The 243,793-nt window shown below is 45.2% G+C and overlaps 2 long non-coding RNA genes across 2 annotated transcripts; one reads left to right on the top strand and one right to left on the bottom strand.

Moving 5' to 3' along the window:
* The first annotated feature begins 250 nt into the window (after positions 1-250).
* Positions 251-225,470, top strand: LOC135055443 (uncharacterized). Its single transcript, XR_010243753.1, has 4 exons — positions 251-437; positions 4,515-4,771; positions 101,036-101,172; positions 223,890-225,470. It is a non-coding gene; the product is annotated as an uncharacterized LOC135055443 (long non-coding RNA).
* Positions 66,183-68,293, bottom strand: LOC135057747 (uncharacterized). The gene is made up of 3 exons (XR_010244338.1): positions 68,164-68,293; positions 66,451-66,600; positions 66,183-66,341 (listed from the first exon to the last, which is right to left on the bottom strand). It is a non-coding gene; the product is annotated as an uncharacterized LOC135057747 (long non-coding RNA).
* Positions 225,471-243,793: the final 18,323 nt, after the last annotated feature.

Here is a 243,793-nt window from a genome sequence, read left to right as displayed (position 1 = left end):
GGGGCGTGCTTTCAGATATGAGAGCACTCCCCTGTCACTAAATGATTGGGCAGTGGCAGCAGGGGTGGATTGTACTGTCAGAATACCAATCCACCCCCCTTCCCGGGCTGACTGCCGCAAACAATGTCCACCCCCCTCCCGATCTTACACCAAGGGATGCCGATTGTGACCCCCCCCAAGTTTGCCGGAGACGGAGGACTTCAAGGCAGCAGAGCAGGCTCACTCACTCACTAATGTGCACGCAGCTGCAGCACAGCCTCATTATACGTATGTGGAGGCTGGGCTGACTGAACTGTAGGGGGAGCTGCAGAGTCACTTCACCCTGCCAGCTCCTCTCAGGCAGTTCCCATGGGCCTTTGAGAGTTCAGAGGTCGGGTGAGGAAGTGTTTCTGCAGCAGGTCCGTGTCTGGCATGCTGGAGGGGGGATGGCTGATCGGGTAAGTAGTCCCTGTCTTTTCTCCTCATGCCTGTTTCTCTCTCCATGTGTCTAGCTGTTTCTCTCCCTCTCTCTGTGTCCCTCTCTCTGAGTCCCTTCCCAAACCAGTCTCCCTCCCCATATCACTCTCTTCATGTCTGTGTGTCTCTCTCTCTCTGCATGTCTGTCTCTCCCTGTTTCTGTCTCTCCTGGTGTCTGTCTCTCCATGCCTCTCTCCCTCCATATGTCAGTCTCTATCTCTCTCCCCTACCAAAAATGATGAAAGAGCACACAATAGAATAACTGGATTAAGCCTTCAGGGGTCCTGGGGCACTGAAAACAGGGGGGCCCCCTTCCCTGATGTCAGGATTTAATAACCTTCTCTCACCCCCACCTCATAAAATATGTTTAATTCCCCTTCAGAGTCCCGCTCCTCAGTGCCTTCTTGGAGGATGTCTCCACCCCCAGTTGTCTTTTGTGCAGCGCGTCTACTCGACACTAACGCTGCAGACGGAGGGGAGACGATCAAGCCTGTGGGTACAGACTCAGGGGCAGGGCTGTTACAAGACATACCCAGTGCGAACAGTAAACCCCCCTTAAATAACTGAAAAATGTAGTACACCAATAAAGAGGTGTGGTCCAACTGCAAAGAACGTAGCCACACACAGCCGCATTCACAAATGCACACACACGCAAATGCACACATCCACATTCACATATGCACACACACGCAAATGCACACATCCACATTCACATATGCACACACACGCAAATGCACACATCCACATATGCACACACACGCAAATGCACACAGCTACATTCACATATGCACACACACGCAAATGCACACAGCCACATTCACATATGCACACACACGCAAATGCACACATCCACATATGCACACACACACAAATGCACACAGCTACATTCACATATGCACACACACACGCAAATGCACACAGCCACTTTCACATATGCACACACACGCAAATGCACACAGCTACATTCACATATGCACACACACGCAAATGCATACAGCCACTTTCACATATGCACACACACGCAAATGCACACAGCTACATTCACATATGCACACACACGCAAATGCACACAGCCACTTTCACATATGCACACACACGCAAATGCACACAGCTACATTCACATATGCACACACACGCAAATGCACACAGCCACTTTCACATATGCACACACACGCAAATGCACACAGCTACATTCACATATGCACACACACGCAAATGCACACAGCCACTTTCACATATGCACACACACGCAAATGCACACAGCCACTTTCACAAATGCACACAGCCACTTTCACATATGCACACACACGCAAATGCACACAGCCACTTTCACATATGCACATACACGCAAATGCACACAGCCACTTTCACATATGCACACACACGCAAATGCACACAGCTACATTCACATATGCACACACACGCAAATGCACACAGCCACTTTCACATATGCACACACACGCAAATGCACACAGCCACTTTCACATATGCACACACACGCAAATGCACACAGCCACTTTCACATATGCACATACACGCAAATGCACACAGCCACTTTCACATATGCACACACACGCAAATGCACACAGCTACATTCACATATGCACACAGCCACATTGGCACATTGCAGCCAGTGTCCCAAACACTAAACGAAGCACTTGTTAGTGTCTGAGCTGGGTGTGTGCAGTACAGCCTGTGCCCAGCACTCTCCCCCATCAGTCCACTCTAATCTAACCTGCTGTTGCTCCTCAGAGTCCCTCACCTAACACCACGAGCTGGAGCTGATGCTGCGATGGGAGTTTGGGACAGAGACAGATCGCAGGGCAGTGAGGAGGCGGGCACACTTCTGTCAATCCTCGCCTCCTCCTACACTCTAATGAATCCTGTGTACTGGGACAGGGGCTTAGACACCGGCCACGGCACGCAGCCTTGTAAGGGACTGTATTGCTGGCAGCGGGCATCCCGGGCGTTTCCACGTGTCACCCGCCCTCCAGTAGAAACATCAAGGGTGTAGCCGTAGGGGATTATTCTATTTCTCTCCAGGCTCCGACACGGGCACAGCTCTCCCAGCAGCTGCCGCTGCTGCTGGGAGTGCTGTTGCTGGCGGTGGAACCTGTAGACAGTAGAACTGTCAGTGGACAGCAGCTTAGACCTGGAGGGCCCGGGGTACTTACCCCCTGGGTCCCCTCTTAATCCGGCACTGGAATAACCTATAATAATATAAAAGTTGGCATGGTTATATATTAAAACACTTTCATTTGGCAAATATCTCATGTATATCACAGAAATAGTAAAGTGACAATCAGCTTGCAATCTGAGCTAAAATCACATATGTTTAAAAAGTACATGAAGTAATATGTTACAGTTTATGCCCCTGTTCCAATAATACAGAACACATTTCAGTATATCTGTTCCTAGTATAGTCCCTGGGGGGGTGATAGGCAGTCTATTGATGAGCACAAAATCAGCAGCATTGAATAGTTACCGCAGCTGATGGTAGGGTCACAATCCTACACCAGGCACAAGTAGTCATTCAAATGCATTGGGTATGGTTGACTGGCGGCCGGGATCCTGGCAGTCAGCATACCGACGTCGGGATCCCGGCCGCCAGAATGCGACCTTGTCCATTGTGACCCTACCATCAGCTGCGGTAACTATTCACTGCTGTTGATTTTGTGCTCATCAATAGACTGCCTATCACCCCCCAGGGACTATACTAGGAACAGGTATACTGACATGTATTCTGTATTATTGGAACAGGGGCATAAATTGTTACATATTACTTCATTTACTTTTTAAACATATCTGATTTTAATGCTAATTGCAAGCTGATTGTCACTTTACTATTTCTGTGATATACATGGGATATTTGCCATATGAAAGTGTTTTAATATATTAACCATGCCATCCCTTTTATATTATTATATTATTCTGTTGAGCGCTGTTTCATCATGTATTTTGTTTCAGGGCGTAACTAACCTCTACGTATTAACAGCTGCTGTGGAAATGCTGCCCTTGTAGCACCTGGAATAGGGGCACAGGTTCTCATACTCGGTCCTCAGGACCCCACACGGTTCATGTTTTGCAGGTCACCTGTAGATTTTTAAAATGGTGACAGTTAGTGATACACAGTGCAGCTGCTGGGAGACATGGAAAACGTGAACCGTGTGGGGTCCTGATGACAGTTTGAGAACCACTGGGTTAACATACCATTTTCCTCAGTCTCTCTCTCCCTCCCTGTGTCTGTCTCTCCCTGTCTCGGTCTCTTTCTCCACATGTCTGTCTGTCTGTCTCTCTCTCCTTGTGTCTGTATCTCTCTCCATGTCTCCTCCTACCTCCCAATGTGTGTGTGTGCGTGTCTCTCTCTCTCTCTCTTCCTGTATCTCTACCTCCCCATGTCTGTCTCTCTTGGTCACTGTGTCTGTCTCTCCATATCTCCTCCCTCCCCATGTCACTCCTCTTTCTTCCTCTCTCTGTTCGTCTCTCTCTCTCTCTCTCCGTATGTCTGTCTGTCTCTCTCCCTGAGTCTGTCTCCACGTCTCTGTATATCTCTCCCTGTGTCTCTTTCTCCATGTCTGCTCCCTCCCCATGTGTGTGTGTTTCACTCTCTCTCCCTCCCCATGTCTGTCTCTTTCTCCATGTCTTATCCCTCCTTGTGTCTGTCTCTCTTTCCCTGTGTCTGTGTCTCTCCATGTGTGTCTCTATCCCACCTCATGTCTGTCTCTCCCTCCCCATGTCCGTTTCTCTTTCCATGTTTGTGTCTGTTTGTCCCTGTCTCTTTCTCCCACCCAAGTTACTCTCTTTCCAGAACTGTCTCTCAGCATGTAAGTCTCTCTTTCAACATGTCTGTGTCTCACTCCCTCTTTCTTCCCCCCCCCCCCCCATGTCCCCCTCACTCCCAATGTCTCCTTGGTTCTGTGTTTATATATCACACACACACGGGTTGGAGGTTTCTATATATGTGCACTCTCTTCTATTTCTATCTCTCCCTCTCTCTCATATCTGGAACCCCCCCTCCCCCCTAAAAATCCTGCATTTGCCCCTGGACTGTCACAAAGAGAACTCGGACAGACAGCTCCAGTGATGAGGAGGGCACAGCTGCGGGCAGCCAGAAAACAAAGAGCCTTATGTACACCTGGTGCGGAGGTGCAGCCCTGCCCCACCCCCAACCCGATCGCAGGCCACGCCCATGTTCCCCTGGACTACGCGGAGAACACCAGAGGAGCGGAACCCATAACTTCTACTGAGGCCGTCCTGTGTGAGCTTGCATGGAAGGAGCAACGGTGGCTGGGACCCGGGAGCTGCATTAGAGGAGGTGAGATCCCATACTGCCCACTTTTTCCCACCACTACTCCCATCCTGCCCCCCCCTTCTATTACTCCCTGCCTGTCCCCCTATTCTGCACTACTGTTACTCCAATCCTGCCCCCTGCTCTCCACCACTATTACTCCCAGTCTGCCAGCCTGCTCCTCCTCTCTCTCTCTCTCTCTCTGTCATCTCCCTCTATTCCTCTCACTCTCCTCTTTCCCATATACCCCTATTTCTCCTCTCTCTTTGCCATCTCCTCTATTCCTCCTCTCCCATCTCCCTCTATTCCTTCTCTATCTTCCTTCTGCCCCCTATTCCGTCTCTCTTCCTTCTCACCCTATTCCTCTCTCTCTGCCATCTTCCCCTGTGCCTACTCCCTTGTCTATCCCTCCTGTCTTCATATTTCTCTTCTCTCTCCCATCTCCCCATATTCCACCTCTCTGTCTCTCATAAATTTATAAAAATTGACAATGTATTAGCCACCTGCTCATCACAAGTTTGATGAGCAGGAAGGCTGCAGGCACTGGCGGCATCAGACTGAGATGCAGATTAGCGGCTGGGGGTCAGGCAGTTGATGGCGGCGATTTTGTAGGCAATTGGCAGGGTCGGCAACCATTAGTGGCGGCAGTAGTGGGCATTGGCACGGCGGCAGATGATGACCTCGTCGGGACTCCACAGAGATTATGGCTGCAGTGCCTCACCAGCCACTGACCTCACCGCACGCCACTGTATGATAACATCTGGTGAGCCCTCAGTTCTGTATTTTATTTTCTGAATTCAAGTCAGGTGTTAAATCAAGATACAATAAGTCACAGTGCTACAGGGAATAAAACTAGTCCAAACGTTTCTGTGATATTTTGAATATCAACCTTTCTTATGAATTTCGGCATATATTTGTAAAAAAATTGGCTACATTTTGAGAAAGTTATTGTATGGATTTCTGTCACTATCCTTTTAAAATCTACCCAGTGCAACAATATTTTAAAAGTATATAACTATCTACAGTGTTGGCAGCTATTTTATTTTAACAAGCAATTACTGCCACATTCTAGTATGAATGTATAGGATATTTCTTTACTACCAAGTTCTCATTGTCAGTCTAATTCAGGGGTTTCCAACAACGGTCTTCAAGTCACACTAACAGTCCAAGTTTTAAGGATAGCCATGCTTTAGCACTTAATTAGTACCTCAGTTATTTTGATTAAATCATCTATGCTAAATCCTGGATATCACTATAAACTTGAGTTTAAAGTGTGCCTTGAGGACCGAGGTTGGGAAACACTGGTTTAGCGGCTTTCGGTGCATCTGATTTCTATGGAAAATGTCTTGTCTTTTCTACTCTGGCCACATAAGTAGACTGAAGTGTGTTTCAGGGGATAACACTTGGTGCACAGAAAAAAGCAGCACTTTTTCTTTTCACTGTTACACCCTATAACCAGTACAAACTATAGAATAGATGAATGACAAGAAATCAGGGCTTTAAATGTTCAGAAAATCAATGACTGTAATTCAAAGATGAGTCTAAATATAGAACATTGGCTTCTCCTTTTTGCCACAATGTGCAGGGTTAAACTAATGAGTGATATGGTTTTCAGTGTATATGAAAAGTAAAAATAAAAATCCCAAATGGTGTAGTAAAAATAAAATTAAGACAATTTGTTTCCAAGCTTAAAATAAGGTAAAACCCAAACACAATGGTAAAAATGGAGGCCTTACGAGAAAGATGTGACGGGGAGCATGTAGATACTGTATCATAGTGTTCAAGGCTTCTGGACCATGGACTCAGCTCACTTGGTGCCACACTTCACCAACCCTGGAACCACTTGTACCCTCAACGTGAAGGTCCACCTTTCATAGGCCGTATCGTGCATTAAGCTCTTCCTCAGGGCAGTATGACAGTAACATGTTTAAATAGCATGGTGGAACATATCTCCCAGGTCAAAGCTGACAGTTTGCAAACATATAAATCCTTTAGGAAATAGTATACATTACATACTTACAATAACTAAACATAGCAAAAAGGTTCACACAATAAATTATTTTTAATACATTTACTGATAAATAGTTTAAAATTGAAAGTAGAGATACTTGCTTCCGGTAGTATAGAAGTCTTTGAAATGGTGAAGTGGGGTTTTATTTGTTCATTCCTGGTTGTATAGAATATGAGGTAGCATCTGTTTAGGTGTAGAAGAGAGTCCCTTTACAGCAGGCCAATTAAGGATGTCCTGGTTGTGGTCATTCTAGCTGTGGAACGCACCGTAGCCCGCAGTGGAATGCATCTCATTCCCCTGGAAATGACACCAACTTCTGGTTGGTGTCTTATGCTCAGTGGTGTTATAAAAATGTCCTGGGAACTGTAGGTAATGGCAAATTTTAGACACCGATTTTTTCAAAATAGTTTTAATGCTGGGGATCAACCTCCATTTTATCATTGTGATTGTGATTGATGATTTTACCTTATAGAAATAACTTTTTTAAGCTTTCAAATTGTCTTACTTTTATTACACCATTTGGAATTTTTATTTTTACTTTTCATAAATATTGAAAACAATATCACTCATTATTTTGACCCTGTAGGACGTGGCAAAAAGGAGAAGCCACTGAAAAAGGGAAGTGATTGTTTATTAACTATCAGACTCATGTCTGAAATGCATTTTTTAAACCTCTGAACATTTAGCTCCCTAGTTTCTTGTCAACTATCTATTCTACAGAAGTATACTGAGCTAAAGCACAAAGCAGGACAAGAGAAAATGTTGAGAGAATAGCAAATCCAGCACTGGAATGGTAACAAAATGCTCTCAGCTAACAGTTCTCTTGTCTGTTCACTCTTTACCTGACTGCAGATATGAATCAATAGTAAGGCTCTGTTGAAGGATTTATATAGGCTATAATGTATTTGAAATTTGTAGCTCTGGAAAATGTGTCTGTGAGGGGATTTTATCTTTGTATATTGGAATAGTAATGTGCTATATCAGTTTGGGGGTCGATGGTGATTTCATGTGTGTCCATGAAAGTGAAAGTGGGGCAGAATGATTACAACACACTGAACAGAACAGTGCAGTAGCTGAGAATGTTTCAATGGTGGTGGTGGTGTGTACAGTAATGTTCACAAAACCAGTTCCTTTCCGCATATTGAATAATAGCACAAGGTTAAAGAGTGACAATTACAGAGCACCTGCAAGAGTAACTGATTATATACGTTTCTGTATTAGTGCAGTGCCTGTATACAGTTTAACTTTGGAATAGGCAGAGTTTGTGGCTAGTTACTACCAGGCCAGCTGTTACCCCTTGTAGAAGAGGTGATGTTTATGTTGGTAAACCATGAGGTAATTTAATAATTGGGTAACTGTAACAAAATTTAATCATTCTCCTAATAAGTCTGATCTCCCAATTAGTATTCATCTTTATGTTCTTTTTTTGTATTCTGCAACATCTAATTTGCTACAATTTGAAAACAGCTACTGTGTGTAGATTTCATTTTTAACCAAAATAAAACCTTCTTCTGATTGCTGTTGATTTTGCTTTGTATAGTTCTGTGGTAATATAGGATTCAGTGTTCCACTTGCTATGCACGTCAGTATTTGCACTGTAGTATTTATGGGGGCCATTCCGAGTTGATCGCTCGCTAGCAACTTTTTGCTGTGCTGCGATCAGATCGTCGCCGCCTATGGGGGAGTGTATTTTCGCTTTGCAAGTGTTCGAACGTTTTTGCAGCTGACGGCACAAAAAAGTTTTGTGCAGTTTCTGAGTAGGTCTGGACTTACTCAGCCGCTGCGATCTCTTAAGTCTTTTTGGTCCCGGAATTGACGTCAGACACCCGTCCTGCAAACGCTTGGACATTCCTGCGTTTTTCAAAACACTCGCAGAAAACGTTCAGTTGACACCCACAAACGCCCTCTTTCTGTCAATCTCCTTGCGATCGGCTGTGCAAATGGATTCTTTGTTAAATCCATTGCCCAGCACCGATCCTCTTTGTACCCGTACAACGCGCCTGCTCATTGCGGTGCATACGCATGCGCAGTTTTGCAGAGATTTAACCTGATCGCAGCGCTGGAAAAAGTTGCTAGTGAGCGATCACCTCGGAATTACCCACTATAGTGGGTGCAAGGCGTGTGGTGTACACAGATAATATCTAGTACCTGGAAAATATTCAAACTTTCCTTCTTATTTGTGACTAGTAGCCTTCAACATATTATTGTTCATGCTGCTGGTAAGGAGGGTTAGGGAAGTTAGGGATTAGGTGTAGAATAGACACCTACTAGGTGTTTTATTCAACTGAACCTTACATTAACACAAAAAAAGAAAAGTTTATTTGAAAGGATGACAAAAAAACAAACTGGAGAAAAAAAAATTGTTATCTTTTCACTATTACACACCGAACAATAAAGAGAAAAGAGAAAAAATATATGAACAATAAAGATAGCAACCATAAACATCTCTACGGGCAGGGTTTAATGTGAGCCGGAACGGGACGGAACTGCGTCTGCCTCCTCCGGCTCACCTAACCCGATGTGTGCCCGGTGCCGCAGGGAGATGCTGGGCACCCGGCTCTCTCTCCACAGCGGAAACCAGAAGCAGGAGCTCACTACTGAGCTCCGGCTTCCGGCTCTGTCAGCGCGTGCTATGGGAGAGACGTCATGACGGCTCTCCCATAGTGCCGAGGAGCGGATGCCATGAAGACTGCAGCGGTTGGACGTGAGAGCGGGGCTTGGTAAGTATGGTGGGTTTTTTTTTAAACATGTGTGAGTGAGTGTATTAGCGGTGCATCTACTGGGGGCAAGCTACAGTGGGGCAAACTACTGGGGGGCAAACTACAGGGGGCAATCTACTGGGGGCAATCCACAAGGGGGCAAGATACTGGGGGCAAACTACAAGGGGGCAAGATACTGGGGGCAAACTACAAGGGGGCTAACTACTGGGGGCAAACTACAAGGGGGCAAACTATAGGGGCGCATTACTACAGGGGGCATAACTACAGGTGCGCATTAATACTGGGGGAATAACTACAGGGGGCATTACTACTTGGGGGCAAACTACTGGGGACATAACTACAGGGGCATTACTTCTTGGGGCTACAGGGGGCTAAACTACAAAGGGGCAAACTACAGGGGGCCTAAACTACTGGGGGCATAACTACAGGGGCTAAACTACTGGGGGCATTACTACTTGGGGCAAACAACTGGGGGCAAACTACATGGGGCAAAACTACAGGGGCATTACTGCAGGGGGCTAAACTATCGGAGGCATAACTGCTGGGGATAAACTACAGGGGGCATTACCACTGGGGGCTAAACTACATGGGGCAAACTACATTAGGACTAAACTACAGGGGCTAAACTACTGGGGGCATTACCACTGGGAGGCTAAACTACTGGGGTCATAATTGCGGGGGCATTACTACTTGGGACTAAACTACTGGGGGCATAACTACTGGGGCTAACCTAGAGGGGGCTAAACGACTGGGGGAATTACTACAGGGGGCAATACTACACAGGTGCATTACCATTAAGGGCATTACTAATGGGGGCACTACTAATGAGGGCATTGTAAAGGGGGCACTTCATAAGGGGCATCACTCCTGGGGACATAAGGGGCACTACTCCTGTGGGCATTGCATAAGGGGCACCACTACTATGGGCTCTATATAAAGGGCACTACCAGTACAGTGGAAACTGCATAAGGAGCACTACTACTGTGGGCATTGTAAAAGGGGCGCTACTGCTGTGGGCATTGTGTATTACGGGGTGCTACTACTGTGGGCATTATGTGTATTAGGAGTGCTACTACTGTGGGCATTATTACTATTGTGTGACCACGCCCCTTTCTTTTTGAGACCATGCCCATTTTTGGGGCACGCAATACCTTTCTTGCATGGGCACTGGGGGGAGTTCCACCACCTATCTAGGACCACTTTAAGCACTTTATACGGGCCATGGCTAACATCATCTAATATCAATACCCAGTGAAGTAAAAATACAGTAGAGGGAACCCGTCAGCCATGGTTTGTAGGTTATGCCATGTTGTTAGCTCTAAGGTTGGAGTTAATCTGAGGGGTGAGAGTGAGGATATATGGGAGCCATATGAAGAAAAATGTATTGGCCCTGACCTCTTTGTCTGTGGACATTTTTGTCCAATCCATGTGAAAGAGATGAAAGACACAATTTAAAGGGAGGATAGGCTAGGCACATCTGAGGAGACCCATTTGGAGAGAATGGTGTTCCTAGCAGCAGTCCCCACTTTAGCAAGTTTATTACCATAGGATAGGGCATGAGAGTGGGAGGAGGAATACAAATTCCAAAGTGCCCATGTATTTGTTAAATCAACAGCAATACCAAAATCTCACAGAAAGTAGGTATAGACAGTCCACTAGAACAGCAATTATCAAGCAAACTCTTTGATGTGGCCAGTGGCTATTCAGGACAGGAGATGGCCACTTGGATCCTCAGTACAGGAGATAAACACTTGGATCCTCAGGACAGGAAGCAGTCACTTGGATGTTTAGGACAGAAAGGGGCCACTTGGATGCTCAGGACAGAAGATCACAACTGAACCCTCAGGTCAGGAGGCAGCCACTGAACCCGGTATGACAGGAGGCAGCCACTGAACCATCAGGACAGGAGGTAGCCACTGAGCCCTTACGACAGGAGCAGCCACTGACCCCTCAGGATAGGAGGTAGCCATTGAACTATCAGGTCATGAGCTGGCCATTTGGACTCTCAAGACAGGAGGTGGTCACTTGGATGCTTAGGACAGGAGGCAGCCACTGAGTCCTCAAGCCAATAGACTGCAACTGAACCCTCACATGCCCTGGATGCTGTAATTGAGGGGGGGCAACTTCTGGCTGAGGGAAAAGTTCCGGGCGTATGTACACTGGCCGGGAGAGTGTCCTGTTCTCCTTTTTTGCTCTCCCCCCTGTGCAGCAGAGTGTGAGACGTGCATGGCCATGCCACCCGCTCCCCAGGGAGACCCTCCGTGGTGGTGGCTGCTAGTGGTCGCTGGGTACGTAGTGCTGGCCAGAGTTATGGTGGTGTAAAGGCACCTGCAGTGGACATGGATGGTAACTGTGGAGCAGCAGGATGAGCTTGCCCGACGGTGTGCAGGCTACAAGGCTCTCCTGACTGTGGGCAAATGGTGAGTGGCGGCACCTCCTTATTACAATTCCCAGCATAGACTTACATGATTTATTATCTCGTGCTTTGTCATATGCAAGTCAGCATGAGCAGCTTATGCTGCAGTAGTATGACTAGGGAACTCTGCTTGTATTGGGTATTCAGCATGAGCAGCTTATGCTGCAGTAGTATGACTAGGGAACTCTGCTTGTATTGTGTATTCAGATTATTGTGTGTGTTGGTGACACTGTTCACAATTCATATTTAAGGTTAATTTGTGTACATACAGTATGAGTGTTTGGGGTCGGCATCAATTTTGATTCTTGACACAGGGTGCTAACATTCCCAGTTGCGGCCTTATTCACTTGTATAAATTTGATATCCTGTTAATATCTGGCCAGATGTGCGGTGGACACTTTTCAGGTTTTGTGTTTTGGTTTTGGATCTGGATCTCCGCTCGTGTTTTCGATCTGGATTGGTTTTGCCAAAACCACTCTTTCGGGTTTTGGTTTTGGATCTGGATGTTTTTTAAAAAACACATAAAAACAGCTAAAATCACAGAATTTGTGAGTAATTTTGATCCTACTGTATTGTTAACCTCAATAACATTCATTTCCACTCAATTCCAGACTATTCTGAACACCTCACACCTCACAATATTGTTTTTAAGCCAAAAGGTTGCACATACTGTATGTCGCAGGATGACTAAGCTAAGCGACACAAGTGGATGGCAAAAACACCTGGCCCATCTAGAAGTGGCACTGCAGGATGGCAGTTTTAAAATCTGGGCCCCAAAGAGCACATAATTCAAAGAAAAAAAGAGGTGCAAGATGGAATTGTCTTGGGCTCTCCCACCCACCCTTATGTTGTTTAAACAGGACATGTACAGTTTAATAAACCCATCATTTCAGCGACAGGTAGTCCCCCTGGAAAAAGCTCGCCAAGTTCTCTGAATCATAGCTAGCTACAAACATACCATCTCATTCTTTGGTGACTTTTCACATTATGAGAAGAGGCAAGCAGAAGAGGACAGTGTAAAGAAGGTAATTAAAAATTAGTGAGGCAACTTCCGCTTCCGGCTCCGGCATGTGAGCAGCGCAGCGGGTCAGCTCCTGCCACACGCCACCGATACCGCCATTTCACGGCTCCTAGACCCTCCACAAACCGAGCCCATCAGCAGCGGAATCCCCGTAGTACAAAGGGATTTATATGGAGAAATTTCTCAGTGCCTCCATGCCCCGCAATAAGAGTAAAACCGCCGGGAGGGGGGAATCCAAGATGCCGCCCGCCATAGCGCCGGGGTGCAGCGGGGACCCCTACACCCAGGAAGAAAAGTGATGAAGCTTGCGCCTCCCCTCTGGGCTCAGAGAGATCGATGGAGACATCGGGGAGTGAGTATACTGCATCCTCACCAACTTTGCAAAATGTGCACACAGACACTGTTTTGCCTGCACCCGCCACACCAGTGACGTATGGAGACATGGTAGACGCTGTGAGGGCTGCTATAGCCCCTCTTTTGGCTGCCCAGACAGCTGACATTGCCAAACCGATTGATTCTCTTACTAAAAGGATCCATAAGTCTGAATGCCAGGTTGGTGCTTTATTTGGAGATGTTTCAGATTTACAAGTATCCCATGCTAAACAAGTTAAATGCAGCAGCAGCTGTGGCTGAAGATTGACGATCTTGAAAATCGATCATGTCCTAATATTCTGAGGCTAGTGGGAATACCAGAATCACTTAAAGGCACAGAGTTGATAAATTTTTTGAAAGTTACCTTACCTTCGCTTCTGAATATTTCTGAATCATGCTCTGATATGGTGATAGAACGTGCACACAGGATTGGGCCGGAACGAAAACCAGATTCTAGACCCCGTGTGGTCATATTTAAGACACTTAACTATTTGCATAAAGAAGCGATTTGGTCGGCTTCTCGACGACACCGTGACCTTGTGTGGCAGGGACAAAAGATAATGCTTTTTCAAGACTATTCGGCTGAACTGACTAGGGCTAGAAAAGAATTCTCACCAATATGCACCCATTTAGCGGCGAAAGGGATGAAATTTGCGCTGCTTTACTCTGCACGTTTCCGCTTATATGATGGAAACTCACATGTTGACTTTACCACAGTGCAAGACGCAGATGCCTATCTTAAACAAGCTACTATGGAAACATGCCGTGATAATATGTCCTCTGCTGCGGAAGGAGATGGAATTTGAACTCTATTTAGGACTCGGTTTATTCTGATGCTGTTTCAGTAATTTCGGCGGCAGTGGGCTGGATGAAAGGCTCGACACGCTGAGTGTTGCTGGCTAAGATGCTAGCAATCCCGGGAAGTCTGTTTTATGCTATTACAGGGGTTCCATTGGTCCTTAGCGGGTCCTCTGTTTCCCCTGTCAGGAAGCATACTGGTTCTATGTTCATTATTAGTTTCTGTTTATCTGTTAATTTATCTATCCTTTCCTTCTCATCTCCCCACCCCCTCTCAAGGATCCCTTCTGGTCTGGTGGTATTTCTTGTTCAGAAACTCTATAACCATATTGGTCATCAATACTTCAATATGTACTACTGTTTTGATACACACTTGACCTGTTGTAATGTCTATACTTAAAATTGGGTCGTGGAATATAGAAGGTGCAAATACTCCACAAAAACGTAGAAAAATTTTGTTATATCTCAACAAAGTAAAGATTGACCTAATTTTTCTTCAGGAAACGCATTTACTATAAAAAGATGTTATTCGTTTTAATATACTAGGATGGACTGTTCTGGGCTCAGCCTCTTGTTCCTCGAAAACAAGGGGCGTGGCACTATTGATTAAAAGAAATATTGCTCATGAAGTCTTTTCTACTAAAGCTGACCCTGAAGGTCGCTATCTTCTTTGTGATGCGAAAATAGCTGGTATTAGATATTTATTATGTAATGTATACGCTCCCAATGTTTATTCTGTTAGCTTTTTTCAACTACTTATAGCAGAACTGCAATTATTTTGTAATCTGCCTAATTGGTTTGTGGGGATTTAACTTGATTTCTTCATCCTCATTAGATAGACAAAATATACCGAATAGAAGCCGTCGCCTCCCGAGGCTAGGTATTCCAGCCTTCATGAGGCGGCTGTAGTTATTGGATGCATGGGGCTCCTTTCACCCGACTGACAAGGTATTTTCATGTCTCTCCGCAGCACACCATACCCTCTCCAGGATAGATTATATAATGACATATAGTTCTTTATTTCCTAAACTAAGGCAGGTTGAGATGGAATCGATATGCCTATCAGATCATGCTTTACTGTGGGCGGTGTTGCCATCTGGGATAGACAATGGCCCATATAGACAATGGAGGTACCCCTCTGGTTTGTCACTATTATCAGATTTCCAGGACAAGGTGGTGAGTGCATGGGAATCTTATAAAATGAATAATTGGGCCATGTTAGAAGACAAACCACCAATCTATTGGCAAGCTTCAAAGGCGGTTTTCAGAGGGTCCATAATATCTTATGTAACAGCTCAAAGGAAGGCTTTATCCCAAGAATATGTAGAGACGCAACAAGTACTGACGTCTACTTACAATTCTTATCATGCCCATCGAACTGCTGCTAAGAAACAATCATACCTTACAGCAAAGGCACATTTTGATGCAATACTCACTAAGATGGAAACGGCTTATTCGTTTTCAAAAGATGCACAATTTTTTAAGTTTGGGAATAAAACCGGTAAGCTGCTGTCCAATTTAATGAAAGGCCAAAGCCCCCCTATGGTTGTCCACCCCTTAGTGTTATCTGATGTAAACAAGACTGCCTTTAGTGCGCAGATTGCGGAAGTCATGAAGGACTTTTCTGAGACTCTCTATGCGCATACTGATGAACGCCCTCCTGGTGCTGCTGTAGCTGATTTTTGGGAAGGATTGGATGTCCCCCGATTGCCACCTTTAGCGGAAGTATCTTTAGTTTCTCCTATCACTGAGGCTGAGGTTCATCAAGCAATTAAGGTGTTAAAACTTGGTAAAGCCCCGGGGCCGGATGGCCTCACGGCAGAATATTATAAGCTTCTTGATCAACGTATTACTCCGGTATTGACAACACTGTTTAATGATATATTGGATTCTGGTCGAATGCCTATACACTTTAATTCTGCCATAATCAAAGTCCTACCTAAACCTGGTAGAGATCTCAGTAACCCTGGATCATATAGACCCATTTCCCTCCTTAATACTGACTATAAACTGCTCACAAAGATTTTATCCAATCGTTTGAAACAATTTCTCCCAAGTATCATACATAATGACCAAACTGGATTTATTATAGGTAGGACTTCTATAACTAACATTAGACGGGTACTGTCTGCTATTTATGACTCTTCAAAATCTACAGATACGATAGATAGGGCAATTATGTCCTTGGATGCTGAGAAGGCTTTTGACATGGTGTTGTGGGATTATCTCTATGACACCATGTCGAAATTTGGATTCCCTACTAAATTCATAGGATATATATCTACTTTATATTCTGACCCTTGCACTCAAATATCATGCAACGGCTACTTAACCCAGCCAATTACCCTACAACTTGGCACCAGACAGGGTTGCCCATTATCCCCACTTCTCTTTGCACTTGCACTGGAACCTTTAGCCCTTTCATTACGCCAATCCCCCCTGTTTCGTGGTATTGTGATAGGAGATATTGACTTACGTGTGGCACTATTTGCAGATGACATGTTGCTTTTTCTTTCCAACCCTTCTCATTCTTTACCGATTATTTTTGATATCATAGACAAATTTGGCGAGTTATCTGGCTATAGGATTAATAGGGACAAATCTGAGATTATGCCAGTGTCTGGTAATCTTGCCTTTCTGTCTACTGAGACTGATTTTCGATCCATTAAGGTAGTGCGGTCTCATTTCAAGTATTTAGGAGTGCACATACCACTGGCCTTGTCCTCTTTGTATAAGGTAAATTTTCCCCTCTTCTTGAAGCAATCTCCAAATTGCTTGAGGCCTGGTATCTACTGCCTCTCTCACTACTTGGAAGAGTGGCAGTGATAAAGTCAATAATATTTTCTAAAATATCTTATACTATGCAATTGTTACCTATTTCGTTAGCTAAAGCAGATATAAAACGTCTTGACACTATGATTGGTCGTTTTCTATGGAGAGGAGGGAAACCTAGAGTGGCTAAAGCCAAGTTGTGCCTCAAACGTAAGCAGGGGGGACTTGGACTCCCTGATTTTCAGTTATATTCACATACTTTTTTCTTCCGATATATCATAGACTGGCTGTATGAACGGAGTAATTTTGTGAAATATGATTTAGATTGTGCATTGCTAGCGCCTTACTCTCCTAATGCGTTACTTCACACCCCTAAGAACCACCTACCTCCTCAGTGTTTAATAAATCCAATATTTTCTGACACCTATAGAGTATGGCAAATGATCAACAAAAAATTTGAGAGACACCCCAGTTATTCTAAACGTGTTGCGCTGTGGGGAAACCCAATGTTTTTACCTGGTATGACAGAGTCTGCGCTACTCAGACTTAGACATAAGGGAATATGCTCTACTGCAGATGTTTTTGATCCTGGGGGGAGGATGTACAACTATTTGGAACTAAGGGAAAGTATGGCATCTCCGCTAACACCTCCTTTGCGTACTTTCAAATTAGACATTATGTGCAATCCCTGACTACATCCCCTGATACCCGATCGACCCCAGATTCATTATCTATACTTATCGATCTTCTTAAAAGTGTCCCATATAAAGCTAAATACTTGTATGAGGACCTCCTTAAACAATCATCTCCTAAGATATGGAGCAGTTTAGAAACTTCATGGCGACGAGATCTTTCCATTTCCGATTTTCACACACAGGTATTGGCCTACTATGATAAGGCATTGAAACATTTAAAATCTTCCTACCTACAGGAAAAAACATTTCAAGACGATACATAGGGCTTACACCTCCCAAGCCATTTATCACAAACTACACCCTGATTCCACTGCTCATTGCCTAAAATGTAAGGGATCCTCTATGGATTACACACATCAGTTTTGGGGGTGTGGAGTTATAAAGAAATTTTGAAATAAAGTCTTAGTATTTATAAATAATACCTTTGGTTTCAAATTATCTTTGTTACCATTACCTTTACTTTTTGCAAACTTTACTGAATGGCTTGCAGAAGCTATGAGGAAGGTAGTAATACCTGTGCTGGTCAATATTGGGACTATAGCAAAGAAAGTAATACTGTCACATTGGATCGTAAAGCCTACCCCCTCAATATTAGAGCTTAAAGCGTTACTGATAAAAACTTTATATATGGATAGACAAACTGCTCTACCTGACCTAGAAAAAGGAGCTGTTTTATTTTAGAGAAAGTGGGGTCCTTATATAGACACTCTAGACGATACCGCGCAAGCACGGATCTTAAACTCTTTGATAAGACGAATTGGTGGGCATATCGATGTATAGACAAAGGCTCTAATGTTTAATGTTCTTAGAAATTGAAGAAGTCGAATATATATTTAGTTTTAGCTCTACTATCTAACTGAAAATGTTCTACTCCTATTGTGAATGTTGATCGAGCTCTCTTAGGTAGATCATATCTGCTTTGACACCACCGGACCAGATCCCCCCCCCCTCTTTTTCCTTCCTAATATTTTGTTATTCATTCTTTACATTTGAATGGTTATTGTTATCGTATGTTTCTACTAGAAAATAACCAGAGTGACATGAGACAGGTGTAGATTTTCTTAGACAATTTATCATAGACGAATGGGGACCGTTAACCATGACGAGATGTTGAAATTAGAGATGAGCGGGTTCGGTTCCTCGGAATCTGAACCCCCCCGAACTTCAGCCTTTTTACACGGGTCCGAGGCAGACTCGGATCTTCCCGCCTTGCTCGGCTAACCCGAGCGCGCCCAAACGTCATCATCCCGCTGTCGGATTCTCGCGAGGCTCGAATTCTATCGCGAGACTCGGATTCTAAATAAGGAGCCGCGCGTCACTGCCATTTTCACACGTGCATTGAGATTGATAGGGAGATGACGTGGCTGGCGTCCTCTCCATTTATAGTTACTGTTAGTACTAGTTAGTTGATCTGATTGCTGCTTAGCTTATTGTGGGGAGGATTGGGGAGAGCTGTTAGGAGGAGTACAGTCAGTGCAGAGTTTTGCTAGTTTTTTTTAATCCGTTCTCTGCCTGAAAAAAACGCTCCATACCATATCTGTGCTCAGCCTCAGTGTGCTGCATGATATATCTATGTATATCTGACTGTGCTGAGTGCTCACTGCTCACACAGCTGAATTGTGGGGGAGACGGGGTGCAGTTATAGCAGGAGTACAGTGCACACTTTTGCTGCCAGTGTGACTGACCAGTGACCACCAGTATATTGTCTGCCTGAAAAAGTTAAACACTCCTGTGGTGTTTTTTTTTTTTATTCTATAAACGCATTCTGCTGACAGTGTCCAGCAGGTCCGTCATTCATTATATTATATAAATATTTACCTGCAGTAGTGTTATATATTTTTTGTTCATCTCTATCATCTTTATCATCTCTATATTAGCAGACGCAGTACGGTAGTCCACGGCTGTAGCTACCTCTGTGTCGTCAGTGCTCGTCCATAATTGTATACCTACCTGTGGTGGGGTTTTTTTTTCTATCTTCTTCATACTAGTAGTTTAGGAGTCTGCTGACAGTGTCCAGCAGGTCCGTCATTATATTATATATACCTGCAGTAGTGATATATATATATTTTTTATATCCTTATCATCTCTATACTAGCAGACGCAGTACGGTAGTCCACGGCTGTAGCTACCTCTGTGTCGTCAGTGCTCGTCCATAATTGTATACCTACCTGTGGTGGGTTTTTTTTTTCTATCTTCTTCATACTAGTAGTTTAGGAGTCTGCTGACAGTGTCCAGCAGGTCCGTCATTATATTATATATACCTGCAGTAGTGATATATATATATTTTTTATATCATTATCATCTCTATACTAGCAGACGCAGTACGGTAGTCCACGGCTGTAGCTACCTCTGTGTCGTCAGTGCTCGTCCATAATTGTATACCTACCTGTGGTGGTTTTTTTTTTTTCTATCTTCTTCATACTAGTAGTTTAGGAGTCTGCTGACAGTGTCCAGCAGGTCCGTCATTATATTATATATATACCTGCAGTAGTGATATATATATATTTTTTATATCATTATCATCTCTATACTAGCAGACACAGTACGGTAGTCCACGGCTGTAGCTACCTCTGTGTCGTCAGTGCTCGTCCATAATTGTATACCTACCTGTGGTGGGTTTTTTTTTTCTATATTCTTCATACTAGTAGTTTAGGAGTCTGCTGACAGTGTCCAGCAGGTCCGTCATTATATTATATATACCTGCAGTAGTGATATATATATATTTTTTATATCATTATCATCTCTATACTAGCAGACGCAGTACGGTAGTCCACGGCTGTAGCTACCTCTGTGTCGTCAGTGCTCGTCCATAATTGTATACCTACCTGTGGTGGGGTTTTTTTTTCTATCTTCTTCATACTAGTAGTTTAGGAGTCTGCTGACAGTGTCCAGCAGGTCCGTCATTATATTATATATACCTGCAGTAGTGATATATATATATATTTTTTATATCATTATCATCTCTATACTAGCAGACGCAGTACGGTAGTCCACGGCTGTAGCTACCTCTGTGTCGTCAGTCACTCGTCATCCATAAGTATACTAGTATCCATCCATCTCCATTGTTTACCTGAGGTGCCTTTTAGTTGTGCCTATTAAAATATGGAGAACAAAAATGTTGAGGTTCCAAAAATAGGGAAAGATCAAGATCTACTTCCACCTCGTGCTGAAGCTGCTGCCACTAGTCATGGCCGAGACGATGAAATTCCATCAACGTCGTCTGCCAAGGCCGATGCCCAATGTCATAGTACAGAGCATGTAAAATCCAAAACACAAAATATCAGTAAAAAAAGGACTCAAAAATCTAAAATAAAATCGTCGGAGGAGAAGCGTAAACTTGCCAATATGCCATTTACCACACGGAGTGGCAAGGAACGGCTGAGGCCCAGGCCTATGTTCATGGCTAGTGGTTCAGCTTCACATGAGGATGGAAGCACTCAGCCTCTCGCTAGAAAAATGAAAAGACTTAAGCTGGCAAAAGCACAGCAAAGAACTGTGCGTTCTTCGAAATCACAAATCCACAAGGAGAGTCCAATTGTGTCGGTTGCGATGCCTGACCTTCCCAACACTGGACGTGAAGAGCATGCGCCTTCCACCATTTGCACGCCCCCTGCAAGTGCTGGAAGGAGCACCCGCAGTCCAGTTCCTGATAGTCAGATTGAAGATGTCAGTGTTGAAGTACACCAGGATGAGGAGGATATGGGTGTTGCTGGCGCTGGGGAGGAAATTGACAAGGAGGATTCTGATGGTGAGGTGGTTTGTTTAAGTCAGGCACCCGGGGAGACACCTGTTGTCCGTGGGAGGAATATGGCCATTGACATGCCTGGTGAAAATACCAAAAAAATCAGCTCTTCGGTGTGGAAGTATTTCAACAGAAATGCGGACAACAGTTGTCAAGCCGTGTGTTGCCTTTGTCAAGCTGTAATAAGTAGGGGTAAGGACGTTAACCACCTCGGAACATCCTCCCTTATACGTCACCTGCAGCGCATTCATCATAAGTCAGTGACAAGTTCAAAAACTTTGGGCGACAGCGGAAGCAGTCCACTGACCAGTAAATCCCTTCCTCTTGTAACCAAGCTCACGCAAACCACCCCACCAACTCCCTCAGTGTCAATTTCCTCCTTCCTCAGGAATGCCAATAGTCCTGCAGGCCATGTCACTGGCAATTCTGACGAGTCCTCTCCTGCCTGGGATTCCTCCGATGCATCCTTGTGTGTAACGCCTACTGCTGCTGGCGCTGCTGTTGTTGCTGCTGGGAGTCGATGGTCATCCCAGAGGGGAAGTCGTAAGACCACTTTTACTACTTCCACCAAGCAATTGACTGTCCAACAGTCCTTTGCGAGGAAGATGAAATATCACAGCAGTCATCCTGCTGCAAAGCGGATAACTGAGGCCTTGGCATCCTGGGCGGTGAGTAACGTGGTTCCGGTATCCATCATTACTGCAGAGCCAACTATAGACTTGTTTGAGGTACTGTGTCCCCGGTACCAAATACCATCTAGGTTCCATTTCTCTAGGCAGGCGATACCGAAAATGTACACAGACCTCAGAAAAAGACTCACCAGTGTCCTAAAAAATGCAGTTGTACCCAATGTCCACTTAACCACGGACATGTGGACAAGTGGAGCAGGGCAGACTCAGGACTGTATGACTGTGACAGCCCACTGGGTAGATGTATTGACTCCCGCCGCAAGAACAGCAGCGGCGGCACCAGTAGCAGCATCTCGCAAACGCCAACTCTTTCCTAGGCAGGCTACGCTTTGTATCACCGCTTTCCAGAATACGCACACAGCTAAAAACCTCTTACGGCAACTGAGGAAGATCATCGCAGAATGGCTTACCCCAATTGGACTCTCCTGTGGATTTGTGGCATCGGACAATGCCAGCAATATTGTGTGTGCATTAAATATGGGCAAATTCCAGCACGTCCCATGTTTTGCACATACCTTGAATTTGGTGGTGCAGAATTATTTAAAAAACGAGAGGGGCGTGCAAGAGATGCTGTCGGTGGCCAGAAGAATTGCGGGACACTTTCGGCGTACAGGCACCACGTACAGAAGACTGGAGCAACACCAAAAACGCCTGAACCTGCCCTGCCATCATCTGAAGCAAGAAGTGGTAACGAGGTGGAATTCAACCCTCTATATGCTTCAGAGGTTGGAGGAGCAGCAAAAGGCCATTCAAGCCTATACAACTGAGCACGATATAGGAGGTGGAATGCACATGTCTCAAGCGCAGTGGAGAATGATTTCAACGTTGTGCAAGGTTCTGCAACCTTTTGAACTTGCCACACGTGAAGTCAGTTCAGACACTGCCAGCCTGAGTCAGGTCATTCCCCTCATCAGGCTTTTGCAGAAGAAGCTGGAGACATTGAAGGAGGAGCTAACACTGAGCGATTCCGCTAGGCATGTGGGACTTGTGGATGGAGCCCTTAATTCGCTTAACAAGGATTCACGGGTGGTCAATCTGTTGAAATCAGAGCACTACATTTTGGCCACCGTGCTCGATCCTAGATTTAAAACCTACATTGTATCTCTCTTTCCGGCAGACACAAGTCTGCAGGGGTTCAAAGAACTGCTGGTGAGAAAATTGTCAAGTCAAGCGGAACGCGACCTGTCAACATCTCCTCCTTCACATTCTCCCGCAACTGGGGGTGCGAGGAAAAGGCTCAGAATTCCGAGCCCACCCGCTAGCGGTGATGCAGGGCAGTCTGGAGCGACTGCTGATGCTGACATCTGGTCCGGACTGAAGGACCTGACAACGATTACGGACATGTCGTCTACTGTCACTGCATATGATTCTCTCACCATTGAAAGAATGGTGGAGGATTATATGAGTGACCTGTCAAAGTCAAAAATATTACATAGAGAGAACATTCAAACCACACACACATTTAAGTCGCTATACTTGCAAATATGCGCAGCGAGCACAGCAATATATGGAAACACACGCATTTGCTCGGACATGGCACGGAGATGGATTCGGCGCTTGTTTCATACAGTACATGGTTATAATAATGTCAAGCACCAGACATCATGGAGATTTAGAATTGGCTGATGAATTGATGTCATGAATACGTATCATTTGAACAGAACCAGATGTGCCCATCATGTTTGGTATTGAAGCAAGCAGAATGATGTGTGGGTTAGTTTGATGCTGGTTGTGAAGTTGTGGGACATTGCAGCAGATAGATATGATTATATGTATAAAAGCTAAGATCACATTGTTAGAACAATGGATGCTCAAGACAACCTTTTACTAAGTTTTCAGGGCTGAACCTGATCAGCATATACAAAGAAAGAAAGACCCCTCCCCCAGGTACTGGTCAAACAGGAAGGTAGTGGTCAGGTGTGGCCTCAGAGAACAGATGTAATGTAGCTACACTCAGAACAAAGCACACAGCAAGCATGGCTGGATCATCACCGGGCTCCTTAGAAAAGACTAAGTATCATCTCAATATCTCATGGCTGATTGGCATAGAATAGTTTTAAATATGTGTTTGTAGCAATGTAGTTGTAGAATGGTTGGCATAGATTAGTTAGTTTGGAAATACAAATGGCTTAAGGTTAACGAGGTTTGGGCAGTTGTGTGATTGTTGGGTGTTTGTGGATACTCTGTGAAGTCTGTGATGAATTGGAACAGTATACAATCTGTAGCATAGTATTTGTGGTATTTGTTTGCCTAATGGAGATTTAAAATAGATTGTGCTGGTTAGTTATACTATATATCTTGTTAATCATAAATACCACCATGCAGTTACGTTTGTGTTAATTACATTGTGATCTGGTCTTGTGATGAATATGCTCTGGTTATTGAGATACTGAAGTTGTTTGGAATGTGAAATTATAAGATGGTTCTAGGAAGTTGGATTACATTGTGAAAGGTGATTTAGATTGTTTGGAATTGTAAAATCAGAACATATGCATTGTTTTGAGGCTTGGACATTTTGGAATAAAATGGAGTCTTGTGTTTTCTGCTATGTGATTGTGGTGTAGTAGAGAGTGCCATGTGTTTGGACCTGCAAATCTAAAATGGCTGCTGCCGGGTATTTTCCCCTCCCCCTTTCAGCCATGTGGTGTAGTCTTTGGAATCAAGTGGAGTTTTCCCAAAATGGAGTCTAGCTTCTGCCCCATGCGGCATTGTAGGGACAATTGTGTTGCTGGGTGTCGTGTATATAGGGACAGGCAGCATCAAGTACTTTCTAAACAAAGATTCTCAGCATTGACTGACTGCGCAGCGATTGTTCCTCACATGTGTAAGCTTTCTCTGCAATCATATTTGTCTTCTTGTTATTGTGAGCCATTTCTTTCTCTCTCTCTCTTCTCCTCTCCCCCTCTTATTTTCCCTTAAACGTAATTGTATTGTATTGTATTTCCCGTGTAGTTATCTGGTTAGGTAGTCTATGTTATATTGTAGTGTATGGTTTGTATTGTGTTAAATTCTTTTGCAAGTATATCATTCATAATATATATTTAGGCGTTGGACCCTGAGCACGGTATCTGTGTATTTCTTATAGTATTAAGTAATCTCAGAGCGTCGGTGACGCTCGAACAGCTTTTGAGGTAATAAGGTTATACTGTGTTGCATTTACACTCTACCACTACACAGAGGTTTACAGTATAAGTACATTCCTTAAGGTATAGTTAAGGGAGTACCCTTGCGGTACTTTTTGCGCCAATTGCGTACTGTGTTCTTTAACCTTTAACGTGTTTTTAATAAGATAAATATTTAGCTTTGTTAGATGGGGGCTCTGGTCCGCGATATCACGATCTTAATGATGCACTGTACATTACAAACGCGGCTGTAATTGACCGGCTAATGATGGACATCTCGCAAAATGCTGAAAAAAAACACAAAAAAAAAACACCCACGTTAATGTATTGTGGTATCAGTAAGACGCTGATAGGAAATTTTAAGGAACAAGGCGTTTCTCATAATATTTAAGATGCTAAAATGTATTTTTATTGTCGCAAAACCAGGTTCAAATGGATCATATCGTGTTTGATTAAGATTAGATTGTTTATCTGTTTAAGTAGGTTTAAAAGTACATTTAAAAGTTACTTTGGGAGCTAGCATGGTGATTTTCTTTATGGCAGGAGAGGCCGCATGGTCTGTCCACCATTTTGTGTGACCCTCATGGAGGTGGAAGGGGGAGGAGCAGCGGCCATTTTGGGAAGGTCAAATCTTTTTTTTTTTTTTTTTAACGGCTGCTTTTCAGTTGACTCAGGAAATAATCAGCCATCCATTGTCAAAATAAATAAATAAATAAATAAATAAATAAATAAAAATAAAAAATAAAAAAATCACCATTTATGAGTTACCAATGCATTTATTTAACCAGTGTCATAGTCAATTATAAATAGTTCAGATAGGGCTTAATGAAAGTTGTTGTTTTGTTTTTTGTTGTTTTTTTTCTTTTTCCCCTCTCACCTCCTAGATTCTAGGATTCTCTGCTAGTTGTGAGATGGGCCATTGAAATGCAAATTGGAAGCACTGAATAAGGTCTCATATATGTAATAAGTGATTAGTACATATATGTAATGTCTATATGTCTGTGCTTACATCAATGTATGTTATTAGATTAATTTAGAATTGCATTTTCATCTGTGTACTTTCACATATCTCACCTTCCTGTTTGCCATTTGCATTGATAACGTGCTGAGAAAATTTGCTGCTATTTAAAAAAAAAAAAAAAGGTAAGGGAGTAATTGAAAAAAAACAAGCACACAGCATAGAAGATACTGTGTGGTGTTTGGTAAGCGTTTATATAGTGAAATATCGCTTACATTTATAGTAAGGCGATACAGAAGCCACAAGACAATAGCACACATTTGTTCAGTTTCCAAAATTTAGTTTAAATACCTTACTTTACTGTAACGCCTCTGGGGAGAGCTATCAGACTACGGGAAATGATTTTTCTGATCAGAAAACTATAAGAATGATAGTGGGTTGAAAACGGTATGAGTGTATTGAATCCCGCTTTGTGGACTTTGTGATCTATGTGATAAAACGGTATTGAATTCCGCTTTGTGGACTTTGTGATCTGTGTGATCTTTAGTGGAACGTGATGAGCACGGTCTGAGTGAAAACGTGCAACAGAGTGTGATAAAGTTTTCGTTGTATTACGCTCTGGCTGTTTTGGAGCACAGTAGGGAGACTCCAATGATCCTACCATTTATGGGCAACAAGTGTCTATAAGTGGTACGATTGGACCGCACGGTTGTATGTGTGACCAATAACGCAACGTGATATGAGGTCGTATATCCATGCGTAAATCTTGCCCTCATACGTGTTGTAGGGAGCACATGCAAGCGTGATTTGTGTAAAGAAAAAGGAAGGGAATTTTCTCAGGAAAATCTCTAGAGATAGGGCCTGCAACGGCTACACGTGTCTGCTAGAAGGCGGACCGGAGATACCCGGAGCAGAAGAAGTTCAGTGGAAGAGCTTTAAGGATTTCCAACGAAGTTCTGTGTTTGGTGCATTTTAGGAAGTTTTTCTGTGTTAAAAAGGTCCACAATGGCAGCCAAGTGCACAACACAGAGACGGTCGGAGGTCAGGATTCAGACTCCAGAGGCTTGCAGACCCCGAGGGTCTGCTCGGTTAGTAATGTGGGGGAAATATGGTCCCCACACTGAGACCTTTTGTGATGAATGGACACGAATGACTGCGGGGGATAAGGCACCATTTCCCGGGATAGGTAGTTTTGACTCAGAGGTGTTGCATAATTTAAGGCAAAGGATCAGTCTCATAAAATCCTGGAAACAACGAGTTAAACATGATGATTGTTTGCAGTTATGGCAACAGGAAAGTGAAATGCAAAGAAATGTAACTTACATATCTAACTTTCATCTTGAGAGGAGAGACATGGCAATGAAGAGGATTATGGTTGCAGAGAAATGGCACAATGTTGTATGATAAAAATGCACTTAGTAACTGTATTAAGAACGAAAGTAACAAATGTAATAATGTTTATAAAAATGAAAGTGTAAAAATCACAAATGTTAACCTGTGCAAGTCGCACCCCATGTCAAACTTCCCTCAGAATTATCAGCAAGAAAGTGAGCCCAGAACGATGTCGGCATCTCTTCCAGCAGCCATCCTACAAGACATCCAGGTGGACGCGACCAAATTGGTAAAGGCAATAATCAAACCCCCTAACGGAGGGTCAGGTGAGGTCGTGTCCACAGGTACGTACAATGTTTTATATCACGCACAAACAAATGTACCCCATATTGTAAGACCAAAACAAGGTGATGTAATTGAGTTTAGTCCTGTCAGGGTGATCACAGTCCCCAATGGGAAGACTGACGATCAGGGAACCATTCCCGTCAAGGACAGTGCAATGCGCCATCCCTGGTCCCGGACAGAATTGAGATCAATCATGTCTGATTACCCAGATCCTAGGAAAGATCTAACTGTATGATCAAAGATTCACAGAAGGTATATCAACTCCCTAGACAACGACATAATCATGGTATCCAAGGAATCAGGTAGGTACAGGGAAAGCGGTTGATGGTGATGAGCATCCAAGCGTTTGAGGAGGCATCAAATCAACCAAAACCCCAGGCCATTGGCACATGGAGGAACTTAAGGATTTGTGATCTGTGCAAAAGAGAAGGGCATTATGCCAGTAACTGCAACAGCCCACATAAAATCAGACCCCCTAGACATGAAAATGAGCAAAAGTTATGACACACCAAATTATAATCAGGGATCATATAGGAAGGATTTTGGGCCACACCCATAATATATAGTCAGGAAAGGTGATCATTAGGACTGATGGTAAGCCTGAGGTAACGGTTAATAAATTGGGAGGTCATTCACTGAAAGACACAGGAATGACCAGGTGAAACGTTGTAAATGTATCTGTGAAATGTTTTTTTTTTTCTCTCTCTCTCTATCCCCATCTCTGACGAGTATTGGTAAGAATTCACACATTGCATATCCACTTGGTCCTTGCAGAAGTCTACCAAACCCCAGCATGACCTCCGCCACAATGTATTTCTGGCCAGATACAGACAGTGGAGTAATGCAGGTGCTGGTGGGGAGGGACTGCTCAAGGAGACCATTAGACACGTAGATATGACAGCCTGATAATCTGACAATGTTTTCCTAATGCTGAACAATGTTTTAAAAAATGCTTTGATTCTCTTTTCCTATTGATGGTTAATGTCGAGTTATGTAATATATATATGCATATGAATTGTTCTCTATCTCTTTTGTTTTTTTTGTTTTTTCTCTCTCTTCTCACTCATGTTTTCATGGTTTAAAGATGGTATGTCACCCCTCAGTTGGACCAATGGTAATGCCAGATTTTTGCTCCTTACAGAAAGATCGCCGGTTAGGAAGGAATATTGCATCACCAGAATGTTCGTTTGGAAGACTGAGAGACAGCACCTTTGAGAGGACAGCAGAACAAGAAGAACAACAAGACGAGAGAACTTATTATCGTAACAAGTTCTCTCCCCCTCAAACTGATTTCTTATACCCCCTTTACAAATTTCTTCTTTTCTCCTCCTGTAAGATGGACTTGCCCCAAGAGACTGTGATATGGATTTTCCTGTTGACCATGATGTTGACCAGAACAGTCTGTTTCGGTGAGAGTACCAGGGAGGTCGAGAAAGGATCCAGAAAGGTCCTGATGACTGAGACGGAGGTGTAAATTTCCAATAGCAACCCAATCACCAAGCAAAGGCGAGTACCGGGCACGATCTAACAACCATGTTATTTGTAAACAATTGTGAAGGATTGTTAGTTCAAAAAGAAAACTGTATCTGTAGGCTCTGTGACAATGGTTGAGGATGGATGCATAAAGAAATGCCAATCCAGTTTTAATATCCATATGGACCGGCATCCATTGAGTGACTATCACTCCTTAGTGGGTAGCGTGTTAAATAAAACAGATTGTTGGGTATGCTCTCAAGTACCTCAAGGTCATAGCAAATCAGGGCTAGTACCATTTCCTTTAACGGTAAGGGAGGTACTTGAGCTAAAGGGTGGGAGACCGGTGGACAGGAGGTTTAATATCTCCAGCCCTCCTAGTTTGAAGCTCCACCAATACCATGTGGATAGGTCCCTATTATGTTTTAACATCTCCAATCCCCGAAAGCCGGGAAATTGGGAAGTGTCATGGAGCAACCAAACCATGACCTTTTCGCATAGAGCAGATAGAATGCCTACAGATACAGAGCTTGTACGCCACATAGCCAGTAGAGGAAAATCTTTCCGGTATAGGTATACCTTAGGAAATAGGATTACGAGAGTTGGAGAAGTATCACCAGGATACTGTGCACATATCGTACAAACTGATACGTGTACTAAACAGATGGGAGAATTAGGGTTAGGAGAGTTCACATGGAAAATGTGTAACATGGTAATGACCTATTCCGTCCCATATGTTCTCCCCGATGATGCATATTTCATATGCGGGAGAAAGGCGTATGAGCGGCTTGCCCCAAACTCTGAAGGATTGTGTTATATTGGAAAAGTACTACCTGAGGTAATGAGTCTAAGGAGTGAGGAAACTGTAATCCCAATGGATTTGATTTATGACCCAACGGTAGAAACAATGATGTAATGAAAATGCGATTATACGGTCCGTTTATTTCACCTGTTTTTCCGTTTTCTCCAAGATAAAAAGACCTCCTTGGACGAGGAAGTTGACGAGACGCTATACAGACAACGAATAGACCAAAGAAGAAGTTTTGACAACCTTAGATACGGACACTTGATGAACTTTGCCATGGATCCCCAGTTTCCCTAGAATTCTTAAACTTACGCTAGCCCAACATTTTTTGTAAATCTATGAGCATTGACAAAGCTTTTTGCTCGCACCTAATGGGCAAAACAGCGCAAAGAAGACGACTTTCAACTGATACCGAACAAAACTTCAACCGACAGATGTACATTAACCTGACATAGAATACCACTGCATTTACCATAAGTGTTCTTTATCTTAATCTCTACAACCCTCAGGTAATGACACACATAGTCGATAGGGAATACAGGCACAGATATCAGCAATCACATACCTCCCCCATTCATGTATCATCAACTAAAATGTGCTCCCCCATTTTGTTACAACCACAGCCGAAATGAGCTCGGTAAAGTTTGACAGCCCATCCACAGACCCTTAGTACGGGATAAGAAGGAATTCAAATGTATACTTCGCAATACCTCGAAGCTTGATGTACAACACGTACGGCACGATGATACATGACCCCCCAAACATGGATTCATACATACATACTTCTGCTATCTCACTAGGTCATACCTTTTTCCCACCTTCTTCTCTCCTCCCTTACCCAATCATAGAAATGTATTTACATATGACATATATTTTTCTCTTTTTGAAATGTTTTAGGAAGTGGCAGTTATTGGTGACTGCCAAAGGGTGGACTGTCAAAGTCAAAAATATTACATAGAGAGAACATTCAAACCACACACACATTTAAGTCGCTATACTTGCAAATATGCGCAGCGAGCACAGCAATATATGGAAACACACGCATTTGCTCGGACATGGCACGGAGATGGAATCGGCGCTTGTTTCATACAGTACATGGTTATAATAATGTCAAGCACCAGACATCATGGAGATTTAGAATTGGCTGATGAATTGATGTCATGAATACGTATCATTTGAACAGAACCAGATGTGCCCATCATGTTTGGTATTGAAGCAAGCAGAATGATGTGTGGGTTAGTTTGATGCTGGTTGTGAAGTTGTGGGACATTGCAGCAGATAGATATGATTATATGTATAAAAGCTAAGATCACATTGTTAGAACAATGGATGCTCAAGACAACCTTTTACTAAGTTTTCAGGGCTGAACCTGATCAGCATATACAAAGAAAGAAAGACCCCTCCCCCAGGTACTGGTCAAACAGGAAGGTAGTGGTCAGGTGTGGCCTCAGAGAACAGATGTAATGTAGCTACACTCAGAACAAAGCACACAGCAAGCATGGCTGGATCATCACCGGGCTCCTTAGAAAAGACTAAGTATCATCTCAATATCTCATGGCTGATTGGCATAGAATAGTTTTAAATATGTGTTTGTAGCAATGTAGTTGTAGAATGGTTGGCATAGATTAGTTAGTTTGGAAATACAAATGGCTTAAGGTTAACGAGGTTTGGGCAGTTGTGTGATTGTTGGGTGTTTGTGGATACTCTGTGAAGTCTGTGATGAATTGGAACAGTATACAATCTGTAGCATAGTATTTGTGGTATTTGTTTGCCTAATGGAGATTTAAAATAGATTGTGCTGGTTAGTTATACTATATATCTTGTTAATCATAAATACCACCATGCAGTTACGTTTGTGTTAATTACATTGTGATCTGGTCTTGTGATGAATATGCTCTGGTTATTGAGATACTGAAGTTGTTTGGAATGTGAAATTATAAGATGGTTCTAGGAAGTTGGATTACATTGTGAAAGGTGATTTAGATTGTTTGGAATTGTAAAATCAGAACATATGCATTGTTTTGAGGCTTGGACATTTTGGAATAAAATGGAGTCTTGTGTTTTCTGCTATGTGATTGTGGTGTAGTAGAGAGTGCCATGTGTTTGGACCTGCAAATCTAAAATGGCTGCTGCCGGGTATTTTCCCCTCCCCCTTTCAGCCATGTGGTGTAGTCTTTGGAATCAAGTGGAGTTTTCCCAAAATGGAGTCTAGCTTCTGCCCCATGCGGCATTGTAGGGACAATTGTGTTGCTGGGTGTCGTGTATATAGGGACAGGCAGCATCAAGTACTTTCTAAACAAAGATTCTCAGCATTGACTGACTGCGCAGCGATTGTTCCTCACATGTGTAAGCTTTCTCTGCAATCATATTTGTCTTCTTGTTATTGTGAGCCATTTCTTTCTCTCTCTCTCTTCTCCTCTCCCCCTCTTATTTTCCCTTAAACGTAATTGTATTGTATTGTATTTCCCGTGTAGTTATCTGGTTAGGTAGTCTATGTTATATTGTAGTGTATGGTTTGTATTGTGTTAAATTCTTTTGCAAGTATATCATTCATAATATATATTTAGGCGTTGGACCCTGAGCACGGTATCTGTGTATTTCTTATAGTATTAAGTAATCTCAGAGCGTCGGTGACGCTCGAACAGCTTTTGAGGTAATAAGGTTATACTGTGTTGCATTTACACTCTACCACTACACAGAGGTTTACAGTATAAGTACATTCCTTAAGGTATAGTTAAGGGAGTACCCTTGCGGTACTTTTTGCGCCAATTGCGTACTGTGTTCTTTAACCTTTAACGTGTTTTTAATAAGATAAATATTTAGCTTTGTTAGATGGGGGCTCTTGTCCGCGATATCACGATCTTAATGATGCACTGTACATTACAAACGCGGCTGTAATTGACCGGCTAATGATGGACATCTCGCAAAATGCTGAAAAAAAACACACAAAAAAAACACCCACGTTAATGTATTGTGGTATCAGTAAGACGCTGATAGGAAATTTTAAGGAACAAGGCGTTTCTCATAATATTTAAGATGCTAAAATGTATTTTTATTGTCGCAAAACCAGGTTCAAATGGATCATATCGTGTTTGATTAAGATTAGATTGTTTATCTGTTTAAGTAGGTTTAAAAGTACATTTAAAAGTTACTTTGGGAGCTAGCATGGTGATTTTCTTTATGGCAGGAGAGGCCGCATGGTCTGTCCACCATTTTGTGTGACCCTCATGGAGGTGGAAGGGGGAGGAGCAGCGGCCATTTTGGGAAGGTCAAATCTTTTTTTTTTTTTTTTTAACGGCTGCTTTTCAGTTGACTCAGGAAATAATCAGCCATCCATTGTCAAAAAATAATAATAAATAAATAAATAAATAAAAATAAAAAATAAAAAAATCACCATTTATGAGTTACCAATGCATTTATTTAACCAGTGTCATAGTCAATTATAAATAGTTCAGATAGGGCTTAATGAAAGTTGTTGTTTTGTTTTTTGTTGTTTTTTTTCTTTTTCCCCTCTCACCTCCAAGATTCTAGGATTCTCTGCTAGTTGTGAGATGGGCCATTGAAATGCAAATTGGAAGCACTGAATAAGGTCTCATATATGTAATAAGTGATTAGTACATATATGTAATGTCTATATGTCTGTGCTTACATCAATGTATGTTATTAGATTAATTTAGAATTGCATTTTCATCTGTGTACTTTCACATATCTCACCTTCCTGTTTGCCATTTGCATTGATAACGTGCTGAGAAAATTTGCTGCTATTTAAAAAAAAAAAAAAAGGTAAGGGAGTAATTGAAAAAAAACAAGCACACAGCATAGAAGATACTGTGTGGTGTTTGGTAAGCGTTTATATAGTGAAATATCGCTTACATTTATAGTAAGGCGATACAGAAGCCACAAGACAATAGCACACATTTGTTCAGTTTCCAAAATTTAGTTTAAATACCTTACTTTACTGTAACGCCTCTGGGGAGAGCTATCAGACTACGGGAAATGATTTTTCTGATCAGAAAACTATAAGAATGATAGTGGGTTGAAAACGGTATGAGTGTATTGAATCCCGCTTTGTGGACTTTGTGATCTATGTGATAAAACGGTATTGAATTCCGTTTTGTGGACTTTGTGATCTGTGTGATCTTTAGTGGAACGTGATGAGCACGGTCTGAGTGAAAACGTGCAACAGAGTGTGATAAAGTTTTCGTTGTATTACGCTCTGGCTGTTTTGGAGCACAGTAGGGAGACTCCAATGATCCTACCATTTATGGGCAACAAGTGTCTATAAGTGGTACGATTGGACCGCACGGTTGTATGTGTGACCAATAACGCAACGTGATATGAGGTCGTATATCCATGCGTAAATCTTGCCCTCATACGTGTTGTAGGGAGCACATGCAAGCGTGATTTGTGTAAAGAAAAAGGAAGGGAATTTTCTCAGGAAAATCTCTAGAGATAGGGCCTGCAACGGCTACACGTGTCTGCTAGAAGGCGGACCGGAGATACCCGGAGCAGAAGAAGTTCAGTGGAAGAGCTTTAAGGATTTCCAACGAAGTTCTGTGTTTGGTGCATTTTAGGAAGTTTTTCTGTGTTAAAAAGGTCCACAATGGCAGCCAAGTGCACAACACAGAGACGGTCGGAGGTCAGGATTCAGACTCCAGAGGCTTGCAGACCCCGAGGGTCTGCTCGGTTAGTAATGTGGGGGAAATATGGTCCCCACACTGAGACCTTTTGTGATGAATGGACACGAATGACTGCGGGGGATAAGGCACCATTTCCCGGGATAGGTAGTTTTGACTCAGAGGTGTTGCATAATTTAAGGCAAAGGATCAGTCTCATAAAATCCTGGAAACAACGAGTTAAACATGATGATTGTTTGCAGTTATGGCAACAGGAAAGTGAAATGCAAAGAAATGTAACTTACATATCTAACTTTCATCTTGAGAGGAGAGACATGGCAATGAAGAGGATTATGGTTGCAGAGAAATGGCACAATGTTGTATGATAAAAATGCACTTAGTAACTGTATTAAGAACGAAAGTAACAAATGTAATAATGTTTATAAAAATGAAAGTGTAAAAATCACAAATGTTAACCTGTGCAAGTCGCACCCCATGTCAAACTTCCCTCAGAATTATCAGCAAGAAAGTGAGCCCAGAACGATGTCGGCATCTCTTCCAGCAGCCATCCTACAAGACATCCAGGTGGACGCGACCAAATTGGTAAAGGCAATAATCAAACCCCCTAACGGAGGGTCAGGTGAGGTCGTGTCCACAGGTACGTACAATGTTTTATATCACGCACAAACAAATGTACCCCATATTGTAAGACCAAAACAAGGTGATGTAATTGAGTTTAGTCCTGTCAGGGTGATCACAGTCCCCAATGGGAAGACTGACGATCAGGGAACCATTCCCGTCAAGGACAGTGCAATGCGCCATCCCTGGTCCCGGACAGAATTGAGATCAATCATGTCTGATTACCCAGATCCTAGGAAAGATCTAACTGTATGATCAAAGATTCACAGAAGGTATATCAACTCCCTAGACAACGACATAATCATGGTATCCAAGGAATCAGGTAGGTACAGGGAAAGCGGTTGATGGTGATGAGCATCCAAGCGTTTGAGGAGGCATCAAATCAACCAAAACCCCAGGCCATTGGCACATGGAGGAACTTAAGGATTTGTGATCTGTGCAAAAGAGAAGGGCATTATGCCAGTAACTGCAACAGCCCACATAAAATCAGACCCCCTAGACATGAAAATGAGCAAAAGTTATGACACACCAAATTATAATCAGGGATCATATAGGAAGGATTTTGGGCCACACCCATAATATATAGTCAGGAAAGGTGATCATTAGGACTGATGGTAAGCCTGAGGTAACGGTTAATAAATTGGGAGGTCATTCACTGAAAGACACAGGAATGACCAGGTGAAACGTTGTAAATGTATCTGTGAAATGTTTTTTTTTCTCTCTCTCTCTATCTATCCCCATCTCTGACGAGTATTGGTAAGAATTCACACATTGCATATCCACTTGGTCCTTGCAGAAGTCTACCAAACCCCAGCATGACCTCCGCCACAATGTATTTCTGGCCAGATACAGACAGTGGAGTAATGCAGGTGCTGGTGGGGAGGGACTGCTCAAGGAGACCATTAGACACGTAGATATGACAGCCTGATAATCTGACAATGTTTTCCTAATGCTGAACAATGTTTTAAAAAATGCTTTGATTCTCTTTTCCTATTGATGGTTAATGTCGAGTTATGTAATATATATATGCATATGAATTGTTCTCTATCTCTTTTGTTTTTTTTTTGTTTTCTCTCTCTTCTCACTCATGTTTTCATGGTTTAAAGATGGTATGTCACCCCTCAGTTGGACCAATGGTAATGCCAGATTTTTGCTCCTTACAGAAAGATCGCCGGTTAGGAAGGAATATTGCATCACCAGAATGTTCGTTTGGAAGACTGAGAGACAGCACCTTTGAGAGGACAGCAGAACAAGAAGAACAACAAGACGAGAGAACTTATTATCGTAACAAGTTCTCTCCCCCTCAAACTGATTTCTTATACCCCCTTTACAAATTTCTTCTTTTCTCCTCCTGTAAGATGGACTTGCCCCAAGAGACTGTGATATGGATTTTCCTGTTGACCATGATGTTGACCAGAACAGTCTGTTTCGGTGAGAGTACCAGGGAGGTCGAGAAAGGATCCAGAAAGGTCCTGATGACTGAGACGGAGGTGTAAATTTCCAATAGCAACCCAATCACCAAGCAAAGGCGAGTACCGGGCACGATCTAACAACCATGTTATTTGTAAACAATTGTGAAGGATTGTTAGTTCAAAAAGAAAACTGTATCTGTAGGCTCTGTGACAATGGTTGAGGATGGATGCATAAAGAAATGCCAATCCAGTTTTAATATCCATATGGACCGGCATCCATTGAGTGACTATCACTCCTTAGTGGGTAGCGTGTTAAATAAAACAGATTGTTGGGTATGCTCTCAAGGTCATAGCAAATCAGGGCTAGTACCATTTCCTTTAACGGTAAGGGAGGTACTTGAGCTAAAGGGTGGGAGACCGGTGGACAGGAGGTTTAATATCTCCAGCCCTCCTAGTTTGAAGCTCCACCAATACCATGTGGATAGGTCCCTATTATGTTTTAACATCTCCAATCCCCGAAAGCCGGGAAATTGGGAAGTGTCATGGAGCAACCAAACCATGACCTTTTCGCATAGAGCAGATAGAATGCCTACAGATACAGAGCTTGTACGCCACATAGCCAGTAGAGGAAAATCTTTCCGGTATAGGTATACCTTAGGAAATAGGATTACGAGAGTTGGAGAAGTATCACCAGGATACTGTGCACATATCGTACAAACTGATACGTGTACTAAACAGATGGGAGAATTAGGGTTAGGAGAGTTCACATGGAAAATGTGTAACATGGTAATGACATATTCCGTCCCATATGTTCTCCCCGATGATGCATATTTCATATGCGGGAGAAAGGCGTATGAGCGGCTTGCCCCAAACTCTGAAGGATTGTGTTATATTGGAAAAGTACTACCTGAGGTAATGAGTCTAAGGAGTGAGGAAACTGTAATCCCAATGGATTTGATTTATGACCCAACGGTAGAAACAATGATGTAATGAAAATGCGATTATACGGTCCGTTTATTTCACCTGTTTTTCCGTTTTCTCCAAGATAAAAAGACCTCCTTGGACGAGGAAGTTGACGAGACGCTATACAGACAACGAATAGACCAAAGAAGAAGTTTTGACAACCTTAGATACGGACACTTGATGAACTTTGCCATGGATCCCCAGTTTCCCTAGAATTCTTAAACTTACGCTAGCCCAACATTTTTTGTAAATCTATGAGCATTGACAAAGCTTTTTGCTCGCACCTAATGGGCAAAACAGCGCAAAGAAGACGACTTTCAACTGATACCGAACAAAACTTCAACCGACAGATGTACATTAACCTGACATAGAATACCACTGCATTTACCATAAGTGTTCTTTATCTTAATCTCTACAACCCTCAGGTAATGACACACATAGTCGATAGGGAATACAGGCACAGATATCAGCAATCACATACCTCCCCCATTCATGTATCATCAACTAAAATGTGCTCCCCCATTTTGTTACAACCACAGCCGAAATGAGCTCGGTAAAGTTTGACAGCCCATCCACAGACCCTTAGTACGGGATAAGAAGGAATTCAAATGTATACTTCGCAATACCTCGAAGCTTGATGTACAACACGTACGGCACGATGATACATGACCCCCCAAACATGGATTCATACATACATACTTCTGCTATCTCACTAGGTCATACCTTTTTCCCACCTTCTTCTCTCCTCCCTTACCCAATCATAGAAATGTATTTACATATGACATATATTTTTCTCTTTTTGAAATGTTTTAGGAAGTGGCAGTTATTGGTGACTGCCAAAGGGTGGACTGTCAAAGTCAAAAATATTACATAGAGAGAACATTCAAACCACACACACATTTAAGTCGCTATACTTGCAAATATGCGCAGCGAGCACAGCAATATATGGAAACACACGCATTTGCTCGGACATGGCACGGAGATGGAATCGGCGCTTGTTTCATACAGTACATGGTTATAATAATGTCAAGCACCAGACATCATGGAGATTTAGAATTGGCTGATGAATTGATGTCATGAATACGTATCATTTGAACAGAACCAGATGTGCCCATCATGTTTGGTATTGAAGCAAGCAGAATGATGTGTGGGTTAGTTTGATGCTGGTTGTGAAGTTGTGGGACATTGCAGCAGATAGATATGATTATATGTATAAAAGCTAAGATCACATTGTTAGAACAATGGATGCTCAAGACAACCTTTTACTAAGTTTTCAGGGCTGAACCTGATCAGCATATACAAAGAAAGAAAGACCCCTCCCCCAGGTACTGGTCAAACAGGAAGGTAGTGGTCAGGTGTGGCCTCAGAGAACAGATGTAATGTAGCTACACTCAGAACAAAGCACACAGCAAGCATGGCTGGATCATCACCGGGCTCCTTAGAAAAGACTAAGTATCATCTCAATATCTCATGGCTGATTGGCATAGAATAGTTTTAAATATGTGTTTGTAGCAATGTAGTTGTAGAATGGTTGGCATAGATTAGTTAGTTTGGAAATACAAATGGCTTAAGGTTAACGAGGTTTGGGCAGTTGTGTGATTGTTGGGTGTTTGTGGATACTCTGTGAAGTCTGTGATGAATTGGAACAGTATACAATCTGTAGCATAGTATTTGTGGTATTTGTTTGCCTAATGGAGATTTAAAATAGATTGTGCTGGTTAGTTATACTATATATCTTGTTAATCATAAATACCACCATGCAGTTACGTTTGTGTTAATTACATTGTGATCTGGTCTTGTGATGAATATGCTCTGGTTATTGAGATACTGAAGTTGTTTGGAATGTGAAATTATAAGATGGTTCTAGGAAGTTGGATTACATTGTGAAAGGTGATTTAGATTGTTTGGAATTGTAAAATCAGAACATATGCATTGTTTTGAGGCTTGGACATTTTGGAATAAAATGGAGTCTTGTGTTTTCTGCTATGTGATTGTGGTGTAGTAGAGAGTGCCATGTGTTTGGACCTGCAAATCTAAAATGGCTGCTGCCGGGTATTTTCCCCTCCCCCTTTCAGCCATGTGGTGTAGTCTTTGGAATCAAGTGGAGTTTTCCCAAAATGGAGTCTAGCTTCTGCCCCATGCGGCATTGTAGGGACAATTGTGTTGCTGGGTGTCGTGTATATAGGGACAGGCAGCATGGGTAAGCTCAAGTACTTTCTAAACAAAGATTCTCAGCATTGACTGACTGCGCAGCGATTGTTCCTCACATGTGTAAGCTTTCTCTGCAATCATATTTGTCTTCTTGTTATTGTGAGCCATTTCTTTCTCTCTCTCTCTTCTCCTCTCCCCCTCTTATTTTCCCTTAAACGTAATTGTATTGTATTGTATTTCCCGTGTAGTTATCTGGTTAGGTAGTCTATGTTATATTGTAGTGTATGGTTTGTATTGTGTTAAATTCTTTTGCAAGTATATCATTCATAATATATATTTAGGCGTTGGACCCTGAGCACGGTATCTGTGTATTTCTTATAGTATTAAGTAATCTCAGAGCGTCGGTGCCGCTCGAACAGCTTTTGAGGTAATAAGGTTATACTGTGTTGCATTTACACTCTACCACTACACAGAGGTTTACAGTATAAGTACATTCCTTAAGGTATAGTTAAGGGAGTACCCTTGCGGTACTTTTTGCGCCAATTGCGTACTGTGTTCTTTAACCTTTAACGTGTTTTTAATAAGATAAATATTTAGCTTTGTTAGACCGCATCCAAGTAGGCACGTCAGACAGTCCGTACGTATACTGGCAGGAAAAAGAGGCAATTTGGAGGCCCTTGCACAAACTGGCTTTATTCTACCTAAGTTGCCCTCCCACAAGTGTGTACTCCGAAAGAGTGTTTAGTGCCGCCGCTCACCTTGTCAGCAATCGGCGTACGAGGTTACTTCCAGAAAATGTGGAGAAGATGATGTTCATTAAAATTAATTATAATCAATTCCTCCATGGAGACATTCACCAGCAGCAATTGCCTCCACAAAGTACACAGGGAGCTGTGATGGTGGATTCCAGTGGGGACGAATTGATAATCTGTGAGGAGGGGGATGTACACGGTGATGAATCGGAGGATGATGATGAGGTGGACATCTTGCCTCTGTAGAGCCAGTTTGTGCAAGGAGAGATTAATTGCTTCTTTTTTGGTGGGGGTCCAAACCAACCCGTCATTTCAGTCACAGTCGTGTGGCAGACCCTGTCACTGAAATGATGGGTTGGTTAAAGTGTGCATGTCCTGTTTATACAACATAAGGGTGGGTGGGAGGGCCCAAGGACAATTCCATCTTGCACCTCTTTTTTCTTTCATTTTTCTTTGCGTCATGTGCTGTTTGGGGAGTGTTTTTTGGAAGGGCCATCCTGCGTGACACTGCAGTGCCACTCCTAGATGGGCCAGGTGTTTGTGTCGGCCACTAGGGTCGCTTAGCTTACTCACACAGCTACCTCATTGCGCCTCTTTTTTTCTTTGCGTCATGTGCTGTTTGGGGAGTGTTTTTTGGAAGGGCCATCCTGCGTGACACTGCAGTGCCACGCAGGAGGATGATGATGATGAGGTGGACATCTTGCCTCTGTAGAGCCAGTTTGTGCAAGGAGAGATTAATTGCTTCTTTTTTGGTGGGGGTCCAAACCAACCCGTCATTTCAGTCACAGTCATTTGGCTGACCCTGTCACTGAAATGATGGGTTGGTTAAAGTGTGCATGTCCTGTTTATACAACATAAGGGTGGGTGGGAGGGCCCAAGGACAATTCCATCTTGCACCTCTTTTTTCTTTCATTTTTCTTTGCGTCATGTGCTGTTTGGGGAGTGTTTTTTTGGAAGGGCCATCCTGCGTGACACTGCAGTGCCACTCCTAGATGGGCCAGGTGTTTGTGTCGGCCACTAGGGTCGCTTAGCTTACTCACACAGCTACCTCATTGCGCCTCTTTTTTTCTTTGCGTCATGTGCTGTTTGGGGAGTGTTTTTTGGAAGGGCCATCCTGCGTGACACTGCAGTGCCACTCCTAGATGGGCCAGGTGTTTGTGTCGGCCACTAGGGTCGCTGAGCTTAGTCACACAGCTACCTCATTGCGCCTCTTTTTTTCTTTGCGTCATGTGCTGTTTGGGGAGTGTTTTTTGGAAGGGCCATCCTGCGTGACACTGCAGTGCCACTCCTAGATGGGCCAGGTGTTTGTGTCGGCCACTTGGGTCGCTGAGCTTAGTCATCCAGCGACCTCGGTGCAAATTTTAGGACTAAAAATAATATTGTGAGGTGTTCAGAATAGACTGAAAATGAGTGGAAATTATGGTTATTGAGGTTAATAATACTTTGGGATCAAAATGACCCCCAAATTCTATGATTTAAGCTGTTTTTTAGGGTTTTTTGAAAAAAACACCCGAATCCAAAACACACCCGAATCCGACAAAAAAAATTCGGTGAGGTTTTGCCAAAACGCGTTCGAACCCAAAACACGGCCACGGAACCGAACCCAAAACCAAAACACAAAACCCGAAAAATTTCCGGTGCACATCTCTAGTTGAAATACGGTATAATTTGAAGCAACTATGTACTGCTCGTTTCTGTTTCATGTATTCACAATTCATTTTTCACTTCTTTACACAAATGATGCATTGTCTTGTCTTACTTGTGTACATTTTGTAATATTTGTCTTGATGTTTCTCTCTGGCAAAAACTCCAATAAATATATTTGAAAAAAAAAATTAGTGAGGCACATGCAATCAGGAACAACACACAGTCTTTCACTTCCACTCCTATAATGGTGTGGAACGGAAAGGACTTCAACCAAGCAAATATATAATTACCACTTTACTGGACAAACTGAAAAACTAGGGGTCAAAGCCTCCAAATTTGTACCCCCTTCTCCATTTTCAGGGATTAAGATAATCTCGGATTTAATGCTGAGATGCAAATAAACTGGTGTATACCACAGGATCAAGATTGGATATTTTCCCATCCAGAGTCTGGAGACCTATTTTGTTAAAATCTGGTGGGTTTCTTTCTTCCATTTTTTTTATTGCATTTTTGTTGACATATTTTGTGGCAGATGCCTTATTTTTGTTTTTCACAGCTCCCAGTTACACTCATGTGAGCATACCTGTGTGTCTTGTTTATTTTTTTTTTCATATTTCAAATAAAGCAGCCCCTTAGATGTTTTAGCAGCCCCTCCTTAGCCCCCACAGCAGCCCCGGATGGGGCAAATTGAGTTTGGGTGGGTGCGGTACAGTACTAAGCAGGACAGTGCAGTGAATTTATAGTTATTGATCCCCTGCCCTAGTGGAGCTTACCACTCTACAGTTAAAAATAATTTAATCTCCAAATATGCAATGGCCTCTGTGGCCAGAGCACAGGAGATCTCTGACCTGCTCTCTCCATTATTATATAAGAAACTTGCTAGTTTAAAAGAGGCCATTGACTTCACCATGACGCAATTGAAGGAACATAGCACTCAACTTGATGAGGCTGAGCAGCGTGTTTCCAATCTTGAGGATGACCTTACTACAGCTGGCTCCATCATAGATACCCACGAAGCCTCCATCGCAGCCATGCACGACAAGCTTGAGAACTTAGAGAATAGCTAGTCTCATAACAACCTGCGTCTGATTGGCTTACCAGAGACTGTCAAACCCAAAGACCTGATGGCCCTGGTCTCTGCTTGGCTGCCGATGGAGCTGGGCTGCGTGGCCGATGGAGAAACAATGGTCATTGAACGAGCCCACCGCATAGGCCCTGATCATCAAGCAGACCACCGCAGACCCAGACCCGTCATATTTAAATTCCTCAATTACATGGATAAAGTTAAAGTGATGGAGGCATACCGCAAAACGCAGGAGCTCTCCTACCATGGTGACAAGCTGCTTCTCTTCCAGGATTTTTCTTATCAGGTGGCCATGAGGAGACGGGAATTCTCACCTGTCTGCAAGGCCCTATTTAATACAGGGATCCGCTTCGCACTACTCTACCCAACAAAGCTTCGGGTGCAGTACAATGGAAAGTTCCACTTATTTGACACAGTGACTGCCACCAACTCTTTTGCTGATTCCTTACAAAACGCCTCGTCACCCACCTCTAGGTTTGGGGACTGATTTTATACCCTGACTGCAAGAATAGTATGTATTACATCCCCCTTAATGCGTATATGCGTGGTACTACGTTACTGTTGATGTTTTTTGTGCTCACCTGTATTGAAGCTGTTATATCACTTGATTTCCCATGTCCGTGTTCTCTCTGGACTGTTCAGGCTGTGTTTCCTTCTCTTCTTTTTTCCCTTTCCTCCCTCTCTTCACCTCCCTCCAGCCCCCCCCCCCCCTTCTCTTTTTAATCGGAAAACTGTGTTTGGTTTATGTTAAGTTGTATAGGCCTAGGTTTTGGGTTAAACAAATTATGAAAACTGGACACTTTGTTGTTTGACAATGTTTATGATACTACTTATATGGCGTAGGTTGATCTTGGTTTCCCTACTCGCTGGGATGTGGGAGGCTATGGTTATTGTTTTCTCCCTGCTAACCAGGTCTGACAGGACGGGTATTGGTTAACTTGAAAATGGTCATGGCCACTTTCCTCAGAACTAAAACATGTTTGAAATTCCTTACATGGAATGTAGAGGGTCTAAATACACCAATAAAACGTAGGAAAGTACTACAACACCTGAAACATCTCAAACCAGACATGGCACTGTTGCAAGAGACTCATTGGAAATCGGGGGACCCTAATGTGCTTAGGGACAATTAGATTAATGAACATAAAGCAGCTTCCTTTACTTCGAAAAAACAGGGGGTTGTGATCATATTTAACAAGTTCCTTAGGTACTCCATTCTGGATACACTTGAGGACTGTGATGGCTGGTATTTATTCATAAAGCGTCGATTAGAAGGGGAATTATATACTCTAGCAACCCTATATGCTCCAAATTCGGGTCATAATACCTTTTTTACCAATATATATGTTCGTTTACAGGATTGGGCTGAGGGAACTTTAATTATGGGAGGTGATTTCAACTCCACATTAAATCCAATTCTAGATAGATCCGGGGCTTCTAGTGGGAGAGGACCCAAAACCAAAACCTCAACAGCACTGCAATTCCTACTGTCTTCTTTAAATTTGTTTGATCCTTGGCGATTTCAACACCCAGACAGCCGAGAATACACTTTTTATTCACACCCACATGACACTTCTTCCAGGATCGACTATTGGTTGCTTTCCACAACACTGTCCTCTAGAGTTTGTGACTCCAAGGTGGAAAACATAGCTACCTCTGATGACCATGCACCCACATGGTTCACTCTTTCCCTAACCCCCCCAAAGCTGACTGCTTATAACTGGAGATTTCCTGCTTACCTATTTACGGCCCCCGATATAAATCTTACTTGGAGACTAATTTTCTCAACTATGTTGATGACAATATTCAGCACATTGATGATATAAACCTCTTTTGGTCAGATTCCAAGCCAGTGCTGAGGGGACATATTATAGTGCATGTTGCTAACAAACGCAAGACGCTCCCTCGTAGGTTCAAGGACTTAGGTTTGCAACTAACCAATTCTTATGCTTCCTTCCTGTCTTCACCAACAGAGGTTAACTGTAATGTATTTCTTGAAACGAAACAACTTTTTGATACCCTATGTACGAGAGAGCACAATACGCCTTAGACTACCAAAAACATAAATATTTTAGGTGGGGCAACAAGGCCGGAAAGCTTTTGGCTAATGTAGTTCGAGGTCAACGCCCTGTAACTAATATTCTTACTCTCAACACTGTTACCCAAACACTATCTGACTCTGGGGATATCGCTAATGCCTTTTTAGATTACTACAAAGAGCTATACACAGCTCCCCCAGATGACCCTACAGGGGGCATGACCTTCCTCAGATCGGCAGACTCCCCTACGTTGACAGAGGAGGAAAGTAACTCCCTCACAGAACCTGTCAATGACAGAATTAGCCACGCTGATCAAGAACCTTGCTAATGGCAAGTCTCATGGCCCTGATGGCCTAAGCGCTGAGTATTATAATCTGTTATTACCACATGTAATGCCTCACTTACTAGCTTTGTTTAATTCTATATTATCTGGTAATGACGCCCCTCCCACCTTTAACCAAGCACTCATAGTAGTTTTGCCAAAGCCAGGTAAAGACCTTACCCTAGTTCAATCCTACCGCCCGATTTCCTTATTGAATCAAGATTTGAAACTCTTATCTGCTCTTATGGCAAATAGATTACAACCCATTTTGTCTAGACTACTTCACCCATCCCAAACTGGCTTTGTAAAGAGGAGAACATCGGTACATAAAATAAGACAACTGATAGCTGCTTTGACTAAATCAGCTCAGTTACCACCGTGTACGTCTTTACTAGTAAGCTGCGATGCTGACAAAGCGTTTGACCGTGTGTCCTGGTCCCATATACTACGAGTGCTTCACTGGCAACAGTTTGGCACAGGCTTTGTCCACTTTTTCGCATCTTATATACCTCACCCTCCGCATTCCTTACTGTGAATGGGATGAATACTGATGCTATCACCTTACATAGAGGCACAAGACAAGGATGCCCCTTATCCCCACCTCTTTAACCTTGCCTTGGACCCACTCATTCGGCATTGCTATCTAAATTCTGCCTGGCAAGGGATTACAATAGGATCTTACATCCTCAAGGTCTCTGCATATGCTGATGACTTACTATTGTATTTCTCAAACCCACATATTCGAATCTATTTCGGGATTCTTAATTAACAAAACAAAAACAGAAGCATTGGCCTTATACCCAAAAACATCTCAGAACTGGAAAATCCAGTTCCCCCTTCGCTGGGCAAATCAAAAAATAGTATACCTAGGGCTTCATATCCCCGCTCTTCCCTCTCAACTATCCATGTCCAACTTCCCACAACTTCTTGCTTGTACCTTAGCAGACTTTCGCGCTTGGAAGCACTTGCCTCTTTCTTATTTGGGACGGTGCCAACTGATCAAGATGATCACCTTCCCGAGATTATTATACCCAATGCAGATGCTACCCTTATTATTGTCGGAAGTGGATCTGTTGGTGTTGAACAAGGCCTTCACTGGGTTACCAAAAAACCTAGAATTTCTCTGTTCAAATTGAGTCAGTCACCATAATTAGTCGTTGTTAACTTACCCTGTCTCAAGAGTAACATGTTGGCTGCGAATTACCGATATGCCGTCGACTGGATACATATGACGGAAAACTTTGCTAGTCCTGGCTTGGAACATGCCTTAAGCCCCGGAACATCGCTGGTTAGCCTGTTATATATGCACCCCTCTACATTTCCTGATTCAATCAAAGGAAATTTACTAATAACGTCCACGTGCACTGCATGGAGACTTACACGTTCTAGGTTGGGCATCTCCAGTCATAACACAATTTTCCTCCCACTACTCCATAGCGCAGGATTTCGGGAGTCCACTGCCCATTCCACATTAACTGATATGTCTCGACAAAATGTTCGATTACTATATCAGCTATTAGACCACCGCCCACTCCAGATTCACCCTTACATAAAATAAATATTTGTGAAATGTTCCCTTGCACACATATTCCTTTATTTGTATATTTTCAATTACGTAGTTATATTAACGCCTTATTGACTGCTCTAAAGGAAGACGATAAAGCTAATGGTTTAGATAAATGATTGAGACTGTCTCCAGATGGGAATTACTCCACATCATTACTATATACTTACATTAGAATGACTATTGATTGGGAAACTACTCAAACGGGACTATCTAAATGGTCCACCATTTTCCCGTTCATCACGATCCCTACAATCTTTCAAGCTTTTAATCGTCTGAATAAGTGCCTCATCTCAGCCTCTTATGCTGAAATGAATTACCAAATCTTGCACCACTCCTATATTACCCCTAAATTAAGATTTCAAATGGGCATATCATCTGACTCTAAATGTTTCAAATGTAGCATGGTAGACGCTTATATATATCATTGTTTATGGAATTACCCGGAGGTATTTAAATTCTGTAGCTTAATCCAAACCTTTATACGAGAGAAATTAGACATAAACATTGACATATCTCCTGAGAGGGCTTCTTGGGATATACACCCACTACACTGTACCCCCAAACTACTGCCAGGATGTGTATTACTAGCTAAAATAGCTGCTGCCAGTAAGAAAACCATTCTATCGCAATGGATATCCACAGATACTCTCTCTCCGGCTTTGTTACTACCTTGTTTATCGTTCCTGTTCCATATGGAGTGGTTGGAGATGGCAATAAATAATGAAAAAAGAATAGAGAAGTTTTTCGCTACCTGGCTTCCATACTTTATGTTCAAATGCTACCTGAGTCAGTAAAGGACTCTCTTAGGAAGGCTATAACACTCACCTCCTGGTATAATCTAGAAAGTCTTGCATTAGGCCACCCACCCTTTTAACCTCCTTTACTAGGAAAGTATTTTCTTATTCGCTCTTATAATATTTTTGGGTCCTGTGGCCCCTATTGGCTGATTGACCTTCATACTAATGACCCTTGTATTCCACTGTATCATTTATGTTGCCCACACATTACCTACTGTATGTATAATGTCTCATTGTCATTGGTTTCTTTATGTATCTATATTGTGCAGTTGTCCAATAAACTGTTTAAAAAAAAATAATAAGAAGAATTTCATACTATAAGTAGGACTGTGGGAGGAAGCAATGCTACCTCTGTGCCCACAGCTTGCCTCAGTCTGGCAAGCCAGACATCTTCCTGACTGTAAGCAACCATGAGATTCCATACTTGGCCTTATTCAGTAACTGTTTGTGCCTCACAGGAGCTCCTGGCCCATCTAGTGCTGTAATGCAATGGAAAGCAGATGCAATGCAAGATCACTGAAACTATGTTATTATAACACTGCGAGGTCTTGCGATAATCCTACGCAACCCTTAGGAAAATAACCTTGTACAACAAATGCGCATCTTGTAAATAAGTAATCCCAAAATGTGGAACATCAACAATAAATCAAAATTAAAGTTGACTAATTGGAGCTATTCATTTGAGTGAGTCCCTAACATGAAATAATGGAGAAGTGCCTCTCTCTAATGCTCCGGCAGAAAATCTTACTTTCACCTCTCTGGCAGTTGCGCTGTATTATGATTCAGTCTCTTCTGAGTCACACTGACTTTGGCCATAGATGTGGTCTAATTGGAAAACACTTCGTCAAAATTGCAATTTCCAATTCCACCTTTGCAGCTATGTTTTCACAAATCTGTTTGTGATGTTGAAGCTTGTTTCATATCTGCTCGAGGCTTTAATTTAAACCTAGGATCAAGTACAGCAGCACCCCTGGAATTATACGGCAGCACCCCTGGATTTATACAGGATAGGCAGCACCCCTGGAGAATTACACAGCATAGCAGACAGACAACAGCACCCCTGGATTTAAATGGCAGTGGGGCAGCACCCCTGGACAGATTAGGCAGAAGGGCAGCACCCCATATAGGGCAGCAACCCTGGAATATTGTGGCAAAGAAAAGACGTGCAAGATGGAATTGTCCTTGAGCCCTCCCACCCACCCTTATGTTGTATAAACAGGACATGCACACTTTAACAAACCATCTTTTCAGCGACAGGGTCTGCCACATGACTGTGGCTGAAATGATTGGTTTGTTTGTGCCCCCACCAAAAAAGAAGAAATGGATCTCTCCTTGCACAAACTGGCGTAGAGCGTGGCAAGATGTCATCCTCACCCTCAGATCCCCCCTTCAGTGTTTACATCCTCATCCTCACAGAGAAATAATATTCAAACCACATCATTTAGGTGTCAGTGGACTGCTTACGCTATTACCCAAAGTTTCTGAACTTGACAATGACTTATGATGAATGCACTGCATTGGACGTATAAGGGAGGTGGTTAACATCCTTACCCCTACTTATTATGGATTGACAAAGGCTTGACACCTGTTGTCCGGATTTGTGGAGAAATAATTCCACACCAAAGAGGTGGCTTTTTGGGTATTTTGCCCAGGCATGACAATAAGCTTTTTCATCCCATGGACAACAACTGTCTCCATTGGTGCCTTATTCAAACAAACCACATTGCCATCAGAATCCTCGTCAACTTCCTCCACAGCGCCAGCTACACCCATATCCTCCTCATCCTGGTGTACTTCTACAGTGACATCCTCAATCTCAATATCAGCAACTGGACTGGTGGTGCTCCTCCCAGCACTTGCAGAGGGCGTGCAAATAGTGGTAGGAGCCTCCTCTTGCCATATAGTGTTGTGAAGGTCAGGCCTAGACATCGCAACCATGGACAGTGCCAGCACCCCTGTATTTTCACAACACCTTTGTAATTTTACAGAATACAAGACAAAGCCAGTGTACATTGGTTTTCACTGCATCCCTGTATTTTACAGCATACATGGCCAGTGTACTTTTATTTTAACAGCAGCACCCCTATATTTTTACAGCATACAGTACCAGTGTGCTTTTATCTTAACAGCAGCACCCCTTTATTTTCACAGCATACAAGACAGTGCCAGTGTACATTTATTTTAACAGCAGCACCCCTGTATTTTTACAAAATACAGGATCAGTGTACTTTTATTTTAACAGCAGCACCACTGTATTTTTACAGCATACAGGACCAGTGTACATTTATTTTCACAGCAGCACCCCTGTATTTTTACAGCACACAAGACAGGGCCAGTGTACATTTATTTTAACAGCAGCATCCATGTATTTTTACAGCCTAGGGGACCAGTGTACTTTTATTTTAGCAGCAGCACCCCTGTTTTTTTACAGCATACAGGACCAGTGTACATTTATTTTCACAGAACCCCCCCTGTATTTTACAGCATACAAGACAGGGCCAGTGTACATTTATTTTAACAGCAGTACCCATGTATTTTTACAAAATACAGGACCAGTGTAATTTTATTTTAACAGCAGCCCCCCTGTATTTTTACAGCATACAGGACCAGTGTACATTTATTTTCACAGCAGCACCCCTGTATTTTTACAGCATACAGGACCAGTGTACATTTATTTTAACAGCAGCACCCCTGTATTTTTACAAAATACAGGATCAGTGTACTTTTATTTTAACAGCAGCACCACTGTATTTTTACAGCATACAGGACCATTGTACATTTATTTTCACACCAGCACCCCTGTATTTTTACAGCACACAAGACAGGGCCAGTGTACATTTATTTTAACAGCAGCATCCATGTATTTTTACAGCCTAGGGGACCAATGTACATTTATTTTAGCAGCAGCACCCCTGTTTTTTTTACAGCATACAGGACCAGTGTACATTTATTTTCACAGAAGCCCCCCTGTATTTTACAGCATACAAGACAGGGCCAGTGTACATTTATTTTAATAGCAGTACCCCAGTATTTTTACAGCATACAGGACCAGTGTAATTTTATTTTAACAGCAGCACCCCTGTATTTTTACAACATACAGGACCAGTGTACATTTATTTTCACAGCAGCACCCCTGTAGTTTTACAGCATACAGGACCAGTGTACATTTATTTTAACAGCAGCACCCCTGTATTTTACAGCATACATGACCAGTGTACTTTTATTTTAACAGCATTTTAATGTATTTAAAAAAAGTTAGCAGGGACATGGATGCCAGTAGGAGTTCATCCCTGCAAACTGTAAAAAGCCTTAAATTAGTTTTAGTGCCCAAAACTTTTTACGCGATCACTTTACTTTTGGGCTCGGACCTGGCAGAATAATGGTTCATGTGCAAACAAGTACCACGGACCTGCTGGTCACTTCTACAGATGCGCTAATCTGAGAATCACCGCCTGTAATGTGGGGGTCACTTTGGACACATGAGGTTATAAAAACACATTCACTGTCACCAGCAAAAAACGAATTTAGTGCTGCGTGCATTGTACACTTTTGCTTTTACCTGTAAACACACTGCAATACTTAAAAGTTAAACGTAGGCCACTCAGGCTTTGGTTTTAAGAAGCACATAATCAGGAACTAGAATTGTAATTTTAATTCCAAGAATACTTCAAAGCTTTAGTTACAAAAAAGGGTTACAAAGATTATTACAAATATTTTAAGACTACTCACAGATTATGGTACAATCTCAAACAAAAATAAAAAGGAATAACAACACAGAATCCTAACACTTACTGAGAAGATTTTAGGCATTTCTGTTTGGAGGGATTTCACAGAGTAAAAGGTACAGATGGAGCCTCCCTTATCTTTGCCTGCCTAATTGCAGGCGTGCTCTCATAGCTTGACTAGGTGATCCATCCACCTAGTCATGCCGGGAGTGCACAGAGCCGCTTCCCATTGTAAGCATCTCTGTCTGGGCGTGCGCGCCAGTCCGGATGGAGACGCTCTCCATTCAAGTGAATGGAGAGCGTCTCCGTCTGGGCGCGCACCTGTCCAGGTGGAGACGCTCACAGCATCCAGGCGCGCCCAGTCGGACACGCATAGTCACAGATGGAGCCATGACTAGCATGTCTCCATCTGTATGGTGCAATCCCAGCATATGATAGCCATTGTCCCCCAAGAAACAAATGACTCATATTGAGGGAGAGAGTTAGTTATACCCTCAGCTGCCCTCACTTCCTCCCACCCTTGTGTTTTTTTAACCAGCTCAATGCTGTCTTGCAAATACATTGGGAAGGGGGGACACACAGACAGTCAATTCTCTGCTTTGTTATCTGAACAGGTTGTTTGAAAATGGGAACTGACTGATGCAGTCTTCCAACCCCCACACATTTATGTTTTGCACAGGATGGGAGACCATATGTTGCTGAACATAAATTTCTTCTCCCACTTTATTGCTGGGTTTTGATCCTGTCCCTACTAAACACATTTATGGCCTCAGGACCAAGTGGCCTGGTGAGATTCACTCAAAGCAATAACCTCATAGTTCCCCTGGGGTAATGTCCACAGTATTTACAACCTAGCAGGGGAGAATGACAGGCAGTTTACGAAATAACATTTTACTACACATACAATATTATATTCTGGGATACGATCATGTGATGGATCCTGACAGCAAGCATTACTGATTTTTTTTTTTAAGTGAACTTTTAGCCTATAGCAGCTAGCTGACATTAGCAGTCAGGACTCAAGATCCAAAAGTTGTTGCTTTATAGAGCTTGATAAATATGGCACTATCATAGTCCCAATAGAAACTGGTGGACGACGGGACCCTGCATTAGTAAGTGCATACACACTTGTACGATGCAGGGAAAAACAGAGTGATGGACTATGCCATGCTGCATTCAGCTGCATTGTATCATTAGCGATGTCTTCTGGTTGACCCTGCAGAAGGGCCGACCTGAAAACATCAATAACTACCCGCGGGATAGTGCAACTAATATGTTGTTCCAGTTTGGCTGGAAACTACATATCAGGCTGAGATAGTCCTAGTTTGTACCCAGTTTTAGTGCTGTCTGATAAAAAAATTACTGCTACCAGGGAATGGGTCAACCAGTAAAACAAGGACACTAAAAACACACCACTGTTATACTGTAATTCCTTCCAAAACAAAGGACAAATGCTCTAGAATAAGAAGCTTTAGGGCTAATTCAGTAAGGATCGTAAAAAGTACAAATTAGCAAAAACTGCGACGAATCGTAAAATTGCGAAAGCACGCCCAAACAGAAAATCTGCAACACTAATTTAATGTTACAAAAAAAAGGTGGACTTGTCAAAATAGCAAATTTTGCGATAAGATTTAAAAATCCGCATTTTTTGGCGAAAAAAATTACACTTAGTCGCATTTTTTGCGTAAAGGTTTCTGATGTCACAATTTAACATCAGCCACACATAACATTGAGCCAACCATGCCTACTGACAGGATGCGTCGAACAACAAGATGAGCTACTTCCGCTGGTGAATCCAGAAACGCAAGCGGAAAAAGGGGGGGGAAAAAGGCTTTTTTTATGTTGAAAGTTTATAAACATGACATATTAATGTTTCTTTGTTATTAACATTCCTTATGTTATTGTTTAATGTGAAATATTAAAAATAAAAGTGGTGCATAATTAAAATGTCCACAAACTCACAATTATTGTGGTGATGTTATTGAACATTTGTTTCTTTGTCAAGAGGGAAAAAAAACAAAAAACCTTACACATGTAATTGTTTGTTGCTTTAAATTAGTGATGTGCACCGGACATTTTTCGGGTTTTCTGTTTTGGTTTTGGATTCGGTTCCGCGGCCGTGTTTTGGATTCTGACGCGTTTTGGCAAAACCTCACCGAAAATTTTTTGTCGGATTCGGGTGTGTTTTGGATTCGGGTGTTTTTTACAAAAAACCCTAAAAAACAGCTTAAATCATAGAATTTGGGGGTCATTTTGATCCCATAGTTTTATTAACCTCAATAACCATAATTTCCACTCATTTCCAGTCTATTCTGAACACCTCACACCTCACAATATTATTTTTAGTCCTAAAATTTGCACCGAGGTCGCTGGATGGCTAAGCTAAGCGATACAAGTGGCCGACACAAACACCTGGCCCATCTAGGAGTGGAACTGCAGTGTCAGGCAGGATGGCACTTCAAAAAAATAGTCCCCAGACAGCACATGATGCAAAGAAAAAAAGAGGCGCACCATGGTCGCTGTGTGACTAAGCTAAGCGACCCAAGTGGCCGACACAAACACCTGGCCCATCTAGGAGTGGCACTGCAGTGTCAGGCAGGATGGCACTTCCAAAAAATTGTCCCCAAACAGCACATGATGCAAAGAAAAAAAGAGGCGCACCAAGGTCGCTGTGTGACTAAGCAAAGCGACACAAGTGGCCGACACAAACACCTGGCCCATCTAGGAGTGGCACTGCAGTGTCAGGCAGGATGGCACTTCAAAAAAATTGTCCCCAAACAGCACATGATGCAAAGAAAAATTAAAGAAAAAAGAGGTGCAAGATGGAATTGTCCTTGGGCACTCCCACCCACCCTTATGTTGTATAAACAGGACATGCACACTTTAACGAACCCATCATTTCAGTGACAGGGTCTGCCACACGACTGTGACTGAAATGACTGGTTGGTTTGGGCCCCCACCAAAAAAAGAAGCAATCAATCTCTCCTTGCACAAACTGGCTCTACAGAGGCAAGATGTCCACCTCATTATCATCCTCTGATTCCTCACCCCTTTCACTGTGTACATCCCCCTCCTCACAGATTATTAATTCGTCCCCACTGGAATCCACCATCTCAGGTCCCTGTGTACTTTGTGGAGGCAAATGCTGCTGGTGAATGTCTCCACGGAGGAATTGATTATAATTCATTTTGATGAACATCATCTTCTCCACATTTTCTGGAAGTAAGCTCGTACGCCGATTGCTGACAAGGTGAGCGGCTGCACTAAACACTCTTTCGGAGTACACACTGGAGGGAGGGTAACTTAGGTAGAATAAAGCCAGTTTGTGCAAGGGCCTCCAAATTGCCTCTTTTTCCTGCCAGTATACGTACGGACTGTCTGACGTGCCTACATGGATGTGGTCACTCATATAATCCTCCACCATTCTTTCAATGGTGAGAGAATCATATGAAGTGACAGTAGACGACATGTCAGTAATCTTTGGCAGGTCCTTCAGTCCGGACCAGATGTCAGCACTCGCTCCAGACTGCCCTGCATCACCGCCAGCGGGTGGGCTCGGAATTCTTAGCCTTTTCCTCACACCCCCAGTTGCGGGAGAATGTGAAGGAGGAGATGTTGACGGGTCACGTTCCGCTTGACTTGACAATTTTCTCACAAGCAGGTCTTTGAACCTCTGCAGACTTGTGTCTGCCGTAAAGAGAGATACAACGTAGGTTTTAAATCTAGGATCGAGCACGGTGGCCAAAATGTAGTGCTCTGATTTCAACAGATTGAACACCCGTGATTCCTGGTTAAGCGAATTAAGGGCTCCATCCACAAGTCCCACATGCCTAGCGGAATCGCTCTGTTTTAGCTCCTCCTTCAATGTCTCCAGCTTCTTCTGCAAAAGCCTGATGAGGGGAATGACCTGACTCAGGCTGGCAGTGTCTGAACTGACTTCACGTGTGGCAAGTTCAAAGGGTTGCAGAACCTTGCACAACGTTGAAATCATTCTCCACTGCGCTTGAGTCAGGTGCATTCCCCCTCCTTTGCCTATATCGTGGGCAGATGTATAGGCTTGAATGGCCTTTTGCTGCTCCTCCATCCTCTGAAGCATATAGAGGGTTGAATTCCACCTCGTTACCACCTCTTGCTTCAGATGATGGCAGGGCAGGTTCAGGAATGTTTGGTGGTGCTCCAGTCTTCTGTACGCGGTGGCTGAATGCCGAAAGTGGCCCGCAATTCTTCGGGCCACCGACAGCATCTCTTGCACGCCCCTGTCGTTTTTTAAATAATTCTGCACCACCAAATTCAATGTATGTGCAAAACATGGGACGTGCTGGAATTTGCCCAGATGTAATGCATGCACAATATTGCTGGCGTTGTCCGATGTCACAAATCCCCAGGAGAGTCCAATTGGGGTAAGCCATTCTGCGATGATCTTCCTCAGTTGCCGTAAGAGGTTGTCAGCTGTGTGCCTATTCTGGAAAGCGGTGATACAAAGCGTAGCCTGCCTAGGAACGAGTTGGCGTTTGCGAGATGCTGCTACTGGTGCCGCCGCTGCTGTTCTTGCTGCGGGAGGCAATACATCAACCCAGTGGGCTGTCACAGTCATATAGTCCTGAGTCTGCCTGCTCCACTTGTCCACATGTCCGTGGTTAAGTGGACATTGGGTACAACTGCATTTTTTAGGACACTGGTGACTCTTTTTCTGACGTCTGTGTACATTTTCAGTATCGCCTGCCTAGAGAAATTGAACCTAGATGGTATTTGGTACCGGGGACACAGTACCTCAATCAAGTCTCTAGTTGCCTCTGAATTAACGGTGGATACCGGAACCACGTTTCTCACCGCCCAGGCTGTCAAGGCCTGAGTTATCTGCTTTGCAGCAGGATGACTGCTGTGATATTTCATCTTCCTCGCAAAGGACTGTTGGACAGTCAATTGCTTACTGGAAGTAGTACAAGTGGTCTTCCGACTTCCCCTCTGGGATGATGATCGACTCCCAGCAGCTACAACAGCAGCGCCAGCAGCAGTAGGCGTTACACTCAAGGATGCATCGGAGGAATCCCAGGCAGGAGAGGACTCGTCAGACTTGCCAGTGACATGGCCTGCAGGACTATTGGCTTTCCTGGGTAAGGAGGAAATTGACACTGAGGGAGTTGGTGGTGTGGTTTGTAGGAGCTTGGTTACAAGAGGAAGGGATTTAGTGGTCAGTGGACTGCTTCCGCTGTCACCCAAAGTTTTTGAACTTGTCACTGACTTATGATGAATGCGCTGCAGGGAGGATGTTCCGAGGTGGTTAACGTCCTTACCCCTACTTATTACAGCTTGACAAAGGCAACAAACGGCTTGACACCTGTTGTCCGCATTTGTGTTTAAATAATTCCACACCGAAGAGCTGATTTTTTTTTGTATTTTGACCAGGATTGTTAATGGCCATATTCGTCCCACGGACAACAGGTGTCTCCCCGGGTGCCTGACTTAAACAAACCACCTCACCATCAGAATCCTCCTTGTCAATTTCCTCCCCAGCGCCAGCAACACCCATATCCTCATCCTGGTGTACTTCAACACTGACATCTTCAATTTGACTATCAGGAACTGGACTGCGGGTGCTCCTTCCAGCACTTGCAAGGGGCGTGCAAATGGTGGAAGGCGCAAGCTCTTCCCGTCCAGTGTTGGGAAGGTCAGGCATCGCAACCGACACAATTGGACTCTCCTTGGGTATTTGTGATTTAGAAGAACGCACAGTTCTTTGCTGTGCTTTTGCCAGCTTAAGTCTTTTCATTTTTCTAGCGAGAGGATGAGTGCTTCCATCCTCATGTGAAGCTGAACCAATAGCCATGAACATAGGCCAGGGCCTCAGCCGTTCCTTGCCACTCCGTGTCGTAAATGGCATATTGGCAAGTTTACGCTTCTCCTCAGATGCTTTTAATTTTGATTTTTGGGTCATTTTACTGAACTTTTGTTTTTTGGATTTTACATGCTCTCTACTATGACATTGGGCATCGGCCTTGGCAGACGACGTTGATGGCATTTCATCGTCTCGGCCATGACTAGTGGCAGCAGCTTCAGCACGAGGTGGAAGTGGATCTTGATCTTTCCCTATTTTAACCTCCACATTTTTGTTCTCCATTTTTTAATGTGTGGAATTATATGCTAGTAACTATCAATAGCAATGGCCTACTACTATACATACTGCGCACAACTGAAATGCACCACAGGTATGGATGGATAGTATACTTGACGACACAGAGGTAGGTACAGCAGTGGCCTTCCGTACCGTACTGCTATATATATAGTATACTGGTGGTCACTGTGTCAGCAAACTGCAAAACTAAAATGCACCACAGGTATAGAATGCAGATGGATAGTATACTTAATGACGACACAGAGGTAGGTACAGCAGTGGCCTTCCGTACCGTACTGCTATATATAGTATACTGGTGGTCACTGTGTCAGCAAACTGCAAAACTAAAATGCACCACAGGTATAGAATGTAGATGGATAGTATACTTAATGACGACACAGAGGTAGGTACAGCAGTGGCCTTCCGTACCGTACTGCTATATAGTATACTGGTGGTCACTGTGTCAGCAAACTGCAAAACTAAAATGCACCACAGGTATAGAATGTAGATGGATAGTATACTTAATGACGACACAGAGGTAGGTACAGCAGTGGCCTTCCGTATCGTACTGCTATATATATATATAGTATACTGGTGGTCACTGTGTCAGCAAACTGCAAAACTAAAATGCACCACAGGTATAGAATGTAGATGGATAGTATACTTAATGACGACACAGAGGTAGGTACAGCAGTGGCCTTCTGTACCGTACTGCTATATATAGTATACTGGTGGTCACTGTGTCAGCAAACTGCAAAACTAAAATGCACCACAGGTATAGAATGTAGATGGATAGTATACTTAATGACGACACAGAGGTAGGTACAGCAGTGGCCTTCCGTACCGTACTGCTATATATAGTATACTGGTGGTCACTGTGTCAGCAAACTGCAAAACTAAAATGCACCACAGGTATAGAATGTAGATGGATAGTATACTTAATGACGACACAGAGGTAGGTACAGCAGTAGCCTTCCGTACCGTACTGCTATATATAGTATACTGGTGGTCACTGTGTCAGCAAACTGCAAAACTAAAATGCACCACAGGTATAGAATGTAGATGGATAGTATACTTAATGACGACACAGAGGTAGGTACAGCAGTGGCCTTCCGTACCGTACTGCTATATATAGTATACTGGTGGTCACTGTGTCAACAAACTGCAAAACTAAAATGCACCACAGGTATAGAATGTAGATGGATAGTATACTTAATGACGACACAGAGGTAGGTACAGCAGTGGCCTTCCGTACCGTACTGCTATATATAGTATACTGGTGGTCACTGTGTCAGCAAACTGCAAAACTAATATGCACCACAGGTATAGAATGTAGATGGATAGTATACTTAATGACGACACAGAGGTAGGTACAGCAGTGGCCTTCCGTACCGTACTGCTATATATACTGGTGGTCACTGTGTCAGCAAACTGCACAACTGAAATGCACCACAGGTATAGAATCTAGATCAGGGGTGGGCAAAATACGGCCCGCGGGCCGTATACGGCCCGCAAGCCGATCCTTCCCGGCCCGCTGCCTCCCGCCACTGAGCAATGACAATCGGCCCGACCGGCTGCTTGTCATTGCGCTGCAATATCTTCCAGCCGCGCCATCTCCATCACTGTGGAGAGAGAACAGGTCACGTTGTGCGGGGTGTACGCTACTGCAGCTGGACAGAAGGTCGGATCTGGTAGATGTCACGTCAGGCATCGGGCGGAGACTTGGAGTTGGGGGTGGAGCCAACGGCAGCACTCGTTCTCAGACCCCGGAGATTTAAATGGAGCTGCACTGTCTGCAGTGGGGGAGCGGCGCGCTGTCTGTAAGTCTGCCAGTGCCCAGTATGCAGCGGGTTGAAGGGGGAGCTGCTAAGTGTGCCGAGGGAGGGAGGAAGACGCTTATAACTATGCCCAAGGAGGGAGGGAGGGGGGAAGATGCTAACTGTGCCCAAGGAGGGAGGGAGGGAGGGGGGAAGATGCTGATAACTATGCCCAAGGAGGGAGGGAGGGAGGGGGGAAGATGCTGATAACTGTGCCCAAGGAGGGAGGGAGGGAGGGGAGAAGATGCTGATAACTATGCCCAAGGAGGGAGGGAGGGTTGAAGATGCTGGTAACTATGCCCAAGGAGGGAGGGAGGGGGAAGATGCTGATAACTATGCCCAAGGAGGGAGGGAGGGGGGAAGATGCTGATAACTATGCCCAAGGAGGGAGGGAGGGGGGAAGATGCTGATAACTATGCCCAAGGAGGGAGGGAGGGGGGAAGATGCTGATAACTATGCCCAAGGAGGGAGGGAGGGGGGAAGATGCTGATAACTATGCCCAAGGAGGGAGGGAGGGGGGAAGATGCTGATAACTATGCCCAAGGAGGGAGGGAGGGGGGAAGATGCTGATAACTATGCCCAAGGAGGGAGGGAGGGGGGAAGATGCTGATAACTATGCCCAAGGGGGGAGAGAGGGAGGGAGGAGGGAAGATGCTGATAACTGTGCCCAAGGAGGGAGGGGGGAAGGAGCTGATAACTGTGCCCAAGGAGGGAGGGGGGGAAGGAGCTGATAACTGTGCCCAGGGAAAGAGAGAGAGAGGGAGAGGAGCTGCTGATGTACTGGATGATGTTTCTTTGTTTTCAGCAGTGTTTTTTTTTTTTTTAATTATTATTACTGGCTTCTGTACATGAGTGAATGCTCGTCTGTTTCTCTTTTTTTTTAGACATTGCTATTTATTTTTGCCAGCCCCCATTATTAATATGAGAATAATTAACTATATAATGCATACATAGAGAGGGGGTTTCTGGAGTTACAGCATGAAAATGCCAGTATATAAATAAACAGGGGCTTATTCTGAGTGTCCGGCCCTCGAATATTCACTGGAAAGTGTTAAGTGGCCCCCCAGCTGAAATAATTGCCCACCCCTGATCTAGATGGATAGTATACTTAATGACGACACAGAGGTAGGTACAGCAGTGGCCTACTGTACCGTAATGCTATATATTATATACTGGTGGTCACTGGTCAGCAAAACTCTGCACTGTACTCCTCCTATATAATATTATACTGGTGGTCCCGACTCCCCAGTCCCCACAATAAAGCAGCACACTGAGCACAGATATGGAGTGTTTTTCAGGCAGACAACGTATACTGGTGGTCACTGTCAGCAAAACTCTGCACTGTACTCCTGCTATATAATATAGCTGCTCCCCAGTCCCCACAATTAAGCAGTGTGAGCACAGATATATGCAGCACACTGAGCACAGATATGAAGCGTTTTTTTCAGGCAGAGAACGGATAACTGGTGGTCACTGATCAGCAAAACTCTGCACTGTACTCCTCCTATATTATACAGCTGCTCCCCAGCCCTCCCCACAATTAAGCAATAGTGCACAATCAAGTTCAACAATAACGGAGAGGACGCCAGCCACGTCCTCTCCCTAACATTTACAATGCACGAGTGAAAATGGCGGCGACGCGCGGCTGCTTATATAGAATCCGAATCTCGCGAGAATCCGACAGCGGGATAATGACGTTCGGGCGCGCTCGGGTTACCCGAGCCATACGGGAGAATCCGAGTATGGCTCGGACCCGTGTAAAAAGGGTGAAGTTCGGGGGGGTTCGGTTTCCGAGAAACCGAACCCGCGCATCACTACTTTAAATCATAAAAAACTCAGCTTTTAAACAAAAAGCCATTAACCAATAAAATAAACTTGCTTGTAAATGTTATTGTACATGTTTGTAGGAAAACTGTGTTCTTGACAAACCTGCATTGGTATTAACTTAAAGAATTATTAGGTTACTACTAACATATATTTTAGAGCACAGGTTCTCAAACTCGGTCCTCAGGACCCCACACAGTGCATGTTTTGCAGGTAACCCAGCAGGCGCACAGGTGTATTAATTACTCACTGACACATTTTAAAAGTTCCACAGGTGGAGTTAATTATTTCACTTGTGATTCTGTGAGGAGACCTGCAAAACATGCACTGTGTGGGGTCCTGAGGACCGAGTTTGAGAACCTGTGTTTTAGAGTAATACCTGTGTTAAATAGTTTAAAGCTCCCTTACATATTGTTAAGTTTCAATGCAGCTGAATTGTGGTCAGCAGCGTGAGCTGCTTCAGCTGGGTGTAATAAAGCAATGATTGCAGTATACATCGAACAGTCTACAACTGAGGTCAACTTGTGCAGATTTTAAGGTTGACCTGTAGTCACTCAGAAACTACACACCATAAATGTGCGTTCAGTTGCAAAAAATGCGTATGCTCCGCCTATCTAAAATCTGCATACGCCCACAACACGCCCCTGCTCATAGTTTTTGCGGGTCCAGCCCTTTAGTACGCCCCCTACATGCCTAGTTTTCCTAGTGCATATGCAGTTTTTGCTGTGTCTCAGAAGTTGTATTTTCTTTCTCCGAAATTTTATTTTTTGTCTCAGATTTTACGTATTTTTGCAATTTTTGCGATTTTTGCAGATTTGCATTCCTTGTTGAATTAGCCCCTCTGGTCCTCTGTAAGCAGTGTTACTTTTTTAGTACTCATTTTCTCAAATGTCTGATGGCATCAGTTTAGTTCTCAAACTTAGTCCTCAGGATCTCAAACAGTCAGTGTTTCCCAGGTAACCCAGCAGGTGCACAGGTGTACTCATTACTCACTGACACATTTTAATAGATCCACAGGTGGAGTTAATTATTTTGTTTGTGATTATGAGAGACCTGCAAAACATGCACTGTGTGGAGTCCCGAGGACCGAGTTTGAGAACCTTTGGTTTAAACTTTAAACCACTGGAATTAAGCAAATCTACATAAATCTGCATAGCTGCAAGAGTTTAAACAGGCAATTACAATTAGCTGCATGTAAGTAGAGTTACAAGGCTTCCTATGCAGGAGCAAATAGCTTAAGTGTTAAGTTATATATAGCTTTTATTTTGTTACAGTATATATAGTTCTTATTTTGTGCAAATTTTTGGATAAACAGCTTAAATATTTATACAGATTATATGATTGTGGTGTTTGTAATATTGTTACTGTTGCAGTTATAATTTATGTGTCTTGCTGGCTGGCTACTGTTTACAAACTGTAAAATGTATAGATTCTTTTTGAATTGATCTTAGGGGGTAATTCAGACCTGATCACTAGGCTGCGTTGTCTCACAGCCTGCGATCAGGTCCGAACTGCGCATGCGTATGCACTGCAATGCACAGGCGCGATGGACAGCAGCAACAGGGATCGGTGCATAGCGACGGGATGTTGTGAAAAAAGCAGGTGACTGATAGGAAGAGGACGTTTGTGGGTGGCAACTGACCGTTTTCAGGGAGTGTCTGGAAAAATGCATGCGTGTCCACGCGTTGGAAGGGAGGGTATCTGACGTCAATTCCGGTCCCAGACAAGCTGAAGTGATAGGAACGGCTAAGTAAGTCCTGGGCTGTGCAGTGACTGCACAAAATTAGTTTGTGCAGCTCTGCTACACATGCGTTCGCACACTTGCAGAGCTAAAATACCCTCCCCCAGGCGATTATCTGATTTCAGGGCTACAAAAATCGCTTGCTAGCAATCAGATCTGAATTAGGCCCCTAATAATTGTTTTTTAACAAAATAAAAAGAAAAACTTCTTGTCACATACAGATGAAGCCACCTTTATCTCGTGCTAATTAGTACCCTAATAGAAAATACTATACAGAGATAGTAAGGACGGTTATTTGGCAAACAGGAACATAGGGAGGAGCTTTTATCTCTCTACATTATACATAGAAAGATCAAACCTGCCACTGTACGTTACAAGCTGCTCGTGCTAATTAGTACACTAGTAGAACATACTGTACAGAGATACTACGGAGAGTGATTTGGCATCCACGAATTTAGGGATGAGCTTTTATCTCTCTCCATTATACTTAGAAAGATTACAATGGAGAGAGATAAAAGCTCCTCCCTAAGTTCCTGGATGCCAAGTCACTGTCCTTAGTATCTCTGTACAGTATGTTCTACTAGTGTACTAATTAGCACGAACAGCTTGTAACGTATAGTGGCAAGTTTAATCTTTCTATGTATAATATAGAGAAATAAAAGCTCCTCCCTAAGTTCCTGTTTGCCAAATCACCGTCCTTAGTATCTCTGTATAGTATTTTCTATTAGGGTACTAATTAGCACAAACAGCTAATTTGTACCCTAATAGAACATACTGTACAGAGATACTAAGTACGGTGATTTGGCATCCAGGAACTTACTGAGGAGCTTTTATCTCTCTCAGTTATACATAGAAAGATTAAACTTGCCACTGTACGTTACAAGCTGTTCGTGCTAATTAGTACCCTAATAGAACATACTGTACAGAGATCCTAAGTACGGTGATTTGGCATCCAATTAAAAGCTGTTCGTGCTAATTAGTACACTAGTAGAACATACTGTACAGAGATACTAAGGACGGTGATTTGGCATCTAGGAACTTAGGGAGGAGCTTTTATCTCTCTCCATTATACATAGAAAGATTAAACTTGCCACTGTACATTACAAGCTGTTCGTGCCAGTAAGTACACTAGAAGAACATACTGGGGACTCGGACTCATAGGGGTATATTTACTAACATTCGTAATTCTCCCGATTTGGTGGGAGAATAATCACGAATGACATCGAAAGTGTAAAACTGCAACTTTTTGAATTTGTTACGACGGATTTACTAAGCTGTCGTATTCGTATTTTTTGTTTTGTCCGATGTCGATGTCATTCGTGGTTTTCTGGTGTAGAATGCGGCCGATTTGGTTGTTTTGCGGCCGTGTTTTAAGTTTATTTTACGACTGCGTCACATGTCTGTTACGGCAGTGATTTTGATGTTGCGGCCGCGTTTTTAGTCCTAAGTTTCGTTTTTGTCACGCGTCCGTGATTGGTTGTATTCGTGATGGAGGAGTGTCTGTGCACATTACTATAAAACCGCCCCAAACACACCGCACCTCGTGGGTTTAGCTAGTGGAGAGGAGAGAGGAAGGTGTATTTGGAGTTGGTGAGTTTGGTGGAGTTTTTGGTGGATTTGGTGCGGAGTTTTGTGATTGTTGAGTGCTGTACTGTGTGTGTAAGTAGTCTTGTCATATTTGTAGTATTGTTTTTTCACAGTTTGTAAACTTTTTTGTCCTTGTTTTTTTTTATAGTCTTTTGTCATTGTTTGTGAGTGAGTGAGCGTGTGTGTTGGCTGTGTGGTGTGTAGTAGTAGTAGTGGAGGAGTGTGTTTTCTGTATTGATTTTTCTGTGTTGTGTCGTTTGTCCTCATGTCTGACTCAGAGGTCAGTGTGGTGGAGGAGGTTAGTGAGAGGGAGGCGGTTAGTGAGGTGGAGGCTGTTAGTGAGGTGGAGGAGGTGAGTGAGGTGGAGGGGGTTAGTGAGAGGGAGGAGGTTAGTGAGGAGGAGGAGGAGGGGGTGCCTGTTGCTGCATTCTCCAGTGAGAGTGATGGTGCTGTGGCTCCGCAGCCACGCACCACTACCAAGACTGGCAGGAATATTAAGTTCAGCTATGCTGAAAACATGGCGTTGGTGCGTGAGCTGATGAAGCACCATCGGCAATTGTTTGGTCAGGATGCTGCCAAGGTGCCCTCCCGCAGGAAGTCTGTCCTGTGGGGGAAAGTAATAGTTGCCGTAAATAGTGAGGGTGTGGTGAGGCGGACTGAGGACACGTGTCGCAAGAGGTTCTATGACATAAAGCGCCGTGTCAAGGCCAAGATGGCCAAAGAGGCTAAATCAGCACGCAAAACCGGGGGTGGCCCCCCTTTCCGGGCAACCTATCGGGAGTGGGAGGAGCCTGTGCAAGCACTGATTCCAGCAGAAGTGGTGTCTGCAACTCATGTCCGGGATTCGGACCGACCCACGCAGGATGGTGAGTTTGATAAATCTAAATTATTTTTTAAAGTGTGCAAAATGATAATGGTTGAAAAATTATTTTTAAAATGTATGCATACATTGTTGGTCATGTATTGCAGGCCTATGCACCCTTATGCTGTTTTTGTGTTTTGAAACTGCATTTCCCATCTTGCCTTGGCTGTATTTTTTAAAATTTATAATGCAAAATCAGGTGCAGTGCATGCTGGTATGTGTAGTTGCAATAATTAATATGAGATATTGCTTGGACATAGCTATTGTATCTAATAGCAGCTTGTTATGATGTGTTTTTTTTTAATTCAATTTTTAAAAAAACTTTTAATTTACATTTTGGTTCAAGTTGCAAGTAATCAAACTATGCAATATCTGACACATAATTCATCAATGTTACTGTTTTTTTTTTTGTGCAACACCATGTACATTTTTATATACATAACAAATTAAGGAATCACGAAGATCTTAAGCTGAAATTAGTTTAATTTACAATACGTACAAGATGGTTACAGTACACTAAGGCTTTGCAGTTAGCATTTTTTGACAAAGTATGGTCATAATGTTTTTTCAACTTTTTCAACAGTCCGACAGACCAGCCGGCCAGACAGGCCACAGACAACTCAGGATGATGCTGGGATTGCAGGTAAGAATTCACTGTAGTCACATATTCTGCAAACACATAGAAGTACAAAATATTAATGTTTATATATTCTCATAGGTTCTGCTTCTGTAAGCCGCCCTCCTCTAAAGCGCCCATCACAGGGCTCGGGGCACTTACCCAGGAGGCCAAGTAAGACACGGCGTCTTGTCTCTGAATCTGCGGCTCCATCTTCCCCACCCAGGCGGCGCATTTCTGCAGTCTCACCCCAGCCACCACAGGCACTATTGGCGAGTCCACAGAGTGATGAGCCCAGATCACCTCAGTTATCTGGTGAGTCAAAACATAAACTAAACACATAGCAAATAATCTACACAGTACAGTTACTATGATGTGAGTTGTAGTTGAGATTACATGTTTGCCATAACAAACAATGTGATGTTACGTCTTAAATTTTTAAAGGTGCAAATGCAGAATTTTTCAATATCTTAGTGGTTGCTATCGCCAACATCAAATTTAAAAATGAACAGACATTTGTAAAAATTTAGGCCACACACGTGCACATAAAAATAACAACACATTACTGGCTTTAAAAAAAAAACCACCACCCCCTCTACACCATTATAGTGTTCACACACCTCCCCTGTCCTGTATGTAGACTGCTTACTTGCTCCGCTCCTCGGGAATATCCAGGTAAGCAGTCTATATCCTGGACAAGGGAGGTGACAGAACACTGTAATGCTGTGGAGGGGAGGTAGTTAGGTGAGGATTCCGCAAGTCAGTCTATGTGCACGCCTGTGATGGTATATATGTGTTTGTAAACCAAATAAATTATAAGTTTAAAAACACAACTCAAAATACAAAAATAATGGAGTATTATGAATGTAGAAATGTTTAGAACTAGCAAATATATTATTTGTAAAGTAAACAGTGCATGTTGTCCACCCCATACAGAGCCAAGCTTGATGCCCGACGTGGACCAGCAGGGTCAAGACCAACAGGCAACATTCACACTGCAACTAACACCTGTTGACCTGAGCCAGCCAATACAGCCGCAGGATATCCCCCAAGCCTCCATGAGTCCACAACTGGTACAAGCTCCACCCCAGCCACAAATTCCAGATGACTTTTGGTCCAGTTGGACAAGCCAACAGACCCAAAGCAATGCCAGCCTGACCGCACATACCCAACACCTTGCCAGTCTGCCCCATCATCTACCGCGCATTAGTCGCAACTCGGGCAGACTGATTGTCCAAGTAGGCCGAATCGCAACATCGATGGAGCAAATACGGGCAGACAACAACCAAATGCTGGCTCATTTAACGCGCATCATTGATGAGCAACAGCGCCAGCACCAAACACTCATACAACTAATACAGCACAACCAGGTTGTGAATGAATCTTTATCCCGGATTGTAGCCAGCCACACTGCAACCAACACACAACTGAATGCCAGCATAAATAATTTGAGCAACAACATAACATTGATGGCAGCACAACAAGTGACCTCCAGCTCTGGAACCACGACCCCTAGCCAAACGCCAGTAACCTCCCCTGTTCGGCGATCCTCCCGAGCACGTGCCAGTGAGCCAGCACAAAGCACAGCACCCAGCACACACAAGCGCAAAAAATAATACATCAAAAACATTTGTGTAACGCAATAAAAAATTTGATTTGACAAACACACAACTTCCTGTGTCCGTCTCAAACATTGTAGAAGCTGCTATGTATGTATGTATGTTTTTATGGGGTAATGAATGACAATGTATTGATAACATAAACTAACTACAATGTACACACCACTATAAACAACAAACAGTAAGTAACAAAACACACAATTGTTTGTATTGCAAAGTGTTTAGTCAAGGCTAATTACATCCTACAAAAACTTACCCGAAAAATACCGCTGAATCACTTCTTGCCGTACCTGCCTCCCTACATATGTACTCACACTGTCACCAGATGTTTCTAACTCCTCTGCTTGCTGACTGCTTTCTCCCTCATCATGTGCCAGATGTTGACTTAAACACAGATTATGGAGAAAACAGCAGCAGAACACAATTCTAGTCTTTGAGGGACTATACAACAAAAGGCCTGCAGATTTATCCAGACACCGAAACCGTGATTTCAGCACACCAAAACATCTTTCTATCACATTCCGCGTAGCCTTATGTGCATGATTGTAACTGTGTTCAGCAGGAGAATCAGGTTGGGACAATGGAGTAAGGAGCCAAGAGTAGCAGCCGTAACCACCATCACCTGAAAAACAGATATAGTCAACATTAGTACATGTGTAAGATTATTCATTACCCTAGTCAAAAATAGAGTTTGTTGTTAAAAGACATACACACAACACATTTTAAACATACCCAGCAGCCAGCCATCAGGCATTTGTCCGTCCTCAAATTTATCGAAGAGCGATGACTAACTGAGGATGAAGGAGTCATGGCAGCCACCAGGGTAACCTGCAACAACACTCATAATTTTTAAATTTGCATCACAGACCACCTGGACATTAGTGGATTGGGCCATATGTCTATTAGTATATATATATTGACGGCCCCTAGGTGATCTCAGCTGAACGTGTGTGCAATCTATGGCCCCCAGCACATTGGGCATGCGAGCAAGCTCATAGAAAGCTACCCTGACAGCACGCCACTCCGACTCCTGGGTAGGGAAGCAGATTGAGGCATTAATATGTGGATCCAAGACATCCAAAACCTGAGTGGACATTAAACAATCTAAGGTGAGTGTCATGTTAGGTATTCTATACAATACTGTGTTGTAAGAGCTTACAGAAGCAACACTTAGACATAACCGGCTATGTATTTTTTGACTCACCTGATTCAAATATTTTGAAAAGGTTGGCTGTGAGATACCAATAACGTCGCCTGCCACAGCCTGGAAGCTCCCAGTAGCCATAAAGTGTAACACAGCCAGGAGTTTGTGCAAGCCTGAGACAGAGCGAGAGCGTGCTGTCTCAGGGTCTAGTCCCAGTTTGACAAGGTCATACAGGCGGAAAATGTTGGTTCTATTTAGGCGGAACATCTGTATGACCCTATCATCGGACAATGCGTTTAAGTTTAAACGACCCCTAAAAAAACGTGGCTGGCGCAGCCTCCGCGGCACCTGGACAACCTGCTGACCATGTTCACTTACCTGGCCCTGATTTCTGGAAGCCTCATGGAGCAGTCTAAGGTATCCCACAGCAAACAGAAAGTCATTGGCACACACCACAGCCGCCATTTCAGAGTGAGAGAATTTCAAAATGTGCCTGGAACACTTTTATAGGGCCAAACATTCAGGTGTGAGTAATGGATAATTGAGTACACATGTAAACACGCTTTTCAAAAGCAGGTGCGGTTTTTTTTAGGACTTTTTTACGATTTGTATTTTTTCACGGCCGCAAATGCATTTTCACGGCAGACATTACAATTACGAATGGTTAGTAAATGACCGAGATTCATATCTAAACAGGCGTATTTTGACCGATGGTGTATTCATTCGTAATTTTTTACAACTACTTCCAAAAAATTACGAATGCCCTCATCTCTGCCGTGATTTGAGTTTAGTAAATTACCGAGATGACACTTTGAAGAAAAAACGGCATCTCGGTCAAAATCGGGACCTTAGTAAATTTAACCCATACAGTACTTGCATTTCAAAAGCACGGTATTTTCCACCGCCTCCCGCTAGCCCATCGCCCATCGCCCTTCCCCACGGGAGCCTGCACAGGTCATGCAGTAGACAGGGAGGGAGTTATTCACATAAACCAGGGCAAAGCTGCAGGAGCGGTTGTACTGTTAAGGTTCTATGAACCATACGGTACACATACAATTCTGAAGCAGGGCAGACTCAATTGAAATGGCTACCGCCTGTGACTCCTTACCCCATGGAGCAAGTAACAGCACAGATTTTGTAGGTCACGAGGCAATGCTGAAGGAGCGTCAGAATCCCCTAGCTAAAATACACAGGGTCGATAGGGATAAGCGAGGTCTATGCACTTAACAATACCCCAGACCCCATCGCATCACAAAGTAACAAAATGTCCAAGGCATATGAACATCCACCTTGTGTCAGCACTCAGCTATGGAGCGAGTGACGGCATAGGTTTTGCAGGCTTCAGGGCAGTGCTGAAGGAGCGTCGGAATCCCCTAGCTAAAATACACAGGGGCGATAGGGTTAAGCGAGGTCTATGCACATAATGCTACAAGGCGGGGTTCATGTGCTCGGACATTTTGTCACTTTGTGATGCGATGGGGTCTGGTGTATCGTTATGTGCATAGACCTCGCTTATCCCTATCAACCCTGTGTATTTTATCTAGGGGATTCTGACGCTCCTTCAGCATTGTCCCGTTTTTTGAACACAGTATTTTCCACTGCCTCGCCCTACCCCCATCCCACTTTCCCCTTCCCCCTGGGAGCCTGCACAGTTCATGCAGTAGACAGGTAGGGAGTTCCGATCAGGTTACAAGACAAGATTTATGTGAAACCTGTGTGCACCCTTCCATTGAATGTATAACAAAGAAAAAAAATTATAATAAAGTGAATGTCACGGAAACTCGGACGCTCATACTGTACATGTATTTCAAAAGCACGGTGTTTATGCATTGTACATACTTCCTTTTACACAATTAGTTGCGTCTCCATTAGAGATGTGCACCGGAAATTTTTCGGGTTTTGTGTTTTGGTTTTGGGTTCGGTTCCGCTGCAGTGTTTTGGGTTCGAACGCGTTTTGGCAAAACCTCACCGAATTTTTTTGGGCGGATTCGGGTGTGTTTTGGATTCGGGTGTTTTTTTCAAAAAACCCTAAAAAACAGCTTAAATCATAGAATTTGGGGGTCATTTTGATCCCAAAGTATTATTAACCTCAATAACCATAATTTCCACTCATTTTCAGTCTATTCTGAACACCTCACACCTCACAATATTATTTTTAGTCCTAAAATTTGCACCGAGGTCGCTGGATGACTAAGCTCAGCGACCCAAGTGGCCGACACAAACACCTGGCCCATCTAGGAGTGGCACTGCAGTGTCACGCAGGATGGCCCTTCCAAAAAACACTCCCCAAACAGCACATGACGCAAAGAAAAAAAGAGGCGCAATGAGGTAGCTGTGTGACTAAGCTCAGCGACCCAAGTGGCCGACACAAACACCTGGCCCATCTAGGAGTGGCACTGCAGTGTCAGGCAGGATGGCCCTTCCAAAAAATACTCCCCAAACAGCACATGACGCAAAGAAGAAAAAAAAGAGGCGCAATGAGGTAGCTGTGTGAGTAAGCTAAGCGACCCTAGTGGCCGACACAAACACCTGGCCCATCTAGGAGTGGCACTGCAGTGTCACGCAGGATGGCCCTTCCAAAAAACACTCCCCAAACAGCACATGACGCAAAGAAAAAAAGAGGCGCAATGAGGTAGCTGTGTGAGTAAGCTCAGCGACCCTAGTGGCCGACACAAACACCTGGCCCATCTAGGAGTGGCACTGCAGTGTCAGGCAGGATGGCCCTTCCAAAAAATACTCCCCAAACAGCACATGACGCAAAGAAAAAAAGAGGCGCAATGAGGTAGCTGTGTGAGTAAGCTCAGCGACCCTAGTGGCCGACACAAACACCTGGCCCATCTAGGAGTGGCACTGCAGTGTCACGCAGGATGGCCCTTCCAAAAAACACTCCCCAAACAGCACATGACGCAAAGAAAAATAAAAGAAAAAAGAGGTGCAAGATGGAATTGTCCTTGGGCCCTCCCACCCACCCTTATGTTGTATAAACAGGACATGCACACTTTAACCAACCCATCATTTCAGTGACAGGGTCTGCCACACGACTGTGACTGAAATGACGGGTTGGTTTGGACCCCCACCAAAAAAGAAGCAATTAATCTCTCCTTGCACAAACTGGCTCTACAGAGGCAAGATGTCCACCTCATCATCATCCTCCGATTCATCACCGTGTACATCCCCCTCCTCACAGATTATCAATTCGTCCCCACTGGAATCCACCATCACAGCTCCCTGTGTACTTTGTGGAGGCAATTGCTGCTGGTGAATGTCTCCATGGAGGAATTGTTTATAATTCATTTTAATGAACATCATCTTCTCCACATTTTCTGGAAGTAACCTCGTACGCCGATTGCTGACAAGGTGAGCGGCGGCACTAAACACTCTTTCGGAGTACACACTTGTGGGAGGGCAACTTAGGTAGAATAAAGCCAGTTTGTGCAAGGGCCTCCAAATTGCCTCTTTTTCCTGCCAGTATACGTACGGACTGTCTGACGTGCCTACTTGGATGCGGTCACTCATATAATCCTCCACCATTCTTTCAATGGGGAGAGAATCATATGCAGTGACAGTAGACGACATGTCCGTAATCGTTGGCAGGTCCTTCAGTCCGGACCAGATGTCAGCATCAGCAGTCGCTCCAGACTGCCCTGCATCACCGCCAGCGGGTGGGCTCGGAATTCTGAGCCTTTTCCTCGCACCCCCAGTTGCGGGAGAATGTGAAGGAGGAGATGTTGACGGGTCGCGTTCCGCTTGACTTGACAATTTTCTCACCAGCAGTTCTTTGAACCCCTGCAGACTTGTGTCTGCCGGAAAGAGAAATACAACGTAGGTTTTAAATCTAGGATCGAGCACGGTGGCCAAAATGTAGTGCTCTGATTTCAACAGATTGACCACCCGTGAATCCTTGTTAAGCGAATTAAGGGCTCCATCCACAAGTCCCACGTGCCTAGCGGAATCGCTCTGTGTTAGCTCCTCCTTCAATGTCTCCAGCTTCTTCTGCAAAAGCCTGATGAGGGGAATGACCTGACTCAGGCTGGCAGTGTCTGAACTGACTTCACGTGTGGCAAGTTCAAAAGGTTGCAGAACCTTGCACAACGTTGAAATCATTTTCCACTGCGCTTGAGACAGGTGCATTCCACCTCCTATATGGTGCTCAGTTGTATAGGCTTGAATGGCCTTTTGCTGCTCCTCCAACCTCTGAAGCATATAGAGGGTTGAATTCCACCTCGTTACCACTTCTTGCTTCAGATGATGGCAGGGCAGGTTCAGGCGTTTTTGGTGTTGCTCCAGTCTTCTGTACGTGGTGCCTGTACGCCGAAAGTGTCCCGCAATTCTTCTGGCCACCGACAGCATCTCTTGCACGCCCCTCTCATTTTTTAAATAATTCTGCACCACCAAATTCAAGGTATGTGCAAAACATGGGACGTGATGGAATTTGCCCATATTTAATGCACACACAATATTGCTGGCGTTGTCCGATGCCACAAATCCACAGGAGAGTCCAATTGGGGTAAGCCATTCTGCGATGATCTTCCTCAGTTGCCGTAAGAGGTTTTTAGCTGTGTGCGTATTCTGGAAAGCGGTGATACAAAGCGTAGCCTGCCTAGGAAAGAGTTGGCTTTTGCGAGATGCTGCTACTGGTGCCGCCGCTGCTGTTCTTGTGGCGGGAGTCCATACATCTACCCAGTGGGCTGTCACAGTCATATAGTCCTGACCCTGCCCTGCTCCACTTGTCCACATGTCCGTGGTTAAGTGGACATTGGGTACAGCTGCATTTTTTAGGACACTGGTGACTCTTTTTCTGAGGTCTGTGTACATTTTCGGTATCGCCTGCCTAGAGAAATGGAACCTAGATGGTATTTGGTACCGGGGACACAGTACCTCAAACAAGTCTATAGTTGGCTCTGCAGTAATGATGGATACCGGAACCACGGTTCTCACCGCCCAGGATGCCAAGGCCTCAGTTATCCGCTTTGCAGCAGGATGACTGCTGTGATATTTCATCTTCCTCGCAAAGGACTGTTGGACAGTCAATTGCTTGGTGGAAGTAGTAAAAGTGGTCTTACGACTTCCCCTCTGGGATGACCATCGACTCCCAGCAGCAACAACAGCAGCGCCAGCAGCAGTAGGCGTTACACGCAAGGATGCATCGGAGGAATCCCAGGCAGGAGAGGACTCGTCAGAATTGCCAGTGACATGGCCTGCAGGACTATTGGCATTCCTGGGGAAGGAGGAAATTGACACTGAGGGAGTTGGTGGGGTGGATTGCGTGAGCTTGGTTAAAAGAGGAAGGGATTTACTGGTCAGTGGACTGCTTCCGCTGTCGCCCAAAGTTTTTGAACTTGTCACTGACTTATGATGAATGCGCTGCAGGTGACGTATAAGGGAGGATGTTCCGAGGTGGTTAACGTCCTTACCCCTACTTACTACAGCTTGACAAAGGCAACACACGGCTTGACAAATGTTGTCCGCATTTCTGTTGAAATACTTCCACACCGAAGAGCTGATTTTTTTGGTATTTTCACCAGGCATGTCAATGGCCATATTCCTCCCACGGACAACAGGTGTCTCCCCGGGTGCCTGACTTAAACAAACCACCTCACCATCAGAATCCTCCTGGTCAATTTCCTCCCCAGCGCCAGCAACACCCATATCCTCCTCATCCTGGTGTACTTCAACACTGACATCTTCAATCTGACTATCAGGAACTGGACTGCGGGTGCTCCTTCCAGCACTTGCAGGGGGCGTGCAAATGGTGGAAGGCGCATGCTCTTCACGTCCAGTGTTGGGAAGGTCAGGCATCGCAACCGACACAATTGGACTCTCCTTGTGGATTTGTGATTTCGAAGAACGCACAGTTCTTTGCTGTGCTTTTGCCAGCTTAAGTCTTTTCATTTTTCTAGCGAGAGGCTGAGTGCTTCCATCCTCATGTGAAGCTGAACCACTAGCCATGAACACAGGCCAGGGCCTCAGCCGTTCCTTGCCACTCCGTGTGGTAAATGGCATATTGGCAAGTTTACGCTTCTCCTCCGACGATTTTATTTTAGATTTTTGAGTCCTTTTTTTACTGATATTTGGTGTTTTGGATTTTACATGCTCTGTACTATGACATTGGGCATCGGCCTTGGCAGACGACGTTGATGGCATTTCATCGTCTCGGCCATGACTAGTGGGTCATAGTGTGTGGAGGGCTTCAGTATGGTATGCCGGCGGTCGGGCTCCCGGCGACAAGCATACCGGCGCCGGGAGCCCGACCGCCGGCTTACCGACAGTGTGGCGAGCGCAAATGAGCCCCTTGCGGGCTAGCTGCGCTCGCCACGCTATGGGCACGGTGGCGCGCTACGTGCGCCACGCTATTTTATTCTCCCTCCAGGGGGGTCGTGGACCCCCACGAGGGAGAATAAGTGTTGGTATGCCAGCTGTCGGGATTCCGGCGCCGGTAAACTGTGCGCCGGGATCCCGTCAGTCGGCATACTGAAGACCACCCTGTGTGGAGTAATGTGAATTTTATCTCATACTGTGTGATGTAATGAAAATTTTGGCTCATACCATGTGGCATACTGTGAATTTTGGCTCATACCTTGTGGTGTAATATGAATTTTGGCTCATACTGTGTGGCGTAATGTGAATTTTATCTCATTCCGTGTGACGTAATGTGAATTTTGGCTCATACTGTGTGGCGTAATGTGAATTTCATCTCATACCATGTGGCGTAATGTGAATTTTGCATCTAGTTCCATCCCTCGGTCAGGGATTGGTTGGGGAAGTGTAAGCAGCAATAGGGTGCAGCGGCAGCTAGCACTCAGGGTTATCCCATAGCGGAAAGTCAGTACCGGCCGGTAGTGGCACCATTATGTTTCATTTTATTTCTCTGGGGTGTATTATATCGACTTGTATTATTAGGAACTAGGGATAAATTAAATTAAGCCATGTGATTTTACTGAGAGAATATAAAATAGTGCTAGACACGCCCAAAAGGTGGTCCAAGGCATGCCCAAAAGGTGGTGCTAGACACGCCCCTCCAGCACTGCACCCCTAATAAAATTAGCTGTGCACGCCTATGGTTACACTTAAGGATTTACTACTGCTATTTACGTAAAGCCATATTGTTTAGTAAATAGTGATTTCCTCACAGTTGAAATATGTATTAAAATAAGACAGTACACTTTAAAAAAATAAATCTGTGGCCATGTGGCCAACTTTTTGCAGCACTGCAATCAGGTTAAAACTCACCAAAACTGCGCATGCGTATGCACCGCAATGCGCAGGCGCATCGTACGGGTACAAAGCGTATCGTTGCTGAGCGATAGATTTAACGTAGAATCCATTCGCACACCCGATCGCTAGGAGATTGACAGGAAGAATGCGTCTGTGGGTGTCAACTGACCGTTTTCAGGGAGTGTTTGGAAAAACGCAGGCGTACCCAAGCGTTTGCAGGGCGGGTGTCTGACATCAATTCCGGGCAAGAACAGGCTGAAGTGTTCGCAAGGGCTGAGTAAGTTCAGAGCTACTCAGAAACTGCACAAACTGTTTTTGTAGTGCTCGGCTGCAAAAGCGTTCGCACACTTGCAAAGCTAAAATACACTTCCCTGTGGGCGGCGACTATGCGTTTGCATGGCTGCAAAAAGTTGCTAGCGAGCGATCAACTCGGAATGACCCCCCATGTGCAGCTGCACTGGGTTATATTTCTGAGCAGGGTAAATCTGTGTGCTTTATTTTTACACTGCAATTTAGATTTCAGTTTGAACACACCGCACCCAAATCTAACTCTCTCTGCACGTTATATCTGCCACACCTGCAGTGCACATGAGGGCTAATTCAGTCCTGTTCGCCATTAGTTTTTTTTTTGCAGTCCTGCGTTCGCATAGTCGCCGCCCTTAGGGGAGTGTATTTTTGCTTTGCAAGTGTGCGAACGCATGTGTAGCAGAGCTGTACAAACAAATCTTGTGCAGTCTCTGAGTAGCCCAGGACTTACTCAGCCGCTACGATCACATCAGCCTGCCTGGGACCGGAATTTACATCAAGAACTCTCCCTGCAAACGCTTGGACAAGTTTTTCCAAACACTCCCAGAAAACGGTCAGTTGCCACCCACAAACGGCTTCTATCTGTCAATTTCCTTGCGATCGCCTGAGCGAATGGATCCGCTTTGTACCCGTGCGAAGTGCCTATACATTGCGGTGCTTACACATGCGCAGTTTAGACCTGATCACCCGCAGTTTAGATCTATACAAAAACGCAGCCTAGCGATGAGGTCTGAATTAGCCCCATGGTTTTGCCCATCTGCTAACAATTTAGCTGCTACGATCAGGTCTGAATTTGGCCCATTGTTTGGCTTTAAACAGTGGTATAGGAAAACCAATGTTTTATGATGCTTCAAGTAACCTTGCTATTTAACAGTACAAGTAAAGGATTTGAACCACAAAGAAGAAGAATGACTTGGCACCTATTAGTAGCCAGATACCTGCTACTTTTCACCGGGTATACTCGACCCGTATAGGAAAAAAACAAAATAGCAAGAAAAAAGAAAAGCGCTGGTACAGATGTAGCCACCTTTATCTTGACCGATTCTCCGCCTAGACGGACGTTTAGTCACGCTAAGGCGATAGCTTAGCTTGCTGAGTTTAATCACAGGCAGGCGCGTTGAGGCGATTCTAGATACTCAGCATGCATTACACATCTCCATCACTGGGTGGCTAATGCTCCACTAATCCAGTACTTTCGATCGTATAGCGGCGGATTGATCTACAGCTCTGGCAAATGGTCAGTGACGACTGTAATGTTAATAGATGGTGACCAATGGTCAGCCGGTGAGAGTTCTCAATATAAATAAATAGTTTATACAGACACAAACGAACATGTTAAAACACTTGTGTATGCAGACGCAAGATTGTGTATGGAGACTAGGGATGAGCGGGTTCGGTTCCTCGGAATCCGAACCCCCCCGAACTTCAGCCTTTTTACACGGGTCCGAGGCAGACTCGGATCTTCCCGCCTTGCTCGGCTAACCCGAGCGCGCCCGAACGTCATCATCCCGCTGTCGGATTCTCGCGAGGCTCGTATTTTATCGCGAGACTCGGATTCTATATAAGGAGCCGCGCGTCGCCGCCATTTTCACACGTGCATTGAGACTGATAGGGAGAGGACGTGGCTGGCGTCCTCTCCGTTTAGATAGAGAGTGAGACACTTGATTTACTGGAGCATTAGGAGTACTCAGAGAGTGCAGAGTTTTGCTGATAGTTATACTAGTGGTGACCACCAGTTTTATTTATTATTTAATATAATCCGTTCTCTGCCTGAAAAAAAACGATACACAGTCACATACCATATCTGTGCTCAGCCTCAGTGTGCTGCATGATAATATCATCTATGTATATCTGACTGTGCTGAGTAGTGCTCACTGCTCACACAGCTTAATTGTGGGGGAGACTGGGGAGCAGTTATAGCAGGAGTACATATTTAACAGTGCACACTTTTGCTGCCAGAGTGCCAGTGTGACTGACCAGCAGTGACCACCAGTATATTGTCTGCCTGAAAAAGTTAAACACTCGTGTGGTGTTTTTTTTTTTATTCTATATATAAACGCATTCTGCTGACAGTGTCCAGCAGGTCCGTCATTCATTATATTTCTATCTTCTTCATACTAGTAGTTTAGGAGTCTGCAGTGCTGACAGTGTCCAGCAGGTCCGTCATTATACAATATATACCTGTCCTGCAGTAGTGATATATATATATTTTTTATATCATTATCATCCAGTCTATACTAGCAGACGCAGTACGGTAGTCCACGGCTGTAGCTACCTCTGTGTCAGCAGTCGCTCGTCCATAATTGTATACCTACCTGTGGTGGGTTTTTTTTTTCTATCTTCTTCATACTAGTAGTTTAGGAGTCTGCAGTGCTGACAGTGTCCAGCAGGTCCGTCATTATACAATATATACCTGTCCTGCAGTAGTGATATATATATTTTTTATATCATTATCATCCAGTCTATACTAGCAGACGCAGTACGGTAGTCCACGGCTGTAGCTACCTCTGTGTCGGCAGTCGCTCGTCCATAATTGTATACCTACCTGTGGTGGGTTTTTTTTTCTATCTTCTTCATACTAGTAGTTTAGGAGTCTGCAGTGCTGACAGTGTCCAGCAGGTCCAACATTATACAATATATACCTGTCCTGCAGTAGTGATATATATATATTTTTTATATCATTATCATCCAGTCTATACTAGCAGACGCAGTACGGTAGTCCACGGCTGTAGCTACCTCTGTGTCGGCAGTCGCTCGTCCATAATTGTATACCTACCTGTGGTGGTTTTTTTTTTCTATCTTCTTCATACTAGTAGTTTAGGAGTCTGCAGTGCTGACAGTGTCCAGCAGGTCCGTCATTATACAATATATACCTGTCCTGCAGTAGTGATATATATATTTTTTATATCATTATCATCCAGTCTATACTAGCAGACGCAGTACGGTAGTCCACGGCTGTAGCTACCTCTGTGTCGGCAGTCGCTCGTCCATAATTGTATACCTACCTGTGGTGGTTTTTTTTTTCTATCTTCTTCATACTAGTAGTTTAGGAGTCTGCAGTGCTGACAGTGTCCAGCAGGTCCGTCATTATACAATATATACCTGTCCTGCAGTAGTGATATATATATATTTTTTATATCATTATCATCCAGTCTATACTAGCAGACGCAGTACGGTAGTCCACGGCTGTAGCTACCTCTGTGTCGGCAGTCGCTCGTCCATAATTGTATACCTACCTGTGGTGGGTTTTTTTTTTCTATCTTCTTCATACTAGTAGTTTAGGAGTCTGCAGTGCTGACAGTGTCCAGCAGGTCCGTCATTATACAATATATACCAGTCCTGCAGTAGTGATATATATATTTTTTATATCATTATCATCCAGTCTATACTAGCAGACGCAGTACGGTAGTCCACGGCTGTAGCTACCTCTGTGTCGGCAGTCGCTCGTCCATAATTGTATACCTACCTGTGGTGGTTTTTTTTTTTTCTATCTTCTTCATACTAGTAGTTTAGGAGTCTGCAGTGCTGACAGTGTCCAGCAGGTCCGTCATTATACAATATATACCTGTCCTGCAGTAGTGATATATATATATTTTTTATATCATTATCATCCAGTCTATACTAGCAGACGCAGTACGGTAGTCCACGGCTGTAGCTACCTCTGTGTCGGCAGTCGCTCGTCATCCATAAGTATACTAGTATCCATCCATCTCCATTGTTTACCTGAGGTGCCTTTTAGTTGTGCCTATTAAAATATGGAGAACAAAAATGTTGAGGTTCCAAAAATAGGGAAAGATCAAGATCCACTTCCACCTCGTGCTGAAGCTGCTAAAATTCACATTATGCCACACAGTATGAGCCAAAATTTACATTACACCACACAGTATGAGCCAAAATTTACATTATGCCACATGGTATGAGCCAAAATTCACATTACGCCATACTGTATGAGCTGAAATTTACATTACGCCACAGTATGAGCCAAAATTCACATTACGCCACACAGTATGAGATAAAATTTACATTACGCCACACGGTATGAGCCAAAATTCACATTACGCCATACTGTATGAGCTGGAATTTACATTACACCACAGTATGAGCCAAAATTCACATTATGCCACACAGTATGAGACAAAATTTACATTACGCCATACAATATGAGCCAAAATTGACATTATGTTACACAGTATGAGATAAAATTAACATTACGCCACACAATATGAGCCAAAATTCACATTACGCAACAGAGTATATGCAAAATTTACATTTTGCCACACAGTATCAGCCAAGATTCACATTTCGCCATACTGTATGAGCTGAAATTTACATGACGTCACACAGTATGAGCCAAAATTCACATTATGCTGCACAGTATGAGATTAAATTCACATTACGCCACACGGTATGAGATGAAATTCACATTACGCCAGAGTGTGAGATAAAATTCACATTAAGCCACACGGTATGAGATAAAATTCACATTACGCCACACAGTATGAGATAAAATTCACATTATGCCAAACAGTATGAGATAAAATTCACATTGCACCAAATAGTATGAGATAAAATTCACATTACGTCGCACAGTATGAGATAAAATTCAGATTACGCCACACAGTACGAGATAAAATTCACATTATGCCACACGGTGCGCATACACAGAACCCCTGGATGCGGCCGCTGTGTGCGAACGCGCGGCTGCATCCAGGCCTGAATAGACCCCATAGTACCCCCCCAAACACATTATATAATACACAGTGCCCCTCTCAAACACATTATATAATACACAGTGCCCCTCCCAAACACATTATATAATACACAGTGCCTCTCCCAAACACATTATATAATACACAGGGCCCCTCTCAAACACATTATATAATACACAGTGCCCCTCCCAAACACATTATATAATACACAGTGCCTCTCCCAAACACATTATATAATACACAGTGCCCCTCCCAAACACATTATATAATACACAGTGCCTCTCCCAAACACATTATATAATACACAGGGCCCGCCCAAACACATTATGTAACACAGTGCCCCTCCAAATACATTATATAATACACATTATACATTACTTGTGGGTGCGCTTGCAAGGGGCTTTGTTGCGCTCCCCCCCCCCTTCCCACCACCCCATCGGCATTCTGCTGCCGGCATACCAGACACAACCCCTCCTGAAGGTATTATCTACACCACTTTCTGCTGTGTATGCTTGTTGAGCATATAGAAAAGGGTTCTATTGGGAAAACTTGCTGGACTGCAAATTTACAATATATTTCCCTTTTAAATGATGGACATGTTCAAATACAAATATCAGAACTGGTTTCTCACTTTCTTGAGGGAAAGGCACTGAGCTTAGTAATAATAACCGCCCACTACCATCCAGACATCAAGTAAAATAATAAACAACCTATCCTAGAAGGTATATTATTATATGTGTACAGCTATCTTATCTGTTAGAAAGGAATGTAGCTAACTAACTAAGCTTACTTACTTTATAAAGCTGCTGCAACTGCCGCCCATGCAGTTTTCCCGGCTGAAGAGCACACTGTTACAGAAGTCTAGAGGAGGAGCCATGAGCCATCACTCACGACGAGCTCCGCAAAGGCCCTTGGGAGGAACTGCTGCGGCCGCGCATGCGCAGCAGCCCTCTCGTGGCCATTTTGACTAAGGGCATAATACCCATTTGCACATGCGCACAAGCTGCCACTGACCATGCGATCGCGGTAGAGGCGAGTGGCAGCCCCAGAAGCATTGTAAGCGGCCTTGTACTGCATCAAATGGGCCGGCCGGCCGGGACCTTGCCCGGTATCCCGGCATATTAATCCGCCACTGCCGAAATCTAACTGTCTCTGCAAATGTTATATCTGCCACACCTGTAGTGCACATTGTTTTGCCCAACTGCTAACAAATTTGCTGCTGCAATCAACTCTGAATTACCCCCTCAGTATGATATCCCGGCGTCCAGGAGACGGACACCGAGATCCCGACAGCTGGAATACTGGCGGCGAGCGCAGTGTGTCCACTCGCGGGCTCACTGTAATCACCGCACTTTGGGCCTGGTGGCGACTTTAGGTCACCACATGGTTATAGTCTCCCTTGGGTGGTGGCGTAGACCACTACTCAAGTACGGATTACAGCCGGCGGTAGGGATTCCGACTGCCGGTATTTCACCGGGTGTTGGGATTACAGCGTCGGTATCCTAACAGCCAGGATTCCGACAGCACAATGAATGCCTCCCCAAGTAGCAAGTCATCTTGGTTTAACCAGTTTTATTACCGACAATACACAAATAAAAAATAAAGCCGAAATACCAACAGCCCTTAGAATTTAGGCGTATAATAAGGTGGAGTACAAGGCATCAGAATAGTGTTTATTTAAATTATTTTTATATTTTTAATTGGGTGTGGATGTAATTCTACAAGTGCCAGGATGCTCTGACATTTATTGATATACTTTCAATTGTGGCAGTCAAAAATTTTACAACACCTCATTTCATCCACTTTTTATTAAAATGTTTGCAGTTTAATGTCTCAATATATTCTGAAATTAAAGTATACAACAAATAAAATATTGGATATTATAAAAAAATCATAGAATAATTTTGTTTAATAAAATTGATTCTAAATTTGTGACTTATCTTAGTAGCCATCGTTTAAAAATATAATTCTTTCTACAATAGATCTCCATTATTTTGTATTCTACCAAAACAGTTCCCATGAATCTATTGTACTTGAAGGTCGCTTTGCTTTCACCCTTCTGTCCAGTTCATCCCAAACCACTTAAATGGGGTTTAAGTCTGGAGACTGTACTGGCTATTCCATGATGCCTATAGTCTTGCTCTTTTCCCTGTAGGAAGTCCTGACCCGGCCTGGAGGTAATTTTTTGGTCATTATCTCTACTATAGTTTGTACCCTTGACTAAGAGGGGTAATTGCATGGTGCTGTAAAATGTTGTATTCGCCCTTTCAGTTTATGGTGCCAGCCACTCTGTGCAAGTTGCCGGATCCAGCAAAAGAACACCCCGCCATTATGCTTCTCCCTCTGTTTGCTATATAGTGGCACAGGGTTTATTTACCAAGGACCACTTCTAGCAGTGTTAAGATCATAATTTGGCACAGGGTTTATTTACCAAGTGCGACTTCTAGCAGTGTTTAAGCTCATAATTTAAAAGAGCAATGCATTTACTAGACAAGCATAAGATGTTTAAATTTTGTGCTGAAACACACTGAGAAGTGGCAGCTTTTTCAAGCTGCTGCTGGGGTGGCCAATCCTGGGCCATTTTTTCAATCCTGATATTCCCGGGATGCCTGGAATTGGCTTTTCTTCAATGTGCCCCCCCCCCCTTTCCCCTTTCCTGCCCACAGAGCCGGCCCTAACCAATATGATGCCCGAGGCAAGTTTTTGGCTGGTGCTCCTTAGCACAGCCGCTAGTTCCACCTCTGACCCTGCTCCCCTTTCCCAGCTCCATCACCCTTCCACCCATAGCAGTCCTCATTTTGGTGCTCTTAGACCCAATATTTTAAATAGGAACAGTGCGCACATTCGTCGCACAGCCCAAGAAGGGGCTTTTTCTTTCCGGGAAGGGGCATGGCCACACAATAGTGCCCCCAATTTAAATTAGGTCACATAGTAGTGCAAGTTTATTCACATTTTATCATGCAATAGTGTCCCTTGTTCACGTTACATCACACAGTAGTACCACTTACCTTATATACGTTATTCCTCACAGTAGTGCCCCTTATATACACTTTACATCGCACTGAATTGCTCCTTATTCACATTACACCACAACATATTGCTCTTTATTCACATTAGACCACACAGTAGTGCCCTTTCTATACGTTACGCCACACAATAGAGCACCTTATACACATAGGGGGTCATTCCGAGTTGTTGGCTCACTAGCAGTTTTTACCAGTCGTGCAAACGCTAAGGTGCCGCCCTCTGGGATTTGACGTCACAAACACACCCTGCGTTCTCCCAGCCACGCCTGTGTTTTTCCTGGCACGCCTGCGTTTTTTCGAACAATCCCTGAAAACGGTCAGTTGACACCCAGAAACGCCCCTTTCCTGTCAATCACTCTGCGGCTGCCATTGCGACTGAAAAGCTTCGCTAAACCTTGTGTATAAATACTTTGGCCGTTGTGAAAGTACGTCGCGTGTGCGCACTGTGCCGCATACACATGCGCAGAAGTGCCGCTTTTTCACTTAATCGCTGTGCAGTGAACATTTTTATCTAGCGATCAACTCAGAATGACCCCCATAATGCCCCACGTTAGTAATGCAGTTATACACATACTGTAATACCACACAGTAATGCCCCTTACACGTGACACACATTATTAATGTCCTTTATAAACATAATGTGCCTTACACACATAATACTCATTACACATATGCCGAACACTATTGCACAACCAACCCACCCACATACAGCACTCACACGGCTGCTAATACTGTGACCTCTGCCTCTGCTTGGATACAGATGTGTCCTCATACATCTTACCTCAATACGCCATGCAGCAGGAGATGACTTTTTTCCCAAAAAGTCAGGCACCCTTTTTGCAAAAATGCATCTTATTTGCATTGCTATATGGCTAGGATGCACAAGCAGCTTCTGCTGATTAAAATTATATGCAACATGCCTAAATTCTGTGTGCGACTGTGTCTGTATCTGCATACGAAATGCATTTCGTATCCATAAAAAGTCACAGTCACACACAGAATATAGGCATACCGCATATAATTATAATTTCACCTACAGTACTCAATGGCATGCAAAAACCTTTTGTGATGAACCAAACATTTAAAATTCTGATTTAGAGATCCACCTTCTTCCTGTCCCCAGTTTTCCATTGGCAAGGCTTCATGGCACAGACAACACCACAGGAATCACTGTGTTAAAATTCTCTATCAGAAAAGTATACGCATAAATAAAAATAAATCTGGACACACGGGGATATCCTATTAGCAGCAGTACTTTACCGCTGCTAATTAGTTTGCCGGGGGCTATCCTATTAGTCCCAATGCCGGTGTCCTTATCCCCCTACGCTGGCACCTATTGGGTACTATGGAAGCATAATCCCCAATAAGCAGTCGCTAGAGCCATGATAACACATGAGATCGGGAACTTATCCTGGATCCCATGTGTTTTCATGCGATCACAGGTCCAATTTCGGGCGTTAAAGACGGCCTCTAATTGGACACCATCGGTCATAAATCGCAATATCCAATATCCAATGGCCGAAAATGCATTGGGGGTAATTGGATACCCCCACACGCTGAAAGTGTATTTTCAAATGTTTATATTAAAAAAACCATATATTATAGTAACAATAATAATACATGAGAAAAAATAATAACTAAAATATTCTAAAATAAAGTAAGACAAGGACTAATAGCAATAATATATTCTAGGTAGAGATAATATCAGCCTATGCCCTGCTCTCCTTTGGTCAGGAGCACTAGAGCAAAATAAGCAGTAGACAGGTAGTTAAAAGTTATTAGTAAAAGTACATGTAAGCATGCCTATGATTAATAGCACCTAATGGTCAGTAGGAAAAACAGCTTTTTCAGTCGGCTAATGCAAGCATAATCCAAGCAAACCACTTAAAATGTCTTCTTTATCTTTGCAATAACATGAGCCTAATAATGCCATCCCTGTAAGGGTTTACTCAGCCCCAATAGTATCTGTTAGATTGCAGCAGGTCTTTAGTAAATATATATGTTTGTATTTATAATATGCTCATTATGTTCTCCCATTGGAGCAATGTTGACTTGAGATAAAGGGGTGTTCAGAATTTTTCCTGTAGGTTGGCTGGTTCTTCAAAACTCTGGATCAGTACTATCATATGGTCCCTATTGGTCCATGCCTGTGCACTGATGTTGCTTGGTAACTAGTAGCTGCATTAGAAGTTGTTTGGGTTCCACAGTTTGGGCGCACCAGTACCACATATTGTTCACGTGATACTTTAAGGTTACAGGCAGAGTGGTACATCTCTGCTTGAATGATTACATGATTTAAGTGTTCAACGGTATAATGGTAGTGGTTTACATTTTTTTGCACTTTGACCTTTGGGACCTTGTGTTAATATTGTTGCTATAGCAAGTGATATCCAGGCAGACCATGTTGTTGTGGTACATACAGTTTGGTGCCTCTATTCACATGGTTCTGGTGGTATACACAGAAAGGCCCATGAGAGGGTGCTGCAATCTCTACCTGATCTGCTGTACTTGTGCAGTGATGCTGCCCTATTTGCAAATGTTCTGATGAATCAAAACATTGACTGACATTTTGGCATGAATTTTGATCAATGAATATTTGACATTTGGTAATGTTCAGTCAGTGTCTCTCCTCCATCTAATGGAATAATATGGAAATCACTAAAACTGGTATGGCGCATGTGTTAAACTGTGCACGCACAAAAGCGCTGTTCTAATTGAAATGCATGGTATCAAAAATATCTGGTGGAAAAAAGTGGTGGATGTTCCTGGGTAGTGATTGGGAGCTATTAACACGCACAAAAATGGTCTGTCTCATGGGCGTGTTATGGAAGTGTTGCAGGCGTGTTGCTAAAGTATTTTCTTTAGCATACGCTTTATCATTCACATTTGGAGGCCCTACTCAGATGAGAAAGCTGCAAATGCCATAGGGCAAGTGCTTGTTTTGATTTTGTGACCGATGATGGCATCTAAGGACTGCGTCTATAGATGCTGAAAGTGGGGCATCTCAGTCCTTGAACATCTGGATGCACACTTGTACACAGAGAAAGGGCTTTGAAGCGGCATCTGCATATACTATATATATATATATATACTATATATATATATATATATATACATACTATATATATATATATATATATATATACACACACACACACACACTACTGAACCATTATTCTCCCACTTTATCCTCACTGCTCCGGTGCCTTCTTGATCTAATTATACAGGTAACAGCACAAAACAAGCAGTGACACCAGAGGAGTTAGAAATCACGCAGTATATTCACAGAAAAATTCCATCCAACATTTTGGGACAGAACAGCCCCTTGGTCAAGGTGAATGAACTTAACACACACAGACATACCTTAAATAACAGTGCAAAGGAACCCTCCACTAGTGCTGCATCGGAGTCCAGAGGTCTGCCCACGTGACTTCCTCTAGACCCCCGCTGATGACATCATATACCAATAAAGATCACGCCAAGAGCAAGGCTAATAGTTTGCAAGGTCACAAAGGAACCCAAGGTAACCTCTAAGCAACTGAAGGCCTTTCTGATCTTTGCTAATGTTAATGTTCATGAGTCCACCATCAGGAGGACCCTGAACAACAATGGTGTGCTTGGCAGGTTTGCAAGGAGAAGCCTCTGCTCTCCAAAAAGAACATTGCTGCCCGTCTGCAGTTTACTAAAGATCACCTGGACAAGCCAGAAGGCTATTGGAACAATATTTTGTGGACAGATGAGTCCAAAAAAGAGCTTGGTTTAAGTGAGAAGCGTTATGTTTTGAGAAAAAAGAACACTACACTCCAGCATAAAAACCTCATCCATCTGTGGAACATGGTGGTGGTGGTGTCATGGTTTGGGCCTGTTTTGCTGCATCTGGCCCAAGATGACTTGCCATCATTGATGGGACAATGAATTCCTAATTATACCAGAATATTCTAAAGGAAAATGTCAGGACATCTGTCCATGAGCTGCATCTAAAGAGAACGTGGGTCATGCAGCAAGACAATGACCCAATGCACACAAGTCATTCGACCAAAGAATGGTTAAAGAAGAATAAATGTAAAGTTTTGCAATGGCGAAGTCAAAGTCGTGACCTTATGCCAATCAAAATGTTATGGAAGGACCTGAAGTGAGCAGTTCATGGAAGGAAACTCACCAACATAACAGAGCTGAAGTTGTTTTGTTTGGAGGAATGGGGTAAAATTCCTCCAAACCGATGTTTAGGACTAATCAACAATAACCTGAAATGTTTACATGCATTTATTGCTGCACAAGGGTGTTGTCTGTATTTGGTGTATGGATGTCGCCAGACCTGTGTCAGACTTATTAGTGACTGGAGCGGTGTTGTGCTGAAAACTCTGAGGTTTTATGTAGTTCCTTCTCATAGAGATGGAAGGACTTAATGTTTGGAGGATGCAGGAAGATGCAGTGACTAGCCCTAGGTAGTTGACAAAACCCAGAGTAGAGGCACGGAGTCTTACTCCACTGTTGGTCTTCTCCAGGGAACCCTGCAAGGGGATTTGGGTTTTTCTGCACCCAGCGGGTCGGTCGTGGCCCCCTGACTGGGTCACCTGGGCTAGCACTGGAGACTGTGACTGCAGGTAACTGTAGTATTAGACTGTAACCGATGGTATCTGTATTACCGGACTGGAACCAATGGTATCTGTAACTGATGGTATATGTTGAACAAAACATATAGAATACCGCTCAAACCAGCGCTTGTATGGGGATAAGATTTTGATATTCTCCTGATGTCATTTCTCTCAGGAGGCATTAATTTTAAACTAGGAGCCTGGGGGGAGGGTTTAGCTAGAAACTACGGGTCATGCAGTGAGAATAGTGGGGGTGGCAGTAGTAAACTAAATAGGGGAGAAGTTGGGGGGAGGGTAAGAGCAGGCGGTAAGGTTACTAACATGGGTACTAAAAGATATTTTACCAAAGCACTAACCAATGACTATTACAGGTCATCATTGCTACATAAGGTGATAATAATAATAATGATAATAGTGATAATAATTGTCCCTAACGCAAGGGAAATACTTATCTTAGTTGTATGTATGTAAACGCTAGAAGCATTACTGGTAAAAAGGGGTGAACTAGAAATACTTGCAGCAATCAAACAGTATGATATTATAGGCATTACTGAAACTTGGTGGGACGAATCTCATGATTGGACAGTCAATCTAGAGGGCTATACACTGTTTAGGAGAGACAGACTAACAAAAAGGGTGGAGGGGTGTGTCTTTACGTAAAGCCGTTTTTAAAACCTGATATACGGGAAGTAGACACTGTCGAGACATTATGGGTAGAAATTGCATGCGGGGAAAAAGGAATAAAAAAGTTAGTATTGGGTGTATGCTATAGGCCGCCTGGTATCAACGTATCTGATGAGGAATTGTTACTAAAGCAAATTGAAAGAGCAGCAGGAGTAGGAGACATAGTAGTGATGGGAGATTTAAACTATCCAGAGATAAACTGGAAAAACGATTCATGTGATTATGCTAGGGGCAATATGTTTTTAAACACACTTAATGATAACTACTTAGTTCAACTAATTGAGGAACCAACTAGGTACAATGCAATCTTAGACCTGGTATTAACAAACAAAGGGGATTTGGTATCAGGTGTTATAGTAGGGGAACCCATAGGAAACAGCGACCACAATATGGTCACATTCAATATCAGTTTTCATAAACAGCCCTATACTGGCTCAACTAGGACTATAAACTTTAGCAAAGCGAATTTTGAAAAGATGAGGGTATTTTTCAGGGATATTGAATGGGAAGGTTTGTTTTTAGGAAAAAATACTACGGAGAAATGGGAGGTACTAAAATTCCTGCTAGCTAAAAATACTCTCAAATTTATTCCTACGAGCAGCTATTTTTGATCTTTAAGGATTCAGTAATATCAGGTATGGTTCCCAAAGACTGGCGTATAGCGGAAGTAGTGCCTATATTCAAAAAGGGAAGTAAAGCGGAACCAGGTAATTATAGACCAGTTAGTCTTACATCTATAGTGGGGAAAGTATTGGAAGGTATTCTAAGAGATAGTATCCAGAAGTTCCTTGAAGTCAATAAGGTCATTAAAAGGAATCAACATGGGTTTATGAAGGACAGATCCTGTCAAAACAACTTACTTGGCTTTTATGAAACAGTGAGCGCAAACCTAGATCAGGGTAAAGAGGTGGATGTAATCTTTTTAGATTTTGCCAAAGCATTCGACACTGTACCACACATGAGACTTATCTACAAGCTACAAGAAACAGGAGTAGGAAGCACAATATGCACTTGGGTCAAAAACTGGTTAGATAATAGGGAGCAGCGCGTTGTGGTTAATGGATCTTTTTCAAATCGGACTGCAGTGCTAAGCGGTGTGCCGCAAGGCTCAGTATTAGGACCACTATTGTTCAATATTTTCATTAACGACCTAACAGAAGGTCTAGAGAGCATGGTGTCAATTTTTGCAGATGATACCAAATTTTGTAAAGTTATAAATGCGGAGGGGGATGCTGAGTCGCTTCAGAACGACTTAGTTAAATTAGAAGCTTGGGCAGCGAAATGGAGAATGCGCTTCAATACAGACAAGTGTAAGGTAATGCACTGTGGTAACAAGAACAAAAATAACACCTACCTACTAAATGGGGTAAAATTAGGGGATTCTGTACTGGAAAAGGACTTAGGTGTCCTCATAGACAGCAAACTAAGCAGTAGTACCCAAAGTAGGACTGCAGCAAAAAAGGCTAATAAGATATTAGCATGCATAAAACGGGGAATTGATGCTAGGGACGAGAGTATTATACTCCCGTTATATAAATCACTTGTGAGGCCACACCTTGAATACTGTGTACAATTCTGGGCACCTTACTACAAAAAGGATATCCTGGAGCTAGAAAAGGTTCAGAGGCAGGTGACCAAACTAATTAAGGGTATGGAGGCGCTGGAATACAGGGAAAGGCTTGCAAGACTAGGCATGTTTACACTGGAAAAGAGGAGATTAAGAGGGGACATGATCAACATTTACAAATATATAAGGGGACAATATACAGATCTTGCGCAGGACCTGTTTTTGGTTAGATCAACACAGAGAACTCGTGGACACTCACTCAGGTTAGAGGAGAGGAGATTCCGCACAATACGGCGTAAAGGCTTTTTTACGGTAAGGACGATACGTGTTTGGAATTCCCTGCCTGAGGGAGTTTTAATGGCCGACTCAGTCAACACTTTTAAGAATGGGTTAGATAAATTCCTAATGGATAAGGATATCCAGGGTTACGGGGCATAGTCACGCACTATGGTTATTATAAAAAAGAGGGGTAAAAATGTAACGGCAGTCATCAACTTCAGTCAAAATTTTATACAAAATAATCGTGCATAGGAGACCACAAATAGGTTGAACTAGATGGGCAATTGTCTTTTTTCAATCTTGGATACAATGTTACTATGTTAATTCAATAATGTACCGGAAAGAGAAAGATACAAGTAGAACATAGGAGTAAATTTACTAAGATGGGAGTTCTATTTAAGATGGGATGTTGCCCATAGCAACCAATCAGCTTCTACTTCTCATTTATCTAGTACCTTCTAGAAGATAATACATGGAATCTGATTGGTTGCTATGGGCAACATCCCATCTTAAATAGAACTCACATCTTAGTAAATTTCCCCCATAGTGTTAAACCTTTTTTTAAAAACACATTTTTTCACATTTAGCTAATATACTCCATAAAAAATATACAATTAACTGCCAAGTTGTTAATTGACAAAGGGGACAAGTGTCAAGGACATGAAAGATTTCTGTAAAGAGGCCAGGTGTGCCAGGACCAATGGGGAGTAAGGGAGGAATATTTGAATCTGATGTTGGAACTTGTTAGGCATTCACTACAGGAACTTACCTTGAGAAAGACCCAGGAAGGGTCGGAACGTGTGGGTGCTTCAATGGATGATGCTTGGAGGACGGTGAATTGTGGAGATCTTAACCGGTTTAAAGAGATGGACTGAGAGTCTGAGACCAAAGGAAATCCCCTGCTGCAACCGTGAGGAATTGGTTTATTATGCTTATAAGAAGTGACCATTGCCAATTCTCACCTGAAGCCGGTAATTAGCCACTGTCGAACCTAAACCAGGATACCATCCAACTGTGAATGTCCATTTGTCAATTAACAACTTGGCAGTTAATTGTATATTTTTTATGGAGTATATTAGCTATACGTAAATAAACATGTGGGTTTTTTTTAAAGATTTTTACACTATGTTCTATTTGTATCTTCTCTTTCTGGTACATTATTGAATTAATGCCTCATGAGAGAAACAACATCAGGAGAATAGCAAAATCTTATCCCCATACATTCACTGGTTTGAGCGGTATTCTGTATGTTTTGTTCAATGTTTTGGTATTGGGGTAAGAGGAGCCTCATTTAGAAATACTGTACCTGCACTATCAGCTGCTACTGCGCACTTTGATACTTTCCATATTTTTTGTGATACGATGGTATATGTATTATCAGACTGTAACAAATGGTATCTGTAACTGATGGTATCTTCATTATCGCACTGAAACCAATGGTATATGTAATGGGACCATAGTGCTAACCAGGCTGGATCTGGAATGATGACACTAGAGGACTGACCGGGCTGAATCAGGAATGATGACACTGGATGATCCCTTGGAAATGCAGATGGTATTACAGGAAGCAATTAGAGAAGATCAGAGAACGAAGGTACTGTGCAGTAGCTGAATATCCAGACAAGCACAGCTTCAAAGCTCACACACAGAGCTGTGTGACTTATGGCACTGGCAAACTGAACACTGAGCAGCAGGAAGCTTTAAACCCCTTGGTTAGCTGACACTCATGCTGGATGGAATTGGTCAAAGACTGGTCAGCTGACACTAAGCCAGATGGTGTCATCCATGCTACCGAGCTGGGAGGTGCATTGCACACAGAGGACACAGCCCCGATTGCTTTGACTATTGTGCAGGACTGCCAGAGCATGCTGGACCCTCACAAGTGTTCTGACAGGTAGGGAAAGGGAACTGACCTTAGCAGCATCTCCTGGGGCTGTGACAGGGATCATAACAGATACTGAAAGCAAAGGTTCACATACTTTTGCCACTCACAGATATGTTATATTGGATCATTCCTTAATAAAAAAAAACAATCTCATTTGTTGAATTTTATTCTCTTTATCTACTTTTAGGACTTGTGTGAAAATCTGAGGTAGTTTTTTGCCAAATGTCATCAGAAATATTGAAAATTCTGAAAGGTTCACAAACTTTCAAGCACCACTGTGCACGCGTGTGTGTGTGTGTGTGTGTGTGTGTGTGTGTATATATATATATATATAGAGAGAGAGAGAGAGAGAGTAGAGAGAGAGAGAGTGAGAGAGAGAGAGAGTATGTGCTAGAGTCCATAGCTATACCCTGGCAGCATCATATAGGGGAATAGTCCAGCCAGGTAATTGATAGTAGACAGCGCTCCTGGTAGGGAGAATAATGCAAGCTGTCAGTGGGGCGAGAGCAGCTTCCAAGATATCAGACTGAGGTAATCTGACAATAATTTAGTCACCCACACAGCATCTACTGGATGGCACGGTCCTAAGCTGGTTCAAATCATTTCTCACAGGCAGATCACAGAGAGTATCGTCTGGAGTATACTCATCACCATAAGTGCCATTGCTATGTGGTGTCCCACAAGGTTCTATACTTTCCCCCATGCTTTTTGCAGTATACATGCTCCCACTGGGGGAAATTATCAGGCGCAATGGCCTGGTCTACCACTGCTATGCAGATGATACACAACTGTACTTGTCCTTTGCTCCCGGCACTGATAACCCAATAGTAATCCTAAATGCCTGTCTAGCTGAGCTTCAGGAGTGGATGAGTGCCAGTTGGCTGCGACTGAACCCAGATAAAACAGAGGTCCCTATGATAGGACTGCAACATCAAAGGACACGACTGCAGCATAGCCAACCAACTGGACTTACACTTGGGGATTCAGAATTAAAAACCACTGATCGTGTGTGGAATCTTGGCACTGTCCTGGATGGTGGCTTGACACTTAAACATCAGATATCAGCCACAATCAAATCCTCATTATTTCATCTGAGGAACATAGCCAGAATCAAGGACTTAATTCCCTCAGATGATCTGCCAAAAGTCATACATGCATTTGTATCATCTGTAATGCCCTCTACCTTGGTCTCCCAGCAAAATAAATGCACCACTTACAGCTGGTGCAAAACACAGCTGCCAGGCTATTAACCAACCAGCCTCATTCTAGCCACATAACACCCATCCTCTACTCCCTTCACTGGCTACCTGTAAGATGGCGAATCATCTTCAAGATTGGCTTACTGAGTTTCAAAGCACTACATTACCAGGGCCCAATGTACCTGAGGCAGCTTCTGATTCCATAATGCCCCACTCGATTACTGCGATCTGTAGATGAAGGACTTTTAGCAGTACATAGAATTCTCCCGTAATTCATCTGGGGGTCGAGCTTTTAGTCATGCGGCTCTGACTCTATGAAATTCACTTCCCTGCACAGTATGAGAGGCCCCAGCTATAGAATTCTTCAAAAACAGACTCAAGACTTTCCTGTTTCTGTACTATATTATGCTATGTATCTGTTAACCCCCTTGAGTCCTATTGGAGAAAGAGCGCTATATAAATAAAATTATTATTATTATTATTATTATTATCTATCCCGCAGTACTTAGACAGACTACAACACTCACTTCAGGGACAGCATCTGTGGGAAACATCGTAGACTGAAGGGATATGAAACTGCTGTTACAGACAATCATCTTGGAGAGGAGAGACTTATTGTTCAGGGCCATCTTTTCGTATGGACTCAGTGGGCTGTAGTCCAAGGGCCCCAGGTATAAGGGCCCTAGGCAGATAGCTGATTATCCCCTTTTTCCAGGGGTACCAAATTTTTGAAAATCGGCCTTGGGGAACCAGAGATATCTGACTTCAAAGCAGTAGTCTCCATCTGAGCCTATTAACTCTTCCCAGCAAGATATCTCGAGTTCTATGTAACAGAGTTTTTCTGAGCACATACTCAAAAAGCTGTGACTCTTCCCTTTTTGTGGAGACTGGCAGCTTGTCTTTACTATGCCCAGAACTAGAGATTTTAGCCTTCCAACAACTGGTCCCTGCTCCAGCTCCACACGCCTGGTATGCGGTTTTCGATTTTCATTGGTGGTTTGCTCTGGCTCCTGAACTCTGATCCCAAGTCCCCAGTACCTCCTGAAAGGTGGGACTCTCTAGTTTTTATCCCGTTAAAAGCTACAAAATCTATTTCCAGGAACTGGAGAAATCTGCAGTCAGGCAAGCTGCCCTTCCACTGGAAAATGATGAATATTAAGCCGACTCCACTATCCACCCCTCCCCTGTACATTAAACACCCCCTACCATCCTGGAAACCCTTTCATTCAGCCAAATGCCCCCTTCTACAGTTTAGTGTTCTATCTCCCATCTCCCACCATCTGTGCTCTAAAGGAGTAATTAGCAGAAATTACTGATCCAGGTCCTACATGCTTAGCGGTGGAGAGAACACACCTCACTGCCCGCAGGACATCAAAGCTGCCGCTGATTGCACCTCCCACCCCTACCGCTGCAAAATGGGTAGAGGCCCCAGTGCATTGCTTTGCCCAGGGACCTACACTGCTGTTAAGACAGCCCTGCTTATGCTGGGTACACACTGGCAGTCAATTGATCGGCCAATATATCGTTATCTGATCGGCGGAGTGTACAAACGATATATGTCTGTGAACAACGTTGTTCACAGACATAGCGCATCAGTCCTGCTGCACAGATAATGACCAATATATCTACAGATATATTTATGAATTGTTCTGTGTATATGGCCAACCCACAGCCGTACGATAGGTCGACTGTTCTGCGCTTCACCTAGATGGGTAGAGAGCAGCGGTAGTTGCGTGAGGGTGATCTTGCTAAATGACTAAGCTCTGTGTCTAATATATATAGACATTAAAATATTTATAAGACAACAAGCTTTCAATCACTAGGGAAGTAGCAATTTGGAAAGTCAGTAAATTCTCAGTGAATTTATAGTCTCGTAGACAAAAACGGAGAAAAGAGACTTCACCTTGACACAAACACATAACTACAAGTATTTCTTCTTTATTACAGTAAATGCTAATTATAATCTCTTGGAGCAATGACATCTTATAGCTTAAAAAAAAACATTAACCTGGCTTTGCCCTGGCAGAAGTGACGTAAAATAATTGCCATATCAGGATACCAGGGAGCAAGTACTAAGATTCAGGAAATAGATCTATGCAAAAAAAAAATAGTATTTCACCAACCGGACTATATAAATCTAATTGCACGTGCACCAATGAGATATTGGCCAATTAAGCTATGTGGTATGTACTAATAACTGTATTGCTATACTACCCATTGTAGTCATGTCGTATATGAATGTTCTAATGCCAAATGTGATGTATTATGTGTTAATACAGAGGGCATTAGGGACTCACGGACTGCATCTGGCTTCACTGACAGTGAGCTGGGTGGCCGATTTTACCAGGGGGGGGCTGCAGTCCTGTAGCCCATAGGTAAAAACCACCACTGGTTGACATGTATTAGTTCAACAGGTACAAAATGTCGACATAATCAATAGGTCGACAAGTAAAAAATTGACAGTGCTGAAGGTCTACAGATACAAAAGGTCAGCAGGTTCAATTGGTTGACATGACAATGGTCGACACAAGTTCGTTTGTTTTTTCCTTTTTTTCAGCTTTTACATCATTTACTCTCCATGCAGACTACGATTGGGAATAGTAACCTGTGCTGTGCGCAGTGTCGCGAGCCATGCAAATGGATGTGGTACACTAAATGGGGTTAAAAATTCACCCAAAAATGCAAAAAACTTTTCACTGTTTGTCTGTTTACCTTTTGGCCATGTGTATGTTGACAATATGGGGTCGACCTAGTGACTAGCGCCCTAATAATCAACTCCTAAGCAATGCAACAGGTGTAGATTCAATTGTCCTGTATGCATAAAAAATACTGCTTTCACTTACGAGTACCACACGTAGACTGGGTTTTGGAATAAGAAGATGTAATGAAGCTATGCTTTTATTTAATTAAGAGAGGTCGTTTGAGCCCATTTTATTTGTGCATATATATATATATATATATATATATATAGTAGCAGACATAGAAGCAGAAAGAATTCTACACAAGGAACCAGCATTCACAGAGTCGGTTGTACCCTCTGGGGAGGATATCCAGCGAGAATTGTTCCGTTTAAAAAAACGTGAACTTGATTACCTGTACCACAGCCGGACCTTGTCCGATTATTACAGAGCAAAACAGTTACCGAGGGGCTTCAGAGTTCACAATATTCCTACTATTGGAAGGTACAGCATGGAATTTTGTAAGAAACGGATCGCTGTACTAAACAAATGTTCCATGGACTTGATACTCCTAGTGGTGGAGGAATCCACTAAGGAGCTGGAGCGAACCAAAGAGAGCATATGCAAATTTGAGATGGAACATGCTACAACCTTATCCCTGGAACAATCTAAAACTTGGATGACAAAACTTAATGAGCAGGTGGAGCAATATAAAAACAACCTCTTGAAATTCAAGAAAGAGAAACTCCAAAAAGTACAGATGGATTATGCCCAACACCGGGTATACACCCGGTTAGGCAATACCAAAATGGAGAATATCAGGAGGAATCCCACCCGCAATCCGAGATTTAGAAGCAGAGGTAGGCAATACGACACCTCAGCCAGTGACTCAGAAGAAGTCAACACACCCTCGGCCATATCTTCAAGTGAGAGAACCCCTTTAGGGGTAAAGACCCGGGCAGAAGTGGCGGCTCGGGGAGGAAAAGGAGGCAAACGCGATGGGGAGGACAAAACCAAAGACAAAGGCAAGACCAAAGCCACCAAGGGGAAGACACGCTAATTTTCAATTTGTCCTCGACCCCCCTTACACCCGTAGAAGCGAGGGTCCTTAACAAGGGGTTGTCATATGTCCCCACTAACTTTGGCAATGATTTTGGATGGCTGGTTGATTCTTTCAAATTACACCGTACCCTAAAGATCAAGGAACACTTCAGCAAGATTCCTCCTAGCAAAGACAAAACAACACTACCATCAAGAATTCAGAGTTTGGGGCCCAAGTCGCGTTTTGATCCGATTTCCCAAAATCCCTCTTTAAAAACTTTCCATAGGATGCTGGAAACAGCAGGAAAAGAAGCAGGTCCTCATAGATATCACAATTTACAAAAAGAGGAACGTATTGCTCTGAAAGGACTGGGTAATCGTAAAGACATAGTTATTCGTAACGCGGAAAAGGGAGGGGCCGTAGTAGTACAGGGTGTTGCAGAGTACAAGGCAGAATGTTATCGATTGTTGAGTGATCAGGACACTTATTGCAGACTGAGTTCTGATCCATCACAAGAATACAGAATGCAATTGGTGAAACTGATACAGGAGGCGCAGGATGACGGGGTTATAACAGCAGAAGTTGGTAGAAAGCTGTGCCCAGAACATCCAGTAACACCAATATTTTACACAATCCCCAAGATACACAAGAACGCGCAGAGGCCTCCGGGCAGACCAATTATATCTGCCTGGGGGTCCCTGTGCGAGTCAGTTGCTGTGTATTTGGACACTTACCTGCAACCCTGTATTCAGAACACAGTCTCCCACTTAAAAGATTCTAGTATGTTGCTTAGAAAATTCCTGTCTATCAAAGAAGTACCAACAGATGTCATTCTAGCAACACTAGATGTCACAAGCCTCTACACATGCATACCCCATGCACAGGGATTGCAGGCTGTGAGGCAGTTGATAACGGGTAATATTCATTATGAGGGACCAGATGTTGATTTTTTTATTGCCTTGTTGGAATTTACTTTGACCCATAATTTCTTTATTTTTGATGGGGGTTATTACAGGCAGCGAACGGGGTGTGCCATGGGGTCATCGGTGGCATCCTTGTTCGCAAACTCCTACATGTGGGAGGTGGAGAGAGAGCTTTTCTTCGCGGATAAAGAAATGGCGGATCGTCTGTTTAACTACTACCGATACATAGACGATCTACTGCTATTTTGGAAGGGCACACAGCAGACACTAAGTAATGTGGTGTCGACACATAATGCCACAACCAGCCCTATAAAATTTACCGTAACAAGCAGCAGCTCAGAGATCTGTTTCCTGGATATCCACATTAAAATCCAAGATAACCAGATTGTTACTGGTCTGTATAATAAACCAACAGACCATAACACCATGTTGAGGTATGATAGTTTTCATCCTCCGGCGACGGTCAAAGGTCTCCCCTATTCCCAGTTCTTAAGGGTATGCAGAGTCAATAGTGACAAAAAAGAGATGTTAAGCCAATTAGATGAGATGGAGCAAAGATTTCTCCAAAGGGGTTATCCCCGAAAGTTACTGCGAGCAGCTAAAGCAAAAGCCGCAGACAAAAATAGAGAAGAGTTACTACAACCAGCGGCAGCGAAGGATATGACTAAAGTCATTCCGTGGGTTAACGAGTTCTCAACCAATAGCGAGGACATTAAAAAGAAGGCACGAAAGTTATGGCCCATGGTTACTTCTGACCCAGATCTAAAGATCTTTCAGGATAAAAGATTGATGCCAAGCCATAGGAGGGGTAGAAACATCAGGGACATCGTTGTTAAAACGGATATGTCCAAATTAAAACCAACCCCGGTAAGGAAGTTTTTAACACGTAAGAATGGATTCTACAAGTGCACAGGTTGCACCACGTGTTCCCACATGTCACCTGGAGATTATATTGCCCACCCATATACAGGGAAGAAATTCCCGATCAGGTGGCCACTGACATGTAGCACCAAGTTCGTGGTTTATGCCATCATATGCCCATGTGGGCATTACTATATTGGCAAAACAGAGTGCCAGTTCAAGATTAGGATGGCACAACACAGGCAGGCAATCCAAAATGCTCTGGCCACAGGCAATAGGGATCAGCCAGTGGCCAGGCATTTTCTGGAAAACAGGCATGGCATGGCAACATTTAAACACAGGATCATTGATCACGTGCCAATATTGCCTAGAGGGGGCAACCGTGAACAACAGTTACTGAGACTGGAGTCCAGGTGGATCCACAGGCTAAATACCTTGAAACCGGGGGGTCTTAACGATAGCCTGGGTTTGATTAATTTCCTGTGAAGACAGGTAGGAAACTAAATTGAGGGGAACGCTATCTCCCAGTGAAAAGGTCCCAATTACATACAAGATGGGATACACAGAAATGGTATTCGCAAATGGAGTGACTAAAAGAGAGCAAGATAAGACCAAAAAGTACACCCTATTAGTAGCCAAAATGTCAAATGTATCATAGTTCAATGACACGATAATTTAGATGTGGGTTTTGCACAACATTATATATGAGCTAACATTCATCCTGTCATCAATTAATTATTATTTTTTGATGTATGGGTTTTAATTACTAGGTGTTCAGTCATAAGAGGTAGTGAAAGGGTTAATGTGAACACTTAATTAATATGTACACGAAATGTATCTTTTATCAAATGTAAGTTTTAAATGTATTTTTTTATTATATATGACAATTCAATTCAACACAAGCAGGCAGCTAGCTGTTATCTGCCACAGTTTTAATCATGCATGAGAAGCACGTTTTTACTGGAAATACACTAAGGGGATGTCTAAGTGTTCACTTTTTCTCTTTCCCCTCCAGCGTTGCCATGGTTACGCGGCCCACGGAATAATGATACGTCACTTCCGTCCTAGACTTCATACACAGCACACTGGACAGGAAGTGCGGCTGGCGTGGCCGCGGCGGACGCTGGCTGGGAAAATCAGAAGAGGAGGGGGGTAAGTGTGTATTTATTGTTCACGATTGTCACTGTATGTTTGTCCTGAAGACGGGGAGGTGGTCCCCGAAACGTTGACCTCACTAATACAGCTTTTCACTGTTTTTCAAGTCTCTGAGTGCCGCCTCTAATTTTTTCTGATGGGTATATATATATATATATATATATATATCTCATATGTATATACTGTATATATATATATAAATATATGTATATATATATATATACTGTGTATATATATATATATATATATATATATATATATATATCTACAGGTTGAGTATCCCTTATCCAAAATTCTAAATCCCACACTTTTGGTTCCCCTACTGAGCTAACGACAGATATATATAATATATCTATATGTACACGTAATGTATAATATATATGTCATTATCTCAGTAGGGGACCAGAAAATGTGGGATTTAGAATTTTGGTTAAGGGAAACTCAACCTGTATATATATATATATATATATATATATATATACATACAGTGGGGCAAAAAAGTATTTGGACAGCCACCGATTGTGCAAGTTGACCCAATTAAAAAGATGAGAGGTCTGTAATTTCCATCATAGGTACACTTCAACTGTGAGAGACAGAATCTGAAAAGAAAAAAACAGGAAATCACATTGTATGATTTTTAAACAATTTACTTGTATATTCTTGTGAAAAATAAATATTTGGACACCTACCAAGCAGCAAGATTTCTGGCTCTCACAGACCTGTTACTTCTTCTTTAAGAAGCTCTTCTATTCTCCACTCGTTACCTGTATTAATGGCACCTGTTTGAACTGGTTATCTGTATAAAAGACACCTGTCCACACCCTCAAACAGTCAGACTGCTACCTCTCCACCATGGCCAAGACCAGAGAGCTGCCTAAGGACACCAGGGACAAAATTGTAGAGCTGCACAAGGCTGGGATGAGCTACTCGACAATAGGCAAGCAGCTTGGTGAGAAGAGATCAACTGTTGGCGCAATTATAAAAAAATGGAAGAAATACAACCTCACTGACAATCTCCCTCGACCTGGGACTCCATGCAAGATCTCAAATCGTGGGGTATCAATGATCTGGAGAACGGTGAGGAATCAGCCCAGAACTACACGGGGACCTGGTCAAAGACCTCAAGAGAGCTGGGACCACAGTCAAAAAGGTTACCATTAGTAACACAGTACGTCGTCATGGATTGAAATCCTGCAGCGCTCGAAAGGTCCCCCTGCTTAAGCCAGCACATGTCCATTCACAGCGGCGGAAAACAGCCTATGGTGAAGGACAGGGACAGCTGCAGCAGTGCCTTCACCAATTACACAGCGCAGCTGCGGCTCCCTCCTCCTCCTTCTCTCCTGCCGGGGATCTCTACCAGAAGCTGCACCGAGAAGCCTGACTGCCAGCGGAGAGAGTAAGTATAATTCTTTCTTTCTTTCTTTCTTTCTTTCTTTCTTTCTTTCTTTCTTTCTTTCTTCTTTCTGTCTGCCATAATGTGTAAAAAGGGGGACGCTGTCTGCCGTAATGTGTAAAAAGGGGACGCTGTCTGCCGTAATGTGTAAAAAAGGGGACACTGTCTGCCGTAATGTGTAAAAAGGGGGACGCTGTCTGCAGTAATGTGTAAAAAGGGGATGCTATCTGCCATTATGTGTAAAAAGGGGACACTGTCTGCCAAAATGTGTAAAAAGGGGGCGCTATCTGCCATAATGTGTAAAAAAGGGACTCTGTCTGCCGTAATGTGTAAAAAGGGGGACCCTGTCTGCTGTAATGTGTAAAAAGGGGGATGCTGTCTGCCGTTATGTGCAAAAAGGGGGACGGTGTCTGCCGTTATGTGTAAAAAGGGGGACACTGTCTGCCGTTATGTGTAAAAAGGGGGACACTGTCTGCCGTAATCTGTAAAAAGGGGGACGTTGTCTGTCTTAATGTGTAAAAAGGGGATGCTGTCTGCCTTAATGTGTAAAAAGGGGAATCTGTCCGCCGTAATGTGTAAAAGGGGCTCTACCTGGTGTAGTGGTGCTACTGTGCGGCGTAGTTTGTATAATGGAGACTACTGTGCACCGTTATATGAATTGGTATTATTTTGTGGCCACACCCATTCCCCACAAAGCCGCGTCCCTATATTTTTTGCACGCGCCTAAGGCGCGCACTGCCCGTGTTTTACATGGAGGGGTGGGGCTCCGATGCCGTTTCTTGCACACAGTGCTAAAATGTTTAGTTACGGCACTGTTGCTAGGTTTCCATTTCTCTGGCCCTGAGCAGGTCCCCCTCACCATATCCTCTCCAGGGGTGAGGGGGTGGACTTGGATGGGATGGGGGGGGGCAAAGCATTTTGTCGCACCTGGGCCCACCGCTCGCTAGTTCCGCCACTGCTGCTAAAATGTGTGCAAACCTGGTCAAGAACTACAGAAAATGTTTGACCTCTGTAATTGCCAACCGAGGTTATATTACAAAGCATTGAGTTAAACTTTTTGATTGTCCAAATATTTATTTTCCGCAAGAATATACAAATAAATTGTTTTAAAATCATACAATGTGATTTCCTATTTTTTTTTTCAGATCCCGTCTCTCACAGTTGTAGTGTACCTATGATGGAAATTGCAGACCTCCCTCATCATTTTAAGTGGGTCAACTTGCATAATCGGTGGCTGTCCAAATACTTTTTTGCCCCACTGTGTGTGTGTGTGTGTATATATATATATATATATATATAAAGAGAGAGAGAGAGAGAGAGATATTACATTTCTTGTCTACATGTTATGTTAATTATGATGCTAGGCAGGTAAACTACTATTTGTGGTTGAGCTTTCTTTCATAAATGCCATCTTAAGAGGAGGATATTAATTACTACAGCAGGAAACTCACAACTTGTCTGCGGAATACAACAAGTGATGTACTGTATATTTATGCCAGAGAGATGGTTGTCATGACATTCAGATCACAAAAAACAAAAATTGGTCAGTTTCACCATGAAAAAATGGGCAAATTAATATGAGCAATGTGACTATGTACTCATGTATTTATATTAACAGCAAAGTATTTTGGCTGTATGGCCAGGTACTGGCGTCACCCAGCAACACAGGTGCATAGCCAGAACTTTATGGGTCCCCTAGCAACATTTTGAAGGGGCCCCTGTCCCAATGCTTCTAGAGAGACACCTCTCCGCAGCAGTTGTTAATGTTATGCCCCACAATAGTGCTCTGGTTCATTTTCTGAACCATCGTAGTGCCCTGGTTCATTTTCTGAACTACAGTAGTGCTCTAATTAATGTTATGCCCCATAGTAGTGTCTTAGTTTATTTTATGAACCATAATAGTGACCTAGTTCACATTATGACATGCAGTACCCCCAATTCACAGTATGACACACTGTACAGTGCCCCAGTTCATATTATGCCAAACTATAGTGCCTCCACTTCATATTGTGCCACATTAATGTCCCCAAGTTCATATTATGTGACATTATAATGCCCTCCTGTCCATTTTATACCACATTAGGATGAGTAGGCCCAAGGCAAAAATTGTAAGGGCCCTTTTACCTACTCAATAGTAAAAAATGGATATAAGACATGTTACTTTGACAGGGAAGGTGGGCCCCTCCAAGCTCTGGGCCCCATTGCAGCTGCACTCCCTGCATCTATGGTAGCTACGCTCTTGGCCAGCAATGGCATAAACTTTTGTGCTGTGGTGCCGACAAAGGGAAAGAGTTAATTCTCAGTTTCGGGACTAGAGAAAAATTGTTTTTGATATACAGTAATTCAAAATGTTGGGAAATGTCTTTAATGTATTTAACATGTTAAATTTAATGGGTGGCAATGACGTGCCAGGGGGAATGAAGTCAGGTGATGTGCAGTCTATAAGATGCTTTAAAAGTGTATTGAGTGGCAAAGTTAACTGTTAAAGGAAGTCTATAGCATCACATAAAATAGGCCCAGCTATTAATGTGTTAATTATTTGTTTAACCATTTGCAGTGGGGCCTTGTTTATCGATATGTCTGTATTTTGGAATATTAAAAAAGCAGACAGTTATGCGTTAAATCAGATTGCATTTATTTTGCTTCCTGATGACTAAGTAATGTGTGACAAGTGGTAGTAAATAATATGTAAATTGACACGTTCCTGTGAAATGTGTTATATTTAATTTTGGGAGACAGTTTCCTGATTTGTTAACTAATCTAAAGAGGCTTGGAGCTGCCCCCTGCTGTCCCCTGTGCTTTTACTGTATAAAAAAGGGCTCTTTGAGCTCATAAAAGTATAACGTCTTGTTCTGATTGAAGTGTACCATCTTGTACAGTATTCTGTGGTTAGCCCAGTAACTTTAGCTACGGAGTAAGCATTTTTTTGTACATTACATCAAAGAAAATAAACTTCTTCCTGCTTTCTAGAAAATGCCTGCTTCCATCTTGTGACCACTACAATAGTACAAAATGCCATTATGTCCTCCAGCAGTTCTGCAGTTGAATCCAGTGTCTCTGAGCTCCACCCTGTACTTTCTACCAAGCTCAGTACCGATCCATAATAAGTGCCCACTGGGGATTATCTGAGACCAGACCAACCAGGCTGTGTTGCAGATGTGTGACCACAGATACTCAACTGTAAGGGGGTACACCACGTGCTGGTGATAGAAGCCTGGGTGAAGCAGTTACTGGTCCGATGCAGGAGCATTATGATGGCAGACAGGTACCAGAGGACTCAGTAATAGGCAGTGAAAGGGAATTCCTATAACCTAGGAATGGTGAAGCAAGAGGCACTTTAAGAGAGGAGGGCCCCCGTGTGCAGGGTCTTCTCTTCTCCAGCAGTTAAGTAGACTCTGGCATTGTGCCTGTCTACTGCGCATGCACAGTTCTCCGGGAACATGGTGCCCGCGCTGCGTTCCCGGGGACATCTCTAATGCACATGTGCAAATCACTGTAACATGGCCGTGGGTGCCATTTTCCCAGTGATTTCTGCAGCCCTGCAGGGAGCGCCGGGCCGATGGGGCGGTAAGTATAATTAAATGAGTGCTGAGTGTGAGGGCCACCCTTTACCCAGGGGCCCGTGTGCACCACACATCTTGCACCCATTGTAGATGCTGTACTCCAGTAGGTGAAGTAAGCCGACTCAGGTTGTTCAGGAAGAGTAACTTTAGAAAAATCTGTAACTTGCACTGCAAATACAATAAATAGGGTAGTTGGTTTTGCCACTACAACAAACAGTAAATAAAATAAACAAGACTTAAATTTGAGAGAAGTTCCACTCCTGAGGAGATTAATCAGCAAATTAAGATCCTCATATAGGTGACTTCTCCAAGAAAAGAACAAAGAGAAAATAACACAAAAACATCTTATGGTGCAGTATTTTTGCATAAATCAGTCTGTCACCCAGGGTACTGTGAAAAATTCAGGGAGGTATCCCACCCTTTTCTCTTACGTCCTAGAGGATGCTGGGGACTCCAAAAGGACCATGGGGTATAGACGGGATCCGCAGGAGCTTGGGCACACTAAAAAGACTTTTACTGGGTGTGAACTGGCTCCTCCCTCTATGCCACTCCTCCAGACCTCAGTTAGACTTTGTGCCCAGGAGTGACTGGACACACACTAGGGGAGCTCTACAGAGTTTCTCTAGAAATACTTTTGTTAGGTTTTTTTATTTTCAGGGAGACCTGCTGGCTACAGGCTCCCTGCATCAAGGGACTAAGGGGAGAGAAGTCAGACCTACTTCTTCTTAGTTAAGGGCTCTGCTTCTTAGGCTACTGGACACCATTAGCTCCAGAGGGTTCGATCACTTGGTTCGCCTAGCTGCTTGTTCCCGGAGCCGCGCCGTCACCCCCCTCGCAGAAGCCAGAAGAAAGAAGCCGGGTGAGTATTAGAAGAACCAAAGACTTCAGTGACGGCAGAAGACTTCAGTAACGAGGTACAGTGCAGTGGTAGCGCTGCGCTCCATGCTCCCACAGATATCACCAACGGCACTTGCAGGGTGCAGGGCGCTACGGGGGAGCGCCCTGGGCAGCAGTTACTGGAGTTTATGGCTGGCAATAAAGGTTTATACGGTGTCCGGACACAGTATTTGTTACCCCCTCCAGTTTGCAGTTTTGAATTTTAGCGGGCTACAGCGCCGGGAAGGGGCGGGGCTTAGCCGAAATTGCTCACCAGCGCTATTTTCTCGTATCTCTACAGTGCTGCAGAGATGCTGGCCCGCACCTCCATGCTCCTGCAAGTATACAGGGAGAAAAAACGGGGGGGGGGGGGGGGTCACATAAATTTGGTGCTTTCATTTATGTAACAGCGCTGATCATATTTACTAGGTTTTTCTTAGTGTATGGGCGCTGGGGTGTGAGCTGGCATACTCCCTCTGTGTTTCTCCCTAAGGGCTTCTCTGTGGGTCTGTCCCTGGGCTGGTGGACTGTGTGAGTGTGTCGGCACGAGGCGTCGACATGTCTGAGCCTGGGTGTTCCTCCCCGGAGGAAGTTATGGGGAGAGCAGAAAAGGATTTAGGAGTGTCTCTGTCGGCACAGCCGACTGCTGATTGGATGATTATGCTGAGTACACTGAATGCGAATGTGGTTTTATTATCTAAGACAGGGCCGGCTCCAGGCCTACTAGCACCCTGAGCGAGAAAATGTAAAAGCGCCCCCCCCCCCCCCCCCCCATGCGCGCGCCTGCGGCGCGCTCTCTCGGAAAAGTGGGTGTGGCCTCTGGAAAAGTGGGCGTGGCCTCATAACTTCATATCATCAAACTATAAACACATTTTCACACAATTAGCCGCCTTACACATAGCCACAGTAGTGTTCCTTACACACAATGTCTCCAGTATAGTGCCAGATACACATAATGTGCAGTGCCAGATAGACATGACATGCCCCGCAGCAGTGCCAGCTACACATGACATGCCCCGCAGCAGTGCCAGCTAGCCAGCTACACATGACATGCCCAGCAGCAGTGCCAGCTAGCCAGCTACACATGACATGCCCCGCAGCAGTGCCAGCTACACATGACATGCCCCCCAGCAGTGCCAGCTACACATGATAGTGTTCACTTTTTAGGGCATGGTGCTGATCACAGGGAGGGCACTTTTTTAAGTTAGGAGGGCAAAATGATGTACTTACTGCTCGTTGTTCCCATACCTATATGCCAAAGAATGGACAGTGCGCGCCGAAGGCGCGCAGCAAAAATTAAGGGGAGTTACTTCGTGAGGAAGGTACGTGGCCACATAATAGTGGCAATTTGCATTACACCACACAGTAGTGCAGCTAATACACACTGCACCAGGTAGAACCTCCTATACACTTTGCGTCAGGCACAGCACTGAGACACATTGCACCAGGGAGAGCACTGAGACACATTGCCTAGCCACAGACGCCTAGCGGGAACACTACATGACATGCCCCCCAGCAGTGCCAGCTACACGTGACATGCCCCCCAGCAGTGCCAGCTACACGTGACATGCCCCCCAGCAGTGCCAGCTACACGTGACATGCCCCCCAGCAGTGCCAGCTACATAAATGGCCACACAGTGCCAGATATGCACCCACAGTTCAGATACATAAATGCCCCCAAAGTGCCAGATACATAAATGCCTCCACAGTGTAGATATGCCCCCCACAGTGCCAGATACATAAATGCCCCCACAGTGCCAGATACATAAGTGCCCCCACAGTGCCAGATACATAAGTGCCCCCACAGTGCCAGATATAAAAATGCCCACACAGTGCCAGATATGTCCCCACAGTGCCATATATAAAATTGCCCCCACAGTGCCAGATATGCCCCCACAGGGCTAGATATGCCCCCAGTGCCAGATACATAAATGCCCACATTGCCAGATGCATAAGTGCCCCCACAGTGCCAGATATGCCCCCCACAGTGCCAGAAATGCCCCAACAGTTCCAGAAATGCCCCCACATTGCCAGAAATGCCCCCACAGTCCCAGAAATGCCCCCACACAGGGCCAGATAAATGCCCCCACACAGGGCCAGATAAATGCCCCCACACAGGGCCAGATAAATGCCCCCACACAGGGCCAGATAAATGCCTTCACAGAGCCAGATATGCCCCCACACAGGGCCAGATAAATGCCCCCACAGAGCCAGATATGCCCCCACAGGGCTAGATATGCCCCCAGTGCCAGATACATAAATGCCCACATTGCCAGATGCATAAGTGCCCCCACAGTGCCAGAAATGCCCCCACAGTTCCAGAAATGCCCCCACAGTGCCAGAAATGCCAGAAATGCCCCCACAGTCCCAGAAATGCCCCCACACAGGGCCAGATAAATGCCCCCACACAGGGCCAGATAAATGCCCCCACACAGGGCCAGATAAATGCCCCCACACAGGGCCAGATAAATGCCCCCACACAGGGCCAGATAAATGCCCCCACACAGGGCCAGATAAATGCCCCCACAGAGCCAGATATGCCCCCACACAGGGCCAGATATGCCCCCACACAGGGCCAGATAAATGCCCCCACAGAGCCAGATATGCCCCCACAGTGCCAGATATGCCCCCAGTGTGCCAGATAAATGCCCCCACACAGGGCCAGATAAATGCCCCCACAGAGCCAGATATGCCCCCAGTGTGCCAGATATGCCCCCAGTGTGCCAGATATGCCCCCAGTGTGCCAGATATGCCCCCAGTGTGCCAGATATGTCCCCAGTGTGCCAGATATGCCCCCACACAGGGCCAGATAAATGCCCCCACAGAGCCAGATATGCCCCCAGTGTGCCAGATATGCCCCCAGTGTGCCAGATATGCCCCCAGTGTGCCAGATATGCCCCCAGTGTGCCAGATATGTCCCCAGTGTGCCAGATAATCCCCCCAGTGTGCCAGAAATGCCCCCAGTGTGCCAGATAATCCCCCCAGTGTGCCAGATAATCCCCCCAGTGTGCTAGATAATCCCCCCAGTGTGCCAGATAATCCCCCCAGCGTGCCAGAAATGCCCCCACATTGCCAGAAATGCCCCCACATTGCCAGATAAATGCCCCCACACAGGGCCAGATAAATGCCCCCACAGAGCCAGATATGCCCCCAGTGTGCCAGATATGCCCCCAGTGTGCCAGATATGCCCCCAGTGTGCCAGATATGCCCCCAGTGTGCCAGATAATCCCCCCAGTGTGCCAGATAATCCCCCCAGTGTGCCAGATATGCCCCCACGGTGCCAGAAATGCCCCCACACAGGGCCAGATAAATGCCCCCAGAGCCAGATATGCCCCCAGTGTGCCAGATATGCCCCCAGTGTGCCAGATATGCCCCCAGTGTGCCAGATAATCCCCCCAGTGTGCCAGATAATCCCCCGTGTGCCAGAAATGCCCCCACATTGCCAGAAATGCCCCCACACAGGGCCAGATAAATGCCCCCACATAGCCAGATATGCCCCCAGTGTGCCAGATATGCCCCCAGTGTGCCAGATATGCCCCAATGAGCCAGATATGCCCCCCACAGTGCCAGAAATGCCCCCACAGAGCCAGATATGCCCCCAGTGTGCCAGATATGCCCCCAGTGTGCCAGATATGCCCCCAGTGTGCCAGATATGCCCCCAGTAGAGCCAGATATGCCCCCAGTGTGCCAGATATGCCCCCAGTGTGCCAGATATGCCCCCAATGAGCCAGATATGCCCCCCACAGTGCCAGAAATGCCCCCACAGAGCCAGATATGCCCCCAGTGTGCCAGATATGCCCCCAGTGTGCCAGATATGCCCCCAGTGTGCCAGATAATCCCCCCAGTGTGCCAGATAATCCCCCCAGTGTGCCAGATATGCCCCCACGGTGCCAGAAATGCCCCCACATTGCCAGAAATGCCCCCACACAGGGCCAGATAAATGCCCCCACAGAGCCAGATATGCCCCCAGTGTGCCAGATATGCCCCCAGTGAGCCAGATATGCCCCCAATGAGCCAGATATGCCCCCCACAGTGCCAGAAATGCCCCCACAGAGCCAGATATGCCCCCAGTGTGCCAGATAAATGCCCCCACAGTGCGATCCATAAATGTTTGACCCCCCCACCAAATACCTGAGGCGCTGAGTCTGAGAGAGGGAGGAGGAGTGCTGGCGTGAGTGCTGGCGGGCGGGAGAGTGAGGATCCGAGTGCCGGTGGGCGGGCGGCCACTTGTGTGCGCTATGCGCGGCGCCGGCGTCTGACGTTAGACACCGGCGCCGCGCAGCGCACGCCGCACACACGGACGGCGGGGACAACGCGCTGCACACACACACACAGGGCCGGCTCGCTTCGAATATGGCGGCGCCAGCGCGCGGCGCCCATTAAGGGTGGCGCCCTGCGCGGCCGCTCTATTCGAACATGCCTAGAGCCGGCCCTGATCTAAGAGATTGGATAAATCTGATTCTCAGACACAAACATGGAGACAGTCAGTGGAGGACGCTTTGTCTCAGGTACAGACAGTCTCAGGGTCACAAAAGTGTGCTTTTAACCAGATGGCAGATACAGGTACCGACACGGACTCTGACTCCGATGTCGACTTGAATGAGGCTTCTTTGCATCCACGGGTTGTCAAGAGTATTCAGTACATGATTATAGCCATTAAAGATGTTTTACGTATATCTGAGGAACCTGCCGTTCCTGACACAAGAGTTTGTTTATTTAAAAGGAAAAGACCTGAGTTGCCTGAAAAACGGTGGCAGATTCCCAAGCGAATTTTAATGGCATATCCTTTCCCCTCTGACGATAGGGAAAAATGGGAGTCCTCTCCAAATGTGGACAAAGCTCTCGTGGTTGTCCAAGAAGGTGGCGCTTCTGTCTCCTGACACGGCTGCTCTCAAGGATCCGGCGGATCGCAAGCTGGAGACGACATTGAAGTCCATTTTCGGCAATACTGGTGCATTGCTCAGACCTGCTGTGGCGTGGGTGAGTAGTGCCATTGCAAAGTGGGCTGAAAATTTGGCTTCTGATATGGATGCTCTTGATAAAGATAATATTCTTTTGACTCTTGGTTATATCAAGGACGCTGCAGATTACCTAAAGTATGCGGCACGGGATGTTGGCCTCTTAGGATCGAGAGCCAATGCCATGGCGATTTCGGCCAGGAGGGCGCTGTGGATTCACCAATGGAATGCTGATGCCGACTCCAAGAAGAATATGGAAGCTCTCCCTTTAAAAGGTAGTGTCTTGTTCGGTGACGGCCTGGCTGACCTGGTGTCGACCGCTACGGCGGGTAAGTCCTCTTTTCTTCCCTATGTTCCCACACAACAGAAAAAGGCACCCCATCAGCAAATGCAGTCCTTTCGGCCTAATAAATACAAAAGAGGTAAGGGCTCGCCAGGGCCAGGATTTCTCTCCTGTGGTGGCTGCAAGGCTCTCACCACCTAGAGGGACGCCGATTCGGAATCCAGGACTGGGTCCTGCTGACAACAGATGCAAGTCTCCGAGGCTGGGGCGCAGTCATGCAAGGAAGAAATTTCCAGGGAAAGTGGACAAACCAGGAACCTTGTCTCCACATAAAAGTTCTCGAGTTGAGAGCCATCTACAACGGCCTGCTGCAAGCAAAGAACCTTCTTCAGGGTCTCCCTGTCCTGATCCAGTCGGACAACATAACAGCGGTGGCGTACGTAAACCGCCAAGGTGGAACAAGGAGCAGGGTGGCTATGGACAAGGCCACAAGAATCCTACGCTGGGCGGAACAGCACATGAGCGCTCTGCCAGCAGTCTTCCTCCCGGGAGTGGACAACTGGGAAGCAGACTTCCTCAGCAGACACGATCTCCATCCAGGAGAGTGGGCTCTTCATCAAGAGGTATTTGCAGAAGTGACAATGCATTGGGGAATTCCTTTGATAGACATGATGGCGTCTCGCCTCAACAAGAAGCTTCCGAGGTATTGTTCCAGGTCAAGGGACCCTCAAGCCAGTGCAGTGGACGCCCTGGTGACTCCGTGGGTGTTTCAGTCGGTGTATGTGTTCCCTCCGCTTCCTCTCATTCCGAAGGTGCTGAGGATTGTTCGACGAACAGGGGTTCAGACGATACTCGTCATTCCAGATTGGCCACGGAGGGCCTGGTATCCAGATCTTCAAGAATTACTAGTGGAAGATCCCTGGCCGCTTCCTCTAAGAGAGGACCTTTTGTTGCAGGGGCCCTGCGTGTTTACGGACTTACCGCGGCTGCGTTTGATGGCGTGGAAGTTGAGCGCCAAATCTTAGCTCGAAAGGGTATTCCCGGGGAGGTCATCCCCACTCTCCTTAAAGCTAGGAAGGAGGTTACGGCAAAACATTATCACCGTATTTATAGGAAATATGTTTCATGGTGTGAAACCAAAGCAGCTCCGGCGGAGGAGTTTCACTTGGGTCGGTTTCTCCATTTTTTGCAGGCAGGCATAGATGCAGGACTGAAATTGGGTTCCATTAAAGTGCAGATTTCAGCTTTATCTATTTTCTTTCAGAAAGAATTGGCCGTCCTTCCCGAGGTTCAGACGTTTGTGAAGGGAGTGCTGCATATCCACCCCACATTTGTGCCTCCGGTGGCGCCGTGGGATCTTGAAGTGGTCTTGCAGTTCCTTATGTCTCACTGGTTTGAACCTTTGCGTAAGGTTGAGTTGAAATTTCTCATTTGGAAAGTGGTCATGCTTTTGGCCCTGGCGTCGGCCAGGCGAGTGTCAGAGTTGGCGGCCTTGTCTCACAAGAGCCCTTATTTAATCTTCCATTCGGATATAGCGGAATTGAGGACTCATCAACAATTTCTGCCGAAGGTGGTTTCTTCGTTTTACATTAACCAACCTATTGTGGTGCCTGTGGCTACGGATGCTGTGGCGGTTCCTAAGTCTCTTAATGTTGTAAGAGCTTTGAGAATTTACGTCGCCAGGACGGCTCTCTTCAGAAAAACAGAGGCTTTGTTTGTCCTGTATGCTTCCAACAAGATTGGAAATCCTGCTTCTAAGCAAACTATTGCTCGCTGGATTTGTAATACGATTCAGCAGGCTCATTCTTCGGCTGGACTACCGTTGCCGAAGTCAGTAAAGGCCCATTCTACTAGAAAGGTGGGCACATCTTGGGCGGCTGCCCGAGGGGTCTCGGCACTTCAGATTTGCCGAGCAGCTACGTGGTCGGGTTCAAACACCTTTGCTAAGTTTTACAAGTTTGATACCCTGGCTGATGAGGACCTCATGTTTGCTCGATCGGTGCTGCAGAGTCATCCGCACTCTCCCGCCCGTTCTGAAGCTTTGGTATAGACCCCATGGTCCTTTTGGAGTCCCCAGCATCCTCTAGGACATAAGAGAAAATAGGATTTTAATACCTACTGGTAAATCCTTTTCTCCTAGTCCGTAGAGGATGCTGGGCGCCCATCCCAGTGCGGACTGTTACTTGCAGTGGTGTTATTACTGGTTGTATTTGTTTACACATGGGTTGTGTATTAGTTTATTCAGCTTGTTGCTGTTGTTAATTCATATGGTTATCTGGTTTCATGCTACTCCAGTTGTACGGTATGTTTGTGGTGTGGGCTGGTACACTGCTCAAAAAAAATAAAGGGAACGCTAAAATAACACATCCTAGATCTGAATGAATAAAATATTCTTATTAAATACTTTGTTCTTTACATAGTTGAATGTGCTGACAACAAAATCACACAAAAATTATCAATGGAAATCAAATTTATTAACCCATGGAGGTGTGGATTTGGAGTCACACTCAAAATTAAAGTGGAAAAACACACTACAGGTTGATCCAACTTTGATGTAATGTCCTTAAAACAAGTCAAAATGAGGCTCAGTAGTGTGTGTGGCCTCCTCGTGCCTGTATGACCTCCCTACAACCCACACAAGTGGCTCATGTAGTGCAGCTCATCCAGGATGGCACATCAATGCGAGCCGTGGCAAGAAGGTTTGCTGTGTCTGTCAGCGTAGTGTCCAGAGCATGGAGGCGCTACCAGGAGACAGGCCAGTACATCAGGAGACGTGGAGGAGGCCATAGGAGGGCAACAACCCAGCAGCAGGACCGCTACCTCCGAGTTTGTGCAAGGAGGAACAGGAGGAGCACTGCCAGAGCCCTGCAAAATGACCTCCAGCAAGCTACAAATGTGCATGTGTCTATTCAAACGTTCAGAAACAGACTCCATGAGGGTGGTATGAGGGCCCGACGCCCACAGGTGGGGGTTGTGCTTACAGCCCAACACCGTGCAGGACGTTTGGCATTTGCCAGAGAACACCAAGATTGGCAAATTCGCCACTGGTGCCCTGTTTTCTTCACAGATGAAAGCAGGTTCTCACTGAGCACATGTGACAGAGTCTGGAGACGCCAAGGAGAACGTTCTGCTGCCTGCAACATCCACCAGCATGACCAGTTTGGCAGTGGGTCAGTAATGGTGTGGGGTGGCATTTCTTTGGGGGGGGGCCGCACAGCCCTCCATGTGCTCGCCAGAGGTAGCCTGACTGCCATTAGGTACCGAGATGAGATCCTCAGACCCCTTGTGAGACCATATGCTGGTGCGGTTGGCCCTGGGTTCCTCCTAATGCAAGACAATGCTAGACCTCATGTGGCTGGAATGTGTCAGCAGTTCCTGCAAGACGAAGACATTGATGCTATGGACTGGCCCGCCCGTTCCACAGACCTGAATCCAATTGAGCACATCTGGGACATCATGTCTCGCTCCATCCACCAATGCCACGTTGCACCACAGACTGTCCAGGAGTTGGCGGATGCTTTAGTCCAGGTCTGGGAGGAGATCCCTCAGGAGACCATCCGCCACCTCATCAGGAGCATGCCCAGGCGTTGTAGGGAGGTCATACAGGCACAAGGAGGCCACAGACACTACTGAGCCTCATTTTGACTTGTTTTAAGGACATTACATCAAAGTTGGATCAGCCTGTAGTGTGTTTTTCCACTTTAATTTTGAGGGTGACTCCAAATCCAGACCTCCATGGGTTAATAAATTTGATTTCCATTGATAATTTTTGTGTGATTTTGTTGTCAGCACATTCAACTATGTAAAGAACAAAGTGTTTAATTAGAATATTTCATTCATTCAGATCTAGGATGTGTTATTTTAGTGTTCCCTTTATTTTTTTGAGCAGTGTATGATTCTCGCCCTTTGTTGAAACAAAAATTCTTTTCCTCGAAATGTCCGTCTCTCCTGGGCACAGTTCCTATAACTGAGGTCTGGAGGAGGGGCGTAGAGGGAGGAGCCAGTTCACACCCAGTAAAAGTCTTTTTAGTGTGCCCAAGCTCCTGCGGATCCCGTCTATACCCCATGGTCCTTTTGGAGTCCCCAGCATCCTCTACGGACTAGGAGAAAAGGATTTACCGGTAGGTATTAAAATCCTATTTTAACCCCTAACCCTAACCCTGGAAATTTTCTGGGGCATGCCACTGCTCCCCCTCCCTCCTTCTTGCACTCCGATCGGTCGGTGGACTTTGAAGAATGACGTGATCGCATTGTGACGTCATGACACGATCGCATCATTCAGCAAAACTCCACCAGCCGAGCGGAGTACAAGAGATGAGGGTAGGAGAGGATTTCAATGCTGGAAGGCTAGTGTCCGCCAGCAAATGTTACCCGGGGGATGGCCATTGGTGGGTTATCGATTGATGGTCACCATCGATGGATAACCTTAATGGTGTAAAACCATCTGTAATGGATCCATCAATGGTTTTGCCCATCCATGGTCATCTCTCCTTTATAGTACAAATGCGAACCAGGGGGTGTGGCTTGGTGGGTGTCAGGGGGCGGAGCTAAGCTCCATGCACTGACACTTTGAGAAAAAAAACTTTAAAAAAAAACCGGTAGCACTGAACCATCGATGGCGGAAAACCATCTGGTTCTCTCCATCGATGGTAAAAGTATTCAACATCGGTCATAGACCATCGAGGATTTTGCATCATCGATGGTCAATGGCCATCCCTAGCTACCCCTAGGCAACTAGCATTCCCTAAGGCAATTATCATTCCCCGTGGCAACAAGCATGGATCCCTGAGCATAAAACCCCTGGCAAAAAGCATGACACAGCGCGTGAAACCCCTGGCAACGCGCATGAAACCCCTGTCAACGCGCAGTTAAAAGAAATTAAAAACCTGCTCTGGGAGGTGTGACCAAATTCCAAAAAGTCACCACTGAAGGGGTTAAATCCACTCACGTAATTGATGTGAAAATGGGGCATATCAAACATCAATTGGTTAGCACATATCATCTTAATATCAGATAACTCAGAGGTGAAGTTAAAAGGAGAGATGATACTACATAGTGAAATTCCGTGAAGATCAGGTTAATCCATAAAACAAGGTATATGCAAACAGAACAAGGTAACATTAAGCAAATTGGCCTCCTACCAGGCAAAGTCGTATAAGCCTCAAAAAGTTTGTGTTCTCCGGATAAAAGCCACAGGACCAGGCTGTTACAAAGAATTTGACGGCATATAAGAACCACCAGGCCCATCTAGTCTGCCCCCAATGGCGTAACTACCGTGAGTGCAAGGGTTGCGGTTGCTATGGGAACTGGGATGTCTCTATGGCCCACCACTCCCCCTGTACTCAGTCACTCTGCTCTAAAACAGTTAATACCGCTTTCAGACCACCTGAGGTGGGTCGCACCCGGAAGCTGTACAGTGTGCTTCACAGAAGCGACCCGCCTCAGGCCCCTCGTCGCCACTGTCCCGAACCCAACATATTGCCAGGTTGGTGATATCAGCGATGATGCGGGCACGGGCACCACTTGGAGATCACATGATCTCCAAGCGCCGCCCGTCCACACAGAGTGAAGGGGAAATGGGTTGCATCGACACGGATTCCCGTTCACACAGCACAGTGAGCCAGGTTGAACATGCATTCAAACCTGCTCGCTACCCAAGCTGGAATACTGCAGACTGCAGAGCAACACGAGTTATGCGTGTTCATGTGCAATAACCCTTGTTCAAAGCTGGCGGTCTGAAAGGGGTATAAATCACTTTCATGTGGTCAAAGGTGTGCTCGGTGCCGCTCACCTCTGAACTGCCTCGGACTGAGTATAGATAGATAACAGACATCTGCCGAGCACTAGGACCCAGTGGTAGGGATGGCCATCGGTGGGGTGTCCATCGATGGTGTCCATCGATGATATCGTCGATTACAACCATTGATGGTACACAAACCATCTATGGTAGTCCATCGATGGTTTGCACCACTCGATGGCCACCACTGAAAGATGCTGGCTGGTCCACGGACCAATAAAAAAACAGGGACGGGGCTTAGCGGGTGTTGGGGCGGAGCTATGCTCTGTGTCTCGGCACCACATTAAAAAAAAAGTATTTGGTTATACCTTTCCAGCGATGGAGGGAAACCATCTGGTTCTCCCCCATAAATGGCAAAAGTATTCTACTTCGGCCATAAACCATCGATGATTTTGAATCATTGATGGTCGATGACCATCCCTACCCAGTGGCTTAACATAGACACAACATACTGTAGAAGAGCCTGCGCAGGGATTGGGTTAGGAAGCCAGCAGATAACTAAAGATGTGCAGAGGGCATTTTTCGTGTTTTGTGTTTTGGTTTTGGATTCGGTTCCACGGTCGTGTTTTGGATTCGGACGGGTTTTGGCAAAACCCCTCAAAAACAGCTTAAATCATAGAATTTGGGGGTAATTTTGATCCTATAGTATTATTAACCTCAATAACCATAATTTCCACTCCTTTCCATTCTATTCTGAACAACTCACACCTCACAATATTAATTTTAGTCCTAAAATTTGCACCAAGGTCACTGGATGACTAAGCTAAGCAACCCAAGTGGGCGGCACAAACACCTGGCCCATCTAGGAGTGGCACTGCAGTGTCAGACAGGATGGCACTTACAAAAATAGTCCCCAAACAGCACATGATGCAAAGATAAATAAAAAAAAAAGAGGTGCAAGATGGAATTGTCCTTGGGCCCTCCCACCCACCCTTATGTTGTATAAACAGGACATGCACACTTTAACAAACCCATCATTTCAGCGACAGGGTCTGCTGTACAACTGTGGCTGAAATTATTGGTTGGTTTTGGGCCCCCACCAAAAAAGAAGCAATCAATCTCTCCTTGCACAAACTGGCTCTACAGAGGCAAGATGTCCACCTCCTCCTCATCGTCCGATTCCTCACCCCTTTCACTGTGTACATCCCCCTCCTCACAGAGTATTAATTCGTCCCCACTGGAATCCACCATCACAGTTCCCTGTGTACTTTCTGGAGGCAATTGCTGGTAAATGTCTCCACGGAGGAATTGATTATAATTCATTTTGATGAACATCATCTTCTCCACATTTTCTGGAAGTAACCTCCTACGCCGATCGCTGACAAGGGTACCGGCCAGGGGCGGATCCAGGAAAAAATGACAGGGGGGGCACCACTTGCACGCCTTCGGCGTGCGGTCCCATGAAGGTGCGCATGGCCTCACAACAAGGGCATGACCTAGCAACAAGGGTCATGGCCTCAAAGGGAATGTCATATTCGTAAGACGGGAAGAGGGTGACACTTTGGAGAGGCAGAGAGTGACAGAAGAGAGAGGGTGATGGGTTTATAGTGACGCAGGGGAGAGGAAGAGGGTGAGGCAGTGGGTGAAGGAGACATAGTGGGAGACGGAGAGGCAGAGAGAGTGTGACAGTGAGAGGCAGTGTGGGTAACACCGGGGAAAGGGTGACGAGGAAAAAGTGGGTGATGCCAGGGGGAGGTGGCAGTGGGTAACAAGGAGAGGCGGACAAGGAGAGGCAGTGGGTACCTAAGGTCTCTGTAGGAGGGAGTAGTGAGACATTTGTAGTGAGGTTTACAGAGACATGAAGGGAAAGTATCGCTGGGGAAACAGACAGAAGAAAATATGGAAGCTTAAGTTAAGCGGGTTCGGTTCCTCGGAATCCGAACCCGCCCGAACTTCATTTTTTTTTACACGGGGCCGAGCGACTCGGATCTTCCCGCCTTGCTCGGTTAACCCGAGCGCGCCCGAACGTCATCATCCCGCTGTCGGATTCTCGCGAGACTCGGATTCTATATAAGGAGCCGCGCGTCGCCGCCATTTTCACACGTGCATTGAGATTCATAGGGAAAGGACGTGGCTGGCGTCCTCTCCGTTTTAGAGAAGAGAGTGAGACTAGAGTAGAGAGAGACACAGTAGTAATTTTGGGGAGCATTAGGAGGAGTACTACTACTTGCTGAAGTGATAGATAGATAGTGTGACTGTATAATGTATATCTGACTTGTGGGGGAGACACTGACAGTGGGGAGCAGTTAGAGTCTGAGAGCAGGACTCAGGAGTACATATAACGTATAGTGCACACTTTTGCTGCCAGAGTGCCACACTGCCATTGTGACCACACTGACCACCAGTATAATATATATTGTGATTGTCTGCTAAGGAGTACTACTTGCAAGTTGCTGATAGTGTGACCAGTGACCTGACCACCAGTTTAATAATCACCACCAGTTTAATATATATATATATATATATATATATATATATATATATATATAATTGTATATAATATATATATAATATTGTATACCACCTACCCGTGTTTTTTTTTTCTTTCTTCTTTATACATACTACTATAGTAGCTTACTGTAGCAGTCTGCGGTGCTGCTGAGCTGACAGTGTCCAGCAGGTCCGTCATCAGTCATTACATAATAAATATATCTACCTGTCCGGCTGCAGTACTAGTGTGATATTATATATATATATATTGATTTCATCTCATTATCATCCAGTCTATATTAGCAGCAGACACAGTACGGTAGTCCACGGCTGTAGCTACCTCTGTGTCGGCAGTCGCTCGTCCATCCATAATTGTATACCACCTACCCGTGGTTTTTTTTTTTCTTTCTTCTTTATACATACTACTATAGTAGCTTACTGTAGCAGTCTGCGGTGCTGCTGAGCTGACAGTGTCCAGCAGGTCCGTCATCAGTCATTACATAATAAATATATCTACCTGTCCGGCTGCAGTACTAGTGTGATATTATATATATATATATATTGATTTCATCTCATTATCATCCAGTCTATATTAGCAGCAGACACAGTACGGTAGTCCACGGCTGTAGCTACCTCTGTGTCGGCAGTCGCTCGTCCATCCATAATTGTATACCACCTACCCGTGGTTTTTTTTTCTTTCTTCTTTATACATACTACTATAGTAGCTTACTGTAGCAGTCTGCGGTGCTGCTGAGCTGACAGTGTCCAGCAGGTCCGTCATCAGTCATTACATAATAAATATATCTACCTGTCCGGCTGCAGTACTAGTGTGATATTATATATATATATATTGATTTCATCTCATTATCATCCAGTCTATATTAGCAGCAGACACAGTATGGTAGTCCACGGCTGTAGCTACCTCTGTGTCGGCAGTCGCTCGTCCATCCATAATTGTATACCACCTACCCGTGGTTTTTTTTTTTCTTTCTTCTTTATACATACTACTATAGTAGCTTACTGTAGCAGTCTGCGGTGCTGCTGAGCTGACAGTGTCCAGCAGGTCCGTCATCAGTCATTACATAATAAATATATATACCTGTCCGGCTGCAGTACTAGTGATATTATATATATATATATTGATTTCATCTCATTATCATCCAGTCTATATTAGCAGCAGACACAGTACGGTAGTCCACGGCTGTAGCTACCTCTGTGTCGGCAGTCGCTCGTCCATCCATAATTGTATACCACCTACCCGTGGTTTTTTTTTTCTTTCTTCTTTATACATACTACTATAGTAGCTTACTGTAGCAGTCTGCGGTGCTGCTGAGCTGACAGTGTCCAGCAGGTCCGTCATCAGTCATTACATAATAAATATATCTACCTGTCCGGCTGCAGTACTAGTGTGATATTATATATATATATATTGATTTCATCTCATTATCATCCAGTCTATATTAGCAGCAGACACAGTACGGTAGTCCACGGCTGTAGCTACCTCTGTGTCGGCAGTCGCTCGTCCATCCATAATTGTATACCACCTACCCGTGGTTGTTTTTTTCTTTCTTCTTTATACATACTACTATAGTAGCTTACTGTAGCAGTCTGCGGTGCTGCTGAGCTGACAGTGTCCAGCAGGTCCGTCATCAGTCATTACATAATAAATATATCTACCTGTCCGGCTGCAGTACTAGTGTGATATTATATATATATATATATTGATTTCATCTCATTATCATCCAGTCTATATTAGCAGCAGACACAGTACGGTAGTCCACGGCTGTAGCTACCTCTGTGTCGGCAGTCGCTCGTCCATCCATAATTGTATACCACCTACCCGTGTTTTTTTTTTTCTTTCTTCTTTATACATACTACTATAGTAGCTTACTGTAGCAGTCTGCGGTGCTGCTGAGCTGACAGTGTCCAGCAGGTCCGTCATCAGTCATTACATAATAAATATATATACCTGTCCGGCTGCAGTACTAGTGATATTATATATATATATATATTGATTTCATCTCATTATCATCCAGTCTATATTAGCAGCAGACACAGTACGGTAGTCCACGGCTGTAGCTACCTCTGTGTCGGCAGTCGCTCGTCCATCCATAATTGTATACCACCTACCCGTGGTTTTTTTTTCTTCTTTCTTCTTTATACATACTACTATAGTAGCTTACTGTAGCAGTCTGCGGTGCTGCTGAGCTGACAGTGTCCAGCAGGTCCGTCATCAGTCATTACATAATAAATATATCTACCTGTCCGGCTGCAGTACTAGTGTGATATTATATATATATATATATTGATTTCATCTCATTATCATCCAGTCTATATTAGCAGCAGACACAGTACGGTAGTCCACGGCTGTAGCTACCTCTGTGTCGGCAGTCGCTCGTCCATCCATAATTGTATACCACCTACCCGTGTTTTTTTTTTCTTTCTTCTTTATACATACTACTATAGTAGCTTACTGTAGCAGTCTGCGGTGCTGCTGAGCTGACAGTGTCCAGCAGGTCCGTCATCAGTCATTACATAATAAATATATCTACCTGTCCGGCTGCAGTACTAGTGTGATATTATATATATATATATATTGATTTCATCTCATTATCATCCAGTCTATATTAGCAGCAGACACAGTACGGTAGTCCACGGCTGTAGCTACCTCTGTGTCGGCAGTCGCTCGTCCATCCATAATTGTATACCACCTACCCGTGTTTTTTTTTTTCTTTCTTCTTTATACATACTACTATAGTAGCTTACTGTAGCAGTCTGCGGTGCTGCTGAGCTGACAGTGTCCAGCAGGTCCGTCATCAGTCATTACATAATAAATATATCTACCTGTCCGGCTGCAGTACTAGTGTGATATTATATATATATATATATATATATATATATTGATTTCATCTCATTATCATCCAGTCTATATTAGCAGCAGACACAGTACGGTAGTCCACGGCTGTAGCTACCTCTGTGTCGGCAGTCGCTCGTCCATCCATAATTGTATACCACCTACCCGTGTTTTTTTTTTTCTTTCTTCTTTATACATACTACTATAGTAGCTTACTGTAGCAGTCTGCGGTGCTGCTGAGCTGACAGTGTCCAGCAGGTCCGTCATCAGTCATTACATAATAAATATATCTACCTGTCCGGCTGCAGTACTAGTGTGATATTATATATATATATATATATTGATTTCATCTCATTATCATCCAGTCTATATTAGCAGCAGACACAGTACGGTAGTCCACGGCTGTAGCTACCTCTGTGTCGGCAGTCGCTCGTCCATCTATAATTGTATACCACCTACCCGTGGTTTTTTTTTTCTTTCTTCTTTATACATACTACTATAGTAGCTTACTGTAGCAGTCTGCGGTGCTGCTGAGCTGACAGTGTCCAGCAGGTCCGTCATCAGTCATTACATAATAAATATATCTACCTGTCCGGCTGCAATACTAGTGTGATATTATATATATATATATATATATTGATTTCATCTCATTATCATCCAGTCTATAGTAGCAGCAGACACAGTACGGTAGTCCACGGCTGTAGCTACCTCTGTGTCGGCAGTCGCTCGTCCATCCATAATTGTATACCACCTACCCGTGGTTTTTTTTTTCTTTCTTCTTTATACATACTACTATAGTAGCTTACTGTGCAGTCTGCGGTGCTGCTGAGCTGACAGTGTCCAGCAGGTCCGTCATCAGTCATTACATAATAAATATATCTACCTGTCCGGCTGCAGTACTAGTGTGATATTATATATATATATATATATATATATATTGATTTCATCTCATTATCATCCAGTCTATATTAGCAGCAGACACAGTACGGTAGTCCACGGCTGTAGCTACCTCTGTGTCGGCAGTCGCTCGTCCATCCATAATTGTATACCACCTACCCGTGGTTTTTTTTTTTCTTTCTTCTTTATACATACTACTATAGTAGCTTACTGTAGCAGTCTGCGGTGCTGCTGAGCTGACAGTGTCCAGCAGGTCCGTCATCAGTCATTACATAATAAATATATCTACCTGTCCGGCTGCAGTACTAGTGTGATATTATATATATATATATTGATTTCATCTCATTATCATCCAGTCTATATTAGCAGCAGACACAGTATGGTAGTCCACGGCTGTAGCTACCTCTGTGTCGGCAGTCGCTCGTCCATCCATAAGTATACTAGTATCCATCCATCTCCATTGTTTACCTGAGGTGCCTTTTAGTTGTGCCTATTAAAATATGGAGAACAAAAATGTTGAGGTTCCAAAATTAGGGAAAGATCAAGATCCACTTCCACCTCGTGCTGAAGCTGCTGCCACTAGTCATGGCCGAGACGATGAAATTCCAGCAACGTCGTCTGCCAAGGCCGATGCCCAATGTCATAGTACAGAGCATGTAAAATCCAAAACACCAAATATCAGTAAAAAAAGGACTCCAAAATCTAAAATAAAATTGTCGGAGAAGCGTAAACTTGCCAATATGCCATTTACCACACGGAGTGGCAAGGAACGGCTGAGGCCCTGGCCTTTGTTCATGGCTAGTGGTTCAGCTTCACATGAGGATGGAAGCACTCAGCCTCTCGCTAGAAAAATGAAAAGACTCAAGCTGGCAAAAGCACCGCAAAGAACTGTGCGTTCTTCGAAATCCCAAATCCACAAGGAGAGTCCAATTGTGTCGGTTGCGATGCCTGACCTTCCCAACACTGGACGTGAAGAGCATGCGCCTTCCACCATTTGCACGCCCCCTGCAAGTGCTGGAAGGAGCACCCGCAGTCCAGTTCCTGATAGTCAGATTGAAGATGTCAGTGTTGAAGTACACCAGGATGAGGAGGATATAGGTGTTGCTGGCGCTGGGGAGGAAATTGACCAGGAGGATTCTGATGGTGAGGTGGTTTGTTTAAGTCAGGCACCCGGGGAGACACCTGTTGTCCGTGGGAGGAATATGGCCGTTGACATGCCTGGTGAAAATACCAAAAAAATCAGCTCTTCGGTGTGGAAGTATTTCAACAGAAATGCGGACAACATTTGTCAAGCCGTGTGTTGCCTTTGTCAAGCTGTAATAAGCAGGGGTAAGGACGTTAACCACCTCGGAACATCCTCCCTTATACGTCACCTGCAGCGCATTCATAATAAGTCAGTGACAAGTTCAAAAACTTTGGGCGACAGCGGAAGCAGTCCACTGACCAGTAAATCCCTTCCTCTTGTAACCAAGCTCACGCAAACCACCCCACCAACTCCCTCAGTGTCAATTTCCTCCTTCCCCAGGAATGCCAATAGTCCTGCAGGCCATGTCACTGGCAATTCTGACGATTCCTCTCCTGCCTGGGATTCCTCCGATGCATCCTTGCGTGTAACGCCTACTGCTGCTGGCGCTGCTGTTGTTGCTGCTGGGAGTCGATGGTCATCCCAGAGGGGAAATCGTAAGACCACTTTTACTACTTCCACCAAGCAATTGACTGTCCAACAGTCCTTTGCGAGGAAGATGAAATATCACAGCAGTCATCCTGCTGCAAAGCGGATAACTGAGGCCTTGGCATCCTGGGTGGTGAGAAACGTGGTTCCGGTATCCATCATTACTGCAGAGCCAACTAGAGACTTGTTGGAGGTACTGTGTCCCCGGTACCACATACCATCTAGGTTCCATTTCTCTAGGCAGGCGATACCGAAAATGTACACAGACCTCAGAAAAAGAGTCACCAGTGTCCTAAAAAATGCAGCTGTACCCAATGTCCACTTAACCACGGACATGTGGACAAGTGGAGCAGGGCAGGGTCAGGACTATATGACTGTGACAGCCCACTGGGTAGATGTATGGACTCCCGCCGCAAGAACAGCAGCGGCGGCACCAGTAGCAGCATCTCGCAAACGCCAACTCTTTCCTAGGCAGGCTACGCTTTGTATCACCGGTTTCCAGAATACGCACACAGCTGAAAACCTCTTACGGCAACTGAGGAAGTTCATCGCGGAATGGCTTACCCCAATTGGACTCTCCTGTGGATTTGTGGCATCGGACAACGCCAGCAATATTGTGTGTGCATTAAATATGGGCAAATTCCAGCACGTCCCATGTTTTGCACATACCTTGAATTTGGTGGTGCAGAATTTTTTTAAAAGTGACAGGGGCGTGCAAGAGATGCTGTCGGTGGCCAGAAGAATTGCGGGACACTTTCGGCGTACAGGCACCACGTACAGAAGACTGGAGCAACACCAAAAACGCCTGAACCTGCCCTGCCATCATCTGAAGCAAGAAGTGGTAACGAGGTGGAATTCAACCCTATATATGCTTCAGAGGTTGGAGGAGCAGCAAAAGGCAATTCAAGCCTATACAATTCAGCACGATATAGGAGGTGGAATGCACCTGTCTCAAGCGCAGTGGAGAATGATTTCAACGTTGTGCAAGGTTCTGCTGCCCTTTGAACTTGCCACACGTGAAGTCAGTTCAGACACTGCCAGCCTGAGTCAGGTCATTCCCCTCATCAGGCTTTTGCAGAAGAAGCTGGAGACATTGAAGGAGGAGCTAACACGGAGCGATTCCGCTAGGCATGTGGGACTTGTGGATGGAGCCCTTAATTCGCTTAACAAGGATTCACGGGTGGTCAATCTGTTGAAATCAGAGCACTACATTTTGGCCACCGTGCTCGATCCTAGATTTAAAACCTACCTTGGATCTCTCTTTCCGGCAGACACAAGTCTGCTGGGGTTCAAAGACCTGCTGGTGAGAAAATTGTCAAGTCAAGCGGAACGCGACCTGTCAACATCTCCTCCTTCACATTCTCCCGCAACTGGGGGTGCGAGGAAAAGGCTCAGAATTCCGAGCCCACCCGCTGGCGGTGATGCAGGGCAGTCTGGAGCGACTGCTGATGCTGACATCTGGTCCGGACTGAAGGACCTGTCAACGATTACGGACATGTCGTCTACTGTCACTGCATATGATTCTCTCCCCATTGAAAGAATGGTGGAGGATTATATGAGTGACCGCATCCAAGTAGGCACGTCACACAGTCCGTACTTATACTGGCAGGAAAAAGAGGCAATTTGGAGGCCCTTGCACAAACTGGCTTTATTCTACCTAAGTTTCCCTCCCACAAGTGTGTACTCCGAAAGAGTGTTTAGTGCCGCCGCTCACCTTGTCAGCAATCGGCGTACGAGGTTACTTCCAGAAAATGTGGAGAAGATGATGTTCATTAAAATGAATTATAATCAATTCCTCCGTGGAGACATTGACCAGCAGCAATTGCCTCCACAAAGTACACAGGGAGCTGAGATGGTGGATTCCAGTGGGGACGAATTGATAATCTGTGAGGAGGGGGATGTACACGGTGATATATCGGAGGATGATGATGAGGTGGACATCTTGCCTCTGTAGAGCCAGTTTGTGCAAGGAGAGATTAATTGCTTCTTTTTTGGTGGGGGTCCAAACCAACCCGTCATTTCAGTCACAGTCGTGTGGCAGACCCTGTCACTGAAATGATGGGTTGGTTAAAGTGTGCATGTCCTGTTTATACAACATAAGTGTGGGTGGGAGGGCCCAAGGACAATTCCATCTTGCACCTCTTTTTTCTTTAATTTTTCTTTGCGTCATGTGCTGTTTGGGGAGTGTTTTTTGGAAGGGCCATCCTGCGTGACACTGCAGTGCCACTCCTAGATGGGCCCGGTGTTTGTGTCGGCCACTAGGGTCGCTTATCTTACTCACACAGCTACCTCATTGCGCCTCTTTTTTTCTTTGCGTCATGTGCTGTTTGGGGAGTGTTTTTTGGAAGGGCCATCCTGCGTGACACTCCTAGATGGGCCCGGTGTTTGTGTCGGCCACTAGGGTCGCTTATCTTACTCACACAGCTACCTCATTGCGCCTCTTTTTTTCTTTGCGTCATGTGCTGTTTGGGGAGTGTTTTTTGGAAGGGCCATCCTGCGTGACACTGCAGTGCCACTCCTAGATGGGCCCGGTGTTTGTGTCGGCCACTAGGGTCGCTTATCTTACTCACACAGCTACCTCATTGCGCCTCTTTTTTTCTTTGCGTCATGTGCTGTTTGGGGAGTGTTTTTTGGAAGGGCCATCCTGCGTGACACTGCAGTGCCACTCCTAGATGGGCCCGGTGTTTGTGTCGGCCACTAGGGTCGCTTATCTTACTCACACAGCTACCTCATTGCGCCTCTTTTTTTCTTTGCGTCATGTGCTGTTTGGGGAGTGTTTTTTGGAAGGGCCATCCTGCGTGGCACTGCAGTGCCACTCCTAGATGGGCCAGGTGTTTGTGTCGGCCACTAGGGTCGCTTATCTTACTCACACAGCTACCTCATTGCGCCTCTTTTTTTCTTTTCGTCATGTGCTGTTTGGGGAGTGTTTTTTGGAAAGGCCATCCTGCATGACACTGCAGTGCCACTCCTAGATGGGCCAGGTGTTTGTGTCGGCCACTAGGGTCGCTTATCTTACTCACACAGCTACCTCATTGCGCCTCTTTTTTTCTTTGCGTCATGTGCTGTTTGGGGAGTGTTTTTTGGAAGGGCCATCCTGCGTGACACTGCAGTGCCACTCCTAGATGGGCCCGGTGTTTGTGTCGGCCACTAGGGTCGCTTATCTTACTCACACAGCTACCTCATTGCGCCTCTTTTTTTCTTTGCGTCATGTGCTGTTTGGGGAGTGTTTTTTGGAAGGGCCATCCTGCGTGACACTGCAGTGCCACTCCTAGATGGGCCCGGTGTTTGTGTCGGCCACTAGGGTCGATTATCTTACTCACACAGCTACCTCATTGCGCCTCTTTTTTTCTTTGCGTCATGTGCTGTTTGGGGAGTGTTTTTTGGAAGGGCCATCCTGCGTGACACTGCAGTGCCACTCCTAGATGGGCCAGGTGTTTGTGTCGGCCACTAGGGTCGCTTATCTTACTCACACAGCTACCTCATTGCGCCTCTTTTTTTCTTTGCGTCATGTGCTGTTTGGGGAGTGTTTTTTGGAAGGGCCATCCTGCGTGACACTGCAGTGCCACTCCTATATGGGCCCGGTGTTTGTGTCGGCCACTAGGGTCGCTTATCTTACTCACACAGCTACCTCATTGCGCCTCTTTTTTTCTTTGCGTCATGTGCTGTTTGGGGAGTGTTTTTTGGAAGGGCCATCCTGCGTGACACTGCAGTGCCACTCCTAGATGGGCCCGGTGTTTGTGTCGGCCACTAGGGTCGCTTAACTTAGTCATCCAGCGACCTCGGTGCAAATTTTAGGACTAAAAATAATATTGTGAGGTGTGAGGTATTCAGAATAGACTGAAAATGAGTGGAAATTATGGTTTTTGTGGTTAATAATACTTTGGGATCAAAATGACCCCCAAATTCTATGATTTAAGCTGTTTTTTAGTGTTTTTTGAAAAAAACACCCGAATCCAAAACACACCCGAATCCGACTAAAAAAAATTCGGTGAGATTTTGCCAAAACGCGGTCGAACCCAAAACACGGCCGCGGAACCGAACCCAAAACCAAAACACAAAACCCGAAAAATTTCAAGTGCACATCTCTAAGCTTAACACAATAACTGAGAGGAGAGAGAACAAGAAAAGAGAGAGAGAGTGTGGGGGTGGGGGTGGGGGAGTGTGGGGGGGAGGCAGGGGCTCCTGAACCCAGCAAACAGCCTAATATACCCTATCTAAAGGTGGGTACACACTGGCCGATATATTGGGCGTTCTCTTGAACGGCCGATATATCGCGGGTCTGTCGGCCAGTGTGTACGGCCGATACGTCTGTGAACTCCGCCGTTCACAGACGTATAGCGTCGGCCCCGGAGCACAGCCGGCGGCCAATATATCTACCGATATATTGGCGCGTCGCTGTGTGTGTACGGGCGGTCGGACACATGCTGCGGCGGCCGGCGGTAATTGACAGCTGAAATGGGCGGGCATGTGTACACCCCCGCCCAACTCATGACGTCAGTCCCCGACGGATCGGGCAGTGTGTATGCACAGCACACTGCCCGATCCGTCCATAGATATATCTGCCGATCAATCGATCGACAGATATATCTTCCAGTATGTACCCACCTTTAGAATTAATAAAGCACAAGTGCATCCCAGCGCTGCAACTGAGTGCCCAGGTAAATATATATATATATATATACATATACACAAACAGTATGTGTGTAAATACAGTATATATATATATATATATATATATATATATATATTTACATACATACATATATATATATACATATACAAACAGTATGTGTGTAAATACAGTGTATATATATATATATACACACACACAAACAGCATGTGTATATACTATATATATATATATATATATATATATACATACATATACACAAATCTATATGGCTGCACCAGATTCCCTCTCATTAAATGCCCACTCACTGACCTTATGCCCATGGGGCATGCTGCTGCCCCACCAAGTCCAGGTGCTGGCGAGTTGCCTGCTTAATTCATGTGCAGGCCGAGCCAAGCACCAGCGGCTGCTGATCGTGGAGGAGGGGAGGAGAGAGAAGGGGAAAGCCTCCCCTCTCCTCCGAGTCTTCCGGCTTTGCTACAGCCGGCTGCAGCGTATTGTAATGAGTCTCTCTGACTTATTAATACTGCTGCCGCTGCCGCTGGGTCCTTCATCGCGGCGGGCGCCAGTGAACAGCGCCGCCGCTTCTTTTTTAAAGGGAAGGGACTGTTCGTTTTGTTTTTCTGTAAGTGCCAAACATGACAGGGGGGGCACGGGCCCGCGTGCCCCCCCCCCCCCCCCCTGGATCCGCCACTGGTACCGGCTGCTCTAAACACTCTTTTGGAGTACACACTGGAAGGGGGGCAACTTAGGTAAAATAAAGCCAGTTTGTGCAAGGGCCTCCAAATTGCCTCTTTTTCCTGCCAGTATACCTACTTGGATGCTGTCACTCATATAATCCTCCACCAATCTTTCAATGGTGACAGAATCATATGCAGTGACAGTAGACGATATGTCAGTAATCGTTGGCAGGTCCATCAGTCCGGACCAGATGTCAGCTATCGCTCCTGCATCACCGCCAGCGGGTGGTTTTGGAAATGTTATCCTTTTCCTGGCAGCTCCAGTGGCGGGAGAAAATGAAGGAGGAGCTGTTGGCAGGTCACGTTCCACTTGACTTGACAATTTTCTCACCAGCAGGTCTTTGAACATCTGCAGACTTGTGTCTGCCGGAAAGAGAGATACAACGTAGGCTTTAAACCTAAGATCGAGCACGGTGGCCAAAATGTAGTGCTCTGATTTCAACAGATTGACCACCCGTGAATCCTGGTTAAGTGAATGAAGGGCTCCATCCACAAGTCGCACATGCCTAGTGGAATCGCTCTGTTTTAGCTCCTCCTTCAATCTCTCCAGCTGCTTCTGCAAAAGCCTGATGAGGGGAATGACCTGACTTAGGCTGGCAGTGTCTGAACTCACTTCACGTGTGGCAAGTTCAAAGGGTTGGAGAACCTTGCACAACGTTGTAATCATTCTCCACTGCGCTTGAGTCAGGTGCATTCCCCCTCCTTTGCCTATATCGTAGGCAGATGTATAGGCTTGAATGGCCTTTTGCTGCTCCTCCATCCTCTGAAGCATATAGAGGGTTGAATTCCACCTCGTTACCACCTCTTGCTTCAGCTGATGGCAGGGCATGTTCAGGAGTGTTTGCTGGTGCTCCAGTCTTGAGCACGCGGTGGCTGAATGCCGAAAGTGGCCCGCAATTCTTTGGGCCACCGACAGCATCTCTTGCACGCCCCTGTCGTTTTTTTTTTAATTATGCACCACCAAATTCAATGTATGTGCAAAACATGGGACGTGCTGGAATTTGCCCACATGTAATGCATGCACAATATTGGTGGCGTTGTCCGATGTCACAAATCCCCAGGAGAGTCCAATTGGGGTAAGCCAATCTGCGATGATGTTCCTCAGTTTCCGTAAGAGGTTGTCAGCTGTGTGCCTCTTATGGAAAGCGGTGATACAAAGCGTAGCCTGCCTAGGAATGAGTTGGCGTTTGCAAGATGCTGCTACTGGTGCCGCTGCTGCTGTTGTTGCTGCGGGAGGCAATACATCTACCCAGGGGGCTGTCACAGTCATAAAGTCCTTAGTCTGCCCTGCTCCACTTGTCCACATGTCCGTGGTTAAGTGGACAGTGGGTACAACTGCATTTTTTAGGACACTGGTAACTTTTTCTGACGTCTGTGTACATTCTCGGTATCGCCTGCCTAGAGAAGTGGAACCAAGATGGTATTTGGTTACGGGGACACACTACCTCAAGCAATTCTCTAGGTCCCTGTGAACTAACAGCGGATACCGGACGCACCAACATACAGTAGTTGTCAAGGCCTGAGTTATCCGCTTTGCAACAGGATGACTGCTGTGATATTTCATCTTCCTCGCAAAGGACTGTTGGACAGTCAATTGCGAACTGGAAGTAGTACAAGTGGTCTTCTGACTTCCCCTCTGGGATGACAATCGATTTCCAGCAGCAACAACAGCAGCGCCAGCAGCAGTAGGCGTTACACTCAAGGATCCATCGGAGGAATCCCAGTTAGAAGAGGACTCGTCAGACTTGCCAGTGACATGGCCTGCAGGACTATTGGCGTTCCTGTCTAAGGAGGAAATTGAGATTGAGGGAGTTGGTGGGGTGGTTTGCAGGAGCTTGGGTACAAGAGGAAGAAGGGATTTAGTTGTCAGTGGACTGCTTCTGCTGTCACCCAAAGTTTTTGAACTTGTCAATGAATTCTGATGAATGCGCTCCAGGTGACGTATAAGGGAGGATGTTCCTAAGTGGTTAACGTCTTTACCCCTACTTATTACAGCTTGACAAAGGCAACACACGACTTAACACCAGTTGTCCGCATTTCTGTTGAAATAATTCCTCACCGAAGAGGTGATTTTTTTTGTATTTTGACCAGGCATGTCAATGGCCTTATTCATCCCATGGACAACAGGTGTCTCCCCGGGTGCCTGACTTAAACAAACCACCTCACCATCAGAATCCTCCTTGTCAATTTCCTCCTCAGCGCCAGCAACACCCATATCCTCAACCTGGTGTACTTCAACAGTAACATCTTCAATTTGAATATCAGGAACTGGACTGTGGGTGCTCCTTCCAGCACTTGCAGGGGGCGTGCAAATAGTGGAAGGAGCCACCTCTTTCCGTCCAGTGTTGGGAAGGTCAGGCATCGCAACTGACACAATTGTACTCTCCTTGGGGATTTGTGATTTAGAAGAACACACAGTTCTTTGCTGTGCTTTTTCCAGCTTAACTCTTTTCATTTTTCTAGCGAGAGGATGAGTGCTTCCATCCTCATGTGAAGCTGAACCACTAGCCACTAGAACTTAGGCCAGGGCCTCAGCCATTCCTTGCCACTCCGTGTCATAAATGGCATATTGGCAAGTTTACGCTTCTCCTCAGATGCTTTTAATTTAGATTTTTGGGTCATTTTACTGAACTTTTATTTTTTGGATTTTACATGCTCTCTACTATGACATTGGGCATCGGCCTTGGCAGACGACGTTGATGGCATTGAATCATCTCTGCCATGACTAGTGGCTGCAGCTTCAGCACTAGGTGGAAGTGGTTCTTGATCTTTCCCTATTTTACCGTCCAAATTTTTGTTCTCCATTTTTTAATGTGTGGAATTCTATGCCAGTAATATATCTGGAATTAGACACAGTAATGTCTGGAATTAGATACCACTAGATAGATACCAGATACCACTGTGACTGGAATGATGATGACCTATGCACAGTGGCAGGACACTACCACAGCACCCTACAGCAGCAAGATGCAGCACAAGACACTGGACTTTTAGTAATGTACTGTAGTATACTGGTCACCACAATGCAGCACAAGACCATGAGCAGTGAAACTGAGCACTGATGAGGATACTAAAACTGACACTGGGCAGCGAGAACAGCACTGGACTATTGTACTGTAGTATACTGGTCACCACAATGCAGTACAAGACAATGAGTAGTGATACTGAGCACTGATGAGGATACTAGAACTGACACTGGGCAGCGAGAACAGCACTGGAATATTGTACTGTAGTATACTGGTCACCACAATGCAGGACAAGACAATGAGTAGTGATAATGAGCACTGTTGAGGATACTAGAAATTACACTGGGCAGCGAGAACAGCACTGGACTATTGTACTGTATTATACTGGTCACCACAATGCAGCAGCAAGACAATGAGCACTGATCCTGAGCACTGATGAGGATACTAGAACTGACACTGGGCAGCGAGAACAGCACTGGACTATTGTACTGTAGTATACTGGTCACCACAGTGCAGCACAAGACAATGAGTAGTGATACTGAGCATGGATGAGGATACTAGAACTGACACTGGGCAGTGAGAACAGCACTGGACTATTGTACTGTAGTATACTGGTCACCACAATGCAGCACAAGACAATGAGTAGTGATAATGAGCACTGATGAGGATACTAGAACTGACACTAGGCAGCGAGAACAGCACTGGACTATTGTACTGTATTATAGGGGTCACCACAATGCAGCAGCAAGACAATGAGCACTGATGAGGATACTAGAACTGACACTGGGCAGCGAGAACAGCACTGGACTATTGTACTGTAGTATACTGGTCACCACAATGCAGCACAAGACAATGAGTAGTGATACTGAGCACTGATGAGGATACTAGAACTGACACTGGGCAGCGAGAACAGCACTGGACTATTGTACTGTAGTATACTGGTCACCACAATGCAGCAGCAAGACAATGAGCACTGATCCTGAGCACTGATGAGGATACTAGAACTGACACTGGGCATCGAAAACAGCACTGGACTATTGTACTGTAGTATACTGGTCACCACAATGCAGCACTGATACTGAGCACAGATATTGAGCTGATATTGAGCTATTCATTTAGAGAACATAGCCACGTCCTCTACGCTCAATCTACAATGCACGAGTGAAAATGGCGGCGACGCGCGGCTTTTTATATGGAATCCGAATCCCGCGAGAATCCGATCGGATTCTCGCGGGATGATGACGTTTTGCCCTGTTCGGGTTTTGCGAGGAAGGCGGGGGAAGAACCGAGGCTGCCTCGGACCCGTGTAAACCACATGAAGTTCGGGGGGGTTCGGATCTCGGAGAACCGAACCAGCTCATCTCTACAGATAACATGCTGTAATAAGCAGCATATATGTGGTTTTATCTCACACGGAGCAGGAACCAGGAAGTGCTGGCTGCCAGTGCTGTCAACGGAGGTAAGATACAGAGAGAGCCTGTGTAGGCAGTAGGCACACAGACTGCTACTGGAGATGGGGCAAAGAGTCAGTGCAGCCACAGTAGAGAAACTGGGCATGGGATGGGGCAGAGACAGTGAGAGAGAGCTGAGGGAGAGATGGGACAGAGAGACAGTCAGAGAGAGCTGGGGGAGTGATGGACAGAGAGAAAGAGAGAGCCGTGAAAGTGATAGGACAGAGACAGTCAGACAGAGCTGGGGGAGTGATGGGACAGAGAGACTGTCAGAAAGAGCTGGGGGAATCACAGCACACACTGATGACTGATGGTGAGAGAGAGTCAGAGGAGTCAAAGGACACAGAGACTGCAGCTGGGGATCGACAGAGACTGCAGAGAGCCAGGGGATGTGCTGGTTTTTGTAATAGGGTGCAGTGCAGTTTGGCTGCGCCATTGTCATCCCCATGTATGTGTCCCGGTTTTTAATTTTTGACATATAACAACAATACTCCTCCCACTGTGGGGAGGGTTGGACATACAGCATGGTAGACAGTATTGCAGTAGAGCCAGATTAACAGGGGGCAGGTATTTGCAGGCTCAAACTGGTGAGGCGGGGCACCTGGGAGAATCCTGATGTACCACTGGGCTTGTAGCTCCACCCTCTACAACAGGTGGGTGGAGCTAGGCCTGCTGCCCATGCCCTGCCATCCGCAATCTGCCAGGGAAGCGGGAGGCCAGCTGCCGGCAGCCAGTACATTTCAACTCTGAGGGCTCAGAGGGATGCGGTCAAGATCCCGCCGGACGGAATCCCGGCGGTCGGAATCCTGACACCGGAATCCCGACTGGCACAATACAGACATATTCTCCTTCTGTGGGTGTCCACGACACCCATAGAGGGAGAATAAATTAGTGTGCCCCCCTGTCAGGATTGTGCCGGTCGGGATTCCGGTGTCGGTATTCCGACCGCCGGGATCACGTCCGGCGGGATTTCGTACTGATCTCGGCTCAGAGCCTCAGAATCAGATGCGCACACACAGGACTCACAACCTGCAACCAGCAGGAGGAATAAACCCAGCCTTGCTCTGCAGTAGAGCCGTTACTAGGTGTGTGCCGATGATGCATTGCCCACAGCGCTACTGCAGTGTAGGCGCACCATCTGGCAGCACGACCGTTTTCGTCATTACTTCAAGTCCTTGCGCCGCTGCTTGTGTCCCGCCTCATTTCCCCCTCCACTGAGTGCTGTTGTACGTAGCTGCCATCTGGCAGCACACACCTTCCCCCTGCCCCGCCGCCGCCATGCTTGAGTCCCGCCGCCGCACCTAAGTCCGGTGGTGTGTGCATGGGACTGGCACAGCCGGCAAGTGAGAGCAACATACTTCCACTCCGGCTGAGTACCACTGGCACCGCCGGCTGTCTCCTGCTGCCACTGGCCAGGGCTGCGAAGAGGCACAGTTTACCACACTCCATCCCTGAGGCCAGGTTGTCCTGCCAGCGTTGTGTGGATGCTGGATCGTGGCTTACCCCCATGCGAGTAACACACACACACACACACACACACCTCCTCTGCCTCACACACACACACCTCCTCTGCCTGCTTAATGTGTACAAAAGGGGGACTATGCTGATGACACACACACATCTGCATGATTAATTTGTGAAAAGGGGGACCCTGCCTTAAGGTGTAAAAAAAAAAGAAAAAAAAAAAGGGGACTATGCTGATGTAATGTGTAAAAAAGGGGGACTGCTGATGTAATGTGTAAAATAAAAGGGGGACTGCTGATGTAATATGTAAAAATAGGTGGACTCTGCTTAATGTGTAAAAAGTGTGACTCTGCTACTGTAAAGTGTAAAAAGGGGGATGCTACTGCCATAATGTGTAAAAAAGAGGGACCCTGCCTAATGTGTAAAATATGGGGACTCTGGCTGCCTAATGTGTAAAAAAGGGGGTCTCTGCTGCCGTAATTTGTAAAATGGGGACTCTGCTGCTGTAATGTGTAAAAGGGGACTATACCTGCCGTACTGTGTAAAGGGGAGCTCTGCCTAACGTAATGTGTAAAAGGGAGCTCTGTGGCCATGCCTCTTCACCATGAAGCCTCGCCCCTATATTTTTGGCACGTGCATTGACCTTGTTTTGTATATGGAGGGGCGCCGCTCGCCGCTGCTGCTTCTCGCACACAGCGCTAAAATGTCTAGTTACGGTACTGCTCTGCAGCATTACATTAAGCAGCCATTCCTGCAGCACACAAAGGCAGCAATTAAAGTTTGAAAGAAAAGTAAAAAAACACCAGACCAGTGCTAGATTAAATTAGTGTACAAATTGGCTGCACAACTGCCGTGTATATGAGTGAATATCATATTTACAAGAGGTTGCCAGGGGGTGGGGTGGTGTGTAATGATGAGGCTCTAGGGCAGAATTGGGCAGGTGCAAGGGCGTAGCTACCATGGGTGCAGCTGCTATGGGGCCCAGTGCTGAGAGGGGCCCACCTTACCTGTCACAGTTACATGTGTTATATATATATATTTCACCATTGGGTGCTACATTTAGCCCTCACAAACTTTGGGACCTGCAATATATCTAGCTATGCCCCTGGGGGATCAGTATGTGATACCGCCGCACAGGATGCTGAATGTCAGGATACTGACATCAGCATCCCATGCGCCAGTATGCCGGCAGAGGGTGCGAGTGCAGCGAAGCCCCTTGCGGGCTTGCTGCACTCACCACGCTGCGCTTGCCACGCTGTGGTGGTGAGTTCTATTCTCCCTCTATGGCTATCATGGACACTCATAGAGGGGAAATCACCAACCTCACAGGTATTCCGGCATCAGTATAGTACCTCAGTTGGGATCCCAGCGTCTGTATTGTGACAGCCGGGATCCCGACGCATGGTATGTTAACCGCATACCACCCCTGGACCTGCTCACTGTATTGTGGTATAAAATAAACTGGGGGGCACTATAATGTTACAGAGCCCAGATTTATCAAGGCTTAGAGAGTGATAAATTGCGTGGTGATGAAGTACCAACCAATCAGCTCTTAACTGTCATTTTTTCAAGCACAGGGCGGGATGTACTAACCTCCCCTGCCGCATTCTTTGGCTTTTCTCAGTGATCCTTGTCATATCTTCGTGGCTACTGGTCTTCGCTCCACTGCCCGGCGCTACCCGTTGCTCCCCCACGCTCCCTGTCTTCATTCTCCTCTTTCTGCCATCCGTATCATCACCGCTGCGACCACTGAGTCCTCCGCTCTCAGGGTTCAGGATCCGGCGTCCCACAAGCCAGTGTGCGCCGGCCTGGAAGCTGTGACAAGTGCGCATGTGCAACTGCCAGGGGGACGCAGCGCTGACCAAGCTCTACGGAGATCGGAGGACTCAGTGGCCGCGGCGGTGTTAATGCAGATCAGATGGCAGAGAGAGAAGAATGAAGACGGGGAGCGTGGGGGAGCAACGGGTAGCGGAGCAGAGATCAGTAACCGCGAAGATATGACAAGGAGCGCTGAAAAAAGTCAAAGAACACGGTGGGGCAGGTTAGTACATCCCGCCCACAGCCTGTAACATGAAAGTTACAATCTGATTGGTTGGTACAGTACTTTATCAACGGGCAATTTATTACTCTCCAAGGCTTGATAAATCTGGGCAATAATATGAACTGGGGACATTGTAATGTGGCATAATATGAACGGTATCTGGACTCCAGGTCGACAACAAAAAGGTTGACACACCTTAGGTCAACATCAATTGGTCGACACACCTTAGTTCGATGTGGACAAAAGGTCGACATGGACAAAAGGTCGACAGGAACAAGGTCGACATGGAAAAAGGTCGACATGAGTTTTTCACGATTTTTTCCTTTTTTTGGAACCTTTTAATACTTAACGATCCCCGTGGACTACGATTGGAACGGTAATCTGTGCCGAGCGAAGCGGTAGCGGAGCGAAGGCACCATGCCCGAAGCATGGCGAGCAAAGCCAGCCATGCGAGGGGACGCGGTGCACTAACTGGGGTTCCCGGTCACTCTACGAAGAAAACGACACCACTTTTATAATTTTTGGGCGGCTTAGTAGGTGGCAAGTAGGTTGGCTGTAGTGGCAAGTAGGTCGGCTGAAGTTTTTGGTCATAGAGTGGGCCGTTGGTTAGGTGTTCGTGGCTTTCTTTGGGGTTATTTGCTTAGGCTTCTTTTCTGCCAGGTACGTAGGTGGGGTCGCCCTGATTGTATTGTCATTCCCCTAGGCAGTAATGACTTGGGTCGTATTAAAGGCTTCGACTTCATATTTACTATCAAGACAGATTTAGTGGCTTTAAGTAGTCATTGGCTGGGGTGAAATAATGCCTCGTTTTCATTGTAGAGGAGCGGTGCATTTCTCTGCTGTTGTTAAGGCCCGTAAGACAGTAATTCTACAGGTTCGTTGTTTGTTGCGGCTTTGGGCGGATAGGTAGTGAGGCATCCTTTGCTGGTTCTCCGTGCTAGCAGATTTTGCAAGGATGAGGGTGTTTGTCATTGACCCGTGGGGGTCAGTGGTTTTTTCTTGATTGCCTTTTTGTTTTTTTTGCATTAGCATACGGGATTGTTTTTTCTGTTATTCTTAGGATGGCGGTTGTGGTTTAGTTAAACCTTTGTTGTGGCGGGTAAGTTGCTACCAGCCAGCAGTCAGTAAAGCCTAAGTGGTCATTGTGGGGCACCCTATTTTGTAAAGACGGCGAGTGTGTCCTTACTAGTGATGAGCGGATTCGGTTTTACTCGGTTTTACTCGGTTCTCAAAACCGAATCTTATTGGCTATCCAAAACACGTGACATCAGTGAGCCAATAAGATTCGGTTTTGAGAACCGAGTAAAACCGAGTAAAACCGAATCCGCTCATCACTACCTTACTCTGCAGGTGGACAATCGGACGTTTCCCTGCGGAAGCATCCATATTTGCCAGAGGAAAGGCTGGTGAGTCCTGCACAATGCGGGTTAGGCATGTAGGAGGTGGTTGTTTGTCAGTCCCCTCCACAGTTTTGGTGGTATAATTAGATGACTGGAGCTGGCGTTGGTAGCGCCTTTCTTTTGCCATCCTCCAACATAAAATCTATATTAAAGTTCAGGTCAGCTATCAATAAATTCCATCTGACCTTTTAAATCTAGCTATTGGTGTCCATCTCTTTATTTGTAGTGTTAAGCTAGCTTAAAGTTAAATTATAAATTATCACATTCAAATTATGGGCGTCTTAAAAGAGGGTGTAATTCCTTGTCTTATTTTGGTCCAGTCTCTGTTTATAATCAGCACATTGCCAGCCAGTATATTGTAACATTCACCACCATTCTATTGCTAGCTCATGTCAATGACTTAAATGAATGCATGCACGCCCAGGCAGCATGGACCTAATTTATTGCGGTTTCAATTTTAATAGGCATCCCACCATCAAATGACCCTCAAGGTAAGTTTGCAGTTACTGATCTACACCAACATTGCTTTATTATTGGAATTGAGAATCATTGACTGGTTAGAGTGGCTTGGCTCTTTCTAACCTCTCATTGCTTGATCACTTTCAAATACAGTAGTTACAGCACAGTAAATTTTACAATAGGAAGGTAGTTAAACCCTCTGTAAAGGGATTAATACTGTAAGTGCTAAAACTACTGTACAAGTAAAAATAACAATGCTTTGCCATATGAGCTTTTTGTTATATGTATGTTTATTATTGCCTTAGGACTGTAGCATTTCTTGTTTGTCACAAAAGAGTGAGGAAGTATTCAGTCACAATGACGTATAGCACTGCAATTATCAGTCAGGACGAGAGCCATAACTAGACATTTTGGTACCCTGTGCCAGGAAGAGAATTGGTGCTCCCTCCTCCCATGTTTAAAACAGGGACAGTGCCAAAAATATAGGGGTGTGGCCTTATGGGGAAGAGGCATGGGCACAGTACAATAACAATTTACATAACACCAAATGGTAGTGTCCGTTATTCAAATCACATCACACAGTAGTACCCCTTATATATGTTACACCAGGTAAAGCTCCTTATACAAATTATGCAAGGTAGAGCCCCTCCCCTTATACACATTATACCTGGTAGAGCAACTTATACACATTACATCAGGTACAGTCCCTTATACACATTATTGCCAGGTAGAGCCCCTTATACACAGTACAGCAGGTAGAGCCCCTTATACGCATTACACCAGGTAGCACACATTGGGCCTAATTCTGAGTTGATCGCAGTAGCAATTTTGTTAGTAGTTGGGCAAAACCATGTGCACTGCAGGAGGGGCAGATATAACATGTGCAGAGAGAGTTAGATTTGGGTGGGGTGTATTCAACTGAATTCTAAATTGCAGTGTAAAAATAAAGCAGCCAGTATTTACCCTGCACAGAAACAAAATAACCCACCCAAATCTAACTCTCTCTGCAAATGTTGTACCTGCCCTCCCTGCAGTGCACATAGTTTTGCCCAATTGCTAACAAACTTTCTGCTGCGATCAACTCAGAATTTCCCCCCATTGGGCCTAATTCAGTAAGGATAGTAATTTCTGCTACTCAGCAGAATTTGCAATCCTTTGGATTGCATACTGGGGGCCGCCCAGCATGTTGACCGGAGCCTCCCCCCGTTGAACAAGCAGAAATTGCGATTACATTGCGATTGTTAGCAGAAACGAAGGATCATGCCCCCGACATGCCCTGTTTGGCCGCCTCCGCCCCCCATTTGCGCTGCACCGCCCCCCGCAACGTTCCGTCTCCTCCCTGGAAATGGAGCGTTCCCCCACCCGCCCTGCGACCCCCTCTGCCTGATTGACAGGCAGAGGCAGATGATCGCATTTTCTGCCCCTCCCCCCCACACACACAGAAAAAACTGCATTCCAATCTGAATTGGGCCCTTTATACACATTATGCCAGGCAGAGTCCCTTACACAAATTGTGCCAGGTAGAGGGGAAGGGGATGGTGGAGACAGAGAGAGTAAGAGTGTGTGTGTGTGTGTGTGTGTGTGTGTGTGTGTGTGTGTGTGTGTGTGAGAATGAGCGTGTGTCTCTGTCTCCCACACTCCCACCCTGCAGCAGCTATGTCTTACTTACATAACTTGTGTCTCAGCAGACCAGCAGCCACCACCGCGACCTTGAAGTCCCGCAGTATAGGTCAATGGGAGAGTGGAGCACACACATGACGGATTCAAGTCATTCTGCTCAGTCAGTGCCAGTTGTACAGCCTAAGTGTGGGTGTGGGCTAGGGGCGATCTGGGAGAGACGTCATGACATCTCTCCCACTCCCACAATATGCTACGGCCACAGAGGGAAAAACCAAGAGGGGTGGAGCTTTCGAACGGGAAGTTGTGGCGCTGCCCGGCTATCTATTTAACACAATGAGAAGTATTTGGCTAGTGGTGGGCGGACAGCACTAGTGCGGCATGGCCCTGCGGGTGCTACTGGGGTTTCTGCGCCCACAGTGCATATACGCTCTGAGCCAGGCACCACTGGCACACTCCTAGTTACGTCCATGATCAGGACAAATGCACATATTACCAAATGACATTTGCAAAACATCAGCCGTCCTATGGGGGTCATTCTGCTTTTTTTGCAGCCATGAGAACGGGTCCGGAATGCGCAGGCGCGTCGCTGTCCGGTGACGGGGAACGCTGGGCAGCGATAGAATTAAAGAAGAAAATGATCGCTGTCATGATCGCAACGTGATTGACATGAGGAAAGCGTTCCGGGGTTACAACTGACCGTTTTCGGGGAGTGGAGATCTGAACGCAGGCGTGTCCAGGCGTTTGCAGGGTGGGTATCTGAGGTCAATTCTGAGACCTGAGACACTGAAGTCATCGAGGTGGGAAAGTAAGTCCAGACCTATTCCTCATCTGCAAAAAATGTTTTTGCATAGCAGGGCTGCCCAAGCGATCGCAGCCTTGCTATGCAAAACTACACTCCCCCATAGGCGGCGTCTAGTTGATCGCACGGGCTGCAAAAAGTTGAAGCGTGCGATCAACTCGGAATGAGGGTCAATATCTCTGTGTGGTGATGGAAATCTTTATTGACATAATCATTTTGATACCTTCTGAGGAAACCGCTATACGTTGACAGCGGAGAAACGCGTAAAGGCTACCCCTGTGAGGACCACAACACTGTTCCGGGCTCTGTCTCTACTGTTCCACTGCCAGTCTACAGCTGCGCTCATTTCCACGTGTACCCTGAGAAACATCTTATCAGCACGCCCCTAATTGTGGAGTACGGAGCACGGGCTGACAGGGATGCTGTGAGCGGCGCTGCTGACAGCCGCTCTAACTCTCTTCATACGGCATTTGGATCCAGAGAGGTGTATGCTCCTTCTTCCTCCGCTGCATCAGATATTGGGAAGTTTATTGCTATTGAACTCCAGCAGCGGTGAGCATCAGACTTTACTCCTAAAAACCATCATTTAATATTCTGTGGAACTCTATTCAAACATAGTAGAAAAAGCTACCAACACTTGAGACAGTGATTGATTTACAGGCAATTACCGGATCAGTTACAGGTTGTGGAACCCTCTGGGGGTGTGTCAAGCACCATTACTAATCTGACTTTTTAGAATAACCTTGTTTTTAATTCTGTCTAATATATGATGTGCATGTATTAAAGTATATATAATTTTATTAATTGCAATTGCGCTCTCATTTATTTCCAACTATTGTCTTTAATTAGGTGATAATCCAAATCACCTGTTGGGAGCAGCAACTACAATTATTTATTTACAAGTGTTCAATTTAGACCTAAAGGAAGCTTGCGCCTAATAACAAGTGCTATTGTTGTTTATTATAATCATTTTACACTACGGGTGTGTACACACACACGGTGAGATATTTTCTTTCGATTTTGACTATATAGTCAAAATCGCAAGAAAAGTTAGTGCAGATCGCAACGTGAAAGTCACCTTGCGATCCCGATTCGATGCCGATGCGCGGTACCGCCAGGTCGGCATCGCAAGAAAAGATCAACTGTGCAGGTAAGTCAATCCTTGCTAGATCGGTGTACTATCTAGTTCATCTCACATGTCAGTGACATCTCACATAAGCCAAAATCTCACATAAGCCAAAATCATAAGCACACATAGTCCATATCTCAAGAAAAGTTAGTGAAAATCGGTGGTGCTGGGCTCTGGGGAGTTCAGGGGAAAACGCAAGTGAAAATCGCCCATACTGTAGCAAGGATCTCACCGTGTGTACACACCCTTAGAGTACATTAACCTATATACAGTATGTTATGTTTTCTTTTTCAGAAAATAATGTCAAGTTGCATAGTACAATCTGTACCCCTTTTATCTGTGTGCTGCATTATATACAGTGCGTACACATATTTCTGACAGCTATGTAATAGATCTTGCTCATTAGGAGATCTGAATGGCTTATATCTACATACTTAGCAAGCAGCTTATTTAGTGGACTACTTATATCACCAATGGAACAAATGTTTCCGGCTAATACTTAAATAATTTCTGTTAAGTGCATAGAGACAAAGCACACCCTGTTAGCTGTACTCAGGAGGAATTGAATCTTGCATATTGAAAAGCTTTTTTTATGAAAGAGATAAATAAGCCAGTATGACTATGTAGTACTGTACAGTACATAAAGAAAAATTCTCCAGAAATTACATTCATATAACATGGCTCATTTCCAGCAGAAGCACGTCAGCAGAGGATAAGTATATAAACGCATATGAGTTGCCAGAATTTTATAAATGAACTCAAAAGCAAAACAGGATTTTACTGTGGTGTGGGAAGGATGCAAACTAGCATGTAGAGTCATACTGGAGGAGTATTATCTAGAGATGATTAGACTTCTCCAGCAATATGCTCACCCCGTGTCAGTGTTCTTACACTAGGAAGTTTGATCATCAGGTCTATTTCCATTATACTTACAGTAGGGTCACTGGAACTGTCAATGCTAGTTTATTGTTTATGTCTTGGTAATTACTGTACAGTATTTCAATGGGCACAATGACAGATTTTCCCAATGTATTGACATGCTTAATAATGGGGCTACAACCAATAGCAATGCTGTTATTACCTGAAATAATGCTGCTGATGGTAAGTACCACTGGATGCTGCTCATGTAACGGGCCCGGACCGTGGTACGGTGCCTGCTGCCGTGCAGGTGTCGTCACTTTACCCACCTGTGGCAGCTCCAGTCACCTACGATACCCAGAAGCGTCAGGGAACTCCGCCTTCCGGTTCGATCGCCGACACGAACACCTCTCTGCAGCGGTCGACGAAGAACCTAGAAGGAAGGAACGTACCGGTTGAGATGTGCGTGCCATCTCCGTCGGAGAGCAGGGCGCGTTAGGGGTAGCTGCGACCTTCACCGGCTGGGCGGAAGGTCATCACTGGCCCAAAGGCCTCAGCTACCCAATTCTCACACACTCGCACTCTCGCACGTTGTGTGGTGAGAGGGGTTCTCACGTCTGTGAGCACAACCCCTGACCGGTATACGGGGACGATGACAGACAGACACAGAGTAATACTTACTTCCACTCGCTGGTCACCTTGATGGTCGCACCTCTCTGCTTCTGTTGGGGCAAGAAGAGCAGCCTCCCTAACTGCAGGCTACACTAACGGCAAACAACAAGCTACAGCCAACTACGCCTACCTGGGCAAACTAACTTCAGCAACTGGGGCTACTGGTTCTATTCCAAACTAGCAGAGACCGGACCAACTAAACACAATCGCTGACCAACAAGTCAGTAGAATAATTTCCCGGCACAACAGGTTAACCCCGAATAACCAATTCCACTTACCGAATGCTGGTCACTAGCTACTTCCTTCCGCTCCTAACTGAGGACGCGGGCGGGGGTCCAGAGCGGACGGCCGTCCGCTCTAGATTACCGGGAAATAGAGGAGCGTGGGACGGGAACGTTACTCCACACTCTCTAATCCCCTGTATTATACACCGCGGCCGGTCTGTACAATACCACCCCGAGTCCTGTAAAATGCAGTAGGTGACGCAGACAGAGGCCTGAGTGGAGGCACAGGCCGAGAAGCCTGGGTGAGGGCGCAGGCCTGAAAGCCTGGGTGAGGGCGCAGGCCTGGGAGCCTGGGTGAGGGCACAGGCCTGGGAGCCTGGGTGAGGGCACAGGCCTGGGAGCCTGGGTGAGGGCACAGGCCTGGGAGCCTGGGTTGGAGCACAGGCCTGGAGGGCCTGAAGTGTGGGCGCAGGCCTGGAGGGCCTGAAGTGTGGGCACAGGCCTGGAGGGCCTGAAGTGTGGGCACAGGCCTTGAAGGCCTGAAATGGAGGGCACAGGCCGGAGGCCTAAAAACGGGGCGCAGGCCGGAGGCCTGGAGGGCACAGGCTGGAAGGCCTGAACAGGGGGCACAGGCCGGAGGCCTGAAGTGGGCACAGGCCGGAGGCCTGTAAATGGGGCGCAGGCCCGAGGCCTGGAGGGCACAGGCCGGAAGGCCTGAACCAGGGCACAGGCCGGAGGGCCTGACCTGGGGCACAGGCCGGGAAGCCTGAACTGGGGCACAGGCCGGGAGGCCTGACTAAGTGGCCGCAGGCCGGGAGGGCCTGGTTATGCCCACAGGCCTAGCGCCTGTGCCTGGTGCTCTAGGGTGGATTATAAGTAGGTGGAAGTGGCGCAAGGCCGCCTACCCGTCTCGGTGGGAGAGGCCGCAGCGGGGAGCTTCGTTAGCTCTTTTTTTTTTTTTTTTTTTCAAATGTATTTATTGATTTTTACATATTTATCAGACAATATACATCATCGACAAAAAAGACTGATACAAATAAGGGATAGTGCTACATAATACAGTTTCGCAGTACATTCTTGTAAGAAAATAGTGGATTCTGGTGAAAGTGGGTCAGCTGCGGTGACTTTAAGAGCCACCACAGAATAAAACATTGTGGTATATAACTTGTGCAGGTTAATCCAACATTGAGCACTTAGGTGTCTCTGACAGTCGATATATATTCTTACGAAATACATGCTAGAAAATTCAACATGGGGGGGTGTGTTAACAAAGGAAGGAGGGGAAAAGGGGTGAGAAGGGGGAAATTAGGGGCAAAGCCTGAGAACATACACTTCAGTTCGTATAGGAACATTACCCCTGGTCGGTGGACAGAGGCATGTACGTAACCAGAACCAAACTGAGCCTCCTGGGCAGCACTCAGCATATAGGCTCTGTAACCTTGACATTGTATAGTGTAGGTCTTAAGAAGATTATAAAGATTCGCAGAGAGTTTCAAGGATTTATCCACCCCTCATTTATATATCTTCATTCTGGTATCATATCTTATCTTAACTCCCGCCCGATTTCTCCACATCATCTCTATATATTCTTTATATAGGGACCCCATTTCTTGTTGAACCTTTCTGTACCATTTCTAGAGTCGGAGAGAACATCATATTTGTCATATGCTATGTATTTGTTGAGTAGGTTCGTCAACTCTCTCAGAGATGGAGACCTACGTTTGATCCATGAGTTTAATATTACCTTTTTTGCTACTGTGACTATCACAGACAGTATGGGCATAAGTCTCCTCCTCTGAGCCCCAAGGTCCCATATATCAAAATTCGCGAATAGTAGAGGTAGGGGGTTGAGAGTCAGACATGTATTGAAGGTTGTATTTATAAAATACATAACCTTATTCCAATATTTCTTTATGTGTCCGCAGGTCCAAAAGTTATGTAAGAGCGTCGCAGAAGACGCCCTGCATTTTGGACATCTACCATCCTCCTCCGGCACGAAATGACTGCGTCTGCTCTGGGAGATATACGCTCTATGAGTAGTTTTCACTAGAGATGAGCGGGTTCGGTTTCTCTGAATCCGAACCCGCCCGAACTTCATGGTTTTTTTCACGGGTCCGAGCAGACTCGGATCCTCCCGCCTTGCTCGGTTAACCCGAGCGCGCCCGAACGTCATCATGACGCTGTCGGATTCTCGCGAGACTCGGATTCTATATAAGGAGCCGCGCGTCGCCGCCATTTTCACACGTGCATTGAGATTGATAGGGAGAGGACGTGGCTGGCGTCCTCTCCATTTAGATTAGAAGAGAGAGAGAGAGAGAGAGATTGACCTGATTTACTGGAGCTTAGGAGTACTGTAGAAGTGTAGAGAGTGCAGAGTTTACTAGTGACTGACCACAGTGACCACCAGGCAGTGCAGTTTTATTTAATATATCCGTTCTCTGCCTGAAAAAAACGATACACACAGTGACTCAGTCACATACCATATCTGTGTGCACTGCTCAGCCCAGTGTGCTGCATCATCTATGTATATATATCTGACTGTGCTCAGCTCACACAGCTTATAATTGTGGGGGAGACTGGGGAGCACTGCAGTGCCAGTTATAGGTTATAGCAGGAGCCAGGAGTACATATTATATTAAAATTAAACAGTGCACACTTTTGCTGCAGGAGTGCCACTGCCAGTGTGACTGACCAGTGACCTGACCACACTGACCACCAGTATAGTTAGTAGTATACTATATTGTGATTGCCTGAAAAAGTTAAACACTCGTCGTGTGACTTCACTTGTGTGGTGTTTTTTTTTTATTCTATAAAAAACTCATTCTGCTGACAGACAGTGTCCAGCAGGTCCGTCATTATATAATATATACCTGTCCGGCTGCAGTAGTGATATATATATATTTTTTATATCATTATTTATCATCCAGTCGCAGCAGACACAGTACGGTAGTTCACGGCTGTAGCTACCTCTGTGTCGGCACTCGGCAGTCCATCCATAATTGTATACCACCTACCCGTGGTTTTTTTTTCTTTCTTCTTTATACATACATACTACTACATCTCTTTATCAACCAGTCTATATTAGCAGCAGACACAGTACAGTACGGTAGTCCACGGCTGTAGCTACCTCTGTGTCGGCACTCGGCAGTCCGTCCATAATTGTATACCACCTACCCGTGGTTTTTTTTTCTTTCTTCTTTATACATACATACTACTACATCTCTTTATCAACCAGTCTATATTAGCAGCAGACACAGTACAGTACGGTAGTTCACGGCTGTAGCTACCTCTGTGTCGGCACTCGGCAGTCCGTCCATAATTGTATACCACCTACCCGTGGTTTTTTTTTCTTTCTTCTTTATACATACATACTACTACATCTCTTTATCAACCAGTCTATATTAGCAGCAGACACAGTACAGTACGGTAGTCCACGGCTGTAGCTACCTCTGTGTCGGCACTCGGCAGTCCGTCCATAATTGTATACCACCTACCCGTGGTTTTTTTTTCTTTCTTCTTTATACATACATACTACTACATCTCTTTATCAACCAGTCTATATTAGCAGCAGACACAGTACAGTACGGTAGTTCACGGCTGTAGCTACCTCTGTGTCGGCACTCGGCAGTCCGTCCATAATTGTATACCACCTACCCGTGGTTTTTTTTTCTTTCTTCTTTATACATACATACTACTACATCTCTTTATCAACCAGTCTATATTAGCAGCAGACACAGTACAGTACGGTAGTTCACGGCTGTAGCTACCTCTGTGTCGGCACTCGGCAGTCCGTCCATAATTGTATACCACCTACCCGTGGTTTTTTTTTCTTTCTTCTTTATACATACATACTACTACATCTCTTTATCAACCAGTCTATATTAGCAGCAGACACAGTACAGTACGGTAGTCCACGGCTGTAGCTACCTCTGTGTCGGCACTCGGCAGTCCGTCCATAATTGTATACCACCTACCCGTGGTTTTTTTTTCTTTCTTCTTTATACATACATACTACTACATCTCTTTATCAACCAGTCTATATTAGCAGCAGACACAGTACAGTACGGTAGTTCACGGCTGTAGCTACCTCTGTGTCGGCACTCGGCAGTCCGTCCATAATTGTATACCACCTACCCGTGGTTTTTTTTTCTTTCTTCTTTATACATACATACTACTACATCTCTTTATCAACCAGTCTATATTAGCAGCAGACACAGTACAGTACGGTAGTCCACGGCTGTAGCTACCTCTGTGTCGGCACTCGGCAGTCCGTCCATAATTGTATACCACCTACCCGAGGTTTTTTTTTCTTTCTTCTTTATACATACATACTACTACATCTCTTTATCAACCAGTCTATATTAGCAGCAGACACAGTACAGTACGGTAGTCCACGGCTGTAGCTACCTCTGTGTCGGCACTCGGCAGTCCGTCCATAATTGTATACTAGTATCCATCCATCTCCATTGTTTACCTGAGGTGCCTTTTAGTTGTGCCTATTAAAATATGGAGAACAAAAATGTTGAGGTTCCAAAATTAGGGAAAGATCAAGATCCACTTCCACCTCGTGCTGAAGCTGCTGCCACTAGTCATGGCCGAGATGATGAAATGCCAGCAACGTCGTCTGCCAAGGCCGATGCCCAATGTCATAGTACAGAGCATGTCAAATCCAAAACACCAAATATCAGTAAAAAAAGGAATCCAAAACCTAAAATAAAATTGTCGGAGGAGAAGCGTAAACTTGCCAATATGCCATTTACCACACGGAGTGGCAAGGAACGGCTGAGGCCCTGGCCTATGTTCATGGCTAGTGGTTCAGCTTCACATGAGGATGGAGGCACTCAGCCTCTCGCTAGAAAAATGAAAAGACTCAAGCTGGCAAAAGCAGTAGCACCGCAAAGAACTGTGCGTTCTTCGAAATCCCAAATCCACAAGGAGAGTCCAATTGTGTCGGTTGCGATGCCTGACCTTCCCAACACTGGACGTGAAGAGCATGCGCCTTCCACCATTTGCGCGCCCCCTGCAAGTGCTGGAAGGAGCACCCGCAGTCCAGTTCCTGATAGTCAGATTGAAGATGTCAGTGTTGAAGTACACCAGGATGAGGAGGATATGGGTGTTGCTGGCGCTGGGGAGGAAATTGACCAGGAGGAATCTGATGGTGAGGTGGTTTGTTTAAGTCAGGCACCCGGGGAGACACCTGTTGTCCGTGGGAGGAATATGGCCGTTGACATGCCTGGTGAAAATACCAAAAAAATCAGCTCTTCGGTGTGGAGGTATTTCAACAGAAATGCGGACAACAGGTGTCAAGCCGTGTGTTCCCTTTGTCAAGCTGTAATAAGTAGGGGTAAGGACGTTAACCACCTCGGAACATCCTCCCTTATACGTCACCTGCAGCGCATTCATAATAAGTCAGTGACAAGTTCAAAAACTTTGGGTGACAGCGGAAGCAGTCCACTGACCAGTAAATCCCTTCCTCTTGTAACCAAGCTCACGCAAACCACCCCACCAACTCCCTCAGTGTCAATTTCCTCCTTCCCCAGGAATGCCAATAGTCCTGCAGGCCATGTCACTGGCAATTCTGATGATTCCTCTCCTGCCTGGGATTCCTCCGATGCATCCTTGCGTGTAACGCCTACTGCTGCTGGCGCTGCTGTTGTTGCTGCTGGGAGTCGATGGTCATCCCAGAGGGGAAGTCGTAAGACCACTTTTACTACTTCCACCAAGCAATTGACTGTCCAACAGTCCTTTGCGAGGAAGATGAAATATCACAGCAGTCATCCTACTGCAAAGCGGATAACTGAGGCCTTGGCATCCTGGGTGGTGAGAAACGTGGTTCCGGTATCCATCATTACTGCAGAGCCAACTAGAGACTTGTTGGAGGTTCTGTGTCCCCGGTACCAAATACCATCTAGGTTCCATTTCTCTCGGCAGGCGATACCGAAAATGTACACAGACCTCAGAAAAAGAGTCACCAGTGTCCTAAAAAATGCAGCTGTACCCAATGTCCACTTAACCACGGACATGTGGACAAGTGGAGCAGGGCAGGGTCAGGACTATATGACTGTGACAGCCCACTGGGTAGATGTATGGACTCCCGCCGCAAGAACAGCAGCGGCGGCACCAGTAGCAGCATCTCGCAAACGCCAACTCTTTCCTAGGCAGGCTACGCTTTGTATCACCGCTTTCCAGAATACGCACACAGCTGAAAACCTCTTACGGCAACTGAGGAAGATCATCGCGGAATGGCTTACCCCAATTGGACTCTCCTGTGGATTTGTGGCATCGGACAACGCCAGCAATATTGTGTGTGCATTAAATATGGGCAAATTCCAGCACGTCCCATGTTTTGCACATACCTTGAATTTGGTGGTGCAGAATTATTTAAAAAACGACAGGGGCGTGCAAGAGATGCTGTCGGTGGCCAGAAGAATTGCGGGACACTTTCGGCGTACAGGCACCACGTACAGAAGACTGGAGCACCACCAAAAACTACTGAACCTGCCCTGCCATCATCTGAAGCAAGAAGTGGTAACGAGGTGGAATTCAACCCTCTATATGCTTCAGAGGTTGGAGGAGCAGCAAAAGGCCATTCAAGCCTATACAATTGAGCACGATATAGTAGGTGGAATGCACCTGTCTCAAGCGCAGTGGAGAATGATTTCAACGTTGTGCAAGGTTCTGCTGCCCTTTTGAACTTGCCACACGTGAAGTCAGTTCAGACACTGCCAGCCTGAGTCAGGTCATTCCCCTCATCAGGCTTTTGCAGAAGAAGCTGGAGACATTGAAGGAGGAGCTAACACGGAGCGATTCCGCTAGGCATGTGGGACTTGTGGATGGAGCCCTTAATTTGCTTAACAAGGATTCACGGGTGGTCAATCTGTTGAAATCAGAGCACTACATTTTGGCCACCATGCTCGATCCTAGATTTAAAGCCTACCTTGGATCTCTCTTTCCGGCAGACACAAGTCTGCTGGGGTTGAAAGACCTGCTGGTGAGAAAATTGTCAAGTCAAGCGGAACGCGACCTGTCAACATCTCCTCCTTCACATTCTCCCGCAACTGGGGGTGCGAGGAAAAGGCTCAGAATTCCGAGCCCACCCGCTGGCGTTGATGCAGGGCAGTCTGGAGCGACTGCTGATGCTGACATCTGGTCCGGACTGAAGGACCTGACAACGATTACGGACATGTCGTCTACTGTCACTGCATATGATTCTCTCACCATTGAAAGAATGGTGGAGGATTATATGAGTGACCGCATCCAAGTAGGCACGTCACACAGTCCATACTTATACTGGCAGGAAAAAGAGGCAATTTGGAGGCCCTTGCACAAACTGGCTTTATTCTACCTAAGTTGCCCTCACACAAGTGTGTACTCCGAAAGAGTGTTTAGTGCCGCCGCTCACCTTGTCAGCAATCGGCGTACGAGGTTACATCCAGAAAATGTGGAGAAGATGATGTTCATTAAAATGAATTATAATCAATTCCTCCGCGGAGACATTGACCAGCAGCAATTGCCTCCACAAAGTACACAGGGAGCTGAGATGGTGGATTCCAGTGGGGACGAATTGATAATCTGTGAGGAGGGGGATGTACACGGTGATATATCGGAGGATGATGATGAGGTGGACATCTTGCCTCTGTAGAGCCAGTTTGTGCAAGGAGAGATTAATTGCTTCTTTTTTGGGGGGGGTCCAAACCAACCGGTCATATCAGTCACAGTCGTGTGGCAGACCCTGTCACTGAAATGATGGGTTGGTTAAAGTGTGCATGTCCTGTTTTGTTTATACAACATAAGGGTGGGTGGGAGGGCCCAAGGACAATACCATCTTGCACCTCTTTTTTCTTTTATTTTTCTTTGCGTCATGTGCTGTTTGGGGAGGGTTTTTTGGAAGGGACATCCTGCGTGACACTGCAGTGCCACTCCTAAATGGGCCCGGTGTTTGTGTCGGCCACTAGGGTCGCTTATCTTACTCACACAGTTGTTAGGCGCCGAGGGTCCGCTCGTCAGTGCGGCCGGCGCCTAGCAACGGGGACGCCACTGTCGGATCGTGTTCCCCGTTGCTGGGTCTAAGTGTATATCATCACTGGTTTCCTGGCTGTGTAGCATGCAGCTGCACGGCATGTTGTAATTATCACTCATCTGTTTCCCTGGCCATGCAGCTTGTCAGCTGCATGGCATTTAATCCAATCAGCCTCCAAACAGCTGATTGGAAGACTCTCTGTTAAAAGCACTCCCAGGACTCCTCACAGACGCCGGTGATAGCTTCCTGTTTGCCTGATTCTGCTGCAGAGAGAGTTCCCAGTCCCGGTCTGTTCGTTTGTTCCTGTTCTCAGTGATCCTGTACTCAGATCTCTGCTATAAGATCTTCTCCAGTCTGGAGTACAGGAATCGTAACATTATCACCGGCCAGACAAAAGAAAAAATTTTCAACAGGAGTTAATTTTTTCACTTATCCAGTTGGGAGAATTTTGTCGGCCTCATGAATCCCACCGGTGTTGGGCCAAATCCTGGCCAGTTTTTGGTTAGTCAGATTCAGGAACTTACCCAGATGGTTCAGGATCTGTCCCTCCGGGTAAGCTCACAGGAAGATCTGTTACGGACTTCCCCGAGGGTCATTCCTGAACCAAAAATGCATCTGCCTGACCGTTTTTCTGGGGATAGAAAACAGTTTTTTAATTTTAAAGAGTCTTGTAAACTGTATTTTCGTTTAAGACCAGTTTCCTCAGGTACGGAGGCTCAGCGGGTTGGAATTATAGTTTCTCTGCTTCAGGGGGATCCTCAGACCTGGGCTTTTGGTTTAAAGACAGACGATCCGGCCTTATCGTCTGTAGACGCCTTTTTGAAATCTTTAGGGCTATTGTATGACGACCCTGATAGAGAGGCATCCGCAGAAAGTCAGTTGCGTGCTCTAAGACAGGGTAGGAATCCTGCAGAGAATTATTGTACAGAGTTTCGCCGTTGGTCGAACGACTGTGGCTGGAATGATCCTGCCCTGCGCAGTCAGTTTCGCCTCGGCTTATCTGAATCTATAAAAGACAGCCTCCTTCAGTATCCCGCTCCTGAGAACCTTGATAAACTCATGGAGCTCTCTATTAAAATAGATCGTAGGCTCAGAGAGCGGAGGACTGAGAAAGGGGCATCTGTAGTTTCTTTTCCCTGTGTTTCTTCCGTTCCGGTAGACATGGAGGAGCCTATGCAGATTGGTCTCTCCAAATTGTCTCCGGAAGAAAGAACCAGGAGGCAAAATTCTGGTCTGTGTTTGTACTGCGGAGGTAAGGGACATTTTGCCCGTAGTTGCCCAAACAAGTCGGGAAACTTCCTGACCAAGTGAATAGTGAGGGGGTTCACTTTGGTCTACAGCTCATCTCCTCAAATAATTCACTATTGGTTCCTGCTAAAGTTTCTTATGACAGCCTCTGTTCCTCGGTCTCTGCTTTTGTGGACAGTGGAGCTGCAGGAAACTTTATGGACTTAACATGGGCCAAGGCCTTAGGTATTCCTCAGTTAACCTTAAGTAGGTGTATCACCATGCATGGTTTAGATGGGAGTCCCTTATCCAATGGGGTTATTTCTCTATGTACACCTCCGGTTTTGCTCTCGGTGGGAGCTCTACATTCTGAAAAGATTGAGTTTTTTCTTACCCATTGTCCAGCAGTTCCTGTGGTTCTGGGTCACCCTTGGCTGGCCTTTCATAATCCCATCATAGATTGGCAGTCTGGGGAGATCCTACAATGGAGTACCATCTGTGATAAAGAATGTATTACACTTCCTATCCGAGTAGCTGCTGCCAGGTCCGCACATATTCCTGGAGAATACCAAGATTTTTTGGATGTGTTTTCCAAGGGCAATGCGGATATTTTGCCTCCCCATAGGCCTTATGATTGTACCATTGAGTTAATTCCTGGTGCCACGTTGCCTAAAGGAAGGTTATATGCATTGTCTGGTCCTGAAACTGTGGCCATGAATGAGTATGTGAAAGAAAGTCTTGAGAAAGGGTTTATCAGGCCATCTAAATCCCCTTTAAGTGCAGGTTTTTTCTTCGTAGAGAAGAAGGATGGTTCCCTCAGACCCTGCATTGACTTTCGAGCCCTGAATAAAATCTCAGTAAAGAATACTTACCCTCTGCCTCTGATCTCTGTCCTCTTTGATCAGCTACGTTCGGCTGTTATTTTTTCTAAGATTGACCTGAGAGGAGCATATAATCTCATTAGAATCAGATCAGGGGATGAGTGGAAAACGGCATTCAGTACTCAATCAGGTCACTATGAGTATCTGGTCATGCCGTTCGGCCTATCTAACGCTCCGGCAGTCTTTCAGGATCTCATTAATGATGTGCTCCGTGAGTTTCTGGGAAGATTCGTTGTGGTCTATTTACATTTTGATTTATTCTGACTCTATAGAACAACATGTTACCCAGGTGCGTCAGGTACTTAAGAAATTACGTGAAAATCACTTGTATGCCAAACCGGAGAAGTGTGAATTTCACGTCACGGAGGTATCCTTTTTAGGGTACATTATTTCCCCTCGGGGATTCCGAATGGAACCTAAGAAGCTCCAAGCCATCCTGAGTTGGGCGCAACCCACCAACTTAAAAGCAATTCAGCGCTTTTTAGGGTTTGCAAACTACTATAGAAGGTTTATTCACTCTTTCTCTGACATAGTTGCTCCCATTGTGGCACTCACTAAGAAGGGAGCAGATCCTACCAATTGGTCATGTGAAGCTAAAGTATCTTTTCAGGCCTTGAAACAAGCCTTTGTCTCAGCCCCTGTCCTTAGACATCCCAACCCAGAATTGCCTTTCATCGTTGAGGTAGATGCCTCGGAGGTTGGTGTAGGGGCTATCCTTTCTCAGAAGGATCCAGATTCCCTTGAGTTACATCCTTGTGCCTTTATGTCCAGGAAATTCTCATCTGCTGAATCCAACTACGATGTTGGTAATCGGGAGTTGCTGGCTATTAAATGGGCTTTTGAGGAGTGGAGACATTGGCTTGAAGGAGCGACCCATACCATTTCTGTTTTGACGGATCACAAAAATCTTCAATACATTGAATCAGCTAAGCGACTGAATGCCCGACAGGCTCGTTGGGCTTTATTTTTCACTCGTTTCAAATTCATTATCACCTTCAGACCTGGTTCCAAGAATACCAAGGCAGATGCCCTTTCACGCAGTTTTCTTCCCGTTCAAGACAACAGTCCGGTTACTCTCATACTTCCGCCTTCAGTCATTCAGGCAGGTCTCACACAGGATGTTTTTTCTCAATTGAAGCTGCTTCAACATCAAGCTCCGGGAAATACTCCTGCTGGCCGTCTTTTTGTTCCTGAGTTTTTGAGAGCAACTGTTTTGGAGGAATTTCATGATAGCAAAGTTGCAGGGCATCTGGGAGTCGCTAAAACTTTTGAATTGGTATCCCGCTCAGTGTGGTGGCCTGGTCTTTCTAAAGACATTAAAGAGTTTGTTGTTTCGTGTCAGGTCTGTGCACAGCATAAAGTTCCCCGTTCTTTGCCTATTGGTCAACTTATGCCATTGAATGTTCCCCTTAGACCATGGTCGCATATCTCCATGGATTTTGTGGTGGATCTCCCTCTGTCAGCTGGATGCACAGTCATATGGGTGGTAGTGGACCGTTTTAGTAAGATGGCTCATTTTATTGGTCTTCCCCGATTGCCATCTGCCCAGGGATTGGCAGTCTTGTTCCTCCGTCATGTTTTCAGACTCCATGGGTTACCCACTGATATTGTTTCTGACAGGGGTCCACAATTCATTGCACAGTTTTGGAAGTCTTTTTGTGCTTCGTTAAAAATGAAATTATCATTAACCTCCGGTTATCATCCACAATCAAATGGACAGACTGAGCGAGTGAACCAATCCTTAAAACAATATTTGCGTTTGTACTCGGCCAAACTCCAAAATGACTGGTCTGAGTTTCTTCCATTGGCAGAGTTTGCTTATAATAATGCCTGTCATTCCTCCACCAATGTGTCTCCATTTTTTGCAGTTTTTGGTTTCCACCCCAGAGCTAATTCATTTTTCCAACATTCCTCTGTCTCCTCTCTGGCCCTGACCTCTCATCTTAAACTTATTTGGAAAAAAGTGCACATAGCTCTCAGAAAAGCAGCTTTCAGGGAAAAAGATTTTTCGGACAGGTTCCGGCGGCCGTGCACTTTTAGAGTAGGAGACAGGGTGTGGCTGTCGACTCGCAATATCAAACTTCGACAAACCTCAGCCAGATTGGGTCCTAGATTTATTGGACCATTTCTCATTATCAAAAAAGTCAATCCAGTTGCTTTCCGGTTACAGCTACCAAAAACGTTACGGATCGGAAATACCTTCCATTGCTCTTTGCTCAAACCATATGTTTCATCTAGCAGATTTCCTCGTAAAAAACCTCAGGGGAGATCACCAGTTAATGTACAGGGTCAGCAGGAGTTCCTGGTTGAGAAGGTTCTCGATTCCAAGTTGTCCCGGGGTCGGCTTTATTTTTTGGTGCATTGGAGAGGTTATGGTCCTGAGGAAAGGTCGTGGGTCCTAGATGAGGACCTTCATGCCCCAAGGCTCAAAAGGGCATTTTTTCAAGAATTTCCTCAGAAACCCGGATTTAGGGGTTCCTTGACCCCTCCTCAAGGGGGGGGTACTGTTAGGCGCCGAGGGTCCGCTCGTCAGTGCGGCCGGCGCCTAGCAACGGGGACGCCACTGTCGGATCGTGTTCCCCGTTGCTGGGTCTAAGTGTATATCATCACTGGTTTCCTGGCTGTGTAGCATGCAGCTGCACGGCATGTTGTAATTATCACTCATCTGTTTCCCTGGCCATGCAGCTTGTCAGCTGCATGGCATTTAATCCAATCAGCCTCCAAACAGCTGATTGGAAGACTCTCTGTTAAAAGCACTCCCAGGACTCCTCACAGACGCCGGTGATAGCTTCCTGTTTGCCTGATTCTGCTGCAGAGAGAGTTCCCAGTCCCGGTCTGTTCGTTTGTTCCTGTTCTCAGTGATCCTGTACTCAGATCTCTGCTATAAGATCTTCTCCAGTCTGGAGTACAGGAATCGTAACAACAGTCAGCTACCTCATTGCGCCTCTTTTTTTCTTTGCGTCATGTGCTGTTTGGGGAGGGTTTTTTGGAAGGGCCATCCTGCGAGACACTGCAGTGCCACTCCTAAATGGGCCCGGTGTTTGTGTCGGCCACTACGGTCGCTAATCTTACTCACACAGCTACCTCATTGCGCCTCTTTTTTTCTTTGCGTCATGTGCTGTTTGGGGAGGGTTTTTTGGAAGGGACATCCTGCGTGACACTGCAGTGCCACTCCTAAATGGGCCCGGTGTTTGTGTCGGCCACTACGGTCGCTAATCTTACTCACACAGCTACCTCATTGCGCCTCTTTTTTTTTTTGCGTCATGTGCTGTTTGGGGAGGGTTTTTTGGAAGGGACATCCTGCGTGACACTGCAGTGCCACTCCTAGATGGGCCCGGTGTTTGTGTCGGCCACTAGGGTCGCTAATCTTACTCACACAGCTACCTCATTGCGCCTCTTTTTTTCTTTGCGTCATGTGCTGTTTGGGGAGGGTTTTTTGGAAGGGACATCCTGCGTGACACTGCAGTGCCACTCCTAAATGGGCCCGGTGTTTGTGTCGGCCACTACGGTCGCTAATCTTACTCACACAGCTACCTCATTGCGCCTCTTTTTTTCTTTGCGTCATGTGCTGTTTGGGGAGGGTTTTTTGGAAGGGACATCCTACGTGACACTGCAGTGCCACTCCTAGATGGGCCCGGTGTTTGTGTCGGCCACTAGGGTCGCTAATCTTACTCACACAGCTACCTCATTGCGCCTCTTTTTTTCTTTGCGTCATGTGCTGTTTGGGGAGGGTTTTTTGGAAGGGACATCCTGCGTGACACTGCAGTGCCACTCCTAAATGGGCCCGGTGTTTGTGTCGGCCACTACGGTCGCTAATCTTACTCACACAGCTACCTCATTGCGCCTCTTTTTTTCTTTGCGTCATGTGCTGTTTGGGGAGGGTTTTTTGGAAGGGACATCCTGCGTGACACTGCAGTGCCACTCCTAGATGGGCCCGGTGTTTGTGTCGGCCACTAGGGTCGCTAATCTTACTCACACAGCTACCTCATTGCGCCTTTTTTTCTTTGCGTCATGTGCTGTTTGGGGAGGGTTTTTTGGAAGGGACATCCTGCGTGACACTGCAGTGCCACTCCTAAATGGGCCCGGTGTTTGTGTCGGCCACTACGGTCGCTAATCTTACTCACACAGCTACCTCATTGCGCCTCTTTTTTTCTTTGCGTCATGTGCTGTTTGGGGAGGGTTTTTTGGAAGGGACATCCTGCGTGACACTGCAGTGCCACTCCTAGATGGGCCCGGTGTTTGTGTCGGCCACTAGGGTCGCTAATCTTACTCACAAAGCTACCTCATTGCGCCTCTTTTTTTCTTTGCGTCATGTGCTGTTTGGGGAGGGTTTTTTGGAAGGGACATCCTGCGTGACACTGCAGTGCCACTCCTAAATGGGCCCGGTGTTTGTGTCGGCCACTACGGTCGCTAATCTTACTCACACAGCTACCTCATTGCGCCTCTTTTTTTCTTTGCGTCATGTGCTGTTTGGGGAGGGTTTTTTGGAAGGGACATCCTGCGTGACACTGCAGTGCCACTCCTAGATGGGCCCGGTGTTTGTGTCGGCCACTAGGGTCGCTAATCTTACTCACACAGCTACCTCATTGCGCCTCTTTTTTTCTTTGCGTCATGTGCTGTTTGGGGAGGGTTTTTTGGAAGGGACATCCTGCGTGACACTGCAGTGCCACTCCTAAATGGGCCCGGTGTTTGTGTCGGCCACTACGGTCGCTAATCTTACTCACACAGCTACCTCATTGCGCCTCTTTTTTTCTTTGCGTCATGTGCTGTTTGGGGAGGGTTTTTTGGAAGGGACATCCTACGTGACACTGCAGTGCCACTCCTAAATGGGCCCGGTGTTTGTGTCGGCCACTAGGGTCGCTTATCTTACTCACACAGTCAGCTACCTCATTGCGCCTCTTTTTTTCTTTGCGTCATGTGCTGTTTGGGGAGTGTTTTTTGGAAGGGCCATCCTGCGTGACACTGCAGTGCCACTCCTAGATGGGCCCGGTGTTTGTGTAGGCCACTAGGGTCGCTAATCTTACTCACACAGCTACCTCATTGCGCCTCTTTTTTTCTTTGCGTCATGTGCTGTTTGGGGAGGGTTTTTTGGAAGGGACATCCTACGTGACACTGCAGTGCCACTCCTAAATGGGCCCGGTGTTTGTGTCGGCCACTAGGGTCGCTAATCTTACTCACACAGCTACCTCATTGCGCCTCTTTTTTTCTTTGCGTCATGTGCTGTTTGGGGAGGGTTTTTTGGAAGGGACATCCTGCGTGACACTGCAGTGCCACTCCTAGATGGGCCAGGTGTTTGTGTCGGCCACTAGGGTCGCTTAGCTTAGTCATCCAGCGACCTCGGTGCAAATTTTAGGACTAAAAATAATATTGTGAGGTGTGAGGTATTCAGAATAGACTGAAAATGAGTGGAAATTATGGTTTTTGAGGTTAATAATAATATGGGATCAAAATGACCCCCAAATTCTATGATTTAAGCTGTTTTTTAGGGTTTTTTGAAAAAAACACCCGAATCCAAAACACACCCGAATCCGACATAAAAAATTTGGTGAGGTTTTGCCAAAACGCGGTCGAACCCAAAACACGGCCGCGGAACCGAACCCAAAACCAAAACACAAAACCCGAAAAATTTCAGGCGCTCATCACTAGTTTTCACATGAACCTCCTGGAGCACAGAGGAGTGCACCACCTTTAACACTGAGTGATAGTATTTCACTATTGAACCATCCTGTGGCAATGAGGGGATGTCCTTTGCCCACGAGTCTGTGATTTGTGTCCAAGTGTATTCTTTATGACGTTCTAATAAAGCTAAATAAGTGAATTTTGGTTTGTATTTTTTAAGTATACATTTGTTAAAAATTTGTTTCAGTTTGTCTGTGGAGGTAGGAGGAGTAGATCTTATGGGGAGGGACAAGACATAATGTAGTAGTTGTGCGTAGGCAAAATAGCCTGAGTTGGCTAAGCCATATGTGTTCTGTAACTGATTAAAGGGGCAAATTTTCCCTCCAGGATCAAACACTTGAGAAACTGCCCTTAGGCCTTTTTGTCGAAAGCGGTGGAAAGCTGCATTTTCGATTCCCGGGCTGAATAAGGGGTTACCCCATATTGGTAACCATTGTGACCACAATGGGTCATGGCCCAATAATGTGTTTACATAATGCCAAGCTGAGTGGGCTTCTCTAAGGAAGATATTCTGGTACAGGTTGAGTATCCCATATCCAAATATTCCGAAATACGGAATATTCCGAAATACGGATTATTTTGAGTGAGAGTGAGATAGTGAAACCTTTGTTTTTTGATGGCTCAATGAACACAAACTTTGTTTAATACACAAAGTTGTTAATAATATTGTATTAAATGACCTGCAGGCTGTGTGTATAAGGGGGGTCATTCCGAGTTGTTCGCTCGCAAGTGAATTTTAGCAAATTTGCTCATGCTAAGCCGCCGCCTACTGGGAGTGAATCTTAGCATCTTAAAATTGCGAACGATGTATTCGCAATATTGCGATTACACACCTCGTAGCAGTTTCTGAGTAGCTTCAGACTTACTCGGCATCTGCGATCATTTCACTGCTTGTCGTTCCTGGTTTGACGTCACAAACACACCCAGCGTTCGCCCAGACACTCCCCCGTTTCTCCAGCCACTCCTGCGTTTTTTCCGGAAACGGTAGCGTTTTTTCCCACACGCCCATAAAACGGCAAGTTTCCGCCCAGTAACACCCATTTCCTGTCAATCACATTACGATCGCCAGAACGATGAAAATGCCGTGAGTAAAATTCCTAAGTGCATAGCAAATTTACTTGGCGCAGTCGCAGTGCGGACATTGCGCATGCGCATTAAGCGGAAAATCGCAGCGATGCGAAGATTTTTTACCGAGCGAACAACTCGGGAATGACCCCCAAGGTGTATATGAAACATAAATGAATTGTGTGAATGTACACACACTTTGTTTAATGCACAAATTTATAAAAAATAATGGCTAAAATTACCTTCAGGCTGTGTGTATAAGGTGTATATGAAGCATAAATGTCATTCTGTGCTTAGGTCCCATCTCCATGATATCTCATTATGGTATTGCAATTATTCCAAAATACGGAAAAATCCCATATCCAAAATACCTCTGGTCCAAGCATTTTGGATAAGGGAGACTCAACCTGTATATGCTCTTATCTATTGCGGTTTTAGGGACATGTAGCAGGGCCCCTGGGGATAAAGGTGTAAACATCGCGCATTCTATCTCATAATTTGTGTATTGTTTATGTTCTAGCAGCCAATCCATGGCGTATCGAAAGTGAATAGCATAGGAGTACATTGTTAAATCTGGGAAACCCAGCCCCCCATCCTTCTTTGGCAGACATAATTTTTTAAGAGAAATTTTTGGTTTCTTAGATTGCCATACAAACTTCATGCACATTTTATTAATTAATTTTATGTCCGTAGCAGTAAGTTTAATGGGTAAAAGTTGCATTATATAAGTTAGCCTTGGGAGTAATAGTGATTAAATCACTTCCACCCTGCCTAGTAGGGGTAGTGGAAGGTCAAGCCAATGTTTCAGGGATTTTTCTAGGTTAGATATGGCCGGTGTGAAGTTAAGTTTGTAGAGATTCGGGAGAGAACTTGGAATTTGGACTCCCAGGTATTTTATGTGTGAGCTGGCTATTTTTTCTTTGCGTCATGTGCTGTTTGGGGAGTGTTTTTTGGAAGGGCCATCCTGCGTGACACTGCAGTGCCACTCCTAGATGGGCCCGGTGTTTGTGTCGGCCACTAGGGTCGCTAATCTTACTCACACAGCTACCTCATTGCGCCTCTTTTTTTCTTTGCGTCATGTGCTGTTTGGGGAGGGTTTTTTGGAAGGGACATCCTACGTGACACTGCAGTGCCACTCCTAAATGGGCCCGGTGTTTGTGTCGGCCACTAGGGTCGCTAATCTTACTCACACAGCTACCTCATTGCGCCTCTTTTTTTCTTTGCGTCATGTGCTGTTTGGGGAGGGTTTTTTGGAAGGGACATCCTGCGTGACACTGCAGTGCCACTCCTAGATGGGCCAGGTGTTTGTGTCGGCCACTAGGGTCGCTTAGCTTAGTCATCCAGCGACCTCGGTGCAAATTTTAGGACTAAAAATAATATTGTGAGGTGTGAGGTATTCAGAATAGACTGAAAATGAGTGGAAATTATGGTTTTTGAGGTTAATAATAATATGGGATCAAAATGACCCCCAAATTCTATGATTTAAGCTGTTTTTTAGGGTTTTTTGAAAAAAACACCCGAATCCAAAACACACCCGAATCCGACAAAAAAAATTCGGTGAGGTTTTGCCAAAACGCGGTCGAACCCAAAACACGGCCGCGGAACCGAACCCAAAACCAAAACACAAAACCCGAAAAATTTCAGGCGCTCATCACTAGTTTTCACATGAACCTCCTGGAGCACGGAGGAGTGCACCACCTTTAACACTGAGTGATAGTATTTCACTATTGAACCATCCTGTGGCAATGAGGGGATGTCCTTTGCCCACGAGTCTGTGATTTGTGTCCAAGTGTATTCTTTATGACGTTCTAATTAGAGATGAGCGCCTGAAATTTTTCGGGTTTTGTGTTTTTGTTTTGGGTTCGGTTCCGCGGCCGTGTTTTGGGTTCGAACGCGTTTTGGCAAAACCTCACCGAATTATTTTTGTCGGATTCGGGTGTGTTTTGGATTCGGGTGTTTTTTTCAAAAAACACTAAAAAACAGCTTAAATCATAGAATTTGGGGGTCATTTTGATCCCAAAGTATTATTAACCTCAAAAACCATAATTTACACTCATTTTCAGTCTATTCTGAATACTTCACACCTCACAATATTATTTTTAGTCCTAAAATTTGCACCGAGGTCGCTGTGTGAGTAAGATAAGCGACCCTAGTGGCCGACACAAACACCGGGCCCATCTAGGAGTGGCACTGCAGTGTCACGCAGGATGTCCCTTCCAAAAAACCCTCCCCAAACAGCACATGACGCAAAGAAAAAAAGAGGCGCAATGAGGTAGCTGTGTGAGTAAGATTAGCGACCCTAGTGGCCGACACAAACACCGGGCCCATCTAGGAGTGGCACTGCAGTGTCACGCAGGATGGCCCTTCCAAAAAACCCTCCCCAAACAGCACATGACGCAAAGAAAAAAAGAGGCGCAATGAGGTAGCTGACTGTGTGAGTAAGATTAGCGACCCTAGTGGCCGACACAAACACCGGGCACATCTAGGAGTGGCACTGCAGTGTCACGCAGGATGTCCCTTCCAAAAAACCCTCCCCAAACAGCACATGACGCAAAGAAAAAAAGAGGCGCAATGAGGTAGCTGTGTGAGTAAGATTAGCGACCCTAGTGGCCGACACAAACACCGGGCACATCTAGGAGTGGCACTGCAGTGTCACGCAGGATGTCCCTTCCAAAAAACCCTCCCCAAACAGCACATGACGCAAAGAAAAAAAGAGGCGCAATGAGGTAGCTGTGTGAGTAAGATTAGCGACCCTAGTGGCCGACACAAACACCGGGCCCATCTAGGAGTGGCACTGCAGTGTCACGCAGGATGTCCCTTCCAAAAAACCCTCCCCAATCAGCACATGATGCAAAGAAAAAGAAAAGAAAAAAGAGGTGCAAGATGGAATTATCCTTGGGCCCTCCCACCCACCCTTATGTTGTATAAACAAAACAGGACATGCACACTTTAACCAACCCATCATTTCAGTGACAGGGTCTGCCACACGACTGTGACTGATATGACGGGTTGGTTTGGACCCCCCCCAAAAAAGAAGCAATTAATCTCTCCTTGCACAAACTGGCTCTACAGAGGCAAGATGTCCACCTCATCTTCACCCTCCGATATATCACCGTGTACATCCCCCTCCTCACAGATTATCAATTCGTCCCCACTGGAATCCACCATCTCAGCTCCCTGTGTACTTTGTGGAGGCAATTGCTGCTGGTCAATGTCTCCGCGGAGGAATTGATTATAATTCATTTTAATGAACATCATCTTCTCCACATTTTCTGGATGTAACCTCGTACGCCGATTGCTGACAAGGTGAGCGGCGGCACTAAACACTCTTTCGGAGTACACACTTGTGGGAGGGCAACTTAGGTAGAATAAAGCCAGTTTGTGCAAGGGCCTCCAAATTGCCTCTTTTTCCTGCCAGTATAAGTACGGACTGTGTGACGTGCCTACTTGGATGCGGTCACTCATATAATCCTCCACCATTCTATCAATGTTGAGAGAATCATATGCAGTGACAGTAGACGACATGTCCGTAATCGTTGTCAGGTCCTTCAGTCCGGACCAGATGTCAGCATCAGCAGTCACTCCAGACTGCCCTGCATCACCGCCAGCGGGTGGGCTCGGAATTCTGAGCCTTTTCCTCGCACCCCCAGTTGCGGGAGAATGTGAAGGAGGAGATGTTGACAGGTCGCGTTCCGCTTGACTTGACAATTTTGTCACCAGCAGGTCTTTCAACCCCAGCAGACCTGTGTCTGCCGGAAAGAGAGATCCAAGGTAGGCTTTAAATCTAGGATCGAGCACGGTGGCCAAAATGTAGTGCTCTGATTTCAACAGATTGACCACCCGTGAATCCTTGTTAAGCGAATTAAGGGCTGCATCCACAAGTCCCACATGCCTAGCGGAATCGCTCCGTGTTAGCTCCTCCTTCAATGCCTCCAGCTTCTTCTGCAAAAGCCTGATGAGGGGAATGACCTGACTCAGGCTGGCAGTGTCTGAACTGACTTCACGTGTGGCAAGTTCAAAGGGCATCAGAACCTTGCACAACGTTGAAATCATTCTCCACTGCACTTGAGACAGGTGCATTCCACCTACTATATCGTGCTCAATTGTATAGGCTTGAATGGCCTTTTGCTGCTCCTCCAACCTCTGAAGCATATAGAGGGTTGAATTCCACCTCGTTACCACTTCTTGCTTCAGATGATGGCAGGGCAGGTTCAGTAGTTTTTGGTGGTGCTCCAGTTTTCTGTACGTGGTGCCTGTACGCCGAAAGTGTCCCGCAATTCTTCTGGCCACCGACAGCATCTCTTGCACGCCCCTGTCGTTTTTAAAAAAATTCTGCACCACCAAATTCAAGGTATGTGCAAAACATGGGACGTGCTGGAATTGGCCCAGATTTAATGCACACACAATATTGCTGGCGTTGTCCGATGCCACAAATCCACAGGAGAGTCCAATTGGGGTAAGCCATTCCGCGATGATCTTCCTCAGTTGCCGTAAGAGGTTTTCAGCTGTGTGCGTATTCTGGAAAGCGGTGATACAAAGCGTAGCCTGCCTAGGAAAGAGTTGGCGTTTGCGAGATGCTGCTACTGGTGCCGCCGCTGCTGTTCTTGCGGCGGGAGTCCATACATCTACCCAGTGGGCTGTCACAGTCATATAGTCCTGACCCTGCCCTGCTCCACTTGTCCACATGTCCGTGGTTAAGTGGACATTGGGTACAGCTGCATTTTTTAGGACACTGGTGACTCTTTTTCTGAGGTCTGTGTACATTTTCGGTATCGCCTGCCTAGAGAAATGGAACCTAGATGGTATTTGGTACCGGGGACACAGTACCTCCAACAAGTCTCTAGTTGGCTCTGCAGTAATGATGGATACCGGAACCACGTTTCTCACCACCCAGGATGCCAAGGCCTCAGTTATCCGCTTTGCAGTAGGATGACTGCTGTGATATTTCATCTTCCTCGCAAAGGACTGTTGAACAGTCAATTGCTTACTGGAAGTAGTACAAGTGGGCTTACGACTTCCCCTCTGGGATGACCATCGACTCCCAGCGGCAACAACAGCAGCGCCAGCAGCAGTAGGCGTTACACGCAAGGATGCATCGGAGGAATCCCAGGCAGGAGAGGACTCGTCAGACTTGCCAGTGACATGGCCTGCAGGACTATTGGCATTCCTGGGGAAGGAGGAAATTGACACTGAGGGAGTTGGTGGGGTGGTTTGCGTGAGCTTGGTTACAAGAGGAAGGGATTTACTGGTCAGTGGACTGCTTCCGCTGTCACCCAAAGTTTTTGAACTTGTCACTGACTTATTATGAATGCGCTGCAGGTGACGTATAAGGGAGGATGTTCCGAGGTGGTTAACGTCCTTACCCCTACTTATTACAGCTTGACAAAGGGAACACACGGCTTGACACCTGTTGTCCGCATTTCTGGTGAAATACCTCCACACCGAAGAGCTGATTTTTTTGGTATTTTCACCTGGCATGTCAACGGCCATATTCCTCCCACGGACAACAGGTGTCTCCCCGGGTGCCTGACTTAAACAAACCACCTCACCATCAGAATCCTCCTGGTCAATTTCCTCCCCAGCGCCAGCAACACCCATATCCTCCTCATCCTGGTGTACTTCAACACTGACATCTTCAATCTGACTATCAGGAACTGGACTGCGGGTGCTCCTTCCAGCACTTGCAGGGGGCGTGCAAATGGTGGAAGGCGCATGCTCTTCACGTCCAGTGTTGGGAAGGTCAGGCATCGCAACCGACACAATTGGACTCTCCTTGTGGATTTGGGATTTCAAAGAACGCACAGTTCTTTGCGGTGCTTTTGCCAGCTTGAGTCTTTTCAGTTTTCTAGCGAGAGGCTGAGTGCTTCCATCCTCATGTGAAGCTGAACCACTAGCCATGAACATAGGCCAGGGCCTCAGCCGTTCCTTGCCACTCCGTGTGGTAAATGGCATATTGGCAAGTTTACGCTTCTCCTCCGACAATTTTATTTTAGGTTTTGGAGTCCTTTTTTTTCTGATATTTGGTGTTTTGGATTTGACATGCTCTGTACTATGACATTGGGCATCGGCCTTGGCAGACGACGTTGCTGGCATTTCATCGTCTCGGCCATGACTAGTGGCAGCAGCTTCAGCACGAGGTGGAAGTGGATCTTGATCTTTCCCTAATTTTGGAACCTCAACTTTTTTGTTCTCCATATTTTATAGGCAGAACTAAAAGGCACCTCAGGTAAACAATGGAGATGGATGGATTGGATACTAGTATACAATTATGGACGGACTGCCACGGTTAGGTGGTATAAAAAAACCACGGTTAGGTGGTATATAATACAATTATGGATGGACGGACTGCCTGCCGAGTGCCGACACAGAGGTAGCCACAGCCGTGAACTACCGCACTGTACACTGGTTGATAAAGAGATAGTAGTATACTCGTAACAACTAGTATGACGACGGTATAAAGAATGAAAAAAAAACCACGGTTAGGTGGTATATATTATAATACAATTATGGTTGGACGGACTGCCTGCCGAGTGCCGACACAGAGGTAGCCACAGCCGTGAACTACCGCACTGTACACTGGTTGATAAAGAGATAGTAGTATACTCGTAACAACTAGTATGACGACGGTATAAAGAATGAAAAAAAAACCACGGTTAGGTGGTATATATTATAATACAATTATGGATGGACGGACTGCCTGCCGAGTGCCGACACAGAGGTAGCCACAGCCGTGAACTACCGCACTGTACACTGGTTGATAAAGAGATAGTAGTATACTCGTAACAACTAGTATGACGACGGTATAAAGAATGAAAAAAAAACCACGGTTAGGTGGTATATATTATAATACAATTATGGTTGGACGGACTGCCTGCCGAGTGCCGACACAGAGGTAGCCACAGCCGTGAACTACCGCACTGTACACTGGTTGATAAAGAGATAGTAGTATACTCGTAACAACTAGTATGACGACGGTATAAAGAATGAAAAAAAAACCACGGTTAGGTGGTATATAATACAATTATGGTTGGACGGACTGCCTGCCGAGTGCCGACACAGAGGTAGCCACAGCCGTGAACTACCGCACTGTACACTGGTTGATAAAGAGATAGTAGTATACTCGTAACAACTAGTATGACGACGGTATAAAGAATGAGAAAAAAACCACGGTTAGGTGGTATATAATACAATTATGGTTGGACGGACTGCCTGCCGAGTGCCGACACAGAGGTAGCCACAGCCGTGAACTACCGCACTGTACACTGGTTGATAAAGAGATAGTAGTATACTCGTAACAACTAGTATGACGACGGTATAAAGAATGAAAAAAAAACCACGGTTAGGTGGTATATATTATAATACAATTATGGTTGGACGGACTGCCTGCCGAGTGCCGACACAGAGGTAGCCACAGCCGTGAACTACCGCACTGTACACTGGTTGATAAAGAGATAGTAGTATACTCGTAACAACTAGTATGACGACGGTATAAAGAATGAAAAAAAAACCACGGTTAGGTGGTATATATTATAATACAATTATGGATGGACGGACTGCCTGCCGAGTGCCGACACAGAGGTAGCCACAGCCGTGAACTACCGCACTGTACACTGGTTGATAAAGAGATAGTAGTATACTCGTAACAACTAGTATGACAACGGTATAAAGAATGAAAAAAAAAACACGGTTAGGTGGTATATATTATAATACAATTATGGTTGGACGGACTGCCTGCCGAGTGCCGACACAGAGGTAGCCACAGCCGTGAACTACCGCACTGTACACTGGTTGATAAAGAGATAGTAGTATACTCGTAACAACTAGTATGACGACGGTATAAAGAATGAAAAAAAAACCACGGTTAGGTGGTATATATTATAATACAATTATGGATGGACGGACTGCCTGCCGAGTGCCGACACAGAGGTAGCCACAGCCGTGAACTACCGCACTGTACTGTGTCTGCTGCTAATATAGACTGGTTGATAAAGAGATAGTATACAATACTACTAATATACTGGTGGTCAGGCACTGGTCACCACTAGTCACACTGGCAGTGGCACTCCTGCAGCAAAAGTGTGCACTGTTTAATTTTAATATAATATTATTTATCATGTACTCCTGGCTCCTGCTATAACAACCTGCAGTGCTCCCCAGTCTCCCCCACAATTATAAGCTTTATATACAATACATTGATGTGCAGCACACTGGGCTGAGCAGTGCACACAGACTGAGTCACTGTGTGACTGTGTATCGTTTTTTTCAGGCAGAGAACGGATATATTAAATAAAACAAACAACTGCACTGTCTCTGGTGGTCACTGGTCACTGTGGTCGTCAGTCACTAAACTCTGTCTGCACTCTCTTCTAATCTACAGTATCACAGCAATCTCTCTCTCTCTCTCTCTTCTAAATCTAATCTAAATGGAGAGGACGCCAGCCACGTCCTCTCCCTATCAATCTCAATGCACGTGTGAAAATGGCGGCGACGCGCGGCTCCTTATATAGAATCCGAGCCTCGCGAGAATCCGACAGCGTCATGATGACGTTCGGGCGCGCTCGGGTTAACCGAGCAAGGCGGGAAGATCCGAGTCGCTCGGACCCGTGAAAAAAAAAGTGAAGTTCGTGCGGGTTCGGATTCAAAGAAACCGAACCCGCTCATCTCTAGTTCTAATAAAGCTAAATAAGTGAATTTTGGTTTGTATTTTTTAAGTATACATTTGTTAAAAATTTGTTTCAGTTTGTCTGTGGAGGTAGGAGGAGTAGATCTTATGGGGAGGGACAAGACATAATGTAGTAGTTGTGCGTAGGCAAAATAGCCTGAGTTGGCTAAGCCATATGTGTTCTGTAACTGATTAAAGGGGCGAATTTTCCCTCCAGGATCAAACACTTGAGAAACTGCCCTTAGGCCTTTTTGTCGAAAGCGGTGGAAAGCTGCATTTTCGATTCCCGGGCTGAATAAGGGGTTACCCCATATTGGTAACCATTGTGACCACAATGGGTCATGGCCCAATAATGTGTTTACATAATGCCAAGCTGAGTGGGCTTCTCTAAGGAAGATATTCTGGTACAGGTTGAGTATCCCATATCCAAATATTCCGAAATACGGAATATTCCGAAATACGGATTATTTTGAGTGAGAGTGAGATAGTGAAACCTTTGTTTTTTGATGGCTCAATGAACACAAACTTTGTTTAATACACAAAGTTGTTAATAATATTGTATTAAATGACCTGCAGGCTGTGTGTATAAGGGGGGTCATTCCGAGTTGTTCGCTCGCAAGTGAATTTTAGCAAATTTGCTCATGCTAAGCCGCCGCCTACTGGGAGTGAATCTTAGCATCTTAAAATTGCGAACGATGTATTCGCAATATTGCGATTACACACCTCGTAGCAGTTTCTGAGTAGCTTCAGACTTACTCGGCATCTGCGATCATTTCACTGCTTGTCGTTCCTGGTTTGACGTCACAAACACACCCAGCGTTCGCCCAGACACTCCCCCGTTTCTCCAGCCACTCCTGCGTTTTTTCCGGAAACGGTAGCGTTTTTTCCCACACGCCCATAAAACGGCAAGTTTCCGCCCAGTAACACCCATTTCCTGTCAATCACATTACGATCGCCAGAACGATGAAAATGCCGTGAGTAAAATTCCTAAGTGCATAGCAAATTTACTTGGCGCAGTCGCAGTGCGGACATTGCGCATGCGCATTAAGCGGAAAATCGCAGCGATGCGAAGATTTTTACCGAGCGAACAACTCGGAATGACCCCCAAGGTGTATATGAAACATAAATGAATTGTGTGAATGTACACACACTTTGTTTAATGCACAAATTTATAAAAAATAATGGCTAAAATTACCTTCAGGCTGTGTGTATAAGGTGTATATGAAGCATAAATGCATTCTGTGCTTAGGTCCCATCTCCATGATATCTCATTATGGTATGCAATTATTCCAAAATACGGAAAAATCCCATATCCAAAATACCTCTGGTCCCAAGCATTTTGGATAAGGGAGACTCAACCTGTATATGCTCTTATCTATTGCGGTTTTAGGGACATGTAGCAGGGCCCCTGGGGATAAAGGTGTAAACATCGCGCATTCTATCTCATAATTTGTGTATTGTTTATGTTCTAGCAGCCAATCCATGGCGTATCGAAAGTGAATAGCATAGGAGTACATTGTTAAATCTGGGAAACCCAGCCCCCCATCCTTCTTTGGCAGACATAATTTTTTAAGAGAAATTTTTGGTTTCTTAGATTGCCATACAAACTTCATGCACATTTTATTAATTAATTTTATGTCCGTAGCAGTAAGTTTAATGGGTAAAAGTTGCATTATATAAGTTAGCCTTGGGAGTAATAGTGATTAAATCACTTCCACCCTGCCTAGTAGGGGTAGTGGAAGGTCAAGCCAATGTTTCAGGGATTTTTCTAGGTTAGATATGGCCGGTGTGAAGTTAAGTTTGTAGAGATTCGGGAGAGAACTTGGAATTTGGACTCCCAGGTATTTTATGTGTGAGCTGGCTATTTTTTCTTTGCGTCATGTGCTGTTTGGGGAGTGTTTTTTGGAAGGGCCATCCTGCGTGACACTGCAGTGCCACTCCTAGATGGGCCCGGTGTTTGTGTCGGCCACTAGGGTCGCTAATCTTACTCACACAGCTACCTCATTGCGCCTCTTTTTTTCTTTGCGTCATGTGCTGTTTGGGGAGGGTTTTTTGGAAGGGACATCCTACGTGACACTGCAGTGCCACTCCTAAATGGGCCCGGTGTTTGTGTCGGCCACTAGGGTCGCTAATCTTACTCACACAGCTACCTCATTGCGCCTCTTTTTTTCTTTGCGTCATGTGCTGTTTGGGGAGGGTTTTTTGGAAGGGACATCCTGCGTGACACTGCAGTGCCACTCCTAGATGGGCCAGGTGTTTGTGTCGGCCACTAGGGTCGCTTAGCTTAGTCATCCAGCGACCTCGGTGCAAATTTTAGGACTAAAAATAATATTGTGAGGTGTGAGGTATTCAGAATAGACTGAAAATGAGTGGAAATTATGGTTTTTGAGGTTAATAATAATATGGGATCAAAATGACCCCCAAATTCTATGATTTAAGCTGTTTTTTAGGGTTTTTTGAAAAAAACACCCGAATCCAAAACACACCCGAATCCGACAAAAAAAATTCGGTGAGGTTTTGCCAAAACGCGGTCGAACCCAAAACACGGCCGCGGAACCGAACCCAAAACCAAAACACAAAACCCGAAAAATTTCAGGCGCTCATCACTAGTTTTCACATGAACCTCCTGGAGCACGGAGGAGTGCACCACCTTTAACACTGAGTGATAGTATTTCACTATTGAACCATCCTGTGGCAATGAGGGGATGTCCTTTGCCCACGAGTCTGTGATTTGTGTCCAAGTGTATTCTTTATGACGTTCTAATTAGAGATGAGCGCCTGAAATTTTTCGGGTTTTGTGTTTTTGTTTTGGGTTCGGTTCCGCGGCCGTGTTTTGGGTTCGAACGCGTTTTGGCAAAACCTCACCGAATTATTTTTGTCGGATTCGGGTGTGTTTTGGATTCGGGTGTTTTTTTCAAAAAACACTAAAAAACAGCTTAAATCATAGAATTTGGGGGTCATTTTGATCCCAAAGTATTATTAACCTCAAAAACCATAATTTACACTCATTTTCAGTCTATTCTGAATACCTCACACCTCACAATATTATTTTTAGTCCTAAAATTTGCACCGAGGTCGCTGTGTGAGTAAGATAAGCGACCCTAGTGGCCGACACAAACACCGGGCCCATCTAGGAGTGGCACTGCAGTGTCACGCAGGATGTCCCTTCCAAAAAACCCTCCCCAAACAGCACATGACGCAAAGAAAAAAAGAGGCGCAATGAGGTAGCTGTGTGAGTAAGATTAGCGACCCTAGTGGCCGACACAAACACCGGGCCCATCTAGGAGTGGCACTGCAGTGTCACGCAGGATGGCCCTTCCAAAAAACCCTCCCCAAACAGCACATGACGCAAAGAAAAAAAGAGGCGCAATGAGGTAGCTGACTGTGTGAGTAAGATTAGCGACCCTAGTGGCCGACACAAACACCGGGCACATCTAGGAGTGGCACTGCAGTGTCACGCAGGATGTCCCTTCCAAAAAACCCTCCCCAAACAGCACATGACGCAAAGAAAAAAAGAGGCGCAATGAGGTAGCTGTGTGAGTAAGATTAGCGACCCTAGTGGCCGACACAAACACCGGGCACATCTAGGAGTGGCACTGCAGTGTCACGCAGGATGTCCCTTCCAAAAAACCCTCCCCAAACAGCACATGACGCAAAGAAAAAAAGAGGCGCAATGAGGTAGCTGTGTGAGTAAGATTAGCGACCCTAGTGGCCGACACAAACACCGGGCCCATCTAGGAGTGGCACTGCAGTGTCACGCAGGATGTCCCTTCCAAAAAACCCTCCCCAATCAGCACATGATGCAAAGAAAAAGAAAAGAAAAAAGAGGTGCAAGATGGAATTATCCTTGGGCCCTCCCACCCACCCTTATGTTGTATAAACAAAACAGGACATGCACACTTTAACCAACCCATCATTTCAGTGACAGGGTCTGCCACACGACTGTGACTGATATGACGGGTTGGTTTGGACCCCCCCCAAAAAAGAAGCAATTAATCTCTCCTTGCACAAACTGGCTCTACAGAGGCAAGATGTCCACCTCATCTTCACCCTCCGATATATCACCGTGTACATCCCCCTCCTCACAGATTATCAATTCGTCCCCACTGGAATCCACCATCTCAGCTCCCTGTGTACTTTGTGGAGGCAATTGCTGCTGGTCAATGTCTCCGCGGAGGAATTGATTATAATTCATTTTAATGAACATCATCTTCTCCACATTTTCTGGATGTAACCTCGTACGCCGATTGCTGACAAGGTGAGCGGCGGCACTAAACACTCTTTCGGAGTACACACTTGTGGGAGGGCAACTTAGGTAGAATAAAGCCAGTTTGTGCAAGGGCCTCCAAATTGCCTCTTTTTCCTGCCAGTATAAGTACGGACTGTGTGACGTGCCTACTTGGATGCGGTCACTCATATAATCCTCCACCATTCTATCAATGTTGAGAGAATCATATGCAGTGACAGTAGACGACATGTCCGTAATCGTTGTCAGGTCCTTCAGTCCGGACCAGATGTCAGCATCAGCAGTCGCTCCAGACTGCCCTGCATCACCGCCAGCGGGTGGGCTCGGAATTCTGAGCCTTTTCCTCGCACCCCCAGTTGCGGGAGAATGTGAAGGAGGAGATGTTGACAGGTCGCGTTCCGCTTGACTTGACAATTTTGTCACCAGCAGGTCTTTCAACCCCAGCAGACCTGTGTCTGCCGGAAAGAGAGATCCAAGGTAGGCTTTAAATCTAGGATCGAGCACGGTGGCCAAAATGTAGTGCTCTGATTTCAACAGATTGACCACCCGTGAATCCTTGTTAAGCGAATTAAGGGCTGCATCCACAAGTCCCACATGCCTAGCGGAATCGCTCCGTGTTAGCTCCTCCTTCAATGCCTCCAGCTTCTTCTGCAAAAGCCTGATGAGGGGAATGACCTGACTCAGGCTGGCAGTGTCTGAACTGACTTCACGTGTGGCAAGTTCAAAGGGCATCAGAACCTTGCACAACGTTGAAATCATTCTCCACTGCACTTGAGACAGGTGCATTCCACCTACTATATCGTGCTCAATTGTATAGGCTTGAATGGCCTTTTGCTGCTCCTCCAACCTCTGAAGCATATAGAGGGTTGAATTCCACCTCGTTACCACTTCTTGCTTCAGATGATGGCAGGGCAGGTTCAGTAGTTTTTGGTGGTGCTCCAGTTTTCTGTACGTGGTGCCTGTACGCCGAAAGTGTCCCGCAATTCTTCTGGCCACCGACAGCATCTCTTGCACGCCCCTGTCGTTTTTAAAAAAATTCTGCACCACCAAATTCAAGGTATGTGCAAAACATGGGACGTGCTGGAATTGGCCCAGATTTAATGCACACACAATATTGCTGGCGTTGTCCGATGCCACAAATCCACAGGAGAGTCCAATTGGGGTAAGCCATTCCGCGATGATCTTCCTCAGTTGCCGTAAGAGGTTTTCAGCTGTGTGCGTATTCTGGAAAGCGGTGATACAAAGCGTAGCCTGCCTAGGAAAGAGTTGGCGTTTGCGAGATGCTGCTACTGGTGCCGCCGCTGCTGTTCTTGCGGCGGGAGTCCATACATCTACCCAGTGGGCTGTCACAGTCATATAGTCCTGACCCTGCCCTGCTCCACTTGTCCACATGTCCGTGGTTAAGTGGACATTGGGTACAGCTGCATTTTTTAGGACACTGGTGACTCTTTTTCTGAGGTCTGTGTACATTTTCGGTATCGCCTGCCTAGAGAAATGGAACCTAGATGGTATTTGGTACCGGGGACACAGTACCTCCAACAAGTCTCTAGTTGGCTCTGCAGTAATGATGGATACCGGAACCACGTTTCTCACCACCCAGGATGCCAAGGCCTCAGTTATCCGCTTTGCAGTAGGATGACTGCTGTGATATTTCATCTTCCTCGCAAAGGACTGTTGAACAGTCAATTGCTTACTGGAAGTAGTACAAGTGGGCTTACGACTTCCCCTCTGGGATGACCATCGACTCCCAGCGGCAACAACAGCAGCGCCAGCAGCAGTAGGCGTTACACGCAAGGATGCATCGGAGGAATCCCAGGCAGGAGAGGACTCGTCAGACTTGCCAGTGACATGGCCTGCAGGACTATTGGCATTCCTGGGGAAGGAGGAAATTGACACTGAGGGAGTTGGTGGGGTGGTTTGCGTGAGCTTGGTTACAAGAGGAAGGGATTTACTGGTCAGTGGACTGCTTCCGCTGTCACCCAAAGTTTTTGAACTTGTCACTGACTTATTATGAATGCGCTGCAGGTGACGTATAAGGGAGGATGTTCCGAGGTGGTTAACGTCCTTACCCCTACTTATTACAGCTTGACAAAGGGAACACACGGCTTGACACCTGTTGTCCGCATTTCTGGTGAAATACCTCCACACCGAAGAGCTGATTTTTTTGGTATTTTCACCTGGCATGTCAACGGCCATATTCCTCCCACGGACAACAGGTGTCTCCCCGGGTGCCTGACTTAAACAAACCACCTCACCATCAGAATCCTCCTGGTCAATTTCCTCCCCAGCGCCAGCAACACCCATATCCTCCTCATCCTGGTGTACTTCAACACTGACATCTTCAATCTGACTATCAGGAACTGGACTGCGGGTGCTCCTTCCAGCACTTGCAGGGGGCGTGCAAATGGTGGAAGGCGCATGCTCTTCACGTCCAGTGTTGGGAAGGTCAGGCATCGCAACCGACACAATTGGACTCTCCTTGTGGATTTGGGATTTCAAAGAACGCACAGTTCTTTGCGGTGCTTTTGCCAGCTTGAGTCTTTTCAGTTTTCTAGCGAGAGGCTGAGTGCTTCCATCCTCATGTGAAGCTGAACCACTAGCCATGAACATAGGCCAGGGCCTCAGCCGTTCCTTGCCACTCCGTGTGGTAAATGGCATATTGGCAAGTTTACGCTTCTCCTCCGACAATTTTATTTTAGGTTTTGGAGTCCTTTTTTTTCTGATATTTGGTGTTTTGGATTTGACATGCTCTGTACTATGACATTGGGCATCGGCCTTGGCAGACGACGTTGCTGGCATTTCATCGTCTCGGCCATGACTAGTGGCAGCAGCTTCAGCACGAGGTGGAAGTGGATCTTGATCTTTCCCTAATTTTGGAACCTCAACTTTTTTGTTCTCCATATTTTATAGGCAGAACTAAAAGGCACCTCAGGTAAACAATGGAGATGGATGGATTGGATACTAGTATACAATTATGGACGGACTGCCACGGTTAGGTGGTATAAAAAAACCACGGTTAGGTGGTATATAATACAATTATGGATGGACGGACTGCCTGCCGAGTGCCGACACAGAGGTAGCCACAGCCGTGAACTACCGCACTGTACACTGGTTGATAAAGAGATAGTAGTATACTCGTAACAACTAGTATGACGACGGTATAAAGAATGAAAAAAAAACCACGGTTAGGTGGTATATATTATAATACAATTATGGTTGGACGGACTGCCTGCCGAGTGCCGACACAGAGGTAGCCACAGCCGTGAACTACCGCACTGTACACTGGTTGATAAAGAGATAGTAGTATACTCGTAACAACTAGTATGACGACGGTATAAAGAATGAAAAAAAAACCACGGTTAGGTGGTATATATTATAATACAATTATGGATGGACGGACTGCCTGCCGAGTGCCGACACAGAGGTAGCCACAGCCGTGAACTACCGCACTGTACACTGGTTGATAAAGAGATAGTAGTATACTCGTAACAACTAGTATGACGACGGTATAAAGAATGAAAAAAAAACCACGGTTAGGTGGTATATATTATAATACAATTATGGTTGGACGGACTGCCTGCCGAGTGCCGACACAGAGGTAGCCACAGCCGTGAACTACCGCACTGTACACTGGTTGATAAAGAGATAGTAGTATACTCGTAACAACTAGTATGACGACGGTATAAAGAATGAAAAAAAAACCACGGTTAGGTGGTATATAATACAATTATGGTTGGACGGACTGCCTGCCGAGTGCCGACACAGAGGTAGCCACAGCCGTGAACTACCGCACTGTACACTGGTTGATAAAGAGATAGTAGTATACTCGTAACAACTAGTATGACGACGGTATAAAGAATGAAAAAAAAACCACGGTTAGGTGGTATATAATACAATTATGGTTGGACGGACTGCCTGCCGAGTGCCGACACAGAGGTAGCCACAGCCGTGAACTACCGCACTGTACACTGGTTGATAAAGAGATAGTAGTATACTCGTAACAACTAGTATGACGACGGTATAAAGAATGAAAAAAAAACCACGGTTAGGTGGTATATATTATAATACAATTATGGTTGGACGGACTGCCTGCCGAGTGCCGACACAGAGGTAGCCACAGCCGTGAACTACCGCACTGTACACTGGTTGATAAAGAGATAGTAGTATACTCGTAACAACTAGTATGACGACGGTATAAAGAATGAAAAAAAAACCACGGTTAGGTGGTATATATTATAATACAATTATGGATGGACGGACTGCCTGCCGAGTGCCGACACAGAGGTAGCCACAGCCGTGAACTACCGCACTGTACACTGGTTGATAAAGAGATAGTAGTATACTCGTAACAACTAGTATGACGACGGTATAAAGAATGAAAAAAAAACCACGGTTAGGTGGTATATAATACAATTATGGTTGGACGGACTGCCTGCCGAGTGCCGACACAGAGGTAGCCACAGCCGTGAACTACCGCACTGTACACTGGTTGATAAAGAGATAGTAGTATACTCGTAACAACTAGTATGACGACGGTATAAAGAATGAAAAAAAAACCACGGTTAGGTGGTATATATTATAATACAATTATGGATGGACGGACTGCCTGCCGAGTGCCGACACAGAGGTAGCCACAGCCGTGAACTACCGCACTGTACTGTGTCTGCTGCTAATATAGACTGGTTGATAAAGAGATAGTATACAATACTACTAATATACTGGTGGTCAGGCACTGGTCACCACTAGTCACACTGGCAGTGGCACTCCTGCAGCAAAAGTGTGCACTGTTTAATTTTAATATAATATTATTTATCATGTACTCCTGGCTCCTGCTATAACAACCTGCAGTGCTCCCCAGTCTCCCCCACAATTATAAGCTTTATATACAATACATTGATGTGCAGCACACTGGGCTGAGCAGTGCACACAGACTGAGTCACTGTGTGACTGTGTATCGTTTTTTTCAGGCAGAGAACGGATATATTAAATAAAACAAACAACTGCACTGTCTCTGGTGGTCACTGGTCACTGTGGTCGTCAGTCACTAAACTCTGTCTGCACTCTCTTCTAATCTACAGTATCACAGCAATCTCTCTCTCTCTCTCTCTTCTAAATCTAATCTAAATGGAGAGGACGCCAGCCACGTCCTCTCCCTATCAATCTCAATGCACGTGTGAAAATGGCGGCGACGCGCGGCTCCTTATATAGAATCCGAGCCTCGCGAGAATCCGACAGCGTCATGATGACGTTCGGGCGCGCTCGGGTTAACCGAGCAAGGCGGGAAGATCCGAGTCGCTCGGACCCGTGAAAAAAAAAGTGAAGTTCGTGCGGGTTCGGATTCAAAGAAACCGAACCCGCTCATCTCTAGTTCTAATAAAGCTAAATAAGTGAATTTTGGTTTGTATTTTTTAAGTATACATTTGTTAAAAATTTGTTTCAGTTTGTCTGTGGAGGTAGGAGGAGTAGATCTTATGGGGAGGGACAAGACATAATGTAGTAGTTGTGCGTAGGCAAAATAGCCTGAGTTGGCTAAGCCATATGTGTTCTGTAACTGATTAAAGGGGCGAATTTTCCCTCCAGGATCAAACACTTGAGAAACTGCCCTTAGGCCTTTTTGTCGAAAGCGGTGGAAAGCTGCATTTTCGATTCCCGGGCTGAATAAGGGGTTACCCCATATTGGTAACCATTGTGACCACAATGGGTCATGGCCCAATAATGTGTTTACATAATGCCAAGCTGAGTGGGCTTCTCTAAGGAAGATATTCTGGTACAGGTTGAGTATCCCATATCCAAATATTCCGAAATACGGAATATTCCGAAATACGGATTATTTTGAGTGAGAGTGAGATAGTGAAACCTTTGTTTTTTGATGGCTCAATGAACACAAACTTTGTTTAATACACAAAGTTGTTAATAATATTGTATTAAATGACCTGCAGGCTGTGTGTATAAGGGGGGTCATTCCGAGTTGTTCGCTCGCAAGTGAATTTTAGCAAATTTGCTCATGCTAAGCCGCCGCCTACTGGGAGTGAATCTTAGCATCTTAAAATTGCGAACGATGTATTCGCAATATTGCGATTACACACCTCGTAGCAGTTTCTGAGTAGCTTCAGACTTACTCGGCATCTGCGATCATTTCACTGCTTGTCGTTCCTGGTTTGACGTCACAAACACACCCAGCGTTCGCCCAGACACTCCCCCGTTTCTCCAGCCACTCCTGCGTTTTTTCCGGAAACGGTAGCGTTTTTTCCCACACGCCCATAAAACGGCAAGTTTCCGCCCAGTAACACCCATTTCCTGTCAATCACATTACGATCGCCAGAACGATGAAAATGCCGTGAGTAAAATTCCTAAGTGCATAGCAAATTTACTTGGCGCAGTCGCAGTGCGGACATTGCGCATGCGCATTAAGCGGAAAATCGCAGCGATGCGAAGATTTTTACCGAGCGAACAACTCGGAATGACCCCCAAGGTGTATATGAAACATAAATGAATTGTGTGAATGTACACACACTTTGTTTAATGCACAAATTTATAAAAAATAATGGCTAAAATTACCTTCAGGCTGTGTGTATAAGGTGTATATGAAGCATAAATGCATTCTGTGCTTAGGTCCCATCTCCATGATATCTCATTATGGTATGCAATTATTCCAAAATACGGAAAAATCCCATATCCAAAATACCTCTGGTCCCAAGCATTTTGGATAAGGGAGACTCAACCTGTATATGCTCTTATCTATTGCGGTTTTAGGGACATGTAGCAGGGCCCCTGGGGATAAAGGTGTAAACATCGCGCATTCTATCTCATAATTTGTGTATTGTTTATGTTCTAGCAGCCAATCCATGGCGTATCGAAAGTGAATAGCATAGGAGTACATTGTTAAATCTGGGAAACCCAGCCCCCCATCCTTCTTTGGCAGACATAATTTTTTAAGAGAAATTTTTGGTTTCTTAGATTGCCATACAAACTTCATGCACATTTTATTAATTAATTTTATGTCCGTAGCAGTAAGTTTAATGGGTAAAAGTTGCATTATATAAGTTAGCCTTGGGAGTAATAGTGATTAAATCACTTCCACCCTGCCTAGTAGGGGTAGTGGAAGGTCAAGCCAATGTTTCAGGGATTTTTCTAGGTTAGATATGGCCGGTGTGAAGTTAAGTTTGTAGAGATTCGGGAGAGAACTTGGAATTTGGACTCCCAGGTATTTTATGTGTGAGCTGGCTATTTTTTCTTTGCGTCATGTGCTGTTTGGGGAGTGTTTTTTGGAAGGGCCATCCTGCGTGACACTGCAGTGCCACTCCTAGATGGGCCCGGTGTTTGTGTCGGCCACTAGGGTCGCTAATCTTACTCACACAGCTACCTCATTGCGCCTCTTTTTTTCTTTGCGTCATGTGCTGTTTGGGGAGGGTTTTTTGGAAGGGACATCCTACGTGACACTGCAGTGCCACTCCTAAATGGGCCCGGTGTTTGTGTCGGCCACTAGGGTCGCTAATCTTACTCACACAGCTACCTCATTGCGCCTCTTTTTTTCTTTGCGTCATGTGCTGTTTGGGGAGGGTTTTTTGGAAGGGACATCCTGCGTGACACTGCAGTGCCACTCCTAGATGGGCCAGGTGTTTGTGTCGGCCACTAGGGTCGCTTAGCTTAGTCATCCAGCGACCTCGGTGCAAATTTTAGGACTAAAAATAATATTGTGAGGTGTGAGGTATTCAGAATAGACTGAAAATGAGTGGAAATTATGGTTTTTGAGGTTAATAATAATATGGGATCAAAATGACCCCCAAATTCTATGATTTAAGCTGTTTTTTAGGGTTTTTTGAAAAAAACACCCGAATCCAAAACACACCCGAATCCGACAAAAAAAATTCGGTGAGGTTTTGCCAAAACGCGGTCGAACCCAAAACACGGCCGCGGAACCGAACCCAAAACCAAAACACAAAACCCGAAAAATTTCAGGCGCTCATCACTAGTTTTCACATGAACCTCCTGGAGCACGGAGGAGTGCACCACCTTTAACACTGAGTGATAGTATTTCACTATTGAACCATCCTGTGGCAATGAGGGGATGTCCTTTGCCCACGAGTCTGTGATTTGTGTCCAAGTGTATTCTTTATGACGTTCTAATTAGAGATGAGCGCCTGAAATTTTTCGGGTTTTGTGTTTTTGTTTTGGGTTCGGTTCCGCGGCCGTGTTTTGGGTTCGAACGCGTTTTGGCAAAACCTCACCGAATTATTTTTGTCGGATTCGGGTGTGTTTTGGATTCGGGTGTTTTTTTCAAAAAACACTAAAAAACAGCTTAAATCATAGAATTTGGGGGTCATTTTGATCCCAAAGTATTATTAACCTCAAAAACCATAATTTACACTCATTTTCAGTCTATTCTGAATACCTCACACCTCACAATATTATTTTTAGTCCTAAAATTTGCACCGAGGTCGCTGTGTGAGTAAGATAAGCGACCCTAGTGGCCGACACAAACACCGGGCCCATCTAGGAGTGGCACTGCAGTGTCACGCAGGATGTCCCTTCCAAAAAACCCTCCCCAAACAGCACATGACGCAAAGAAAAAAAGAGGCGCAATGAGGTAGCTGTGTGAGTAAGATTAGCGAACCTAGTGGCCGACACAAACACCGGGCCCATCTAGGAGTGGCACTGCAGTGTCACGCAGGATGGCCCTTCCAAAAAACCCTCCCCAAACAGCACATGACGCAAAGAAAAAAAGAGGCGCAATGAGGTAGCTGACTGTGTGAGTAAGATTAGCGACCCTAGTGGCCGACACAAACACCGGGCACATCTAGGAGTGGCACTGCAGTGTCACGCAGGATGTCCCTTCCAAAAAACCCTCCCCAAACAGCACATGACGCAAAGAAAAAAAGAGGCGCAATGAGGTAGCTGTGTGAGTAAGATTAGCGACCCTAGTGGCCGACACAAACACCGGGCACATCTAGGAGTGGCACTGCAGTGTCACGCAGGATGTCCCTTCCAAAAAACCCTCCCCAAACAGCACATGACGCAAAGAAAAAAAGAGGCGCAATGAGGTAGCTGTGTGAGTAAGATTAGCGACCCTAGTGGCCGACACAAACACCGGGCCCATCTAGGAGTGGCACTGCAGTGTCACGCAGGATGTCCCTTCCAAAAAACCCTCCCCAATCAGCACATGATGCAAAGAAAAAGAAAAGAAAAAAGAGGTGCAAGATGGAATTATCCTTGGGCCCTCCCACCCACCCTTATGTTGTATAAACAAAACAGGACATGCACACTTTAACCAACCCATCATTTCAGTGACAGGGTCTGCCACACGACTGTGACTGATATGACGGGTTGGTTTGGACCCCCCCCAAAAAAGAAGCAATTAATCTCTCCTTGCACAAACTGGCTCTACAGAGGCAAGATGTCCACCTCATCTTCACCCTCCGATATATCACCGTGTACATCCCCCTCCTCACAGATTATCAATTCGTCCCCACTGGAATCCACCATCTCAGCTCCCTGTGTACTTTGTGGAGGCAATTGCTGCTGGTCAATGTCTCCGCGGAGGAATTGATTATAATTCATTTTAATGAACATCATCTTCTCCACATTTTCTGGATGTAACCTCGTACGCCGATTGCTGACAAGGTGAGCGGCGGCACTAAACACTCTTTCGGAGTACACACTTGTGGGAGGGCAACTTAGGTAGAATAAAGCCAGTTTGTGCAAGGGCCTCCAAATTGCCTCTTTTTCCTGCCAGTATAAGTACGGACTGTGTGACGTGCCTACTTGGATGCGGTCACTCATATAATCCTCCACCATTCTATCAATGTTGAGAGAATCATATGCAGTGACAGTAGACGACATGTCCGTAATCGTTGTCAGGTCCTTCAGTCCGGACCAGATGTCAGCATCAGCAGTCGCTCCAGACTGCCCTGCATCACCGCCAGCGGGTGGGCTCGGAATTCTGAGCCTTTTCCTCGCACCCCCAGTTGCGGGAGAATGTGAAGGAGGAGATGTTGACAGGTCGCGTTCCGCTTGACTTGACAATTTTGTCACCAGCAGGTCTTTCAACCCCAGCAGACCTGTGTCTGCCGGAAAGAGAGATCCAAGGTAGGCTTTAAATCTAGGATCGAGCACGGTGGCCAAAATGTAGTGCTCTGATTTCAACAGATTGACCACCCGTGAATCCTTGTTAAGCGAATTAAGGGCTGCATCCACAAGTCCCACATGCCTAGCGGAATCGCTCCGTGTTAGCTCCTCCTTCAATGCCTCCAGCTTCTTCTGCAAAAGCCTGATGAGGGGAATGACCTGACTCAGGCTGGCAGTGTCTGAACTGACTTCACGTGTGGCAAGTTCAAAGGGCATCAGAACCTTGCACAACGTTGAAATCATTCTCCACTGCACTTGAGACAGGTGCATTCCACCTACTATATCGTGCTCAATTGTATAGGCTTGAATGGCCTTTTGCTGCTCCTCCAACCTCTGAAGCATATAGAGGGTTGAATTCCACCTCGTTACCACTTCTTGCTTCAGATGATGGCAGGGCAGGTTCAGTAGTTTTTGGTGGTGCTCCAGTTTTCTGTACGTGGTGCCTGTACGCCGAAAGTGTCCCGCAATTCTTCTGGCCACCGACAGCATCTCTTGCACGCCCCTGTCGTTTTTAAAAAAATTCTGCACCACCAAATTCAAGGTATGTGCAAAACATGGGACGTGCTGGAATTGGCCCAGATTTAATGCACACACAATATTGCTGGCGTTGTCCGATGCCACAAATCCACAGGAGAGTCCAATTGGGGTAAGCCATTCCGCGATGATCTTCCTCAGTTGCCGTAAGAGGTTTTCAGCTGTGTGCGTATTCTGGAAAGCGGTGATACAAAGCGTAGCCTGCCTAGGAAAGAGTTGGCGTTTGCGAGATGCTGCTACTGGTGCCGCCGCTGCTGTTCTTGCGGCGGGAGTCCATACATCTACCCAGTGGGCTGTCACAGTCATATAGTCCTGACCCTGCCCTGCTCCACTTGTCCACATGTCCGTGGTTAAGTGGACATTGGGTACAGCTGCATTTTTTAGGACACTGGTGACTCTTTTTCTGAGGTCTGTGTACATTTTCGGTATCGCCTGCCTAGAGAAATGGAACCTAGATGGTATTTGGTACCGGGGACACAGTACCTCCAACAAGTCTCTAGTTGGCTCTGCAGTAATGATGGATACCGGAACCACGTTTCTCACCACCCAGGATGCCAAGGCCTCAGTTATCCGCTTTGCAGTAGGATGACTGCTGTGATATTTCATCTTCCTCGCAAAGGACTGTTGAACAGTCAATTGCTTACTGGAAGTAGTACAAGTGGGCTTACGACTTCCCCTCTGGGATGACCATCGACTCCCAGCGGCAACAACAGCAGCGCCAGCAGCAGTAGGCGTTACACGCAAGGATGCATCGGAGGAATCCCAGGCAGGAGAGGACTCGTCAGACTTGCCAGTGACATGGCCTGCAGGACTATTGGCATTCCTGGGGAAGGAGGAAATTGACACTGAGGGAGTTGGTGGGGTGGTTTGCGTGAGCTTGGTTACAAGAGGAAGGGATTTACTGGTCAGTGGACTGCTTCCGCTGTCACCCAAAGTTTTTGAACTTGTCACTGACTTATTATGAATGCGCTGCAGGTGACGTATAAGGGAGGATGTTCCGAGGTGGTTAACGTCCTTACCCCTACTTATTACAGCTTGACAAAGGGAACACACGGCTTGACACCTGTTGTCCGCATTTCTGGTGAAATACCTCCACACCGAAGAGCTGATTTTTTTGGTATTTTCACCTGGCATGTCAACGGCCATATTCCTCCCACGGACAACAGGTGTCTCCCCGGGTGCCTGACTTAAACAAACCACCTCACCATCAGAATCCTCCTGGTCAATTTCCTCCCCAGCGCCAGCAACACCCATATCCTCCTCATCCTGGTGTACTTCAACACTGACATCTTCAATCTGACTATCAGGAACTGGACTGCGGGTGCTCCTTCCAGCACTTGCAGGGGGCGTGCAAATGGTGGAAGGCGCATGCTCTTCACGTCCAGTGTTGGGAAGGTCAGGCATCGCAACCGACACAATTGGACTCTCCTTGTGGATTTGGGATTTCAAAGAACGCACAGTTCTTTGCGGTGCTTTTGCCAGCTTGAGTCTTTTCAGTTTTCTAGCGAGAGGCTGAGTGCTTCCATCCTCATGTGAAGCTGAACCACTAGCCATGAACATAGGCCAGGGCCTCAGCCGTTCCTTGCCACTCCGTGTGGTAAATGGCATATTGGCAAGTTTACGCTTCTCCTCCGACAATTTTATTTTAGGTTTTGGAGTCCTTTTTTTTCTGATATTTGGTGTTTTGGATTTGACATGCTCTGTACTATGACATTGGGCATCGGCCTTGGCAGACGACGTTGCTGGCATTTCATCGTCTCGGCCATGACTAGTGGCAGCAGCTTCAGCACGAGGTGGAAGTGGATCTTGATCTTTCCCTAATTTTGGAACCTCAACTTTTTTGTTCTCCATATTTTATAGGCAGAACTAAAAGGCACCTCAGGTAAACAATGGAGATGGATGGATTGGATACTAGTATACAATTATGGACGGACTGCCACGGTTAGGTGGTATAAAAAAACCACGGTTAGGTGGTATATAATACAATTATGGATGGACGGACTGCCTGCCGAGTGCCGACACAGAGGTAGCCACAGCCGTGAACTACCGCACTGTACACTGGTTGATAAAGAGATAGTAGTATACTCGTAACAACTAGTATGACGACGGTATAAAGAATGAAAAAAAAACCACGGTTAGGTGGTATATATTATAATACAATTATGGTTGGACGGACTGCCTGCCGAGTGCCGACACAGAGGTAGCCACAGCCGTGAACTACCGCACTGTACACTGGTTGATAAAGAGATAGTAGTATACTCGTAACAACTAGTATGACGACGGTATAAAGAATGAAAAAAAAACCACGGTTAGGTGGTATATATTATAATACAATTATGGATGGACGGACTGCCTGCCGAGTGCCGACACAGAGGTAGCCACAGCCGTGAACTACCGCACTGTACACTGGTTGATAAAGAGATAGTAGTATACTCGTAACAACTAGTATGACGACGGTATAAAGAATGAAAAAAAAACCACGGTTAGGTGGTATATATTATAATACAATTATGGTTGGACGGACTGCCTGCCGAGTGCCGACACAGAGGTAGCCACAGCCGTGAACTACCGCACTGTACACTGGTTGATAAAGAGATAGTAGTATACTCGTAACAACTAGTATGACGACGGTATAAAGAATGAAAAAAAAACCACGGTTAGGTGGTATATAATACAATTATGGTTGGACGGACTGCCTGCCGAGTGCCGACACAGAGGTAGCCACAGCCGTGAACTACCGCACTGTACACTGGTTGATAAAGAGATAGTAGTATACTCGTAACAACTAGTATGACGACGGTATAAAGAATGAAAAAAAAACCACGGTTAGGTGGTATATAATACAATTATGGTTGGACGGACTGCCTGCCGAGTGCCGACACAGAGGTAGCCACAGCCGTGAACTACCGCACTGTACACTGGTTGATAAAGAGATAGTAGTATACTCGTAACAACTAGTATGACGACGGTATAAAGAATGAAAAAAAAACCACGGTTAGGTGGTATATATTATAATACAATTATGGTTGGACGGACTGCCTGCCGAGTGCCGACACAGAGGTAGCCACAGCCGTGAACTACCGCACTGTACACTGGTTGATAAAGAGATAGTAGTATACTCGTAACAACTAGTATGACGACGGTATAAAGAATGAAAAAAAAACCACGGTTAGGTGGTATATATTATAATACAATTATGGATGGACGGACTGCCTGCCGAGTGCCGACACAGAGGTAGCCACAGCCGTGAACTACCGCACTGTACACTGGTTGATAAAGAGATAGTAGTATACTCGTAACAACTAGTATGACGACGGTATAAAGAATGAAAAAAAAACCACGGTTAGGTGGTATATAATACAATTATGGTTGGACGGACTGCCTGCCGAGTGCCGACACAGAGGTAGCCACAGCCGTGAACTACCGCACTGTACACTGGTTGATAAAGAGATAGTAGTATACTCGTAACAACTAGTATGACGACGGTATAAAGAATGAAAAAAAAACCACGGTTAGGTGGTATATATTATAATACAATTATGGATGGACGGACTGCCTGCCGAGTGCCGACACAGAGGTAGCCACAGCCGTGAACTACCGCACTGTACTGTGTCTGCTGCTAATATAGACTGGTTGATAAAGAGATAGTATACAATACTACTAATATACTGGTGGTCAGGCACTGGTCACCACTAGTCACACTGGCAGTGGCACTCCTGCAGCAAAAGTGTGCACTGTTTAATTTTAATATAATATTATTTATCATGTACTCCTGGCTCCTGCTATAACAACCTGCAGTGCTCCCCAGTCTCCCCCACAATTATAAGCTTTATATACAATACATTGATGTGCAGCACACTGGGCTGAGCAGTGCACACAGACTGAGTCACTGTGTGACTGTGTATCGTTTTTTTCAGGCAGAGAACGGATATATTAAATAAAACAAACAACTGCACTGTCTCTGGTGGTCACTGGTCACTGTGGTCGTCAGTCACTAAACTCTGTCTGCACTCTCTTCTAATCTACAGTATCACAGCAATCTCTCTCTCTCTCTTCTAAATCTAATCTAAATGGAGAGGACGCCAGCCACGTCCTCTCCCTATCAATCTCAATGCACGTGTGAAAATGGCGGCGACGCGCGGCTCCTTATATAGAATCCGAGCCTCGCGAGAATCCGACAGCGTCATGATGACGTTCGGGCGCGCTCGGGTTAACCGAGCAAGGCGGGAAGATCCGAGTCGCTCGGACCCGTGAAAAAAAAAGTGAAGTTCGTGCGGGTTCGGATTCAAAGAAACCGAACCCGCTCATCTCTAGTTCTAATAAAGCTAAATAAGTGAATTTTGGTTTGTATTTTTTAAGTATACATTTGTTAAAAATTTGTTTCAGTTTGTCTGTGGAGGTAGGAGGAGTAGATCTTATGGGGAGGGACAAGACATAATGTAGTAGTTGTGCGTAGGCAAAATAGCCTGAGTTGGCTAAGCCATATGTGTTCTGTAACTGATTAAAGGGGCGAATTTTCCCTCCAGGATCAAACACTTGAGAAACTGCCCTTAGGCCTTTTTGTCGAAAGCGGTGGAAAGCTGCATTTTCGATTCCCGGGCTGAATAAGGGGTTACCCCATATTGGTAACCATTGTGACCACAATGGGTCATGGCCCAATAATGTGTTTACATAATGCCAAGCTGAGTGGGCTTCTCTAAGGAAGATATTCTGGTACAGGTTGAGTATCCCATATCCAAATATTCCGAAATACGGAATATTCCGAAATACGGATTATTTTGAGTGAGAGTGAGATAGTGAAACCTTTGTTTTTTGATGGCTCAATGAACACAAACTTTGTTTAATACACAAAGTTGTTAATAATATTGTATTAAATGACCTGCAGGCTGTGTGTATAAGGGGGGTCATTCCGAGTTGTTCGCTCGCAAGTGAATTTTAGCAAATTTGCTCATGCTAAGCCGCCGCCTACTGGGAGTGAATCTTAGCATCTTAAAATTGCGAACGATGTATTCGCAATATTGCGATTACACACCTCGTAGCAGTTTCTGAGTAGCTTCAGACTTACTCGGCATCTGCGATCATTTCACTGCTTGTCGTTCCTGGTTTGACGTCACAAACACACCCAGCATTCGCCCAGACACTCCCCCGTTTCTCCAGCCACTCCTGCGTTTTTTCCGGAAACGGTAGCGTTTTTTCCCACACGCCCATAAAACGGCAAGTTTCCGCCCAGTAACACCCATTTCCTGTCAATCACATTACGATCGCCAGAACGATGAAAATGCCGTGAGTAAAATTCCTAAGTGCATAGCAAATTTACTTGGCGCAGTCGCAGTGCGGACATTGCGCATGCGCATTAAGCGGAAAATCGCAGCGATGCGAAGATTTTTACCGAGCAAACAACTCGGAATGACCCCCAAGGTGTATATGAAACATAAATGAATTGTGTGAATGTACACACACTTTGTTTAATGCACAAATTTATAAAAAATAATGGCTAAAATTACCTTCAGGCTGTGTGTATAAGGTGTATATGAAGCATAAATGCATTCTGTGCTTAGGTCCCATCTCCATGATATCTCATTATGGTATGCAATTATTCCAAAATACGGAAAAATCCCATATCCAAAATACCTCTGGTCCCAAGCATTTTGGATAAGGGAGACTCAACCTGTATATGCTCTTATCTATTGCGGTTTTAGGGACATGTAGCAGGGCCCCTGGGGATAAAGGTGTAAACATCGCGCATTCTATCTCATAATTTGTGTATTGTTTATGTTCTAGCAGCCAATCCATGGCGTATCGAAAGTGAATAGCATAGGAGTACATTGTTAAATCTGGGAAACCCAGCCCCCCATCCTTCTTTGGCAGACATAATTTTTTAAGAGAAATTTTTGGTTTCTTAGATTGCCATACAAACTTCATGCACATTTTATTAATTAATTTTATGTCCGTAGCAGTAAGTTTAATGGGTAAAAGTTGCATTATATAAGTTAGCCTTGGGAGTAATAGTGATTAAATCACTTCCACCCTGCCTAGTAGGGGTAGTGGAAGGTCAAGCCAATGTTTCAGGGATTTTTCTAGGTTAGATATGGCCGGTGTGAAGTTAAGTTTGTAGAGATTCGGGAGAGAACTTGGAATTTGGACTCCCAGGTATTTTATGTGTGAGCTGGCTATTTTTTCTTTGCGTCATGTGCTGTTTGGGGAGTGTTTTTTGGAAGGGCCATCCTGCGTGACACTGCAGTGCCACTCCTAGATGGGCCCGGTGTTTGTGTCGGCCACTAGGGTCGCTAATCTTACTCACACAGCTACCTCATTGCGCCTCTTTTTTTCTTTGCGTCATGTGCTGTTTGGGGAGGGTTTTTTGGAAGGGACATCCTACGTGACACTGCAGTGCCACTCCTAAATGGGCCCGGTGTTTGTGTCGGCCACTAGGGTCGCTAATCTTACTCACACAGCTACCTCATTGCGCCTCTTTTTTTCTTTGCGTCATGTGCTGTTTGGGGAGGGTTTTTTGGAAGGGACATCCTGCGTGACACTGCAGTGCCACTCCTAGATGGGCCAGGTGTTTGTGTCGGCCACTAGGGTCGCTTAGCTTAGTCATCCAGCGACCTCGGTGCAAATTTTAGGACTAAAAATAATATTGTGAGGTGTGAGGTATTCAGAATAGACTGAAAATGAGTGGAAATTATGGTTTTTGAGGTTAATAATAATATGGGATCAAAATGACCCCCAAATTCTATGATTTAAGCTGTTTTTTAGGGTTTTTTGAAAAAAACACCCGAATCCAAAACACACCCGAATCCGACAAAAAAAATTCGGTGAGGTTTTGCCAAAACGCGGTCGAACCCAAAACACGGCCGCGGAACCGAACCCAAAACCAAAACACAAAACCCGAAAAATTTCAGGCGCTCATCACTAGTTTTCAGTTTTTCACATGAACCTCCTGGAGCACAGAGGAGTGCACCACCTTTAACACTGAGTGATAGTATTTCACTATTGAACCATCCTGTGGCAATGAGGGGATGTCCTTTGCCCACGAGTCTGTGATTTGTGTCCAAGTGTATTCTTTATGACGTTCTAATAAAGCTAAATAAGTGAATTTTGGTTTGTATTTTTTAAGTATACATTTGTTAAAAATTTGTTTCAGTTTGTCTGTGGAGGTAGGAGGAGTAGATCTTATGGGGAGGGACAAGACATAATGTAGTAGTTGTGCGTAGGCAAAATAGCCTGAGTTGGCTAAGCCATATGTGTTCTGTAACTGATTAAAGGGGCGAATTTTCCCTCCAGGATCAAACACTTGAGAAACTGCCCTTAGGCCTTTTTGTCGAAAGCGGTGGAAAGCTGCATTTTCGATTCCCGGGCTGAATAAGGGGTTACCCCATATTGGTAACCATTGTGACCACAATGGGTCATGGCCCAATAATGTGTTTACATAATGCCAAGCTGAGTGGGCTTCTCTAAGGAAGATATTCTGGTACAGGTTGAGTATCCCATATCCAAATATTCCGAAATACGGAATATTCCGAAATACGGATTATTTTGAGTGAGAGTGAGATAGTGAAACCTTTGTTTTTTGATGGCTCAATGAACACAAACTTTGTTTAATACACAAAGTTGTTAATAATATTGTATTAAATGACCTGCAGGCTGTGTGTATAAGGGGGGTCATTCCGAGTTGTTCGCTCGCAAGTGAATTTTAGCAAATTTGCTCATGCTAAGCCACCGCCTACTGGGAGTGAATCTTAGCATCTTAAAATTGCGAACGATGTATTCGCAATATTGCGATTACACACCTCGTAGCAGTTTCTGAGTAGCTTCAGACTTACTCGGCATCTGCGATCATTTCACTGCTTGTCGTTCCTGGTTTGACGTCACAAACACACCCAGCGTTCGCCCAGACACTCCCCCGTTTCTCCAGCCACTCCTGCGTTTTTTCCGGAAACGGTAGCGTTTTTTCCCACACGCCCATAAAACGGCAAGTTTCCGCCCAGTAACACCCATTTCCTGTCAATCACATTACGATCGCCAGAACGATGAAAATGCCGTGAGTAAAATTCCTAAGTGCATAGCAAATTTACTTGGCGCAGTCGCAGTGCGGACATTGCGCATGCGCATTAAGCGGAAAATCGCAGCGATGCGAAGATTTTTACCGAGCGAACAACTCGGAATGACCCCCAAGGTGTATATGAAACATAAATGAATTGTGTGAATGTACACACACTTTGTTTAATGCACAAATTTATAAAAAATAATGGCTAAAATTACCTTCAGGCTGTGTGTATAAGGTGTATATGAAGCATAAATGCATTCTGTGCTTAGGTCCCATCTCCATGATATCTCATTATGGTATGCAATTATTCCAAAATACGGAAAAATCCCATATCCAAAATACCTCTGGTCCCAAGCATTTTGGATAAGGGAGACTCAACCTGTATATGCTCTTATCTATTGCGGTTTTAGGGACATGTAGCAGGGCCCCTGGGGATAAAGGTGTAAACATCGCGCATTCTATCTCATAATTTGTGTATTGTTTATGTTCTAGCAGCCAATCCATGGCGTATCGAAAGTGAATAGCATAGGAGTACATTGTTAAATCTGGGAAACCCAGCCCCCCATCCTTCTTTGGCAGACATAATTTTTTAAGAGAAATTTTTGGTTTCTTAGATTGCCATACAAACTTCATGCACATTTTATTAATTAATTTTATGTCCGTAGCAGTAAGTTTAATGGGTAAAAGTTGCATTATATAAGTTAGCCTTGGGAGTAATAGTGATTAAATCACTTCCACCCTGCCTAGTAGGGGTAGTGGAAGGTCAAGCTAATGTTTCAGGGATTTTTCTAGGTTAGATATGGCCGGTGTGAAGTTAAGTTTGTAGAGATTCGGGAGAGAACTTGGAATTTGGACTCCCAGGTATTTTATGTGTGAGCTGGCTATTTTGATAGATTGCATACCATCTTTTTGAGGTAGAATCGGGGCAGGGCCTCCCAGCACCAGCAATTCAGATTTGTGAATATTAATTTTATAACCTGAAAAGGAGCTGAAGTCTGAGATGATCGATATGGCCGTCGGGTTGGAGTGTTCTGGGTGTGAAAGAAGTAGTAACATGTCATCCGCGAACAGTGATACACGGAGGTCTACGGGGCCAATTGGGATACCTTGATAATGTGGGGATTGACGAAGGGCTAGAGCCAAGGGTTCTAGTGCAAGTGCAAAGAGTAGTGGAGATAGAGGGCAGCCTTGTCTAGTGCCCCTCCAGATGGGAAATGGGTCGGATAGAGCTCCATTACAAAGAATATTGGAAGCCGAATTATGGTATAGCGTTTGGATAATCCGGACAAAGCGGTCCGGGAAACCAAATTTATGGAGGGAATGAAATAAGTGTTCCCAGTGCACCATGTCAAAAGCTTTTTCCGCATCTAAAGATAGTATTGCTGTGTTAGAATTTGACATGGCGCACTGGGAAGCATTCACCGCCGCTAGGACCTTTCTAATATTGGTCACTGGGTTTCTCCCGTGAATGAAGCCTGTCTGATCACTGTGTATTAGATCCGGTAGGAAAGGCTTTAACCTACCAGCCAGAATCTTCATCAAGATTTTATAGTCAGTCTAGGTTGAGAAGTGAAATTGGGCGATAGGAGCCTGGATCTGAAAGATCACTGCCTGGCTTTGGCAGTACTCTCAAGAGAGCCCTGTTGAAATATGGAGGGATGTTACCTGATAGTAAAATTGCATTGTAAACTGAGGTCAATATAGGGATGATTTTATTGGCGAGGAGCAGATAATAATCTGCTGTAAGGCCATCTGGGCCCGGTGCCTTACCACGTTTAAGACTGGATATCCCTTCTCTCACCTCTTGTTGGGTAATCTCCGCTATCAATGCCGTTCCCCCATCCGCCGGCATTGTGGGCAGGATGAGGTTGCCCCAGAACCAGGTCTCCTGCAATTTGTCTGAATTGGGGGCAGAATATAGTGTTTGATAGAAGTCACGGAGGACTTGTGTTATTTGTGTGTTTTCAGTGGTCAATTTGCCGTTTGGGAGTTTCAAAGGGGGGATCACAGACGTGGGGCGTGAGCCCTGTAATAGATTCGATAGAAGTCTACTTGATTTGTTACCAAATTTGTGAAATCTAAAATCTCTGGAGAATGAGTAGGACATCTCCATTTTGGTGAATATTTTCTCATGTGCTGATTTTGCTGCTAGATAAGAGGCCCTATGTGAGGGAGTAGGGTTATTTGTAAAGGCTAGAAATGTCTGAGTGATAAGGTCGTGGGATTCCAGATATTTTTTAGTCATCTGTTTTTTGAGTGTGGATGATCTGGATATAATTTCTCCTCTAATAGTGGCTTTGGATGCCTGCCAAAATAGGACCGGGTCTGATACTTTAGCTTCTAAATTATTATTTTCATAGTCAGTCCAAGCATCTATGACAGCTTGTTTGAGTCTGGTTGACGTCGCTAAATTAGAGGGACACCTCCAGTTTATATAATTACCCTTGTCGCAGGAGATTGCAATCTGTGCCCACACTACCGCATGGTCTGAGAGATGTATTGGCTCCATTTCAGAAATAGAAGCCTTTGGTACCAGGTTGGCTGAGATAAGGAGATAATCTATGCGGGATAGGGTGCGTTTGGCCGCTGACAGGCAGGAGAAATTTTTATCTGTGGGATGTAATAGACGCCAGACATCCACGAGCTGTAGTTGTCGTGCCAGGTCTGGAATCCCCAGAGCTGGAGGTCTACGTCTCTTAGGACGTTGTACTTGTCTGTCTAAGAGAGGGTGAGCAACTAGATTGAAATCTCCACCCAGAAGGACATTATTGTGTGTTTTCGGTGTAATGATAGTTATAATATGGGCAAAGAAGGCCCGGTCATATATATTGGGTGCATATATATTCATACAGTAAAATTGTTGTTTTTCAACCTTGAGTAGACATGCAACATATCTCCCTTTCGGGTCTGAAATAATATCTGAAACTTCAGTTTGGAATTGTCGCCTTACTAATATTGCTACACCTCTAGCCTTCGAGGTATATGATGCTGCAGCCAGGACCTTCCATCCCAGCATATTTAACTTTAGAATTTCAGAAGGAACCAAGTGGGTCTCCAGCAAATATACTAGGTCTAACCGTAATTTGTTAAGGTATATTAAGATGCGCTTCCTTTTCTGGGGCGAATTGATGCCGCCAACGTTCCAGCATCCCAACTTTAACGTCTGTGACATCTTAAAGGAAATAGTTATAGTAAGAGGTCAATGGAGACCTCTGCTGGCTGGTTACACATACTGAACAATTTAGTTCGGGCCACGTCAATGTAACAGGCTCATCAGGCTGTACTGGGGGGGATTGGGGATGGTAGGTGCAACAGGGGATAAACAATATAGGGGTAAATTGACAACAAAACAACATATAACTTGTCCTAGGTAGGACACAAACCATTCTTTGACTTCCGTGAACCATTATCATATTTCCATATAATAAGGAGTAATAGATGTCGGGCTCCTGGGCCGGCACACCTCACTTGAGCATGGTCTTATTGGGGTCTGCAACCTATATAGATTAATGCCGTAATGAAGAAATTGTGAATACTCAAAAGTAGGGCCATATAGGGCCCATATTATATCAATGAGTATCATATTAGGGCATAAAATGTAACTAAAAGGAAAACATTGCTTATGAGTATCAGTTATAGGGTGGTACCAACGTTACATAACAGGTCAGTCACAGTCTGCCATGTGTAATTCAGGCGTAGACTTAAACTGAGCCCCCGCAGCATATTCCTCCAGGTACGCTTTTGCATCTGCAGGATTTAAGAAATCGGTAAACGAGGCACCGTCATATATACGTAAGCGAGCTGGGTATAAAAGTGCAAACTTGCATCCATCCTGCACTAGCTGTGAACAAATGGGGGCAAAGTCCTTTCTTGCTTTAGACAGTTCGGCCGAAAAGTCCTGGAAAAGGAGGATTTTTACTCCATTCCAGGATAAATTCCTGCATCTACGTGATGCCGTCCAGAGTAATTCTTTATGCAGGTAATTTAGGCTTTTAAAGACAACAGCCCGGGGCCTCGCATTTTCATGGTGTCGTGGCGGGCCAATCCTGTGCGCGCGCTCAATTATTAAATCTTGGCATCTGTCAGCAACATTAAGTAGTGTCGGTAATGTAATGCGTATAAAATCAAATAATTCTTGGCCCTTTACTGTCTCAGGGAGGCCCACGATCCTTAAGTTTTGCCTGCGTGAGCGATTCTCCAAGTCTTGTACTTTATTATGTAGTTGGTGAATTTCAGTAGCTTGCGTAGCGACTTGTTTTTTCAATGTACTAACTTCAGCAAACGTTTCCCCCAACTGGTGTTCAGTATTTAGTACTCTTTGAGTCAGCATAGTCAGTTTCTGGTTTATCTGTGCAGTCTGCGCCTTTAAAAGCGGGTCTATTGCTAGCCGCACCGCTTGCACCATTTCCCCATATGTGACCGGGTGATCCATGTGTGGTATCACCCGGTTAGAAACTGATGTCGGAGAGTCTGGGGGGAGTCCGCATAAGAGGGGACATTTACCTATTGTCCTGGGTTGCGCACACACTGTTGCAGAGGAGTGGACGGGCGGCCCGCTGTGCTCGATGCGGCGTCCGGCGCCATCTTGGTTTCCGCGTGGCGCCGTTCCTTCTCCTTCGCGTTGCGCTTCTTTGTGGACGGCATAGAGGTGAGGTACTTGTCCATGTAGCGGACACCTTCCCTCAGCTATCCTGGGTGGCTGGCAGTGATATAGAGGCTAAAAAGCTGTGAAATCGGTGGTGAGGCGTCCCGGTCAGCGGAGCTGTATAGTTCAGCAGCCGTCCATGCTGCTGCCGGAACCGGAAGTCCTCGTTAGCTCTTTTGATTCCCTCGCGCCGTGGCACTCTCCGCCGGACTTCCGTCGGTGGGCGTCTTCTTCCGTCGTCTTGCTCGTCTTGCTCTTTTTCTTCTTCTTCGTCGCCGCTATCTCCGCCGTCGCCGCTGCTCGGTCTTCTTCCTTCTTCTGGAGCTCCTCTTCTCTCCGCATCCGGCACTCGACTGAGCTCTCCCGCTCCGCAGCATCTCTTATATGACGCCGGGAGCGGGCGGAGCTATGACGCAGCGATCCCTGATTGGCTCGCCGCGGCATCTTCCTATTGGCTGCCAAGGCGCGAGCTCCGATTGGCTCGCGCTTGGTGCGCCATTCAAAATGCGGTGACGTGATTGGAGGGGCTTGAATCCCTACGGATGCAAGTCCCTCCAAGCTAGGGCCGAGCCGCTGCACCCGCCGCCGCGCCGAAGAGCAACGGGGGACAACCCCCTTCACACTGGCTACAGTCTCTTTCACGCTATATATCATCTCACTGTTTAAAGAAATAAAACCATGAAGAAAAAAAATACTTTCTGCGGGAAGTTAGATATATGTTAACCTTTTTATCGGATCATACCGCTATATCTATCATATATTTTTATACATTTTATAATCCTTGAATCTGAATCTTTTGGTCTTGTCTATTCAGTTTATAGCTGTATCCTTTTTTTCCCTGTATCATTGATTTTCTGTTGATTGGTTAACCTCTGCTTTGCTTGCTCTGACAGTGGTCCTAATTCAGACCTGATCGTAGCAGCAAATTTGTTAGCAAAACCATGTGCACTGCAGGGGGGGCAGATATAACTAGAGATGTTTTGTGTTTTGGCTTTGGTTCTGGTTCCATGCTCGTGTTTTGGATCTGGATTGGTTTTGCAAAAACCACCCTTTCGGGTTTTGGTTTTGGATCTGGATGATTTTAGAAAAAAACATAAAAACAGCTAAAATCACAGAATTTTGGGGTAATTTTGATCCTACGGTATTATTAACCTCAATAACATTCATTTCCACTCATTTCCAGTCTATTCTGAACACCTCACACCTCACAATATCGTTTTTAGGCAGAAAGGTTGCATCAAGGTGGATGGATGACTAAGTTAAGCGACACAAGTGGGCGGCACAAACACCTGGCTCATCTAGGAGTGTCAGTGCAGTGGCAGACAGGATGGCAGATTTAAAAAATAGGCCCCTAACAGCACATGATGCAAAGAAGAAAAAGAAGTGCAATGAGGTAGCTGAATGGCTAAGCTAAGCGACACAAGTGTACGGCACAAACACCTGGCGCATCTAGGAGTGGCACTGCAATGGTAGACAGATTGGCACTTAAAAAAACTAGGCCCCAAACAGCACATCATGCAAAGAAGAAAAAGAGGTGTTATGAGGTAGCTGGATGACTAAGATAAGCGACACAAGTGTGCGGCACAAACAACATGAGACGTGCTGGAATTTGGCCAGATGTAATGCACACACAATATTGGTGGCACAGGAGAGCGTACCCCTAAATCACACACACGGCAAAGCCTGTAAAATTAATTTGGATAATAATAACCCTTTTATTTGGAACTATTATAATAATATGCAGCACAGGCGAGCGTACCCCTACACCACACAGGGCAAACCATGTAAAAATTATTTGGATAATAATGTAAGTAATCTATATAACCCTTTTATTTGGAGTAAATAATATACAGCACAGGACACCACCACTGGACTTGTGGCAGCACAAGACACCAGCACTGGACTGATGCAGCACAAGACAGCACCACTGGACTTGTGGCAGCACAAGACACCACCACTGGACTTGTGGCAGCACAAGACAGCACCACTGGACTGGACTTATACGGCAGTACCCCTGGACATATATGGCAGTACCTCTGGAGTTGTATGACAGTGTCAGACAGGATGGCACTTTAAAAAACTAGTCCCCAAACAGCAAATGATGCAAAGAAGAAAAAGAGGTGCAAGATGGAATTGTCCTTGAGCCCTCCCACCCACCCTTATTTTGTATTAAACAGGACATGCACACTTTAACAAACCAATCATTTCAGCGACAGGGTCTGCAACGCGACTGTGGCTGAAATGACTGGTTTGTTTGGGTCCCCACCAAAAAAGAAGCAATCAATCTCTCCTTGCACAAACTGGCTCTACAGAGGCAAGATGTCCACCTCATCCTCCGATTTCTCACCCCTTTCAGTGTGTACATCCTCCTCCTCATAGAGTATTAATTAGTCCCCACTGGAATCCACCATTACAGGTTCCTGTGTACTTTCTGGAGGCAATTGCTGGTAAAGGTCTTCCCGGAGGAATTTATAATTCATTTTGATGAAGATAATCCTCTCCACATTTTGTGGAAGTAATCTCCTACGCCGATCGCTGACAAGGTTACTGGCTGCACTAAAATCTCTTTTGGAGTACACACTGGAGGGGGGGCAACTTAGGTAATATAAAGCCAGTTTGTGCAAGGGCATCCAATTTGCCTCTTTTTCCTGCCAGTATACGTACGGACTGTCTGACATGCCTACTTGGATGCTGTCACTCATATAATCGTCCACCATTCTTTCAATGGTGACAGAATCATATGCAGTGACAGTAGACATGTCAGTAATCGTTGGCAGGTCCTTCAGTCCAGACCAGATGTCAGCACTTGCTCCTGACTGCCCTGTATCACCGCCAGCGGGTGGTCTAGGAAATTTTATCCTTTTCCTCGCAGCCTCAGTTGCGGGAGAAAATGAAAGAGGAGCTGTTGACGGGTCACATTCCGCTTGAGTTGACATTTTTTCCTCACCAGCAGGTCTTTGAACCACTGCAGACTTGTGTCTGCCGGAAAGAGAGATACATCGTAGGCTTTAAACCTAGGATCGAGCATGGTGGCCAAATTGTAGTGCTCCGATTTCAACAGATTGACTCCTGGTAAAGCGAATGAATGGCTCCATCCACAAGTCCCACATACTTTGCGGAATCGCTCCGTCTTAGTTCCTTCTTCAATTTCTCTAGCTGCTTCTGCAAAAGCCTGAGGGGAATGACCTGACTCAAGCTGGCAGTGTCTGAACTGACTTCACATGTGGCAAGTTCGACGGGTTGGAGAACCTTGCACAAGACGGAAATCATCGTCCACTGTGCTTGAGTCAGGTGCATTCCCACTCCTTTGCCTATATCGTAGGTGGATGTATAGGCTTGAATGGCCTTTTGCTGCTCCTCCATCCTCTGAAGCATATAGAGTGTTGACCTCGTTATCGCCTCTTGCTTCATGCGATGGCAGGGCAGGTTCAGGAGTGTTTGCTGGTGCTCCAGTCTTCGGCACGTGGTGGCTGAATGTCAAAAGTGGCCCGCAATTTTTCGGGTCACTGACAGCATCTCCTGCACGCCCCTGTCATTTTTCAAAAAAATTCGGCACCACCAAATTAACTGTATGTGCAAAACATGGGACGTGCTGGAATTTGCCCAGATGTAATGCACGCACAATATTGGTGGCGTTGTCCGATATCACAAATCCCCAGGAGAGTCTAATTGTTGTAAGCCATTCTGCAATGATGTCCTTCAATTTCCGTAAGAGGTTGTCAGTGGTGTACCTCTTACAGAAAGCGGTGATACATAGCGTAGCCTGCCTAGGAATGAGTTGGCGTTTGCGAGATGTTGCTACTGGTGCCACTGCTGTTGTTGCTGCGGGAGGCAATACATCTACCCAGTGGGCTGTCACAGTCATATAGTCCTTAGTCTTCCCTGTTCCACTTGCCCACATGTCCGTGGTTAAGTGGACACTGGGTACAACTCCATTGTTTTGGACACTGAGGACACTTTTTCTGACGTCTCTGTACCTTCTCGGTATCACCTGCCTAGTGAAGTGGAACCTAGATGGGATTTGGTACTGTGGAGACACTACCTCCATAATTTAGTCCCACTGAACTAACACCAACATAGCTGGCAAGGCCTCAGTTATCCACTTTGAAAAAAATTGACTGCTGTCATATTTCATCTTCCTCACAAAGGACTGTTGGACAGTCAATTGCTTACTTGAAGTAGTACAAGTGGTCTTCCGACTTCCCCTCTGGGATGACGATCGACTCCCAGCAGCAACAACAGCAGCGGCAGCAACAGCAGGCGTACCATTCAAGGATCCTCCGGAGGAATCCCGGTTAGGAGAGGACTCCTCAGTCTTGCCAGTGACATGGCCTGCAGGACTACTGACCTTCCTGACAGAGGAGGAAGTTGACATTGAGGGAGTTGGTGGTGTGGCTTGCAGGAGCTTGGGTCAGTGGCAAACGCAGGATTTGCATGGGGGGGTTTCCAGAACTGGGTGGAGCCAATCACGGGGGTGGGGACTGAGGTGACCCAGTATATGCTGGGTCCGTAAAACTAGTGTGTCTGTGTGTGTGTGTGTGTGTGTGTGTGTATATATATATATATATATATATATCTATCTACACATATATATATATATATATATACATATATCTACACACACATATATATATATATACATACATACACACACACATACATATACACGGGTGGTCTTCAGTATGCCGGCGGTCGGGCTCCCGGCGACCAGCATACCGGCGCCGGGAGCCTGACCGCCGGCATACTGACACTTATTCTCCCTCGTGGGGGTCCACGACCCCCCTGGAGGGAGAATAGAATAGTGTGGCGCGCGTAGCGTGGCGAGCGCAGCAAGCCCGCAAGGGGCTCATTTGCGCTCGCCACACTGTTGGTAAGCCGGCGGCCGGCCTCCCGGCGCCGGTATGCTGGTCGCCGGGAGGCCGGCCGCCGGGAGATCGTAGTGAACCCATATACACATATACATAGCATATTAAACATGCATACATATATATATATACACACACACACACACACACACACACACATACAGTACACATATATCTACACATGTATATATATATATATCATATGTGTGTGTGTTTATATGTATGTATGTATGTATATACATATGTATATATGTAGGCACATGGATATATATGTACTATAATTAAAATAAAGTAAACTTTTATTGCACTTGCAAGTGCCACCAGGAAGACAGCAGGCTGCAGAGGACGCTAGACAGTCATTAATAATACTCATGCAGCTAAAAAAAAAAAAAAAAAAAAAAAAAAAAATTTTTTTTTTTAGTGGAGGGGGGTTTCTGGGTACTCGGAAACCCCCCCTGGGTGCGCCACTGTGGGTACAAGGGGAAGAAGGGATTTAGGTGTCAGTGGACTGCTTATGCTCTTACCCAAAGTTTCACGACTTGACACTGACTTCTGATGAATGCGCAGCAGGTTACGTATAAGGTAGGATGTTCCTAGGTGGTTAACAGCCTTACTCCTACTTATTACAGATTGACAGAGGCAAGACACGACTTGACAGTTGTTGTCCGGATTTGTGGAGAAATAATTCCACACCGAAGAGGTGGCATTTTTTGTATTTTGCCCAGACATCACAATGGGCTTATTCATCCCACGGACAACAGGTGTCTCCCCTGGTGCCTCATTTAAACAAACCACATCACCATCAGAATCCTCCTCGTCAACTTCCTCCTCAGCGCCAGGAATACCCATATCCTCATCCTGGTGTACTTCAACAGTGATATCTTCCATTTCAATATCAGAAACTGGACTGTGGGTGCTCCTTCCAACACTTGCAGAGGGCGTGCAAATGGTGCAAGGAGCTACCTCTACAGATCCCGTGTTGGGAAGGTCAGGCATCGCAACCGCCGACACACTTGGACTCTCCTTGGGGATTTGTGATACCATCTTAGAATGCACAGTTCTTTGCTGTGCTTTTGCCAGCTTAACTCTTATAATTTTTCTATCCAGAGGATGAGGGCTTCCATCGTCATGTGAAGCTGAGCCACTAGTCATAAACATAGCCATTCCTTGCCACTCCGAGTCGTAAATGGCATATTGGAAAGTTTACGTTTCTCCTCAGACCATTTAAATTTATTTTTTGGGTTCTTTTTACTGAACTTTGGGGGTAATTCCAAGTTGATCGCAGCAGGATTTTTGATAGCAACTGGGCAAAACCATGTGCACTGCAGGGGAGGCAGATATAACATATGCAGAAAGAGCTAGATTTGGGTGGGTTATATTGTTTCTGTGCGGGGTAAATACTGGCTGCTTTATTTTTACACTGCAAATTAGATTGCAGATTGAACACACCACACCCAAATCTAACTCTCTCTGCACATGTTATATCTGCCTCCCCTGCAGTGCACATGGTTTTGCCCAGTTGCTGTCAAAAATCCTACTGCGATCAACTTGGAATTACCCCCTTTGGCTTTTTGGATTTTACATGCCCTCTACTATCACATCGGGCATTGGCCTTGGCAGACGAAGTTGATGGCATTTAATTACCTATGTCATGACTAGTGGCAGCAGATTCAGCACTAAGAGGAAGTGGTTCTTGATCTTTCCCTATTTTATCCTCCAAATTTTTGTTCTCCATTTTTTTTATGGAGTCATATAACAATGGCCCTCATTCCGAGTTGTTTGCTCGTTAATTTTCTTCGCATCGCAGCGATTTTCCGCAAACTGCGCATGCGCAATGTTCGCACTGCGGCTGCGCCAAGTAAATTTGCTAAGAAGTTTGGTATTTTACTCACGGCATTACAAGGTTTTTTCTTCGTTCTGGTGATCGGAGTGTGATTGACAGGAAGTGGGTGTTTCTGGGCGGAAACTGGCCGTTTTATGGGTGTGTGTGAAAAAACGCAGCCGTTTCTGGAAAAAACGCGGGAGTGGCTGGAGAAACGGGGGAGTGTCTGGCCGAATGCTGGGTGTGTTTGTGACGTCAAACCAGGAACGACAAGCACTGAACTGATCGCACTGGAAGAGTAAGTCTCAAGCTACTCAGAAACTGCACAGAAAAACCTTTTCGCAATATTGCGATTCTTTCGTTTGCAATTCTGCTAAGCTAAGATTCACTCCCAGAGGGCGGCGGCTTAGCGTGTGCACTGCTGCGAAAAGCGGCTAGCGAGCGAACAACTCGGAATGAGGGCCAATATGCGATACAGGAGAGCATACTTCTACACCACACAGGGCAAACCCTGTAAAAATTATTTGGATTAAATATTAATAACCCCTTTATTTGGAGTAAATAGTATACAGCATAGGACAGCAACGCTGAACTTATAAAGCAGCACCACTGGACTGGACTTATACGGCATTACCACTGGACTGGATTTATACGGCAGTATCACTGGAATTATACGGCAGTATAACTAAAATTATACGGCAGTACCACTGGACATATACGGCAGTATCACTGGACATATACGGCAGTATCACTGGACTGGATTTATACGCCAGTACCACTGGATTTATACAGTAGTACCAGGGAACATATATACGGCAGTATCACTGGACATATACAGCAGCATCACTGGACATATACGGCAGTATCTCTGGATTTATATGTCTGTACCGCTGGACATATACGGCAGTATCATTAGACATATACGGCAGTATCACTGGACTGGATTTATTCGCCAGTACCACTGGACATATAGGGCAGTACCACTGGACATATATATGGCAGTATCACTGGAATTATATGGCAGTACCACTGGCCATATACGGCAGTATCACTGGACTGGATTTATACACCAGTACCACTGGATTTATACGGCATGACCACTGGACATTTACGGCAGTATCACTGGAAGTATATGGCAGTACCACTGGACATATATACGGCAGTATCACTGGACTGGATTTATACGCCAGTACCGCTGGAATTATACGCCAGTACCGTTGGAATTATACAGCAGTATTACTGGAATTATACGGCAGTACCACTGCAGTTATACGGCAGTACCACTGGACATGTACGACAGTATCACTGGACTGGATTTATACGCCAGCACTGCTGGAATTATACGCCAGTACCACTGGAATTATACGGCAGCACCACTGGACATACACGGCAGTATCACTGGACATATACGGCAGCATCACTGGAATGGATTTATATGCCAGTACCACTGGAATTATATGGCAGTACCACTGGATTTATATGGCAGTACCGCTGGACATATACGGCAGTATCACTGGACATATATGGCAGTATCACTGGACATATACGGCAGTACCACTGGACATATACGGCAGTACCACTGGACATATACGGCAGCACAGGGACACCACCACTGGACTGATGCAGGATAACACAGCACCACTGCAATGGACTGGACTTATACAGCAGCACTGGACATATGGCAGCAGAGAACACCACCACTGTGACTGGACTGATGCAGCACAATACACTACCACTGTACTGATGCAGGACAACACAGCACCACTGCAATGGACTAGACTTATACAGCAGCACTGGACATATGACAGCAGAGGACACCACCACTGTGACTGGACTGATGCAGCACAATACACCACCACTGAACTGATGAAGCACAACACAGCACCACTGGACTGGACATATGCAGCAGCACTGGACATATGGCAGCAGAGGACACCACCACTGTGACTGGATTGATGCAGCACAAGACACCACCACTGGACTGATGCAGCACAACTCAGCACCACAGGACTGGACTTATACAGCAGCACTGGACATATAGCAGCAGAGGACACCACCACTGTGACTGGATTGATGCAGCACAAGACACCACCACTGGACTGATGCAGCAAAACACAGCACCACTGGACTGGACTTATACAGCAGCACTGGACATATGGCAGCAGAGGACACCACCACTGTGACTGGACTGATGCAGCACAAGACACTACCACTGAACTGATGCAGGTCACTGAGGACGGAGACACATCCTCTCTCTACACTCTCCAATGCCGGGGTGAAAATGGCGGAAACACATGGCTCCTTATATGGAATCCAAACCCTGCGAGAATCTGTCAGCGAGATGATGACGTTTTGCCTCGTTCTGGTTTCCGAGTCAGGTTGGAAAACCCAAGCCTGACTTGGATCCAGGCTCGGGTAGTGATGTCCGGGGGGGATTTCAGTTCTCAGGGAACCGAACCCGCTCATCTCTAGATATAATAATAATAATAATAATAATAATCATAATAATAATAATGATAACAATCATTTTATTTATATAGCGCTCTTTCTCCAATAGGACTCAAGGCGCTTAACAGATACATAGCATAATATAGTACAGAAAATAATGAAGTACAGGACAGCTTTTCATAAAATACAGAAGCATGGAGATACCAAAGGGACAATTATGGGAATGCTTGAGTAAAAAGAAAAGTCTTGAGTCTACTTTTGAAGGATTCTATAGTTGGGGCCTCTCACACTGTGCGGGGAAGTGAGTTCCATAGAGTCGGAGCCGCATGACTATAAACTCGACCCCCAGATGAATTACGGGATATTCTAGGCACTGCTAAAAGTCCTTCATGTACAGATCGCAGTAATCGAGTGGGGCAGTATGGGGTCAGTAGCTGCTTCAGGTACCTTGGGCCCTGGTCATGTAGTGCTTTGAAGCTAAGTAAGCCAATCTTGAAGATGATTCGCCATCTTACTGGCAGCCAGTGAAGGGAGTAAAGTATGGGTGTTATGTGGCTAGAACAGGGCTGGTCAGTTAACAGCCTGGCAGCTGTGTTTTGCACCTGCTGTAAGTGGTGCAATTCTTTTGCTGGGAGACCAAGGTAGAGGGCAGTAGTCTAATCGAGATGATACAAATGCATGGATGACTTTTGGCAGATCATCTGAGGGAATTAAGTGCTTGATTCTGGCTATGTTCCTCAGGTGAAAGAATGAGGATTTGATTGTGGCTGAAATCTGATGTTTAAGTGTCAAGCCACCATCCAGGACAACGCCAAGATTCCACACACGATCAGTGGTTTGTAATTCTGAATCCCCGAGTGTAAGTCCAGTTGATTGGCTATGCTTCAGTCTTGTCCGTTGATGTTGCTGTCCTATCATAAGGACCTCTGTTTTATCCGGGTTCAGTCGCAGCCAACTGCCACTCATCCACTCCTGGAGTTCAGCTAGACAGCCATTTAGGGTTGCTATTGGGTTATCAGTACAAAGGACAAGTACAGTTGTGTATCATCTGCATAGCAGTGGTAGACTAGCCCATGGCACCTGATTATTTCACCCAGCAGGAGCATGTATACTGCAAAAAGCATGGGTGATAGTATAGAACCTTGTGGGACACCACATGGCAATGGCACTGGTGGTGATGAGTATAATCCAGATGATACTTTCTGTGACCTGCCTGTGAGAAATGATTTTAACCAGTTTAGGACTGTGCCATCCAGTCCACAAAAATGTATCAATCGCTCAATCAGAAGCCCATGGTCCACGGTATCAAATGCTGCAGAGAGATCCAGAAGGATTAATATTGAACAGTTACCTCTGTCTCTTGCCATCAGAAGATCATGTAACACACACACCAGGGCTGTTTCAGTGCTATGTCTTCTCCTGAATCCTGATTGGAATTGATCATAGATATCATGGGTTGTCAGGCGGGTTTCCAGTTGATTTGCAACCACTTTCTCAATAACCTTTCCTAGAAAAGGAAGGTTTGATACCGGTCTATAGTTGGGCATGCAGTCGGGATCTAAATTAGTTTTTTTAAGAAGAGGTCTAACAATTGCTTCCTTTAGGGGTCCAGGAAATATGCCTGTCTGCAAAGAGCACTGAACAGTTTTTGCAAAGACAGGACCAATTATATCCATACAACCTATTAGAAGCTTGGTTGAGGCAGGGTCCAGATCACAGGTGGTGGGACTCAAAATCCGAGCAATTTCAGCAATGTCCTTTACATCCACTGGGTTAAAGCTGGTCCATGAAGGCAGGTGGCTTATATTGGCAAGTTTTGTAGTTTGACACTCCATTTAAGTGCACTGCGGAGATTCCAGCCCGAATGGTGAATATTTTATCTGCAAAGAAGTTTGCAAACTTGTTGCATCTTGCCTGGGAGAGGGTTTTATCAGTCTGCAGGTATGCTGGCTTGCAAAGCATCTCCACTGTGCGAAAAAGTTGAGCTGGCCTATTGTTTGCTGCCGGGATCTCATTTGACAGAAACTGTGATTTCTTATGGGTGATTGTCGATTGATATTCTTTGTTATGCTTTATTAGTTTTGTGCAGAGAGAGTTAAATTTGGGTGGGGTGTGTTAAAACTGAAGTCTAAATTGCAGTGTAAAAATAAAGCAGCCAGTATTTACCCTGCACAGAAACAATATAACCCACCCAAATCTAACTCTCTCTGTACATGTTATATCTCCCCCCCCCCCCCCCCCCCCCTCTGCAGTGCACATGGTTTTGTCCATCTGCTTATAAATTTGCTGCTACGATCAGGTCTGAATTAGGCCCAGTGTCATTCAGACTCCTGATCCAATATACAGATGGGTCCACGGTTATCTTGGCTAGTTTGCTGCGCCTAGGCACAACATGGTTTATTAACATACAGATGTGTCCTGATATATCGTTGCTGCGTACCGCATAGCGGGCGCCATGCAACTCGCGCCAGCTCCTTGCGCTATAACTCCCGTTATAAGTTGCGTTGTAAATGTGACGTCACGTTATAATTGTAACATGCATTCTACTTTCTGTCCACCAGATGTCGTTTTTCCTAAACTCTATGGCGACTGCCTCAAATAGCCAACGGACCCTTCGTAGCGCTACCTGCTGATTGGCTGACGGGTTCGAATCCTAGCGGGACCAGAATTATTTTTTGTGTGGATTCTTTCTATTTATTATTTCCAGCTGAGCTCGTTGTAACAAAGCACTAACCCGTTCACTATCAATATTGTCGTTACATTGGGGAAAATATCTGTTATTGTGAAGCCTAAACATTTCGGACATCATTTCCGGTTCATTTGCTTCAAATAGCCCTAAATATGTAATGCACAATGCCACTGGATCTCTATGTCATTAATGTGACATCTTGGTGACCATCCATTATGGTTTGTACACAGACATCGGACAAAATCCATTAATAGTACAGGTTGAGTATCCCTTATCCAAAATGCTTGGAACCAGAGGTATTTTGGATATCGGATTTTTCCGTATTTTGGAATAATTGCATACCATAATGATATATCATGGCGATGGGACCTAAATCTAAGCACAGAATGCATTTATGTTTTATATACACCATATACACACAGCCTGAAGGTAATTTTAGCCAATATTTTTTATAACTTTGTGCATTAAACAAAGTGTATCTACATTCACACAATTCATTTATGTTTCATATACACCTTATACACACAGCCTGAAGGTCATTTAATACAATATTTGTAATAACTGTGTGTATTAAACAAAGTTTGTGTACATTGAGCCATCAAAAAAACAAAAGTTTCACTGTCTCACTCTCACTCAAAAAGTCCGTATTTCGGAATATTCCGTATTTCGGATATTTGGATATGGGATACTCAACCTGTACAACACATTACATCACATCATATATTTACCTGGAGTACCACCGCAGAGCATGGTCAGCAGTGGCATAGTGGTTACAGTGTCTGCTTGCAATCTGTGTGTCCTGTGTTTGAATCCTGTTGACACCAGAGTTTTTTTTTTTTGTGAATTTATTTTTATATGTTTTTTTTTAAAGAAATACACTTGTTTGGTCTGTTTATTATTTCCAGCTGGGCTCCATTATGTTTTGTACACAGGCACCGGATAAAATCCGTTATGGGTATAACACATTGCAGGCGGTGGGGAAGCAAATTCAGTTTGCACGCATTGTGGGCTACAGATTCAATCCTTGGTTCGCGGACTGCATCCGGCATCAGGCAAAAATGGCAGGGAGACGCTACTTGAAAGGGGAGCTTCTGATCCTGCTTAGGTGGCGGGACTGGCTATTTGCTACAAACTCGGAGAAGCGACGGGCTTACAATAAAGCCCGTCGTGAGATCCGAGCAAAATATGGCCAGTCCCGCAGCCTCAGGTCACTCCAGAGGAAGTGGAGTGATCTGGTCACCAGGGAGCCCAGGAAACTGGAATTACTGCGGTTGTCCCTGAGGAGTAAGTACAGTCCAGTACTGCACATTATTACTCATGTATTTAAGTAATGTACATTTCTCTAATGTCCTAGAGGATGCTGGGGTCCATTTAGTACCATGGGGTATAGACAGGTCTGTCGGATTTTGTCCGGTGTCTGTGTACAAACCATAATGGATGGTCACCAAGATGTCACATTAATGACATAGAGATCCAGTGGCATTGTGCATTACATATTTAGTGCTATTTGAAGCAAATGAACCGGAAATGAAGTTCGTAGCAAATGGCCGGTCCCGCCACCTAAGCAGGATCAGAAGCTCCCCTCTGAAGTAGCGTCTCCCTGCCATTTTTGCCTGATGTACAGTAAGACGCCGGATGCAGTCCGCGAACCAAGGATTGAATCTGTAGCCCACAATGCGTGCAAACTGAATTTGCTTCCCCACCGCCTGCAATGTGTTGTACCCATAACGGATTTTATCCGGTGTCTGTGTACAAAACATAATGGAGCCCAGCTGGAAATAATAAACAGACCAAACAAGTGTATTTCTTTAAAAAAAAACATATAAAAATAAATTCACCAAAAAAAAAAAAAAAACTCTGGTGTCAACAGGATTCAAACACAGGACGCACGGATTGCAAGCGTACACTGTAACCACTATGCCACTGCTGACCATATTCTGAGTTGGTACTCCAGGTAAATATATGATGTGATGTGATGTGTTGTACTATTAACGGATTTTGTCCGGTGTCTGTGTACAAACCATAATGGATGGTCACCAAGATGTCACATTAATGACATAGAGATCCAGTGGCATTGTGCATTACATATTTAGGGCTATTTGAAGCAAATGAACCGGAAATGATGTCCGAAATGTTTAGGCTTCACAATAACAGATATTTTCCCCAATGTAACGACAATATTGATAGTGAACGGGTTAGTGCTTTGTTACAACGAGCTCAGCTGGAAACAATAAACTGACCAAACAAGTGTATTTCTTTAAAAAAAAATATATAAAAATAAATTCACCAAAAAAAAAAAAATCTCCAGTGTCAACAGGATTCAAACACAGGACGCACGCATTGCAAGCGGACATTGTAACCACTATGCCACTGCTGACCACAATATGACTAGGCACTCCAGGTAAATATATGATGTGTTATGATGTGTTCTACTCTTAGGGAACGCGCGGCACCGTGCTTAACATGGAGCATTCGCCACCTAGCGGTGAAAATGTGTATTACATGGCGTGGGACACAACGCACGCCATAACGTTATTACAACTCGCGATTCAGGACCCTAAATAGCGCGCTATGAGCAACGGTGTATGAGGATACATCTGTAAACCCTTCATCTATTGTTCTCAGCTGTAATACAATACAGAATGCAATGCAGCAGGGGATTAAGTCCGACTGCCCAGTCTCACTTAATCCTATTAAAGGTCAAGATAAACATGGACCCATCTGTATTCTTCCTCCTCATTTAGGGCTTCATTGGTGCTTCAGCTCTCTGAAACTCGCTTCCTCGCAGAGCTTGAGAGGACTCCATTCTAGAAAACATCAAAAACAGATTTAAGATTCAAACATTTCATTAATGCCCCTTTAGTTTCTAAAAGAAGACAAAATACAACTCAAATGCTTATCTTTCTTTTCTATGCGCTAGTAATCCTTAAGTTTATTGTGTATCTTCTGTTTTTAAAAAGAAAATGAAAAGCACAGGAGTCTTCTTCATTTTTTAATTACAGTAAATATCTAAACATGGGTGGAATGTAATGAAGTCCGAGTTCAGCAGCCGTGCAGGATGCCAGCCAAACTCTGACTTTTTTTTAAAAGGGCAACCATGTACAAGCCATGGTTTAGCATTGTACATGATTGCCTCTTTATAAAAACGTCCGCACAGCTGCTGAATGGACTTCATTACATCCCGGTCCATATTTTTACCCAGATGACCTGTTCTAACTAGAATTGTATGTACAGGTTGAGTATCCCTTATCCAAAATGCTTGGGACCAGAGGTATTTTGGATATCGGATTTTTCCGTATTTTGGAATAATTGCATACCATGATGAGATATCATGGTGATGGGACCTAAATCTAAGCACAGAATGCATTTATGTTACATATACTCCTTATACACACAGCTTGAAGGTGATTATATCCAATATTTTTTATAACTTTGTGCATTAAACAAAGTGTGTCTACATTCACACAATTCATTTATGTTTCATATACACCTAATACACACAGCCTAAAGGCCATTTAATACAATATTTTAATAACTTTGTGTATTAAACAAAGTTTGTGCACATTGAGCCATCAAAAAACAAAGGTTTCACTATCTCACTCTCACTCAAAAAAAGTCCGTATTTCGGAATATTCCGTATTTCGGAATATTTGGATAAGGGATACTCAACCTGTATTCAAATTAGTGATGAGCGGGTTCGGTTTCTCGGAAACCGAACCCCCCCCAAACTTCACCCATTTTACACGGGTCCGAGGCAGGTTCGAACCTTCCCGCCTTGCTCGGCTAACCCGAGCGCGCCCGAACGTCATCATCCCGCTGTCGGATTCTCGCGAGATTCGGATTCTATATAAGCAGCCGCGCGTCACCGCCATTTTCACTCGTGCATTGGAGATGATAGGGAGAGGACGTGGCTGGCGTCCTCTCCGTTTATTGTTGAACTTGATTGCTTTATTGCTTAATTGTGGGGAGGACTGGTGAGCAGCTGTTAAGAGGAGTACAGTGCAGAGTTTTGCTGATCAGTGACCACCAGTTTTATCCGTTCTCTGCCTGAAAAAAATGCTCTATATCTGTGCTCAGTGTGCTGCATAATATATCTGTGCTCACACTGCTTAATTGTGGGGACTGGGGAGCAGCTGTATTATATAGCAGGAGTACTGTGCAGAGTTTTGCTGACAGTGACCACCAGTATACGTTGATTGCCTGAAAAACACTCCATATCTGTGCTCAGTGTGCTGCTTTATTGTGGGGACTGGGGACCACCAGTATAATTAATATTATATAGGAGGAGTACAGTGCAGAGTTTTGCTGACCAGTGACCACCAGTATACTATATATAGCAGTACGATACGGAAGGCCACTGCTGTGCCTACCTCTGTGTCGTCATTAAGTATACTATCCATCTACATTCTATACCTGTGGTGCATTTTAGTTTTGCAGTTTGCTGACACAGTGACCACCAGTATACTATATATAGCAGGACGATACGGAAGGCCACTGCTGTGCCTACCTCTGTGTCGTCATTAAGTATACTATCCATCTACATTCTATACCTGTGGTGCATTTTAGTTTTGCAGTTTGCTGACACAGTGACCACCAGTATACTATATATAGCAGTACGATACGGAAGGCCACTGCTGTGCCTACCTCTGTGTCATCATTAAGTATACTATCCATCTACATTCTATACCTGTGGTGCATTTTAGTTTTGCAGTTTGCTGACACAGTGACCACCAGTATACTATATATAGCAGTACGAAACGGAAGGCCACTGCTGTGCCTACCTCTGTGTCGTCATTAAGTATACTATCCATCTACATTCTATACCTTTGGTGCATTTTAGTTTTGCAGTTTGCTGACACAGTGACCACCAGTATACTATATATAGCAGTACGATACGGAAGGCCACTGCTGTGCCTACCTCTGTGTCATCATTAAGTATACTATCCATCTACATTCTATACCTGTGGTGCATTTTAGTTGTGCGCAGTATATATAGTAGTAGGCCATTGCTATTGATACTGGCATATAATTCCACACATTAAAAAATGGAGAACAAAAATGTGGAGGGTAAAATAGGGAAAGATCAATATCCACTTCCACCTCGTGCTGAAGCTGCTGCTACTAGTCATGGCCGAGACGATGAAATGCCATCAACGTCGTCTGCTAAGGCCGATGCCCAATGTCATAGTAGAGAGCATGTAAAATTCAAAAAATAAAAGTTCAGTAAAATGACCCAAAAATCTAAATTGAAAGTGTCTGAGGAGAAGCGTAAACTTGCCAATATGCCATTTACGACACGGAGTGGCAAGGAACGGCTGAGGCCCTGGCCTATGTTCATGGCTAGTGGTTCAGCATCACATGAGGATGGAAGCACTCATCCTCTCACTAGAAAAATGAAAAGACTTAAGCTGGCAAAAGCACTGTGCGTTCTTCTAAATCACAAATCCCCAAGGAGAGTCCAATTGTGTCGGTTGCGATGCCTGACCTTCCCAACACTGGACGGGAAGAGCTTGCGCCTTCCACCATTTGCACGCCCCCTGCAAGTGCTGGAAGGAGCACCCGCAGTCCAGTTCCTGATAGTCAAATTGAAGATGTCAGTGTTGAAGTACACCAGGATGAGGATATGGGTGTTGCTGGCGCTGGGGAGGAAATTGACAAGGAGGATTCTGATGGTGAGGTGGTTTGTTTAAGTCAGGCACCCGGGGAGACACCTGTTGTCCGTGGGACGAATATGGCCATTGACATGCCTGGTCAAAATACAAAAAAAATCACCTCTTCGGTGTGGAATTATTTCAACAGAAATGCGGACAACAGGTGTCAAGCCGTGTGTTGCCTTTGTCAAGCTGTAATAAGTAGGGGTAAGGACGGTAACCACCTCGGAACATCCTCCCTTATACGTCACCTGCAGCGCATTCATCATAAGTCAGTGACAAGTTCAAAAACTTTGGATGACTGCGGAAGCAGTCCACTGACCACTAAATCCCTTCCTCTTGTAACCAAGCTCCTGCAAACCACACCACCAACTCCCTCAGTGTCAATTTCCTCCTTACCCAGGAAAGCCAATAGTCCTGCAGGCCATGTCACTGTCAAGTCTGACGAGTCCTTTCCTGCCTGGGATTCCTCCGATGCATCCTTGAGTGTAACGCCTACTGCTGCTGGCGCTGCTGTTGTTGCTGCTGGGAGTCGATCGTCATCCCAGAGGGGAAGTCGGAAGACCACTTGTACTACTTCCAGTAAGCAATTGACTGTCCAACAGTCCTTTGCGAGGAAGATGAAATATCACAGCAGTGATCCTGCTGCAAAGCAGATAACTCAGGCCTTGGCAGCCTGGGAGGTGAGAAACGTGGTTCCGGTATCCATCGTTAATTCAGAGCCAACTAGAGACTTGTTGGAGGTACTGTGTCCCCGGTACCAAATACCATCTAGGTTCCATTTCTCTAGGCAGGCGATACCGAAAATGTACACAGACCTCAGAAAAAGAGTCACCAGTGTCCTAAAAAATGCAGTTGTACCCATTGTCCACTTAACCACGGACATGTGGACAAGTGGAGCAGGGCAGACTCAGGACTATTTGACTGTGACAGCCCACTGGGAGGATGTATTGCCTCCCGCAGCAAGAACAGCAGCGGCGGCACCAGTAGCAGCATCTCGCAAACGCCAACTCGTTCCTAGGCAGGCTACGCTTTGTATCACTGCATTCCATAAGAGGCACACAGCTGACAACCTCTTACGGAAACTGAGGAAGATCATCGCAGAATGGCTTACCCCAATTGGACTCTCCTGGGGATTTGTGACATCGGACAACGCCAGCAATATTGTGCGTGCATTAGATCTGGGCAAATTCCAGCACGTCCCATGTTTTGCACATACCTTGAATTTGGTGGTGCAGAATTATTTAAAAAATGACAGGGGCGTGCAAGAGATGCTGTCGGTGGCCCGAAGAATTGCGGGCCACTTTCGGCATTCAGGCACCGCGTACAGAAGACTGGAGCACCACCAAACATTCCTGAACCTGCCCTGCCATCATCTGAAGCAAGAGGTGGTAACGAGGTGGAATTCAACCCTCTATATGCTTCAGAGGATGGAGGAGCAGCAAAAGGCCATTCAAGCCTATACATCTGCCCACGATATAGGCAAAGGAGGGGGAATGCACCTGACTCAAGCGCAGTGGAGAATGATTTCAACGTTGTGCAAGGTTCTGCAACCCTTTGAACTTGCCACATGTGAAGTCAGTTCAGACACTGCCAGCCTGAGTCAGGTCATTCCCCTCATCAGGCTTTTGCAGAAGAAGCTGGAGACATTGAAGGAGGAGCTAAAACAGAGCGATTCCGCTAGGCATGTGGGACTTGTGGATGGAGCCCTTAATTTGCTTAACCAGGATTCACGGGTGGTCAATCTGTTGAAATCAGAGCACTACATTTTGGCTCGATCCTAGATTTAAAACCTACGTTGTATCTCTCTTTCCGGCAGACACAAGTCTGCAGAGGTTCAAAGACCTGCTGGTGAGAAAATTGTCAAGTCAAGCAGAACATGACCCGTCAACATCTCCTCCTTCACATTCTCCCGCAACTGGGGGTGCGAGGAAAAGGCTAAGAATTCCGAGCCCACCCGCTGGCGGTGATGCAGGGCAGTCTGGAGCGAGTGCTGACATCTGGTCCGGACTGAAGGACCTGCCAACGATTACTGACATGTCGTCTACTGTCACTGCATATGATTCTGTCACCATTGAAAGAATGGTGGAGGATTATATGAGTGACCGCATCCAAGTAGGCACGTCAGACAATTTGGAGGCCCTTGCACAAACTGGCTTTACTCTACCTAAGTTACCCTCCCTCCGGTGTGTACTCCGAAAGAGTGTTTAGTGCAGCCGCTCACCTTGTCAGCAATCGGCGTACGAGGTTACTTCCAGAAAATGTGGAGAAGATGATGTTCATCAAAATTAATTATAATCAATTCCTCCGGGGAGACATTCACCAGCAGCAATTGCCTCCAGAAAGTACACGGGGACCTGAGATGGTGGATTCCAGTGGGGACAAATTAATAATCTGTGAGGAGGGGGATGTACACAGTGAAAGGGATGAGGAATCGGAGGATGATGATGAGGTGGACATCTTGCCTCTATAGAGCCAGTTTGTGCAAGGAGAGATTGATTGCTTCTTTTTTGGTGGGGACCCAAACCAACCAGTCATTTCAGTCACAGTCGTGTGGCAGACCCTGTCATTGAAATGATGGGTTCGTTAAAGTGTGCATGTCCTGTTTATACAACATAATGGTGGGTGGGAGGGCCCAAGGACAATTCCATTTTGCACCTCTTTTTTCTTTCATTATTCTTTGCATCATGTGCTGTTTGGGGAGTATTTTTTTGAAGGGCCATCCTGCGTGAAACTGCAGTGCCACTCCTAGATGGGCCAGGTGTTTGTGTCGGCCACTAGGGTCGCTTAGCTTAGTCACACAGCTACCTCATTGCGCCTCTTTTTTTCTTTGCGTCATGTGCTGTTTGGGGAGTATTTTTTTGAAGGGCCATCCTGCCTGACACTGCAGTGCCACTCCTAGATGGGCCAGGTGTTTGTGTCGGCCACTTGTGTCGCTTAGCTTAGTCACACAGCGACCTTGGTGCGCCTCTTTTTTTCTTTGCATCATGTGCTGTTTGGGGACAATTTTTTTGAAGTGCCATCCTGCCTGACACTGCAGTGCCACTCCTAGATGGGCCAGGTGTTTGTGTCGGCCACTTGTGTTGCTTAGCTTAGTCACACAGCGACCTTGGTGCGCCTCTTTTTTTCTTTGCATCATGTGCTGTTTGGGGACAATTTTTTTGAAGTGATATCCTGCCTGACACTGCAGTGCCACTCCTAGATGGGCCAGGTGTTTGTGTCGGCCACTTGTGTCGCTTAGCTTAGCCATCCAGCGACCTCGGTGCAAATTGTAGGACTAAAAATAATATTGTAAGGTGTGAGGTGTTCAGAATAGACTGGAAATGAGTGGAAATTATGGTAATTGAGGTTAATAATACTATGGGATCAAAATGACCCCCAAATTCTATGATTTAAGCAGTTTTTTAGGTTTTTTTGAAAAAAAACACCCGAATCCGACCAAAAAATTTCGGTGAGGTTTTGTCAAAATGCGTCCGAATCCAAAACACAGCCGCGGAACCGAATCCAAAACCAAAACACAAAACCCGAAAAATGTTCGGTGCACATCACTAATTCAAATGGATATTATGAATAATAAGAATGAATTATAACAACATATCAGATACTGCTTGTAACATTTTATGGTACTCTATTTTTATATTAGTAGGACAAACATTGACACATTTGCCAAATATCATGTAACCAGGCTCATTCCCTGCTGTCTCCTTCACTACAGTACTGCCCACCATCCCCTGTACTACTGCCACTTTCATTCCCTTCTGTTTCCTACACTAGTACTGACCCTTTAATCCCTTGCTATCTCCTTCACTACTGCCCCCCATCTCCTGCTGTTCCCATCACTACTGCCCCCATTACCTGCTGCCCCTTGCACTACTGCCCCCATCGCCTGCTGTTCTCATCACCAATTCCCACCCTTCTCCTGCTGTTCCCATCACTACTGGCCCCATCCCCTGCTGTCCCTTGCACTACTGACCCCATCACCTCCTGTTCCCATTACTACTGCCCCCTATCTCCTGCTGTTTCCATCACTACTGCCCCCATCCCCTGCTGCCCCCTGCACTACTGCCCCCATCTCCTGCTGTTCACATATATGTCACACATATATACAGAGGGCAACTATTAGTCTATTACAGTGACGTCCGCATGCCCACCTTGCTCCTAAAGCCAGTGGAGAGTGGTAGCAAAGCTGATCACCTGCTTGCAGCATAATGGTCCCAAATTATCAATCGCTCCCCAGTATAAGGACCACAGGCCATCCCACCTCTCCTGCAATCTGTATAATGGAGATACCCCATTACATCTATTTCCCCAAATATCATCACCGCTGACCCTTCCCAGAGTAACAGTGCCACCTCCTTTTATCTACCCATCTGTCCCCCCTGTGTAGCAGAACCACCTATATACATCACCCTCCATAGGCAGTGCCACACACACCCCATATCTCCATTTCAGGTGTCTCATTTCCATTTACCTTTTCCGCTAACCCACTCCACACTGCCAGTACACGGCCACTCAGCCATCCAAACAAAGTGCTCAGCTAGAACAGCCCACCCCAAACCCCTCCCCCATAAGACTGTCAGCTCCTCAGAGTAGACAAGAATTATTTATGGCCCTATGATCCTCACACAGTGTTGAGAAGCCGCCAGCAGCTGCCACCCACACTCCCCCTCTCTCGTACCCCCTCCCGGCTTCACCCACCGCCACCGCATCATCTATAGCTTGTTCCAGATCAGGGTGTTTCTCCAACTCAGTGACAGAAACCCGCGGAGGACTGTGAGAAGGAGGGGCACCAATAAAATTGGCAGGGTGTGTGACAAAATATCTGGGGAGATAATTGCCAGCTTTCCCTACCTGTCACCTTTAAACTAGTCCGGGTGTGTCCGGGTCACCACAGCCCACTTCTTCCAGTTCCTCCATCCTCACACAAAGGCTGCCCCGCCAAGGCCAGGCACCAGTGAAAACAAAGTGCAGAGGGAGAAGGGCTGAGTGGATATCAAGGGTGTTTGGCAGTAGATGTGAGAGGGGGCTTCTCTATCATTGGCAGCAGGAGGCACTGCTCTTGTGCCTCCGAAACAAATTTAAACATGTTTTTAATGTAAATATTTTTACAGTAATATAAAGCATATACTTATAACACAGAATATGTGTCATAAGTATCTTCTTTGTATTTTTGTAATGCCTCCCTTGACTGCATGTCCCTAATTTTAGACAACCTCTCTTTCTTCTCCGGCACGTGAAAACTTCTAATGCTCAGCAAACCCATCACCTTTTTCCATGAGCCCATGCACCTTGGAAGAAATCTTGGTAGGGTGGATAATCAAGGCTCCAGCATTGATGACAGTCAATCATCATGGTGGATTGCATCAATATTTTTGAATGATATTCTCTTTATTCATGGACACAGAAATAAAACATGGCACTTGGTGTGGCTACTAGCCCACCCGTATGTGCCGAAGGCTCACACATTTGAAACGTGGGATGGGGCTTGATGGACAGGGGTAAACCCTCGTGGAAATCCCCTGTTTATGTCACTATGGGGGCATAGCCTCATGGAAAGTTCCCCCAGTTACATCACTGTCTCCAGAGATTCTGGCGGCGCTGCCAAGTCAGGCTGCATCACCCAGCTCCTGTCACTGCAGAGAAGCCAGCATTTTTGTGTCACCCAATGGGAGGGTGACACCCGGGTGCGGCCAGCATCCTCCTTGTGATGCTTCTGTTGCTAGGACAGCCCCCAAGGAATTGAAATCTAGAAAATAAGCAGATCGCTCTGTGAAAGAAGATCGACGTCCACATTGTGAAGCCTGCATAGATGTCACTGATATATCATGCTCTTGGCCTCGATGCAAAAATAATACTGTAGCAAACCACGAACATCGATGTTTTCAAGTCATGTTTGATGTCGCACCCTAAATCTAGCCTCACACATGCAAGTTCTTTTTAGTGACCTCCTCAGTTTATGGCATTATGTACTGTGATGACTTGGGGGTAATCAGCTTGGAAGAGGGGTAATTTGTGCAGTGTCTTTGTGCTCAAACAGAATCCAACACAGCTTTTCAGGTAAATAAACAGAATGGTACTTTACTTTAAGCAAAAATAATACAACACAAGGTAAGAGAAAATAACGCACTTCTAGCCCCCAATGCAGGGCACTGACTCTCTTATTTGGCCCTGACTAACCTTAGGCTTTTAATCTGCAAACATAAAGTCTCTCATAGAATTATAACGTCCCAGTCCTGTCGCTGACAGGGTATAGTCACAGGCTTTGTCCTACTGACATTCAAGCTCTCCGGCATCGCTTATTTTCAGCAACACATAGCTCAGTCCTGCTACCTTGCAGGGAGAATCGGATGAAAAGTGTCAAATCGTATGTGTTTTCCTTCCGATCCGATGCGCGTTCCCGTGAGTGTCGGATCGGAGCCTCTAGGTCGCAAGTGCTGCACTCATGATATATCGTAATCGCATGGAATCGTATGGAAAAAGGTGTGTTTAATTTTAATAACCTCTAATGGCCATGTGTTTTCACCACCACTGTACCCCAATGCTGCACCTTGTGTTTATGTGTCCCCAAAGTCATTTTAACCCGCTAATGGCCACATGTTTTCACCGCCACTGTACCAAAGGCTGCACCATTGATGTTTGGGTAATGAGGAAACTATTTTCAAAAAACAACTTTATTTTAAAACCATAAATTATCCAAATTTAACAATATATCAAAACATTTCGAAAGTATACTTTTAAACTTAAGTAAATCCATTTTGAAAAAGAAAAAACAACTTTATTTTTAAAACAAATATTATCCAAATTTAACCATATAACCATAACCATATAAGCATTTAACCATATAACCATTTAACCATATACCTTAAGTAAAACCATTTTGAAACAGAAAATATATAACAGTTTTTGCACAACGTTTTTTTTCCTTATAGATATGTCCCTGGATCGAGACATAGACTTCATCACCGGCCTACTAGACATGTACCGTAGCCATGAATGTCTAAGGAAGGTCAAAGCGAAGGGCTATTCAAATAAAGTGCGGTTGAATGTAGCTAGTGAATTACAGCAGGCCCCAGTGCTGACAAGGACTGGGTTAAGAAAAAGATCTAGAACCTGCGTACTGTGTTCCTCAAAGAACACAAAAAAATGGAGCCTACCCGGACAGGTTTTACCTCCCTCCCTCGGACCGCCACACCAGAGCCTGAAGAGGATGAACTATCTCTGTCGGCATCTGTAAGTATATTTTTTAGAATAAGTTTTTCAAAGGTTCACTAAAGTTCCATCAGTCCAACACAGTCCACTTAAATGTGGTCCTCCTGCCAATCGACTGCACCCACCTCGTTAAAATGGGCCAGGTAATCGTCCCTGACCTGTTTTGCCCGTAGACTCACCCTAGAATGGAGTTGAGGTGGTTCCACAGAGGGAAACAGTGAAGTCTCCTCTGGGTGATCTGTGTCTGGGTCTCCTGGTGCTGCTCTGGGCAGTGTCCTATGCTGGGTGTTTTTTCTGCGCAAATAGTTATGCAGGACACAGCACGCAGTCACCACCCAATTTATCTTCTCCACCTGCAAGTTGAAGCCGTTAGGACTATCCGGAAGTGGGTAGACAGGATGCCAAAAGTATTCTCTACAATTCGGCGTGCCCTGGATAGCCTATAATTGTAGATCCGCGTCTCCCTTGTCAGGTGCCTTTGGGGGTACAGCTTTATAATATTCTCGTGGAGTGCAAATGCCTCATCAGCCACAAAAATAAATTGAGGCCGTGCTCGATTTGCTCCCTAGATGACAAGTTCAGGGTCTTTGTGGTGAGCCGCTCGTGGAAGGTGTATTCTTCAGCGAGCAACCATCTGATGCACGTTCGTTTTTGCCAACGTCATTCACCACTGCTATCATCACGATGCTGAAATACCCTTTATAATTAAAATAAAGGGATCCGCTGTTTGTAGGAGGGTTGATGCGGACGTGCTTACCATCTATCGCTCCCCCATAGTTACTACTACATGACAATGTTATACTGTTTGACCGCCTTCCTGTCACTGCTCCTCCCACCCAACCCCAAATTATTCCGCCGACCCAACCCCATCTTACTCCGCCCACCCAACCACATCTTAGGCCACCCACCCAGCCATAGCCTATCCCGCCCACCCAACCCCAGCCTACTCCCCCACCCACCTGCTCCTCAGCCATATAGTCTGCTATGCTGGAGGCAGAGGAGGACGTGCCCCAGTTTGAATTTTTGTAGGCATCTTATAATTCCCAATAAATATGGTGCGGTATAGGCTATATGGTGTTTTGGGGGCAGATTTTTGGAGGAGGATACACGCATGCTGTAGGTGCATAATAATAGGGCCGGGCCCATTCATTCTGCACTTTACAGCATGTGTGTATTCTCCCAATCAAATCTGTGCCAAAACCCCATATAGCCCTCTATCTTAAAGTACTGCACCATATTTATTGGGAATTAAAAGTAAAACAAACTGTTATTTAATCATTTTTATCTATTTTATAACATATATAGCCAAATTGTGATGTCATGTTTTATATTTATATGTGTCATGTTGGCAAATCATTACATAATTTTTGCACAGTTGTTTAAAAAATAAAAAACTACTTTTTTCTTTATAAACTGTTTAAGTAACTAAACAGGTGTGGTGTGTATTTTATTTACCTTTAAATACTGGTCCTGCAGCACCTTGACAATGGCCTTGCAGGTGTCAGGGATGATCCGACCCAAAGACTGGGGGGATATGAGGGTCCCGAACTTCAGGTCCTTTAGCGACCGCCCTGTAGCCAGGTACCTCAGCATAGCCATAGGCTAACAATAGTTAGTACCTGTAGAAATCCATCACAGAATAGGGTATAGCACTTTGTTGAAACAAGCCAAACAAAGCAGGTTGCACAGTAGCAATGTGGAACGCTCAGAAGGTACAAACCAGCCTCACTATTCACAGAGCAGCAGTGTGCACATGCCTAAAAAGGCTGCTGCTATTTATATGCCTATTTGGCCCGGCACCCCTAGCACCCTAATCCAGCCCATCAGATATATCTTATGGTACATGTGAATGCATTGCGATAAATCGACTGCGATATGTCGTCGCGTGACAGATCGCATGCAAAAATAGCCACACATGTACCAAATTGTATGGAATCGTATGGGATCACTCCCGGGAAGATCCCGGGAGAGTTCAAGGGAAATTGCATCCGACTTCAGCCTCAGACATATCGTTGTAGTGCATGGGGCCCTGTTAGTGTAGTGTATGGGACCCTTGGGTTCTCTTCAGAACGCAGTTTAAGACATGGAGGGGGGCGGGAATGGGGTGTCGATGCCACATTTTGTGGGCATTGATGCTCCGTTTTAGGGGCGCAGTCCAGACAACGCAGGTGTGTCTGGACCGTTTGCGGGGTGGGGCGGGCCGCGGCAGCTGCGTGACATCACATGCAGCCACTGCGACCCTTAACATGGTGGGTAGCTATCTGCTTTTGCAGTTAGGCTGTGTAGGCAGAGGGCTACCCTAAACATGCGAAAGCATTGCCGCCATGCGATGCTCTCACATGTCTGCGTGGGGGGGTAAAGCTGGATCCGGCATGCGGGGCGGACTTGCCCTGTGCTGGCCGTTCACCCACATGACAAAGAAGTTAATCGTAGATGTGCGTTTTTTTGCACATCTATGATCAGTTCTGAATTAGACGCCAAAATATATTAAGTAAATTGGCTGTCATATGTGCCTCTGTATTCATATCTGTAATGTCTTTTTGACCTCGATGTGGCTTCTACCTCAACATGCAATTGTTTCAACTTGCAAATATAGGGGTATATTCAATTAAAGTCGGATCCATTCCAACATGTATTTGTCGGAATGGATCCGACAACCCTATTCAATCCCATCTAAAATTCGACTTTTTCAAGTTGAATTTAGATGGGACTCAGAGGAGGAGAGGGGGGGCGAGCCACGGGGGGACAGCCGGCGGCAGCAAGAGGAGATCAGCGTGCTGGAGCCGGGTGGAAGCTGCCGTGAGGTCGGGCGGGTGAGTGACATCCAGCTGCAGCGCTGATCTCCCTTTATGCCCGCCGGCTGCCCCCCCCCCCCCCCCCCCCCCCCCGTCCCCCTGCGGCTCCCCCCTCGCCTACTCTGGGTCCATCTCATTCCGACATTATTTTAATATCGGATTGAGATGGTCGAAAACGGGGCCAAAACCTGTCGGATTTGGCCCCGTTTTCGACATCAACATGTGTATTGGCAGCTATTCCGCCGATCCACGTGCTTTTCGACAAGTCGACTTGTCGATAAGCTTTAAATAGGTTGAATCAGGATTCGACCTTAAAAAGTCGAAAACTGCCGTCTTTCAAAAACTGCCGTCTTTTCGACAGACGGCAGTTTTCGACTGCAATTGAATATACCCCTAATCCTGTTAGATTACCAGTGGTTCTCAAACTCGGTCCTCAGGCCCCTATACGGTTCATGGTTTCCATGTCACCCTGCAGCTGCACTGTGTATCTACAGATGACCTGCAAAACATGAACCTAGTGGGGTCCTGAGGACCGTGTTTGAGAACCGGTGGATTAGTCCATCTACTTATTTTTCTTGCCCTTGTCAGTTCTAGTGTACAGTCCCAGCATCTAGACTTTCTAAATGGTGCATTAATATTTTACTATATGTTCACTTCACCGGCTCAGCATGCATCCTTCTGATAACACTGCCTTAGTCCTCTTCAGATTTCAAAGCATCATCTTATTATTGTATCTGTACAATTGTTTGTGCCAATATTTTTTTTCAATGTGATTTCAGTTCATTCATAAATATACAACATTCTGTTTTGCTTTGTGTGTATTAATCTCATGGGCCTTTCCATATAATGGAGTCAAGAGTGAGCCAAACACAAACAACAGAACAGAATCATGCAGTGTACTGTATGTTTTTTTAAAACGGTATGATATTTTTATGTGGTCTAGCATGCAATTTATTTTTCTGGTTTTATGATTCTTGAACTGGAGTGAAACATTGATGTAATACATGGGTATGATTTAAACAATGTTCTAATGTACTTTATTATTTCTAATATAGTAATATAACTATAATTCTTAGCATTAAATTAGCTCCTGCTCCCTGACTAGTGTATAAGATGTGAAGTGGGTTGCAGTTGGAGGGTAGTGTTTTTTCTTTGCTTGCGGAAGATTTGTGCTAACACTATATATATATATATATATATATATATATATATATATATATATATATCAATATCAGAAAATAGGAGTCGGGTATGGGTTACTGGCGTCCGGTATGCCGGCTACAGAATGCAAGTGGGGGAGGGAGGGGAGGGGGAGGCGATTGCAACGAATCATTGCAGGTTCTTTTCCCACTCTATGGGTGTGGTGGACACCCACGAGTGGGAATAGTCCATGTTAGTCGGCATGCCGACTGTCGAGACTGAGAGCCGGCAGGATGTTGGGACCGGTAGCGCCGGTCAGATAACTACATTCTGAAAATTGTACTGAATATTCACTGAATTGCAGAACGCTCTCAGGTTCACCTGCGCAGGTTGCCAGAAATGTTTCTCACTGGGAGTTAGCATTAGGAAGTGCACACCCAGACCAAAATGAAGTATGTTTGCGCACAGGAATATGGCTGAATGATTGGCAACATTTTATAATAGGTAACAGGCAGGAACACTTTGTTGCAACGCATGGAGGCACATTACGTAACATGGGGTAGACTCTGAGCTGCAATCTCTTTAGCTGTAGTTGTTTCTGCAACTATATATTAATTAGAGATGAGCGGGTTCGGTTTCTCTGAATCCGAACCCGCCAGAACTTCATGTTTTTTTTCACGAGTCCGAGCGACTCGGATCTTCCCGCCTTGCTCGGTTAACCCGAGCGCGCCCGAACGTCATCATGACGCAGTCGGATTCTCGCGAGACTCGGATTCTATATAAGGAGCCGCGCGTCGCCGCCATTTTCACACGTGCATTGAGATTGATAGGGAGAGGACGTGGCTGGCGTCCTCTCCGTTTAGACACTTGATTTACTAATTTTGGGGAGCATTAGGAGTACTCAGTAGTGTACAGTGCAGAGTTTTGCTGATAGTGACCAGTGACCACCACTTTTATTTATAATCCGTTCTCTGCCTGAAAAAAGCGATACACAGCACACAGTGACTCAGTCACATACATACCATATCTGTGTGCACTGCTCAGGCTCAGGCCAGTGTGCTGCATCATCTATATATATTATATATCTGTCTGACTGCTCAGCTCACACAGCTTATAATTGTGGGGGAGACTGGGGAGCACTACTGCAGTGCCAGTTATAGGTTATAGCAGGAGCCAGGAGTACATAATATTATATTAAAATTAAACAGTGCACACTTTTGCTGCAGGAGTGCCACTGCCAGTGTGACTAGTGACCAGTGACCTGACCACCAGTATATAATATTAGTAGTATACTATCTCTTTATCAACCAGTCTATATTAGCAGCAGACACAGTACAGTGCGGTAGTTCACGGCTGTGGCTACCTCTGTATCGGCACTCGGCAGCCCGTCCATAATTGTATATACCAGTGACCTAACCGTGGTTTTTTTTTCTTTCTTTATACATACATACTAGTTACGAGTATACTATCTCTTTATCAACCAGTCTATATATTAGCAGCAGACACAGTACAGTGCGGTAGTTCACGGCTGTGGCTACCTCTGTGTCGGCACTCGGCAGCCCGTCCATAATTGTATATACCAGTGACCTAACCGTGGTTTTTTTTTCTTTCTTTATACATACATACTAGTTACGAGTATACTATCTCTTTATCAACCAGTCTATATATTAGCAGCAGACACAGTACAGTGCGGTAGTTCACGGCTGTGGCTACCTCTGTGTCGGCACTCGGCAGCCCGTCCATAATTGTATATACCAGTGACCTAACCGTGGTTTTTTTTTCTTTCTTTATACATACATACTAGTTACGAGTATACTATCTCTTTATCAACCAGTCTATATATTAGCAGCAGACACAGTACAGTGCGGTAGTTCACGGCTGTGGCTACCTCTGTGTCGGCACTCGGCAGCCCGTCCATAATTGTATATACCAGTGACCTAACCGTGGTTTTTTTTTCTTTCTTTATACATACATACTAGTTACGAGTATACTATCTCTTTATCAACCAGTCTATATATTAGCAGCAGACAGATGGGCCCGGTGTTTGTGTCGGCCACTAGGGTCGCTAATCTTACTCACACAGCTACCTCATTGCGCCTCTTTTTTTCTTTGCGTCATGTGCTGTTTGGGGAGGGTTTTTTGGAAGGGACATCCTGCGTGACACTGCAGTGCCACTCCTAGATGGGCCCGGTGTTTGTGTCGGCCACTAGGGTCGCTTATCTTACTCACACAGCGACCTCGGTGCAAATTTTAGGACTAAAAATAATATTGTGAGGTGTGAGGTATTCAGAATAGACTGAAAATGAGTGTAAATTATGGTTTTTGAGGTTAATAATACTTTGGGATCAAAATGACCCCCAAATTCTATGATTTAAGCTGTTTTTTAGTGTTTTTGGAAAAAAACACCCGAATCCAAAACACACCCGAATCCGACAAAAATAATTCGGTGAGGTTTTGCCAAAACGCGTTCGAACCCAAAACACGGCCGCGGAACCGAACCCAAAACCAAAACACAAAACCCGAAAAATTTCAGGCGCTCATCTCTAATATTAATGCTTGTTAAAGCCTTTCCCCATGTGTACAAATGTGATGGTGAATGTGTGTCTGACTGTCCAAGACTGAGATGGCCACTTTGAGCTGAAATACTGCCTGGTGTGTCTTTAGACACAACCATCAGTCGCACCATCATAACGTGCACAACCCCATGCTAGGTACAGATTCTCCTCCAGAGCATGGCCTCCTGTTATGCACACCAGTGCCAGCAGGAAAGTACTGGTGTCAGAACTGTTATGCACTCCAGTGTCTGCAGGAATGTGCTGGTGTTTGAACTGTTATGCAAAACAGATGGACTCACAGACAAACTGGGGGATATGACATAACGTACACAGAAGGTGATAGGGTAACAAAATACACACAAAGTGAACAGAGAAGCCCAGAGGCTAAGGAACTGGGTATCTCCCTTGTATTAGAACTGCTAAGATGGAAAAAGCAAGATGTTGTGTTTTAATACGTAGAGTACCCGAAATGCTGTTGCTAAGGGCAACAGCAAAACCCTAAAGGGTTACCAACGGGTGTGGCAGTAAACTCCTTGGTCAGAGATGGAATGATAGACACAAGGAGAATCTCCACAATCCTAATTCTCACTTGCAGTGCACAGGTTTTAGCTTACTGCCACTAAACTGACCCCTGACACCTAGCACAGTGAGACAGGATTAGACAGGCAAGTCTTAGAATACAGCCGCAAACTTGCTAAGTTCACAGAGTGTAACAGAACCCCAGCAAGCTAAACGACTGACTCCAGTCTTACTGCTAGGTCTGGATTGGCAGAGTGTAATACCAAATTCCCAGGCCTATTTGCAGTAAGCAACAAACAAATACAAAGCTACACAGTACTGGCTAACGTTCATGAACTGACTAACCAACAAAGATTCAGCAGCATCTGCTTACCCTGAAAAGAGGCCTTATAAAGCAGGTGCTGTCCACGCCCCACTCAGACCTCACAGACTGTGAGCACAAAAACCAGCACCGGATCCCCTGCCGTGCACAGAGCCTATAACCACTGCACAGCAAAAGACCCGAACCGGAGTATCAGCTGCGCTCAGGTTACTCCACTAGCACTTGTCTCCCGGTTGCCATGACGACGTGGCAGCACAGGGCAGGAGACCCTAACAGTACCCCCCCTCTGACGAGGGGTCAAAGAACCCCTACCACCGGGTTTATCGGGGAACTGCGAGAAGAAAGAGCGTATCAGTCTGGGGGCATGAAGATCACAACTGCGCACCCACGACCGCTCCTCCGGGCCATACCCCTTCCAGTGCACCAAAAATGACAGCCGACCCCGAACCACCTTGGAGTCAAGAATCCTTTCAACAACAAACTCCCTCTGGCCACGTATCAGAAGAGGGGAAGGTCTTCCACTGGTAGAAGGATTACTAATCGCCCGTTTTAAAAGGGAACAATGAAATGTTTTATTGATACCCAAAGAACGGGGCAGATCTAACTGAAATGCCACCGGATTGATAACCCTGGTGATCTTATAAGGGCCGATGAACCGGGGCCCTAACTTATGAGATGGCTGTCTCAACTTCAAATTCTTGGTAGACAACCAGACAAAGTCTCCTAATTTGAAGCTGCAGGGTCTTTTCCGCTTATCAAAAACCCTTTTGGTCACTAATGACACAGACACAAGGGCTTTCTTCACTTTCCGCCAAATACCTCTAAGGACCGAAACCACAGAGGAACCACCAGGCGTGGAGTCCAGGGGGTCAAAAGAATTGGCCTTAGGATGATGCCCATACACACAAAGGAAGGGAGAGATCCCTGTAGCAGAGTGAGCCGCGTTGTTATAGGCAAACTCCGCCATGGACAGATGAGCAACCCAGTCAGTCTGACACTTGGAGACATAACACCTGAGGAACTGCTCCAAGGACTGGTTCACCCTTTCAGTCTGCCCATTAGACTGCGGATGGTAGCCTGACGACAAGCTGACAGAAATCTGGAGATCGGAACAAAATGCCCTCCAGAATTTGGCCACAAACTGGGATCCGCGGTCAGAGACCACATCAAGTGGCAACCCGTGGAGACGCACAACATGCAGCATAAATAATTCAGACAGGCGTCTGGCTGATGGCAGCCCAACCAGTGGAACGAAGTGCGCCATCTTCGAAAACCTGTCAACGACAACCCAGATGGCTGTCATCCCCGAGGATTTGGGCAAGTCCACCACAAAATCCATTGAAATGTGGGTCCATGGCTTAGATGGGATAGAGAGTGGATGTAATGGGCCAACAGGAACCCCTCTAGGAGTCTTATTTCGGGCACAGATGTCACATGCCCGAACCCACTGATCCACATCCTTAGCCACCGAGGGCCACCACACCGCCCTAGATAGCAACTCCCGAGTTCTGGCAATACCCGGGTGACCTGCCGACTTCTTGGCATGGAATTCCAGGAACACTCGCTGTCTTAACCTAGGAGGCACAAACAAAAGACCTACCGGAAGGTCTGGAGGAGCCTGCTCCTGTGCTCTAAGGACTAATGATAAGAGGTCCTGGGTAATGCCCACTTTAATACATGATGGGGAAACAATGGGCAACGGCTCCTCGGTGGTCTCCTGGATTGGAGCAAAACTCCGCGAGAGCGCATCAGCCTTGATGTTTTTTGACCCAGGGCGATATGTTATCAAAAAATTAAAGCAAGCAAAAAACAAAGCCCATCGTGCCTGCCTGGCATTGAGACGCTTCGCTGACTCTAAATATGCCAGATTCTTATGGTCAGTGAGAATTGAGACCACAAACTTAGCCCCCTCAAGCCAGTGTCTCCACTCCTCGAGTGCATCCTTAATAGCCAACAATTCCCGGTTACCCACGTCATAATTCATCTCGGCAGGCGAAAATTTACGGGAAAAGTAAGCACAGGGATGAAGGCGATTATCAGACACTCCCATCTGAGAAAGCACTGCCCCAATACCCATCTCAGAGGCATCCACCTCCACCACAAAAGGACGCTCTGGATCTGGGTGTCGCAGCACCTTGGCCGAAACAAATGCCCTTTTGAGACGGGCAAAAGCCGCTTTAGCCTCACAAGACCAGTGAGCAACATCCGCCCCTTTCTTAGTGAGTGCCACCAAGGGCGCCACTATAGATGAAAATCCAGCGATAAATCGTCTATAAAAATTCGCAAAGCCCAGGAAACGCTGAAGCGCCTTCAAACTAGTGGGCTGCACCCAATCCAGGACTGCCTGTACCTTGGAACCCTCCATTTGGAAACCTTCTGGGGAGATAATATATCCTAGAAATGCGATTTGCTGAACTTCAAATTCGCACTTCTCCAGCTTCGCCCCAAGCCGGTGGTCTCTGAGTTTCTGGAGGACTAAGCGTACATGCTTCCGATGTTCCTCCAGGGAATGGGAGAAGATTAGGATGTCATCTAAGTATACAACTAAGAATCTATCCAAATATTCCCTGAGCACATCATTCATGAAATCCTGGAAGATTGCCGGGGCATTACAGAGCCCAAAAGGCATCACCAAATATTCATAATGCCCTGAGTGGGTATTAAAGGCAGTCTTCCATTCATCCCCCTCTCTTATTCGGATTAGATTGTACGCACCGCGTAGGTCAATCTTAGAAAAAATGTTGGCAGTACGAAGCTGGTCAAACAAGACCGAAATGAGAGGCAGTGGGTATGAGTTTTTAATCGTGATACGGTTCAATTCCCTGAAGTCGATGCAGGGTCGCAACGAACCGTCCTTTTTACCCACGAAGAAGAACCCCGACCCAACTGGAGACTGTGAAGGTCTGATAAATCCCTTAGCCAAGTTCTCCTGAATGTACTCTGCCATAGCCTGAGTCTCAGGACGTGACAGGGAGTACAACCTGCTCTTGGGAAGCTTAGCATTTGGCAACAAATCAATGGCACAGTCATAAGGGCGATGGGGAGGTAGTACCTCTGCAACTTTTTTGGAGAACACGTCCGCAAAATCTGCATAACACCCTGGCAATCCTGGCAAACTTAGCTGCGAGAGCCTGACTGGAAGGCTCAAGCAACTCCTGAAACAATCAGTACCCCAACTAAGAATCTCCCCAGAGACCCAGTCAAATTGAGGATTGTGGGCCCTTAACCAGGGTAACCCCAACACCAATGGGGCAAAAGTACAGACAGTCACATAAAAGGACAATTTTTCAGAGTGTGTGGCTCCAATAAACAAAGAAATCTGGCTAGTGCAAGAGGTAATTTTACCTTGGGATAATGGTTCCCCGTTTAACCCACAAATCTCAATTTCCGATGCCAAGGGTACTAAGGGAACAGAGTGTTTTAGGGCGAATTGGCGGTCCATAAAAACCCCGTCGGCCCCACTGTCCACAAAGGCCTCAGTCTTGACAGTTTGACCGAGGATCTTCAAGGTCACCGGAATGATAAAAGTCTTCTTGGGAAATTCTGACTTCTGGCCTGACAGGATATTTCCCATCACCCTCAGGCCCTGTAGTTTTCCGGCTTTTCTGGGCATGATACTACCACATGACCTTTATTCCCACAGTACAAACACAACCCCTGCTGTCTCCTCCGCGTCTTCTCACGCGAGGAGAGGCGGGTAGCCCCAATCTGCATAGGCTCCTCAGAAAATTCCTCAGAGTCTGAGGTTCCCTTGGGAAGGAAGGAAATCTCAGTCTCCCTTTCAAGCCTACGCTCTCTCAGCCGTCTATCCACCCGGATGGATAACTGCATGAACTGATCCAAGCTATCAGGCAAGGGATATTGTACCAGTTGGTCCTTTATCTGGTTAGAAAGACCTCTTCGGTACTGGTGTCTCAGGGCTGGGTCATTCCACTGGGTATCATGGGCCAACCTCCGAAACGCCGTACAGTAAACCTCAACTGGCCTTCGCCCTTGCTTAAGGATCGAAATCTGAGCCTCGGCTGAGGCCGTCTTGTCAGGGTCATCATACAACATGCCCAGTGCCGTAAAAAAAGCATCAACACTTTTAAGCGACGGACAGTCAGGCTGCAACCCATATGCCCAGACCTGTGGGTCTCCTTGTAGCAAGGAAATCACTATGCCCACCCGCTGAATCTCCGACCCAGTAGACTGAGGCCTAAGCCGGAAGTATAGCTTGCAGCTCTCCTTGAAACAAAAGAACTGCGAGCGATCTCCAGAAAAACGATCCGGGAGATTTACTTTCGGCTCCTTAACCCCTGCAGGTGCTGCTGCTGCGGGAGCTCCGCCAGCAGCCTGGGAGGTGTGCATTTTAATGGACAAATCATTAAATTGTCGAGTCAGGACCTGCACCTGATCGACCACCTGTTGCAACATATTTTGAGGGGTATGCTCCATATTCCCACAAAATTTCAACAGGAGTATTAGGCTGCTGAATATGTTATGCACACCAGTGCCAGCAGGAAAGTACTGGTGTCAGAACTGTTATGCACTCCAGTGTCTGCAGGAATGTACTGGTGTTTGAACTGTTATGCAAAACAGATGGACTCACAGACAAACTGGGGGATATGACATAACGTACACAGAAGGTGATAGGGTAACAAAATACACACAAAGTGAACAGAGAAGCCCAGAGGCTAAGGAACTGGGTATCTCCCTTGTATTAGAACTGCTAAGATGGAAAAAGCAAGATGTTGTGTTTTAATACGTAGAGTACCCGAAATGCTGTTGCTAAGGGCAACAGCAAAACCCTAAAGGGTTACCAACGGGTGTGGCAGTAAACTCCTTGGTCAGAGATGGAATGATAGACACAAGGAGAATCTCCACAATCCTAATTCTCACTTGCAGTGCACAGGTTTTAGCTTACTGCCACTAAACTGACCCCTGACACCTAGCACAGTGAGACAGGATTAGACAGGCAAGTCTTAGAATACAGCCGCAAACTTGCTAAGTTCACAGAGTGTAACAGAACCCCAGCAAGCTAAACGACTGACTCCAGTCTTACTGCTAGGTCTGGATTGGCAGAGTGTAATACCAAATTCCCAGGCCTATTTGCAGTAAGCAACAAACAAATACAAAGCTACACAGTACTGGCTAACGTTCATGAACTGACTAACCAACAAAGATTCAGCAGCATCTGCTTACCCTGAAAAGAGGCCTTATAAAGCAGGTGCTGTCCACGCCCCACTCAGACCTCACAGACTGTGAGCACAAAAACCAGCACCGGATCCCCTGCCGTGCACAGAGCCTATAACCACTGCACAGCAAAAGACCCGAACCGGAGTATCAGCTGCGCTCAGGTTACTCCACTAGCACTTGTCTCCCGGTTGCCATGACGACGTGGCAGCACAGGGCAGGAGACCCTAACACCTCCAATTTGAGTGATTGTACATCTGAGTCTGCAATCATTAAAAAAAAACCGCCCACAACACCCCCATAACATGCTTATAAGACAGATCATCTCTGTGCGTCCACTTAGCCATGTCCCTGTCACTGCTTATATCAAGACATTTTTGAGACCGTTTGTCTGCCATGTTTCTTAATTGCAACTGTGTCTCTGTGTGCACAGACTGTGGATGCATGCGCAGAAGAAAAAAAATCGCTGAACTACGTCCGACATCGGAAGTGCATCATAACCAGACCAAGGGGAGATGTATGAAGCTTTGGAGAGAGATTATGTGGAGAACTTGTCCAAAGCAATCAATAAGGTTCTGTCATTTATCTAACAAAGTCTATGAAATTAAAAAAGTCTGATTGACTGCTTTAGGTAACTCACACAGATGGGTCCTCCGTTATCTTGGCTGACTGAGGCGTTAGTCGCGATCAGGCATACGCAGCTTGCCTGGGTGCAAGGAGGCACGCCTAGTCGAAGGGAGGTGCACAGAGCGTTTGGCGTTACCTTTAAGTGTAATACCTAAGATCATCCAGCAGATGTCACTTTTTAAAATCACCAATGCGCATGCGTGTGGTCTCCATTAAAATACAATACTGAACTACAGCATAAGAACTACTTTACTGGTGCGTCTCATTACGCTACATTATGCTACAGTATGTCATACAGTATAGGACAGTATATACAGTGCAGATGCAAATAGTACAGCATATACAGATGCAAATGAATGTGTTACAGATACAGTATGGTCTATTGATGTTAGGGATTTGTGAGCATCCAAATCCCATAGTATTAAGTATAATGGGGAGAGATAAAAGCTCCTCCCTAAGTTCCTGGATGCCAAATCACTGTGTGTATAGTTTATACAGACGCAAATGAACGTGTTAAAACACTTGTGTATGCAGACGCAACTAATGTGTGAAAGGAATAATGTAGCTCATTGACTTTACAGCATGTACAGTGCACTAAATGAGCGTCCGAGTCCCCTAATGGCATAAACGAACACCAATGGGAAGGAATCGCTCTTTGCAGTACTTTTACACATGAACTTGTGAATCTTCCATGCAGTGTCGTGAGCTAGTGATGAAGGCTCCCGCCTGCCACGCTGAGAGTCCCGGGTTTGATTTCCAAAGTGCCAATCTTTTTTTTTTGTGTGTTCCCGTGACATTCACTTTATTATTATTATTATTATTATTTTTTTATTTTTTATTTTTCGGTGTAATCCATTGTAAAACATTCAATGGAAGGGTACAAACAGGTTTTCACACAAATTGGGGGAAATCTGCAGGAGCAACTCATTCGCTATCTAAAATATACAGCGGTAATGAGCACCTGTAGAGTGTGTTCTGACACAACTAACTGTTCGAGCAACACAGTATTGTAGATCTTCAGCGTTAGAGAATCTGTGTTGTGAGAATCTGTGTTGTATGTTACAAGCTGTTTGTGCTAATTAGTACACTAATAGAACATACTGTACAGAGATAATAAGGATGGTGATTTGGCCTCCAGGAACTTAGGGAGGAGCTTTTATCTCTCTCCATTGTAATCTTTCTAAGTATAACAGAGAGAGATAAAAGCTCCTTCCTAAGTTCCTGGATGCCAAATCACCGTCCTTAGTATCTCTGTACAGTATTTTCTATTAGAGTACTAATTAGCACGAACAGCTAATTAGTACCCTAATAGAACATACTGTACAGAGATACTAAGGATGGTGATTTGGAATCCAGGAACTTAGGGAGGAGCTTTTATCTCTCTCCTTTATAAATAGAAAGATTAATCTTGCCGCTGTACGTTACAAGCTGTTCGTGCTAATTAGTAGACTAATAGAACATACTGTACAGAGATACTAAGGATGGTGATTTGGCATCCAGGAACTTAGGGAGGAGCTTTTATCTCTCTCAATTATACATAGATAGATTAAACTTGCCGCTGTACGTTACAAGCTGTTCATGCTAATAAAAAATGTTTTTTCTTACACAGAATTACCCCTCCCTTTTAGCACCTGAGAGACATCACAATCTGATTGAGCAGCTTGCCAATAAATGTGCATTGTAGTTAGAGAGGCATGGATGGGTCAGCATTAGGAGGGATTGCTGACTCCAGAGTGCCATTGGAGAAGCTAAGGGTGTCTCCAGGTAAGCTGGCTCCCAGATGCTGTAGGAGCCATTATCATGTGGCCTTACACTGGGCATTAAGACTCAGACATATGTGTAATTATTTATGGGGTGGGTGTGGGGTGCGGTGGCCCCTATGTCAATATGGCTGGGCGGCTTCAGGTCGGCACACCCTAACACTTTATTAACACTTATGATTTTCCCTATCACTTTGTACATATTTTTGTATTATTTTAATCACACTTCACTTACATAGCACTTGTGTGCTTCTTATTAACCCTTATCAATTTTCACCTGTGTGCTGACCTGGGGTAGCCGACCTGTGCCGACGTGATGGGGTCCTGCAGCCCGGAACCATACCTAGTATTAGGGAACCCCAGTGATGGAGACGCCTTGCCGATCGGCCTGGGGGCTTAACCCTATAGCTGCAGATATACGCAACTAAGATCACTGTATTATCTGATTATTATGTAGTATTATTTTTCACTCAGTGTGCATTAGGGATAACAAAATGTGTTTTCTTACACAGAGGTCAAAACAAGACATAAGGCTAGAAAATCCTTCTCAGATCACAAAAAAAGAAAATAAATATTTCAAGAGACCCTTTCTGCTAGGGGGCCAGGCTTTGAGAGCCACAGGTCTGACCCAAGACTTCCAAGACACAAGAAGAACCCAGAGAGGAGGCTTTGGACATAGAACCAATGACACCCCTAGAGCACTGACCTCAAGCAGTTGAAACAACCCTAAAAGAAGCTGCCACTATGGTAAGCTTGCCCACATACCCTCCTCACCACAAAACTCTCAAAGAACATTTCTCAGAGTGGCAAAAGATTACCATAGACAGCTGGTTGCTGAAAACAATCCAGTTTAGGTTAAACCTCCCTTTAATTAATTTTCCACACCAGGTATTCCATGTTCCTTGTTGAAGGAATTGCAGCCCTCAGCTAGACGAGGTGCTGACAATAGCCCTACATAAGGTAAAAATAGAACCAGCAAACCTGACCGTAAAAGGCTGGATAAGCAACCTATTCCAGTAATAAAGCAAGATGGCTCCATTAAACCAGTCTTAAATGTCAGGGCTTTAAACCGACATCTAAAACGAAGAAGGTTTTGAATGGAAGGTATCCCAGACATTCCCTACCTTCTCACAAAAGACTGCCTCTGTATAAAAATCGACCTAAAAAAAGCTTTTCACTTTCTATTGGTTCACCCAAATCACAGGCTTCTTCTCAGATTTTATTGGAAAAACAGTTTATATCAGTGGACAGTTATGGTATTTGGCCTCTCTTCTGCTCACTACACCTTTGCACGGTTCGTGAAAGCCATAGTGTCTCATCTGCGCCAGCAGAGCATCCAATGTATAATTTACCTAGACAACATACTACTAGTACACTCAGACAACGATACCATTTTGAGGCAAACCCTTTCTCTGTTAACAGATTTGGGATTAATTCAGAATACTCAGAAGTCAGTTTTAATCCAGACCAAAACCATAACATTTCTTGGGTTCGACCTGGTCACCCATTCTTTCTCCCACACAAGAAATGGCTAGATACCAAGGAATATATACAAAAAATTCCCAAAATGCAGACTATCCCTCTGCACCTTGGCAGGGATTAATAAAAAGATGATCGCAATGTCTCCTGGTTTCCTGCATGTGGATGGCAACATTGCTAGGCTGCTAACAGACTTGGCCCTAGGCTGCTAACAGCTAGGCTGCTAACAGATTTGGCCCTAGCATGTCCCACAAAAGCACTAATTAATGGTTCCCTAAGATCCTGAACAAGACATCTGCGCAATACTGCACAATCATTAAATAATTCAATCTTTGATGATCCCAACACATTCACCAGCCCTCCTTACTCCATTTAGCTTTTGATTTTTTAGCTTCTAAATACCAATCAGGAGGAGAGTCTGATACAATTAAGTCATATGACTCTGCTTTAGTCATCATGATCCCAAACTTAACAGATAACTGTATTTACGTCTGTTGAGAGGTATCTACCTCTCATGGCCTATCCTGCCCAAGTATTCCCACACCCGGAGATATTGAACCCTTCCTCTCTTTCCTAGCTTCTTGGAAGATGGATCCCAATATTAACCTATTAGCCCAAAAGTTGGCATCCTTTCTAGCTTTAGCTACAGCAGCTAGAGGAGCACACATCTCAGATCTATGGCTATCACAAACTCCAACAAGGTACCACATTATACTCAAGGGTCACACTAAAACTCCTCATTTAATTGCCCAATAGTGGAATTCAATATTATACATGATTCTTAAGAGCCTAGACTATTAATAACTTGCGTGCTTATCTTCCTACTTAGCTCAGACAGTGCCAATAGGGGACAATATCACCCAGCTCTTCCTCACTTGCAGAAAACCATTTCACCCAGCAAGATCTTCAACCATTAGAGAATCGTGGCATCCATGGGGTGGATACTACTTCAAAAGCCATTCCCTTCGAGGAGCAGCTGCGATTAAAGCAGCAGCTAAAGGCATTCCTTTGCAGTTGACCATGCTAGCAGCTAGATGGTCCTCTGCTCGTACCTTCGCAAAACACTACTGAAGACTAACTGATCCACAAAGATTGAGTTTCTCAGAGCAACCACTAGGTACAGTATGTGCTAGTCGGACCACCTGCTGTTGCTAGGTGGCAAGCCTTCCAAAGAACAAAACACTGGTTTGCGGGAATCTACGACCTACAAACCGGATTTGTTCTAGGGAACATGATTGCCACCTATAAACTGCTCCCACCCTACTTACCCCCACCCTACCTACCCTTCTTTTCTCTGCATTGCTAGGTCTGTTGTTTCCTCTCGAAATCTCCAAACTGTACAGTAATAACCTTTCCTCTTATCATCCCTCAAGGCGCTTCAAGGGACCCAAAGAAGCCACAAGATGCCACCAGTAAGGAACAGAAACAACTCACTTCCCAGCACTGAAATACCTGCCTAAAGTTTGGAGCCAAGTTATCTTTACAGTTCTCATCTCTACTAGTCATGACCCCAACATGCAAACCATTTTTTTTTTTTTTAGGAAACTTGTCAGTTACAGTTCAATAAATTGTCTTAGTTGAAAAGCATTCAATGTTTGCTCCTCTTTATAACTAAAGGTGCCAGTCTCACCAAGTACAAAGTTTACCTTACTGTGCCACTTTTCCTTCTGAAATAGGTTTGCCAACAGCAAGCTTCTGAAAAATCGAATCAGTGGCTCAGATGCGCACCCACGTGACTGCGGGTGCTGCTTCGTGTATAGGCAGAGGATGTGAAAATTCTTCTGATTCCGGAGGCTTGCTGCCTAACCCACCTGCTGTTGCTGGGTGACAATACTGTTCCCTAGAACAAATCCGGTTTGCAGGTCATAGATTCCTGCAAACCAGTGTTTGAACAAGAATTGGAAACTGACTTAATAATTAATAGTAGTTTAATATTTATTTATAGATTTTAAGTTTCATGTGAAGATGTGTTTTTACTGAAGTGAGTAGTTTTACATCTTATGCATTGTTAAAACAGGATGATGCATAAGAAAGGTCATGATATGCCATTACTCAGTGGAATTGATTATTTCAACAGGCTGCTAAAGATTTTATCCTTATTAAACGTTTACAAAAATTATGCTCATATTTCTTTTCCTATTCTACCTAAAAAATGTTCTTACATGTAAAAGGAAATAAGTTTGAACCTATCACTTGATGCCATGCTAATGAATTTGCCTGTAATAGGGGTCTTCCCGAGTTGATCGCTCGCTAGCAGTTTTTAGCAGCCGTGCAAACGCTATGCCGCCGCCCACTGGGGAGTGTATTTTAGCTTAGCAGAAGTGAGAACGCATGTACAGCCGAGCTCTGCAAAAACAGTTTGTGCAGTTTCTGAGTAGCTCTGAACCTACTCAGCGCTTGAGATCACTTCAGCCTATTCGTGTCCGGAATTGACGTCATACACAAGCCCAGCGAACGCCCAGCCACGCCTGCATTTTTTCAGACATGCCTGCATTTTTGCAAACAATCCCTGAAAACGGTCAGTTGACACCCAGAAATGCTCCATTCCTGTCAATCTTCTTGCGGCCATCAGTGCGATGGAAAACTTCGCTAGAACCTGAGCACAACCACAAAGAGCTTTGTATCCGTACGTCACGTGTGCGCATTGCGGCCCATACGCATGCGCATAAATGCTGTTTTTTCACCTGATCGCTGCGCTGCGAAAATCGTCAGCGAGCGATCAACTCTGAATGACCCCCATGTAGCCAATTATATGGTACAACTCAATAAAGCATCCTGATGAGACTTCACATTTACAGTATTCATAAATTATTCCATGACAGAGCATACCTCCTAACACTGGGAAGCACAGTGTCATCAGAAATGGGTGTAGCCTTATTGCGCAGATTTTTAGGGTGTGACTGTGAGTCTCAGTCCCCAGCCTCTGCTGGCACAGTGCGTTTGATGTATGCATGCGTACATCATCCATTCACTACTGCTCTGCTATGCTGAGCAGCGGTGACAGAGTGCCCCTAACATCCCCCTCCTCTGAGGGACAGCACTCTTAGCCTAGACTGTTAGTAGCATATATGCCGGAAGAACTGCATGGGGTTCTAGCTGCTACTAACATTATGCTGGTGACACTAGCACGGAAATCCACAGCGTGGGTCCTCTTGTCAAAATGTCAATCAGCTGTAGCTCCTCTAGCATAGGGTAGATTTCCCTAAGGGAATCAAGCCTACAAAACTCAGGGTAAAGTGTAGAGATGAGCGG

This window comes from Pseudophryne corroboree, chromosome 3 (assembly GCF_028390025.1).
Source record: "Pseudophryne corroboree isolate aPseCor3 chromosome 3, aPseCor3.hap2, whole genome shotgun sequence".
In the NCBI taxonomy this organism is placed as follows: Eukaryota; Metazoa; Chordata; class Amphibia; order Anura; family Myobatrachidae; genus Pseudophryne; species Pseudophryne corroboree.
This window is presented reverse-complemented; position numbering and strand designations above follow the sequence as displayed.